General features: G+C 41.3%; 1 protein-coding gene across 1 annotated transcript; it reads right to left on the bottom strand.

The window, feature by feature from the left end:
• Nucleotides 1–124928: 124928 nt before the first annotated feature.
• On the bottom strand, nucleotides 124929–247868 carry LOC124613580 (facilitated trehalose transporter Tret1-like). Its single transcript, XM_047142295.1, has 5 exons — nucleotides 247821–247868; nucleotides 204325–204641; nucleotides 141640–142041; nucleotides 135613–135939; nucleotides 124929–125807 (listed from the first exon to the last, which is right to left on the bottom strand). Exons 1-5 carry the CDS (start codon nucleotides 247864–247866, stop codon nucleotides 125478–125480), a joined length of 1422 nt encoding a protein of 473 aa, XP_046998251.1. The 5' UTR covers nucleotides 247867–247868; the 3' UTR covers nucleotides 124929–125477.
• Between the last annotated feature and the right edge of the window lie 40490 nt (nucleotides 247869–288358).

Genomic DNA, 288358 nt, shown 5'->3' with positions numbered 1-288358 from the left:
ATCTCCCGCCAAGTATGTGTATCTGGTGAGGGATTTTGTCTGAAGCTGTGCAGCCCACATAATATAGATGTCATGCCTTTATTTCCTCAAAACAATTCTCAGCTGCATTCTACAGTGGCAATGAAGATACTCATGGAAAGTGTTTGATCACCCACAATGCAGCCCTTAATTGGCTCCCTCGGTTGTTCATTTCTGCTCACACCGCTGGCAACGCAGACAACATTTTGGCACAAACAACGAAAGGCAGACCAGCGTAGAGAATTGGTGGAAAACACAGGCGGCTGGCCTCTGTGACGAGGGCACTGGAGAGTTTGTACAACGCTACGATTTATGTCTAAGTGAGCGGCGACTATTTAGAGAGGTAGCCGGCATGTGTGGCTAACTGTTGTGAATAAAAAATAATTTTATTTTCGCTGTGGTTTTCATTTGATAGCACGTTATTTTTGGAACACCCTTTGTATTAGAGCCATCGCGGTGAGTGACAGGGACTTTTTCCGTGCCGCAAAAGCAGCCTGTCAACCTGAAGCGGGTCTACAACCCTGACATAAAACACATATGATTCAGAATCGAAGTAAAGCGGGACAACCCGTTCCGGAGTGATCTCGATCGTATCTGCAAGACACTCATGAATTTCTGACGAGCTTGGTTGCACGTGCCTTGTCGAGTTGTCAAAACTAAAACTGCCGGTACCTCTGCGTAGAATGACCCTGAGAGCCATGGACGACGTCATGACGCAAGACTGAGCCCGCCCGGTTGGCCGTGCGGTCTAACGTACTGCTTTGTGGACGGGAAGGCGTGCCGGTCCCCGGCAAGAATCCGCATGGAGCAAACGTCTAGTAAACATGCGGGCTGGTTCCCCTTATTCCGCCTCACAAGGGAACCTCCCCATCGCACCCCCCTCAGATTTAGTTATAAGTTGGCACAGTGGAAAGGCCTTGAAAACCTGAACACAGACCAATCGAGAAAACAGGAAGAAGTTGTGTGAAACCGTGAAAAAAATAAGCAAAATATACAAACTGAGTAGTCCATGCGCAACCTAAGCAACAACAAGAATAAAGTAGGCTCACGAGTGCCGTGGTCCTGTGGTTAGCGTGAGCAGCTGCGGAATGAGAGGTCAGTGGTTCAAGACTTCCCTCGAGCGAAAAGTTTAATTTTTTTATTTTCAGACAATTATTATCTGTCTGTTATCACTTTTTTGGGAGTGATTATCACATCCACAATAAAACCTAAATCGGGTAAGGTAGAAGAATCTTTTTACCCATTCGCCAAGCGTACAAGTTAGATGACGCACATGCCGTCACCAGTGTCGTATAGAATACATCAGACGTGTTTTCCTGTGGAGGAATCGGTTGACCTATGACCTTGCTATCAAATGTTTTCGGTTCCCATTGGAGAGGCACGTCCTTTCGTCTACTAATCGCACGGTTTTGCGGTGCGGTCGTAAAACACAGACACTAAACTTATTACAGTGAACAGAGACGTCAATGAACGAACGGACAGATCATAACTTTGCGAAAATAAAGAAAGTAAACTTTTCACTCGAGGGAAGACTTGAACCAAGGACATCTCGTTCCGCAGCTGCTCACGCTGACCACGGAACCACGGCGCTCATGAGCCTACTCTATTCTTGATGTTGCTTAGGTTGCGCATGGACTACTCAGTTTGTATAGTTTGCTTATTTTTTTCATTGTTCCACACAAATTCTTCCTGTTTTCTCGATTGATCTGTGTTCAGTTTTTCGAGGTCTATCCACTGTGCCAACTTATAACTAAATCTGAGGGGGTGCGATGGGAAGGTTCCCTTGTCAGTTACACTATGTCGGCGATTGCTGCGCAAACACTTTCTCCATGTACGCTTATACCGAAATTACTCTGCCACGCAAACATTGGGGTTACACTCGTCTGGTGTGCGACGTTCCCGAAGGGAGGTCCAATGGGGATCGAACCGCACAATAACACTGGGTTCGGTGTGGAGCGGCTGTGGGGTGAATGGGGATAGCTGTGGCCTGTTGTGGGGTTGTGTACCACTGCGTTCTGCGGCGGGAACGAAGCCTCTCTGTCGTTTTTAGGTCCTTAGTTCCACACAATACAATACGCCGCGTGAGAACTGAAGACACGAGATACCGAGACAGCGATGTGACGCACACGACGACACTGAGGACAAACAATGAATCTCTCACTCCGCTACGATGAAGGCGAGAACAGGCAGAACTTATGGCCTGCGAAGGGGGAATGCGCCACCCGGACACAACAATTATCGTAACTCCACGCACTATCTCAGCAGCCTCGTGGCCGACTCCCACCGAACGCCACCTGTCCGCAGTCCTGTCCATGTTCCCCATACTCGCCCCTCTCAGATTCCTTCAGGACACATCGGACGTGCTTGTACATCCGCACTGAAGAGGGTGGAGCCATTACCCATGTGGGAGAATCAGTTATATGAATGTCTGGAAGAATAATAATTGATTCGCCTAGATGTGCAATGGATCCACGTTCTTCAGTGCGGATGCAGAAGTACGTCTGACCTCCTGCGGGAATCTCAGAGTATCGAGCGTGGGGGACATGGACTGAGACCGTGTATAGCTACGCTCGGTGGGTTGGCCCTGAGGCGAGCCGAGAAGGTCCCCGCAGTTGCGACAACCACTGTGTCCGGGTGGTGCAGTGGTTAACACTACTCCCTCGTAAGCAGGCGAGCCCGAGTTTGAATCCCCGTCTGTCACAAATTTTCACTCATCACCGCTGATGCCGCACAAAATCCGATGCAGATAATATCAATAATCCCTTCTCTTTGCGTTCCTTTCTCCCCCTCCTCCTTCAGTTTAAATCATATGTTTCAAGGTTGCAAATTTCGTGTGGTGTCTGTTCGTTCGGACCTTTCCGAACACCACGCGTTCATATAAATGTTAATTTACTTATTTTGATAATTCTACTATTTTTGTATTATGGCGCAGGCGTACTCCCAAAACGGTTTTAATGAAATTGACACCGATGTCGGTGTCGCACGTGGTCGTAAGAAGTGCTCGTTTAAAGGCTATAAATTCACCGTCCAACAAGTACAAAGGAAACGTTCTTGCTATTGTTTAGTAAATAGCGAAGTCAGGCGAGTAATTTCTAAAGGTTAGCTACCAAAGAAATTCGTGTAGACATGATCAGTTCATACGCTACATACACATTCGTATTTTACAAATAACTAAAATGTGTGTGGCAGAGCATAATGTCACGGTGTATTCTCCATTACATGAAAACGGGGAGAATAATTGATGACATGCCTCTGAATTGTATTTTAATATGATAATTTTTTATTCTATGAAGGCTTCTGCAGAACTGTTTCTATTTAACTCGACGATATTCGTAAATTCTGTCCTGGGTATCTATTACTCGAATTTTCCACGTAGATTTTCAGGAAACAGGTTTCTTTCTTAGAATTTTTGTCATTTCTCATATTAAGCATACCGATTAAACTCCACCGTGAAGCAAAGAAACCGGCCGTGGTGGCCGAGCGGTTCTAAGCGCTACAGTCTGAAACCGCGCGGCCGTTACGGTCACAGGTTTGAATCCTGCCTCGCGCATGGATGTGTGTGATGTCCTTAGATTAGTTAGGTTTAAGTAGTTCTAAATTCTAGGGGACTGATGACCTCAGAAATTAAGTCCCATAGTGCTCAGCGCCATTTTTTGAAGCAGACAAGTCGTTAACTTTTGGCCTGCTAAGCTTCGTAGCCTGTATCTCTGAGTAATCTAGAGTGATAATGGTCCCACATTCTCGAACAGGATATCCCGCAAAATTCTTTTGAAAGCAAACTCGTTGATATACCAATTTCTCTACCAATAAAGCGATGCGTTCCATTTGGTTATCGTGCAGTGTGATGATTCTGCTAAAGAATCCAGCGCATTATTATTGCCAGATAACTGTAAGGCATTGCTAACTCCAGTTCTGACTCAATAATCATATTCTCAAATGTTACGATGTCCTTAGGTTTCGTGTCACGAACAACTTAAAAACCATCCTTCTCACTAAGACGATCATTTGATGAAATCTGACAGGTATTGGTCCATTATGCGTCTCAGAATGACAAGATAACAAGATATGCCACGAAAACATTTCCCGAAACAGAACGTTCTTACCTCCGCCCTACATTCTTCCGACGATTGTTGCGGGGTGTTTACTTTCTGTCTGTTGGAGAATGAAACGTGGTTCATCTGAAAAGGCCACCTATAGCCCATTAGTGCACGTCCAGTCGCTGGCGTGCAAGTTTCAGTTTCCGTCGCCGACCAACAGCAGTCAGCATGGGCGCACGAACCGGGCGCCAGCTGTGGAGGACTTCAAATGGCTCTGAGCACTATGGGACTTAACTTCAGAGGTCATCAGTGCCCTAGAACTTAGAACTACTTAAACCTAACTAACCTAAAGACATCACACACATCCATGTGCGAGGCAGGATTCGAACCTGCGACCGTGGCGTTCGCACGGTTCCAGACCGAAGCGCCTAGAACCGCTCGGCTACAGCGGCCAGCGTCCGCGGAGGACTATACGCAAGAAAGGTTCGCTGCACGGTCCTTGAAGAGACATTGTTGGTAGCCCCTTTGTTCATCTGGGCGGCCAGTTGCTCAGTAGCTGCACCTCTATTCTCCCGCATACGTTTCCACAGCCGTCGTTCACCTCTGTCATCTATCGCCTGTGGTGCACCACTATTTTGGATAACGCCTTTGTGCCATGCACTGTGCACTTTCACCAATGCAACAAGCAAACAGTTTACAAGCTTAGCCGCTTCGAAAATGCTTTCATCGTCGGCCTGAGAGTCAATGATAGTGCCCTTTCGGAAGTCAGATAAATCGCTCCATTTCCGCAATACAACGACTACATTGTTTTCCGAATTTCCTTGACACCTTTTTACACCCTCCACTGCTAGTGCTGCCATCTGCCGTGTGTGAGTGGTTGCTGCACACACATGACGAACATGACGGTGGTCACATAAATGTGACTGGACCATGAGATAAAACTTCCTCGTTGTAGAAACAAATCATCTGCTATGTGTCTGACAGCACACAAAATACTTTTCGCTAGGTCACTAACTTGTATCATGAACAGTAGTGGGTCTACCATAGTTCTCTGGGCCACCCTTAATCTTCTTTACTGTGAATCTTCCTTCAGCCATAAAAACGTTCCGTGTTTTGTCTGTTATGGCGTCCTCAATCCAGCAGCACGGAATGCTGCATTATCTCCTCCTGTTTTTACCTTGGCGAGCAAATTCACTACGTCGTACAGCTGCAGACAGACTGAAACTTACTGCGGCGCAGCAGGTGACACATCTCTCGCTGGACGGGTGGTAATACGTTACCAGGCGCCCGCTGCGCTGCTTTGTGGGTTGCTTCCGACCTGCAAACTAACTGCACCGTTGCATGCAACGCCCCCTGTCCGAGATCTCCACGCGTAATCTCACTCCGACCTCACGGTCCACTGTATTGCCGTTCTGCCTTTCGAGTAAGACAATACCTTTATTGCTGCAAGAGTCTTTGGGACTTCTATCCTAGCACTGATATCGATATTTTGCCAGAATTCGTTTCACATTAAATACGAAATGCAGTTTAATGACAAATGCCCACGTCAGAAACGTTCGTCTTTCCTAAACTTCGCGGAAACTTGATGCCAATCACTTTATTGTTGCATCCATGAATATCAATAGCCAACCTACCCTCCTTCCACATTTTGTACAAAGGAAAGATAACCTGCTCCCTCTCCCTGACCACAAAATCCGACCAGAGATCTACTCATCCTTCCAGTTTTAACTGAGTACTTGTTTTCCTTTCCATATCAGAGCTCTCCTTCCTCCAACTTTTCACCCTCCGCGTTACAGAGTGCTTGGCAACGCTCTTCCCCATCGTTTCCATCCAATCTCGATTTAGAAACGTGGTCTATCACTAAAAATCCCCACAGGCTACTGGTCTACTCTTAAAACTTAGTGCTTCGAAGTTAACTGTTTCGTTTCTTATAAATATTATAATCAATTTTTGTATTTTAAAAGACGATAATCTTTATTTCACACCTGTACTGTACAACCATCCTTTTTAAATATTTAGAAAAGTGATGTCAACTGATTCTTTTGTCGGATCTTTATAGAACAACAATATAATAAATGAAAAGCAGTGTAGGACTTATGTTCTGCAGAATTAATTTATTGAGTTTAGCCGTTATCGGCTCAAAAGACCACCATCCGACTTTAACTGACTATTGTCACCAAAGAAACAACATTGGTAAAGGCGTTTAACATCTACATTGAGGCACAGACACATAGTAAACGATGTCTTTCATGGTGAGGTTGTAAGATAATTTGAAAGGTAAGAAGTTGAATAATAGATAAATATAAAAGGAGCAAACAGGAATGATATCAATATTATCCTCGAAAACAATGCCTATATAAAAGCTTACATTAAGTAAACAAACCAAGTATTTGGTACAATGTCAAAGATGCCATTTACTGTGTGTTTGTGCCTCAATCTAGATGTGTAGCATCTTTTCCAACGTTACTTACAAATATTGTAACTGTTTTGGCGACAATAGTCAGTAAATTGAAATCTTATGATGACCATTTATGCCGAAAACTGATTAACGCAAAAAATTAATCCTGTCGGACATAAGCAATATAGTGCTTCTCATTTACTTAGCATTTTTTTTTAATGGCGCTTGTAGTTTTTAAACACTATTTGGTCTAAAGAGCAGATGTGTGCCAGCTCACTCTCGTCCAAAAAGTTTGAAAGACCAATGAATACAGTGATAAATTAATAATTAAAAGGCCTGCCGACAGTCCATAACAAATATTATGTCCTGGGGTCTTTTTATTCACGACACTATTTTTTATCTCGCCCGAATTTTGCGACAGCCAAATAAATGTCTGTGAAATGCTTGACAAAAAACGAGATTCCGGAGTTAATGCGATTAGTCACTGTCTTCCGTCACACTCCAAGCGTGTGTATTCGCAGTCTGACAACGTAATATGTTGTTATTTTAACACTATGTTTTTAGTGCAACGTCGGTGCAGGCGTATGTGAATCAGATATCGAAATACACTGGTCTGCCGGAACGTTATGATCATACACCTGCTATCGATATAAACCCGTCCAGGCGGTAGCAGCGTCATCTGATGACAAATGGCTGGTAGTCAGACATGCGCAGTATGTGTAGAATGGGGATGGCCCGGAGGCTCGACACGAGCTTTTCGGAAACTGCACGACTCGCCGGGTGTTCAAGGTATGTGGTGGTGTCTTCAACAAGTGGCGAAACCTAGGTGAAGCCACGTCCAGACCTCTTGAGGTTGGGCCGCTACCCCTCATTATAGATGTCGGACATTATAGGCTGGGCACACTGGTAAAACGGGACAGGCGGTGAACTGTGGTGGAACTGACGTCAGACTTCAATTATGGGCAGAGAACAAGTGCGTCTGAACACACAGTGCACCGAACACTCCTAACGATGGGCCTCCACAGCCGACGACCCATGCATGTGCCAATGTTAACACCACGACATTAGCAACTGCGACAGAAATGGGAACATGACGATGGGCACTGGACGTTGGTGCAGTGACAGAGCGTACCATGTCTCGATGCATCCCGATACCGTCTTCAGCACGCCGGTGGTCAGGCGTGAATCTATCACCTTCCAGGAGAACAGCCCCATGACATCTATAATGTGGGACGGAGACAAGCTGGTGGCGGCTCCTTTATGCTCTGAGGAACATTCACGTGGGCATCCATGGGTCCAGTGGAGCTCGTGAAGGGCACCATGATTGCCAACAAGTATCGTAAACTGGTTGTAGACCACCTACAGCCCTTCACGACGATCATGTTTATCAACGGCAGTGACATTCTTAAGCCTTTTCATAAGGCCAGGATTTTGATAAAGGAACACAGTAGCGAGTTCCAATTGATGTGCTAGCCCACCGATTCGCTAGATCTGTACCCATATCTGGGATGTGACTGAACTTGGCGAATTAGCTCATCGCTCCCCCCCCCCCCCCCCCCCAAATATACGTGAATTAGGTGACTTGTGTGTGCATATGTAGTGCCAACTCCCTCCAACGATCAATCGAGGTCTCATTTCTTCCATGCCACGACGTGTCGCCACTGTTATCCGTGCCAAAGGTGGACATACCGACTGTTAGGTGGATGGTCATAATATTCTGACTGATCAGTGTAAGTACCAAAACTTTAGGTGCCAAAAATACTCTCAGAAAATAAGCAAATTGTTTTTAAAAATCAAGTATCAGAATTAAATTAGGGTCAGTTTAGTCTTAGGCTTCATTAAGTACCGTAAAAAAATCCTTCCCAAAATAAAACAGAACTACCAAAAAAAGGAGAGAACGTGTATCACCCCGATTTTCAGAATACACATATGTAGATAATGAGACAGCCAAGGCGGTCCTCTCCAAATATTTTCAGAATCTGTAAATATATAACTTTACGCTTTTCGTTAAGTCATAACAGACAGTGCTGTGAACTTTTGGACGTGTGCATGTAATTTTTAACTTTTATGGCCGCCTAATTATGACACCGACTGTTTTTCTTAATTGGACTTTATATATACTTTTTTGTGGGACTGGAAAAAGCCTTTTAAGATGGCTTGTGCGTCATAATATGTGTAGAACTTAATCAAATAGTATCAAGATAACAGCGTCACAAACCGCTGTCCCACTATCAGGACAACAGGCCAGAAGAAATGCTAGCCCAACTGTTTCTCCTGTATCTCCTTGGTACGACAAGTGGAACAAATTTTATAATCACTGAAAGAGGGACTTTTTTTCTTTTTCTGGCACCACCTACAAACTATAGTATTACAAGCAGTATAATCAAATAAACAGCAGATTCCCAGCTATCAGCGAAATCAAGAGAAACAACCCGTTCCCCTTTTAGTAAATATGTAAAGTTAAATGCAAGTGTTTTACGCATCCTAAATAGCCACTCAAATGTTCAAATGTGTGTGAAATCTTATGGGACTTAACTGCTAAGGTCATCAGTCCCCAAGCTTACACACTACTCAACCTAAATTATTCTAAGGACAAACACGCACACCCACGCCCGAGGGAGGACTCCAACCTCAGCCGGGACCAGCGGCGCAGTTCATGACTGCAGCGCCTCAGACCGCTCGGCTAACCCCGATCGGCGAATAGCCACTCATCAAGCTAAATTATTCGTGCACGATCAAAGCAACTTCAATCAAGTCTTCTTACATTTTTGTATACCAAGAAATTTTAAAACACAGTTTTGCACTGAAATTGCATTTTGTTTATCTAACGCCCTTACCGGTTTCGAACACTTTCTGTCACTCGTCTAGTGGCCGAGTGGATCTAGGCGCTTCAGTCTGGAACCGCGCTCCCGCTACGGTCGCAGGTTCGAATCCTGCATCGTGCATGGATGTGTGTAATGTCCTTAGGTTAGTTAGGTTTAAGTTCAAAAATGGTTCAAATGGCTTTGAGCACTATGGGACTTAACTTCTGAGGTCATCAGTCCCCTAGAACTAAGAACTACTTAAACCTAACTAACCTAAGGACATCACACACATCCATGCCCGAGGCAGGATTCGAACCTGCGACCGTAGTGGTCGCGCGGTTTCAGACTGAAGCGCCTAGAACCGCTCGCCCACACCGGCCGGCTTAGGTTTAAGTAGTTCTAAGTTCTAGGGGCCTAATGACCTCTGATGTTAAGTCCTATAGTGCTCAGAGCCATTTGAACCATTTGTTACTCGCCTAGTAGTTTACATTAGAAGTGGGTGTCCCATACAGAAAGTCGACATTTTGGTTGAAGAACGCCACAAATAGTTGAAGTCCTTACTCCTCGTTGCGGTTTAATCCAACAGTACATTTCATTTACGACTCTAGTATAAATTCCACCGTAGGAAGTACTGCGACCAGCCACATGTTTTTCAGAAATTATTTTGTTGTACCGTTACTAGTTTCGCCCCTGAGCCCATCCTCAGGCGGTAGTGTTGATTTTTTGGCAAGCTTTACGTTTGTGTCTTCATCAATAGCTTTCCTTTAAACATGATAAGAAAGTATAACATGCAAAGGAGAACTTCTAAGAAGACACAAACGTAAAATTTGCGAAGAATTCAACGCTACCGTCTGACGATTGGCTCAAGCACAAAAGCAGTAACGGTACAACAAGATCATTTCTAAAAGACTTGTGGCTGGTTGCGGTGCTTTTCTACAGTGTAATTTAAGAAAGCAGCTCAGCAAGCCCAAAAGCAGTAACGGTACAACAAGATCATTTCTAAAAGACTTGTTGCTGGTTGCGGTGCTTTTTCTACAGTGTAATTTAAGAAAGCCGCTCAGATTTTTCAAACCGAAATTGATAAAATAATCTGTTATACATGCCTGAAAATGTTCGCCTTTTTCTATAAAATTTGATCCAGGAATGAACAACAAAGAGATCTGACTACTATTCATGAAATATGAATAAGTAAACGAGTTTTCATAACGCAGCGGAATATATAAGTGGGGCTGTAACTTGAGTTTATCATAGAGGGGCATGAACAATAATTTACATATTTCAAATCTGATCTACTTGCAATACTTTTAGTTTTATTATTGTGATACGCTTTCTACAGTTGGTTTGCAAAAATTTAGCTTATTAACAACAAAATATTTGTGTTAAATGTGATCACCGCAGCTAACCAACACTCCATTACATTATAGAAGTTCGATAGTTGGTAGTTGAGCTTTGGTGTAACTTTCTTTTAATTTTCCTGGTATCTCTTGAAACAGTTCTTTCCTGCTCTTAGGCAAAAGGAACTTTGCACACTGAACACATCCACGCAGCTCAGATTATGGTTTTTTTTAACTGCAAAAAGCTCATCTGCTAGATGATGAGTGAATAGGTTGACGTTTACTGCTTTCGTGGGGAGTACTTTTGTCTACGTATGGCTTGTATACCAAGGTCTGAGATGTTCAATTACTTGTGTGTATAGGGGATGATGCAGTAACCACTGAAGCTATTTTAGGAGCCGAAAGGCTCTTTTACACGTCTCGATGGAAGTGTACGTCCGGACATTGTCATCACTTTCAACACTGTGAACACTGTTGTCACTATAATGAATTTCATCAAATAATACTCGGTAAAATTCTTCCTCTGTCACTCCACTTTGGCAAGACATACTAAATGGGGAAGAAGGACGGTGAGCTGCGCTGTTAGACACACAGAAATCCGTTTGTGAAGCATAGAAAATTCTATTCGAATAAAAAGCAATATTAGATGTAGATTTAGGAAAGGTCGACACATAAATGTAAACAATTACTACAAAAATAGCCGTATGAAGAAGAGCTCCACAGATTAATGCACGATGCTTCCGTGAACAATAACAACAATGCAGCTCGTAACGCAAACACACGGCAACAGGACTGCACTGGGATTCTCGTGCCATCTAGAGAAACTTTAGTCAACAGCTCGTGACGTAAACACACGGCAACGGGACTGCACTGGGATTCTAGTGCCATCTAGAGAAACTTTAGTCAACAATTAGTTGGTTAGTTCAGAGAACTACCACCCCTGAGCAGTAAACTGAGAAACATATGTGGGTAGCCACAGTGACTACCGTCCTTATAAAGAGTCTACGTATGTGGTAAGCTACAATGATTGCCGCACTTCAAAGAGTTAAGTAAGACGAAACTTATTCTTCGACGTTCTGAACACAACTTATAAATGTAACTGCATCTCTTGTTGTAAAAAAGACGCGTTCAATGCAAATCTTACTGCCGTTTGTAGGCATAATCAACAAGTAGCATACATTACTAAAATACAAAGTCTCGATGTATTCATTAGCTGCAAGTCGCGATCTACCTTAACTGGGCTGAAAATTCTCCAGAAAACAAGCAAGTATTTCATCTGATGAAGTCAGTTAATAGTAGCAATAATTCTGTGTAAGGCAGATTATCTGTAGTTAGTTGTGGTAGCATCTGCTGCTACCGACAACAAAGACTAAATGAGCACATGCGCCGTTCACCATAAGAGCTGGTACAATTAAAAAGCAATATCAAGAGCGAAGTAATTTGTGGGAGATATTAATTTAACTTCAATTATTATTCAAAGTAAACGCAATATTTCAGGAATAGTAGATACGAAAGTCTTCCTCCTTACCACGGGGATATGCAATACCACATGTTCACAAATCCCCGTAATACTGTTTAATGAGTGGAACTGTAATGTGAAAGTCGATCTGTGTCCATCGATGACTTAATGAAAGGCCGGTATTGATCCTTTACACTCAAAGCCACTATCGGAACAAAGCGACCTGATCTTGCCCACAGGGATACACAGCTACACCTGCAAATCATGTAAAAAGTAATTTAATGCAGTCCAAGTGAACAACGTTCTGACCAAAGCTCTTTGAAGCTGCAATGTAGAAATGCCTATCCAAAATTATTCACAACGAAAATAATCTGAACTAAGTTGTCAGCATACAGCACTTTGTCAGCTCTGAGATAAGGAAGGTAGTGTGTTTCGTCCGGGTACATTAGAGCCAACAGGACTCGATATCGGCGCCTAGCGACGTGGTTGGTAGGCAAGGCTCTGCATTTAAAATACTGCTCGCAGATACGCGGCATAACAGAAGGTAAGACTGCGCTGGCAGATAAAAGCATCGACTATGAAGACTTTGTGTCAAGTGATTAGCGATTAGGGTATTGATAGATATTGATAGATGATGCGAAAGACGTTCCTGACATAAGGCTTTTAGTGGCTTGAAAGACGTGGCTTTTGATGCAGCTGGAGCATTTCAAATGAGCGACATTCCGTTGCACCAGTCATTAGTAAATATTGTGTGCCCTACATCTTACTCTTAACAATTTGGTGGAGCATATACTGCAACCTAAGTTGTACCATCGACGTGAAACACACAGCACTAGGAAATCACTAAAAATGAACTGGAAACATTTGGACCAGCCAGCATATATGATGGCAATGTCTTCGGTTTACTGTAGAATACCCTGTCAGTCCCCGCCAGCATCAATATACGAGAGGTCTTCGTTAAGTCCTGCAACACATTTCTTCTGAAAATAGATTGGTTTTATTCAGGACTCCAATACAATTTATTATTCCCCTCTCTTTTGTCTAAAAAATCATATATTTCAATACAATCTCTCTTCATTCTCTTACGCCACCTTCCTAGAAGCGCCTGTATGTCCACATGGACTCTACTTGTCAGCGCACAAGTGAGAAGGTGCGAGATCCGGGCTGTTGAGTGGATGAGGAAGAAGCGTCGAATGAAGTTTTGTGAGCTACCCTCGGCTGGTAGACTTGTGTGCGGCCTTGCGTTGTCGTGGAGAAGGAGAGGTTCGTTTACATTTTGAGAGTGTCTGCACGTTCCAACATTGCTGCAGTTACAGCTGTGTGCGGCTGGCCGGCAAGCGGAAGACCGGACAGAATTGCACGACCTTGTTGCGATGATGACAGACACCTCGCCCAACGGCTCACCGTGCTTTTGTTCACTACCAGGTCTCCGTAGACATTTTGCAATCCCCGATGGATATCTGCAATGCTCTGGATTTCCGCCGAAAGAAACTCATGGTCAGCTCACAGCTTGGAACGCACCTCTATCACAGATTCATGTTAAAGACTGCCACCTATCGGAAGTTCATGAAACTATAGGAGCTGAAGCGGGAACAATACACGATGTCCAACGACAAATTCCGCATTTTTAAACCGAAATTGGCAAAGAAGAAAATGTGTTGCATTAATTATTAAAGCTTCTCGCATTTCATTTCATTTCAACAAACACAAGACAATACGGTTTAACAAAAACCTACTCTGGTAAGGAAAACAAATGCTAAGGTGGTAGAGCGTAAGGTAGGTAGAAAGTTCACCAAAGGGAAATTAGTAAAGCTTGCATATGTCTCACGTAATATTTTTACCTTAAATTTTAGCATGGCTCCTGAAGTTAAACACAGAGCATCTAGTCCCGTCTTGCATGTTACACATTGCATTACTTGCAAATTCCTGTTGGAGGTGGGTCAGCAGCATTAGACGTGTTGTGTACTACGTACCAGCCAGGTCATTAGGTAAAAATCTCAAGAATACTAGGGTATTTTGGTGGTATTTTTGTATTGTTATGGATGACTGAGGAAATAAATGGTGAACGTTGAGGCTAGTGGCGAAGAGTAAATAATTTGTTTCGGATATCTACTCGGGAATCACAAAGTGGGCTGATTTCCGCACACGGTCGCTCCATAACACCTGCTTAGAGTATTAAAAACCACCCTGCGGATCTGGCGTTTATCGTGCTAATTGTGAGCTCTGACTGTCCACAATTCTGCTCTTGCTTCAACATCACATTATTAATATTTACTCCATCTGCTCTCAACGCTGCCTTGTGCGCGTTTGTTTTAACACGACTCAACTACCTTTGCTACAAAAGCGGGCGTGACGATCGTAAAACAGCGGCAGTTCCACTGCTGACCACGGTTAGGCATTTTGTCCTCGTACTGGCAGCCTGGAGCTCTGCAATACACAGACAGCTACACAACGGCAGATCGGTCGTCGATAACCCGCACTACAGCCAGTTATTACGGCTATTAACCGTGATATTAAAAACTCCGTTGTTTCAATTACATTTTTCAATTTCCGGGTGCACGGCAGCGTGACAGTACACACGTACCGACGCCAATATTGCCTAGTTATTTAGATTAGCGTTCACTGTACGCTGCCAATTGGGCTCGTTTAATTAACTCTGCTACGTGCATCACAGACGACTGTAATTTGTGTGTCGCTGCAGCTTTTAATCCCATCCTTCAATTATTCACATGCTAGTTTTTTGGTTTCTTGGCGGAAATTTAGTATTAAAACTTGAAGCCCACAACCCCAGCTGTTGTTAAATTACGTAGACGTCTCATTACGAAACAGATGAAAATTATCTGGACGCCATATTCCCGTAAGAGTTTGGAATAGAGTTTATTTGTGCTTTCTTGCATCCATACTCCTACTCTATTTTAGAAATGACTTTTCCTCTGCAATATTATTAGATGTATTTATTAAGAATCACGATTTCGGCTATTGAGCCCTTATCAAGCGACAGCATAAACTGCTTAATGACCGTTTCAATGTTTAAAAAAATGGTTCAAATGGCTCTGAGCACTATGGGACTTAGCTTCTGAGGTCATCAAACCCCTAGAACTTAGAACTACTTAAGCCTAACTAACCTAAGGACATCACACACATCCATGCCCGAGGCAGGATTTGAAACTGCGACCGTAGCGCTCGGGCGGTTCCAGACTATAGCGCCTAGAACCGCTCGGCCACCCCGTCCGGCGTTTCAATCTTAGAGATACATTATATCGAAACTTCCTGGCAGATTAAAACTGTGTGCCGGACCGAGACTCGGTCTGGCACACAATTTTAATCTTCCAGGAAGTTTCATATCAGCGCACACTCCGCTGCAGAGTGAAAATCTCATTCTGGATACATTATATTCACAACAATTTTTAAGAACAAAATTATTTTTAAATTTTACCTCACTATGAAGTCCTTCAATGCATACTCGTTCCTCTTCTGTCCACAAATAAGCACAGATTTAGAGGGCATCGTCAACTTGCCCTTCTCTCACATGAAATCCTGCGAACTATGGATGAAGTGAAACAGGCGGATTCCACATTCCTGGAATTTCAGAAGATAGCTGAGATAGCTTCAGAAGAAAGCTTAGATAGTGCCCAATTTTTCGTATCTAGCCGGGTAAGTGACCAGTGATAGCGCAGCATGATCCCGTGTTTGTTTTCCCGATTTCTGGACACATTTTCTAAGCGTCTTGACGCCCTAGTATGTGAAATAATGCCAAGTGGCTGCAGCAGGCCGCTTTCCCAGCACAACGGAACGGAAACGGCTATATATAATTAACGTAATTAACTCAAAATTTTCACAAAGTGAAAGGATGGCGGATGGTTACTTTGTATATAAAAAGGTGTAGAAGTCAGTTTTATCTCTTGTATTATGCGTGCTTTTTGGAAGTGATTGTTATTGGGGTGTAGGCCAAAAGACGTTGTTCAAACACAGATATTATAAAAAATTATTAATCTCCATTCTAGTGAGGTAACAAGAATAAAGTAAATGACTTATGTTAAATCAGATGACTCAAAAACAAAACCGTTTTTGCTAATAAATAACGGAGCAAACTTCTCCTATCAGTCTGACAACAATGTTGTTGTGGTGTTCATTCCTGAGACTGGTTTGATGCAGCTCTCCATGCTACTGTATCCTGTGAAAGCTTCTTCATTTCCCAGTACTTACTGCAACCTACATTCTTCCGAATCTGGTTAGTACATTCATCCTGACAACATTGCAGATGGATTTAAGAACTCGTTTAACCAATTCTCGTCACGCAGCAGCGCTGTTCAGGGCATAATATATACAATGGCCACTTTTCCCGTTCTGACCAGTTTACCACTCCTTCGTGTAGCGATCTTACTATTAATACGTAACCTACATGAATTAGCCCCCCCCCCCCCCCCCCCATGAACCATGGAACTTGCCGTTGGTGGGGAGGCTTGCGTGCCTCAGCGATACAGACAGCCGTACCGTAGGTGCAACCACAACGGAGGGGTATCTGTTGAGAGGCCAGACAAACGTGTGGTTCCTGAAGAGGGGCGGCAGCCTTTTCAGTAGTTGCAAGGGCAACAGTCTGGATGATTGACTGATCTGGCCTTGTAACAATAACCAAAACGGCCTTGCTGTGCTGGTACTGCGAACGGCTGAAAGCAAGGGGAAACTACAGCCGTAATTTTTTCCGAGGGCATGCAGCTTTACTGTATGATTAAATGATGATGGCGTCCTCTTGGGTAAAATATTCCGGAGGTAAAATAGTCCCCCATTCGGATCTCCTGGCGGGGACTACTCAAGAGGATGTCGTTATCAGGAGAAAGAAAACTGGCGTTCTACGGATCGGAGCGTGGAATGTCAGATCCCTTAATCGGGCAGGTAGGTTAGAAAATTTAAAAAGGGAAATGGATAGGTTGAAGTTAGATATAGTGGGAATTAGTGAAGTTCGGTGGCAGGAGGAACAAGACTTCTGGTCAGGTGACTACAGGGTTATAAACACAAAATCAAATAGGGGTAATGCAGCAGTAGGTTTAATAATGAATAGGAAAATAGGAATACGGGTAAGCTACTACAAACAGCATAGTGAACGCATTATTGTGGCCAAGATAGATACGAAGCCCACACCTACCACACTAGTAGAAGGTTATATGCCAACTAGCTCTGCAGATGACGAAGAAATTGAAGAAATGTATGATGAAATAAAAGAAATTATTCAGATTGTCAAGGGAGACGAAAATTTAATAGTCATGGGTGACTGGAATTCGAGTGTAGGAAAAGGGAGAGAAGGAAACATAATAGGTGAATATGGATTGGGGCTAAGAAATGAAACAGGAAGCCGCCTGGTAGAATTTTGCACAGAGCACAACATAATCATAGCTAACACTTGGTTTAAGAATCATGAAAGAAGGTTGTATACATGGAAGAACCCTGGAGATACTAAAAGCTATCAGATAGATTATATAATGGTAAGACAGAGATTTAGGAACCAGGTTTTAAATTGTAAGACATGTCCAGGGGCAGATGTGGACTCTGACCACAATCTATTGGTTATGACCTGTAAATTAAAACTGAAGAAACTGCAAAAAGGTGGGAATTTAAGGAGATGGGACCTGGATAAACTGACTAAACCAGAGGTTGTACAGAGTTTCAGGGAGAGCATAAGGGAACAATTGACAGGAATGGGGGAAAGAAATACAGTAGAAAAAGAATGGGTAGCTTACAGGAAAATTAAAGAGACCTTTGGAGATAAAAGAACGACTTGTACGAATATCAAGAGCTCAGATGGAAACCCAGTTCTAAGCAAAGAAGGGAAAGCAGAAAGGTGGAAGGAGTATATAGAGGGTCTATACAAAGGCGATGTACTTGAGGACAATATTATGGAAATGGAAGAGGATGTAGATGAAGATGAAATGGGAGATATGATAGTGCGTGAAGAGTTTGACAGAGCACTGAAAGACCTGAGTCGAAACAAGGCCCCCAGAGTAGACAACATTCCATTGGAACTAATGACGGCCTTGGGAGAGCCAGTCCTGACAAAACTCTACCATCTGGTGGGCAAGATGTATGAAACAGGCTAAATACCCTCAGACTTCAAGAAGAATATAATAATTCCAATACCAAAGAAAGCAGGTGCTGACAGATGTGAAAATTACGGAACTATCAGTTTAATAAGTCACAGTTGCAAAATACTAACACGAATTCTTTACAGACGAATGGAAAAACTGGTAGAAGCCAACCTCGGGGAAGATCAGTTTGGATTCCGTAGAAACACTGGAACACGTGAGGCAATACTGACCTTACGTCTTATCTTAGAAGAAAGATTAAGGAAAGGCAAACCTACGTTTCTAGTATTTGTAGACTTAGAGAAAGCTTTTGACAATGTTGACTGGAATACTCTCTTTCAAATTATGAAGGTGGCAGGGGTAAAATACAGGGATCGAAAGGCTATTTACAATTTATACAGAAACCAGATGGCAGTTATAAGAGTCGAGGGACATGAAAGGGAAGCAGTGGTTGGGAAGGGAGTAAGACAGGGTTGTAGCCTCTCCCCGATGCTGTTCAATCTGTATATTGAGCAAGCAGTAAAGGAAACAAAAGAAAAATTCGGAGTAGGTATTAAAATTCATGGAGAAGAAATAAAAACTTTGAGGTTCGCCGATGACATTGTGATTCTGTCACAGACAGCAAAGGACTTGGAAGAGCAGTTGAATGGAGTGGACAGTGTCTTGAAAGGAGGATGTAAGACGAACATCAACAAAAGCAAAACAAGGATAATGGAATGTAGTCTAATTAAGTCGGGTGATGCTGAGGGAATTAGATTAGGAAGCGATTACAGATTTAAGTGTCAGGAAGTCATTTCTGAAAGTATTTGTATTGAGTGTAGCCATATATGGAAGTGAAACATGGACGATAAATAGTTTGGACAGGAAGAGAATAGAAGCTTTCGAAATGTGGTGCTCCAGAAGAATGCTGAAGATTAGATGGGTAGAACACATAACTAATGAGGAAGTGTTGAATAGGGTTGGGGAGAAGAGAAGTTTGTGGCACAACTTGACCAGCAGAAGGGATTGGTCGGTAGGACATGTTCTGAGGCATCAAGGGATCACCAATTTAGTATTGGATACAGCGTGGAGGGTAAAAATCGTAGAGGGAGACCAAGAGATGAATACAATAAGCAGATTCAGAAGGATGTAGGTTGCAGTAGGTACTGGGAGATGAAAAAGCTTGCACAGGATAGAGTAGCATGGAGAGCTGCATCAAACCAGTCTCAGGACTGAAGACCACAACAACAACAACAACATCATGAATTAGCATGTTACATTCATTAATAACAGTATTTCAATATGAGGCACGATGACAAACGCTTACTGAATATTTTGAATGTCATCTTTCTTTTACTCACTCCACTGTGTTATAAGAGTATGTAACCACCAGCCTACAGGTAAGGACACAGTGTGACCATCAAAAGTAAACTTTCTGATCATCTCTTGCGCAACAGCCCTAATTTCATTTCATTGCAGTTGGTTCGAACATGCACTACGTTTGAAGATGACAGCCTCTATAACGAGCCTTCACTAATCGTGTTACTTCCGTTTGACGTTTATATCACGGCAGCTGATCAGTACTAGTTGCGCTAGATCGTGAGTTGTCAGCATTCGAAGACAAACAATAAAATATTCCATCCCTCACTTCTATCAACCATGCAGTGTTCACGATACATACCACTCTGCCGCTGATGTAGCAGCAAATTTAACTTGCTGCCGAATTCACCGACGTATGTTAAAATTAAGCACATCATAAAATGTTACTGTCTCTGTACGTATTTTCTTTGTCACTGAGCAAGAAAAATGTACTTTTAACAAGCTCTTAACATTAGTTGGCATTTTAGAATTTTGATATTAATTGCTAGAAGCATATTATAGAATATAGCTTAGAATCGCGGGCCCCATAAACACGTGATTCGAGCCGGCCGCAGTTTGACGACTGCTACTGTAGACGTTATACAATAAGTGCCAAGCCATTATGTTACCTCCCCATCTGAGGGAAGCCATGGCAGTGATGAAGCTTGTAGTCAGTTGTACAGAGTGAATCTATCGTATTCTGGCGTCCCCGTGACTAAACCTAGTATAAATTTGCATGATTTGTCGGTGTATGAACGCGTTCTCCCTAGCGCTATCGTGTCTGAAAGAAATGGTGTACCACTCACACGAAGTTAGAACAGAGGCCGTAAAAGATCCTAACCGACAGGGATCAGAGACGAGTGTCATGCCTTGTCAATGAAAAACGGTATTAACGCTATCTCTGAATGAAGGTCCATCTCAGCGTGTGAAAATTGCGAAGGAAGAGAATGCACAGGACATTTAGAGTCCATGTGGATGGATGGAGAGGGTTGTATGGGCGCACGATGGCAAGGTCTTCAGCGCCCGCTCAGTGACAGATTGAGACTGGTGTCAAAAAAAGACTCAGAACAGTAAGATAAAAGAGAACGTAAAAAACAGGTAACAATCTTGGAAAAATATGTGCCTCGCAGAAAGCATGTGCTCAAAACAGCACATAAACCTGTACGTCTTAATTGGACCAAACAACACAAAAATCGAATAGCAGGTGACAGGACCCTTGTGGTGTCGTCCTTCGAGTCACGCTTTTGCTTCTTTTCAAATATTGCTAGGCGTCGAGTTCCTGGCAAAGGGTTCATCGAACCATCTTCACAATAATTCTCTTTGATTCCAATCTCGTACAGCGCTCAGAAAAAGCGAAGAAGCTCTGATTTCAATATGCTAAATTATGATGATCGATTCTCCCCCCTTGCCCGCATCTCGTGGTCGTGCGGTAGCGTTCTCGCTTCCCACGCCCGGGTTCCCGGGTTCGATTCCCGGCGGGGTCAGGGATTTTCTCTGCCTCGTGATGGCTGAGTGTTGTGTGCTGTCCTTAGGTTAGTTAGGTTTAAGTAGTTCTAAGTTCTAGGGGACTGATGACCATAGATGTTAAGTCCCATAGTGCTCAGAGCCATTTGAGCCATTTTTGATTCTCCCTATGTAGCTCGGCGTCAACAAAATGTTTTCGCATTCGGAGGAGAATTTTGGTGATTTCATGAGAAGATTCCGCAGCAACTTAGAACATCTTTGTATTACTTAAGTCCACCCCACATCCTATACCATGTCAGTTACAATCTCTCCCCTGTTTCGCGGTAATACAAAATACGCTGTTCTTCTTCGAACTTTTTCGATGTACTTCGTTAATCCTACCTGGCAAGGATCCCAAACCGCGCAAGAGTACTCCAAAAGAGGAAAGACAGTGTTGGTGTAGGCAGTCTCTTTAGTAGATCTGTTACATTTTCTAATTCATAGTACTTCCACTGCTATAGCTCAGAGAAGGCATTGATTGTGATTGCCGCTGGCATACTTTACATACGACCAGTATCTCTTTGGATTTCCTTCCAGGTTTCGAGACAAAGTTTCGTCGTGGAAACTATTATGAGCATCTCGCATCGAAGTCCGTGCTAAATTTCGAACTTCTGCAATCCTTTAAATTTGGCATGCTTTTTTCATTGTTTCTGTAACAGTGTTCTGACCCGTTTTGTGTACCAAGGAGGATCAGTTCCGTCGTTTGTTAATTTATTTAGTGTAAATCTCAATTTCTTTGAATTCAAGCCACATCTGGTCTACACTTACATCGTTAATTTGGAAGGAGAGGAAATTGTCTCTCAGGCAGGGGCAAGGAATTTTTATCTGCTTTTCTTGAATGGGTATATTTTTTGTTTATTTTTGGATGATTGGGGGTTTGCAATAATCCATCTCGCTGCGGCCACCCAGTGTTCACTAATCCTTGTATCCGTTTTGATGCTCGTTATTAACTCACGATTATTTGTTGCTAAGAGGTCAAGTGTGTTTTCACAACCGTTTACTATACGCGTGGGCTCGTGAAATAACTGCTCAAAAAAATTTTTAGGGAATGCGTTTAGCACAATTTCGAATAATGTTTATGCGCACCTGCGGATTTAAACATGTATTCTCGCCAGTATATCGAGGGTGAATTAAAGTCGTCACCAGCAATAATTCTACGAGTCGGGTACGTGTTTGAAAGTTTCCTTGCACCAATCAGCAATTGTGTCATCTGAGTTGGGAGGTCGGTAAAGGGATCCTATTATCACCTTATTCAGGTAGCTGAGAATAACCTCTACCCATGCTAATTCAGAGGAACTATCTACTTAAATTTCGTGACAAGATAAACTAATCGTAACAGCAACAAACACGCAATCGCCAACTGTGTTTAAACTATCCTATCTCAGCACCGTCAGGTCCTACGCAAAAATTTCGGCTCAGCTTATCTCTGGCTTTAGCCAGCTATCAGTGCCTATAACGATTCGAGCATCATTGCTTTATTAGCGCTTGTAGCTCTGGTACTTTCCAGCACAACTTTGAGCTTACTGTGAATTTCAGGCCATGTGAGCATTCCGACCATGGTGTTCAGACCCTTTTCGAGGTTCCAGAGGTACCCTGTGATTTCTGACAAAGCAGTTTTGCACCGTAGATTTGAAATGGTTCCGATATATACATACCCCTTTCAAAATTTTGTTTTACAATGACTTAGTACTGTTTTATTCAGTGTTTATGTCAGGTACATTTCTGTTTTTCATATGCCATGCTTGGGGGAGTATTTTCTGCTGGACGTTTCAGTTTATTTTATTTTCCACTTAGTTATTGGGATCGGAAACCTCGTTCCTTTCCATATGCCAAATCCGAGTGTAGTCATGCGGGTCGTGACAATCATTCTCTGAACCTTTTATAAAACATATATTCCAATTTTGATATGTGTTATTAATGTCAGGCACTCTTAGTGCACTCTCAGTAAGTCCGGCTTGAAAATGAACCAGCTGGTTCGAAACTAGTCACGTAACATAAGTACTGCAACTGTTGACAGATTCGTTAATAAACGCTTCAAGCGATATTAAAATAGTTGCTGGTTCCCTGTCTACCTGAAAAAAGAGAATGATTCACTTTACTTGTTTTTGCTTTTGCATGCGAAGTTAAATCACATCATCTGTTGCACCAGTTCTCCCTCTGTTATCCTCAGATGCAACTAGATGACCGAAGTGTTAATTCCGTTTTTTGTAAATTCAGGGTTGAGCGAATCTTATGACTTTTCTTACCATGATGTAGGACGCCATGTGGTCAATGATCATTCCAAATTTCACTGTATCCCTCTCAGCTGGAGATAAATCAGGCATGCGAGGCTATCAAACACCAATAGTCATTGTATCGAGCGAATAAGCTACGGCTCCCTAGAATTATTAGTAGTTCGAGATGACGATTCTTCCCCTCTTGCTACTTTATGTCTCTCTCAATTCCTCATGAGAGTGCATCTCTGTAGATCCGTTCGAAAGTAGATCGTCATCCCAAACGTACGAAGAGCATTTTCGCTCTGAATTTCAATGCTAAATTAACGGAATTCTTCACCCTTGCTTTGTTTGTACATAATGGATCAATGTTTTGAATATGTCCAATCTAATATCAAGCTTTGTAATAAAACCAGATTTCTGAATGCAGGTTAACTGTCATTTAAGACCAATCTACCCCCGTTTTTCTTAAGGAAGTAGTGGTATGATATCAGAAATACATCAAAGAAAATACATGCAGAATGAAGGTGACTAGCTTTGTCACTGTATGATCGTGACGGCTGTTAGAGTGTTCGTCTCGGGGAACTTTTTTTTATTAGTCCCTTTTTATTGTCAGTTAAAAAGTGTAGGGTTTTGATGTCTTATTTACGATCCCATATGATTCTTGCACCTGCAGTGGACGATTTATCTGCCAACGTGGCAGGATACGGCAAACGAAACTTTGCCCTGTGTGATCAACTAAAATAGATTTATGTCTGTTACCATGAACACAACGCTCGCAGTTGACCAATTAATCACATTACATGGCATAAATAGGCTCACTTTATTGTCTGTGGTAAGTCAGGACAAAATTAAGACGTTCTAAGGTTCGCAAAGCGAGTTGCTTGGGCATCTAGCAGGAAATACGAAACTATACCGAAAGTCAGATTAGGGCAACCCACCCCCCCGTCCCCTCTTTCAGATTTTACCAACATTCTCCCCCACTGTTGATTTACTCCAGTCGTTCACCAAGAGGGGGTGTGTTGTCACCGTAGGTCAGGTAGTGCCTTTGTTTCCGTATAGTTTCGTAGGCCTAAGTAATGTAAATAGTTACAACAACGAATGGCAACACGTGTCTTTTCCATGATGGTTCCTCGCTACCGCTTGTACAGAAAATATGATGAGCAGACGAACTGATTATGCATAAATTCCGTACGCAGTACATGCTGAGGATGTTTAAAAACTACAAATAGCTGAATCATTGCTGAACAACAACTTTCTGATACTTCCTGGCAAATTAAAACTGTGTGCCGGACCGAGACTCGAACTCGTGACCTTTGCCTTTCACTCGAATTTCAAGAGGTACTGGCAGAAGCTGTGAGGGCTGGGCGTGAGTCGTGCTTGGGTAGCTCAGATGGTAGAGCAATTGCCCGCAAAAGGCAAAGGTCCCGAGTTCGAGTCTCGGTCCGGCACGCAGTTTTAATCTGCCAGGAAGTTTCATATCAGCGCACACTCCGATGTAGAGTGAAAATCTCATCCTGGGAACAACTTCCTGGCCCATGTGACGAAGCAGATGTGCAAATTAAGAAACTAATATATATCTGCAGGAAAAGTGGCCCCGTAGAACAGATAGTGCCTGTTTTGCAAACTTTTAAACAGGTGTTTCAAGATTTGAAAGATAAAAGATTTAGATATCGTCGTAAATCTTTCGAATGATGAGAACTCCACGATTTTATTGTATAAAACATGAAAGGAATGTATTGCAACAATACAGAACTCTGGCACTAATTCAGAAATTAACATGAGAGGAGATATTTTGATATGAGCTGAAAGTAGAAGAATTTTTGTAAACTGATGTAGGTGTGTTGCTGACAAATGAATGCTATGCGGGTTGACGTAGGGAGCAAGGGAGAAGAAAGAAAGGTTTCTCCTGTTTTGTTTGCTTTGCTCAAAAGTCTAAACGGAAAAATAAGACGCCTCCGTGGTGCCGAAATCTTCAGTGCTGGTCATTGTATTGGCTATAATTAAAGCTATGAAAACAATATTCCCGAATCATCCCTTTTTGGTTGTAATTTTCACTTCAGCCAATATCTATGGAAGGATATGCAGTAACTGGGATTAACTGACGAATACAGTGATGGAGAAGATGTCTGTTTTGTCAAGTATTTGCTGTAATGGCACATCTACCAATTAGTGATGCCCTAGCGTGAATGGTAATTGTTGTGACCAGGCGAAACTACTTTCGTGCAGCCACAACTGTGAGTTTTTTTGACTGCTCAGTGAGGTACCAATTAAACTAGAACACATTAAATATTATATCAGTTTATTACATAGGCGAATAAAATGTTTACCGAACATTGACACGCTTCTTCGCCACAGGGGTATTGGATAATTTACAACTGTCATGGACTAGCAATACATCACTTGATGCAGTAGTTAACACACTGTTCTCCTGCGGTACTAAATGATCTCTTTGGGTAAGTAGATTTTATCAGAAACTGTCACTGCCGCTGTCGTACATAATGATGCTGACTGCTGTAGATGACGGTTCGGACTGGGTAGAGCTGTTACTAGCTCGACACTACATTGATCTCAGCCTGAGCGCGCTGCTATGCTGAGAGGGGATACGTAATCTTCTGGAGCACCACCCAAATGTCGTTGTGGATTGCAGAGAGTGCTCATTAATGTTTGTGGCATCGATTCGCGTTTCCAACTTTGGTATCGCAACGTGATCTCTGTACGATACCACACTGGTAATGGAGGAAATGTCCAGTGAATTAAATATCATGGGATTCACTCAGTGTATGAAACATTCTAGTACACCAGCTGAAACGTGGGATGCCTTTAACCAGTGTCATAAGGCCACGAATACTGTCGAAGGTAGGCGGAGGAAACTAAACTCCTCAATAAATCATAGACATCTGACTGTATACTTTCCGAAAATAAGCTGAATGATGGCACAGTAAATGCCGTATTTGGGATCAACAAATATTTATTGGCCTCTTCAGAAAAGAAGAAAGAGAAACATGAATTTGACAAAAGGTTAAAGGACTTTCTGTGAATATATAAAGGCTTGAAGGATTTATGAAGTTCAAAATCTTACAAAAAAATTGAGTGAGAAGTTAAAGTTCATAAAATAAGGCTAGAAATTCAGTCATTTTCTTTGGTAGAAAGAAAAAGGGTAAAAAAATAAAAAAAGGTAAAAATTAAAAAAAAATAAAAATAAAAGTTGCCTACAAACTATGTGAATAGCCAGACCTAAGCCTGGATAAAATGTGAAGGGATATTCTTATTACAGAATGGTCTACAGAGCCGGTCCGCTGTTGCTGCTTCATTTGAAAGTCGGAAAACCCACGGTTAAAGTATTTGTGGTAGGAAACATCACAGTCGGAAAGCCTGCAACAGTGAATTTTCAGCGAAGGCACTTGTTCACAGTTGTCCCATTGTCACTTCAGCGGCGAGCGCCCACTACAGCTAGAAGCAGCTTTGCGTGGTTTCCATGCAGGAAGGGCTTAGGAAAAGTTCCCTGCACTGAGTTGGCGCAGAGAGGATTAGCGGCGGAAGCATGCTGGCGCAGCTTCGAATGTCCACCTACCTCGGGCGATACCAACGCGTACAGGAAAGCCCATACAGGCACATATTAGAGACTTACAAATACACCTAAACTTAGTGTTCCAGATCACCAGAAGCGAGAAGGAACTTCCTCTCAGATATACAGGATATCATAGAAAATCACACTGCGATGTGCAAAATTACCATTATTGCACGTGAAAGTAAGACCTGCGCAGAATTATTCCGTTAACGCCTAGCTATATTTCCGAGATAAAGAAGTGGTACAGATGAACTAAATCATCAGAGGTGACATACACTGCACTTTAGTAAAAAGACGTATCCAAAATTTCTTGTAATTTAATTTACTATTTGCGAAAATGCACGCTTAGTAATCCAGTAATTGTGTAGTATACCACATTAGTTATCATACATTTTAGCGCGCTTCATGTAAGATGTCATTATATAAGTCGGTCAATAGGGTCGAAAGATATGGTCGTGGCTACAAGGGATAAAATAAAAGCGACAGCCACTGACTGGAGAGATAGCTGTCCTCCATGTGCTAGAATAAGGTGCTGCAATTTCGATATAGATACAGTTCCGATCAACGTAAGATTTCTCGCCATTTTTCAGTTTCGTAGTGTTGTTAGCACTTGCCTTTGTGCGGCTTTGCACTGCGCAAGGTTTCTGCAGCTCCTCCTGTCTTTTCCTGGAATATACCAGTTTGTGGTACAGAGATATAAATTTTTTCTTGTTGAGAGGTAGGTGAAGTTACTTATTTTTATGCGCTCTTATAAACTGACTAGTTTCCATGTGTTTGTAAACTGTATATTAGTGACGTTAGAGACTTTTTTTCCGTTCTCGCGTGTTCTGGAGCATCTACAGAAAAAGTCTGTGTGACATTTTATGCTACCTCTTGGCACAGTTCAATACTATTTACTCGTGATTTAACTCTCTCCAATGGTACATTTTCTATCAGAAAAAAGCTACAATTTCGATAACCAAGTACAATTTCGATCAATGCAGAATCTTTAGTTTACTCCTCATGACTGGTTATTACAGACATGTTACACAAAATTATAACAAACAAGTTCTTTACATTTAAACAAATTTCCTCTCGCGAGTTTTTAAAGCAACTGCTTATTTTTTTCTAGTTGATGCCCCTAAAACGACTAGCAAAGAAAAGTCTGTAGTAAATGGACTCCAACTTCATTACACGAGGCAATAAAGTGTGTAACGGATGGACATTTGAGCCTTCAAGCTGCATCAGAATTATATGACATTCTTTTCAGCACTCTGCATGGTTAAGTTACCTCCTGGTTCCACTACGGATATGAGTGTCTCTGGGTACATTAATGAACAACTGTTCATGATCTGGCTTCGACACTTCAAGAAATACAAAACAGTGAGTAGTTACAGTTCTCCTTATTGACAGCCATGCAGCCTGTGATGTTACAAAATAAAAGTGATGTTGCTATTCAATGGAAAGTTGGAAATTGAGATTTAACTAACTGTTTTATCAATCACAATTGGCGTAAGAATCATGGATTGACCATTGTCATAAAATATTGCATTATGAGATGTGAATAGTTTTTACTTGCGGTTTCGCGTGGCTTGAGGCAGTCTCAACTAGCGTGCTATTGATTAAGAAATTGCGTTATCGTCTTTCTAATTACTTCATGATCGTAGATACGATCATACCCGGTTGTGAAGTTATTGTTATGACAAAAAAATTTCCTAAGGGACCAGAAAGTTCTTAAGGGCGCAAAAACAACTGCAACATCACACAAAAGGAAATTCAATATTAAAGCTGATGCAAGAAGACGATAAAACAGTTTTCTTTTTATCAATGTAACACGCACATTTGACTGCTGATCTTGGCGTCTGTAATATTAGCAAAATGCATAATTAAAATGAAAATAATACTGAGGAGATAATAGGAATGAGCACTGCTAAATGATTCAGTATTCCCAGAACAAATATTTATTATAACTAAAACATATATCGTACCTTAAGCTTAATACAACAATGACGGTAGATTTTTATGTCCGTATCATGTCCATTTAGCGCTCTTTTATATAGCCATTGTCTTCTTTGAGTCGCTCGTGCGTCGTCACGGTAAGTTATAACAGTTCTTTACACTTCACTCAACTCAGACATACACGTTTTTATACATTTAGTAAAAATTAGATCAGACTGCCACAAATCTGCGTCCGTCTTACTTCAGAAAAACAGTACAAGTCTTCTTAGCGCTCCAGGCTTCATTTGTTCTCCCGCGAACAAAATAGTGAAGGATCGTATATCTATCCGTATTTTTCTGTTTTTATTGCCGCCCAAAGACGACAAATTACATCACAAGAAAATTCCACCGTCGCTATGCGACGCCTCATTATACATTAATCATTATTTACAAACAAGTATTTGCCTTCTGGCTGAAAGTATTAACTACTCGTATTTGCTGTTTTAATGAAGTCAAAAATAGCGAATATCTCAAGCCGTACCATCTTGGATGTTGTAGAATACTGTCGAGAAAATGGGATTGCCTCCACACACGACACATGTAGTATAGCCATTAGGCAGAACTTTCTGCAAGTCTCTAAAGGCTCAATATCACAAAAATGAAACTGAGTGGATAAATGGTAACCTCAATGAAAGCATTAGAAAGCAGGGATCCCGTATTACTTTCTGTGATGCCTGGAGAAAAACAATATCTATTGGGTGGGCAATCAAAGGATTTTAGTGCACAAGAATAATGCTCTTCTTCAAAAACTTTGTTCCCGAGGAGAAATTTGCATCTTCAGTGCCATTCGAGGCTCCTGCTTCTTCAGCCCCCACCAACCAAGCTACTACCAGCATTCTGGGCGAAGAGCTTATATCTTTAAAAGATGTAACGGAAAAGCGCAGAAAATCAGTAACAGTAGTATCCAATACCATTTCTCAGCACGATGCTGTCAAGACATTTTGCCCACTCCATAGAAAATAGTGTCTTCTCGGAAAAAGGAAAACACGGACATCAGTTCGACTCACTTCAGATGAAAAGTTGGAAAACATACAAGAAAGAAAAATCGTCAACGGGGAACAAAGACAGAAACAAACAAACGCAACAAGTACAATAAACAGAACCGTAGGTCTATGAGTAGTGATGAAGACGTATTAAAAGCTTCAAATTGCCAGCAAACAACGAGAATAATTGTGGATTTTGTTTCTTGAATTATTATAGTGCGGAATCATTGGCAAATGGTGGCTGGATTCGCTGCTAAAGATATAATGTTTCATACCACGAACTTGGCTTCGGTGCCTGAGGAGAAAAGTGCTATTTTATTTAGAAGGTGTCAATGATCAGAACTGTACCAAGAAGTGAGAATGGTTCAAATGGCTCTGAGCACTATGGGACTTAACTTCTGAGGTCATCAGTCCCCTAGAACTTAGAACTAATTAAACCTAACTAACCTAAGGACATCACACACATCCATGCCCGAGGCAGGATTCGAGCCCGCATCTCGTGGTCGTGCGGTAGCGTTCTCGCTTCCCACGCCCGGGTTCCCGGGTTCGATTCCCGGCGGGGTCAGGGATTTTCTCTGCCTCGTGATGGCTGGGTGTTGTGTGCTGTCCTTAGGTTAGTTAGGTTTAAGTAGTTCTAAGTTCTAGGGGACTTATGACCACAGCAGTTGAGTCCCATAGTGCTCAGAGCCATTTTTGAGCAGGATTCGAACCTGCGACCGTAGCGATCGCGCGGTTCCAGACTGTAGCGCCTAGTACCGCTCGGCCACTCCGGCCGGCAAGAAGTGAGCATAATTGTACCTAGTGTAATATATTTTCGGACAATTTTACTCAATTCCGTAAACTTTTCTTGTGTTTAAACCAACGCTTGTAATGGTGTAATATTTGTGTCACGTATTCGTTAAACGTCAAAAAAGAAGTGCCATAAAGCCGTGAATCTTTGTTTTGCAGTAAAGACATAGATATAACTTCACAAATTCTCCAACTTCATGTACTAAGATATTGGTTTGGAGATTCGACACTGCACACAGTCAGTTCCACAAGAAAATATGAGCCATAATTTTAAATGTAACGTCCGCGGCAACATCTCTTGCAGTGGTCTCGAATCTGCACTCAATGCACTTTTGCACAGTGTATGGATAAACAGTGTGAGAGTTGAATGTTTTGTTTTATTGGTTGCAGTTTTAGTATTTGCACATATTTACAGCCAATTTAAACGCTGGAAAAATGTGCAGTGTTTATCAAAAATGCCTACTGAGGTCCGTTAAGAAGCTATTTGGTTCGAACGAGGCCAACTGGGAGCTTCGCGAGGATAATGGTCCAAAAAAACGCCACCGTCTCTGTACTGTGTAGAAACAAGGCAATGGGGTTTCCTCGATGGATTGTCTGCAGTGTCTCCGGATGCAAATCCGAACGTATAATTGTTTGGTCGTATATTAAGATGAAGCTTAAACGAAAGCCAATATATAGTTTAAAGCAGCCGACATATAAAACCAGGACGATATGGAAATCGTTACCGACAGAGTATGCAGAAAATTTAGTGAAAAGCATGCCGAAAAGGTGCCGAGCTATAATCGATAATTCTGACGATCGGATTAACTATTACGTGGTTCTGTAATTAGTAATAACATATATTTTCATGTAAACATATATTTACACAGTTGTCTTTTATTTCATGTAGATAACAGAGTACACATACTATATGACGCTTACCGATGTTGCACTGAACATACAAGGTGTAATGGTTGTAAGTGCAGGTATTTTTATATGTAAAATCTTAATACGTAACCACTTGTGTGTGTTAATTGTTTTTTATGTGAGACTAATAGTCTCCCTACAGATATATCACATAATCTACTACCTAACATTTTTTATGGTTCCACCACCTTGAGACTGGAGTTCCTAGGTGTAAATGGTGAAGGGGTAATTTTCTCTTTATTTCCGAGTGGGGCACTAGGTCTTTTCACTCTCCTAAGACGTTGGTTACTTTATTATATTTTCCTTTAATATTACACGCTGTTCCAATGGACTTCACAACGTTACATTATTTTTTCTCCTACATAACATTATCTACACGGATGTTACTGCACAACTAAATGGATTACAGCTGTCAGTATAGACGAACTGTTTTACATCCAAACATCCACATTTCGATACCTGTGGCTCAGGGGAAAATAAACATTAATGGCTTGCTCCTGCCGTGTGTAATTGGAGGTACTAACATACTACTTTTCATATCTCTAATTATTAGGCTGCAAATGACGTAATTGCTGATTTAATGTTTCTCAGCGCACCTCCTTTTTTTCCTTTATTGTTCTTTTATCCTTCTCCCTGCCCCCCTCTCGCCGTCAGTGGCGCAAGCAACCCGTTCTTCAGCCACTTGACAAGAAAAATCTAAATGAGATGAAAGAATAATAAACAGAAATCTGAGATATTTCAATGAATTAAATTTTTTTTAAGGACGAAAGTAAAATAGAAGTTTTTATATATGAGACATGATTTCCTTCGCTTTTAGTTAAATACAGTTGTAATGAAACGCAAAAATCAGAAGCACGATCAGATTACACTTAAAAACATTTAACACCATTTTAAAAGACACTGATGCAGAACACTGAGGTTAAAAAGAAGCTTTCACTGGCACTAAATCTAGAAAGACCTGCTCTGAGATAGATAGTCTGTTGTTGACGACGAAAGATTGGTCGTCGAGGACAGTAGAATGGAGGTTGTATATGGATGAAGACTAGTGCAGATGTATCGACGAGGTAGGAGTGCCTGTTGGGATACAAATGGGGTTGGAGTAGAGGAGCAATTAGAGAGGCTGAAATCTGATGAGAAAAATGGGATAGTGAAAGAAAGGTGGAAGGGAAAAAAAGGGGGTAGGGAAAATATGGGTACGGGAGAGAACATAAACCCTGACGAGATGAAACGGGAGGTGTGCGTTTAAGGGTGGTGTAAGGGATATATGTTGTGATGGAGTTCATGAGCAAGGAGAGGGGGGGGGCGGGTTGAAGTTCCTTCATGAGAGTGGGTGGAGGGTGTGTAGGTGTAGAGTTGGTAAGATGTGTTGGCAGTGGAGTGGCAGAGTTCGAGGGGAAACCTTTAGATTATGGAGTCGAGTTTGTGGATGGTGTAGGTTGTTCCGAGGTGTTCAGGGTTAGAGAGGAGAGGTGGGAATTTCATGAGTTGATAAAGGAACCATATAGTGGAAGGCGGGCAGATGTGGAGGGCGTGCGAATTGAATGGTGTTCAAGGACCCGTAAGAACTTCAGAAACTTAGAGGGGGCGAGGGGTACAGAGTCCTCTTGTCACCTATAGCAATAACTGGACTTGTAGCCACTACCCCCTTGTATGGTGTAGATGTTTACGTTCTGTACACGAAATACGCTTTGTCAACTGTATCAAAAGTTTCTGTGCCAGTGCTTACATGCGAGACCGACTTGTATATAAGTATTCATGCCTCCCACATAACTACAGGGCTATTACAAATGATTGAAGCGATTTCATAAATTCACTGTAGCTCCATTCATTGACATATGGTCACGACACACTACAGGTACGTAGAAAAACTCATAAAGTTTTGTTCGGCTGAAGCCGCACTTCAGGTTTCTGCCGCCAGAGCGCTCGAGAGAGCAGTGAGACAAAATGGCGACAGGAGCCGAGAAAGCGTATGTCGTGCTTGAAATGCACTCACATCAGTCAGTCATTACAGCGCAACGGCACTTCAGGACGAAGTTCAACAAAGATCCACCAACTGCTAACTGCATTCGGCGATGGTATGCGCAGTTTAAAGCTTCTGGATGCCTCTGTAAGGGGAAATCAACCGGTCGGCCTGCAGTGAGCGAAGAAACGGTTGAACGCATGCGGGCAAGTTTCACGCGTAGCCGCGGAAGTAGACGAATAAAGCAAGCAGGGAGCTAAACGTACCACAGGCCGACGGTTTGGAAAATCTTACGGAAAAGGCTAAAGCAGAAGCATTTCTTAAACAGGAGATTGGAAAACCGATGGATCGGTCGTGGTGGAGATCATGATCAACAATTCATGTCATGGCCTCCACGCTCTCCCGACTTAACCCCACGCGATTTCTTTCTGTGGGGTTATGTGAAAGATTCAGTGTTTAAACCTCCTCTACCAAGAAACGTGCCAGAACTGCGAGCTCACATCAACGATGCTTTCGAACTCATTGATGGGGACATGCTGCGCCGAGTGTGGGAGGAACTTGATTATCGGCTTGATGTCTGCCGAATCACTAAAGGGGCCCATATCAAACATTTGTGAATGCCTAAACAAACTTTTTGAGTTTTTGTATATGTGTGTGCAAAGCATTGTGAAAATATCTCAAATAATAAAGTTATTGTAGAGCTGTGAAATCGCTTCAATCATTTGTAATAACCCTGTATTGATATAAGACAAAGATATACTCTAAAATCGTAGCGATAATACAATAAGACATTTGTATTTCTATTCTCTGATTTCGTTATAATTTTCCCATGCAGTCATGCTTACGTGACAATTACGTGTATATAATGTGGTTTATAGTAAACATTATAAGATTTGTTCCTTGGAATTTCTAGCCAGATTTTAATAGAGTGGTAATGTTATCTTCTCTAAAGCACATTCATGTCACACACCTTATATTTCAGAAGATGACCGGTGACAACCGCTCTGTGTACAAATGTACGCAGCATGCCACATCTGCTATTATAGGTGATTACTATGTTTGTTTAACGCTACATACAATACAGTTATACAAGTTTCATATTTCTGCTCTCTTCTTTTACTATAGTGTGTTTTTTAGATGCACATGAGAATGAATAGTGTCCTAATCTGTAGTGCAAATAAAATATTTTTAAACACGGCCCGGTGGAATAATGACCTTTTTCAAATTTAGTGAGGCTGCGGGAACCACAAAAATGAAGAAATATAGCTACGTTAGCTGGGGAAGACACAGGATGGAAAGTAGGAGTAGAGCTATTGTGTGGCGGTGGAAAAGATCACTTATCTCTGAGAGAGATTAGACTACACATTCCGGGCTTACAGGTGGTAGACTAACGGCTTCTTGAAAGAACAGTACAGGAAGGTTGTTCTACTTAGTTTCTGGGCGGTATACAGCCACGTAGTTATATAAAATGTTCAAATGTGTGTGAAATCTTATGGGACTTAACTGCTAAGGTCATCAGTCCCCTAAGCTTACACACTACTTAACGTAAATTATCCTAAGGACAAACACACACACCCATGCCGGAGGGAGGACTCGAACCTCCACCGGGACCAGCCGCACAGTCCATGACTGCAGCGCTTTAGACCGCTTTTTTTTTTCTTCTTTGTTCGTGGCGGACGTCACCTGACGCCCGTTGAAGTTCGTTATTGATCTATCCCACAGCCACGTAGTCAAAGAATTTTGCGAGAGGAATCGGTGTAAGACTTAGATGTTTTATTACAGGTGTTGTGATAAAAGAAGTGATAGGTGCAGAAATGAACTTTGTTTTCGTTTAGTGCGGCATTAGTGAAACACTGTATGTATTTGCTGACAGATTGTTTTGCCACATCAACAATTATTAGTCGAAAAAAGGACTTATGTTTCACAATGAACAGTTTGATTTGAACTACAAACAACAATGTCTTCTAGTTTAATCAATCATATTGACTCTATCTATTAAAATTTAGCTTGCGCTGCAGTTAACAAGCTCTGCAAATAAATCTTATAAACATTAATATGAAGAAGAAACTGTTTTTCACCGTCTACGATCATTCCCTAAGCAGATATTTCCGAACCAAAGACTTTGCTTCGAAACCGATCCTAAACCAAAGTTCCACACCCAGAGCGTCAGGTCAGGAAAAATGTATAATTTATTTGCTCAACAGCAACTGCGGAGGACTGCGGATCCGCATTTCCGATCGAGAAGTCTCTTCACCCTCAGCGGGTGAATGAGTGTTGTACAATGTCCAGTCACAGAATTATCTGTGAGATATTCTTGACGGCACAGTGATTATCGAATGGTTTGTGAAGGTTCGGGAAGATGATTTCATCCCCATTATCCAAAGTAACCCTGATTTCAACAAGACGGAGCTCGACCTCATCGAAGCAGAAGAGCTTTTGAGTCTTGGAGGAGCACTTTGGGGACCGCATTCTGGCTCTGGGGTATACAGAGGCCACAGGCAAGGGCTTCGATTGACCGCCATATTCTCCGGATCTGAACACATGCGACTCGTTTTGTGACTTTATATTAAAGACAAGGTGTATAGCAATAACCACAAAACCATTGTTGAGCTGGAAACAGCCATTCAGGAGGACATCGAAAGCATCGACATTCTGATACTTCAGAGCGTCATGCAGAAGTTCACTATTCCTCTGGTTCAAATGGCTCAAATGGCTCTAAGCACTATGGGACTTAACGTCTGAGGTATCAGTCCCCTAGGCATAGAACTAAGTAAACCTAACTAACCTTGGACAACATACACATCTATGCCCGAGGCAGGATGCGAACCTGCGACTGTAGCAGCCGCGTGGTTCCAAACTGAAGCGCCTAGAGCCGCTCTGCCACCGCGGCCGGCGCTATTCGTCTGCGCCACATCATATTGAATGATGTCACCCGTATCAGACGTGTCATAAGCTAAATCCGTATATCTGTAGTGAGGTTTACATGTTGAATAATGTGTGAGCACGCCGTAGCTTGTAAATAAATTATCTTTTTTTCATACAGTTCAATAACTGTCACCCTGTATTTACAGCCCTATGCCGCTAGAGCGCTGTGAATTGTAACGTGTAAACGTGACAGGCTGTAATGTAACTATGTCGGTGCGTAAAGGACAGAGCGCTGTAGTCGAGTTTCGAATTCAAAGAGTAAGTCTACACATGGAGCACCCTCTCCTTTAGCATGACAGTGCCTGAGCACATACGAGCAGTGCGTCGTCTCCAACAATCCGACGCCTTGGGTTCACTCTCATCGATCATCCTCCACATAGTCCGCCGCGCGGGGAAGCCGCGCGGTCTCAGGCGTCTTGTCACGGTTTGCACGGCTCCCCCCACCCAACCCCACCCATCCCCCCGCCCCGTCGGAGGTTCGAGCCCTCCCTCGGGCGTGTGTGTGTGTGTTGTCATTAGCGTAAGTTAGTTTAAGTTAGATTAAGCAGTGTATAGGCATAGGGACCGATGACCACAGCAGTTTGGACCCGTAGTCCTTACCACAAATTTTCCTCATAGTCCTGACTTGGCCCCGCTCGATTTTCACGTTTAGAGAACTTAAAAAACACAATTGAGGACTTCGCTTTGACAGTGACGAAGCGGTGCAAGCAGAGATGAGATTTTGGCTCCCTCAGTAAAGTCAAACATACTGCAATGACGGTATTAACAGACTGGTCGCTCGTTGGGGAAATGTGTTCCTCGCCAGGGTGTCTCTGTTGAGAAATTTGTAGAAATATGTAGACATAGAAAACAAAGGTGTAGATGCTAATATAGTTAGTTTTATTTAACAATCTTTAAGAGTTTTCACATTAGAAATTCGGAAGTACTACGTTTCAGTACGCACTCGAAGAAAGTCGGAACTGGCTACGGCATACCTGAAAAAATGGTTCAAATGGCTCTGAGCACTATGCGACTAAACTTCTGAGGTCATCAGTCGCCTAGAACTTAGAACTAATTAAACCTAACTAACCTAAGGACATCACACACATACATGCCCGAGGCAGGATTCGAACCTGCGACCGTAGCGGTCGCTCGGTTCCAGACTGTAGCGCCTAGATGATACTGGTGCTGAATCTGTCACCCCAGATTATACGTTGGTTGGAACTTAAATAGTGGCAACACAGCTGTGGGGACACTATGCAATGGAATCTACTATTGTCGCTGATAGCACATGTTGTTGACATACCTAGCTTACCTCCCAGAAAATGGACTCGCTAGTCCCACGTCATCGGCGTGCTCACAATCGAGGGAAACACAGTCACTTGTGAGCGAGCGCTCTAGTGTAACGGTGTCACTCTGTTTTCGAAATAGGAACAACGCAGTTGGATCAAGATTGAATGTGCCAAAGGTCGTACAGCACGACAGTGTCATCAAGGTCTTAAAGAGCGTGCAGAAAATCGGCATTGCCGTGCAGAACAGTGGCTCGTTGGGTAAAAGCCTTCAACGAAGGTCGGCAAACTGTGGCAGACATGCATCGGGCAGGTCGTCCTAGCGTCTCTGAAGAAGTGCATGCTGTTGCTGCGTTAGTGGACAGTGATCGACGCCATACGGTTCGTGAGCTCGTCCACGAAAGCGGATTAACGGATACGATTGTGCTTCGCAGCATGAAGGAATGAGTATGCGAAAAAATGCATCACGATGGGTTCCGCATGACTTGACAGATATGTAGAAATGGATGCTTTACGACGCTGCTCAGACGTACTTGGAGCGCTACGAGCGCGAAGGAGAGGCTTTCTGACGCCGTACCGTAACACTGGATGAGACATGGGCCACATCGTACCAGCCTAAACTGAAACTCCAATCCGACTAATGGCGTCGATATGGGTCGCCGGGAAAGTCGAAAGTGCGTCAGAGCCCCAGTATGGTGAAAGTTATGGTGATTCTCGTGTAAGACTGTGATGATGTTCCCCGAACACATTACGTTCCTGCACGGCAGACCGTCAGTGCACAGTATTACTGTTCGTTTTTGGAGTATCATCTGCGACCAGCTTTGCGAAAGAAGCGGCGACACTTTCTGCGCAACCCACCTATCATTTTGCACTACAATGCGCGGGCGCATACAGCGCAAGTTGTGTCTGCTCTGTTCGGTCGATAGGACTGGGAAGTACTGTACCATCCACCATACTCCTCGGACTTAAGCCGTTGTGACTTTGATTTGATTCCAAAGATGAAGGAAGCACTTCGTGGCATTCGCTTCAGAACTGTTCCAGAGATTCGACAGGCAGTAGACCGCTCCATTCGCACCATCAACAGAAGAGGCCTCACCAGGTGCTTCCTCTAGAGCACTTGAGCGTTTCAATTGATCAGTTTGCTTTAAGGATGACTAATGAGAGAGTTTCATCTGGTAAAGTAATGATTATTCAAAAAGTGAGTAAAACACGTACGAGCGCAGAGTCCAGTGTAGCCTCACAAAGTAGAAATTCGAATCCCTATACTCATATGGATCCGAAGAGGACTCAGAATGCCTCTTTCTGTTTCTGATAGCCTTCCTTCACACCTCGGGAAGGCCAATCCCAGAAAAGGAGCAAATGCTCCTCCAATCAGGAAATCGGAAGTCTGTTCGCAGCTCCCGCCATAAAGTTAAAAAATTATCCGATAATGAGATATGTGTGTTAAGGAAATATGAAATGAGCGACGCCACGCTCCGACGTATTGACTTTTTCATCGGAAATTCTGGAAACTTTGTTGGACTTCACACAGCGTTCTCAAGGGAAGTTCGAAGTTTGGAAATTAGTAGGCGAAGGAGTGGCAATTGTTTCACATGAAGAAACATGTCTGGAGATCACACACAGCAGGATTACGGAAAGTGGGGAGCTGAGGACTCCACTCAAAGGCTACTGACAAGCAGAGTTCTCACCCTTTCCACCAGTGGCTTCCTGTTCTTTCATTCGCCGCTCACCGTCTGCTGAGGCTGAGCCAGGAGGTTAAGCCCTGAAAGGCTCGCCTGTCACTCCATGCAGTCTACTAGCGTAGGAGCTGCCTTCTGAGAGACCGGCAGCTCTTCCAAAGCGTGTGAAATCCTCTCCTGTTTTCAGCCGAATGAAAAGGTCAAGACGAGAGGCATTTGATGGGAAAAAAATTACTACAAGAATGAAACGTTAGGTTAGGTACAGAGAAGTGGGTAACCTACTTTACTACAAGCTATAATATTATCTTAGAATTCTTCCATTTGGACCACGTTTGGCGTAGAAAAACAGTAATATCAGAAATTGAGTCCACCTTGATGTAAAACACCTTGTTATTCGTTTATTTCTTTATTATCCCAAACTAGTTTCGGCGACAAATATCACCATCGATAGTGGGTTTTTTTAATCTAATGCATGCAGAAAATGGCATGGTTGTACAATCATAGTAAAACATTATTACATTTTTACAGTTCGTCTTTTGAAATATAGTTTTCTATTGATACTTTCGTACTACCTTATTTATTGTATGTTATAGCATGTTTTAAGCAATTACTGGCGCTGTTTGCGACATATTTTCTGTGCTTTTTTCTGTTTCCGTCTTTTTACTTAGTGAACATCATGTTATCTGCAACCATATGAGCAGCTGTTAGTAAACAAATACTAAAAGGTGAACTTCGTATGTCAGCAGTATATACTTGGGGTTGTGGTAGTGTTGTGGAAACCAGTTATTTGGTGTGTAAAGAGCTGCTGCTTAGCTATTCGTGTACTCACGTTCGTTGGATGGTATGTGGCTGCTTTTATGTGGATGTCTCTGTCTTGTAGATGAAACACATAACAGGGTAGAAGAGCTACACAGTAACATCAACACAGTACACCCACAAATCCACTTCACAATGGAAATAAAAAACAATAAGAAACTAAATTTCTTGAATCTTACAATTACAAGAAACAACCACCAATATGAATTCTCCATCTACAGAAAACCCACATCCACAAGCACTGTTATTCACAGCTCATCCAACCACCCGACAGTGCATAAATATGCCAGTTTCACACACATGCTCCACAGGATAAACAGAACACCTCTTAAACCAGAAAACTACACACAGGATCTAAATACGATCAAACAAATTGCTGTTGAAAACGACTACAAAACAGACATCATAAACAAACTCAACAACAAAGTAAAACTGAAACATGCAGCACAACACAGCAGACCACACCACTTCAGAAAAATGAGAGAGATCGTACACACTAACATACAATAACAAAACACCACATAGAATAGGAAACATCTTGAAAAAACAAGGGATCCCAATAACATTCAAAACAAACAATACAGCTCCGAAAAAACTAAGAGCAGTCAGAAAAACCTCAGACAAATTCAGCAAAGCTGGAATATATCAGCTCACTCGCATCTCCTGTCAGACCCACTACATAGGACAAACAAGCAGAAATTTCCGAACGAGGTACACAGAGCACGTGAGAACTCTAAGAAGTGACAGCACACATTCAACTTTTGCAGAACATTTAATGAACAAAAACTATAACCGCACTAATATCGAAAACGATCTACGCATTCTGAGCAACAGCAACAATCTATACCGACAACTAATAACAGAAGAAAATTACTACATACAAAAGGCTATAGTCTAAGGGTAAAATGTAATAAATGAAAACACAACACTCTGCAACAACACACTCTTTACCGCTCTGAGAGTACTGACCAAGGACACAGAACAGAAAGCACACACACGCAAAACAACCACTTCCCCATCACACTCAGAGACATAAATAATGAACAGAAGTCGTCGTAATTCGCGCTACAATTTTTCATAGCCTTTCTCGCCACATGCGATGCGCCTCTCGCGACACACGCGAACAGCAAGATGGCGTAATATTCTGGATCAGAAACAAAGTGCAAAGGTTTTGTTTTTCTGTGTATAAAAGCAGCTACATAGCATCCAACAAACGTGAGTACACGGATAGCTAAGTAACAGCTCAGTACACACCAACTAACTGGTTTCCACAACACTATCACAACCCCAAGTATATACTGCTGACATACGAAGTTCACCTTTTAGTATTTGTTTACTAACAGCCGCTCACATGGTTGCAGATGACATGATGTTCGCTAAGTAAAAAGACTGCAACAGGAAAAATGCACAGAAAATATGTCGCAAACAGCGCCGGTAATTGATTAAAACGTGATGTAACATACAATAAATAAGGTAGTATGAAAATATCAATAGAAAACTATATTTCAAAAGACGAATTGTAAAAATGTAATAATGTTTTACTATGATTGTACAACCATGCCATTTTCTGCATGCTTTAGATTAAAAAAAAAATCACTGACGATGGTGGTATTTGTCGCCGAAACTAGTTTGGGATGATAAAGAAAATAAACGAATAACAAGGTGTTTTGCATCAAGGCGGACTCAATTTCTGATATTACTGTTTTACTACAAGCTACCCCTAACCACTCATATAATCAGCGCACAATAGCAATGAAACGTTGACAACTAAAAACTGAATCGGAAGGTAAATGAAGCCAAACGAGCTCTATGCTAATTCAGTACTAAAATAGGATAAAATGTGAGGAGAAAGTCCTTAAACAGGCCAATGTCTCACACTTTAAAAAAGGTAATTCTCTATAGTAATTTTTAACTCATTAGTATTGTCATTTTTATTTTAGCAAAATAAAAAGGCATTCATTGTCTCTGTATCTACATCCATAATCCACCAACTGCTGTACGCTTTATGGCAGAGGCAAGGCTTTGTATGATAATCCTTTAACGGAACCGGGGATTGTAGCAATTTAAAATATTTCTGAAAGAAACATGTCAAAGAAATAAAAATTACGTGATTTGTGTGTGTGTCTGTGTGTGCGTGTGTGTGTGTGTGTTTGTGTGTGTGTGTGTGTGTTTGGCGTGTAGTGAGCGAGAGAGAGACTGAGAGAGATGTGTTTCCTGCGTTTTAATCTCATCCATTTTCATCAATTTCCAACAGAATTTTCGTTTGCTTTCGGGAGTTTTAGTTTTGCGATCCTTGTTGGCAGTCGCTATTGACCTTGTTGTCCGAATGATGTCGAACCTGGTGACTGGACAAATAACGAACGTATATAATTTTCAGTTAATTTCAGAAGTATTAAACGAGCTCTCCCAAATTGAAGTTTATTTTAGCTCACAAAGGCTTCTCGCGATCTACTTCTTTTAGGTCTTATCTCATAAACTATGCACAGATTTCAAACGTTTTTGTAGATTCAGGATCTTGTTTTTACTTCTGCATACATGCGACAAAAAGTCTCACGAATTCGTTCTTAATTTTAGTGTCCTAAGCTAATTTGAATTCCAAGAAGAATCTAAACTCGCTGTTTTATCGCAGTCGATGAGCGTAAACGTAAAACTGCCGTTAAACTGATTTATTGGAAGCGCTGTGAAGCCAGTCAAAAAGAAAACCAGAACTAAGAGAATTCCATTAGTGTATACTATCGACGTAAAGCAATTTCGATGCGATAAAGACGGCTATTACTTGGCATTATCCACTTCACGTGGCTCAGAAGAGTGCCGTTAAAAGTCAAAGCATTTGATATTGTAATTCTAACAATAAGGACACTACGCCGCAATAAATCAGATCCGAGAAAGTAAATAAAAGGAACGAAACAACGCCAATGTTTTCTTTCCCATTTGCACAATCGCACATTCCACTTCTCAAGGAAAGGCAATTAAAAAAAGCTGCCAGTTTCCTGTTTTTATCTGCGAAACCAGAGAAATATAATGAACCAATTACGAAGAAGTGGTTTACGATATTGCGTCTCAACGTACCTGCTACACAAAAGTTGATCGCTTCTTTTATTTCTGCGTAATTTTTAGACGGAAATTGGCTTTAGGTTTATTATCTCATAATGCAAAGAATCTCCAAATCCAGCTTTTCTGGAACCCGTAAATGGAGCAGTGTAAGGGAACGCCGTGATTAAAATACGCTTTTCCCTTCTATCCGTAGATGGAAAGTATCACCGAGCGTGAGAATGAGAAATTCAATCCATAGGAAAATCCATTAGTACGAAACAAGAAATAAATACACTGAAGCAATGAAAACAAATTGATTAGGTTATGTTCGGAAATTAAATGGACTGTACACGATCAGTGATTACAGTAAGAGTATTGTGTGTCTGCGAACGTATTCTCTTCGAAAAATTCTTTAAGGATCTTATTGTTCTTTCGAACACGAATCCTAATTTTTGTTTGGTACAGTTCTGGGAGTGCTGCCACTCTTCATGCCAGCAGAACTGGTGAGTCATTCATCGCCAGCGAACTGACTGACTTCAGTAAGTGTACAGCTATGACGGTAAAGGGCAATTCACGACTTCAAAAGAGAAATGAATCGTAGATTGAGAACACTTAGGTATTGCTACAGGAAAATAAGAGAGCATACTATATAGATTAATCTCAAAGAACGAAGAAAATAAGGACGAGTATGTAAAATGTAGATCATAGATGAAGAAGGCTGTCAGGAATGCAAAGAGTGAGGTGAGGATTATTAGATGTAGACACATTGATCAGTATATTGGATGTGGAGGAAGCAGTGAAGCATGGCGCACTCTGAAATCTCTGCAAAGTGTAGGAGAACGGAAAGAATTAGAATTAGCTTCATTCCGTTCGAAGAATAATAAAGTATTATGGGAATCTATTCACCAAAAACCTTGCAGAATTTTTTGTAAAAAACGACGATGAGTTGTCTCGGATGCATCTTACGAAAAGGACAAAATAATTATAGCTGTAGAAGTCAAAAAGTGCTTATGACTATGAAGAACAAGCTTCGGGTCCAAATGGATTTCTCATCGAATTGTTCAAAAGTGGACCGAATAAACTTCTAAGGGTCGAATCAATTATCAGAGGAATGGGCAACATCACACATAAGCAACATGCATACAAAAGACGACAGGAGAAAATCCTCAAACTATAGTGAATAACAAATTCAGTCCCTAGATTATGTGGGAATGATATAAATGTGAGAACCGAATCACATATTGTGTTCGAAGAAGGAAAGAATGGCTTCCGTGCTGGAAAATCATGCATAGACTATATTTTGCCTAAAACAGTTTGTAGAAAAAACACTAGTCAGGAATTTAGAGACCATTATTGCTTTCATTGATATTCAGAAAACCCAAGTAAATTCCGAAATGCGATGTTACTAAATGGAGGGAGTCGTTTATATGTTTAAGATTTTAGAGATTGATTTAGTGGCACTACTCGTAAAATAAAAGTAGTTGCAAAAATATATGGAAAAGATTCCAGTGACGTAACGGTAACGAGAATGTTGAGCTATAACATCTACGTTACTTAAAATATCCTTGATTTCTGCTTTAAGGTTATGGAAACGTCCCTGTCGTCTATGGCTGTGTCTATAAATGATGACAAGCTGTTCACTTTACATTTGGTTGACAACCGAACACAGATGGACGCAGTAAAAGCGAAATCACACTGTGGTAACAAAAGCCGTGGGATACCTCCTACCTCCTAATACTGTATCGAACCTCATTTTACCCGGTGTAATGCAGCAGCTCGACCTGACATGGACTCAACAAGTCGTTGGAAATCTCCTGCAGAAATACTGAGCCGTGATGCCTGTATAGCCGTCCATAACTGCCAAAGTGCGGTCGGTGCAATATTTGGTGCACGAATTCATCTCTAGATTATGTCCAATAAATGTCCGATGGGAGTCCTCCCAGGCGATTAGGGTGGCAAAATCATTCGCTAGAACTGTCCAGAATGTTCTTCAAACCATTCGCGAACAATTTTGGCCCGGTGAAATGGCGCATTGTCATCCATAGAAGTTCCATCGTTGGTTGGGAACAAGTTGCCGAACATAACCATTTTCAGTCAATGTAGGGTTCAGTTGGACTAGAGGCCCCAGTCCATTCCATCTAAACACAACCAACACCATTACGGAGCCACAGTAAGCCATGTAGATAACTTGGGTCGATGGTTTCGTAGGGTCTGCACCACACTCGGACCCCATCATCAGCTGTTACCAACTGAAATCGGAACTCATGTGAGCAGTCATTTAGCGTCCAACTAATATGCTCATGAGCTCAGGGGAGGCACCCTAGGCGATGTCGTGCTGTTAGCAAAGACCCTCGCTTCGGTCGTCTGCTGCCATAGCCCATTAACGGCAAATTTCGCTGCCCTCTCCAATGGATACATTCGTCATTGGCCACATCCTGATTTCTGTGGCTATTTCAGGCAGTGCTGCTTGTCTGTTACCAGTGACCACTGTATGCAAACCCGCTGCCCTCGGTAGTTAAGTGAAGGCCGTCGACCACTGTGTTGTTCGTGATGAGAGGTAGTGCCTGGAATTTGGTATTCTCGGCACACACTTGAGACCGTGAATCTCGAGTATTGAATTCCCTAACGATTTCCGAAATGGAATGTCCTATGCTTCCTCCTATTACCATTTCGCCTTCAAAATTCGTTCTATCGCGCGGCTATAATCACGTCGGAAACCTTTTTAAGTGAATTACTTGAGTGCAAATGACAACCCCCTCAATGCATTGCTCTTTTATACCTTTTTACGCGAAACTACTGCCATCTGTGTATGTGTATATCACTACTCCATGATTTTTGTAACCCCAATTTAAGAACCGCATTGGCCAAGCAACGTGGCAATTAAATGGAGTTTTAAGAAGGACACGTATTACATCAGAAACGAAAATTAGGATATTAAAACTATTGTATAAGGTATAGCAAGAATGTAGCAGAATTTGAAGAAAGGTATATACTACCGCAAAAAATTAAAAATGATGACATGCATAAGAGACTGAACATGGGCACTACTGTAATGGATACAGTCGAAGCAAAATGACTGAGATTGTAAGAGGCGTATATGCCGTTTACGTGAGGAGAGATGACCTTATTAGATGATGGAATGGTTTCCAGCTAATAGAAGAAGAAGATGAAGAGCACGCCCGAGGACAATATGTGATGAGAGAGTCAGGATAGGTATGCCAGAGAGGACTTCCGAGGCCGAAATAGGACAATTTCGGGGTTAGGATTCGAGAAAGAACTGTAACGTTGTATTAAATTCCATTCCTGCGATTCTTTGTTTTCATCATAACTCCGACTATAATTTTCTGTACTGGCTTGTGTCGTAATACCGAGCCTGGTATAAAAATGAAACACTCAGGAGACATGGTCGGATGTTACTGCAAATAATGTGAATTCCCTGTAGAGAAAACAATACTCCTCCTGCAAGGTGCTACTGCGCAGATTTACAGAAACAGCATTTGAGGCTGACTGCGGAACGATTCAACTGCTGCCTAGTTCATTTCACGTAGAGACCGTGAAGATAAGACACGAGAAATTAGTGCTCGTACGGAAGCTTTTAGACGTCGTTTTCCCTCGCTCCATTTGAGAGTGGAACGGGATAGGATGTGATTAGTAATGGTACAAGGTATCCTCTACAATACAATGTGGTTTGTGGAATAAGTATGCAGATTTAGATGTAGATGTACTAACTACCGGCGGTTATGTAAATGATAAGTTACAATTCTCCATGAGAGATAGAATGACCACCAGAGTGCGTTAGTGTTATAGTTGTTTAGTGTTATTACCACGCCTTGCAGCGTGTTTGAACAGCGTCAGACGTTGCGTGATCACTTTTGAGGACACAGACACTCCTCGTACTCACGCAAAGCAGCGTTATCAGCAACTAACAGATTTTGAAAAGGAGCAAATCGTGGTTGTCCATTTGACTGGCTGGTCGAACCGTACAATATTCAGGTTTGTGGAGCATTCGCATGCGACAGTGGTACGACGCTGGATTCCATGGGAACGTGAGGGAAAGGATACTCGCTATCAAGGTAGAGGTCAAGCACGTCTGACCACCAAGAGTGGGGAACGGCGTATTGTATTCCATGCACATAGCAACGTCTTCACGTCAGCGTCTGCAATTGGGGAACAAATAACGGACATTCTCGTTTCGCCCATTGGTCGGACCAGGGAATTACCGTCCCATGTGTAAGCTCCCGTTAACACCATAAAACAAATGGTTGCGTTTGGAGTGATACCGTGACCAGAAGCATGGATTGCTAATGAATGAGGTAGCATTGCGTTCAGTGATGAACCGTGGTTCTGCACTTTTTCAGATGACCTTCGTCGGCGAGTATGGCGACGATCAAAGAAGAGATCCTTGGCTTCCAAATTTTTGGAGAGGTGCTGCACTGTTACTCGTGGCGTCATTGTTTGGGGGGCCATCGGGTGTGATTTGAGGTCATGGCCGGTAATGATTGAGCAAACTCTGATTGCACAGCTATATGTTGCAGACACCCTGTAGCGTCATGTGTTATCTCTCATTCGACAGAAATGTGGTGCCATTTTTCAACAGTACAATGTACGTTCACACGTGAGATGGTCTCTATGAACTGTCTACGTCATACGAAGTGCAACAGTGGCCAGAAAGGGTCTCAGATCTGACCCTGATAGAACATATACCGAACCTGTTTGGTCATCAGTCCTGCCCCAGTGCTGGTATCCAGTGTAATGACGACGAGTTACAACAATTATAGGCCGGTCTGCATCAAGAAAGAATACTGAAGCATGATGACAGTTTTTCCAAACTAATCAGGGCATGGATCTAGGCCAGAAGGTTGTAACGACATATTTATATGTGAGCTCATACTGACAAGTTATTTGTACGCGATTATACTGCCATCTGTGTAGGTGTATATCACTATTCCATCATTTGTGTGGCCCCACTTTAAGAACCGCAGTGGCCAAGGTAGACGAGTAAAGTGGCAATTAAATGGAGATTTAAGAAGCACACGTATTACATCAGAAACGAAAATTAGGATATTAAAATTATTGCAGAAAGTATAGCAAGCATTTAGCAGAAACTGAAGAAAGGTAGATATTACTGCAAAAAATTAAAAAATAGCGTAATTATGGCCGCATGACGGGAATTAACGGATTTTGAACGCGGAATGGTAGGAGGACCTAGACGTATCACTGAAATAACATCTCATACCCTCTGCACCCAAGAAGTTTCATTTTGTTTCCTCCTCCCATTTTAGGTGCTTTAGAAAGTGTATTTAGAATGTGTAAATACTGAGAATTGTACGGGTATAGAATTTTGAAATACAAGTGGCTTACAGTAAGTAATACAACTTTTTATTCTGAAAGAAGGTTGGTTTTATTCAGGATTCCAATACACCATATTCGTCCCCACTACTTAGGATACAAATCCCTGTTTCTCAACACAAGCTCTGTTCAATACAACGGCCTTACTCCACCTTAATGGGAGTGCCTGTATGCACAAATGGTACCATTTCATTGGGCGACGTCGGAGCATCAATAACCTGCCCCTCATCAACGTACTGCTTCATGCAGAGTGCATTTGTCACTGAGCGAAACAGAAGGAAGTCGAAAGATGCGAGATCCTGGCTACTGGATGGATGCTTAAGAATACTCCAGTGAAGTTTTCTTAAGTTCTTCTCGGGTGCGCAGACTTGTGTGAGGCCTTTCGTTGTCATGGAGAAGTTCGTTTCTGCTTGTACACGACAAATTGTCATCCCTAGTAATTCTGCGCCCCTTTCGCGTGTGTGTTGTGGTTTTTTTTTCCATTTCCTTTTTCGCACTTTCAAGCCCTCTATCCCCAGCCTCTCACTTATGTGGTATGGTCATCTGACAGACTGGCTCTCGGCAGTTCGGACACGTGGCGCTGCCAGTCTTACCAGTCAACCCGTGGCCGCCGTCCCGTCTGCTCAGTCACAGCCGTTAGTCATCCTGGCTGTCTTCACCACAAGAAGGAGAACCCGCCTGCCGTATGACGCCTTGAGCGTCACATGCCATGCGGCCAGAGGGTGGCGGTCGCTGCCCGTGGATTTCATCCTGGGCAACAATATCTCGCCCTCATTGGTGGGGAGGGGGACGGGGAGGATGATGCCACCGCGACCTAGACCTCAGGTACCAACGATGCTACGCACAACTTATTCGTCATGCAGGCTACAGTGAGCTCAGCTCCTTTAGTTCAGATGACAAGGACCTTCGCAATCCCGGAACTCCGCAGCTAGACCAATAGAGGGCGTCAACAGCACTGAGACCACGCCACCAGATAGTGTACATGGCGATGGTAGAGGCCATTAATAAACTGCCCCTCTTCATCTATACGCCCCCTCATCTGCCGTAAATACGTCCGAAAGTATCCATCAATAAGGTGGCTATTTAGGCCGGTGCAGGAAGCTTCATACTTTTTAGGACTTTAAAACAGCTCATTAAAGAGTGTCTCGGTGCAGAATCTAAACTCGCTGTTTTTAAAGTAAACCACGTATAGTCTTAACAATGTGTTCACTGAAGTGTGTGTAACTCTTTCAAGTGTCATGGGACATATTATTTACTTTTTAATTCTGGAAGTATAAGTGGCTCTATTTTGCTATAGTTAGTAAAGGAGCAGCACCCATTTTCTTTCACTTATTGAAGAATCAATCTTTATTTTGCGTCGTTGCGGAGAATATTTTTGTGATGGCGTTCAACAAAGTTTTCTTTGATCCCTATAGCTGGGCTATTTATTGGCGACCGCCAGCAGCAGACACATCAGTTGGTAATAGTTGATGAGTGGTATGAAGTCGGTTTGCTGGTTTTGCATACAGTCGTTGGTGAACAAAAAAGTAACTGATGGGAATAACTTGCTTTGGGAACTGAGTAAGGAAGACAAATATACACAATGTAATCAAAAGTATCCGGACACCACCAAAAACATACGTTTTTCATATTAGATGCATTGCGCTGCCACCTACTGCCAGGTACTCCATATCAGCGACGTCAGTAGTCATTACACATCGTGAGGGAGCAGAATGGGGCGCTCCGCGGAAGTCAAGGACTTTGAACGTGGTGAGGTGATTGGGTGTCACCTGTGTCATACGTCTGGACGCGATATTTCCACACTTCTGAACATCCCTAGGGCCACTGTTTCCGATGTGATAGTGAAGTGGACGTGAAGGGACACGTACAGCACAAAAGCGTACAGGCCAACTGACAGAGACCGCCTACAGTTGAAGAGGATCGTAATGTGTAATTGGCACACATCTATCAAGACCACCACACAGGAGTTCCAAACGGTTTCAGGATCCATTGTAAGAACTATGACAGTTAGGCGGGAGGTGAGAAAACTTGGATTTCATGGTCGAGCGGCTCATCATAAGCCACACATCACGCCCGTAAGTGCAAAACGACGCCTCTCTTGGTGTAAGGAGCGTAAAAATTTGACGATTGAACCGTGGAAAAACGTTGTGCGGAGTGACGAATCACGGCACACAATGTAGCGACCCGATGACAGGGTGTGGGTATGGCGAATGCCCGGTGAACGTCATCTGCCAGCATGTGCAGTGCCAACAGTAAAATTCGCAGACGGTTGTGTCATGATGTGATCGTGTTTTTCATGGGGGGAGCTTGCACCCCGTGTTTTCCGTGGTACTATCACAGCACAGGTCTACATTGAAGGGCAAAATAACGGAACCGTAGACCAGTACCCTTAATATCGGTTTGCTGCAGAATTCTACTACATATTCTGAGTTGTAATATAATAAATTTCCAATAAACTGAAAAGCTTATGTCCACAAATCAGCAAGGCTTTAGAAAGAATCGCTCGTGTGAAACTCAGCGTCCTCTTCCCTCACATGCCATGTGCAAACTACGGATGATGGACAACAGGCAGGCCCCATAATACTAAAGTTCAGAAAATCTTTTCACACAACACCCCACTGTAGACCGTTAACGTAGGTAAGAGTGCACTGAATAGGCTCCCAAATATGTGAGTGACTCGAAGACTGCTTAAGCAATGGGAACCCAATATGTTGCCCTCAATGGCAAGTGTTCATCAGAGATTAGGTATCGTCAGGTGTGCCCGAGGGAACTGTGATAGAACCGCTATTATTTACTAGGTACATAAATGATCTAGCGAACATGGTGGTCATCTATCTTGGTTGTGTGCTGATTATGCTGTGGTGTAACGGAAGATGACTGTATAACAATACAAGAAGATTAGACAAGATTTCTGCATGGCGTGAAGAATGGAAGGTGGTTCTAAATGTAGATAAATGTAAGTTAATGTGATGAGCAGGAAAAAGAAACCCATAATGTTCGGAAACGGCATTACAGGTTTCTACTTGACACAATCACGTCGTTTCAGTCTCTGAGCTTAACGTATCAAAGCGATATGAAATGGAACAAGAATGTGAAGATTAAGGGAGGCCTGGACAGTGCGGCTGGTCCTGGCGGAGGTTCAAGTCTCCCTCGGGCATGGGTGTGTGGATTTGTCCTTAGGATAATGTAGGTTAAGTAGTGTGTAAGCTTAGGAACTGATGTCCTTAGCGGTGAAATCCCATAAGATTTCACACACATTTGAAATTTTTTTTTAAATTGAGGTAGGGAAAGCGAATGGTCGACTTCTGTTTATGGGAAGAATTTTAGGAAAGTGTGGTTCATTTGCAAAGGAGATCACGTATAGTACTGCTCGAATGTTTGGAATCCTCACCAGGTCGGGTTAAAGCAAGACATCGAAGCAGTTCCGAGGTGGACTGCTATATCTGTTACCAATAGGTTGAAAAACACGCTAGTGCTACGGTGATGCTTCGGGAATTCAAACTGGAGTCCCTTGATGGATGGCGACGTTCTTCTCGAGCAACACTGTTGAGAAAATTTAGAGAACAGGCATTTGAAGCTGATTGCAGAACGATACTGCCGCCGACATATGTTTCGCGTAATTATCAGGAGAAATTAGGGCTCATACGGAGGCATACAATCAGTCGGTTTTCCCTCGCTCTATCTGGAAGTGGAACAGCAAATTACATGATTAGTAGCGCTACACAGGACATTCCACAACGCACCGCAAGGTGTCTTGCGCAGTATGTTTGTACGTGTAGACGTAAACATATTTAACCAATCATATGAGTTTTTAGTGTTGGAATTCAGAAAGAAGCAGCTCCTGGCTCCCACTATCTGTCCCATTTTGTGGTTTTGACAAGCAGGTGTTGTGGCTGTACTAACAAACAACAAAGTAATTAACTTGGCGCTAGCCTGATGGCTGCGAGTCACGCGTTCTTAGACACAAAAGCGCCGGGTGGCCTACCAGCCCACTCCACTTCAGAGATTCCTATGTTTGTATTCCTTCGGGTCTAGGTTTCCAGCATGCTGACTTCCTGCTGATGATCGGGTGCCACAAAACTGCAGTCTCTCATTGTCTCATGTGAGTCCCTCCGGCATTAGCAGACTGCTCATGTTAAAAACACGACACAATGGCCTCCCGTCGTTTAGGATTCAACGTAGTAGATGTGTCTTCAGCAGAGTGTGGCACGCATGCAGTATACTGTTCCCACTCTCTACCTGTACTTTTCATCGCCCTAACTGGGTCTGACCTTTGAAAACACCTGCAGCCCATCTAATAGCCGGCCCCTGGTTATTTTCCCCAGTTTTGTGGCCTCTGACTAACATGTGGTTAATAAGACTCCCAGATAACATTTAATCAGACTTCCAGAAGAAGAATTTAATACTGAAGTATAGTAATTGGATGTGTCATTCCCTGAAATTAACTTTAATCATAGTACGTTGTACTCTCGGTTTCAGCTTGAAGTTAATTCACATTGGTTGGTCGTATTAATTCATTGGAATTTGATTATGGTACGGGTCAGTTTTGCTAAAAACGGTTGTGTAACACGTGAATTCGTGTGTAAGAGCCAACTAACATTTCGAAGCTACCACAAAATTATGACTCATATGATACTTTTTTTATTTGAGAAGTTAAAAATATAAGACCTGGATTTCAAGACGATACCTTTTGTTCTTTCCGCAAGATTCTAAACTGCTCAGGATCTCAACAAAAGCCGCGTGTCTAGGGATTCTAATCTTGGTCTGACAAATAAAAAAAAAAAAATCTCGTTATTCCACAACAACATGCGCATAGCAAAGCGCAAGTGAAAAATAATTTTAATTTTAACGTCTCTTTGTAGGTCGCCAACAATAACGACACGTGTCGGCTTCGTTTTCTGTTCAGACACAGAACTTTTCATCACATCATTTCAGGTTCTGTGATGCCATTCCTAGATACAGGTGATGAAGAATTTGGTAGTTAACTTTTCTTCCTGTGTAGCTAGCAACAACGATATGTGTAGTGTTCAATTACCACTCGGTGCAGAACTTTTCGTCACATTGGGTCTAGTTCACATATGCGCACATGTCGCTAGTGGTGAAATAAATCGATATTTAACGTTTATTCTCGGATGCTAGGTTCGGATCTCGGTAAGGAAAACCTTTTTGTAGTCATTTCAGTTTAATGCACCTAGCTGTTGGTGGAAAAAATTAGATATCTAAAATATGTAACATTTTATAAAGCTTAGTTACCTCTTCAGTTCTAATCGTCGTCCATTACAAAAATTTAATTCACATTATTTCAAGTTTAAACATGGACATACTTTATTATTTTTAATAAAATCGCTTTTGAAAAAATGGCTCTGAGCACTATGGGACTTAACTTCTGAGGTCATCAGTCCCCTATAACTTAGAACTACTTAAACCTAACTATCCTAAGGACATCACACACACCCATGCCCGAGGCAGGATTCGAATCTGCGACCGTAGCGGCCGCGCGATTCCAGACTGCAGCGCCTAGAATCGCTGGCCATCCCAGCCGGCCGCTTTTAAAATTTTTGGCATTTAATTAACAGGGACAATTACCACTTGACAGGTGTTCGAGGTCCTACTCTAGTGCAAATTACTTCACCATGAACTTTCTGTTTTAAAGTGACTTTTTGAAAAGCAGTGATTATAATAAATTTGAGTTTACAAGCATTAAAGGCTCTCTCATCTTTAAGAACGTATTTCCTGATATTTGCATTATAATGGGATTAATTTGCATCTGTACTGATTCCCATACGCAGCAGTGCCATCTAGCGATCTTTTGTCGAACTACACAGAACTGCCAGACGACGTACCAAAAAGAGTTTAGAGGATCTACAGGAAAGGTACATTATGTGGGGTGCATACAGATCAAATTGGACATTTTTAAGCATGATAGCATAGATATTATTTCAGTTTAGGCTCTGTTTCTGAGGCGACTATCTTATTTTCGGGCTTCCGATCATACGATCATTGTGATTAAATCGACTGGGGTGCGAGGAAGTCACAGATGTGAAGATGAATACTCGAACTGAAAAGACAAAGCCCCACCAAAGAAAAAAAAAGTGCTGGTGAACTCTCACACGTTAATGACAATGTGCAATACTTTCATTACCTCGACAGCCACCTATCGACATGTGAAATCATTGATGGTGAAATTCAACATCACCTCTACTGTGCTAGTATCTTTAAAAATTCGGTAGTAGCGTAGATAAAATACAGGGAGTGGAAGGTTAACGCGTGTGAGACTGGGCTTTAGCCTATCGCTGAAGTTATTCTATCTCTGAATTAAGAAATCTGTGTAGTAAAACAAGGAGAAATTTGAAAATGGTATTAATGTTTAGGGCCAACGGCCTTGCCGCAGTGTTAACACCAAATCCCTTCAGATCACCGAAGTTAAGCGCTGTCGGGCTGGGCCAGCATTTCGAAGGGTGATCATCCTATCTGCCAAGCGCTGTTGGCAAGCAGGATAGGCTCAGCCCTTGTGAGGAAAACGGAGGAGCTATTTGAGTGTGAAGTAGTGGCTTCGGTCTCGTAAACTGACATACGGCCAGGAGAGCGGTGTGCTGACCAAATTCCCCTCCATATGCGCGTCCAGTGACGCCTGTGGGATAAAGATGATACAGCGACCGGTCTGTACCGTTGGGCCTTTATGGCTTGTTCGGGCGGAGTTTAGTTTTTTATTAATGTTTAGGGAGAAAAAACTTATTGCTATGTTGATGCCATTTTAATTGTGTTAGAAACAGCAAGGGACCTGGCTAGTATCTTGAAAAGTTTTTAAAAAGTTAACATTATCAAAAGCAAAACAAGGATAACAGAATGTGGCCAAATTATATCATTCGAAGCTAAGAAAATTGAATTAGGAAATGAGTATTGCTATTTGGACAGTCAAATAAATGACGAAGGTCGAGGAAGGTAGGGTACAAAAAGCAGACAGGCAAATCAAGGAAAACCTTCCTGAAAAAGAGTCGTTTGTGATTATTGAACATGTCTTCTCTGAAGGTATTTGTCTGGAGAGTAGCCCTGTATGGATGTGGAACGTCAGCCATAAATGGTTCAGACATGAATAGAAGCTTAGTATTGGAAAGGCATCGATATCATATGAGATACTCTACAGAGGTTATGATGCAGAACTTGCCCCCTAATATCATCATTTAATGGTAGGTCACTGCAGTAACGAATGATGCCTACCAACTGGAAGAAACAGGAAGTCATCCCTGTTTCCAAGAATGGTTCAAATGGCTCTGAGCACTATGGGACTCAACTTCTGAGGTCATTAGTCTCCAAGAATGGTCAAAGGCTTATATCGCACTCAGGCTTATTTCGCTGACATCAAATACTGAGCTGTTATTGTGAAAATTAAATATGTTTCTTGGGTTACGACCTCTCTACCTGGGCTGCTTCCAAAAACGTGAATAGATGAAGGAGTTAAGAAATGAAATTGGGTAGTAAAATAGTGAGCCGTTATTTTGGGGAGCTAATTGTGTGTGTTCGTTTAGATGCTCTCTCATCGGACCATTTCCAAGAAAGGGGCGTTGTGTTGGAGGGGAAGGGGAGAAAAGGGAAGGGAGATCGCTTAATAATGAGGGAGAGGGGAGGTGTGAGTAGGGTAGGGAAAGGGAGGGGGCCATGGAGGGGATGGGGAGCAGGAGGGAGTCAGATGACTTAGAAATGAAGGAGAGGAGAGGTGTGGGTAGATGCGAGTAGGGGAGGGGTTGGGAACTTGGAGGGGGAGGGAAGCAGATGGAATGGAGATGGCTTAGAAATGAGAAGGGGGTGAGGGGTGTGTAGTGTAGGGAAGGGGAGGTTAGTATGGAGGAGTGAGGAGGGGACAGGGAAGGGGTACAGGATGGGGAGTGAGTCGAAGGAGGAGAGACTTCGTCTTATTTTATCCTAAGAGTACTTTGTTCTCCTGGTATTGTTGCTAAAATTGCAGTTGGCACGATATCCTCGAAAATGGACTGTGATCAACTGAAACGTTTTACCTGGTCGTATAAATCACATTCCTGGTTACACCAAGACAATGATAGTGTTTGGGTACACTGTTATCCAAGCGAACGGGCGATCGAAACGTGCACTCTACCATGCAAGCAGGCAGGTACGGTCAGATTATGCTTTGGAAGACAGTCATGTGGGCTCTCAAGGGATCTGTGGTAGTAATGAAAACATTCTGACAGTTGATGACTCTGTGTAAATTAAATCAGGCCACTTGTCTCCCGTCATGCTTGATGTTTTCCCTGGTTCGATGGCAACTTCTAGCAGGATAGCTCTCTTTGTCACAAGTCCAGAAACGTTCTTCAGTAGCGTCGTCTTTATGAGACACGAAAATTTATTCCCAGCACACAGAACCAGTTGAAAGTATATTATGTCGTACAAGTGCAGTTTTCTTTATTTGGTGAAATAATGCAGAATAGTGAACTCGCGTTGATGTCTTGGCCATCATAATTCGCCTAATCGGAATCTGATGCAACGTATCTGGGACGTTATGAGCATCAGCACCGCTCGCACAAACCTCAAACGCGTGACTTACGGGAATTTCGTAACCTGTGGACTAACATCTGGTGTCACATATTCCCACAAACCTACCCCGGACCTTTCGACTCCATGCTATGCAGAGTGGTTGTAGTAATGCGTTCCAAAAGGGTGACGGGTATGCTGTTAAGCAGGCCGTAATGTCTCGTCTCATCAGTGCACATGCGTTGTGATATCTCGAACTTACTACAGTTGTACAGCTTACATGGTCCTGGTCATACCCATTTCATAAGACTTTGTTTGGATGTTCCAATTGGATGAAAATCAGTGTGGGTTTAGGCCTCTTAGAGGTTGTCAGGACCAGATCTTTAGCTTATGGCAAATAATGGAGAAGTGTTACGAGTGGAACAGGGAGTTGTATCTATGCTTTATAGATCTAGAAAAGGCATATGACTGGCTTCCTGGGAGGAAGTTATTGTCTTTTTTACGAGATTATGGAATAGGAGGCAAACTTTTGCAAGCAATTAAAGGTCTTTACATAGATAGTCAGGCAGCAGTTAGAGTTGACGGTAAATTGAGTTCATGGTTCAGAGTAGTTTCAGGGGTAAGACAAGGCTGCAAGCTATCCCCACTGTTGTTCATATTATTTACGGATCATATGTTGAAACCAATAGACTGGCTGGGTGAGATTAAGATACGTGAACACAAAATAAGCAGTCTCGCATGTGCGGATGACTTAGTTGTGATGGGAGATTCGATTGAAAGTTTGCAAAGTAGTACTTCAGAGCTAGATCAGAAATGTAAGGTCTATTGTATGAAGATTAGCATTTCCAAAACGATAGTAATGTCAATGGGAAAGAGATATAAACGGATTGAGTGCCAAATAGGAGGGACAAAGTTAGAACAGGTGGACGGTTTCAAGGACTTAGGATGCATATTCTCACAGGATGGCAACATAGTGAAAGAACTGGAAGCGAGGTGTAACAAAGCTAATGCAGTGAGCGCTCAGCTACGATCTACTCTCTTCTGCAAGAAGGAAGTCAGTACCAAGACTAAGTTATCTGTGCACCGTTCAATCTTTGTTGTATGGGAGCGAAAGCTGGGTGGATTCAGGTTACCTTTTCAACAAGGTTGAGGTTACGGATATGAAAGTAGCTAGGATGATTGCAGGTACTAGTAGATGGGAACAATGGCAGAAGGGTGTCCACAATGAGGAAATCAAAGAAAAACTGGGAAAGAACTCTATAGATGTAGCAGTCAGGGCGATCAGGATTAGATGGTGGGGTCATGTTACACGCAGGGGAGAAGCAAGGTTACCCAAGAGACTCATGGGTTCAGCAGTAGAGGGTAGGAGGAGTCGGGGCAGACCAAGGAGAAGGTACCTGGATTCGGTTAAGAATGATTTTGATGTAATAGGCTTAACATCAGAAGAGGCACCAATGTTAGCACTGAATAGGGGATCACGGAGGAATTTTATAAGAGGGGCTATGCTCCAGACTGAACGCTGAAAGGCATAATCAGTCTTAAATGATGATGATGATCATGATGATGATGTACCGTTCTGCATTCTGTTAAAGGAGTCCCAGATATCCTCATTTTCGTGATGGCCAGGTGCTAGCTCTTCCAATGGCGGCACTTAACGAGATTTAGATTTAGGTCTTGGTTGGCTATTCGCAATTCTCGGTCTCTCTAATAAACTTAGTTCTTGAATCATAACCAGTAGAATGCATTATAGTCACTATTGTTGGGAGGTGGAGGACTTCATTGACTTCGATTCCGTCGGTATGATGATCCACAACACAGAACGTTCGTTGTACGATATTGGCCAAGGTTCCAAACAAATCATAGACCGTCCGCCAGGTCCTAAATCAAATTCCAGACAACGAGGAAGACGAATAGAATAAAGAAGCCGGAATTACTTCTTTATAAGACATGAAAATTTATTTCCAACACCAGAAACCGTTTGAAAATGTATTATGCCACACTGGTACGCTGACAAATAGTAAGTGTAGTTTTCTTGCGTTGGTGAAAAAATCTTATAGTCAACCGAATAAATTACAGTATATTGGTTCCTGCAGTTGCAAGGAGCCAAAATTATTCGTGCAATGACATATCCTAAATTGAATACAGGTTTTTGTGTGATGGGGTTTCTTATACGATCTAGTTATAATTAATCAAATCTTCTACGATGTACAGCAAAACGTGTAGCCAATGTTAACAGCATGTTATAAAATGTGAGAAACAACTCAAGGCATTGGGCGTATCTGAAACAGTAGGCAACTTTGCTTTAGTGCCTACAACATAGCTGTATTATCTTTTCTGTTTCTTTTTTTTTTCAATTTTTATTCGATTGCGGCGGCCGAGTTGACAGTAAATGTTACACTGCTTGTGTGTTCCCATCAGTGTGTGCTGACCGCAACAAGGGACACGGAGCAACCGCTACCCGGACTTCACGCAGCGATAACATTACAGGAGGCGTTACGCGGTTATCTACAGTGGCGAGCGTTTACACAGCACACAGCAGACGCGCAGCCGATAGCCCGCCTGTTTGGACAGCACTCGCTGGCTGCCGTGTTTAGTGGGGTCGTTGAGAGGCGTTTGCCACTAGCCGTCCAAATCCAGCTCTTATTGTACTTATCAGATAGGGCAGTCTGGCTGAAAATAAAAAGGAAGTGTCATGGGGAATTACGAAACACGTTCCACTGGTTCAGTAGGGTCTGGAGTGATAATATCGTCCCACGCCCGGGTTCCCGGGTTCGATTCCCGGCGGGGTTAGGGATTTTCTCTGCCTCGTGATGACTGGGTGTTGTGTGTTGTCCTTAGGTTAGTTAGGTCTAAGTAGTTCTAGGGGACTGATGACCATAGATGTTAAGTCCCATAGTGCTCAGAGCCATTTGATAGTATCGCATCAACAAAATTACAGTGGCTCTGGATCTACTATAATACTGTCGCCCACGTACGTCTCTCGCAATTTCGAAAGTCCGATAGGTATACTGTGGTGTTAAGGGGTTTATGAGAAGTTCGCGGTCGCAGGTTCGAATCCTGCCTCGGGCATGGATGTGTGTGATGTCCATAGGTTAGTTAGGTTTAAGTAGTTCTTAGTTCTAGGGGACTGATGACCACAGATGTTAAGTCCCATAGTGCTCAGAGCCATTTGAGAAGTTCACCTAAAGCGCTGAAACGTCTCTCACTGCCAATACAGCTACCATCCTCTATTTATTACTGAGAAGAATTATTTTTTCATTGTATTCTATCAGTACTACGGCTTAAAGAACGTTGCTCTGGCAACGCTATAATGCACGCAGCACAGCCAGGAACAGGTAGCGTGAAACCTGCACCGTCGCATTAGCTCAGTGAGGCGAGGCGACGTGGTGAGGAACAGATACGCGGCTTTACGTTCGCGCCAAACACTTCATTTTCTCAGTTAAAGCATAGAATGGTATCCAATTTACAGCTTCAACGTTGGGTATCTTATGAATTTCTTTTTCTCACGTTTGCCTTTATTTCAGTACTAAGGCATAACATGTACAATTTAGGACGTAAATGTTCATTTTATTTCGTCCAAGACACAAATAAAGACGCTAGAAAGTAATAGTGGATACAGTAACATCGTCTGTATTCAATGACGCACAGAACACACAATAGGTAGGCTACACTAGATTGCACATTATGCTACGCACAATTATTCTATTCTGTACGTTTGACTTTCAGGCTTATCTTCACAGAGCTGGTATATACAGGTACTCACTTTTGAGCAAGCTATCTTCGAGTTTTCCTGGATTTATCTATGTTTTGAGGACACTGAGCCTCCACACTATAGATAACGTTTACTAGAATTAGTTTCTCATTAATTGCAGGTATATTAAAATCCCCCAACTATGGCTATATTGAAAGCTTAATTAGGCAGAATTCACATGTTGGAGCGCAGTGTGCAGATAACTGCACTGGAGGTAGCAGGAAGAGTAGGAGGAGGAGGAGGAGGAGATTAGTGTGTGACGTCCCGTCGACAACAAGATCATTAGAGACTGAGTGGAAGCTCGTATTAGGGAAGGATGCAGAACGATATCGGTCGTGCCCTTTTGCAAAGGAACCATCCTTCATTTACCTTGAGAAATTTTTGGAAATCACGGAAAACCTGAATCAGTATTGGCGATCGCATGTTTGAATCCTCGTTCTGCCGAATTCGAAACTAGTGTTGCACTGAAGTAAGGTCAGGTGAGTTTGATAGATCAAGGAAGTGTGGCTGGCCTTAAAGGACACAGTAATGGCACAAAGGTCAACATCAATACCGGGGCACGCAAGCTGCACATAATGGCTGCTTACTATAACAGTCTGTAGCTTGTCAGTTAGGTTTCGACGCTCTGAAGTCTCTCAGAGCCGACCAACGTAAAATTTGTAATGGAACACGATTGCTAAATTCAGTTTAAGAATTAATCTGACCATGGGAAGATATTCGAAATCTTTCAAGCTGAACTACTTTCAATATTTTTAAAATCTCGGATACAGCTGCAGTTCAAGACTTAACATTATCCATGAACATATAAAATAATTCCCAGGAACTTAAATTATTTCCTAAGAAGGAGGCTCTTTGAAACGACTCACTGGCATATTCAACGAAAGATTCTTATAAAGCATCAGAATGATTTATATAACCCTCTTTGCTAGAAGGTATCCTCATGAATCAACATTCCACGAAGTTGGTGTGCTACATTTATTCACCCTCTCCATTTCTCCGTCTGTAATAGCGACAGACTTCTGCCTTTTTCATCAAATCGTTTGCATGCACCTATACACACCTCTTGCACACTGTATATTTTTCTATATTTTGCAGATCTGCGGCCCTTACAATCGCAGTACGACCTTGTTTTCACTGCATTGAAAGTGTTCTCATTTGTCTGCCCTAGCAGCGTCGTTTCTGAGAAGCATTTTTCATTTTTAATATCCTGCATAGCAGTGCCGTTACGGTCGCAATGAAAAGACCCTAGACCAAGGGCCATTCCTCTGCAGGCCCTTTATTATTCACTCTCGCGTTTGTGACTCTGGCAGAATTGTTAAGCTACGAGCGTTGGAAAAGTTCGGACTCTTTGGATAGCGGACGGCCAGTGAACATATCCCCTTCTGTAGACCATTTAGATCAGTATGATTAGCAGGTCACAAGGAGGGAAAATCGAAATTATGCTTATTTTATTTATTGCCACTCAGTTATTGAGAATGTAACACAGTACCGGGCTAGACAAATACATAACCGAAAAGGAGACATTTAGTTTAGTTACGCCCAAGTGAGTTGATAAGGAGAAAATTCTTCGGATCGACAGAGAGAGGCCCAGTATTCATTTATTTTTCGACATCGACTCCTTTTATGTCGCTTTGCTAAACTCCATTCAATTAAGATATTGCGTTTATTGAGTGCAGTTCTGGAGGATTTGCTAAACATCCACCTACAGTTGCCATAACACATTCATTCGACTCCAAACAGCTTTGGATCAGTCTTATCTCCTATGTGGGAATACGTGGACGTCTTATTGTGAAACATTTGCTGAATAAGCAGATCGTTCAAACAATATGCACTTCAAATCACCACTAGCGTAGCACCTTCCGGGGCAGGCGCATTGTCTTCGAGGAAGACGATTTTACTTTTATTTGGGAATTCAAGAATCAATCATGTATTTTTCAGCCATTTGTTCATAACTGACTGCGAAGTTTATTTATTGATTTACGGTTTTCAAGGTAACATGTGAGTACAATCAAATTAACACAAGACAAAATTTCGCTAATTAAACTTGAGTGTAAACACATACCCGGCTTTTGAAGATAATATTTCTACCATTCCTGAAAAGCTAGCAGATGTGTTGACGCAAATTAATATTATGGCGTAAGTAGACAACAAGACAAGTTTTATATATAAAACATTCTTGGACTTCTTGCCTTGTCAGATCACGGTAAAACCTTTTCTACGATATCCACCATTGTCTTCGTCAGGAGCAACCAACCGTCAAAATTGTTGCTGTGGTGGCGAAAGACACGGTTCTCAAGACAAGTGTGAATCTCTGTGCGAAGAGAAACTTCAGATAACTGTAAGAAATAATTCACGAAAAAGCAGTTCAAAAGTTTACTATTAAGGAGAGTGTATGTGGGGTGAAAACTGCTTACAATATGACGAGGAATGTTCACACTACAGTATTTTATATAACAGTCTTAAAATGAAGCTCTGGAGTTGAATGTGTACAGTGAATAAATGCTTAGCTAATAACCTGAAAATGAAGCACTGAAACGCAGAGCTGAAACCAAAGTGCCTGTGTGTAAGCGATGAGTGGCACTAATTTTTAAATATATTATAAAACACATTAAAAAAGACAATAGATTAAATGGGTTTTCTAAAGATAACAGACGCCTGTAAAAAGAGATATTACCATCAAAACGTGGGGAAAACAAAAAAAAAGGTAAGAAACAGGATTCTGTCGTTAATTTATCATTTGAATGGAATACAGAGCGATAGAGCAAACAGTCATCAAAAAGCTTTGGAAAAAGAAGTCAGCAACAAGATTGATCAAAGGGCTGTGAAATGCTTACAGAGATACAGTAGATGGGAAGAAAATAAGAAGAAGAAACAAGAGGAAGGAAAAGTTTTATATTATGAACATGAAAGATTGTAAGATTTCGAAGCAGAAAAGTTGACTTCTTAGTGGACTGCAACCACGTGAAAAGAACACTGTGTAATTATGGCAGCAAACTGCCGAAAAGGTAGAGAAAGATACGGAGTGCGTGCTGAGTTGTTAGTGGCAAGTGGTCTTCAAAAGTCCACGGTGAGAGGAAAGGTTACAGACTACGCTATTTGGAATCCAAAGAGTTCTATACCTTCTCCAAACTAAATCAGAATTTAGAATACAATTTTCAGTTCTTCGTATAACTGGTTCCGCTACTGAAGAGCTAGTCTGTTAAACACAGTCCGATAAAATTAGTATTCCTGAAAGGACAATATGCACTACTAGCACATATTCTGAGAGAATGCTATGTGTTCGGCTAAGACGGAAGAATTTCAGCAAAATTATGTTAGAATTTCGAAGTTCATGCTACAGATATGGCAGACGGCATATTATTTAACAATCCTCAGAAGAAAATACATTTATAGCAACAACCTGTTATGGATCGGCCGTAAGAAATCATACGTACTTTTTGAGTGCTCCTGAATGAGGACAACTCTTTTGCTGGAAGTTACTACAGAGCGACACAAGCACTGTTGCTTTACGACGCTAAGAATTTTCATTAATTTCACTTACCAAAAATAAAATTTACCTTAGATACTGTCGCCAATATTTGTAGCTCAGTATTTAATACTGAAACGTATTAAACATTTTCACATCAAGTATTTAGTTCAGTATGAAATCGGATCTTTAATTGTAAAACTTCGTCAATTTTCACTTTATTGTGAACGATTAGACTTCCAATGCCTTTCAATTCCGGAAAGAAAATCTACGCGACACGTTTCGTTATGCAGCAGACATTAGTCATCACTTCATTAAACAATCAGTTCATAAAACTCGAGCAGTGAGTCGAGAGTTACTCTTGGAAGTCACATCGAAAAATCCATTCCCGGAAGCAGGGCATGGTCGCAACAAGTGGCATCACTAAATGCGTGGTCTCTCGCGAGCGGAGGCTACTACAGCATTTCAGGTAGCTAATAAAGAGAAGCCGCTAGAAAACAGAATAGAATAATATAAATCTCCGAACCACATCAAAACTGAGCATCACGACAATTTAATTTGAAACGAGTTTATTTCCCGTCCGCAATTAATTCCAAAGCGGAAACTATGTTTACCATTCGGTAATTTATCCTTCATTACGGTCGAGAACTATCAACAACCGCGAAATATTTTCGAGCGCCAATGTACCATGTTTAATTAATCTGTTCAGAACAGTATGGAATGGAATAATTGGTCACTCAGAGTCAGCCAAGTGCTCGTTCTTTCGATCCAGAACAATCCTGTGCTTTTTATTCACGCTTTAGTTCCGACATAATAGTACTTACTTACCTTTTCGTGTCCGGAAACTAAATCATATTCTTTCAGCCCAAATTATGTCACGTCCAGAGCTTCATTCTTGTTCAGTCACCTCTGCAGGGACAGTTGCCTCTGTAGGGACAGTTTGGAGAAGCTAAGAGTGTTTCATGTCTTGCACACCACCACAACTGCACTTGTCATCATCTACGTTACCATGACCCCACCTGATCATGTTTTCTTTCACCAGGACCACCCCTCCTCTTCTGCAGTTCGTTGTCCTCCAAGTTTTCTAGTTTGTTGTGGAGCCGCCCGGCACAACGTGTTCTATTGGATAGCCAGGTGGTGGTTCTTCAGTCTGCGACCGAACCGCCGAATCCTTCCATCAGTAAATGGGGTATGTTCTCAACTGACTCGGTTGTTTTAACCCCCTCCACTGACGGAATGACCCGCTTCCTAATTCCGTATGTATAAAGCCAATACGGACTTGTAGCTTACTGCTACGTATTTTAACCGTAAATAGCTCAGTCCTAATGGTAAGAGGTAGTAGTGAATTCACGTTGTTAATCTTTGAATACAGCACAGCTGCCACAAGCTCAGCTCACCTTTACTCCACTCCTACCCTCGCCATTGCACCACATTAACTAGGTGCTACATGGACCTTGCTAAATTCACTTGCGTATACATTTTTGACCGTTACTCGCCAGTATTTACCTATTGGATTAGTACACTCCTAACCGGACTATTTCCCAAAGAGCTGTGATGATTGAACGGGTTCGATCCACGGCCTACAGTGCCCTACAGTTCACACGGTAACACTGCCTACCTGACCCACTTAACTTGGTAGTGAGCTTATGTATCCAATCACCACTGCTAGCAGCAGTGGATAATCCTATCAGCACGACGAGAGCAGCAGACTTACCGTCGAATCCTCCTGAAAATACTTATAACTACCGTCGCCAGCTCTGAAGGAGCAAAAGAATAAATCAATTTTTTGGCTCGTTTCAAAGTGAAACGGCTTGAGTTGAATTTTAAACTTAATTCTGAATATTACTATTTCTGATCATTCTAGGTGATTCTACAAAGCAAATACTCTCTCAATTTCTGTGAGTTGGCTTGGTAATTACCACCAAGACAATTTATGCAACTTAGGTTAACAAAATTCTATCATTCAACTTATTTAATGATTTTGGATATTACTCTTTGGACAATTGCTATAGAATTAGTTAAGTGACTTTACTTGAAAGGTTACTCAGAAAAATTTAAGTAACTATAAATAGGCGACTCATTCTGGTGTGACCATTGCTCTTTTCAACATTCTTATACGCTAAAGTATTCTACAACCAAAAGAATTGTAAATGAAAGAGGCGATGGTGGCCTCAGTCTGATTTCACTACACTATGTTTCAGGTTACTACACTTTACAATGAACAACATGCGTCGTAATTTTACTCATTACTATATTCTGTCCTCTGCACTTGCACAAAAGAAAACTGGCATTCTCCTTTTACATGTATACAAAGTTCGACTTAACAATTGCAAGCAGTCTTGCCTTGGGTAGACGTGTCGGTGCTGGTGGTGAGATGCTTGTGGCTAACGCAGCTCTTCACGCCTCATGCCCTCAATGGCGGCTGGAAGTACGAGCTGTAGCACTCGTATAAGCTACTGCACGTCCGCCATAAAATCTGGGCGCAGGAACTCTTACAATCAGCCCCAGTGGCATAGAGACGGCTCCGACAACCATTCGTCGCGTTCTACTCCACAAACGGCGACGATATTCTCCTCTTCGCTGTTGCACAATCACTTTTGCGTGAGCACAGTTATGCACGTCCGATCACGTCAACACTCCCCAGGCCACTCCATTGTTCAGTCCCTGTGTCTCCAGCTACCTCTAGCTACGCTCGTATCACCAAGAGTGGGGGCGTTCCCCTACCACCTTCTCACCGAAATCATTTAGTATTTAAGAATATTTATATTTATTACCCTGGAGTTCATACCAGTCATAATAATTTACTACTAGCGCTTTATAACATTAAATCATACAGTAATAACTTATAATTACCAAGAAAAAGAATACATTTGACTCCGAGAGCTTAGTGCATTGTCTGACAGGCAGCGCTAATTCCCAGTTTCACCAATAGATGGCATCAGGGTGCACTCCCTGGCAGTCTCACACCAGCGCGCCCGTTTCTGACGCGCGGGCTCCAAATTACTGTCAGCCCACCATCATTTCAGTTCCGTTACAAGTCGCTCTGCTTAAGAATCTTTTATGAGATATCAGTCGTCCAGCTCACACTCAGTGTCAATGAGAGGGTGTCGATCGTTCATGGTTTGTCTGAGTCTCTCTGTGAATTTGTGAGGTGTTCTTCAGGAGCTGGGACTTACAAAGCTAGTAGCTCTTTAGAGCTCTGGTAGGAGTGTGCATTGTTGATCTAGCCCATACCGAGCAGGCATATTTAGTCATGGACGAGCATAGTGCTTGTCTGATGGTTTCAGGATAGAATGGTTTGCCCCCTATGTGCTGTTCACGAGTTTTCGCAGAATATTGGTTCTGGAGGCCATCTTCTGACGGATCTTTTCGCATTGATGTCTCTATGTCAGAGATCCATCCAACATCACAGCCAGATGAGTTTGCATATCTGTGTGTTCCAATGTGGTGTTATTACAGGAAACATTGGCCTTACACTTTGCTTGCTGAAATCGAAAGATTCAGTTTAATGGAGTTATTTTGATAATATTCTCTGAGTTCTGTCTTACCCTGCTGCTATACGTCCTTGGAAGTCTTCCCTTGAGGTGTGATAGAAAGTCATCTACATGTAGGAAAAGCTTAGTATGATTAGGTGTTGGCTGGCCGTTAGTATCTAGGTTGAAAATGGAAGAGACCAGAACGCTTAGCTGGGCCAATACATTTTTCGGTTTATCCATCGGCTCTTTCTTTCATTGAGAACGACGTACAATTGTCTATTTTGAAAGAGGGTCTCAAAGATCTTGACATAATGGTAATATCGGAGTTCGTCAGGAAGTTTGATGAAAGAGCAACCTACGATTTATTGTATCGTATGCAGAGCTGATGTCACCAATGCTCGCCATTCAATCCTTTTACTACCGGAGCCTTTTTTCTACATGTTCTATCAGGTACAGAATTTGGCTGGTGTATGATTTGCCAAGTCTAAAATCAGCTTGTTGAGGGATACGTTTCAGGTGTGTAGAGTCTCCCATGCGCATTAACATGAATTCCTCATACAAATTGTACAGATGACAAAGAAGAGATAGAGCTCAGTAGCTCTTTCGCAGGTCTAGTTTCTTCCCAAGCATCAGCTGCGCTTCTTTACTTGCCTTTCTCGAAATTTTGACGGTCTTTTGCGACAATGGTTAAAGAGTCGAACACCATATTTTGCCACCCAGGTGAACATTTTTGATGTGCTCCCCAAATACATATCATTCATCCCAGCCGCTTTAGCGTCTTTCATTGTACCGAGGCCATAGCTGAGTTCTTTCAATGTGAAAGGCGGTGAGAGCGTATGGGTTTCCGATTGTAGGACCCTGTAGATTTTTACTTTTTGGTTTTTTGTGTTGGTCTTCCCGTTCAAGAGGAATTAATAGGCCACTTGGTTCGCTATTACCTCAGCAGGCTCTCTGGAGCCTATTGGGTCACCGTTGAGCTTTTGGATAAGGTTACAGGCTATTTTGCAGCTGCATGTCATGTCCATCCTCTGTGAGGTCTGACTCCATCTACTGTGCCTCGCTTCACTTAGAACTGCTATTAGTGCCGCACCGCTGGTTATAGATTCTTTAAATTGGTCTTTCTGATATAGTTTCTCAGATGTAGCAAGGAGCTTCTTAGATTTATATGAGGGATCTGGGGTGAAGTGGTTTCTACAGGCCCATGGGGTATGTGTTGTCCCGAAATCCTTCGTAATATTTTTGCAAATACCGGGTATTTTTCAGATGTAGGGATCAGGTCCACAACGGTTTGTCAATTTCTATAAAGATATCCATTCGGCCTCCCTTCTGCGCAACGGCACCGTAGTGGCCTTAACTGGGGCATGCAATTGATTCCAGGTGATTTATAGCATAGGCTGATATACCATTTTCATACACCAGTCTTATATTCTAGAGGTAGTGATACAGTTATCAGGGTTCTAGACCCATTTCCATATTTTACTCGTGTAAGAGCAGTAAAGTTTTGGTTCATGAAGGCTAGAGAGATGACTTGTGTCTGCCCACTCCTCCAACAGGTGTCCGTTTTCATTTGCCTTGTTGTAGATCGAGTTGATTTTAGGGAAACTGAAATCTCCTACTAAGAATTTGGTATTTAGATTGCAAAATTCTTTTTGGCGTCGAGAAAGCTAATTTTTATGCTGAAGGTTTTTACACGTATCTGATTATGAATTTTCCACTTCAGGCTGTTAGTATTTGTGGTTTTGTCGAGAGAGGTGACGATATTGTCTTGTCTAGTGAATGTGTATCTGGCGTGTTTGGGTTCTGGTGCTCCCACAGCTAGTCGAATTCCTTGAATGACGATTGTTTTCCCCTCCCCGGCTCTTTGAGTTTCTTGAATACATAGTATGTCCCACTTATGAGTGAGTCTAGCAGAATGTCGATAAGATCTATTGCTTGCTCCTTGCAGCTCCCTCGATGTTTAGTCTTACAGTCGTCAGTTTAATGGTGACGAAATGGTCTATTTCTTTGAATATACAGAGTCAGATAAGACACTGCTGGCCGTGAAAGCTGCAACACCAAGAAAGGTAGAAAGTAACGAAATTTCACTTATCGCGTTTGTAGACTACAGCCAGACGAATACGTGATTAAATTTATAGGGGATGTGGGGGTATACAGGGCGTGAAATGTAGTCGACAGAGCTGGCATCTCTGGCAGCAGCAGTGCCTCCAATCCGCATGGGTATTGAGCTGATAAGAACTCGGATTCCAGATACCGGTACGAACACCACACTGCCTCCTCTCTAGGCTAGAATACATCAGTGCAATGTGACTGGCAACACAAGAACAGGTATTTTCAGTGAGAGAGACATCTGGAGAACGTGCTGACCAAGACACCAGTCGAACACCCCTACGTGAGAGAAGAGCACCTGGAAGATACGGCCTTGCATTACCTTGTTGAAAAATAATGTCAGATATAACTCTAATGTACAGCACAGTCACTTTCCTTTACATGCTGTCCAGCTTACAGGCAATGCGAACCAGATGTGATCATAGTATATATACACAGTTAAACACTGTATCATCGCACCGTGTTCGGGGTCCATATGTCTACGTCAAATCCAATGTGGCAACTTTGGTTCTCTTTGGAGCTTCCACAGACGAAAACGACGACTGTTATGCTGTCCAGAGAAACAAGGTTCGTCTGAACAGACGACATGTTGCAGCTCCCGTGTCCGGCGTCGTCGCTAGGCTCACCACTATCGTCGAGCAGCCCTCTGCTGCAGCTTTATGGGAAACAGCCACAATGTTGTGACAGTCGTTGATGCTCCGTTCGTCGTCGCACTAACTGTGTTTACATATGACCTGCTGCAAACAAGCCTGTTTCCAGGCTGAAGGAAGTGATGTGGATGTACGGTACTGCCTGGCCAACCAAACAGTATGTCTTTCCTCTTGGGCGCTCGTCACGTGGCGATGTCGCGATCCCGCCTATCTGTCAGGCTTTCCAGTACTAATCGATTCCATATTATCATGACAGACGTGGAATACCGACGAACGTTAGCAGCAATATGACAGAGCTATAAATAGCAGCAACAGAGTGCCACGAACCTGCTGCTGTCGGCTTTTGGCACGAGCTCGTAGACGTTTCCGCATGTTACACGAAACACAACATGATCTTCTCGCTTTTAAGCAGCAATCATTTCTGAACAAAAAACCAAATTACGTAACATTTCCTTATATACGGCATTACAGCTCCATGCATCAACATATTTACTACACAGTTACATCAAAGTATTTGATCACTACCTAAGAGGAACTTCTACGTTACCATCTACTGGAAAAAGTCGAAGACCGAGCAGGTGCAACAAGGAGTTCCACAAGGCTCCGTCGTTTCGCCACTCCTCATCAGCACATGTTAACGACCTACTTGTTCTCCAGCATACACTTATGGCTCAGATCGCAGGTGATGCTGTTTTTTTGAAATCTTCCTGAAGACTAGATACTGCAATTAGAAGCTTATAGAGCCCACTAGACATCACGGAAAAGTGCCTAGCCCACAACAAAGTAAAAGTAAATGCTCACAAAAGAAAAACAATGCTCTTCATAAGACATAGGCCTAACGTGAAAGAGAGACTGACACTGCTCAGTACAGAAATAAACTGTGTGTATTAGATAAGAAAGTTCTCTATAAAGTACAAATCACGCAGAAGAAAATTTAAATGATAAAAAACATCCTGCATCCATTATTTAAAACCAAAGATCCCAGCATTAGAAAAAGCTGTGATTGAACCTTGGCATTCTACAGCCAGTGATGAGACATGGGAGCTCAACATGGAGTGGGGGAAGGGGGTCGGTGAGACCATTAGTGAGTCATGTGCTAAACCGACTTCAAACCACGATGCTTCCTATAAGTTCTCAACACTCCACGATGGCTGAGTACACAACAGCTCCGTGCAGAGGTCAACGTTTGAGGAACAAAGTACAGAACAAACGAGAAAATTATTCGACAAAGTAAATACTCTGAGACCAACTTCTTGGCATGTAGAAAATGTAAAAATTCGCTAGGAGAGTGGCATGGAATTAGGGTCCCTCTATCTATCGTTATAAACTGGAGTTGTGAAGGTCCGAAGCGCCAAATAGAGCCCAAAGCCCTCCAAAAGACACATTAAATAAAAGAACAATCGCTTTACCGCAAATCCTTGAAGGTCCAGCCCCAGAGGGGTAGCGCTTTGATTCCAACTTCACACACACACGCACACACACACACACACACACACACACACACACACACACAAACAAATACTCTGACTACTACCTGTTTTGTACAACTGTGCTGAAACGCTAATCATTTGATTATCATTGCGATTCATGCGAATTTATCCGTTGTTGAATACCACATCTATGATACTACCACCTCAATGGCCAGCAATGTATGGTTACTGCTATGTCTCCCACGGAGAGATACTTGATGATAAATAAAAAGACACAAGTAAACAAGAACAAGGGTTTATTAAAATCACAGATTTAATAACCAAGGAAAACTCTTCTCTGTAAGAAATTGTACAACTGCTCAGACACTAACAGGCATACACCCGGAACACACAGTGAATAAACTTTGTAGGACTTGAACTATGCCACTGATAATCGTGAACGGCGGAGGTTGAACGTTCGGCGTTGTTGGACGCCAGGTACGTCGCGGGATATCACTGGCAAGCCGTAGGTTCCGCAGTGTTGGCTTCCGACTGGGTTCTGACTGATGGCCCGGGTTGGCTTGCGTCACCCTATGTAGCCGAACAAGTTCCGCATATGTGATACGGCGACGGAAATAGGTCCATGGCACGGAGGACCTCTTGTGGGGCTTGTCCTGCCGTTGCCCTTGTTGTAATGGACGCAGTCATTGTTTCAGATTTACTTTCAGGTGTTTGGAGGCTCGTTTTTTTATTTTAAGTTTATGTGAGTATTTTTTATACGTCAAAAGGTGTAAATTCCATAGCTTCGAAAAGAATTGTCATCCAGGTACTTTACATCTGATTTGAAATGGATTAGAATAAAAGCAATAATTGGGTATATTTACACAAATCATGTACCGACATAACCTTCTGATGTATCTTCTGATGTGCATAAACTTAGGTCATAGATTGTATTTACATACCAATAAAACTCCTTGGGATACATTCTTTGTACACGTGTGTCCTTGGTTTCAGAAGAATGGTGGTGTAGGCGTGCATGTACCGGAGTGTGAGAGGGGAACTGTGTTAATATTCTTGTAACTCAGACTTGGCTGATTATCAGCTGTGGTCAGTTGCTGGCTATTTGAATTATATAGAAGAAAGTTTGATTTCGTTCTTATTATGAAGAAAACAGAATGTATCGTTTATGTCAAAAGTCCAGGAACAATTTTTCACTGTACTGAATAAAAAGCCAAAAGGAGAGCTTGCTTCTTATTCAAGCACCTGATAAAATCTATACTATTACGAACAACAAGTTAACAGCAGAAATCATCCTCGAGACAACGCTGCCGAAGATATGCATTTGAAACCATTACGTGAATGTACTCCTCTCCAAGTTACGTCGAAGCACAAAACACAATATAACTGCTCCAAAATTCCGTCATTGAAAACTGTGATGTGATTGTGAGAGCTGGATGCATTTCAACTTCCTATCGAAGTTTTAAATGCTATCACACTCCTCAAAGGAAGCCCCTGGAATCAGTACGAAACTGTCGTTAATTGTCAGTCATTTTACAATTTATTTTACTGAAAACGATCTGCAATCTAAGAATCCCTGAAAGAGAAATTGTGGAAATGTTTGAAACGAAAGTACAAACATTTTAAATACATACTCTCAATAAAGCTGTTATATCTACATTATCCTTCTTAACAAAACTGTAATAACACAATTGAACAATAGGTCAAATTAATGTAGATGGGAAAGAAATAAAAAGTATACTTTAAGATAATGAACACATAATTCAAAATCAGTAACAGTTTTGTAACTGAACTATGTATAAAAATACCCAGGTTGCTGATATTAAAATCACATACACAGAGCTTCGAAAGTCATATGAGAATGGAATAAGCAATGTAGAAAAATCTGTGTGATGAATATTATTCCTGGGAAGCACAGCTGTTAGTAACAGAAGCAATACCGATGTACATGGAATATGCGCTGACCGTAATGAAAAGATCTGTACCCAGAAGAACACGTGAGTCCACTAAAAATTGGTTGGTTTTGCTGCACACCATTAGCTATTCCAGCGATTAACTTAGCATAGTCGGCCGCACACATGGGGAGCGTTGGTGGCTCCGTGACGCCGTTCCCATCGGTTGATATAAGAGGGCCCTAAACAGCCGTGCCGGTCAGTACGACAGCTGATAGCGTCAGTAGAGCATTATCTGAACGTGCACTATGCCCAGGCGAGACGCCCGACAGTACGTTGCCCAGCTACACGAGTTCAAGAGGGCCTGCATAGGGCGGCTGCAGAAGGATGAGTGGTCCTATTGTCGGACTACAGGCCTTAACAGTCCTATGGACACAACCACTCAGGTACAGGAAGGCACGCACTCATTACATATAAGATCTGGACGTCCGACATGTATCACAAGGAGGCAGGACCGATACCTTGTGTACCACACGCGATCAGATCCAATGGTAATGATGGTAATTATAGGGGCCATTCTGCGGGCTGCCCTGTCTTCTACGTTACATCCCGGAATTCTAGTACCATTAGCACGCTGTTGCATGACGTGGGGCTCGACGCACACCGATTTTTGTGAAGCCTGCCACACGCGGATCCGAACCCCCCCCCCCCCCTCCTCCCCACTGTGTCGCGCCCAATTTACCTCGTGTGGAGCATGACAGACACGGGCCTTGCAGACGAATCGGTTCCTACCATGTAAGCGACGACCACTAGGTTTGTCTCTGATGGAAGTACAATGAAGAGCGCCACGAAGTGCGGTTTGATGTCTCCCACCACACGTCCTGCCAGCCAGGCGTGATGGTATGGGGAACGATATCCCATGCTCTCCGTTCATCATTAGTGCGTAATGGGACCAGTGACAGCCGCAAGAGTCGTTAGTGAGCGCCCACGACGATACCCAATTTCAACAGGACAAAGCTCGTCCTTGAACCGCTGCCCTCTCCCGAGCGTGCACTGCAGCTGTTGATACTCTACCAAGGCCAGCCGCATCGCCCGGTCTGTCGTCCCCGATCGAGAATGTGTGGTCCCCAAAGATGACGTATCCTCAGGAGTCCACCTGCACCCACAGGTCTCGAGGACTGCCTCTGAGATATAAGCAGCAGTATTTGGAATGTCACAGGACTATATTCGAGATATGTACAACTCCATGCTGCGACACTTGTATTTGCAGCCACAGGGAGCCGATGCCATTGTAATAAGAACGCTCTGTTGGTGTGTAGCACAAGGAATGTCGGGCATTCAAAGTAGAAAGTGTAATTATTTCGCATGTGTACTACAGTCCACCTGCCTGACAACAATGATCGAAATCTTTCTGGCTGCGTCTATTTTTATCACGATCAGTGTAATAACCAACGCTTTCAGCCACAGATATAAAGTGATAAAACACGGATATTTCCAGTTGAAGGCATTGGTTATTATACTCCTTGCATTATTCCAGAAAAGTGGGGAATGGGGAGAGACTTGACTCGCATTCAGCAGATCGGCAATTCAATTCCCTGCCTGGCTGCAAGATTTAAGTTTCACGTGAATTCCCTAAATCGCTGTTTTCATGGCTCTTGTAATAGCGTGTCAGATAATCAGTGCAAACAATAATCCATCTATTGCTACTAGCAGACGTTGTAAATCGTCCGAGGAGGTCAATCCCAACACGCTGGAAAGGTGTTTAGGCTGGTGGAATTGGTATGAGTCGGCCAGGTGCTTTCTGAGGAACTACCTTTCTGCTCTGGCACTCTCGACAGTGCGACACATAGTGACGGATACTCCTAAATTAACCTGGCCAGAAAAATCTCTTGCGGATTCTGTCGTATATCTTAATAAATCCTGAATATCCGGCCTCAGGTGTGTCATGGCATTTCTTTAAAACATCTAAGTGCATGTGTTTAGCAATCGCTGGTAGCCACCTCTTTCCAAACAGATCAAAGTTTTTCTTGCAAAGTAATCCATTAACTACCTTAATCTGTCCTTTCACATCCTCTGACCGATTTAAGGCAAGCATAATTTGAGATATCTTGGTGTCCTTCTTCTGTTCAGCAGAGACATCCTGGAGTGCAGTGACACAGTCACTATCTTCATCAGGGTCTTGATGGTCTTGCACAGGGTTTCTTGAGAGACAGTCGGTATCTTGGTGATTTTTTGGTTCCTTAAGACCTGACAACCAACAGTGTCCATGATGGTCTGTAACAACTGCGAATGGCTTTCCATAGAGATACTGTCGAAATATGCACATGGCCCGGATCACAGCAAGACATTCTCTTTCTGTAGTAGAGTAGTTTCTCTCGGATTTCGTAAGTGTCCTAGAAGCTTAGGCTATAACCTTCTCTTTTCCATCCGAAATTTGCAGCAGAACAGCACCGATCCCATACCTGCTGGCATCTGTGTGTAGTTCTGTTGGTGCTCCTTCATCATACAGACCAAGTACAGGGTCAGTCGCCAAAGCTTTTCGCAGCACATCGAAAGAATCTTGTTGAGCACCATCCCAGATAAATTAAGCATCAGCTTTTAACAACTCTTGGAGTGGCCTGGCTTTGATAACAAAAGTCTTTGATAAAACGACGGTAATATGAACACAATCCGAGGAAGCTTCTCACATCTCTAATACTTTGAGGAATAGGAAATTCCGTTATTGGTCTCACCTTTCCTGGGTCTGGCAGCACACCCTCGTTAGACACAAGGTGTCCAAGTATTTTGATTTCTTTTGCTCTGAAGAGACACTTTCTGGAGTAAGGGGAGTCGTACCGCCCTATCTCGCCAATGTTAGATTGGCTATATAAATGCCACGTTTTCTCAGGAACTGTAGAGTATATAACTGTGGTGCTTTTATCACATGTTATCCCATGTTTTGTGACTGTATTTCTCTACAGTCACTTTAAAATACCAACTGGAAAAAAGTTATAATTTTTTTCCTAAACTTATATCTTTTGGTGTAAATTTTCAGAATTTTAATTTCTTGAATTTTAACTATTACAGTAAATACTACTAAAGTAGAGCTACAACATCATTTTACTATATATGTTATGTGGTAAATAATTCACTGATGTAGATTCAGAAGGTTCTGAGAAAAAATGTCATGTTGAGAAAATTGCGTTTATAGAGAAAAATTTAATATACAGCCAACCGATACACACAAAACATGTTAGAACGCTCCTGGATGGTAGTCCTCATCTACTCCTTCATCTTCCTCACCCAGTGCTGCCCTCCTTCTCTTGGATCTGGCTTCTTTTAACATATTGTTTGTTGCAATCTCTGCCATCATGATTCGCAGTTGGTCCAAGTCCATCACACTTTTAGTGGTGTTGTAACCTTTATGAATGCCAAGATATTCCAAAACCTGTAGTCTTCCAGCATAGGCATCATTAAAAGTAAGGAAAGTATCCAAAACACCAAGTTCAAAGACAGACCTCCCAACAAACACATTTATTGGTATCCTTGACCGTGCAACATTGTTAAACGATTCATTCGCATTTTGTGTTTTGCCCTAAAGACACATCTTCAACAGCTCTGGTTGGCCACGATCCTGAAAAACAGGTCTCATGGCAAGCATAACAGCATTTGGTATAGTAATTTTGTGCAAGAAAGTCTCTACTTTACCCTCCTCTTTTGCCTTCAAGTATATACACCATTCAGTGGAACACAGGTTGTGTATTGGTTCAGCATCTGTAGACTGCTTGTGAAAATAAATTGCCCAAACAGCTCTCTTCATACCATCTAAATTATCTCTGTTACTTCTAATAGCCATACCATAATATTGTGTAATCTGATCAATTTTTTTATCAGTCAGTCGACGTCTTAGGCCATCAGATAACTTGGTACTTCCCAACTGCTGTTTGAGTCTACGTAGTCTCGTGCCCATCCTCTTTTGCACATGATTAATACACTGTAGTTTTGTAATTGACAAATCACCATAGGGTTTACTCTCCACCATTGCCTTATACTATCGTGAGTCTCCACCCCCAAGAAAAATCCATGTAGCGAACAGCACTGTCATGCTGGGAACGTTGGAACATTTTCACTGCGGAAGCAACCTCCATCCCCCCACTAGTTCCTTCATAGTTTCTCTGACAATTCATTTCATGCTTAGTTTGCTTTTCAATACTCTTTCCTTCTTGCCTACAACCCTGACAGTACATGGTCAAAACATCAACATCCAACACTTTCCCATTGTCGATGCTGATTATAGATGCACATGAATTCTTTGACTGGAAACCTCTTTTTTGCCAGCATCCGTCGAACGATATTGCTGTGTCAAAACTACCATTATCTGCAACAGCCTTCTTTGCTGCTGTAGTCATTGACTCCATATCACACGCATTGACACTATTTCTTACTATGGAGTTGTACTTGATAGATTTTGTAGGGGCACTAGGGAGGTTCAGCAAGCCACAAGCGTAATGTCCTTTTCCTATGCGGCTAAGTCCATAGAAGTATCTTAGATTAGTGTCAAAAAGTCCATTCTTTACACTTTCTTGTGAAGTCTTGAAAGTCTTCTCGGTTTTACAGTTCAAACACATTATTTGTAAAGTGAACTCCAGACCATTGCGTTGAGATAGCTTTTCAGAAATTTCAATTTCCCCTCCACGTATACGACAACACACTGTTTCACACAAAGCTGAAATAAGTACATGGAGATTAATAATGATATTGCAGTTTGTTTCACTGTCTGAAGCTGCGTTGTATTTTACATCATTACCCAGCAGTTTTTTCTTGGAAGCACTCGCAGGAGTAGGACTGTCACTATTTACAACCAAATTATCACGCCCTTCGGCGCTAACCATTCTTTTTACTGCTGCTATATTTGTTCTGTAGCATCTGTTTCTTTTGTTTCGTACTTTTTTAAACACTCCTTTTGGTTTAGTCATAACGAAAACTGTCCCGGGAAACACAGAAACTAAAACGTGGCTAGTGAATAACTGTTGTTGTCAAACACAAACAAATGTACAGTTCAAAGAGTTTACTGCGAAGTACAGCCAGTGTAGGCAACTTATGAAACGGATAACTCTCTACAAAGCAAAAGAAACCACAGCCTTCTAGACTATATAGTTCCAGAGAAAAATGCCAATATGTGAAATGACGGAAAACAAAATTCTCGGAAATTTCAGTGCATGATTATTTTCAAATATTTATTTAAAATAGTAAATAATCGAATATTTCAATAAAACCAACACCAAATTAAGCATAAACATCCATATTTTCATAATTTTCATAAAAGTAAAAATGTCAAATTTTGTCATTTTGGACGGTACGACTCCCCTTAAGTTTCAGTCCGCCTTGCTGAAGACACTTAAGAACGGTCCTCAGTATTTTTATATGTTCATCAAATGTCTCTGAGAACACTATAATTTCATCTAAGTAATAAAGACACATCGTCCACTTTAGGTGCCTTAGAAGATTATCCATCATACGTTCAAAAGGTGTTGGTGCATTACACAAACCAAACGGCATTACCTTAAACTCATACAGGCCCTCAGGGGTGATGAATGCAGTTTTCTCACGATCTGCCTCATCTACTTCGATTTGTCAGTATCCTGAGCACCTGCCCATGGTTCCATGGTTAAGAAAAACTTAGCCCCCTTCAGACAATCTAGTGTATCATCAGTTCGTTGAAGAGGGTAAACGTCCTTTTTAGTTATCTTATTAAGCTTCCTGTAATCAACAAAAAGCGCCAACTGCCATCCTTCTTCCTGGCGAGGACCACTGGTGACGACCATGGGCTCCACGAAGGCTGAATGATGTCATTCTTCATCATTTCCTCTACCTCTGGCTTATTGGGTGATGGTCTCCAGTGCTAATCAGGTGCTTCTCCGTCGATTTGTCTAATTTGCTCTTCACCTGTAGATTGAAGCATTCAGAGAACTCTTGAAGAATGGCAAGTAGCTTCTTCTGTTGTTCCTTAGAGAGATCTGGTGATTTCGCCCACAGACTCGGCATTGGAGGTTTCTAAGACGCTCAGCTGTTCTTCAGTTAACGGCTCAGCGTTTGGTACGCGCATGCGTCTTGGAAGGATCTGTGGTTCCCAGCGACAGTTAACTATCCACAATTCACCGAATCTGTTCTTAAATGAAACGACAGAGGCTGGAATGACAAAGGTATTCTTCAGTGGAATGCTTCTCTTACATTCCACTACAAGATCCATGGGTTGATGCATGGCATGACATGTGACAGTTACCTTTCTAGCTCTTACTGCAGGAATGATTACTTCATCCAGCACACTTAGCCTCCACATACTCGGACGCGCATCTTCCTGCCCACAGTATCTCATCTCGTCTAGCATAATATTTGAGCGACCACAACCTATAATTGCCTGAGAAGCTTTCAAAAAGTCCCATCCGAGAATGACGTCATGACTACTCTCTTGTAAGACGAATTTTAAGGGCTGCGTATGGCCACTTCTACCCACAATAATGGCACATCTTCCTGTTGGTTTTACATATTTCCGATTAGTCACCTTCAGCAGAGATGTCTTGTTGTCGACGAATACGGTATCTGCAACTTGCGACGGTACTACTCCGAAATGACTGAATAGGATGCTCCAGGGTCCACAAGAGCTAGGGCTGGTCGGCCATCCATGAGGATATCGACGTAGTTTTATATCATTTTTGTAGTGATCGACGGCGGAGGATTTTTCTCTTCGGCGGCCTCACCTCCAGGGAAGGGCGCAACCTTTAGTTTTCCAGGTTGCGGTGGCTAGGTGATCGACTGGAACTTCGAAACGGCGATGGAGACCTTGATCGATGTGTTGGGGAGCGTCCTCTCTAGCGGCTAGCTTGCGGCGATGGTGAGCTCTGTCGTCCTGCACCCACATCTTCTTGTTCATCTTCGTCGTCTCGGAGTTGGCGTCGGCTAAGATCGATCTGCTGTCTTCTGGAGCGGGCGTCATCAAATATTCGCCGCCTCTCGCGACAATAGCGCACCACATGTCCCGGTCGTCCGCAGTGGAAACGTACTGGTTGGTTATCCTGGGTGCTCCAGACGTCAGTCTTCCTTGATGCCCAAACAGGTTCGTCATGTGACACTGTAGGAACATAACTCCGCCTGGGTCTCGACCTTTCCATCGTTTTAAAGGGAAATGAAGGACGAGAGATTGGGTTCAATGTCGGTGCCACTTCCTCCCTTACGACTTCTTGAAGCGTCTCGGTTTCTTGCACGGCGTGTAATGCAAGTGTCTTCTGAACTTCCTCTTTCACTATCTGGAGAAGAACACTTGTGAAATCAGTTGCTTCCTCCATCACGGACATCGATACGACGTCTGGAAGCCGTTCAAACTTCTTGCGTGTAATTCTTTTTTGATGCATTGTCTCCATATACTGGCACCATTTTATGAAGTCGTCTACTGTCGAAATCTCCTTCAGGAGTAGGACTTGATATGTGTCCTCAGCAACATCCTTCATGAGATGTGCAACCTTATCTTCCTCCATCATTCTAGGATCCACTATTTTACACAGCTCCAATACGTCTTGAATGAAGGATGCTGTAATTTCTCCAGGACACTGTGCTCTGAAGTTTAATTTATTTTCAGCCGTACACTTCTGTCGTTGTGTGTCGCTGAAATACTTGCGCAGTTCCGCCTGGAACACTTCCCAGATTGTGAATTCCTTTCGTTGTTCCCATACCAATGGTTGGCAGTGCCCTCCAAGTAGAAAAATACGTTAGCTAAACACACGGTCTCATCCCATTTGTTAAATTTGGCTACACGCTCATATACCTTCTGCCACTTGTTTGGATCCTGGCCGTCGTCACCAGAGAATCCGGAATGATGTCTCATGTGGTGGCATACAGTTGCTGTCATCGTAATATCCTCTTCTTCTTCTGTCTCCGATAGACTGTAATATGTTGAAAACGGCTCGATCTCGAGTTTCTCGCCATGTAAACGGCAGCTCTGTCGTGGCCTGATGGGAGCCACTGTGTGTCGATAATGAGCGCTATCACAAGCTCCAATACCCAGCGCCTCCACCAGAATGGTTCTGAGCACTATGGGACTTATCATCTGAGGTCGTCAGTCCCCTAGACTTAGCGCTACTTAAACCTAACTAATCTAAGGGCATTACACACTTCGAAACTGCGACCGTAGCAGCAGCGCGGTTCTGGACTGACGTGCCTACAACCGCTCGGTCACAACGGCCGGCCCAGAATAATGTCACGTAGGAGAAGGTGTAATGTGATGAATGACGAACAATAACTGTACTTAACGAAGGTTTATTCAGCATTTGCACATACAAGAGCGCGGAGCGAACTGCCTCCGGCCAGAACACATACAGTATATATAGGGCTACAGAACATTCCAGTACAATGATTCTTGACATTTGTGGATACTTCTAGAATATACTCGAACCGAATATAGAAATTAAAATTGTACAGTCCAAGTGAGTTATTAAATCACGACTCTCCATGCAACCGTTTAGTATTATAACCACTACACCACGATGCTACTCAGCTTCTTCTGCGGCAGTATGAAGACAGTGGACGGACAATTCAGAACGTAAAGGGAGATGAAAATCTATTAGTCATGAGGGATTTGAATGCGGTTGTAGCGGAGGGAGTAGAAGGAAGGGTTACGGGAGAATATGGGCTTGGCAGTAGAAGCGAGAGAGCAGAATGACTTATTGAGTTTTGCAACAAGTATCAGTTAATAATAGCGAATACTTTGTTCAAGAGTCACAAGAAAAGGAGATATATTTGGGTAAGGCGTGAAGATATGGGAAGATTTCAGTTAGATGACATCACGGTCAGGCAGAGATTCCGAAATCAGATATTGGATTGTAATGCGTACGCAGGAGCAGATATAGACGCAAATCGTAGCTTAGTAATCATGAAGAGTAGGCTGACGTTTAAGAGACAAGTCAGGAAGTCAGTGCGCAAAGAAGTAAGATACGGAACTGCTACGGAATGAAGAGATAAGAGGGGACTGATCACCTCAGATGTTAAGTTCCACAGTGCTTAGAGCCATTTGAACCATTTCAAGAGATACGCTTGTATTTCTCTGAATCTAAAGACATTGTGATAGTGAGTAGCTTAGTGGGCAGTACAATTGAAGAGGAATGGGCATCTTTAAAGAGGGCAACCAGAGAAGTTGCAAAGAAAACACTAGGTACGTAGAAGACAATTGCTAAGAAACCGTGGATAACAGATAAAATACTTCAACTGGTCGACGAAAGAAGGAAGTACAAAAAAGTTCATGGAAATTCAGGAACACAAAAACACAAGTCAATTAGGAATGAAATAAATAGCAAGTGTAGGGAAGTTAAGGCAAAATGGCTGCATGAAAAATGTGAAGAAATCGACAAAGAAATGATTGTCGAAAGGAGCGATGCAGCATGTAGTAAAGCCAAAACAGCCTTCCGTGAAATTAAGAGCAAGAACGGTAACATTAATTCAATGGTCACTCCACTGTTAAATGCAGTGGAGAGAGCGAATAGGCGGAAAAAGTACATTGAAGGCCCTTACGCGGGGAGGGGAAAGACTTGTCTTATGACGTGACAGAAGAGGAAACGGGTGTAGACAGGGAAGAGATAAGGGATCCAATATTAGAATCAAAACTTAAAAGAGCTTTCGAAGACTTGAGATCAAATGAGACAGAAGTGATACATAACATTTTATCGGAATTGCTAAAACCATTGAGGGAAATGATAAAAAAACGACTATTCACATTCGTGTGTAGAATGTATGAGACTTTCTGAAAAACATCATCTACTCAATTTTGAAGATAACAAGAGCCGAAAAGTGCGAGAATTATGGCACAATCAGTTCAACAACTCATGAATCCAAGTTGATGATAAGAATAATGTACAGGAGAATGGAAAAGAAAATTGCGGATCTCTTAGATGACGATCCATTTTGGCTTTAGGAAAGGTAGTTCTGACATTGCGGTTGATAATGGAAGCAATAGTGAAAAAAAATCGAGACATGTTCATAGGATGTGTCGACCTGGAGAAAGCTTTCGACAATGTAAACTGGTGCAAGATGTTCGAAATTCTGAGAGAAATAGGAGTAAGCTATAGGGAAAGGCAGCTAATATACAATATGTACAAAAATCAAGAGGGGATAGTAAGAGTGGAATACCAAGATCGAAGTACTCGTACTAAAAAGAGTGTAGTATACGGATGTAGTCTTTTGCCCCTCCAGTTGAATCTATACATCGAAAAGCAATTAGAGATATAAAAGAATGGGATTAAAATTCATGGTGAAAGGATATCAGTGATAAGATTCCCTGATGACATTGCTATCCTCAGTGAAAGTGAAGAAGAACTGCGAGAAGCGCTGAATAAAGTCAACAGTCTAATAAATTCAGAATATGGATTGTCCGCCCCCGGTAGCTGAGTTGGTCAGCGCGACAGAATGCCAATCCTATGGGCCCGAGTTAGATTCCAAGCTGAGTCGGAGATTTTCTCCGCTCAGGAACTGGTTCTTGTGTTGTCCTAATCATCATGATTTCATCCTCATCGATGCGCAAGATGCCGAAGTGGCGTCAAATGGATCAAATGGCTCTGAGAACTATGGGACTTAACATCTGTGGTCATCAGTCCCCTAGAACAGAACTACTTAAACCTAACCAACCTAAGGACATCACACACACCCATGCCCGAGGCAGGATTCGAACCTGCGACCGTAGCGGTCGCGCGGTTCCAGACTGAAGCGCCTAGAAGCGCTCGGCGATCCCGCCCGGCGAAGTGGCGTCAAATCAAAAACTTGCACCCGACAAACGGCCTACCCGACGGGAGGCCCTAGTCACACGACTTTTAGAATATGGATTGAGAGCAAATCGAAGAAAGACCAAAGTCATGAGAAGTGTCAGAAATGAGGAAACCGAGGAACTTAACAATAATGTTGGTGATTACGAAGTAGGTGAATTTAAGGAATTCTGCTACCTAGGCAGCATAATAACGTGTAGCAGAAGGAGCAAGGAGGACATAAAAAGCTGACTAGCGCTGGCGAAAAAGGCATTCCTGGCCATGAGTAGTCTGCTACAATCAAACATAGGTCGTAACTTAAGAAATAAATATCTTAAAATGTATGTTTGGAGCGCAGCATTATGTAGTACTGAGACATGGACTGTGGTGAAACCAGAATAGAAGAGAATCGAAGCCCATGAGATGTGGTGCTACGGAAGAAATTAGATGGACGGATAAGGTAACGAGTGACAACGTTCTCCGAAGAATCGGCGGGAAAAGGGACATATGGAAAATAGCGATAGTAAGAAGGGACAGAATAATAGCATATATGTTAAGGCATCAGGGGATAACTTCCATGGTACTAGAGGGTGGTGTTGAGGGTAAGAACTGTAGAGGAAGACAGAGATTTGAATGCATCCAGCAAATAATTAAGAACGTAGGGTGCAATTGCTACTCTGATATGAAAAGATTAACGCAGGAAAAGAATTCGTGGCGACCCGCATCACACCAGTCAAAAGACCTGATGATTAAAAGGGGATAAACGTACTGAATACTATCACGCTCCCAAATACTAACTGAGCCGGTCCGTTATCAGTATTCAAGGATACCGGGGCCATGTCTCTTGGTATCATCTACAACAAAATCCCGCTAGGAGGCGGCGAGGTCCTGTGACGAGTCTTCAAAGCGCTGTACGCTCATCGTGCATAGTCTTGTCACCTCCAGAAAATTCAAGAGCGAGTGAGCCGTGTGGGACAGCGGGGGAGCTGCGCGCATGTGGGTTTCGTGCCACGGGATTTGCACAGTGTTTCCTAAGGCGGACGTTTGGCGGCGGCCTTTACAGTTCATGTGCACAGTGTCATCTGCATTTAAATTGGCGTTCGAGTTATGCTTGGAGTTTAAACTGAGCAGTAAGAGGAATGTGTTACGATAGCCGGCCCTGCAAATTCCCCGTCGACATTACAAGTGTGCGAGCGGTTGAATGGGCTGCTGTTTTAGTTCAAGACTAACAAGGTCAACCATTACGGTTCGTATCATCTGGTAATTTGGCCGAATAGAGTTGATGGAAGACATAGAGAAGATCCAACGGAGAGAAGCGCGCTTCGTTACAGGATCATTTAGTAATCACGAAAACGTTACGGAGATGATAGATAAACTCCAGTGGAAGACTCTGCAAGAGAGACGCTCAGTTGCTCGGTGTTTCGAGAACATAACTTCACCAAGGAGTCAAGCAGTATATTGCTCCCTCCCACGTATATCTCGCGAAGACACCATGAGGATAAAATCAGAGAGATTAGAGCCCACACAGAGGCATACCAACAATCTTTCTTTCCACGAACAATACGAGACTGGGATAGAAGGGATAACCGATAGAAGAACTCACGGTACCCTCCGCCACACACCGTCAGGTGGCTTGGCTTGCGGAGTATGGATGTAGATGTAGATGTTTTTCCTCTGGATGTTCATCGTAGCAAGGGAACAATAACGCAAACGAGTAAACAATGTACTTTACATTTTCTTACGCAAATTTTCGTCAGCTTTGGTATTGATGTACGCCCACAATTAAACTTGTTTAAGAGTCTCACGAAGTTTACGAGCATTCTGTTCATGTCTATACTTTGAGTGGTACACTTCATACCCAGAAGGTTCCCAGATTTTTGCGTTTTGGTTCCGCCTTGCCGTTAGGAAGAGAGATTTTGGCTAACAGTGCTTCCAATCAAGCGAGGTGCTTTGAACTCTTATTGTGGCAAAGTTATATTAATCTTTTAATGCCAGAGATTAATCTGAAGCTGTTAGGAGCACTTGGATTCCACAAATGAATTGTTCCTAATTTAATGTTCACATTCTATATGTTTTAAAGGAAATTAACTGTTGGCCTTGGTTGTCTTTATTGTATTGTTGTTTTACGTTATCTCTCTCTCTCTCTCTCTCTCTATTCGTTTAGTCGGCTCCGACTCTTTCTGACCCCATCAAACACATCACGCCACCTTTTCCTGTCTTGCACTTTCTCCCGTAGACCTTCCAGGTTGGAACACATTGCTTCTGTGATGCCATCGATCCCTCTCATCCTCTGATGTCCTCTTCTTCTAGTTCCTTCAATCTTCCCCAGCATTAATGTTTTCTCCAGCGAGGCATGCCTTCGCATTGTTTGTCCAAAGTAGGTCAGCTTTTGTTTTAACATTAGACTTTCCAGGGAGAAATCTGGTTTTATTTGCTCCAATATTGATCTGTTGGTTCTCTCTGCAGTCCATGGAACTCTAAGACGTTTCCTCCAACACCACAATTCGATGGAGTCAATTCTTCGCCGTCCAGCCTTTCTAATGGTCCAGGTCTCACATCCATACATCACAACTGGAAACACCATAGCCCTCACAATTGGTTGTCTTTATTGTTGTTTTACGTTATAATTAGAGTTATTTGAGAAAATAAAATATTTTGTAAAAGTTTGTGCATGTTTACTTTTCGGTGTGTGCATGTGGTTTTCTCCACTACCTAATTTCATATTCTGTCTTGTGATAATTTTGAGATAGCTCACAAACCACAGATAAAATTAGTTAGTCCAAACGTACTAGGGTTTGTGCCTCGCAAGGGAATAGCTCTGTAACATGTACCGGCAGTGGTAAAAAAACGTTATGGAGCAGAGGAGACATCAAGTAAAAAAAAATTATTTTTAAACTTATGATGAAATCGTTCGTGTTTCAGCGAAAATGTCATGCGTAGCCTCGAATAATGGCCAGCATTTGTATGCAGCTGCATTACATGGATTGAGTGATATTTTTGATGAACAGTGCTCACAGGGTTTTTACATAAGAAGAGCAATCTGCAAAGCTGTCTCAAACAGGAGCACTAGCTGCTGATGTGCGAGGTTTATTCGGAAAGTAAGGAACGATCGGTCGCGAAGTGGAAACCACAGTGAAAATCCGATAAAGTTTTCCACAGGTGTGTTGGGTAATGTCTCTAGTATGACCGTCGATTGCGTTACGTCGTTCTTTCTAGTTCTGAGCACACAGGGAGCACTTAAAGACACCTAGAACAATAGTGTCTCCCGCCAAGTACGAGGGCCGGGTGAGAAATTTCGCCTGAAGCTATGCAGCCAACATTACATAACTGTTGTGCGTTTTCTTCTTCAAGACAATTCTCAGCAGCATTCTGCAGGGGCAATGAAGGTGCTCCTGCATAGTTTTCAGTTGGAAATGTTTCACTACCCACAATACAGCCCGTAATTGTCTCCCTCTGAGTTTCAACTCTGTTCACTTGACCAGCTGGCTATGAAGACAACATTTTGGCACAGACAGCGAGCTGTAGGTCAGCGTAGAGAAGCTGCGGAAAGCACTGGCGGCGGCCTTCTGTAACGAGGGTATTGGAAAGTTGGCACAACGCTGCGACAACCATCTAAGTCGGATCGGTGGCTATGGAGATAAGTAGCTGAAAGTTATAGCTAACTGTTGCAAATAAAGCAGTTTTGATGTTCACTGTGGTTTCCATTTCGCGACCTATCGTTCCTTACTTTCCGAATATCCCTCGTAGCAGCGGTACGTCATCAAAATAAATGCCAAATATATTTAAAAACGATAGTAAATTTTACATTATATTCAGTGTCACATTATAAATTACATAGAAGTAACATACAACATTTACAAATTACTAATTACTATTGTGCAGAGAAGAATACAGTTTACATTAGTCTAAGAGAAGTACAGCAATGAAAGACCATTTACAAGAAAACGGATTTAAACTATGATGCTTGGAACGCTGAACAATAGAAAAAGAGCTGGAAGAGGGAGAGGAAGAGCTAGGTAATCAAACGCAATTAATGCACATAGAGAAAACGAAAGTGGTGTGACTCACTGAGTAATATAAAGAGGAAGAATCTTATTGGGATAAGATGGGCCTATTCCCTCTACTGCGTGAGAGAGGGGAAACCGGGCCATGTGCATCAGTTTTGGAGGCTAACACACCTTTTCCTCAATAGAAAAAGGGGCACTAAATTTTGCGCAGAGCGCAGGGTAGATTGTTCCAAAGGCGTAATGCAGCAACAGAGAGGGAATTCGTGAATATTTTTGTTTTGTATATGTGTACATTTCAAATATTAGAGAAGTGATATCTTGCGTTTCGGCGAGGTGGTAGATATTTAACCTTTGATCTTAGTATGCATACACACTGAGGAGCCGATGAAGTAGATTCAGTGTATGATAGTCTGGCTGCAGCCAATCTAACTGGTCGTATGAAGCACTAAAATGGTCAAGTAGAAGGACATTGCAGATGTAACGCACACAGTCGTTCGTGGTTAGTTCTTACCGTCTAGTGATCTCGCTACAGGGGAGTTCGATTACATCGCCGTTGTGGAGGTTCGGTAGAACGAGCGACTGCATTATTTACATTTCAGATTCCCTATAAATACGTTCCGAAACTTTTTGAAGTTTTAGAGGCAAGATAACGTCTTCATGCATGTAGCGACAGTAAGTACCTGCCCACGTGAGATACTCATCCAACGTTACACCCACGTTCCTCGTTGTTTTCTGATATAGTTTTGGCATACCGTCGAGACGATTAGGAGACTTGTTCGTAGAATATAGAACCTACTGATTTCTGATGTGATGCTAAAAGTACTTCAGACTTTTCCGCATTTAGTTTGTCCCAGCTCATCCTTCATCGTAACCATAGCACTGAAGAAAGCTGCAGGTCTGAGGCATAGAAATGATACTCATATGAGGACAGCACCAACGACGTTTCATTGACAAAGAGAACAATATTGGGTCCAGGTTCCGTCCTTCGGCGCTCCACGGAGAACATGCCTGTTGGACGACTTTTCACGCCTGCAAACAACACGTTGCAGTCTGTTTTTCAAACAACTTCCAAACCACTTCAGAGCACAATCTAAAATTTATACATGTCACATTTTTTTAGCTGTATATCAGAGTTCACGTATCAATTTTTTTTCTGAAGTCTAATAATGTGAATGCTGTGGCATCACATTCCTCTATGACATATTGTGTGTCATTAGCCACCTTACTTAATGCTAGCGGATGAAGTTTTCTTAACTTATAAGGAAGAACTAAGAGAATTAGTGTGGTAGTTAACAAATGCGTACTCTGTGTTGATAATAAGGAGAGTTGTGTCTATTATTAATTTATTAGAGAAAAATAAGTACTTTTAAAAATTCCAAAGCTTTTCTCCTCACACTACCCGGCTGCAGTTCCTTACTGATTCTTCAAAAAAAGGTTTTGTGTGAATATAGACAACACTATTACCTATCTACAATTCCAAAAGTTAAGACTTCCAGAATATACATATTAGTGTTAATCATAATTTACATATCGGCATCTAAATAGTGTGATAAATTATAGGATAGGGGTATTATGATATTCGGCCTCTAGTCTGGGGGCAACCTGTTGAAGATCTTTACAACAGAATGTAAAACTCCCTTATGTACTATAAGAAACGGCACATACTCCTGCACGAAAGTACTTTTACTTCTATTGTCGTTGTGAACTTGATACTTCATTCTAAAAGCGTTGTTATTATTTCGCAAAACACTGAAAAGTAAACATACTGTCACTTGAATGTAAGAATTTCAATGTCCCTCCAGAGGTTTATGCAATAGCTTCCCTTAGCATCTTTACATAAAATTACTACTAAACATCTGCGTAAAACAAATATTTTTTTGTCTTCAGTCGCATTACACTTGAGTAAAATAAATATTTTTTGTCTTCAGTCGCATTCCCATGAAGCAAAATATTGGATCAAAATACTCAAAAGGAATTCTAAGCGCAAAGCATGCAAAATGACGTTTTCGCTAGTTTTTGCACCGCTGGTGTCACGTCAGATTGCCATCAATTTGGTTGTCCAGCAATGTCTCACACAGAGTTCAATCAAGTGTGCACTTCTCTCCTCTGGCTAAGATGATGGTTAGACTGTATGTTACACTATTTGTGCAACTGAATATTTTATTGCAGTTCTAAAACTGAAAAAGTGGAGTATCTCAAGCCATTTATTAGCTTATTCGCAGTACTAATAAAAGCAGGTTCAGTGGCTCCAGTTTCGGCAAAGAATATTGTTTTCTATATCTCAGGGAAAAATAATGAGAAAACAATAACTTGAGAAAACAAAGAAACTGACTTGAAAGTTAAGTATGACGACACATTTAGAGCTGAAACTAAAAAATAAAAGAGCGTCAATCAAATTTGTTTGGTTTCACTTCTCAAGACTATTAATAAAAGTCGAATCAGTGGCTTCAGTTTCAACTGAAGTATTTTGTTTCCGATATCTAAGAGGAAAACAATGGAAAAACGATCACTTGCAAAAAATCAGTTAACACGAAAGTTGACTATATTTAAAGAACAGTAGCAGTGAATACGCACAAATTTGTTGCTTGTATTAAATGTATGTAATAAACGACAGTGAATATAAGATTTAATATGAGTTCACGTTGCCTTGTCCCTGGAATGCGGTACAGTTGACTAGATGCTTGGTATCCTCTGACATGTCGTTTGTAGATACTATTTTTAAGGGCATCAGATATCGAATTATGTGGGGTATTATTTCTTATGATAGCCGTATTATGTCGAAAGTTTAACTGCAGCTAACTGGCACATTCACACGTTGCTTTTTTTGTAATTCTAATGTAGACGATTAACTGTTTGCCTAGAAATGAGTACTTTTAATTTTATTGTGGTGGTTTGTTAAGCACTTTGATAAATATCATTATGTTCAAGTCACAACATTTTGTTTTCACGCTGTTTTTATAGTGTTAATTAATCTTGATTTAAGAGTAATTTTATCTTTTCATACATTTCGGAGAAGAGGAAATACTGCCAGAAACGTACCATTGTTTGCCATAGACATTGGTAGCTGATCTTAAGCGATAAAGACTGGAGCGCTTAGTACATTAAAACACACGGCAGTGATTTCCCATTTGAGAAGAGAAGTTTCTAAAACATGGCTCTGAGCGCTATGCGACTTAACTTCTGAGGTCATCAGTCGCCTAGGGTTCAGAACTAATTAAACCTAACTAACCTAAGGACAACACACATATCCATGCCCGAGGCAGGATTCGAATCTGCGACCGTAGCGGTCGCTGGGCTCCAGACTGTAGCGCCTAGAACCGCACGGCCACTCCGGCCGGCGAGAATTTTCTGCAGAAACGGAAATAGAGGCAACAGTTGTTAGCTACAGCCTAATGAACAATTTTGCATCGCAGAAATTTTGTCGCCGATGAATTTTTAATAGAATAGCTGAAGTGCCACCATAGCAAAGAAGGATAAAGCTATAGAAGAGCATGGTCAGAGAAATGGGATCAGGTACATCGTGAGGGACATGTTCTGTTCACTGAAATTTTATGCGACCTGAATTCCGGTCTCCCACCGGTTTACGATCTCGTGATATACGAGTCGGAGCGAAGTTCACACCTCAAAACGCTGTACTGGGCCATCATATTAGCTGCTGGTACGTTGTAGAAAGCCACATATCCAGCCTCAGTGCTAATGGTGTGGTGGAGGCAGGGGAAGGGTGAGAGGCACCACTGGCCGTGTGACACCGGCTCCCCACGGCGCGAAACGTTTACACGCCCCGCGCACAGCAGGAGTCGTTTGCTTTTACGACTATTGCTCGGGCTTGCATGCAGCGCATGTGTAACAACCACCCACGAGCTAGGCGGCCATTTGGCGTCCGAGCGGCATCTGATGTATCTGAGAACTGTAGACGTGAATACTCGACTAGAAACTGGAGCAAAACTTCGTCTCGACAACTGATAAGGTCCAACGCGTTTATAGATGTGCTAGACGGCAGGACATCTTCCAGTCCTAGCCAGTTTTAAAGTCAAATGTCACATTTTAAGAACGGGTCGTCAAATTTACATTGTGTACAGTGATTCAACCTAGTTACGGGCCACGTTTGGATACTCCTTCTTTTTTCCGATTGTAGCCTCTGTATTCGTATCCACAGTAATTACATAATTTACGATTCTCAAACTTTTGCACCGTGAGGATAGGTGGACGGACGAGAATAGGCAAGATGCATATTTTATACATCTGTTCCGTTTCCGTAAGTGTAGCGTAATGGTTGAGAGGCGGTAACTCAGTGGGAACTGTAATGGTGACAGTTATGCATCAGGAGCAGCCTCGAAGAGGAAATGCACTATCCGTTAAGATAAAAATACCACCATTTTGAGCCTCTGTACTGGTTTGCATGAATTACACTACTGGCCATTAAAATTGCTACACCATGAAGATAACGTGGCTACAGACGCGAAATTTAACTGACAGGAAGAAGATGCTGTGATATGCAAATGATTAGCATTTCAGAGCACTCACACAAGGTTGCCGCCGGTGACAACACCTACAACGTGCTGACATGAGGAAAGTTTCCAACCGATTTCGCATACACAAACAGCAGTTGACCGGCGTGGCCTGGTGAAACGTTGTTCTGATGCCTCGTGTAAGGCCGAGAAATGCGTACCATCACGTTTCCGACTTTGATAAAGGTCGGATTGTAGCTTATCGCGATTGCGGTTTGTCGTATCGCGACATTACTGCTCGCTTTGGTCGAGATCCAATGACTGTTAGCAGAATATGGAATCGGTGGATTCAGGAGGGCAATACGGAACGCCGTGCTGGATCCCAACGGCCTCGTATCACTGGGATTCGAGATGACAGGCGTCTTATCCGCATGGCTGTAACGGATCGTGCAGCCACGTCTCGATCCCTCAGTCAACAGATGGGGGCATTTGCAAGACAACAACCATCTGCACGAACAGTTCGACGACGTTTGCAGCAGCATGGACTATCACCTCGGAGACCACGGCTGCGGTAACCCTTGACGCTGCATCGCAGACAGGAGCGCCTGCGATGGTGTACTCAACGACGAACCTGGGTGCACGAATTGCAAAACGTCATTTTTTCGGATGAATCCAGGTTCTGTTTACAGCATCATGATGGTCGGATCCGTGTCTGGTGACATCGCGGTGAACGCACATTGGGAGCGTGTATTCGTCATCGTCATACTGGCGTTTCACCCGGCGGATGGTATGGGGTGCCAAATTGCGTGAAAATGTAATCACATGTCAGTTCTAGTATAATATATTTGTCCAATGAATACCCGTTTATCATCTGCATTTCTTCTTGGCGTAGCAATTTTAATGGCCAGTAGTGTACTTTACTAGTCAGTGTGCACCGAAGAATACAGTGTTAGAGATGTACAGTCATCTCTACACAATATTATGAGAGAACTAATTTTCTTAGTTGATAAGAGGGCAGCCCGTAGTTTCGTTGCAGTCTGTTGCTCTATGTTGGGAGAATGACACTAAGGGTCTTAAATTTGTTCGAATTCTCAGTTGTATCACATCGACATTGTTGCCAACTAATTTATATTCGTTTTGAGCAGGTTAATTTGAACGACTCTAGCAACAAACCAAAACGATCCTCTGCCTGCCTCCATTTGCTGCAACTTCCACTTTCCTGGGGCTTATCTGTACGTGAGATGGTATAGCAACGCAATTCTTCTACTTAACGTGCTACCTTTAACACTGTGCAAATGACCGCCACCGGAAATGATGATGTCATGGAAAATCATCCACTTGGATCATTCTCTGCCCACCAATGTCTATGACCATTATATTGGAATCTCAGTTTCCTAGAAATGTTAGGCAAGCATAAAAATAAAGAAGACAGTAAGAGGTGTGAGTGGAAGTAAGAAAGGTGCCACACCTCGTCGTAGTTTACTCGACGTAACTTACAGGTAGATATCAAGAAGCATCACAACTGGGCAACTGTTCTCCACCGATCTCGGTGTTTCTGTGTTTCCACTACCTCTGACCGATTAAATTAACAATATTTCTCTCTCTACATAGGTGGCACGTATACCGAACTCGCTGTATTTGCACATCACAGCTGCCTCTCATTCACCGATTCTCCTCGCATCCGCCTTCGCCCAATATTTGCTTTGGACTGACTACGACATTGTGTGTCCCTTGTCTTTCCCCAGACCTACGGCTGTCAGTACGTTGTGGCAGAGAAAATTATCTAGCATTAGCTAGATAATTTTCTCTGCCACAACGTACTGACAGTCTTCGCGCGATCTTGTAAAATGTTATACGCCCACTATCTGCTTAAGATGAAGTGAGGTTCTTCCTGATAGCAAGTGGAAGAATCCGATAGTCAGCGTTATAGGAGCCTGTGACATGTGATAGGCTCCAGGCTTGTGAAATTACCATGACTCAGTGCAGAACCGTCACAAAATAGTTTCCATATCGAAGTTCGACAAACATTTCCTTCTCTTTTTAAAGTCTAATTATTTCAAAAATGGCTCTGAGCACTATGGGACTCAACTGCTGTGGTCATAAGTCCCCTAGAACTTAGAACTACTTAAACCTAACTAACCTATGGATATCACACACATCCATGCCCGAGGCAGGATTCGAACCCGCGACCGTAGCGGTCGTACGGTTCCAGACTGTAGCGCCTTTAACCGCTCGGCCACTCCGGCCGGCAAAGTCTAATTATTGCAGTCGATTTCGTTGGTTTATATTAACAATTAAGTTTTTGATCTTGATATTTGTGCATACTTTCTAATAACGAAGCTTCTGAATACGAGGGTAAGTCAAAAAGTATCTGCACGTTTCGTTGTTTTATTAGAACAACAGAACAATGTTTACTAGGACACCATTTTTGAAGATAACCATCCTGTTTTTCAATACTCATGATCCATCGCTGCACAATTTTTCCAGTGCTCTCAGAAGAAAAGTTTTTCGGTAAAGCACCTAGCCATGTATGCTCCGCTTCATTTACGACGCCTTCCTCAGCAGGCTGTAGTGGACTGGAGAAAATGGAAACACATTGAGGTTGGGTCAACAGGATGCACCAGTACCTCTCAACATATATTGTGAAGAGTTTGAAATTTTGGGTTCTGTTATATAGACGTGCACTGATAAGCCAAAACATTATGACCATCTGCTTATTAGATTCATTGTCCGTCTTTGGGACGAAACACATAATTGATTCTGCACATCAGTGATCCGACAGTTTCTTGGTATGTTTGTGGATATATGAGGTATTAGATGCGAGTCGTAGTAAAAATTGCTGTTTTGAAAAGCGCACCGAAGCGCGTAGTATAAAGCAGTCGTTCTCCGTTGCTGGCAGTGGCGTCGCTGTGGCAATCGCAGCTTTGGTGTCTCCCTCTGGTGTGAAAAGGCAAAGGTAGCCTGTTCACGTGCATTCAAGGGGCGCTATGACGTCGGCAGTCGATCAGTCTGTCAGTTTCGGCGAGTCTGGTCAGTCGGAGTGAGGCTATGTCAGTCTCGCGTCACCAGTTGCTGGTCTGTCTCTCGTTTTCATTTGTGCTACAGTTAGTGTCTGTTTGTCGGCGGAGTGCTAGTATGTCTGTCCTTTGGATCAACTTTAAAGCCAGAAAATGAGAGTCTTGCCACTCCACCAGTAACAGAACTCAGCTAGTGGTCGCGCGATCGGGGCTGTGTTCCTGCATCTGAGTCTGCGCGTTAGGCCGCCAGTCTGCTCCAGTTGCTCGGGCAACGGTCATTGGTGGTTGGATCGGTCGGTTGGTCGGTCGCGCACTGAGACACGAGATGACGCGTCCACCTTGAGCGTCGGCGCAGGTGAGGTCCACGCGTGAGTCCAGTGGGCAGCGCCGTATAGAAAGGGGTAGTGACTTCGCGATTCACTCGAGAGCAACAGGGGCGAAACCACGACATCGAGCTGGCCGGGGCGAGCTGCGACGCTGTGAGACGGGAGTTCGGCGCGCCTTCCTGCGTCCGTTGAAGCGGCTGATAGTGGACGGTTGGGGAGAGCGTTGGGGATGCTGCGCCAGGTCGTCCCCAGAGATCGCAGTTTATTAGAAGTTAAGTGGTTGGAGATATGTTGTTCCATTTATTTGTTAAATTCTATATGGTTCAAATGGCTCTGAGCACTATGGGACTTAACCTCTGAGGTCATCAGTCCCCTAGAACTTAGAACTACTTAAATCTAAGTAACCTAAGGACATCACACATATCCATGCCCGAGGCAGGATTCGAACCTTCGACCGTAGCGGTCGCGCGGTTTCAGACTGAAGCGCCTAGAACCGCTCGGCCACCAACGGTACTGATTCGGTATTTAACACTGCACGTATCGTTGATGCTAGTTACAAAGAAACAAAAATTAACTACCGTTTGCCCACCCGCGGGAAGGTGGTTATTTCTGAATTGGGCGGTCTGTTTTTCCCTTGTGGAATTGGGGAGGTTTAGAGGAATCTGCGGTTCGGGTTGTTTAGTACCCCCCTCCCCGGTCAATCTGCCCTGCGTTAATAGCTGCCTCTGTCATGTTTGTCGGATTCCGTGTTAACGAATTTATAGAATTAAGGTCGAATTCCTGAAATATTTTTTTATCTGCCTATCATCTTGCGAGGCGGTTTATGTGTAATGTAGAGCATGTTGTACACTTTATTTAAGTCTGAGTTTCATGGGTTTTATTTAAATAGTCATTTTTATATAGTTGCCACCCTTGCACCGTAAGAGCCCTTTTAAAAACAAATTGCATTTTTGGTGGCGAATAATATCTTAGTGTGAGTGTTTGTAACATTTCCATCCCTCTTACGGGGTGCATAGTTAATGTGTTTGTGTGAGCTGTTAAAATTTTTAGTTTAATCTGGTGTGTTGCAGATTTGCACCAGTGTAGTTTCCCAGAGGTCGTTGTGAGCGGTCGTGACTACGGCCATGTTGAAAGGGGGCGGAAGCTTCTCAGCCCAAAGGCTCCTACTGTAAAAAAAAAAAATGTTCTGCCTCTGAATAATTGTAACTTGATATTTAGAGGGTGCTTCCTGATTATAGCTTTAAATCTGTTTTTGAAAAGCCTTTAGGAATAAAATTCACGTTTGTTAAAGGTAATTTATTTTCTATCAGTTACTTCCTGGCAACTACTTACACACTCACCTAGTGTGATTAAATGTGTTAATGTTCTTGGTGCATCGCTAGTAAAAAAAGTAAATTCTTTAAGAAAAGATTTTGAAAGTAAATTTACGGTTCAAGATGTCTACGCACAGGTCATGTAATTTGCGTAAATAACGGCCCGCTGATTTGCGTACACGATGATGACGCCCGATAGCGACCCAGATGGCTTCCATGGGATTTACATCAGACGAATTTGGTCGGCGGCAATCAACGTGATTTTGCTAAAAGATGAAGTCGCCGTCGGGAAGACGTCATGCATGAAGGGATGTAGGTGGTTTGCAGCTGTAAGGATATCTTCGATTACCACCATAGGTTCCATTCAAGAGCAAGATAATGTCTCGCATAGCATAATACTGCTTCCACCTGCGTGCGTTCGTGGCGCGTTGCACGTTCAAGCTGCCATTCACCTCAATGACGGCGTTTCTGAAGACGATCAGCGACCTAGTGTAGCAAATATGTGATACACCCGAAGAGCCGACACGTTTCCATTGATCGATGGTCGAATCCCACTGAAACCGTAACTCATGATGTTGTTGGGTCAACATGTGAAAACGTAGGGTTGGTCTGCTGCGGAGCGCAGGCCTAGTGGCCGAGCGGTTCTAGGCGCTACAGTCTGGAACCGCGCGACCGCTACGGTCGCATGTTCGAATCCTGCCTCGGGCATGGATGTGTGTGATGTCCTTACGTTAGTTAGGTTTAAGTAGTTCTAAGTTCTAGGGGACTGATGACCTCAGAAGTTAAGTCCCATAGTGCTCTGAGCCATTTTGCTGCGGAGCCGCATGTTGAACAATTTGCAATGAACGGTGTGCTCCGAAATACTTTTACGTGCACCAACATTGTGCTCCTTCGGCAAAGATGCCACAAACACAATCTATCCTACTTTAGAGAACAGACAAACATCCGAACCACATGCTTTATGAAGAGTGGTGGGCGTCCAACCAATTAACCCCTAGTGATAGTTTTACTCTCCTTCCCCCCTTTCCGTAGATGCTCACGACAGTAGCACATGAACATTGGATCAGCTTCGCCGTTTACGAGATACTCGTTCACAGACTGCGTTGTAATAATCTGTTCTTTGTCAGAGTCGTTTATCTCAATAGATTTCCCCGCTCGCAGCACGTATTTCGCTTGTGTTATCCCCCGTCCGTGTTTGCTCCGCTTACATACTTTGTTACCGCGGCACGTGCGAACAGAGCCAATAAGCCGCATCCACTGCCACGGTGGAAAGTGGTCGTAAAGTTTTGGCTTATCAGTGTCATGTTTCGGTCCAAACAACGAAAGACCTTGACATACGTTTCGAGTTACAGGCTTGAACTTTTTGCACACCATATCACTCCAACGTTTTCTAGGCGGTGTTCCAGAACTAATCCTTGTGCGTCTCAAAAAAACTGTGACCTTACCTTTTTTTGCAAAGGGTTCACTCTTCAAAATTTTTGGCTGTATATCCAAGGTAATTCAAAAACTGGCTCTGAGCACTATGGGACTTAACATCTATGGTCATCAGTCCCCTAGAAGTTAGAACTACTTAAACCTAACTAACCTAAGGACATCACACAACACCCAGCCATTACGAGGCAGAGAATATCCCTGACCCCGCCGGGAATCGAACCCGGGCGTGGGAAGCGAGAACGCTACCGCACGACCACGAGATGTGGGCAAGGTAATTCCATTCTACGCTTTGACACTTGTTCTCTGATTCAAAGTGATTGTGATATTGTTGTCACTTACTGCTTTGAATATTGTTTTATTCACTGCCACTATTTCATGGTTGTTGTTTTGAGTTTGCTGGACATCGGCTCTTAGGAGAAATGCTTTACGTTTTTTGCCCTTGGATGGTCAAATACCGGAGTTACCTCATTAGCTTTCGTGCAGGTGCTATTGTGGACATAGCTGGCACCATGGCTAGCTGTTAGCAGGGAGCATCATGCAGCAAGAGTGGCCCCTAGGCAATAACTGAATTTTACGTTTTTGCCATATCTGGTTGGTGATAAAACACCGAGACGCCGCAGTTGTCGAATCAAATTGAGGCGCCCCGTCAACAAAACGCTTGGCGTGAAAGGATACATATGCCCCCCCCCCCCCCCCATGTGTATCCTCTGCTGGTACCAGCCTGGAGGAGGTTTCCTCAATTCGTCGGGCCTTTCACGCCAAGCGTTTTGTTGACGGGGCGCCTCAATTTGATTCGACAACTGCGGCATCTCGGTGTTTTATGACCAATCAGATATGGCAAAAACGTAAAATTCAGTTACTGCGATATGAAATAAGCGATATTCTCTTCTCGCACATTGACAACAGCATTGAGTCGTTCCCTCCATGTAGAGATTTTTAAAAGTAGGGAGCAGAGAGCTGTTAACTAAGATTTTCGACATTCATCTCCCCAGAGTTGTTGAGAGTGAGTCGACTCTGTCGTCCACCTGGTGCTGAGTGGCCCGAGCTAGATGATTTGGAGAAATTTATGTGTCGTATATTGCAGTAGCTCCATCTAAATTCTCAGCAGTCTCTTACTTGCTTACTGTGTCACGTAGCTTGTGTTGCGTGATTTGTTTATAACTTGTATAATCTCGTTCTATAATCAAATTTGATTTCATGAGTCGTCCAGGTCAGCAGATCTTGTGCTTTCTCCATACAGTCTTCCACACTTTCTGGTAGCTTCGCACAGCAATTTCGTAATGTGATTTGAGGTTTTATAGAACTTTGGTCTCTGTTGATATCATTGAGATTTATTTCAAGTATTAGAGAAAATAAGTAACTACAATCTCGATCTAGACTTAGATTTCAAGAGTTTTCCACCATTAGGCAACCCACAAGCAATATATTTAGTCAGTTGTGCACCCACTTCGTTGGTATCACTGTGGCCGTGTTTTCATTAGGTGCAGTGGACAACTTAAACAATCAGTTACATCAATAATTCTGAGAAAAAATTGAGCATTGTACTTACTCATCTTGTAGGATCAATAAATTGTTTTGTAATGAAGATTGCACTAGCGCCCCTCGAAGCAGATTTGCGACACACCTGTCGCATCTTTCACCTCGACCCTTACCCCAGATCATACCTCTGGCTTTTTATATATATATATATATATATATATATATATATATATATATATATATATATATATATATATATATATCATACTGTTAGGATAGCACAGTGAGACGCAACTTGCGAGTTATTTTACTTTTTAGGTGCGACGTAGAAGGATTATAACTATTGTCTAACAGTTATACCCTCATAACACTTCAGGTTAGGCCGCTAAAAAAAAAATTTTTAATGGTGTTCAGCAATTCAGATTTATTCAAAAAAATGGTTCAAATGGCTCTGAGCACTATGGGACTTAACTCCTAAGGTCATCAGTCCCCTAGAACTTAGACCTACTTAAACCTAACTAACCTAAAGATATCACACACATCCATGCCCGAGGCAGGATTTGAACCTGCGACTGTAGCGGTCGCGCGGTTCCAGACTGTAGCGCCTAGAACCGCTCGGCCACCCCGGCCGCTCAAGATTTATTCACATGTATCCAAATTAACTCAACATCAGGATATCTTTCAAAAGGTTAAAAGAGCCATAAGCAACAGAGCAATTAAGATTTTCAGAATCTTAGCAATTTAAAAAAAATAGGTAGGAAAAAACATAATGGGCAAACCTAAGAAAGTACATAACAACATAAGTGGAATTCTTCATATACTTGCGGTACCATGTCTGAGCCAAATGCTCCAGAGAAAAACTGAGCGTCAAGTTAGCAGTTAGGAAGTTAACAGTAATGACCTCTAGATGGCGTGTGTGGCTGAGTGAAATGGCAATACGAGTAAGTAATGGAGATACGGCGAAACAAATGAGCTAAAAATAAATAATAATAAAGTGTGAAGTAACAAATGCTTGATGAACTAAAAAATGTAACAATGCACAAAATAATATTAAAAATGTCATATGTATGCACAAAACCCGTCTTTGAAAGTCATAAAAGGCAAACTGAAGGTCGTAAGTAGCGCTAAAAACAAAATACTGTATAAATGAAAAATGGTAAAATTGCACATATATTACCGCTAAAATAAATGGACATCATACGGAAATATGGCGAACAAAGAAGCTGTAAGGGGGACAACGGGACAAAAGCAAGAATACCACATTTAGTGATTATACAAAACTACAAGCAATGTGAACCAAAACAATGTTCGACAGATTAAAAAACAATGTGAAACATATGACCTTTGAGCAGTATACCAAAAATCGCTATTTTATGTTTCAAAATTAATTTTGTTGCAATAAATCAAAGAGCAGGGAAGAAAGATGAAATAAAGATTCAAATGATAAGTACTGATGACATGTGCCATATATAAGGATATCGCCATGTGCGAAATGAAGGGACAAACGAGAGCGTAAAAACATGTTCAGGTATATAAATGAAACGAATAACAGAAATGTGTATGTGGATATATCACATAATTCTGCATAAACGAAGGCTATTCCATCAACAAATAATCGAAAATCCTAGAAAACCTTTGGTGAGCGGATCCTGTCTGTTCATTAACCGCTATAGAAGGTATTAGTGCAGTCTCTGTAATTGACAGTGCCTGTACAGTTCGATGCAAGCTTGTCTGAAGGAACATCGCATCAAACTTTACAGACACTTTAAGATCCAAACACTGCACTAATGTATTTCTTACAAAAGCCTAGCCAATGTGGCGAGAAAACTAAATAAGTCTGTGCTGTACGGGACTCACATAGTTGTGCGAGCACTGTGGACAGCTGTGGAAGTTCGTGTCTGACCGCAAAGAATGTTCAGGTAGCCGAGTGGCCAGCGCTGTAGCTCAGCGTCTTTGGTCAGAGGGCTGGCTGCCCTCTGTAATAAAAAAACCAGCTGAAGTATTCAACGATCAACTTCAACAGGTGTTGTGAGGTTGGTCCAGACTAAATGCCGAGAACAATAACAATCAAAAAGAAAGGAAAAACATGATTAAGATGACGACACGTGTAAAGCGTCACATCTTGGTTCAGGACAAATTTTCATTTATTTCCAGTAAAATGTATAGCCGTGGTGGTAAGGTATACCCAGTTTGCAAATACATTTCATGACAGTATAGGAAGATCATTGGCACAGTGAATATATATTTCCAGCTCCCATCCCTTAGGCATTTCCATTAACTCTTTTATAGGTAGAGATGGGGGATCCGCTCCTGAGCTAATTCATAGAGTTGAATCTTTCAAAGGAGTGAACAATCAGTGATTCAGAAAAAAGAACGGTAGCTCCAAACGTTTCCCACAGCAGAGAGAGAGAGAGAGAGAGAGAGAGAGAGAGAGAGAGTCGGAGCACACTGCACGCCACACAACACAGCCAGCGCCGGCCTCTACCTTGCTTCTGCCCTGGCTGCCTGCATTGTACAGTGCCCCATTGGATTTTGTGTTTCACATATGCTGTGCCCTCTCTGTGCTTCCTCTGCCGTGTGCAGTGTCTGGCGCACCTTAACTTAGCATAGCACTCCGTCGGCGATCGTTTCAGTCGCACGTCCTGCCCTCTGGGCAGTTGATGCGAGCAACAGGACAGAGAGCCTCGTAGCAGAGAACATAAGAACTACTTGCAACAACCTGCTCACAAGAGAACGGACGATTTGTCTCCGAGCGGGTGAGTGATGGCAATTCACCGCTCCCCCACCCTCGGAACTCGCCCGCACAACGCTCACCCCACCGTTCTCGACTCTAGCCAGAGCGTTGAGCAAAGCAACTCAGGTGTCACTCTGATCTCTGCAGTCTTAGCTCACGCAGTAATACAGCTCGCGGCTCGACCTGCTTGACTCAGCGCCTCTGCATCGGAGTTCGTCTCTACTGGATATTGTTCTTCGTAGTAATACCGTTGTGTATATTACATAATTATGTTATGTATACATCATTTGTTTTTATTTTATTTTTGTTTGTTTAAACTGATCAGATCAGGTTCCTGACGGCTCCTCTCACTATAGGATTTTTTATTATGGTCACTCGAATTTACACTTTAATTACGAGCAAACCGATAAACGTATAGCAAAAGTGATACACCAATATTTTCCTTGTTTTATTCTGCGGAAGGCTATATGCAGCACTTTGGTCTTACAGTCAAATTTATATATTTTTTTCTTATTTTAGTACCGATTTTGCGATTTTAGGCGTCTTCGGAAGGAAATGTTCACTTTAAAAATATATGGCTTGTGATGTATTTGTATGAGGTTAATGAAATTTTGATACATTATAGCCAAATATATTGTTAATGTAAATCTCAAGTTACAACATTTTCCGATCACCCAAAAAACCTCGATAGTGCAAAATAAATCAATAGTCAAAAACTTTGTCATATCGTGGAAATTTCAATAAACAATACAAAATTCTTACTCATTATCTGTGTTACTTCAAAATAGGATCAAATAAGATCAAAATACAGGTATAGTACTGGAATAAACCAAGTTTAAAGGGCAATGTGCCTTCCATTTATTTTCTGTTGTGAATGAGTGGTGAGTCATGAAAAAGAGCTAGTTCATTTGAGGGAGTGAACAGTTCTGATCCAATCTCTGAAAAGAACAGTTTTGCCCATCTCTATTTATAGGAGGCAAATCGTGGCCTCATTTTGTTCATGACAGCCAAGATCACCAATGTATCTCTAATTATGTTCCCTGCACCTAGCCTATTGTTCGTTCCCATTTGCCCTTTGGAGACAACACTGCGTGAGCTACAACAAACTTAATATACTCCTGGTTCTTTAAATATATCTGGCTTGAAATCGAGACAATGACGCAAAAGCAAATCAAGTTTCTTACGTTTACGAAAAATTATTTTTACACTGGCTTCCTTAAACGCATAACCTATTTTAACACAATAGGCACCACAATAAGATAACAAAGCGTATTCAGTTCTTTCACCAATAGGTAGGGCTTGATGCCACTGCATGTTCAAATTTTTTCTACCCATTGCATGGATGAAGTTCTCAGTGTTACCTATAGCTAGTAGAGCCTGAACTCTAATGGCTATCTCTTTGTTGCTAGCGTCTTCGCTAAGCTGCTGTTTAACTGATCTACTGAACAAAATATGCTCGCTTATGAACGAAGGAGTGACACGATTCCATATCGATAACATTATGAGTGGTAGTTTGCTTATGATAAACGTCAGTAGTCAAACTTGAGCCTTCCCTCATTATCTACAAATTCAAAAAATTTTTGACGTTCTTGCTCCTCCGTTTCCACGGTAAACTGGTTTTTATCGTGCATATGATTGAGAGCTAACCTAAAATTCACAATATCATCACCATTACCCCGATAAAGCACTAAAATGGCGTGTACCTATCTGCGATAGAATATAAGGTTGTCTCTCATATCATTATGAGAATTGAAAAAATTATTCTTGAGCTTATTAATAAAAATTTTCACAAGAAAACCCGAAAAGCTGCTACACATGGCCCAACCATGTTTTTAAGAGTATATCCTACCATTAACAGTGAAATAGGTAAAACATAGGGAGCGGGGTGTTAACTCAAGTAAATCATAATCCTTAAATGTGATAAGTTTTCTATACTGCAAGACGTCCGTACGTATAATCTCAAGCCTTTGATCAATCGTAACGTTGGTGTAAACATTTGCGATATTAAAGGATGCAAGGAGTTCACCTACAGGAACTGCAGTTTCTCTAATAACCATTGACATTTCATAGCTATGTAGTTTTATGAAACAGAAAAATTTTCTTAAGCTTGTTATTGCAAAAACCGTTATCTCTTAATTAGGACGTTGACGGCAACTGACAATGGGTGCAACTGGAAAATTTAGTCTTAAGTAGTTTAAACTGAGAACGAAGTTTTGACGTCTGTGGATTCGCAACCAAAAGTCTTTCTTTTTTTTATTAAATTCAGACTCAAGTCAAACGTTAGATGTATCTATACATTTCTTAAGGTCCAAAATAAAATATGTTTGTTTCTCTTGGGGAAAAATCAGGAGCAGATTATGTGTAGAGCGTTGGGGCTAGACGTGCCTCGCAAATCTTATTTTTCTTGTCAAACGTGAGCATCTGTGTGTCAGTGAGCCCTGTTGCATGAGCATGAGCATGATGAATGTTTTGCAGTAGTTTTAGATAATGAAGTGCAGCTGCGTTCAGTGAGAATCGTCGCCAGATACTGGCCATAAAAATATTTTTTCTGTATCGGAAGCATCGGGGTGTAAGATAAAATGTGATTTATCGTTCCTCTAAAATTCCAATTATTTTAACAGTGCTTTACCTTATTTCCTTTTGACTTTCTGACCATGTTGTGTGTAATAGGTTTCGTTTTATTGTGATGCGAGAGAAGAATTTTTTTGTTATGGCATGAGGAAGATTAGAATTTTGTGTTTACATGGTCAGTGGACGCACTGCAGACGTTATTATGTAATTTGTTTTGCCCGCCGTGAGCTGCAAATTGCTACCTGGAGCACTGCTGAGTTGTTATAAGGGTTTGTCAGACGCCAGCTTTTTCTGATAGAACTCACCTGTGTGCGTGTTAGAATCGATTCCTGCCGATTATGATACTACTCTGCTCGAGGTTTCCAACTGGTCGATGTCTGGCGAGAGGCCACGGAGTCGCTCACCGAGCTCACTTGACGATATGCGCACTCCTTCCCGGTCTCGGTGTTTTCTAGCACCCTGTTTGGTGACTGTGGATCTTCACTGAGGATGGAGATCCCATTTGTCTCATTATCTTTGGGTGTGGAAACGATGTGCGTACGACAGTTGAATAATTATTGTTTCCCTCGGCTTATACTGCTTGTGCCTTCAGCGATGACAAGTTTCTCATTTTTGCTGTTTTGGCTGAGGATGTCATGGTGCCAGTATCTACTTGTAGCCAAAGATAGGCGTACTAAGGCAATGTTGTGCATACGACAGTTGAAGAATCATTCCCTCCATCTGACTTCGTCGTTGTGGATCAGCGTCTTCGGAGTCGGCACATTTCATATTCCTGGTGTCTTGATTGTGGATGCAGTGCTGTCAGTATTTCATGATTAACTTACAGCCAAACACATGCGTACAAAGAAAACGACGTGGATATCTGTTACTTGTAGCTAAAGGTATTAACGGTCTCTTGGCGTTTGCGATATCCCATGTCAACTGACCAAAATTCAGTTCGGGCTCTCACATATAATACCACTTAACTTTCTACTGTGATAGTTATTTTTATCTCAGATTTTTATGTAGATCAGTATCCCATGTTCATAGTTGAAGCCGCGTTATTTTCAATATGAATGGCAAACAGAATTTTATATTTCAATGTTGATTGTTTCGTGAAGGTTCCATTTCTGCATTCATGCATTTACAAGACGGTAATTTTTTGAATCAAGCGCTTTCGTTTAAGGGCCCAAGTGTTGAAATCTCCAATTGTTTTGCATTATTTGTTTTCCTTTAAATTGGCTCAGAAATTTCTTTAGTTCAAGATTACTGTGGAGAAGTGTGCACACTTAAATTGTTTAGGTGAAATTTTAAGGGTGTCTTAACTTGTTCTGGTGAACTATTTGTGATTAACTGATTTCAATTTTTGTATGTGCCTCTTCTAGATTTGAAGGGACCCAACGATGATTGAGCTAGCTCATCTTGTAGCCCTATGTTAACGCATCATTTGTTTCCAGATGTTTTGTGAGTTAATATTTGGAAACCTATGAGTTTGTCAACATTGATTTTAAGTTATCTGAAAGTCATGTGTACTAACTGTAGAGATTTAGGTAAATGACAAACTGCCTGTTGGCTTCTGTCTGGGGTTCTTCGGCCAACATTCGTCTGATGAATTTTCTGACGTTTCTCCAGCACGACTGTCTCGCATTGTCGAAGTTTCACCCTCCATTGCTAGTGGTGAACTGGAGCCGACCTCGCGGCCGCAGACTATATGTACCTGGCGCGCCAACTTCTAAGGGCTTCTCTGCGGTCATTTCCGGTGCGGATCTCCTCTTACTACCCGAAACGGTCGTTCGCTGCAGCGCGGGAAGCCAGGATCCGTTTACCTTGAAGTTTTCTTCTTTCTTCTTGAAACTATTCTCATGTTTGTGTATTTCTTCTTAGAACAAGCGGGTGTGATAGTTCTTCTCTACAGCCAGAGTTTCCGTGTCGGTGAATTTTTCTACGCGTCGGTCTCACGCAGCCCGTGCTTTGTCACGGCCGATTTCTCCACCTGCCCCAGCGTGAAATAGCGTTCTTGTTCTGTGATCCTGGTGTTGATCGATCGTCCAGTAATTCCAACATAAACTTTTCCTCATGTCCAAGGTATGCGGTATATTCTCGACATTGCAAGTGGGTCCCTTTTCGCCTATGCTGATCAGAGACACTCTTTGATCTTCTTTATCGGTTTGTAAACAGTTTTTACACGGTATTTGCGCAGTGTGCGGCCGAATCTGTCCGTCTCTCTGGGAATGTATGGCAGAAAAGCCGCATCCGATATTTCTTTTTCTGCTGTCTCACTTCGCCGCTTGTTTGACTCTTTTATACTTCTAATATACCTTATGGAGTACCCACTGCTCCTCAAAACACTTTCCACATGTTGCATTTCGCGTCTGAGGTGCTGCGGCTCACATATTCGTCTTTCTCACGCTACGATCGTATTAGTCGTGCCTCTTTTCTGAGCCGGCCGCGGTGGTCTTGCGGTTCTAGGCGCTGCAGTCCGGAACCGCGGGACTGCTACGGTCGCAGGTTCGAATCCTGCCTCGGGCATGGATGTGTGTGATGTCCTTAGGTTGGTTAGGTTTAAGTAGTTCTAAGTTCTAGGGGACTTATGACCTAAGATTTTAAGTCCCATAGTGCTCAGAGCCATTTGAACCATTTGAACCTCTTTCCTGCCTCCAGTGGTGATTTGATAGTTTGTGCAGGTATCGTCCGTGTGTGTCAGTTTTCGATACACGCTGTGCCCCAGGTTTTCACTATCCCTTGAGACCAGCACATCTAGGAAGGGTAGTTTGTTGTCCTGGCTCATTGATGTATAAACTGGCAAAATACTTGGCCTCTCTGCTCCAGCCGCACTCGGTGAAGACACACATTCCTAAAGGAATCAGGACATTTCATTGAGAAGCTGAAGAATCTAAAACTTCCACCAAATGACATCCTGGTGAGTTTTGATGCTGTTTCTTTGTCTACTAAAGTGACACTCAGTGTCTCGCTGAAGCACATTGGTTCCATTTTCCCTCAAGACATCTCAAAGCTCTTTCGTGCATGTTCCACCGCCACCTGTTTCACGGGGCGTGCCAACTTCTACAAACAGCTGGAAAGTTCTGCCATGAGTAGTCCTCTTAGTCCAGTCGTGACCAACTTCTTAATGGAACGAGAATGAAATTTTCACTCTGCAGCGGAGTGGTGCTGATATGAAACTTCCTGGAAGAATCATTCTGAAAACATCCCCCAGGAAGTTTCATATCAGCGCACACTCCGCTGCAGAGTGAAAATCTCATTCTGTAAACATCCCCCAGGTTGTGGCTAAGCCATGTCTCCGCAATATCCTTTCTTCCAGGAGTGCTAGTTCTGCAGCATCTCAGGAGAGCTTCTGTGAGGTTTAGAAGGTACGAGACGAGGTACTGGCGGAAGTAAAGCTGTGAGGACAGGGCCTGAATCGTGCTTGGGTAGCTCAGATGTTACAACATTTGCCCGCGAAAGCCAAAGGTCCCGAGTTCGAGTCTAGGGACGGCACACAATTTTAATATGTCAGGAAGTTTCTTCATGGAACATTTAGAAGTACAGGCTCTGGACTTGGCACCTTACAAACCTGTTGTGTGGTACAGACACGCCGATGATACCTTCGTTGTGTGGACCCATGATGACGAACACTTCGGTGACTTCCTGAGACACTTGAACAGCCTCCATTCCAATATAAATTTTACTGTGGAAATATCCTCAGGGGATGGTGAAAACCTGGGACACATCGTGTACCGAAAACCGACACACACGGACCGATACCTGCACAAACTATCAAATCACCGAAGCTGAAATCGTTATAGATACAGAAAGCTGGCTGAAGCCAGAGACAAATTCTGCCGAAATTCTTACAAAGGCACAGCCGGTGTTTAGAAAGGATAGATTGCATGCAACCGGTGGTGGCGTGTTTGTCGCTGTTAGTAGTAGTTTATCCTGTAGTGAAGTATAAGTGGATAGTTCCTGTGAATTATTATGGGTGGAGGTTACACTCAACAACCGAGCTAGGATAATAGTTGGCTCCTTTTACCGAACTCCCAACTCAGCAGCAATAGTGGCAGAACAACTGAGAGAAAATTTGGAAGACATTTCACATAAATTTTCTCAGCATCTTATAGTCTTAGGTGGAGATTTCAATTTACCAGCTATAGACTGGGACACTCAGATGTTTAGGACGGGTGGTAGGGACAGAGCATCGAGTGACATTATACTGAGTGCACTATCCGAAAATTACCTCAAGCAATTAAACAGAGAACCGACTCGTGGAGATAACATCTTGGACCTACTGATAACAAACAGACCCGAACATTTCGACTCTGTAAGTGTAGATCAGGGAATCAGTGATCATAGGGCCGTTGCAGCATCCCTGAATATGGAAGTTAATAGGAATATAAAAAAAGGGAGGAAGGTTTATCCGTTTAGCAAGAGTAATAGAAGGCAGATTTCAGACTACCTACCAGATCAAAACGAAAATTTCTGTTCCGAACTGACAATGTTGAGTGTTTATGGAAAAAGTTCAAGGCAATCGTAAAATGCGTTTTAGACAGGTACGTGCCGAATAAAACTGTGAGGGACGGGAAAAACCCACCGTGGTTCAACAACAAAGTTAGGAAACTACTGCGAAAGCAAAGAGAGCTTCACTCCAAGTGTAAACGCAGCCAAAACCTGTCAGACAAACAGAAGCTAAACGATGTCAAAGTTAGCGTAAGGAGGGCTATGCGTGAAGCGTTCAGTGAATTCGAAAGTCAAATTCTATGTACCGACTTGATAGAAAATCCTAGGAAGTTCTGGCCTTACGTTAAATCAGCAAGTGGCTCGAAACAGCATATCCAGACACTCCGGGATGATGATGGCACTGAAAAAGAGGATGACACGCGTAAAGCTGAAATACTAAACACCTTTTTCCAAAGCTGTTTCACAGAGGAAGACCGCAATGCAGTTCCTTCTATAAATCCTCGCACAAACGAAAAAATGGCTGACATCGAAATAAGTGTCCAAGGAGTAGAAAAGCAACTGGAATCACTCAACAGAGGAAATCCCACTGGACCTGACGGGATACCAATTCTATTCTACACAGAGTACCCGAAAGAGCTTGCCCCCCTTCTAACAGCCGTGTACCGCAAGTCTCTAGAGGGACGGAAGGTTCCAAATGATTGGAAAAGAGCACAGGTAGTCCCAGTCTTCAAGAAGGGTCGTCGAGCAGATGCGCAAAACTATAGACCTATATCTCTGACGTCGATCTGTTGTAGAATTTTAGAACATGTTCTTTGCTCACGTATCATGTCGTTTTTGGAAACCCAGAATCTACTCTGTAGGAATCAACATGGATTCCGAAAACAGCGATCGTGTGAGACCCAACTCGCTTTATTTGTTCATGAGACCCAGAAAATGTTAGGCACAGGCTCCCAGGTAGTTGCTATTTTCCTTGACTTCCGGAAGGCGTTCGATACAGTTCCGCACCGTCGCCTGATAATCGAAGTAAGACCCTACGGAATATCAGACCAGCTGCGTGGCTGGATTGAAGAGTCTTTAGCAAACAGAACACAGCATGTTGTTCTCAATGGAGAGACGTCTACAGACGTTAAAGTAACCTCTGGAGTGCCACAGGGGAGTGTTATGGGACCATTGCTTTTCACAATATATATGAATGACCTAGTAGATAGTGTCGGAAGTTCCATGCGGCTTTTCGCGGATGATGCTGTAGTATACAGAGAAGTTGCAGCATTAGAAAATTGTAGGGAAATGCAGGAAGATCTGCAGCGGATAGGCACTTGGTGCAGGGAGTGGCAACTGACCCTTAACATAGACAAATGTAATGTATTGCGAATATATAGAAAGAAGGACCTTTTATTGTATGATTATATGATAGCGGAACAAACACTAGTAGCAGTTACTTCTGTAAAATATTTGGGTGTATGCGTGCGGAACGATTTGAAGTGGAATGATCATATAAAATTAATTGTTGGTAAGACGAGTACCAGGTTGAGATTCATTGGGAGAGTCCTTAGAAAATGTAGTCCATCAACAAAGGAGGTGGCTTACAAAACACTCGTTCGACCTATACTTAAGTAATGCTCATCAGTGTGGGATCCGTACCAGATCGGGTTGACGGAGGAGACAGAGAAGATCCAAAGAAGAGCGGCGCGTTTCGTCACAGGGTTATTTGGTAACCGCGACAGCGTTACGGAGATGTTTAGCAAACTCAAGTGGCATACCCTACAAGAGAGGCGCTCTGCATCGCGGTGTAGCTTGCTCCTCAGGTTTCGAGAGGGTGCGTTTCTGGATGAGGTATCGAATATATTTCTTCCCCCTACTTATACCTCCCGAGGAGATCACGAATGTAAAATGAGAGAGATTCGAGCACGCACGGAGGCTTTCAGGCAGTCGTTCTTCCCGCGAACCATACGCAACTGGAACAGAAAAGGGAGGTAATGACAGTGGCACGTAAAGTGCCCTCCGCCACACACCGTTGGGTGGTTTGCGGAGTATAAATGTAGATGTAGATGTAGATCACCACTCGAAGCAGAAAAGAGGCATGACTAATACAATCGTAACGTGAAAAAGACGAATATGTGAACCGCAGCACCTCACACGCGAAATGCAATATGTGGAAAGTGTTCTGAGGAGCAATGGGTACCCAACAAGTTATATTAGAAGTATAACAGAGTCAGACACTGGGCGAAGTGACACAGCAGAAAACGAAATGTCGGGTACGGCCTTTCTGCGATACATAACCAGGGTGATGGACTGAATAGGCAATATATTACTTAAACACGGGGTAAAGACTGTTTACAAACCGACAAAGAAGATGAAAGAGTGTCTGAGATCGGCGTAAGAGGAAAGTGATCCACTTGCATTGTCGAAAGAATATACCACATAATATGCACATGCCGAAAAGTTTATGGTAGAATGACTGGACGATCGATTAACACCAGGATCACAGATCACGAGCGATAATATAGTTTGGGGCAGGTGGAGAAATCGGCTGTGGCAGCGTACCCGCTATGTGAGACCTACCACATAGTAAAATTCACCGCCACTGATGTTCTGGCTGTAGAAAAGAACTATCACTCCGGCTTGTTCAGAAATACACAAACAAGAGAACAGTTTCATACGAAAAAAGAAAGCCTCAAGGTAAACGGATCCTGGCTTCCCGTGATGCAGCGAACGACCGTTGCAGGTACCAATAGGTGAACCGCACCGCAAATGACCGCGGAGAAGCCCTTGGTCGTTGGCGCGCCAGGTACATGTAGTCTCCGGCCGCGAGCTCGGCTCCAGTCCACCACCAGCAATGGAGGGTGAAACTTCAACAATACGAGACACTCATGCTGACCAAACGTCAGAAAAATCATCAAAAGAACGTCGGCCGAAGAACCCGACATGGAAACCAACAAGCAGTTTGTCAACAAGTGGCGACGAAAACCTTCTGTTGTAGTGTTGTCTTCATTCCAGAGACTGGTTTAGTGCAGCTCCCCTTGCTACTCTATCCTGTGCAAACTCTTTCACCTCCAAGTAACTGCTGCAGCCTATCTCCTTCTGAATCTTCTTAGTGCATTGATCTCTTGGTCTCCCTCTACGATTTTTACCCTCCACGCTGCCCTCCAATAGATTGGTGATCCCTTGGTGCCTCAGAACATGTCCTACCAACCGATCTCTTCTTCTAGACAAGTTGTGCACAAATTTCTCTTCTCCCTAATTCTATTCAGTACCTCCTCATTAGTTACGTGATCTACCCATCTAATCTTCAGTATTCGTCTGTAGCACCACATTTCGAACATGTGTGAACTATTTATCGTCAATGTTTCACATCCATACATCGCTACACCCCATACAAATACTTTTAGAAAAGACTTCCTGATTTTATATCCTCTTTTCTTTGACCTTCATCAGTTATTTTGCTCCCCAAATAGGAAAAATCATCTACTACTTTAAATGTCCCATTGTTGTTGTTGTCTTCAGTTCTGACACTGGTTTGATGCAGCTCTCCATGCTACTCTATCCTGTGCAAGCTTCTTCATCCCCCAGTAACTACTGCAACCTACATCGTTCTGAATCTGTTTAGCTTATTCATCTCTTGGTCTCCCTCTACGATTTTTACCCTCCAAGCTGCCCTCCATTGCTAAATTTGTGATCCCTTGATGTCTCAGAACATGTCCTACAAACCGGTCCCTTCTTCTAGTCAAGTTGTGCCACAAACTCCTCTTCTCCCCAATTCTATTCAATACCTCCTCATTAGTTACGTGATCTACCCATCTAACCTTCAGCATTCTTCTGTTGCACCACATTTCGAACGCTTCTATTCTCCTCTTGTCCAAAGTATTTATCGTCCACCTTTCACTTCCATACATGGCTACACTCCATACAAATACTTTCAGAAACGAATTAGTGATGATTAAATCTATACTCGATGTTAACAAATTTCTCTTCTTCCGAAACGCTTTCCTTGCCATTGCCAGTCTACATTTTATATCTTCTCTACTTCGACCATCATCAGATATTTTGCTCCCCAAATAGCAAAACTCCTTTACTATTTTAAGTGTCTCATTTCCTAATCTAATTCCCTCAGCATCACCCGACTTAATTCGACTACATTCCATTATCCTCGTTATGCTTTTGTTGATGTTATCTTATATACTCCTTTCAAGACACTGCCCATTCCCTTGAACTGCTCTTCCAAGTCCTTTGCTGTCTCTGACAGAATTACAATGTCATCGGCGAACCTCAACGTTTTTATTTCTTCTCCACGAACTTTAATACCTACTCCGAATTTTTCTTTCGCTTCCTTTACTGCTTGCTCAATATACAATTTTAATAACATCTGGGACAGGCTACAACCCTGTCTCACTCCCTTCCCAACCGCTGCTTCCCTTTCATACCACTCAACTCTTATAACTGCCATCTGGTTTCTGCACAAATTGTAAATAGCCTTTCGCTCCCTGTATTTTACCCATGCCACCTTTAGAATTTGAAAGACAGTATGACAGTCAACATTGACAAAAGCTTTCTCTAAGTCTACAAATGCTAGAAATTATTAATCTGATAGTTCGGTAATTTTCACATATGTCAACACCAGCTTTCTTCGGGATTGGAATTATTATATTCTTCTTGAAGTCTGAGGGGATTTCGCCTGTCTCATACATCTTGCTCACCAGATGGTAGAGTTTTGTCAGGACTGGCTCTCCCAAGGCCGTCAGTAGTTCCAATGGAATGTTGTCTGCTCCCGGGGCCTTGTTTCGACTCATGTCTTTCAGTGCTCTGTCAAACTCTTCACGAAATATCGTATCTCCCATTTCATCTTCATCTACATCCTCTTCCATTTCCATAATATTGTCCTCAAGTACATCGCCCTCGTATAGACCCTCTATATACTCCTTCCACCTTTCTGCTTTCCCTTCTTTGCTTAGATCTAGGTTTCCACCTCAGGTCTTGATATTCATACGAGTGGCTCTCTTTTCTCCAAAGGTCTCTTTAATTTTCCTGTAGGCAGTATCTATCTTACAACTAGTGATATAAGCCTTTACATCCTTACATTTGTCCTCTAGCCATCCCTGCCTAGCCATTTTGCACTTCCTGTAGATCTCATTTTTGAGACGTTTGTATTCCCTTTTGCCTGCTTCATTTACTGCGTTTTTATATTTTCTCCTTTCATCAATTAAATTCAATATTTCTTCTGTTACCCAAGGATTTCTACTAGCCCTCGTCTTTTTACCTACTTGACCCTCTGCTGCCTTCACTACTTCATCCCTCAGAGCTACCCATTCTTCTTCTACTGTATTTCTTTCCCCCATTCCTGTCAATTGTTCCCTTATGCTCTCCCTGAAACAATGTACAACCTCTGGTTTAGTCAGTTTATACAGGTCCCATCTCCTTAAATTCCCACCTTTTTGCAGTTTCTTCAGTTTTAATCTACACTTCATAAGCAATAGATTGTGGTCAGAGTCCACATCTGCCCGAGGAAATGTCTTACAATTTAATACCTGGTTCCTAAATCTCTGTCTTACCATTATATAATCTACCTGATACCTTCTGCTATCTCCAGGATTCTTCCATGTATACAACCTTCTTTTATGATTCTTGAACCAAGTGTTACCTATGATTAAGTTATGCTCTGTGCAAAATTCTACAAGGCGGCTACCTCTTTCATTTCTTCCCCCCAATCCACATTCACACACTATATTTCCTTCTCTCCCTTTTCCTACTCACGAATTCCAGTCACCCATGACTATTAAATTTTCGTCTCCCTTCACTATCTGAATAATTTCTTTTATTTCATCACACATTTCTTCAATTTCTTCATCATCTGCAGATCTAGTTGGCACATAAACTTGTACTACTGTAGTAGGCGTGGGCTTCGTGTCTATCTTGGCCACAATAATGTGTTCACTATGCTGTTGGTAGTAGCTTACCCGCACTCCTATATTTTTATTCATAATAAAATCTACTCCTGCATTACCCCTATTTGATTTTGTATTTATAACCCTGTATTCATCTGACCAGAAGTCTTGTTCCTCCTGCCAACGAACTTTACTAATTCCCACTATATCTAACTTTAACCTCTCCATTTCCCTTTTTAAATTTTCTAACCTACCTGCCCAATTAAGGGATCTGATATTCCACGCTCCGATCGGTAGAGTGCCAGTTTTCTTTATCTTGATAACGACGTCCTCTTGAGTAGTCCCTGCCCGGAGATCCGAATGGGGGACTATTTTACCTCTGGAATATTTTACCCAAGAGGACGCCATCATCATTTAACCATACAGTAAAGCTGCATGCCCTCGGGAAAATTACGGCTGTAGTTTCCCCATGCTTTCAGCCGTTCGCAGTACCAGCACAGCAAGGCAGTTTTGGTTAGTGTTGCAAGGCCAGATCAGTCAATCATCCAGACTGTTGCCCCTGCAACTACTGAAAAGGCTGCTGCCCCTCTTCAGGAACCACACGTTTGTCTGGCCTCTCAACAGATACCCCTCCGTTGTGGTTGCACCTACGGTACGGCCATCTGTATCGCTGAGGCACGCAAGCCACCCCACCAACGGTAAGGTCCATGGTTCATGGGGGTAAGTCTCATTACCTAATCTAATTCCATCAGCATCACCTGAATTAATTAGACTACATTCCATTATCCGCGTTTTGGTTTTGTTGATGTTCATCACGTATCCTCCTTTCAAGACACTGTCCATTCCATTCAACTGCTCTTCCAGTTCCTTTGCTGTCTCTGACAGAATTACAATGTCATCAACAAACCTAAAATTATTATTTCTTCTCCATGGATTTTAGTTCCCACTCTTAATTTTTCTTTTGTTTCCTTTACTGCTTGCTCAGTATACAGATTGAATAACATTAAGGATAGGCTACAATCTTGTCTCCCTCCCTCCCCAACCACTGCTTCTCTTTCATGTCCCTCGACTCTTATAACTGCTATCTGGTTTCTGTACAAATTGTAAATAGCCTTTCGCTCCCTCTGTTTGACCCTTGCCACCTTCAGAATTTGAAAGAGAGTATTCCAGTCAACACTGTCAAAAGCTTTCTCTAAGTCTACAAATGCTAGAAACATAGGTTTTCCATTCCCTAATCTAAGATAAGTCATAGGGTCAGTATTGCCTAACGTGTTCCAACATTTCTATGGAATCCGAACTGATCTTCCCCAAGGTCGGCTTCTATCAGACTTTCCATTCATCTGTAAAAAATTCGTATCAGTATTTTGCAGCTGTGACTTATTAAGTCCTAACAACGAAAGTCTTAACAACTTTATATTTACATAAATGGTGTCATTTTCACTGTCGTAATTTTTAATTACATTATAGTGCCTGAACACCGATTATGGCTTGTTTTTTTTCTCTATCTTAAAAAGTTCCTAGGCAAATTTATTTCCAAGCTTCCTAACATTTCAAGAATGCTGAGTGATCCTGACCACACTTATACTATGAGTTGTGTCTTCCTCTTCAAGTTCACCAGCCTGAATAGCTGGAACCGTTTATAATTTTGATCATATTGGTCCCTCTTAAATTACTATGGATAGCGCACATCTCACTTAGTCCCTCACATGGACAGACCTAAGGTAGTGAGCTAGTAACTTATTAAATTCAAACTTTTAGGAGTAACGAGACTTGAGTAACATAATGAGTAACGAGTTTCTCAATATTTGCACTTAACGTCTGCTGTAGAAAGTATATTTTGATTTGCTTTGATTTGTGAGTGAATAAATCAAGGCAATGTACTTTATGTTAAGTTTTCCTCGGCTGCACAGTCACATTCATTCTGACGTTCAATAGTTGCAAAACGTCAGGACAAGTTGTCATGTGCTGGGGTAATGTTCTTCACAGGAGAAAAACATGCTCATTGAGCTATGCGACTGTTTCAGGGGCAAACATGTTGCGGGAAGATGCGACGAGTGGCTGGCCCGTGCAGCAAGTGTAGCAGAGGACTCCCCTCCTCCCTGTGGGGACTGCAGCGTCCACAGCGTGTCAGCTATCGCATTACACGTGTCAACAGACACGAAGATCTGGCAGACTTTTAGCCTCAGAAGAAGCTATCCACTGAAAAAAAAACATCATCTGTATGCAACAATATTATAAAGCAGAACTGCATATCAGATAAAATGAGGTTTCGCTGTTCATAGATTTTTTTGTGAGAGACAGTTCAAGCGTACGGACAGTGCAAGTAATATAATAAATTTTCCTCACATGTTTACTTTGCTTTGTGCACACGTGACAGACAATATCTTTTGGCAATGCAACACTTTTTTTTCACTAGATTTCATTTTAAAAATATTTCATTTATTTTCTGCCATTTTACATTCAGATCACTACTTTACTTCACTTGTAAATAGTAAACTCTAGTAAACACATTTTCTCTTCTGTCTGGAACACTGGTTGTTACATTAGTTAATGTTAACTGTTGCACTCTCATGAGCCATCATGTTCACTACATGTCCTTCTGACAAAACATTTAGTAGTCGCCAGTCTTCCCTGTATCAATTTTATGAAAACAAACTGTTTTATTACTTTTCAGTAATAAAAACAAGCTAGGTTGCAAATCACGGCAGAAATTTTATTAACGGATCTCATCTTTTTGAGGCATCATCAGGATTTGTTTCCAGACAACTCTGAAGATGCCTCAAAAAGGCGAAACTGTAAATAAGGCAACTGCTGTTATTTGCAGACTGAACTGTTTTGAAAATATATCACCAAGGTTACCGTACCATAGCCACGGAGATGATGGATTTAGATTTTTTATTACTGTATTTTGATATCCTGACATGGGACAACATTATTGTGTGACATCTGAACATCGTTTTGCAGTGGTAATTATGTATCATAAGTTTGAAATTGGTGGACACTTGTTCACAGAGTATACAAATTACACAGATCTTAGGTTATGTAACACAGAATTTTTTGATTAGTTTAATCAGATAAGATTATACTACGAGTATCAACCCTGCACACTGAACCTAGGCTAAAACACAAATTTAAGAGTAATTTTATGTGGAGAACAGATTCTTAGTACAAGACTTTTGGTCAGGTGAATACAGGGTCATAAATACAAAATCAAATAGGGGTAATGCAGGAGTAGGTTTAATAATGAATAAAAAATAGGAGTGCGGGTAAGCTACTACAAGCAGCATAGTGAACGTATTATTGTGGCCAAGATAGACACGAAGCCCACGCCTACTACAGTAGTACAAGTTTATATGCCAGCTAGCTCTGCAGATGACGAAGAAATTCATGACTTGTATGATGAGAGAAAAGAAATTATACAGGTAGTGAAAGGAGACGAAAATTTAATAGTCATGGGTGACTGGAATTCGAGAGTAGGAAAAGGGAGAGAAGGAAACATAGTACGTGACTATGGATTGGGGGTAAGAAATGAAAGAGGAAGCCGCCTGGTAGAGTCTTGCACAGAGCATAACTTAATCATAGGTAACACTTGGTTCAAGAATCATAAAAGAAGGTTGTATACATGGAAGAATCCTGGAGATAGTAGAAGGTATCAGATAGATTATATAATGGTAAGACAGAGATTTAGGAACCAGGTATTAAATTGTAAGACATTTCCTCGGGCAGATGTGGACTCTGACCACAATCTATTGCTTATGAAGTGTAGATTAAAACTGAAGAAACTGCAAAAAGGTGGGAATTTAAGGAGATGGGACCTGTAGAAACTGACTAAACAAGAGGTTTTACAGAGTTTCAGGGAGAGCATAAGGGAACAATTGACAGGAATGGGGAAAAGAAGTACAGTAGAAGAAGAATGGGTAGCTCTGAGGGATGAAGTAGTGAAGGCAGCAGAGGGTCAAGTAGGTAAAAAGACGAGGGCTAGTAGAAATCCTTGGGTAACAGAACAAATATTGAATTTAATTGAAGAAAGGAGAAAATATAAAAATGCAGTAAATGAAGCAGGCAAAAAGGAATACAAACGTCTCAAAAATGAGATCTACAGGAAGTGCAAAATGGCTAAGCAGGGATGGCTAGAGGACAAATGTAAGGATGTAAAGGCTTATATCACTAGTTGTAAGATAGATACTGCCTACAGGAAAATTAAAGAGACCTTTGGAGAAAAGAGAGCCACTTGTATGAATATCAAGACCTTAGGTGGAAACCTAGATCTAAGCAAAGAAGGGAAAGCAGAAAGGTGGAAGGAGTATATAGAGGGTCTATACAAGGGCGATGGACTTGAGGACAATATTATGGAAATGGAAGAGGATGTAGATGAAGATGAAATGGGAGATACGATATTTCGTGAAGAGTTTGACAGAGCACTGAAAGACCTGAGTCGAAACAAGGCCTCGGGAGTAGACAACATTCCATTGGAACTACTGACGGCCTTGGGAGAGCCAGTCCTGACAAAACTCTACCATCTGGTGATCAAGATGTATGAGACAGGCGAAATCCCCTCAGACTTCAAGAGGAATATAATAATTCCAATCCCGAAGAAAGCTGGTGTTGACATATGTGAAAATTACCGAACTATCAGATTAATAAGTCACAGTTGCAAAATACTAACGCGAATTCTTTACAGACGAATGGAAAAACTGGTAGAAGCCGACCGTCGGGGAAAATCAGTTTGGATTCCGTAGAAATACTGGAACACGTGAGACAAAACTGACCTTACGACTTATCTTAGAAAATAGATTAAGGGGAGGCAAACCTACGTTTCTAGCATTTGTAGACTTAGAGAAAGCTTTTGACAATGTTGACTGGAATACTGTCTTTCAAATTCTAAAGGCGGCAGGGGTAAAATACAGGGAGCGAAAGGCTATTTACAATTTGTACAGAAACCAGATGGCAGTTATAAGAGTCGAGGGGCATGAAAGGGAAGCAGCGGTTGGGAAGGGAGTGAGACATGGTTTTAGCCTCTCTCCGATGTTATTCAATCTGTATATTGAGCAAGCAGTAAAGGAAACAAAAGAAAAATTCGGAGTAGGTATTAAAGTTCGTGGAGAAGAAATAAAAACGTTGAGGTTCACCGATGACATTGTAATTCTATCAGAGACAGCAAAAGACTTGGAAGAGTAGTTGAACGGAATGGACAGTGTCTTGAAAGGATATAAGATGAACATCAACAAAAGCATAACGAGGATAATGGAATGTAGTCGAATTAAGTCGGGTGATGCTGAGGGAATTAGATTAGGAAATGAGACACTTAAAGTAGTAAAGGAGTTTTGCTATTTGGGGAGCAAAATAACTGATGATGGTCGAAGTAGAGAAGATATAAAATGTAGACTGGCAATGGCAAGGAAAGCGTTTCTGAAGAAGAGAAATTTGTTAACATCGAGTATAGATTTAAGTGTCAGGAAGTCATCTCTGAAAGTCATGGAGTGTAGCCATGTATGGAAGTGAAAGGTGGACGATAAATAGTTTGGACAAAAAGAGAATAGAAGCTTTCGAAATGTGGTGCTACAGAAGAATGCTGAAGATTAGATGGGTAGATCACATAACTAATGATGAAGTATTTAACAGAATTGGGGAGAAGAGGGGTTTGTGGCACAACTTGACAAAAAGAAGGGAGCGGTTAGTAGGACATGTTCTGAGGCATCAAGAGCTGACAAATTTAGCATTGGAGGGCAGCTTGGAGGGTAAAAATCGTAGAGGGAGACGAATAGATGAATACACTGAGCAGATTCAGAAGGATGTAGGTTGCAGTAAGTACTGGGAGATGAAGAAGCTTGCACAGGATAGGGTAGCATGGAGAGCTGCATCAAACCAGTCTCAGGACTGAAGACCACAACAATGATATTATAGTATTGTATTATGATTCCACTAACACATTTTATGTATGCACGCGTTTGAAGTACCATATTTTCTTTACATGACAATGTTTAAGTTATCAAATCGTTCGCATGAGGCCTTGTCATATTCTATATCCTGATGGAAGATCATTAGGAGCTGTTTTCTAATTCCATAGAGTCTTTGTATTAACTAATTTCTGAGATGCCTAAACAGCTGATGAGCGAGAATTGCAGTCTGAAAGGTTTTTTGTTCTCTTTGAAAGAGGGATGAAGGGATAATGTGACAGTCCTTTCAAATACCGCTATGTGATATTGTCTCGCTCTCTACCAGTATTTTATGGTTATTATTGTGGGAGTACTGGACCAGTGTGCTTGTGAGAAAAGCTGATCATTTATGACTCTTGGACTGTGCACTATTACTGTGGTCCCACGGTCATGTTGTCAGCAGAACTAAATCAGTGAATCTCATTAGCAGAGGAACACCTCACCAGGGGGATGAGCAGTTTCCATTGAAGTGAAGCTGCTGCCTGCTCCACGTTATTGTGGACAGAGCTATTGTCCTGGCCTAGCTGTGCCCAGGGGGCACCGTGCCGCCTCGTCCCTCCCTAAAGAATAAATGAGTTTGACATTTTTACCTTTTCCGCATTGACATCAATAGCCAAGACGCTGCGGCACGCACTGCCAGTGTAAGAATGACGGTTGCTATTAAACCACGTTTTGATTATCCAATTATTTTGAGTCGCCCTACCATCAAGCTTGGCACAACATCTACATCTGTTTGGCTACTCTGAAAATCACACTGAAGTGCGTGGCAGAGAGTTCATCTAACCACATTCACAAAAATTCTCTATTGTTCCACTCTCGAGCAACACACGGAAAACATGAACACCTATACCTTTCCGTTCGAGCTTTGATTTGCATTATTTTATAATGATGGTCGTTTCGTCTATGTAGGTCGCCATCAACAAAATATTTTAGCATTCGGAGAAGAAAGTTAATTACTGAAATTTCTTAAGAAGATGCCGCCGCAGCGACAGACGCCTTTGTTTCAATGATGTCCACCCCAAGACCTGTATCCTGTCCGTGATACTCTCTCCTCTATATCTCAATCATACAAAATGTGAAGCCCTTCTTTGAACTTTTTCGATGTTCTCCGTTAATTTTGTTTGGTAATGATCCCATACCATGCAGCAATACTCCTCAAGAGGACGGACAAGCGTAGTTTAGGCAGTGTTTTTAGCAGATCCGTTGTATCTTCTAAGTATTCTACAATAAAACGTAGACATTGGTTCGCCTCCCCTAAAACATTTTACGTATGTTCTTTCCTATTTGAATTGTTCGTAATTGTAATTCGTAAGTATTTTGTTGAATTTACGGCGTTTAGATTTGATTAATTTATTGCGTAACTGATGTTGAACGGATTTCTTTAAGCATCCATGTCGGTGTCATCACACTTTTCATTATTTCGGGGCAGTTTGCCAGTTTTCGCACTATACAGATATCTATTCTAAATCATTTTGCTATTGGTTTTGATCATCTGATGAGTTTACTAGACGATAAACGATAGCATCATCAGCAAACAATCTAAGAAGGCTGCACATATTGTCTCCTAAATCGTTTATATAGATAAGAAACAACAGAGGGACTTTAACACTACCTTGGGGAACACCATAAATCACCTCCGTTTTGATCTAAGACTTTCCGTCGATTTCAGTACTACGGACCGTGACCTCTCCGACAGGAAATCACGAATGTAGTCGTATAACAGTGACCGTATTCTATAAGCACGCAATTTAACTACAAACCGCTTGTGAAGCTTCTGGAAATATAGAAATATGGAAACAAATTTGAAATTGTTTGTCGATAGCACTCAGTACTTCGTGTGAGTAAAGAAAAAAGAACGAACGTTGTACTTGTTCGTCTTGCATGACCAAAGATTTGTTTTACAGCGCGAGCTACACTTCTGCTCCTTGAGTTGGATGTGGGACTTTGCAGATGCAACTTTCGAGGTGGATTCTTGTATGCCAGTGATGATTCCTTTAAAAATATATCACCTCTGTAAGACTTCGATCCTACAGCTACTTAGCGATTCTCATCCAACTGCACTTATGTCCTACATTGAATTGGTTTGGGAACCATCTTGCTGAAAATTTCCGGATGATGAGTCTCTTTTGGACAATGTCACACGAAGAACCGTGACTTACGTGCATTGAGATTACCACTTCGTCAGCAACTCATGCTACTGAGCGAGGTGGCGCAGTGATTACCACACTGGACTCGCATTCTGGAGGAGGACGGTACAAACCCGCGTCCAGCCACCCTAATTTAGGTTTTCCGTGATTTCCCTAAAACGCTTCAGGAAAATTCCGGGATGGTTCCTTTCAAAGGGCTTGGCCGACTTCCTTCCCCATCCTCACCATATCCGATGGGATCGATGACCTCGCTGTTTGGTCCCTTCCTCCAGATCAATCAATCAACCCCTAGTCGATTATTCAGAATCAGATCATGAGACTTGCTCAACGTTGTCATCAGTGGGGGATGTCATTGGATGTCATTCTCTTCCTGCGCCAGTCACTGTTATTCTATCGCTTTTGAGTAGTTCAAACTGGTGGTAAACACTTTGTCCTTACATTGCGCTTAAAGTATTCTATGAATTTCAGCTCCTTGTATAACTTCTCCCAAAGACAATAATGCCATTTAGCGACTGGCAAGCTCTGTAGGTTACTAGAATGGAAGCGCGTACCGTAATTGACTTACCGTGTATCTCTTAGCCTAAGTTGTGGAAGAGTTACTATCATGTATCTCAACTTCAATTTATAACTTTAAAAAAGTTGGGACAGATGATTCGTCCAATTACCTGCCTGGCAATCTGTTCATTTAAAATGGTATTGATTTGTAACTAAGATTGAAATTCAGAAATAATAAAAATTTATTACAATAGAAATACACAATGTCTTTCAGGTACAAAAACACATGTAATAAACACAAAACTACTCGTTAAATGACTTGGCCATTTTGAATGTGCCTGTCGTGTGGAATGAACCTAAAAGAGATATTGAGTATCTTGGTAATCTGCTTGGTTACTTATAAATCACGCTTTCCACTCTTTCAGCTCAGCTCATTGTTCTTCTACAGTAATGGTTAAGCTTTTTTCCTTTTTCTTTTATCGTTAATTAGCATTAAGCTGATACTAGTACAGTGTTCACCAGATCACAGTTCATGTTCGACTACAGACGGTGTACAGTTACATTGTTCACTACGTGTAATCGCGCTTTAAAGAGCAGCAAATACTGCGAATCCATCGTAAAACAGAAGTATGATTTTGAAAGGTCACTGAGGGTCTGATACAGAACACAAAAGAAAGTACGCTCAGCAAAGGATGGAAACTGTTTATTATATTCGATAGCTTCGGCATCTTTCATTGCAGCAACCCTTGACGCTCACTGGGCGCATCCAGTTGCTGGTGCAGCGATTCCGGGGGAAAGCCGCGCGGCTCTCCTACGATCTGTCTTTGGCGTCGTGTCTGGCACGGTCCGCAGCGGCCTGGGCCCTCATCTCGATGTTGAGTTCCTCCAGCGATCGGCCCTTCGTCTCCGGGATGAAGAAGACCGTGAAGAGGAGCGCCGTGGCGGCGCACGCCGCGAAGAACCAGAAACAGACGTAGGTGCCCAGCGCGGAGCTCACCACCTGGAAGAGCTTGATGGTCGCCGAGGTGAGCACCGCGTTCCACACGGCGATGAACGAGATGGTCAGGCTGCGCACCCCGTCCGGCACCAGCTCATTGGCCACCACCCATATTAGCGCGTTGGCGCCGATGTTAAACAGCAGCTAGGAAAGATGAAAAGCGCTGTCAGGCTGCTGCACCAAAAGAGGCAGCTCGAGCGTCAGACGTAGAAATGGCGACGAAGGACTTAAGACTTCTGCACAAACAGAACTTTTCGTCAAATCGCGTGTTAAGGACTTCTAGCGCAAAGTATCAAACAAGCTATAATGGAATCCACAATTTTAATCTTACTTGAATGTTAATTTTGGCAAGGATTTCAGCACGTATCTCCGTTGTGGAGAAAACCAGACACTATAGCTAACCCATTTTCTGAACTCTTTTCTTGATGTCATATTCTAAAAAGGATAGGAATTTCCACGCAAATAGGACTCATTTTTAATGGAGATACAGGATAGCAGTTATTGAAGTACACTACTGGCCATTAAAATTGCTACAGCACAAAGATGACGGGCTACAGACACGGAATTTAACCGACAGGAAGAAGATGCTGTGATATGCAAATGATTAGCTTCTCAGAGCATTCACACAAGGTTGGCGCCGGTGGCGACACCTACAACGTGCTGACATGAGGAAAGTTTCCAACCGATTTCTCATACACAAACAGCAGTTGACCGACGTTGCCTGGTGAAACGTTGTTGTGATGCCTCGTGTAAGGAGGAGAAATACATACCATCACGTTTCCGACTTTCATAAAGGTCGGATTGTAGCCTATCGCGATTGCGGTTTATCGTATCGCGACATTGCTGCTCGCATTGGTCGAGATCCAATGATAATTAGCAGAATATGGAATCGGTGGGTTCAGGAAGGTAATACGGAACACCGTGCTGGATCCCAACGGCCTCGTATCACTAGCAGTCGAGATGACAGGCATCTTATCCACATGGCTGTAACGGATGGTGCAGTCACGTCTCGATCCCTGAGTCAAAAGATGGGGACGTTTGCAACATATCATCTGCACGAACAGTTCGAAGACGTTTGCAGCAGCATGGACTATCAGCTTGGACACCATGGCTGCGGTTACCCTTGACGCTGCATCAGTGATAGGAGCGCCTGCGATGGTGTACTCAACGACAAACCTGGGTGCACGAATGGCAAAACGTCATTTTTTCGGATTAATCCAGGTTCTGTTTACAGCATCATGATGGTCGCATCCGTGTTTGGCGACATCGCGGTGAATGCACATTGGAAGGGTGTATTCGTCATCGCCATACTGGCGTATCACCCGGCGTGATGGTATGGGGTGCCATTGGTTACACGTCTCGGTCACCTCTTGTTCGTACCGTCGGCACTTTGAACAGTGGACGGTACATTTCAGACGTGTTACGCCCGTGGCACTACCCTTCATTCGATCCCTGCGAAACCCTACATTTCAGCAGGATAACGCACCACCGCATGTTGCAGGTTCTATACATGCCTTTCTGGATACAGAAAATGTTCGACTGCTGCCCTGGCCAGCACATTCTCCAGATCTCTCACCAATTGAAAACCTCTGGTCAATGGGGGACGAGCAACTGGCTCGTCACAATACGCCAGTCACTACTTTTGATGAACTGTGGTATCGTGTTGACGCTGCATAGGCACCTGTACATGTAAACGTCATCCAAGCTCTGTTTGACTCAATGCCCAGGCGTATGAAGGCCGTTATTACGGCCAGTGGTGGTGGTTCTGGGTACTACTTTCTCACGATCTATGCACCCAAATTGCGTGAAAATCTAATCACATGTCAGTTCTAGTATAATATATTTGTCCAATGAATACCCGTTTACCATCTGCATTTCTTCTTGGTGTAGCAATTTTAATGGACAGTAGTGTATATGAAATGAAATCGTCATAACTTCTGAACGGTTTGCGTTACGAAGTTCAAACTGGACGGTAGGCCGCGCGGCATGGTTGGAATTAGGATGCGCATGCATGCATGGTTTAGCGACGAAGCCCACTTTCATTTGGATGGCTTCGTAATAAGTAAAACTGGTACATTTCGGCCGCTGAGACACCGTATTTCGCGATCGAGAAGTCTCTTCACCCTCAACAGGTGAGTGTGTGGTGTGCAATTTCCGATCACGGAATAAACGCGGCGATATTCCTTGATGGCACAGTGACTATCGAATGGTACTTGAAGGTTTGGGAAGGTGATTTCATCCCCATTACCCAAAGTGACCTGATTTCCACAATAGAAGACGGATCTCGACACCATCGAAGCAGGAGAGTGTGTGATGTCCTGCAGGAGCACCCCGCGGAGCGCATTCTTGCTCTGTGGTATCCAGAGGCCACTGGCGTGGGCCTCTGGGGCACCCAGAGGCTACTGGGATGGGACTCGACTGGCCGCCATATTCTTCTGATCTGAACACATGGGATGCCTTTTTGCGGGGCTATATTTAAAGATAAGGGGTACAGCAATAAACCCAAAACCACTGCTGAACTGAAAACGGCCATTCAGGAGCTCATCGACAGCATGGGTGTTCCGAAACTACAGCGGGTCATGCAGAATTTCACTATTCGTCTGGGCCACATAGTCGCCAATGAAGGTACGCATACCGAACCTGTCATAACCTAAATCCGAATATCTGTAGTGACATGTTGAATAAAGTGTGCGAAAGCCGTAGTCTGTAACTAATTTACATTTTTTCTCGTATAGTTCAATAATCCTGTACCTAGTATTAAAAGAAAGCACTGTCTTTGTGTATCTTGTGGAAGTGTGACAGGACTGGTACCATTCACGATATGCGTAGTGAGTTAGTAACAAAGGGCGGAAATGGCAGAAGACAGTGGCTCAAAAAGAACGCAGTTGTAATGAGTGTAATGTATAGGACCCAGGTTTTGCTCCTTTTACTGACAGGGACTAATACATGGTAGAAGGACTGCAACTAGAAGACAGTTGCATGATGCTTATTGAGGAGCTACTTGAGGAAAAACTAGCGTCTCCAATATCTGGGAAGCTGACTACCTGGAGATGGGTGTGCTGAGCACATTTCCTTCCGCATCTTACAGTAGGTTATTGGCAGATGCTGGCAGAGAGGTACATCGCCCCTGAATAGCTCATGGGGTACAGAAAGTGGAAATGTATGCCCTCTACGTGTCCTCATGGGCAGAAGGAAAAGGCGTGTCGTGTAACTGGAAAATTCCATCCAGCCATTGACTGATATACGTTGTCTAGCCGCCTCTTCCCTCTAATGCGAGATGTGGCTGGAACAGTGATCATCTTCCATTCATATGATCCTTGGTACCGACATGACGTACTTTATTGCCGAAACGTTAGCATAGGAGAGAAATTCGTCGCGGTCCGCGTCAGTCAGAAGACTGATGACTCAAAAACCCAATCTCCCCACTGAGAGCGAAAGACCAGATGGCGAATATACTTCAGCGGACAGTGAGTCTCCACCATGAGCAACGTCGAAGAAGACTGTACAGCTATTTCAGGATGGGCAGCAGATTTCTGACGTGACTGTACGCTCGCTAGTGGGTGAAACTTCACATAAATAAATAAACAAATGCAATATGGGTGTGCAGGTAATAACGTTTCTAACCATGTTCACACAAAATCAAGTGGTTGAAATGGCTCTGACCACTATGTGACATAACTTCTGAGTTCATCAGCTCCCTAGAACTTAGAACTACTTACACCTAACTAACCTAAGGACATCACACACATCCATGCCCGAGGCAGGATTCGAACCTGCGACCGTAGTGGTCGCTCTGTTCCAAACTCTAACGCCTAGAACTGCTCGGCCACTCCGGCCGGCTTCACACAAAAGCACTGGAAATTAACAGTTGTAGAAAGATCGTTTTTCCAAACATATACAACCTTCAACGACTGTACATGTGTACGAAAAACATAACCACAATGAAATATGTAAAGAAGCTACTAACAAATAAGCCTCATATTAAATTATATTGAGTGATTGGAACATACAGGCCAAAACAAGACAAAAGTGAGTACCAGTACAGACAACTACGTTATGCGAAGAAAATAGCTAGTGAATGCGATGAAAAAGCAGCGGTTAGGGGGAGGGAGGAGAGTTGCAGATTCTGTTCAACTCCAAATACCAGTGTAATTTGTATGATTTCCTCCAATTTGTTTGACAAATTATACGTAGCTCAATCATGAAGGACTGCAGCTAACAGGCTTACTGAACGTACAAGTCTGCTCACCATGATCGGAATGAATGTCATTCTAATGATATCAAATATGCTTCTCTCCACAGAGAAGGAAAAAAAACTAACATTACTTGAAATTCTGGCTATCATTAAACACCAATCACATAATCCTGACTTAATCCTTAACTATCATATACAGTTCCCTTATTCACACTTGCTGAACTAGCAATGGTCAGTTTATATTTGCTCATTATGAGGTAATATGCTTGTTGTAAACGCTATAACTGTTGCCCATCCATATTACATTAACTCCCTCCTCCCCTCTGTCATCCCCCTTCCCCCCCCCCCCAATTTCTTGCCTGTTCATGATATTCTGCAGTTGCTTTGGCCATATAACATTATAGTCTGTAACAGTACACATTTGTGTCCTGTTTTGGCCGGTATATTATACTTTTATTTACTAAATATAATGTACTGTAAGGTTTTGTTCACAGCTTCTTTGTACACTACCATAAAAAATTAGTACACCCTTTTAGAGGTTTAAAATTCATTGAAGCTTTATCGTTGCACCACTGCATTTGGACTACAGGAAATGATTAAATTTTCAGATCGATAGCACGAGTTACCAGGCATCGACTAATGCAGAAAACACCAATATTAGTATGTGGTGTAGCCTTCACAGGCGGCAATGAGGCGCTTACTCTAGCATTCTTTCGATCGCACGCATGGCGAATATTGTCCTAGGATACGTTATGCTACACCTGCTCGACCTGTACGCAAAGTTCTGTAAGAGTTGTTGGTTGAAGAGTCGCAAGAGTCTTCTCATCCCATCACATCCCACTTGTGCTCGACTGGAAACAAGTTCTAGAAATCGTGCTGGCCAGGGAAGCGGCTGCACGTCTTGCAGAGCACGTTGAGTTTCACAGGCAGTGTTTGGGCGAGCATTACCCTGTTGGAAGATTACACCACCTTCCTGTCGCAAGAACGGCAAAAGAACAGGTCTAACAACATTCTGCACGTACCGAGCACTAGTCAGCATCCCCTCCAGAAACACCAAATGTGAACGACGTTGTAGCCTGGGGTGGGGCCAGTATGCCTCGGATAAATGCATTCTACGAGACAGCACTCGACAGGTCAACATCGTACGAGCAAACGGCCGTCACTTGCGTGCGGGCAGAATACGTTTTCATCGCTGAAGACCACCGCGTGCCATTCCATCTTCCGAGTTGTCCTCTGACGGCACCTGTCGAGCCAGTCGAGCCTTGCACGTCGATGCTGCGGCATGAGTGGAACACTGGCTAGAGGCATAAGCGCCCGCAGTCCCACTGCTGATAACCAGTTCACAACAGCTCATGTTGACACGTCTGGGCTCACAAGCCCTCATATCTGTGCTGTGGTAGTTGTGGGACATGTCACTGCTGCCCTTACGACTATCCTGCGTGGGCATCGGGAACCTCGTCTACACGTGTGAGACTGTTCATGTCACCGCTCATACCTACAAAACTGCACAGTTGACGCAGGACGTCAAACTTGTGTGCAATTGTGTCATTTCTCTGAAAGGACCATCCTGCCCTTCGGACGGCCGTTGGTTGTGGGAAGCGTGACTGCGTCTGTTCCGACACTGACAATGTTGAGTGTTTATGGAAAAAGTTCAAGGCAATCGTAAAATGCGTTTTAGACAGGTACGTGCCGAGTAAAACTGTGAGGGACGGGAAAAACCCACCGTGGTACAACAACAAAGTTAGGAAACTACTGCGAAAGCAAAGAGAGCTCCACTCCAAGTTTAAACGCAGCCAAAACCTCTCAGACAAACAGAAGCTAAACGATGTCAAAGTTAGCGTAAGGAGGGCTATGCGTGAAGCGTTCATTGAATTCGAAAGTAAAATTCTATGTACCGACTTGACAGAAAATCCTAGGAAGTTCTGGTCTTACGTTAAATCAGTAAGTGGCTCGAAACAGCATATCCAGACACTACGGGATTATGATGGCATTGAAACAGAGGATGACACGCGTAAAGCTGAAATACTAAACACCTTTTTCCAAAGCTGTTTCACAGAGGAAGACCGCACTGCAGTTCCTTCTCTAAATCCTCGCACAAACGAAAAAATGGCTGACATCGAAATAAGTGTCCAAGGAATAGAAAAGCAACTGGAATCACTCAATAGAGGAAAGTCCACTGGACCTGACGGGATACCAATTCGATTCTACACAGAGTACGCGAAAGAACTTGCCCCCCTTCTAACAGTCGTGTACCGCAAGTCTCTAGAGGAACGGAGGGTTCCAAATGATTGGAAAAGAGCACAGATAGTCCCAGTCTTCAAGAAGGGTCGTCGAGCAGATGCTCAAAACTATAGACCTATATCTCTGACGTCGATCTCTTGTAGAATTTTAGAACATGTTTTTGCTCGCATATCATGTCATTTCTGGAAACCCAGAATCTACTATGTAGGAATCAACATGGATTCCGGAAACAGCGATCGTGTGAGACCCAACTCGCTTTATTTGTTCATGAGACCCAGAAAATATTAGATACAGGCTCCCAGGTAGATGCTATTTTTCTTGACTTCCGGAAGGCGTTCGATACAGTTCCGCACTGTCGCCTGATAAACAAAGTAAGAGCCTACGGAACATCAGACCAGCTGTGTGGCTGGATTGAAGAGTTTTTAGCAAACAGAACACAGCATGTTGTTATCTAGGGAGAGACGTCTACAGACGTTAAAGTAACCTCTGGCGTGCCACAGGGGAGTGTTATGGGATTATTGCTTTTCACAATATATATAAATGACCTAGTAGATAGTGTCGGAAGTTCCATGCGGCTTTTCGCGGATGATGCTGTAGTATACAGAGAAGTTGCAGCATTAGAAAATTGTAGGGAAATGCAGGAAGATCTGCAGCGGATAGGCACTTGGTGCAGGGAGTGGCAACTGACCCTTAACATAGACAAATGTAATGTATTGCGAATACATAGAAAGAAGGATCCTTTATTGTATGATTATATGATAGCGGAACAAACACTGGTAGCAGTTATTTCTGTAAAATATCTGGGAGTATGCATGCGGAACGATTTGAAGTGGAATGATCATATAAAATTAATTGTTGGTAAGGCGGGTACCAGGTTGAGATTCATTGGGAGAGTGCTTAGAAAATGTAGTCCATGAACAAAGGAGGTGGCTTACAAAACACTCGTTCGACCTATACTTGAGTATTGCTCATCAGTGTGGGATCCGTACCAGATCGGTCTGACGGAGGAGATAGAGAAGATTCAAAGAAGAGCGGCGCGTTTCGTCACAGGGTTATTTGGTAACCGTGATAGCGTTACGGAGATGTTTAATAAACTCAAGTGGCAGACTCTGCAAGAGAGGCGCTCTGCATCGCGGTGTAGCTTGCTCGCCAGGTTTCGAGAGGGTGCGTTTCTGGATGAGGTATCGAATATATTGCTTCCCCCTACTTATACCTCCCGAGGAGATCACGAATGTAAAATTAGAGAGATTAGAGCGCGCACGGAGGCTTTCAGACAGTCGTTCTTCCCGCGAACCATACGCGACTGGAACAGGAAAGGGAGGTAATGACAGTGGCACGTAAAGTGCCCTCCGCCACACACCGTTCTGCGGCTTAAGGAGTATCAATGTAGATGTAGATGTAGATGTAGCATGCTTGCTTCACACGTTTGCACACACTGAGCCTTCTGGCTGTGAACATTCCCTATTAAAGGGTAGACGTAAGGCGCTCTGGTAGCTATGCAACTACGCTGTTGGCGGATGACGTCGAAGCTATTACCAATATGTCTTCTATCCCCCAGGTGGCATATGCCGTCATCGGATCATAATCGACATCCTCTTTCAAGGTGTACTAATTTTTGGGTATATGTCTTTGGAAAAACTGATGTTGTGTGGACTATCTACGGAGTTGTAACTTGTCTGAGGAGGTCCTACAAAGCTGAAATTTGATTTACATCTAACTATAAAATAAATAATACTGTAGAACGTCTTTTGTGTATACTCCAGTTTATAATTAGTGTGTCGTAGTACTTAGGTAGTGTCTCTCCAGACCGATGCAAGTCGGAAGTATATTATGCTTACTGCAGCAGGAACGAGTATACAACCGTAGCAATGTTAATTGTGTCATTAGAAGGAATTGCACTTCCCAGGAGTGGGGAAACGTACGAAAATTGTATTGAAAAGTATGGGTTTCCAACACAAAGCGCAATACGGACGTCAGGTGCTGTTAGAGAAGCCGCATATTGTTACGCTTCGAAGCATATTCTGACACAACATTGTGGGAATAGACATTCATTCGATAATACGGATAGGCGAAACGTGGGTTAACGCTGGGGAAGTGCTGGATGGATGACACTCCAACCAACAGCGGTCATCACCTAACTTGATGACAAGCTAGATTAAGTGTGGTCCTTGCAGTCTCTTCCAGTGGTTTTGTTCATGACGTACTTTTAATTTTTTGGTCCAAAAAGGCAGGTGAAAACCATGTAGACATGTACCTCGCACGTTTTATTGAATGGTTCAGGAACATATCAAAATAGTTCTCTGCACCTACAGCAACTGTAATAGACAATGCTCCATTTTATTTAGTGATTCTGAACAGAGCCCCATCCAGAAGTGATTGCAAAGACGTTGGGGTGGAGTGGTTACTGGTGAAAAATGTTATTACTGATATCAATATGACGTAGTTTCTGTTAATTTAGCTTGTTAAAAAAGAAGCCTACAATGCCAGTTATGTAGTAGACGAATTCGCCGTGGAGCAGCGTCAGACTGCATAAGGTTGCCACCATATCACTGCCATTCCAACTCCACTGTGTTAGTATGGAGTGAGGAAGAAAAACAGTCCTTTACAATAACAGAGGTGGAATGGCTGTTGCTTGGAGCTCTTGCAACAGTGGAGGAAAAAGGTCGATCACGTCGAAAAACGTAATCCTCCAGAAATAATAGACATTTAAGGTATCGTTAGTGACCGTGAACAGCTAACAATTTGTCGTATTAATGACGATGAAGACGGTTTTGACGTTTCCGACAACAGCGACGATGGGGAGCTGGACAGAATTGCGCCATTGTCACCGTAAATTGGTGAGTCAAAAAGTACGAATATCGGTTATTCATTGCATCATTATCATTATAAGACGCTGAGCAAGAAGTTAAATCTCGGTTACTACGTGATTTGTAAACTATGTACCGTATTTTTTCAAGATATCGATCATCATCAAATGCGTATTTTCGGTACATCTTTCTTCCAAGATCGATATCAATTTCTTCGTTATGCTTGTATTTACGTTATTACGCTGTTGTTTATTAGCTGTCATTGTTGTATCAACTAAAGTAACGAAGTCTTACATCACTGATTTTGTTCAATAGCTTACATTTATGAGATGTAACAGAAAACCGTATTGAATTTTGAAATTATAATGAAATCAGGCCTTTAGCTGCTTACAGGCGTTGATAGATACCAACGGGGGCAGTTGAAAAATGTGTGCCCCGACTGGACCTCGAACCCGGGACCTCCTTTGATATTTATCAACGCCTGTAAGCAGCTAAAGGTCCGATTTTACTGTAATTTCTGTCTTAGAGAGCTGCAACATCGCCAATCGTATCTGTACAGATACCAGTTTCATATAGAAAACCGTATTATCAGCTATATGTACAGAGGCTGCTGTTGCAACAACACTGTTGTAGTACAGCCTACTTAACATGACGTAATGCGAACTTCGCTGACGAAGATATAGTGTATTAGACTGGGGACACTTACGTGGAATGAAATTAGAGCTGTGAGAGGCAACCAGTAGAGGCTCTCCACGAGTTCATGGCTGCCATACTCCTTGAGGTAGAAGTAGATGCCCTCAGCAATCATAAAAATCGAGCTGCCCGTGTAGGACAACATCAGCAGCGGTCGCCGACCGGTGCGGTCCACCAGCAGCGACGAACCTAGGGAGGAGATCGTCTGGATCGAGTTCACCACGATGGTCGACACGTCGGAGTCCAGCGAGCTGCCGCTCCACAGGAAGATCTGCGTCGCGTACGCGCCTATGGCGGGGCTGCCGCAGAAGATGTTCAGCGTGGTGAGCGTGGCGACCACCTGCGGCAGTGGGAGAGGTCCTTGCCATTACCTCAGGAAACTTGCCAAAGCAACAGCGATTCTGATAGATAACATGTTACGAGGATCTGTGCTAAGTCTCTGGATTGATAAATGTTGAGTGCTTCATCTCTAATCAATTGCTTGCGGCGCCGTCACGTTTTTCAAAATTGACGTCCAGTGACTAAACTGATGTAAGAGGGTTCGAGGATTAGCATCCCATAGATTTCTAGGGCGTTATTTTTCAAGGCAGCCCTTATGACTTGGCACAATATGGACGCCATGCCTCGTGAATGAGACTCTAACATCTTTATGAGCCAGTTACATCACTCTGTCTCAGTCAGTATACCTGCCTCTAAGGTCACATACATACAGGGTGTTACAAAGAGGTACGGCCAAACTTTCAGGAAACATTACTCACACACAAAGAAAGAAAATATGTTATGTGGACATGTGTCCGGAAACGCTTACTTTCCATGTTAGAGCTCATTTTATTACTTATCTTCAAATCACATTAATCATGGAATGGAAACACACAGCAACAGAACGTACCAACGTGACTTCAAACACTTTGTTACAGGAAATGTTCAAAATGTCCTCCGTTAGCGAGGATACATTGCATCCACCCTCCGTCGCATGGAATCCCTGATGCGCTCATGCAGCCCTGGAGTATGGCGTATTGTATCATAGCCGTCCACAATACGAGCACGAAGAGTCTCTACATTTGGTACCGGGGTTGCGTAGACAAGAGCTTTCAAATGCCCCCATAAATGAAAGTCAAGAGGGTTGAGGTCAGGAGAGTGTGGAGGCCATGGAATTGGTCCGCATCTACCATCCATCGGTCACCGAATCTGTTGTTTAGAAGCGTACTAACACTTCGACTGAAATGTGCAGGAGCTCCATCGTGCATGAACCACATGTTGTGTCGTACTTGTAAAGGCACATGTTCTAGCAGCACAGGTAGAGTATCCCGTATGAAATCATGATAATGTGCTCCATTGAGCGTAGGTGGAAGAACATGGGGCCCATTCAAGACATCACCAACAATGCCTGCCCAAACGTTCACAGAAAATCTGTGTCGATGACGTGATTGCACAATTGCGTGCGGATTCTCGTCAGCCCACACATGTTGATCGTGAAAATTTACAATTTGATCACGTTGGAATGAAGCCTCATCCGTAAAGCGACCATTTGCACTGGAATGAGGATTGACACATTGTTGGATGTCGCAGAAGTGTACCCGTGGAGGCCAATCAGCTACTGATAGTGCCTGCACACGCTGTACATGGTACGGAAACAACTGGTTCTCCCGTAGCACTCTCCATACAGTTACGTGGTCAACGTTACCTTGTACAGCAGCAACTTCTCTGACGCTGACATTAGGGTTATCGTCAACTGCACGATGAATTGCCTCGTCCATTGCAGGTGTCCTCGTCGTTCTAGGTCTTCCCCAGTCGCGAGTCAAGCTGGAATGTTCCGTGCTCCCTAAGACGCCGATCAATTGCTTCGAACGTCTTCCTGTCGGGACACCTTCGTTCTGGAAATCTGTCTCGATACAAACGTACCGCGCCACGGATATTGCCCCGTGCTAATCCATACATCAAATGGGCATCTGCCAACTCCGCATTTGTAAACATTGCACTGACTGCAAAACCACGTTCGTGATGAACACTAACCTGTTGATGCTACGTACTGACGTGCTTGATGCTAGTACTGTAGGGCAATGAGTCGCATGTCGACACAAGCACCGAAGTTAACATTACCTTCCTTCAATTGGGCCAACTCGCGGCGAATCGAGGAAGTACAGTACATACTGACGAAACTAAAATGAGCTCTAACATGGAAATTAAGCGTTTCCAGACACATGTCCACATGACATCTTTTCTTTATTTGTCTGTGAGGAATGTTTCCTGGAAGTTTGGCCGTACCTTTTTGTAACACCCTGTACACATCCATACTCTGCTAATGAGGCACACCATTATGATCAGCTACCATACAGCAACCATTCTGAATGGAATGGATTTGACAAGTCTTTGGTAGGTTTATAGAACTACGTAGGACGTGATGTCTATGTAGAGATCACGGCATGGAGTTGGCCCCCTATAGAGTTCCAGATGTGTGCTATAAGATTCAAAGTAGCCGAATTTGGTGACCAAGCCATCAACGTGAGTTTACTATAGTGCTTCTTAAACCACTGTAGCATGGTTCTGGCCCCGTGACAAGGACAGTTATCCTGATAGAAGATGACATCACAGTCAAGAAAGACATGCGGCATGAAGGGATTCAGGTGGTCCCTAACACTGTCGAAGTACGCCACAACCTATGGTGCTTTAGTCAGAGGACAAGTCTCCGACCACGTTACGTGATGAGGTGTGGACCTCCAATATCCTGTCGTTTAAATATGGTTTCAATGTCGTTGTACAACTTTCCATAGATGCCGATGAGAGTGAGACGAGAACAGTCATCCAGCTTCGTATTTTGCCAGATAATGCTTCCTAGGTGCCAAATCATAACAATCTGGCAACTGCCCAAGTCGCTTGTGTCAGTAGATTTCCCCATTTGCGATCCGTACAGACGCCAGAATGATTCCCCTTTCGTCTACGCTCCATTTATATACTTTTCTTAGGGTATCATGTGCCCAGAACGCCATCGCGATGTATTAATTCTCACGATTAGCAATGGTTATACTGTTTTGGCTTTTCAGTATAGTGAAATTCTTCTTGTGGACTCTACGAATGGAGCACGAAAGTGACTACTTACATTCCTCTGTGCCCACTGTAATTAATATAATTTTCTCTGTGCGGTTCCTGCTGAAGTGATACATAGACTGCTGAGGTACAGTCCCAGATCGCTCTCTTAATACTGACTCTTGGAAATTTCTAATCTAGCTATTACGTAGGACTTCACGTCCGTTTTCAAGCGTGCACCAATACAGAGTTTTTGAAATTTCTGTGACGCTCTCCGTTGGGTCAAACTAAGCTGAGAACATTCGTGCCCCTTCTCTTGGTGTACTTTCAGTGTTACCTCGGGTATTTGTTTTGGATTTCATGTAATTGAGTAATTATCTAGGATGTCCAGCAAAATTGTGGCACAGAGTGGTTGCCTCAGTATATATGTTTCACCCGAGGACGTCCTTGTACGATTAGTACGGTACTTCAAGCCATTCAAGTCTTCATAAGACCCCTTTGGGTAAGCACGGAAACACTAGTGCGTTTGAGCTCAAAGCAGAAAGTGATGTACAAAGAAATGTTGCAGACGACAAGGTCAGTCTTTTGCGAGAGTTCCTATCGATCGTTCGTGAACATGAATGGTATGAGGACCACACACTTTAGACTTTGCGTATTTTTTTGTATGATGCTGGACCCAAGAGTTTTCGCGTACAGTTCGGACCCTGATATATTTGGGTACAATCTGGTTTCATTTAATTTCGTGGACATCATTGTACTCTGTTTAGTTTTTGCACAGTCGGGAAACTGGATCTGTTCACTGGCATCAACATAGCATGTAAACATAGATGAAATCAGAAACAGTTGTTTTAATCAATAGAAGAATGAATATTTGACATTTTTGTTTGTCCAGTTAACTTTCCACATTCTTGAGAAATGTCAGCTAATCATGATCACTTCCAACAAAACAGAGGATCTAGCCAGAAAGTTGATGTTCACAGGAGGGACTCTTCTGGTGTGTAACAGGGTAACATTTATAACCTGCAGATAGACGCTTTACTTACTTGGAGCAGGAAGATTAAAGATGACCATAATTGAAATTCCTGTAAATTGTTTCAACTACATCTTGTCCGATAGGAGAATACGATCACTTAAGGAAAAGTATTAAAATGGAATATGGTGTTCGTCTCGATATTGCTATACCCAGTGAAATCTAAAACATTGGTGAACTCACATAAATTTAATTGTGCGCAGCAAGACGTTCAGATCACAACGGGTATTCCTTGGTTTACGTCAAATTACACGATTAGACAACATTTAGGATTATCCTAGATCGGCACTCTTTGAAACCAGTGTAACGTTATTCTCAGTCAATATGGAAACTTCCCCCTGCGACCTATACAATATCTTTAACTCATGAAGCCTATAAGACAATTTACAGACATGCTAAACAAATCACTGTGCACCAATTTAAAATATAAATTAAGTCAGTGAACATATTCATACACAAAGAGCGATGCAGATCCTAAGGTAATACTCTAAAATGCGCTCAAATGGCTCTGAGCACTATGGGACTCAACTGCTGAGGTCATTAGTCCCCTAGAACTTAGAACTAGTTAAACCTAACTAACCTAAGGACATCACAAACATCCATGCCCGAGGCAGGATTCGAACCTGCGACCGTAGCGGTCTTGCGGTTCCAGACTGCAGCGCCTTTAACCGCACGGCCACTTCGGCCGGCTAAAATGCGCTCACTGACAAGAAATATAAGAAGGAAAATTCCATCGGAACTTAGCATGTAAAGTGGCCTATGAACTCATAATTGCACATTCAGTACACTGTAATGTTTCCACATGGTCTGTTTCGGGAGCAGACAGTGAACTCAGCAACGTTCTGGCTTGAAGCACTTGATAAGAGCAATTAGTGCATTTATCGGAACCACTACCTTACTAGGCCACTGGTTCCCAACCTTTCTTAGACCTTTACCCCTGAGTGCAATCAGACATAAGATTGTATTCCCGCCCTTCCCTCCCCCCCCCCCCCCCCTAAATTTGTTATTCCGTCCTCCCCCACGTTATCACCTACTTCAGCAATTAAATAAACTGTACAATGAAAGACTTCTCTTGGAACACTTATATTTAGAATGATGAAGGATGAAATATATTTAGTTTGTGCGCGCGCGCGCGCGTGTTTGTGTGTGTGTGTGTGTGTGTGTGTGTGTGTGTGTTAGAATGAATGGCGAAGGGGTTCGTGGTGCATCGCAAGTGCTACCACAACTCCTTCTCAGAAAAAAGAGCTAGCTGTTCACAGTGTGGGTACACACTTGTTACAAAACATTCTTCCCCTCCAACACTCCTCTTCGTTGCAACACTTGCTTGACCTGCACACTGCAACACCATTTAAAATCAAACAAGTTGAGGTGTATGCACCATACTTATCACTTCATTGCTGCACTCCTTATTTCTGAACTGGCAGAAATCGGATGACTTCAGGCTGTTAATGCTTTGTGTCTAACCAATCAAATAGAAATAATAATAATAATGAAATTGTGCCCACCACTATAGTAGCCCTTACGCAGTTACTGCTATGTCGTGCTGTCAATTAATTATTTTTTCGTCTTCGAAGCGAGTAATGAAGCAATTTCTGGACTACTACAGGTACTATCTACAAGTTGGGGAAGACATTTTCTTGAGATAGTTAGAATTTGTTACGTATCTCTCTCACTTTTATCACCAACGACGTGCGGAAGAAAGTACAACATATATGTGTAGTGGTTCGATTATGTGAGGAACCTTTAACCTCCAACGCGTTAATGCTACTAATTCAGAAAAAATCATTATTGATAACTTACATAATCAGTACCAGAGTCTTACAAAATTGTGATAATAGTAATGATCTTTTGAAAACAATTTAGTTTCGTGTCTGAAACAGAATCGAATCGTTTGGTTTTTACCCCTCAGAAAATTTCATTTTACCCCTTACAGGGTAATGACCCCCATGTTGGGAACCACAGTACTACTCACTTTGTATTACTCACCGCAAAAGCTTTGCGAGCAACAGCGCTTCTTCTGAGTTCCCGCAGGCCGTCGGCGGCGCTTCTGCGGTCCTTCGACGCCTCCTGGATCACCTTCTGGATGGACTCCACCTCGGCCCTCACGTCCTTCTCCGAGTCCTTGCCCCTCAGCCTCATCAACGCTCTCTCAGCCTCCTGAGTGCGCCCTTTGGCTACCAAGAAGTACGGACTCTCGGGCATCCACCAGAAGGCGGCTACGAAGACGACTGGGAAGATCATCAGGACCTCGCACAGGGTGAAGAACGACACGTAGGGAGCGACAGCGTTGGTCAGGAGACTGCCGACGCTGCTCATCAGAGAGCCCATGGTGACCAGCAGGCCGCGCATCCTGTCCTCCGCGATGTCGGCCAGGTACACGGGGGACACCTGTTGGGATGATACAATGTCAGTCGAGCGTATGCTTAGTTCACGCTGTTTCACAAATCATTAAGACTAAACGAAATGCGCAGACAGGTCAATCAAATACCGTACATGTCAAGTCCGCATGTGGGTTCATGCACTAGACAGATGTCCTCCAAATTTCCTGGTGTGAAAGTTACCATTCCCCTCTCCCCTTGCTGTCTGACAGCTTAGCCCATCACATATTTAATTGAGTTTAACTTACACTGATGAGAAAGAAATCGCAACACCAAAGAATTATTGCTGTAGAGCAATGACATGTTGGTCATACATTTGTCTAGGTAACATACTTAAGTGATTAACTTTGCAAGATCAAGGGTAATGTACGCGCCAGATAACTCATTGAAAATTTGAAATGTTAGTAGATTAATAATCGGTGTAACTGCCAGAACTACGAACACAAGCACGTAAACGGTCAATGCTGTTTGAGAATGACATTGGAGTAGTCGTCCAATGGTGTCCTACATGTGTTCCACCGGAGAGGGATCTGATCGAGCTGGCCAAGGCAACTTGTCGACTGTCTGTAAAGCACGTTGGGTTACAGCAGCGGTATAAGAGTGAGCGTTATCCTGTTGGAAAACACCCCTGCAATGCTGTTCAAGAATGGTAGCGCAACATGTCGAGTCCCAAAGTTACATACAGATTCTGAGTGAATGTGCCTGTGATTACCACGTTAGTGCTCCTGCTGACAAACGAAGTTGCTCCCCAGACCATACTCCATGTGTAGGTCCATTGTGTCGCAGGCCCTCAACTGGCCTCCTTCTAACCAACAAACGGCCATCACTGGCACTGAGGTAGAAACTGCTTTCATCAGAAAACCCAACAGACCTCCACCCTGCCCTTGAACGAGCTCTAGCTTGATACCACTGATGTCGCAAATGGAGGTAGTTTGGGGTCAGTAGATTGCAGGCTACAGGTTGTCTGACTCGAAGCTGTGCGTCATGTTCGTTGTGTCTTGTGCTGCCAACTGCTGCTCAAGTTGTTACTGCAGATGCTGTACGATACGCCATGGCCATACGCCCAACAACGGCAGTATCGCAGAAAGAACATCAAGGTTGTGATAGCCCTATCACACGACCTGGTTCAAATTCAGTGAGGTGTTGGTAATGGCGTCTTTGTGGCCTTAAAGGCATTCGTGACTGACATTAACTCGCCATGTCCAAACTCAAAGGTAACTAACGCTCATGACTGTTACAGCGTGTATTTAAAGCAAACCTATTCTGCATGCTAGTAGTGGCGCTACTAGCGCAACTTTTTTGCGACTCGCGCGAAATTAGGATAGACATCAACTTTCAGACGTAGAAGCACGCCTACTGACTTTCGTTTATCTGTATATTTTGAAGCAAAAGAGGGGAAGAAGCATAAACATAGGGTGGTTCTCGTTACACAGATATCAACAAAATAAATATATAGGACTACTGAAATTGCAATTGTAAAACTCAATCAATACAGGAAAGTATGTTGGTGTACTAAATCATGAGATATTCCCGTTACGTTTTATTTTCCTTCTTTCGGTATCAGACAGTCACTGAATAACATTGAACGATAGTATAGTTCCTAAATATTACACTGGAAAGATTCCAGTTCAAGATAAATCGTATTACAAGTCCAGTAAATTTTTGAATCGAAAGATACAGAATTCCAAAGTAAAAGGTACAGGAAAATTCTACCACAACAACAAAAGTGTTTATTGGAATTGTGGCCACTCCTATCTGCCGCACAAACTTTCCTGTGAAAAATTTCTTTGTGGAGATTAATATGGCCCCAAGTCTTTACAACCGTTGTTTAACATTTGCTGTTGTTTATGCTACAAATTCCTTTCAAAACACTATACGTTCTGTTCAGCTACTCTTCAAGATCCTTTGACGTGTCCGACAGAATTAAAATGTAGTCGGAAAACCTCAAAGTCTTTACGTCTTCTTCGTGAACACAAATCCTCTTTCCAAATTTCTGTTTCATTTCCCTTACTGCTAGCTCGACATACGTATTTAATAACAGTGGGAATAGGCTACAAGTTTAGTTCACTTCCCTCTCAGCTAATGCCTCCCTTTCGAGTTTTTCGGCTATTATAACTGCAGTCTGATTTTGTACAAATAATTCGTGTTCGTATGTCGCTACCAACACCATTAAACTGTTGGTTCGTTAATAATCACACAAGTCAGCCATCGCCTTCTTTGGAATTAGAGCTATTTCTTCAGACTCATAAATCTTACACAGCAGATGAAATAATTTTGTCACGGCCGGTTCCTGCAAGAATTTTAATAATCCTGAGGGAATGTGATCTGCACTAAGAGCCTTTTTGACTAACGTCTTTCAGCGCTTTGTCTAAGTTTTCTCACAATGTTATATTTTCTGTCTCATCTTCATCTACTTTCTCATCTTTTTATAACATCTACTTCAAGTTCATTTCCCTTGTATAACCCACCTATGTATTCCTTCTACCTTCCAGCTTTCCCTTCTTTGCCTAGTACGAGTCCTCCATCCGAGATTTTGATATTCATGCAGCTGCTTACCTTTTCTCCAAAATTCTAATTTTCCTATAGTCGATATCTATCTTTCCCTCTGTCATACATATCTCTATAGACTTAAATTTGTCCTCTAGCTACTTCTGTTTAGCCGTTTTTCAGTCCCAGTTAATCTCTTTTTTTTTTATCGTTTGATTTCACTTTCATGGGAACACTGTAATTAGCATAGCAGAGTTGCATTCTGGAGACGACTCCTCGTTCGGTCATCCTGATTCAAGTTTTCCGTGATTTGCCTAAATTGTTTAAGGCAAACGTCGAGATGGTTCCTTTGCAAGGGCATGGCTGATTTCCTTCCCCATCCTTTCTTGATCCGATATTATTTTTCGTACCAGTGGCTTATATGTCGACGGGACCTTAAACACTAACCTTCCATCTTCATTCCTTCTACCTTTCAGTTTTCACGTCTTTGCTTAGTACTGGTCTACCACCTGAGCTCTTGATTCATTAAGCTGCTTCTCTCTTCTCCAAGGGACTCCTTAATTTTCGTATAGGTGGCATTTTTCTTCCCCATGACAATGCACGCTTTCATAGTCTTTCATTTATTTTCTAATTTCTACCGTATAAGAGAGATTTATTTTGTATATTTTGAACTGTATGTCAATCTGATTTTCCTTTACTAAATTTTTATATTTTCTCCATTCCTCGTTTAAATGGAAATCCGAAGATTTGTCTGGACTCGTCTTTTAGCCTACTTGATTCTCTGCTACCTCTCTATTTCATCTCTCAAAGCTATGTATTCGTCTATTGTTATACTCCTCCCCACTCTTCCAGTCAATCGCTGCTTAACACTACTTAAGAAATTCTCAAGAACATCTGGTTATTCCAATACATCCATGTCTCATCTCCGTAATTTAGTACCTTTCTACAGTTTCTTCAGTTTTAATCTACAGTTAAAGATCAAAACGTTGACTTCAGTGTATATCTGCCGCTGGAAACGGTTTGTAGTTTAAAATCTGACTTTGAATTATGTACCTTACCTTTACGTAATATATCTGTTACTTCCAGTGTCCCTAAGTGTTTTCCATCACTACAGATTTCCTCAATGACTCTTAAACTGTTAGCGATGATTAAATTGTGCACTCTGCAACGCTCTACGAGACTACTTCCCATTTCATTTCTTTCCCAGAATCTCACACTCTTTGTTCTCCTTTTCCTTTTTCTTCTATCGACTTTAAGTCTGAATAAATTCTCTTTTCTCATCATACATCCTTTCAATTTCTTTATCATCTGCCTAGTTAGTTTACATATAGATTTGTACTGCTGAAGTAGATGTTGCCTTCGTATTGTCTTGGCTACTATAATACATTCTCTATTACATTCATTGTAACTTAAGCGCGTTCCTATTTTCTTATTCACTATTAAATCTACTCTGCAATAATGCCATTTTGACTTTGTAATTATGGCTCTGTACTAACCTGACCGAAGCCCCTGTTCTACCGATAACGCACTTCACTGATGTCTGGTATATGCCATCATCATTTAGGTATATAGTAGAGATGCAGGCCATCAACAAGCGTAACGGCTGTATATTCCCCTTTTCTTCAGCTCCTTACAGTACCAGCACAGCAAGTGTATGTTGGTTAATGTTTGAAAGCCCTGTCAGTCAATCATCCACCCTGTTGCCCCTGCAACTACTGGAAAGGCTGCTGCCGCTCTTGAGGAAGCACAGGTTACTCTGGCTTCTGCACAGATACCCTCCCTTTGTGGTTGCGCCTGCTGTATGGCTGGGTACATTGTTCATGGCAGGGATGAATTCAACTGTGTCTGTGTTTATACTTTGTTTTATATTTGCTCCATCCTCGCTGAAAAAAGTCATAAGCTTTATACGTAGGTAAGCATTATACCTTCTTAATAGTTATTAGTGTTGGCCAATGGAAAGGAACATATCAGGTACAAAAGTTGGGTCTTAATGACTGCTTTTAGTATGCAAACAGAATATGATACAAAATCCTATGGTCTGCAGGATTTACTTCTGGCCAATGTGGTGTCACGTAACATTACACAATAAAGGAAACACAAGCACATTTCTTGCAAACAGTATAAAAAGTGGGCAGCTTCAGTAAAAGCAGAAGTACAGATGTCTACTTACAAATTCTTTCTCATTTGAGAACGAAACGTCTTCTGTAATGTTTTTAAGAGCTGGTGGAAACTAAAAAGTTCAATTAAGATCGAAATAAAAGTAATTAGTAGCGAAGAAGAAGTTAATACAAAAGATATATGGAAAACAAAAATAACTGTAACGACTGATTAAAAATGCATATTAAATGCAAGTGCCTTAAAAATGTGAAATTGCTTAATTAAGCTTTGAGTTGCATTTACATATTAATAATCGAATGTATCTTTCGTATTTTATATAATTGCATATTTATATTTTCTGTATTTAGACTTAGTATTAAATTATTCATTAAAGCGAATGTTGCAAAATAACAAAGGGCCGAAATAGCATGATTATACTGCACTCTCAAAGCCTAATTACGGAATAAATTAGTCAGAGAAAAGCTCGTTAATACCAGAGATTGTATTTAATACAAACCGTTGCTCTGACACTGTAGAAGTCGTCCTGCCGCGACTAGTGACAACCGTCTTAAAATAACGGAGGGAAAGGCGGAGATTATACTTGGGCACCCCGTTGACGACTTTCTCATTACAAAGGTTTATACGAGTCAGGACTGGACAAAGGTTGAGATGAGAAACGGCCGTGATCTTTTGAATGGAAAGACAGCGAAAATTAAGATAAGAGATTTAGTATGAAAACGGAAAACTTCAGTCCGGACGACCAGACAAAAATTTGAGCACTGCCCCTTCCGAATGCAGGTCCTGTAACTTAACGACAGTTTCAAACCGTTTACTAGCTATCTTAAAATAAACGATCAATCACAGTTACTTCAGTAACTAATTCCGGACGTCTTTTTCACATTTTCGCGGTTTACGCAGCATGAATATCAATATGATACATCCGGACGATTCTTGCAGAACAGCCATAAAGATGGATCATGTTATACCCTCACTTAGCACATAATAAAATTTTTAAATGGTAAAATATCACCAGCTCGGATTTTCTGTGAGTTATCAGAGGAATTTCATTGCATCACTCATAATATTCTATTATAAATGTTACATTTTTGTGCGAGACATGTTTCAGTACCTGCTTGCTTTGGTTCCTGTTTAAGAATCAGGATATAATCAGGAATTAGAAAGGACATCGTGGGCCACCTATCCCACTGCACGTGCACGTGATCGCAGTGCCACTGCAGTGTTTGCTCTGGTGTACAGGGTGTGACCAGTGGGGACCATTCAAAACCATTCGACGAAATTTGCACACGGTCCGAAGCAGCAAAGGGAGCTCGTTCTTTTTCACATTCTTGACACATGAATGAATAAAACAGCAAAGGATCCATCAAAGGCCCCCAGTTCGGTAATACTCTTCGATGAGCACTTTAAAAAGGTATATCTACAGAGGCAAACTGTGACCAGAGATCTAGGTGCCTGCAGGCTGGAAACCCCTTGACTGCGCTCCGTTTCCACATTCACACTACCAGGTGCAAGAGCAGCCTGGCCGCTTGTGTTGTCTTAAGCGTTTCGAATGCATTCTTAAGATCCATCCTTTTGTTATTTCAATGGGAACTAATAGAAGTGCAATGATTTGTAACCTCTTAAGAGGGCTATAATAACAGTACTTACCCATATATACAGAATTTGTAACACCAACGTGTAGGCTGTTTGCTCGGTCATTTCGTATTGCAGAAAGCTAAAATCGACAGTGAGACAGGACAGGAAGAAATATGATCGACAGTGCCTCATGTCAATAGTTGACCGAAAACTGTATGGCTTGCCTACTTGACTTCCTTCTGTTCAGTTTCTCAGTTTTGATAGCAGCTTGAGACACTGTTTTGCGGCGATACTTTTAAAGTATCGAAAGCTGTATGTTTTTAAATTTTTTTGTAGGCTTGAACTTCTACGCGACTGCAGTTATTGTAAATGTTACGGATATTTAACTTTTTGCTGAACTTTGATAACTGTGTGAAAGAGAAAAACTTAGATGCATAACCTTTCGTTCAAGTCCACTTTTTCTTGGGCGAGTTGGTTATAATTTCTTGAAGTGCTAGTGTTCGTCTGAATCTGAACTTGGGCATTTCAGCGCACTAAAGCAGAACGGTAACTGTTACCTGCACTGTATCTGGGTATGAAGATTTACGATAAACGTTCAACACAAGCGGATGGACGTGATAAACTTTTGGAGAACTGGATTCCATATACTGAGTGAACTGAACAATAATAAAAAAAATGAAATGAGCGTATGGCATCGATGGCCAGGAGGCCCCATTCGGGTAAGTTCGGCCGCCAAGTGCAAGTCTTATTTCATTCGACGCCATATTGGGCGACTTGTGGGCCAGTGAGGAAGATGAAATGATGATGAGAACAACACAACACCCAGTCCACGGGCGGAGAAAATCTCCAACCCGGTCGGGAATCAAACCCGGGCCCACTTGCATGGCAGGCGAGCACGTTACCACCAAGCTAAGCAGGCGGACAACAATAATCAGAAATTCAGTTTTTCACAATCGAAGTTTGTTGTCCGTTACAGACACTATTTATTTGCATTCTTGTTCATTTACTTTAGTATATAAATACAAATAAATTCATGTCATTTATTTCGCATGTGTTGCTTTACTCGTAAATGGGCATCACTTGAAGGGAGCAGTCGTAGAGGTGTGCGACCCACAATGAAAAGTGAAAAATAAGCCAAATTTATTGTGAGATCGTATATTTACTCCGACCGTAAATGATTACCATCGAGTATTCTAGACGGCAGTAACTTATAACTGGCGCACTTTTCGGGAGGGGTGTCTCCGTCTTTATAAGATTCGCTATGCTTCGAAAAAAACTGCAGCATAATAGAAATGGTTTGTAACGCCTTCTTTTTGCTCCTAAAATTTGCAGAATGGATATTCATTGACATACATTCGGCGTAAGAGGAATGGATGGATCCGAGGTTGGTGCGTATTCTTACCTGCTCACCTGAAACCAGGAACAGTTTCTGATTGGAGGTTGAATTGCAGGGTAATATTGACTTTTATCCATTTTTAGAGAGCCAGTTTTCTGTAATCATGCCCTGAAAGCAGACAGCGGTAGAATGATGTTCATTATTATGCCAGACACACTGCCACCCTTCGACAACTGGACCACTGTGTCATTGTAAACCTGGAATACATAAGCTGGTATCCAATAGTAAGAAATTTCCATACCTCTTCTTTTCCTCGGTAGTCATGCTCATGTAACTATCAGAAGCTGGAAGTTTATTTCATTTTAAATGTTGGATTTTCGATAGACCGTAACAAGCCTGAACCCGATACCTATCATGACTGGGTCCTGGAGCGCTCTCTGGCGATCAAATATGAAAGCCTCTCGTATGAAGTATCATTATCGCTTTCGCTGTCAATATGGAGCAGTGTGAGGGGAATCTACAATGTAAACAATTTTTCTGTCTTGGAGCGAAGAATGTACGCCCTGACGCTGAAGTGTTTTGACACAGTGAGCCACGAGTAAACACTTGAATAAAGTGTGGCCAGTCAAGATTAATTTTAGCGCTGAAGCTTTAATGCATTATATCGAAATCATTACCTTCAGAGGTTTAATAGTGAACTTTGAGGTTTTCCAACTGGTCTCTGAAGTGGGACTACGTAGCTATCCGACTGAACCATAATGACGTTACTGGAGCAAAAAAGTCTCTCTCAAAGGATCACCACTCATTAAATACTGGTTTGCTTACTTTATTCATACACGATATCTTGCAGAGAGCGGTTGCAGGTGAACAGGTACAGTCCGTCCATCTGGCATCCGATACTTTAGCAAAAGGTCTTCTACACCTTACAATATCGAGAAAAAAAATACAACATTATCGGATAAGTTCAGTGGTGAATATCTACCACGTAAGAACTCAGCAAGAATACTAAAAAGATTTGGTAAATATCACTGTCACTCCGTGTAAGTATCATGGAAAGTGAAAGCTTACGTTTGTTGGAAGGGATCTAAGAAAGTGCACTGCGCCTGGCAAAGATACTGTTTGTGCGAAGAATGTTTAATCATTGTGGCAGCGTTTTAATCCTTTTCAAGTAGGCATTACAACAGATACATAACGAACTCAGATATGCGTTCCAAGGATATTAACGGGTTGTCGTAGTCCATATGAAATTGTAGTAGTAGCAGAGGGGCTAAGGGGAAATTAAGTGAGAACTCAAGGAATAAACGGGACGTTCGTTTCACGAAAGAATGCTGGGTAATCTAAGAAAAACTGTATACTAGGAAGACAGTGGACCATTATGTTGTCACAATAGAATGTCTCACGTAGGGATAGTGAGAATTAGAAAGATTGTAGTGCGTACAGAGGCATACAAGCAGTCAGTTTTCCTTCGCTCAATTCGCCAATGGAACAGTACATAAAATTTCTAATTTTTTTACAATGTACATTAGCCTGTGGAGTATTTATGTCGACGTAGACATAGATTTTGACTATGAATAGTACATAGCCCAAAATTTTGAGAAAGAGAGAGGAATGGATGAATGCTTGTAAGTAAAATTATGTACACACATCAGATCGCAATAACCAGCATAAGAAGAAATAATCAAGAATTCCGTTCCATAGAAAAGAAGGAATTGTAGAATTTTACTGCTACGTAATTAGTTTGGTTCCCCGTATTTTCTGAGGTAGACCGAGCACTTCCAATGCTTGTGTAACCTTACGATTTGCGGATTATTATTATAGCACAAATGAATTGCAAATTAAGAGCTGCTAACCTTACCGTAAAAATCTTTACTGCTCTGTATAACTACCCGACCTACATTCAGTTGAACCCACTTATTATACGAGGGTAATTCCAAAAGTAACATGGGCATACAAAAACTGCCACAGCTTCTACAAAAATGCATCGACAGAAATGGTGATTATATCAAAAAATAGCTTAATGTTCAAGCTGTAAACTGATGTAAACCATTGTAGAAATAAACAGGTCTGTCTACTTATAAAAAAATAGGAGACCTTACTTTTGGGATTACCCTCGTATTTAAGCCTTGGTTTCCGTCAACAATTTTTACCTCCCATACCTAATATTAACAAATGAAATATTCTTTGAGGCCTCAGTATGAATCCTGTTAACCTGTTCCCTCCCTTAGTCCCTCCCTTAGCTGCAATTCTTTTTTGTCTGTATTGTTAACTGTCCATGTCTCACGTCTATAGAGCGCTATAATCTAGACAAATACTTTCAAGTAGATACTTCTTGACAAATTTATATTCCATGTTAACATATCATTCTTCTGAAGAAACGCTTTTCTTACTGTTGTTGGCGTATATCTCTTATTGCCCTTACTTCTGTTGTTGTCTTTCATTTTGCAGCCCAAATAGCAAAACTCGTCGGCTAGTTTCTGGGTCTGATCTCTTATTGATTCTTAATAGGAGATCACAGCAGTCTTGAAAAGTTCTTTGAAACAAAAATGCCATGCACTGTTATGCTTGGCATTGTTGTGAATGAACACTGCCTCGAAGTACGTAGTAACTAATTACACACACACGCACACACAAAATCGTTCAAATGGCTCTAAGCACTATGGGACTTAACATCTGAGGTCATCAGTCCCCTAAACTTAGGACATCACACACATCCATGTCCGAGGCAGGATTCGAACCTGCGACCGTAGCAGCAGTGTGGTTCCGGACTGAAGCGCCTAGAATCGTTCGGCCACACACACACATATATATATATATATATATGTAATTTTGCAATTCTAGGAGACCAATTAACAGTAATAATACGAAAGTTACAAAAGTAAGTTACAAAAGTAGCCATTTAAACTAAATCTTGACAACAGGGCAGTCTACTGTAATATTGCATCTAGTTAAAATATGCAACTGGAATGACAGCTCTTTTCCATTGAACACACTATACGAACTAGGTCGGGTGAACTAATACTGCAGTGGGGAGTTGCAGCGAAGAACGAAACTTACAGCTCTTCCTACTCAGTCTCTACAGCAAACAGTTAGTCGCCACTTGGAGGTCGGTATTTGTTCGGCAGCTTTCGGCAGCCTAGCTAAGCGCCAAAACAAACAAATATTCGGTTTTAACCAGTAAAGGAGATGAAATAATGTACGAATGTATTAGAACGGTTTAATTAAATTTATAGGTCACCATATTTTGTGTATGTGCCGGTGGAAAGTTCGAACAGTAGCCGCAACCTTCTGCACATAAAAATATAGCGTTGCTAAACACTGTAAAGTTCTACGAGTTTACATACTTAGGGTTGCTGGTTATATTATAGGTTAATATCACACGAAGCGTCATCCGAAGCGAACGTCTGAGGAAAGCTAAGTCTAAAAAACGACTGAAGCTTGTGATTTCCAAAGTCTGAATGTCTGTACAATTTCGTTTCGCAGAACAGACTTAAAGGTTTTTATTTGTGTTATTGTTATGCTCTTAGATTTGAAGACTGGTTCTGTGCTGCTCTCCACGCTAGTCTATTCTGCTCAAGCTTTTTCATTTCTGCATAATTACTGTAACTTAACATCCATTCTAACGTGTTTACCGTTGTCACGCCATGGTCTCCCTCTACATTCTAATGAACTTCACATTTCCTTCCATTGATGAATTAACAGCACTTTGATGGCTCAGGATGTAACCTGTTAATCACTCTCATGTATCTGTCAAGCTGTGGCATAGATTTCTTTTCTTTCCAACTAAGTCTACCCGTTTAATCTTCATCATCCTTCCGTAGCATCACACATGAAACGTTTGTTTTCTTGTGTGAACTATCAGTTGTCCACAATTCCCTTTCGTTGAGTGCTACTCTCCACCTTCCAAAATGACTTTCTAACTCTTAACTGGACATTCCTTGTTAACAAATAATTCTTTTCCAGAAACGTTTGTCTTGCTGTTGTCATTTCGCATTATATATCCTCTCTACTAATATGTGGTTACTGAATGGATTCAGCAGCCTCTTCAGCAGATCCAGGGAATGATTGATAGTTGTGACCTGTATTATTAGCCACCAAGGCCTTGTTGTGTTGGTACTGTGAATGATCAAAAGCAACGAAAACTATACTTGTTGTATTTCTGGAAGACGCGCAGCTCAACTCTGTAGGTTAATCGCGATGGCATACGCTTGGATATAGCACTCCTGTGGTAAAACAGTCCTCTATTCCGATTTCCCAGCTGTGACGACTCGGGAGGTTGTTGTCAGTCGCAGGAACGGAATATTAGTTACTTGGTTCAAATGGCTCTGAGCACTATGGGACTTAACATCTGTGGTCATCAGTCCCCTAGAACTTAGAACTACTTACACCTAAGTAACCTAAGGACATCACGCACATCCATGACCGAGGCAGGATTCGAACCTGCGTCCGTAGCTGTCACGCGGTTCCAGACTGAAGCGCATAGAACCGCACGGCCACACCAGCCGGCTAATATTAGTTACTGCAGTGGAACTTCATTTATCCGGACTAAATGGTACCATAGGTCATCTGGAAAAACAGGAAATGCGGAAAAAGATATATTAACGTGGGCTAAATGGCGTAAACACACGCTTTATATTTATTTTGACATAAAGACACAAGCTACACATCAATTTCATATAAATGTTGACCAAATATTTAAGAAAATAGTGAGTTTTGTGTACTAATGTAATCAGCAACTTGTTTTGTGACCAGATTCGTGTGTCGCTGATGTACAGCAGGATTACGTAAGCTTTTCTTCAGCAATAGTTCGACCGAAGTTGCTTCTGCTCGGCGTTCCCAATAAACCATTACCTTGCCTAGCTGCGTTGTTACCGCTAAGTGGCATCCTACCTGCACTTCTAGCGCCAATTTGGTCGTCTGAGCCATCGTCACTGTTTACTCCAGGCGAACAAATGGAAATAATTTCGCCTTCAGAAATGACTTGCATTTGCCACCCAGTTATTTACACGTACAACCTGAAATCTTTGCAGATTCTTGAACATCTAATTCAGTAGCAACATATTTCAACAGTTCTGCTGTATCCATCAAATCCAGTCCATGGACATGATCATCTTCTGTCCGTTTCACGTCAATTTATAGTCGCCACAAACAGAAGCAGTACGCACTATACTCACTCTGGTAAGTGACAGCTTTCAAGGTGATTCTCATCGTAGACAGCTGAGGCTATAACATATGGAGTAATCAAAACTGTACAGTAGTTTTACTAAAACACAATCCAGTTGAACCGGAGATCCGGATCAATGAAGGTCGCATAAGCGACGTGTCTGTGTGGTGCAATAATAATGTGTGCTTATTTAACTGTCATTTAGTTGGTAATCTGAGTCTGAGATGTTTATGTTTAATGTTGTAGTTCTTAGTTAGTAACTATTGGTTAACTACTAGTGATTTGGCGACGACGTAGATAATCTATCGCCCTTAGTAACAGCAGTAGTCAGCTATCTTCTTCATAATTAAGGAAACATCTCACTCCACAGCCAGCTTAGAACCAAGCACATGCAACTGGACAGGGTCATAAGCGCCTCTATCATGCGGGAACCAATAAGGTGACGACTCTAAAGCACTTCCTTGCTCACGTTCTTAAATAAGAATTGACACATTGTTCTGAAGGCGCATTACCACAAGCTGTGTTACAATGATGAAAAAGTTAAGCAGCAAAGAGATCCGAGCTCTGTGGTGGAAATATCACACTACTCTAGAGCTGAAAACAAAATTTTGTCAAGTAATCTCACCAAAAATCCAGTGGATTTTGCACTTTAGTATGTGAAACTAAGTCTGCTTGCCGCTTAGTGACTATACCAGCACCGAAGCGGAAAATGAGAGAGAGGAGGCCTAGAAACTGAATTCGGAATTTCAAAATTGTTTCATTCGTGAAGATCGTAAGACGGTTCCTCTCTTCAGTCATCGCACCAACACTGAAATGACATATACTCAGGTAAGTGTTCACTGAATATAAAGTCGGTTAAAATCACACATGATCACCCATCTACATCTGATGACATACCTGTGAGATTCTACAGAGATTATAAAGGTGAATTTACTCTCTTTCCAGCATCAGTTTTTCATTCGTCACTGTAGCGACGAAGGGTACCAACCATTCTTGTTTTCACGATGTGCAGTCGGACAGATGCTTATACAGAGTGTCTCAGAAATGTTGTGACGAACTTCGAGGGATGCAAAGTGTGTCTTGAGGAATAAATCGAGCATAGGCACACGCGTCCGGCAGCGTCATCCAATGACGCTACAGAGCGTCGAAGCCGTAGGCGCCGGCACCTGCCTCTAGGCCATTCCTTCGGCAAGAAACATAATTTGGTACGCTGGTGGATCGTAGGTGGAACGTCTCGCAATGTTGTTTGTTATTCAGTGATCGCCACTGATTGCCACAATTACCAGTGGAGAGGAACGAAGCTAGCTGCTGTGTAGAAAGTCCTTGTCACCTATGAATGCGATGTTCCGTTGCCTTCGTGGCTAACGGTTTCGGACACGAGTTTCCACCAGCCGTTTATTTTTCTCTTCTTTACCCAAAAAACATTGGATGTTTTAGGGGGTTCCAAGAGAAAAATGAGCTGTGGATGGAAACCCGTGTCCAAACCCGTCATCGACCGAGGCAACAGAGCATCGCATTCGTAGGGGACAAGAACTTTCTCTGCAGCAGCTGTCTGCATCTTCTCCACTGGCGATTGTGTCAGTCAGTCGCAATCATTGAATAACAAACAACATCGCGAGACGGTCCGCCTATGGTCCGTCAGCTTACAAAGTCACGTTTACAGTCATAGGGCTAGCCTTTCTACAGGCGTCGGCACATATAATTTCGACACTCTGTAAAGTCGTTGGAAGACATTTCTGGACTAGGGGCCATGTCATCGAGCTGTCCCTTAAGACACCCTCTACATCCCCTTGAAGTCGGCTGTGGCACTCTGTGTATCTGACATCAGTCTCTTGTAGAGTTATTGAACGTTTTAAACTGATACGTTTACATAATTGGAAAGCAATAATCCCCTATATTAAAATCAGTAATGGTTCCTCAAACAGACTGGGTAAGCCGAGAGTAGTGACCAAGGAGGTAAAGAAGCCATTTCCTTTTATTCTCTTGGAGATTGTTTCTACGTAAAGGAGAACTTTAATATTATTCAAAGAGACTTACTCGATTTTGTCGGCGAGTTTTCGTGTCGATAGCTGCACGCGCTTCTCTGCAATGAAATATTTTGAGTTTTCTCTGCGTCGGATGTAAGGCACGTCACAGATTCATTTGCATGTATTAGAAAAATATATATGGTGGCAGACGTATTTACGAACTGTCTAGGTTATGTAATTCTGTATTCAGACAACGTTTAGAGGAATGGAGTCCAGTTGGGTATAGCGAATTAACAACTTGATGAAAAGCTGTGCTCCCTTATTACAGGTGTACGTTAAGATGCCATGCAATTATTTAAGAAAATCACTACAAAAACCGTGGAATTCCGAGACTATGCAACAGGCATTGGACTTCGTAAGAAAAGAAGACGCAATGAACATATTGTGGCATTTCGTAACTGTTTTACTCCATTTGCCATTTCAGCTTGCTGAGCAGAATAATGTACCACGCCTATTCAAAAAAGAGAAAGAGATGTTGTTCTCTACAGGAAGGTTACGAAGCCAAAACACTGCTCTTAAATGCACGAATACCTGCAGAGTATCGACAGCTGGAGCAGGGACTGTCAATGACAACGAACGTAAGTAAACGTAATGTATGGCTTGTAGCTGAGCGAAGAGAGCCATTACTGTTCGAGCACGCTACTGGCCACATGACACTGGTAACACTAATACCCGTAAAACAACTTGGAGTTATCTTCGGAGCGATCTAAAGTGGAATGATGACATAAAATTAATTGTACGAGAAGCGGATGTCAGGCTGAAATTCACTGGAAGTATATGAAAGAAAATGTAATTCATACATAAAATAGATGGCCTGAAAACATTTGTTTGACCGATTCCTGGATATCTTTCACTGGCGTATCTGGTTGCATCGCGACAATTATGCAAACTACAGAAAAGCATGACAAAATATTTTAAAGAGCGCGATGAGCTGAACATTTGGAAACAAAAATGTGTCAGTAATGTGTAAATTTACTGAGTTTGATTATGGTGAAGAATGTGTTAACGTACAAATCTTTGAAGAAGGTATTTAATTAGAGTTGGTAAAGGAATTATTAAGATATCAGTTTAAAGATCTTGGCGAGACTTTTGGTAACACCATCACATTGCGCCGACATAATGCATTTATTTAATTTTGATCAAAAGTCTATTAAATTAATCAAAGACTATAGCTATGCCTGATGGTTTATCATAAACATCCCACCGTATGTAGAACATATGTTTCACATAGTTTATCACTTTATTTTCAGTCAGTTACTCTTTTAGTAATCGCCGTTAATTCAAATTCCTTTAAAATTTAGAACAAAGCTGAAAATACCCTCAGAAAGGAGAGCTAAATTGCCACAAGAATTCCGTGTCACTGGGTACGCCAGTAATAGATTTTAGACATTCTTTGTAAGAGAGAGATTGTTTTTTCAAGGTCCGATGGGTCGCGAAATTAAACGCGCAATAAAAATCCAATGAGGCTTTGCACAAATGTGTTGCACAGTGTCTCTTGTATACCCATCGATAATGTCACATCCCACTTTACAGTTCTCACCGCACAGTAAGCACGTTAACTTGCCTAGAACCATATAATCTCCCTCCAAGTGTGAAAATCATGCTGAGTAGTTCTGCCTGGTATCACGCAGTCAACGTAATGTAACTGTCATGAGTGACAGAACAGTGAGGCAAAGATGCGGTTACTTTGAAACAAGATGGACTGAGGCTCATGACGCAAGTGGTCAAGGAAGGAAAAGTGACTCAATCGATGACCTTGTTCAGCCAGTGGATCAGGTGATTCGTGAAAATCGTCTACGAAGTACAGTTCAGAACAAGCGAAGAGGAATGTTGTCATCAGCTATTGCCCTTCTGCGAACTGCAGCTGCAACGAAGACAACCTGCAGTATTTTTTATGGTAAGTGTTTAATCATCCACGATAGGTCTACTGCCTGGACTTCTCGTACTGTGATTTTCATCTCTTCTCTCACATGAACCCCTGTTTATGAGGATAGTATTTTGGCACAGACAACTAGCTGCAGACCAGGGAAGAATAAGTGGCTGCCCTCTGTGACGAGGGCATCCGAATACTGGTACCATGCTACGAAAAATTTATAAGTTGGAGCGGTGATGATGTAGATAAGTAGCTGTAAGGTGCAGCTAAATAAGTTTTTACCTTCGCTGTGGTTTTCATTTCGTGGCCCGATTGGACCTTCTCAAAAAAAAAAAAAAAAAAAAAAAAAAAAAAAAAAAAAAAAAAAAAAAAAATTACTCAAATTCTGAAATTCTGCTGTCATGTTAATCTTCTACAATCTTGAATTAATCAGGACCAAAATTTCCATCATCTTTTGTAACTACCATTAAGTATACAGAAATCGTAATTTTGTACTGAGGCAATTTCTGGGCTCGGCCTGACGCTGGAGGAAGAACTGATCTTTCATCCACACCAGCACCACCACCTGCCCTACCCCGTGCGGCGATCGTTTGCACTTTCGATTTCGGACTTACTGCCGTGTGTGTCCAGGGAATTTCAAAAAATTTCGCAGTAGAATCGCAATTTGGATTTCAACCATACGTGACGGTTCACTTTACTGATTACTTGAATGCATTTTTATAACTTGAAATATCTATATTTGTGGATACCAGTCGAGTATCAAGGTCGCTATCAAAGACGTCAGAGCTTACACAGAGGTTTACCAACAGTCACTTTCTTGAGCTCTGCAAGCGTATATGGAAGTGGGTAAAAGATAACGGTACCTGAAGTACCATCCACCGCACACTTAAAGTGGATTACGGAGAATAGACGTAGGATGTGTTGTAGATGTAGGTGTATCTGCACAGTTTATTGAGGGCAAAAGATCTTAAAGATAATGACAGAATATCAGGGCAAACACTCGTTTTCCACCAACGACCTCAGCCTTGACGCTTATCTCGAAATCGAACACGAAATCTTTCGAAGCTGTAAGATGAGCACGTCCTCGAGATAATGGGATTACAGCTGAGATTAATAGCTCATAGTCACGGCCAAAGAGCATTAACACGCAATTTTAGTATGGAGAATGAACCGCAATGAATAAATGGGTTTTGTAGTGTTTCAGTTCCAACGAATCTGTATCGACCTTCGAGAAACAAATACAGTGACAGCAGTTTTAAGCTAAGAAGTAGAAATAGGAATGGGTGTGATTCATTCCCAAATACAGTGACGTTCAGAAAAAACAGAACACCTTGAACGACTGTAGATAGTACGTTCATATTCACAGAACATGAACATGAGTATGTTGTTCTCCCCCATGAACCATGGACCTTGCCGTTGGTGGGGAGGCTCGCGTGCCTCAGCGATACAGATAGCCGTATCGTAGATGCAACCACAACGGAGGAGTATCTGCTGAGAGGCCAGACAAACGTGTGGTTCCTGAAGAGGGGCAGCAGCCTTTTCAGTAGTTGCAGGGGCAACAGTCTGGATGATTGATTGATCTAGCCTTGTAACACTAACCAAAACGGCCTTGCTGTGCTGGAACTGCGAACGGCTGAAAGCAAGGGGAAAACTACAGCCGTAATTTTTCCTGAGGGCATGCAGCTTTACTGTATGGTTTAATGATGATGACGTCCTCTTGGGTAAAATATTCCGGAGGTAAAACAGTCCCCCTTCCGGATCTCCAGGCGGGGACTGCTCAGGAGGACGTTGTTATCAGGAGAAATAAAACTGGCGTTCTACGGATCGGAGGGTGGAATGTCAGATCTCTTATTAGGGCAGGTAGGTTAGAAAATTTAGAAATGGAAATGGATAGATTAAAGTTGGATATAGTTCGGTGGCAGGAGGAACAAAACTTCTGGTCAGGTGAATACAGGGTTATAAATACAAAATCAAATAGGGGTAATGCAGGAGTAGGTTTAATAATGAATAGGAAAATAGGAATGCGGGTAAGCTACTACAAACAGCATAGCGAACGCATTATTGTGACCAAGATAGATACGAGGCCCACGTTTCCCATAGTAGTACAAGTTAATATCCCAACTAGCTCCGCTAATGACGAAGAGATTGATGAAATGTATGATGAGATAAGAGAAATTATTCAGATAGTGAAGGGAGACGAAAATTTGGTAGTCATGGGTGACTGGAACTCGATAGTGGGAAAAGGAAGAGATGGAAACGTAGTAGATGAATATGGAATTGGGTTAAGGAATGAAAGAGGAACCGGCCTGGTAGAATTTTGCTCAGAGCATAACTTAATCATAGGTTCAAGAATCATAAATGAGGTTGTATACACGGAAGAAGCCTGGAGATACTGGAAGGTCTCAGATAGATTATATAATGGTAAGACAGAGATTCAGGAACGAGGTTTTAAATTGTAAGAAATTTCCAGGGCAGATGTGGACTCTGACCACAATCTATTGGCTATGAACTGTAGATCAAAACTGAAGAAACTGCAAAAAGGGAGGAATTTGAGGAGATGGGACCTGGATAAACTGAAAAAAACAGCTTCAGGGAGAGCATTAGGAACGACTGACAAGAATGGGGGAAAGATATACAGTAGAAGAAGAATGGGTAGCTTTGAGAAATGAAATAGTGAAGGTAGAAAAGGATCAAGTAGGTAAAAATAAGAGGGCTAGTAGAAATACTTGTGTAACAGAGGAGATATTGAATTTAATTGATGAAAGGGGAAAACATAAAAATCCCTTAAATAAAGCAGGCAAAACGGAATACAAACGTCTCAAAAATGATATCGACAGGAAGTGCAAAATGGCTAAGCAGGAATGGCTAGAGGACAAATGTAAGGATGTAGAGGCGCATATCACTAAGGGTGACATAGATACTGCCTACAGGAAAATTAAAAAGACCTTTGGAGAAAAGAGAACCACTTGCATGAACATCAAGAGCTCAGATGGAAACCCAGTTCTAAGCAAAAAAGGGAAAGCAGAAATGTGGAAGGAGTATATGGAGGGTCTATACAAGGGCGAAGTTCTGGTGGACAATATTATAGAAATGGAAGAGAATGTAGATGAAGATGAAATAGTCGATATGATACTGCGTGAAGAGTTTGACAGAGCATTGAGAGACCTAAGTGGAAACAAGGTCCCGGGAGTAGACAACATTCCATTAGAACGACTGACAGCCTTGGGAGAGCCAGCACTGACAAAACTCCACTATCTAGTGAGCAAGATGTACCAGACAGACGAAATATCGTCAGACTTCAAGAAGAATATAATAATTCCAATCACAAAGAAAGCAGGTGTTGACAGATGTGAAAATTACCGAAATATCAGTTTAATAAGCCACTGCTGCAAAATGCTAACGCGAATTCTTTACAGACGAATGGAAAAACTGGTAGAAGCCGACCTCAGGGAAGATCAGTTTGGATTCCGTAGAAATGTTAGAACACGTGAGGAAATACTGACCCTACGATTTGTCTTAGAAAATAGATTAAGGAAAGGCTAACCTACATTTCTAGCATTTGTAGACTTAGAGAAAGCTTCTGACAATGTTGACTGGAATACTCTCTTTCAAACTCTGAAGGTGTCAGGGGTAAAATACAGGGAGTGAAAGGTTATTTGCAATTTGTACAGAAACCAGATGGCAGTTATAAGACTCGAGGGGCATGACAGGGGAGCAGTGGTTGTGAAGGGAATGAGACAGGGTTGTAGCTTATCCCCGGTGTTATTCAATCGGTATATTGAGCAAGCAGTAATGGAAACTGTTGTGTCTAGACAAGACAGCCTAGACACAATGAGAGGAAGCCGAAAGGCACGCGCTTAAACTCACGCAGGCTGGCGTGAGGTCTGAAACAGGATACGTAATGAATGCTATAAAGAAAAGTACGTAGCTTCTGGAATACTTAACTTTAATCCACATTAGTAGAACATCGCTCTTGATGATACATTAATAGAATCTCAATATCAATTGAATTCGGCGCCTTGCTAGGTCGTAGCAAATGTAGCTGAAGGCTATGCTAACTATCGTCTCGGCAAATGAGAGCGTATTTGTCAGTGAACCATTCCTTGCAAAGTCGGCTGTACAACTGGGGCGAGTGCTAGTACGTCTCTCTAGACCTGCCATGTGGTGGCGCTCGGTCTGCAATTACTGACAGTGGCGACACGCGGGTCCGGCGTATACTAATGGACCGCGGCCGATTTAAAGGCTACCACCTAGCAAGTGTGGTGTCTGGCGGTGACACCACAGAAACAAACAAAAATTCGGAGTAGTAATTAAAATCCATGGAGAAGAAATAAAAACTTTTAGGTGCGCCGATGACATTGTAATTCTGTCAGAGACAGCAAAGGACCTGGAAGAGCAGCTGAACGAAATGGACAGCGTCTTGAAGGGAAGATATAACATGAACATCAACAAAAGCAAAACGAGGATAATGGAATGTAGTCGAATTAAGTCGGGTGATGCTGCGGGAATTAGATTAGGAAATGAGACGCTTGAAGTAGCAAATGAGTTTTGCTATTTGGGGAGCAAAATAACTGATGATGGTCGAAGCAGAGAGGATATAAAATATAGACTAACAATGACAAGGAAAGCGTTTCTGAAGAAGAGATATTTGTTAACACCGAGTATAGATTTAAGTGTCAGGAAGTCGTTTCTGAAAGTATTTGTGTGGAGCGTAGCCATGTATGGAAGTGAAACGTGGACGATATATGGTTTACGCAAGAACAGAATAGAAGCTTTCGAAATGTGGTGCTACAGAAGAATACTGAAGATTAGATGGGTAGATCACATAACTAATGAGGAGGTATTGAATAGAATTGGAGAGAAGAGAAATTTGTGGCACAACTTGACTAGAAGAAGCGATCAGTGGGTAGGGCATATTCTGAGGCATCCAGGGATCACCAATTTAGTATTTGAGGGCAGCGTGGAGGGTAAAACTCGTAGAGGGGGACCAAGAGATGAATACACTAAGTAGATTCAGAAAAATGTAGGTTGCAGTAGGCACTGGGAGATGAAGCTTGCACAGGATAGAGTAGCATGGAGAACTGCATCAAACCAGTCTCTGGACTGAAGACCACACACACACACACACACACACACACACACACACACACACACACACACACACATGTTCTGCAGAAATGATCAGCATTTCAGCCATCTCGGTTCAGAATATGTAATGTTGCCTAGTAGGCACAGGGTCTTCCATGGGCCCTGATAAGCTATTCCATGAGTGATGGCATCGACGGGAATATGGCGCAAATGGCGTCCTCTGGTGTAGCCAACCATGTTCCAAAGTGTATCTGCGATGGTTGACATTGGGTCACTGCGCTGCTCCCGTCGTTTCATCGTATTCCACACATTTTCGATTTGCGACAAGCCTGATGATCTAGCGGGTCATTGTGTGTTGCTGCATGAAAACGTACCTTCTTGATGTGACAGGATGTCAGATCCTGTAACACCAAGAAGGTAAGCGTTCGAGCAGCAACATGTGGTCGTGCGTCCTTGCTGCAAAATGGCGTCTGGGACGTTGTGCAGAAAGTGTATGGCTACGGGACGCAGGATTTTATTCACATAGGTCAGGCAAGTTACAGTGACCTGGACATACACAAACCGTGATTTGTGGTTGTGCCCAATAGCATCCCACACCATAAGGTCCTGAGTTGGCACTGTATGTCTTGTCCGAATGAAGTCGTTGTGATACCACTCCCCCTGTCTATGGCGAACCAAAATGCGACCATAATTTTCAAACAAACGGAACCTGGATTCGTCCCAAAATACTATCTGATGCCTTTTCTGTCCCCAATGGCGTCGTTCCGTACATCATTGTCGTCTAGCATGTTCCTTCACATTCGTCAAAGGTTGGCGGAGAAGTGGAAGACGCGCAAGTAGCCCACGCCGTAATAAACGGCGATTGACTCTCACTCTTAATGGCCACGAAGTGTTCCATGTTCCACTGTTGCGCCAGTGCAGGGTAGGAGGCAGATCTGTCCTACAATGCCATTCGTATGAGATGTCTATCTTCTGGCGGAATGGTCTGAGTGGTGCGACCTGGCCCCACTCGTCGTGCTCTACGGCCTTCCACGAACCATTCTGCACACACCCGTTGTACAGCTGAGAGACGTCGTCCCACACGAGCAGCCATTTCCCGGATGCAAGCATCACATTCTCTCATGGCAATAATGCGCCCTCTTTCAGACTCCACTGATCTGACGATACAGTTCGCGCATATGTCTGTGAGGCCACTTCTGTTCAAGTCACACTGATCCATTACCCTCGGTTTATAGCGAGGAGAGTTGGAGGCACATGTTATCGGTAGGTGGTGTTGTGACGCGATATCGATGTTGTCCTTCAACCCGCGGTCGACATGGTTCAAATGTTAATCATTTCTTCATAACAAGCTAATGTGCACGCCCTGTGAATATGAATGACCTGCCTCTAGTCATTCAAGGTGTTCTGAACATGAGTGTAGGTACCCAGATTTAAGTTTGTTTCTGTAAATGCAGAGACGCTTCTTGAAGACGGCGGTAGCAGATTTCTTGTCTCATCAACAAGCGGGACAGTACTTTCTCCAAATAGATGAAACTTTAAACTCCAATTTATCTTTATTTTTGGCGGAACGTGCTGCACAAACCTGTATCCCAAATGGAACTCTCACAATTTATTCTATCAACCAGAAAAAATGTTAACTCTGAATAAAAAGTTGATCAAGTTCATAGTAGTATGCTATGGTGAACCGTAAAACCATTTGCCCCTGTTTTCAGAAGTAATGATTTTAATGTCACGTATGCATGGAGTGTAAACCTCTTGAGCGTAAACTGAATGATGACATGAGATGGAATCTGCAATGAGGTTATTATTTGAACTCAAAAATTGTTCCGTGTTTGACTGTTTCTTCTATTTTTACTGTGTTCGTTTGATTTCAGAACATTTTTACGTGCTCTCGAAGGCCTAGCTATCAAACCAACATCGTCTACCGGCTATGAGTTCTGCTTCAGAGTTACCAACTTAAAGCGATGCGCATTGGAACCACAGCCACACTTAATTCCCGCATCCCTTACAGCTTTAAAAGTGCCACTGACACAGTCAATCGACTTGCAACCCTTTTACACTCTCGCTTACACTAGAAAGGTAGGTGCCTTAAAAATATAAACGTATGAAACTGCAAGTTATAACTAATATTTCTCGACAATGTCAGTAGCAACAATACTTCGTCAGCTATAAACATTTTTAAAATGCGTCGTTTATCAAAAAATAACTGTGGGATTCATATCTCATGAGAAATTACTTCATAGTATTTTATCTAAAAGTATTAAAAATTAATTATGGGGTCAAAGTATATGTAAAAGTATGTACCTGTACTCTTTTTAAATCATTGGAGAAAAGATAAAAATAATGATAAATGAACAGTTACAAATTCCAGTATACACATAAGAAAGAAATAACTCAGTCTCCTTATTTGTTTTGATTTGTGTTAATGCCTGTCAATATACAGAGCTATTTGTTTTTCTCGTTGAAATTTTAACGATTTGTGGAATTGAAGGTGATGTTTTAAAAAAAATATGAGTAAAAGTGTGTGGTATATTTGCGGGATGCCAAATCTCAGTTTCACACACTGTTACCTTGGGAGCCTGTTATCTCGACTGCTTTGTTACAGTCCAGTAGCGCGCTGATAACTTAGCCATTTAGCGCCCATAAAGCAAAGTCCTCTTCAGGAGCCCACAGATAGAGTTCCTTATCTGTGTCGTTTGATTGGAATTAAGATATTAACACAATATTAATGTAATTATATTTATAATTCTATTGAAAGCATCTGCGTATGAATTGTTACCATTTCGTTCAGAAACCGGAATATGGCCTCTATAGCATTCATGTTACAGGAAACATTTCAGGACAAAATTAAATTACTGATTTTGCAAAAAATTATTCAGTACATATAATCCGCTTAAATTTCCTTGTTTTCTCATGAGCGAAAGAATATATATATATATATATATATATATATATATATATATATATATATATATATATATATATATATGGCTGCGCTCAAAGAGCATGCCATCGGCAGAAAAACTAACAGACCCATTTTTTATTTGCAGACGTAGTTGGCGCAATATATACAGACCTAATAAATAATAATAAGATGCAGAAATGTAGCTGAAAATCCAGAAAATGAGGAGGGATACCACGAAATGACAGAGCACCAATACGATAACAATGATAACTCACGAAGGATTCTGCACGTTTAAATACGGTAACAGATTAACAACAGTTCGGATGTTGTGTAAAGATAGTATACGACAAGTAAATTGAACATCGTAAGTTAGAAGGATTGATTTCCTAAACATTTTTCATAGTTAACAGGAATCTGTTCAGTCATACTAGAAATGTTGAGAAAAAAAGTGTTTCTCAGATCTGAAATTCCAGGCGCACTTCAAGAAAGTAACTTATGTCACAATCCTATGTGTTGTAAATTGTTGAAGACCCTTGAGAAGATAAATTTATGTACCATCACATAGAGGAAGCAGTGTAACGAGTGTAATCGGAAGTAGCGTAGTTGAGTTGTGAGAATCAATAAAACTCTATACCCCTTCGGACAGCCGAGCGTGTTAACGCGCCGCTTTCGCAACACGGGGAGGTGAGCCTGATCCAGATAATCTGCCGAGTATAAGACTGGAACGACTATGGATTCATTGCAGGTGGTACAGACGGCCTTGTGAGGTACTTTTGAACACGTTTTACATAAGTTCCTTGAACAACTTGATCGATAGTACATAAGCAATGGAGATATTTTAGACCTTTTAGCTACAAACAGGCCTAACCTTATAGACAGTATCAGTATAGAGACATGGATTAGTGATCACGAGGTCATCATAGCGACGACGATCACTTAAGTTAATAAATTCATTAAGAAGGATAAGATAGTATTTATGCTAGAAAAAGCAGATAAGCCGTTGTTAGCATCCTGCTTAGGCATTGGACATCAGTTAGTTCCAGTACGATGGGCATAGAGGAATTAATGACAAAGTTTAAGCCGATCGTAAATCGTGCTCTGGAAACACCTGATCCAAGTATATAGATTAATGATGGAACAGAACCTTGATGGTTTAATAATCAAAGGCAACGGGCAGTTTCCATATTGTTAGATTTCCGGAAAACGTTCGACATGGTGCTGCAGTGCAGACTGTTGACTAAGGTCCGAGCACACGGATTAGCTTCCCCCGATATGTGAGTGGCTCATAGACTTTTTAAGTGATAGAACCCAGTACGTTGTCCTCGACAGTGAACATTGTTCAGAGACAAGGGTCTCGTCAGGGTGCCCCGGGGAAGTGTGATAGGACCACTGCTATTCTCTATATAGATAACTGATCTGGTGGACGAGGTAGACAGCAATTTCGGGCTGTTTGCAGATGACGATGTGATGTAATGGCAGGTGTCGTCGTTGAATGACTATGGGAGGATACAAAATGACTTTGACAGACTTTCTAGTTCGTGTTATGAATGGCAGCAAGCTCTAAATGTATAAAAATGTAAGTTAATACGGATGAGGAGCCTAAACAATCCTGTAACGTTCGAATACAGCATTAGTAGGGTGCAGCTTGACACAGTCATGTCGATTAAATATCTAGGCGTAACGTTACAAACCGATATGGAATGGAATGAGAACATTAGATTTGTATTGGCGAAAGCGAATGCTAGACATTTATTGAAAGAATTTTTGGAAAGAAATCTATTAAAGAGACGGCGTATAGAACGCTAGAGTGGTCCATTCTTGAGTACTGCTTGAGTGTTTGGGATCCTCACCAGGCCGGACTAAAGAAAGACATCGTAGCGATTCAAAAGCCTGCTGTTAGATTTGTTATCTGTAGGTTCGACCACCACTCAAGTATTACAAGGCGGTTGGTTAGTGAACTCAAAGGAATCCGCTGGAAGGAAGAGTTACGGTTTTTGGCGAGACACTATGGTGGTTATATAAGGAACCGGCATTTGAAGCCGACTGCAAGGTATTGTACCGCCCTCAACTACATTTCGCGTGAGGACCACGAAGATAAGATGAAGGAAATTAGAGTTCGTACGGAGGCTTGTAGACAGTCCTTTCTCTCTCAATCTGTTTTCGAGTGGAACAGGAAAGGAAATGACCAGTGCTGGTACGGTGTGCTCTTCGCTACGCACCATACGGTGGCTGGAGAAGTCTGTGTGTAGGTGTAAATGTAGATGAATCCAAATGTTCAAATGTGTGTAAATTCCTAAGGGACCAAACTGTTGAGGTCATTGGTCCCTAAACTTACACACTACTTAAACTAACTTATGCTACGAACAACACACACACCCATGCCGGATGGAGGACTCGAATCTCCAGCGGGAGGGGACGCGCAGTCTGTGACATGGCGACTCAAACCGCTCGGCCACTCCGCGCTGCATTAGATGAATCCGCCTCGCAGATTAACGACGAGGCCCGATCACACGGTCAGCCTGCGTGTGATTTTTAGGCGGTTTCCCACGTCCAACTAGGTTAGTGGTTTTCAAAATTTCTGGGTCTACGGTTCCCTTGTCCTAAACAGAAGCACCCGCAGATCCTTTCACACACGACGGCTGACTCTAATTGTGGGCTATATAAAATTACGTTTCGAAAAATGTAGTAGAATATTTCTTTATTAACTCTTGACACAACACGTTTTAATCAGCTTACAATGTTGTTACATCTCATTTCTGAGAAGAAATCAATAGGTATGATGAGCTTGCTTCTTCATCAGTTCTTCAAATGATACAAGATTAGAAACAGACACCCGCTTTTTCTCGACATTCAGTGGTGATGATTGACAACACTGAAAAGCCTATCTCACATCAATAGCATGGTGCAAAAGTAGTGCCTCATAGGGAGTTGTTACCACTTGGGGATACTCCAGCTTCATCAAGCTGCAATATCTGGTTGTCATCAGGCAACGAACTTCGATTTAAATATGGAGTCTGAAGATATACTAACCAACTGATCTTGTTCTTCAGTGGTAAGTGTTGGTAGAAGTCCTGTACTGAAAGGATCTTTGATCCAGTTGTGCTTTTCAACATCTTCTGGAAACTGCTTCGGTGAATAATCATTGAATTTAGTTAAATGATCGACAAATACAGACTTTGATTCTCCAATCACCTGAAAGTCAACAGGGAAAACGTAATTTATATCTGTATCATCTAACCTTTTCTTCGACAATAATAGTTTCTTTCTGAAGGCTAAAATTTTGCTCGGCAGAATGTCTGTCTCGTTACGTTGAAGGGATACATTCAATGATTTGAATATTTCAAAGATGTCACAAATATGCACCAGATCCAAAAATGCCACTGTCTACGAAATTCTCGGAACTTAAATGTTGCTCTTAAACTAGGTAAGAGTTAAGTTCATTACTGCGATCGTACACCTTTTTGAATAGCTTCTCATGTGAAAGCCAGCGAAAATTCCGGAACAAATCAGGGGTATGAACTAAGACCCCATATCAACGCATATTTGTCGATAAGATCTCAAGTGCCCGGCTGTAATCCACTTCGATCACTGATTGCAGAATCTCAAAAAGGACAGCGCTCGTACTTCTTGATAATAGTACCTCTCGGTGGATAAAACTGGGTACCGATAATATGAACATCCACTTTACGGACCAGAGCGTCCAGTCTATCATGATAGTAATACTCCGACGTCCAAATGTAGACACGTCTTTCCCAGTTGATGTTTTCTTCCATAAAAGAATGTAGTGTTTCAGAGATACCTTCTGCTTTTGTTCCAAGAGTTATTTTCCTGCAGGAAAGAAATCTTCATGAAGTTTGTTGCCACGTGTATACAGCACGTAATGTGTATACAGCACGTAACAAATCAGATGCGCTTCTCTGTGGTTGTCTGTGTCTTCAACCAACTGAACAGCGAAATCACTACCCAACTAATCATTGATGTCGTCAGCCATACCGCGTATGACAAAGGTATAAGCGGCATGCGTGGCAGTTGACTCACCATCTCCAGGGCAGCTGGTAAAATAACGGCTTCCGCTATGGTATGAGGTTTGTTGCTCTTTCCCCAAAGGTAGGCAATTTCTGCTTTTACATTCAAAGAAGAGGCTTTATAGAAAACGTGTTTGTTTAGTGATTTTTTTTTTTTTTTTTTTTTGCTCTGTTAACTCGTGGTAAAGTTATTCTCGCCGTTTGCTTACCAATCTACCGTGGTTTAACTTCAAATGTCTTTTCATTTTATTAAGATTCGCGCTTTCAGTAATTAGAACTCTCTGGTCATGTTTCATTTCTAACAGCAGTACACGTGCAATCTACTACGCTTCGATAGTAACACCACTTATTTGCAGAGTATTTATATATCATTACAGCGCACACGTCGTTCCGTGAAGGGCGCATCGTCCCTGAGAGCCACGACGCACAGTTTGAAAACCCTGACAGTAGGTGGAATGCCGGCCTGGTTTTCACGTCCTTCCACAGATACACGCTAAGCATACGTTTAAAAAATTTCTAAAACTTGCATGTAGGATTAAATTAGCTGCCGCGGCATCGTCATCAGTAAAACTGAATCCGTGGTCTCAACAGTGTGTTTGCTTGGGCTGTGTTTAGCGCCGTAGACAGTGGTGGTCCGTTGGCAGAGTCGCTGGCGAGCTCCGTAGTACGTGTGTGTGTGTGTGTGTGTGTGTGTGTGTGTGTGTGTGTTTACGTGTCGGTCGCGAGACTTAACGAGCATATAAGACCACAGTCTAACCAAAACTCTACAGGGCAAGAAAATGCAACCTTTTAACAGTCACTACGATGCCATCGCTCCAAACAGGTGGCATCTAGTAAAAGAAGAATGGCATGATATCAACTGAAAAATTGTATATTCAGTGCTGTTACTTCCATATTTACCACTCACTAAAGCAGATGGTGATTTTTCCAATACGAATAGGAAAATGTAACGAAACTAATATCTCACCACGTGCTAATGTTAACATTTTATTGCAAAATCTGAGTGCAATGTAAGATACATTACACTCAGATTGAATATTGAATAGGATTGGGGAGAAGAGAAGTTTGTGGCACAACTTGACCAGATGAAGGGATCGGTTGGTAGGACATGTTCTGAGGCGTCAAGGGATCACCAATTTAGTTAGTATTGGAGGGCAGCGTGGAGGGTAAAAATCGTAGAGGGAGACCAAGAGATGAATACACTAAGCAGATTCAGAAGGATGTAGGTTGCAGTACTGGGAGATGAAGAGGCTTGTACAGGATAGAGTAGCATGGAGAGCTGCATCAAACCAGTCTCAGGACTGAAGACCACAACAACAACAATGTAAGATACAGGGGGAGGGGGGGGGGGGTAGTGGGGGGGGGGGCAGAAGGTACTACCCATTGTAACCCATTGAAAACACTAAGGTAATCTTGTTTGTATGTGATAATTGTTGATATAAACACAACAGTGCACTGTAGCATTCTTTTTTATATGTATTATTATTCATACAAACACCAGGATGCACTGCTGTTAACTCAAATATCTGTAGCGTTGTTCACTGTTCATTCCAATACGCTGTGAAGATGATTTCTAATGAATGAACAGTTTTTCCTTTAAAAATATGGTACAAAGCTGCAAGGAGGGCTGTCTGCAATTTACAGAAACGTTTTCAGAAAAGTGAATCTGCAGCTGATTGTCACAGGTCAGATAGGTTATCAATAAGTGATGAAATTAAGCTTAAAGTTTTACAAGCCGTTACTCAGAACTCTAAAACGTCTACTTCTAGCCTTTTTCTCGGACATTTCTAGCACTTCGGTGAGGAGAATTTTACATAAGGCCAAACTGAAACATTACATACATCCCCTCAATCATCGGCTGTTGGAAGACGATAGTGATCGTAGGCTTCATTTTTACAAGACAATGTTAAGCGAATTAAAAGAAGTTGGTAATAAGCTGTTTTCTAAGATAATTTGGAGTGACTAGACTAGTTTCAAGAAACAACTGTAGGTACTGATACACAGAGAGCCATAGAATTGTTTTTGAGTGGCAGTTAAATCAACCTGCGTTTGCAGTGGTTTCTCATGTCATGGAGTAATTGTGCCTTGGTCGTTTGATGGAACAGCAAGTGAACTACCTCGAGATATCGACAACCTACACCATTCCTGGACTACCAATTATTTACGACGGCTTCAACTCACTTCACTTTCACTATTAACGATAGTTAGTTTCATCACCATAGTTTATCCACAATGGAATGAGAAAGGGAATAGTAGAGTCTCCCATGTCGAGAGCAGTAATGTTGAATATTGGGTTCAATATTAAAATTGCCTTTAATACACCTCAATATGAGCAAATAAAATACTAATACTAAACACCGTGACATGCACATCACGTGGGGACGCTAAACTTGCACTTCTTTGGCGAAGTAAGCTGTATGCCGGGATAATATATTACGTTTCATTGTCCTTTCACAGCCATTCATTAAAATAAATAAATAAACAAACAAAATAAAACAGTACAGCACCTGACAGTGTACCTATTGGTTAACGCACAAAGTTACCCATCACGACAGAGAAAATGTTGCGAAGCTGACGAGTGCATAGAAGCAACAAACACAGCTTAACTGATATACACTGTTCAGCCTCATTAATGTGGCCACCTGCGTTAACTACCTTTTGCAGTGCGGATCCCTACGAGACGAGAGTGACATGTTCTGGAAGGTACCGACAGGGATGTGAAGACATGCAGACTCCAGTGCCGTGGGCAGCTGCACTAGATTTTTTGGCTGAGAATCCATACCGTATACAGACCGATGGTGATGGTCGCACAGGTTCTCGACTGGGTTTAAATTCGGAGAGTTTTGTGGCCAGGAGAGTACGGTAAACTCACCTTGGTGCTCTTTCAACCATGCACGTACTCTGCGAGCTGTGTGACACTTTGCGTTGTCTTGTTGGTAGGTGTCATCATACCGAGAAAAACCAAAATTCGTGTAGCGATGGACTTGGCCTCAAGGATAGATGGGCACTTTTGTTGATCCATTGTGCCTTCCAGAATGACAGGATCACTCAGAGAATGCTGTCGGTCTGGACGCTTGAAACGATTCTTGGTTCAAATGGTTCAAATGGCTCTGAGCACTATGGGACTTAACTTCTGAGGTCATCAGTCCCCTAGAACTTAGAACTACTTAAACCTAACTAACCTAAAGACATCACACACATCCATGCCTGAGACACGATTCGAACCTGCGACCGTAGCGGTCTCGCGGTTCCAGACTGTAGCGCCTAGAACCGCTCGGCCACTCTGGCCGGCGAAACGATTCTTGCACACTATTTCCTTGAAACGTTTGACGCCTCATGCGCCAATGGCCATCAGTCCGCAGAAACATAAAAAGTGATTCGTCTGAAAAGGCCCTTTGTCGCCACTCAGTGGGCGTCTAGTTGTGGTATTGGCGTGCATATCCAGCCATACTCATCTTTGAACAGCAGTCTGCATGGGTGCATGAACAAGGCGCCTGCTACAGAGGCCCATATGCAGGAAAGTTCGCTGAGAGGCAGTTAGGAGGGCGTTGATTCATCTGAGCTGTCCGTTGCTCAACATTTGCACGTCTATTAGCACGTACTCATCCTTGTCCTCGTCATGGAGCCAGTGCTTCACTGTGTGAATCACCTCCTCATCGCCTTCAAAATGTTTCCCACGAATAGGATCTTTTAATGGCCATAAATAAGTAGAAGACTGAGGGGGATAGGACAGGTGTGACATGTGTGACAGCCGTGGATGGTCTCCCCGACCGCTGCGAATCGTGGAGCTCCGCCGAAAGCCTTTCGATGACCTCACTCTCCGTGCCTGGCGACAAACTGTACTTCTGTATACAGAAGTTGCTACATAGATTTTGCACAAGTGTTTCCGAACATTCCCCACAGTTTCTCTCTCTTCAGTGAGAAATTCAATGACGGCACGTTGCTTGTAACGTGCATCATGTACAGACGCCATTCTGAAACTGTCCTGCAGCTACGATATCTGTCGGAAGTGATGGAAACTTGACGCGCTCACTCACGAGACTTCAAATAATACATACGTAATGTTTCGGATTCGTAGCATTGTTTTCGGCTGAGAAAAAATTCTGTGCCTTTCTTTCTCGGCAACCATCGTACAAAGGTTATATGGTCATAGTGCATTGGTGGCTTTTTATCTTATGATTTATTTGATATCTTCATGTTACGGAACTGACATGAACAGTAACATTACTTAATGTTCAAAGACACATACGATCATGTGAATTATAAACAGCTGCTGTGTTGAAGATAGGGCACTCATCATGCAGTTAACACAGGAATATGTCGGTATGTCGCTAGATGGGATACTGTGAGACCTCATAATGTTTGTTGGCGTGACGTCGAAAGCGAGATGGACAAGACTGAAGAGGTCCAGAACGAGGGCACTGGGCACATGGGACAAGCAGTCTCAAAACACAAAGATCTCTCTATGGTCCACTGTGTCATGGGTGATCGTCAGTGTCTTGAAAGGGGGGCGGAGGAGGGTTACAACTCGCTCAAATTGATGTGGCTCTTGGACAGAAACGCATGCTCTTGCTGAGCACTTGGGACGTCTGTCACATTGTTCCGAAGGGACGGCCACTTCAGCTGACGCTCGCCAGCCGACATGCGCACCTCAAGAGTGTTTTCGTTGTTATCTCTTTAATACAATACATAGCACGACGCCACAATCTTTGAGCACCACAGGTGCAGGAAAAGGTATTCTTGATTACCCACCCGTAAGTATATGCAATGACAATAAGTTTTTGTAGGAAGAACAAAACAAGGAAGCAGAAATATCATTAAAAACGGTAGTTTCGAATGTTTGCTTAAACACCTGTTATTCCATCACACACTATAGAGAATACAGAAAAAGAGGAAAGCTTACTTTCAAGCGCATTCCTATGCCTCACCAGTTCGAAAAGTCATGAAACAAGGGGAAGAAAATTTCTTTTTTCAACAATGGTTCAAATGACTCTGAGCACTATGGGACTTAACATCTGTGGTCATCAGTCCCCAAGAACGTAGAACTACTTAAACCCAACTAACCTAAGTACATCACACACATCCATGACCGAGGCAGCATTCGAACCTGCGACCGTAGCGGTCGCATGGTTCCACACTGTAGCGCCTAGAATCGCTCGTCCACTCCAGCCGGCCTGCTAGGATCAGTTTAAATTATTACGTTCCAGTATTGTAGAAAAATATTGCAAGCAAGCAATTGTTTTGACATTCACATATCAACTAGACACCTAACTGTAAAGAACGCCATGGCACGTGTGTCGGAAATGATTTCCTAGGGTAGCTCTACGTAATACACATCGTAGAAGCATAGCCATATTTCATCTGATTATTAAAAGTGATACAAAACTCTGCACGCAAATACATTTAACTAGAAGGTTACCACCTCTTTAAACAGTCAATGATGATTATGTAAGCTCTGCTTTCTGATGGTACAATAGTTGTGAGGATAGTTTGAAACTGCGATTTCAGCATGTACTTGCACGCACAGCCTTGCTGATAGCTATACCACTTAGACGAAAATAATATGTAATTCAGCTCCCATCCTAATAATTAAAGACGCGAAAGAGCTGTGGATTCTCTGATTTCTATGCTACGGAGGAGAATGAGGACCTAGTCTTGGGGGAAGCTTGTCCTTAAGTTAGACACTCCTACCTAGCTGGCGAATCAGTGAATAAGCAGAGGCAGCCGTTACAAGAGAGCAGCGCAAAGTCCAAAGTGTACACACGCTTATTTTCAGCACTTAAATTATACCAAAGCTATCTCAGAGCCTTAATTTCTTGAATAATTTGCAGTTCATATCAACGTCTAAACCATTGGATTTATATCTGTTAAACAAGAGACTAGCAGAAGAAAGAAAATCAAGGCATTGTATGATGTTACATTACTGACGATTTCCACCAATCGGGACTTTGATTTGTTGGCATGAAATATTTTATAACAATTCGTGTAGCATAGTTCCTATGGATATTTTTCAATAACGTATATTTTGCTAATAGCGAAACAGTTCATTTATTCCGTGTCGTCGTCACAAAAACAATGACGAAAACAAACATTTCCCGAAGAAGAGGCACGTCTGATGAAAGAAACAGTAATACGTTCGGGCGCTTCTCGGTAATTACTAATTTTATTTAGTCTGGAATGGAGTAAGAAATAGTTGCGGCCGTTGTTCTGCATTCGTAAAATGTGGTGATGCATGCTGACAACGCAGAAATGACTGAGGTATAATAGTAATAGAACTGTTCCACTGATAAACCTGAAATGGCAAAGAGCAGCCGGAAATTATATTGTCTGATAATTTTATAAAAATCCATTTTCTCAATGCAGTTTTTTTTTTTTGTTACATCGAGAGGCGGAGTCACACTGTTAGTTCATGCTGTAAACCGAATTATATTAAATGTGTTCGACGCCCTGCAAAAGACAGAGGTGTTCTGTCCGGGCCAAGAGTCCAACAAAACCAGTGAACTAATTTCTGAAAATAATAAGAAGACGTTTCAAAAGAAACACTGAAAATTATTCTCTTCCATTTCTCTAAGTATTGCTATGTCGAGTACTAGATTCGTTCAAGTAAACAGGCCATTTTTCTTTCAAGTAAACAGTCAATTTTTTTTTAAATATTTGATCCTAATTTGCCTTGGTGTGCCTGAAGACAGACATAAAACCGCGGAAACATTAATCGACTAATAACTTATCATTGGTATAGTGATAAACGAATGTTTCACAGCGTTCATCAACTGCACAAGAGACCCTTGTCTTTTTTTCTCTCGAAATTATAGTATTGTGTGCACGAAACTTGACTGATTGGCTTTCTACGCAGTTTTTAGGGGCTAACAAGAAGCTTTGTCTTCACGTCAGCTAAGAATTTCACTATAGTATTACCTACTAATGACATCTCCTCTGCACGTTAATTTGAGATGAACTACGAAATATTTCGATTTCCTTTTCCATATTGTTTCCAGAATCTTTTTAACCAGTTCGGAGAAGCCTGGAAATCAGAAATGTTTATCTCATTTATAGTTCAGAGCACCCAACTTTGTAGATCTCCCTCGATAATGGTGCACTGACCCTCATGAGCAGTTGTAAATCTTTCGAATAGTTTTTCTTTCACACTTTTGCAAGTTTCTATTTGGCGCTCATTGCATATTTCGTTTATATGTACTTTCCTTCCATTTATACAATTCATGTTCAGATATTTGGAAACGAAACCGGCTTTGCAGACTGAATAATTTTAAGCGTTTTCTCCCTCCTTTGTTTAACGAAAAAATTCGTAGCCTCTCGTTTCTCACTGAAAGCTATTATTACACATGTATTTTTTAGGTCTGGAAGGTTGTCTGTTTCTTTCTGGACTTTAGTTAGCATAACAATCATTGCTCGATCCACAATTCGCGGAATCGTCTGCCGAGCTATTTCCTACTTCTTCTAAAAATTTCCGGCCGGGGAGGCCGAGAGGTTCTAGGCGCTACAGTCTGGAACCGCGTGACCACTACGGTCGCAGGTTCCCTGCCTCTGGCATGGATGTGTATGATGTCCTTAGGTTAGTTAGGTTTAAGTTGTTCTAAGTCTAGCGGAAGGATGACCTCAGATGTTAAGTCCAACAGTGCTTAGAGCCATTTTGCATACCACAATCTTCATATTTCATCTTTGCAGAGTTGAAGACATAAAATTGGTTCTTCATTACGGTGAAACCCTGGAAGCTGCACGAAAGCAGAGATTATTATCCAGCATCTACGAGGAAATCTCAGATAAAATCAATTCAGTTTTATCCCCACTGTCATCACTCAGCGATAATGCAAAAGCAACTGCTAGTTATTATAGATATTAAATGAGTTGCAAATTCGAGTGGATAGCAACTGTGAACAATTCTGTCAGAGAAACTATCAACAGAAACCGAAATTTCGGTTTACAAATTATAATCGCTGTGCCGTTTTATCTGTTTACCGATGCGCCATTAACCAAGGACATGTGCCCGCCGTGTTGCACGTGCACTGTCTGCTACAGGTACAGCAGGGGTGCACATTTCTCTAGATGCCTGGTGAGCTACGAATTTGGCAAATTTCAACGTTTTCATACTTATTTGCATTGTGTCTTAGTAGCTTTGTGTTTCTTTCAGTGTGTTCTTCCTGTATAAAAAAAAAAATTTAAGCCAGTTTCCGACATGTCGGTCTAGACAGTTTCCTTGTTACAGCCAGGCAAACAGCAAATATTATGGCTATCTTCGAGAGTAACTTAATGGTCAGTGGTAGACCAGGTAACTTTCCTAACGACATAACAATATTTGGGCCAAAATACAATTGTACTGTCAGCGATTTGTCAGGTGTGTATTTTTTTCAGTGCAGCTCATCAATACCAATAACTCTGTGATACCTAAGTAAATATTTTTCAAGATGCACAACAAAACTGAAATTAGGAACACACACACAATATATATATATATATATATATATATATATATATATATATATATATATATATATATATATATATATATAGGGTGTTAAAAAAAGGTACGGCCAAACTTTCAGGAAACATTCCTCACACACAAAGGAAGAAATATGTTACGTGGACATGTGTCCGGAAACGCTTACTTTCCATGTTAGAGCTCATTTTATTACTTATCTTCAAATCACATTGATCATGGAATGGAAACACACAGCAACAGAACGTACCATCGTGACTTCAAACACTTTGTTACAGGAAATGTTCAAAATGTCCTCCGTTTGCGAGGATAAATGTATCCAACCTCCGTCGCATGGAATCCCTGATGCGCTGATACAGCCCTGGAGAATCGCGTATTGTATCACAGCCGTCCACAATACGAGCACGAAGAGTCTCTACATTTGGTACCGGGGTTGCGTAGACAAGAGCTTTCAAATGCACCCATAAATGAAAGTCAAAAGGGATGAGGTCAGGAGAGTGTGGAGGCCATGGGCTTGGTCCGCCTCTACCAATCCATCGGTCACCGAATCTGTTGTTGAGAAGCGTACGAACACTTCGACTGAAATGTGCAGGAGCTCCATCGTGCATGAACCACATGTTGTGTCGTACTTGTAAAGCCACATGTTCTAGCAGAGCAGGTAGACTATCCCGTATGAAATCATGATAACGTGCTCCATTGAGCGTAGGTGGAAGAACATGGGGCCCAATCAAGACATCACCAACAATGCCTCCCCAAACGTTCACAGAAAATCTGTGTTGATGACGTGATTGCACAATTGCGTGCGGATTCTCGTCAGCCCACACATGTTGATCGTGAAAATTTACAATTTGATCACGTTGGAATGAAGCCTCATCCATAAAGAGAACATTTGCACTGAAATGAGGATTGACACATTGTCGGATGAACCATTCGCAGAAGTGTACCCGTGGAGGCCAATCAGCTGCTGATAGTGCCTGCACACGCGGTACATGATACGGAAACAACTGGTTCTCCCGTAGCACTCTCCATACAGTGACGTGGTCAACGTTACCTTGTACAGCAGCAATTTCTCTGACGCTGACATTAGGGTTATCGTCAACTGCTCGAAGAATTGCCTCGTCCATTGCAGGTGTCCTCGTCGTTCTAGGTCTTCCCCAGTCGCGAGTCATAGGCTGGAATGTTCCGTGCTCCCTAAGATGCCATCAATTGCTTCGAACGTCTTCCTGTCGGGACACCTTCGTTCCGGAAATCTGTCTCGATACAAACGTACCGCGCCACGGCTATTGCCCCGTGCTAATCCATACATCAAATGGGCATCTGCCAACTCCACATTTGTAAACATTGCACTGACTGCAAGACTTCGTTCGTGATGAACACTAACCTGTTGATGCTAAGTACTTATGTGCTTGATGCTAGTACTGTAGAGCAATGAGTCGCATGTGAACACAAGCACCGAAGTCAACATTACCTTCCTTCAATTGGGCCAACTGGCGGTGAATCGAGGAAGTACAGTACATACTGACGAAACTAAAATGAGCTCTAACATGGAAATTAAGCGTTTCCGGACTCATGTCCACATAACATCTTTTCATTATTTGTGTGTGAGGAATGTTTCCTGAAAGTTTGGCCGTACCTTTTTGTAACACCCTATATATATATATATATATATGTGTGTGTGTGTGTGCGTGTGTGTGTGTGTGTCTGTGTGTCTGTGTGTGTACTACGATATTAATAGTGACTGATGTACATTTACGTTTCCTGTTTGTGCTCAGCAATACCTCCAACATAGCTAAGGTCATCACTGGAGCACTTGCCAGGTAGTTATAGTTGCTGTAGTTAGGTGTAGTTACATGATGTTCACAACAAATGTTGTGATGTGGAACGTATCAACAGGAAAAACTTGTATATAATCTTAAAAATAATTGAATAATTATATGGCAGCATACTAGCCATTTACAGGTTCTTTTCTTTAAAGAAGACTAATTCTCTCAACCAAGAAATTGTGTATGCTATAGAAGAAGTTGTTGAGAAGTAAAGTCTTTAAACTATATTTGTAAACATAGAAATAATATTTCCATGACAGACTGTCAAAGAGCTTTATGCCTGCATATTTCTGTGCCAAAGTTAACTCCATTAAAGTGTAATGCCCATCACTCTTCCTTCTAGTGTTGTGAATAGCTGATACTCTCAAAACTTACGTAGGGTGTTGATAACACATTTCATATGTGAATAAATATATTGTGAGGCAGTTGTTTAAAGAGAGTCTGGCATCACGTACTTGTATGAATGGTTCCCATACACTGAGGTGACAAGTCATGGGATCCCTCCTAAAATCGCATCGCACCTGCTTCTGCGCTGCGTAGTGCAGCAACTTGACGTGGTATGGACTCAACAAGTCGTTGGAAATCCCGTACGGAGATTTTGAGCCATGCTGACTCTATAGCCGTCCATAACAGTAGAAGTGTTGCCGGTGCAGGATTTTATGCACGAATCGGTCTCTCGATTATGTCTCATAAATGGTCTATGGGAGTCATGTTGGGCGATCTGGGTGGCCAAATCATTCGCTCAAATTGTGCAGAATGTTCTTCAAACCAATCGCGAACAATATTGCAACCCAGTGACAAGGCGCATTATCGTGCACATAAATTTCAGCGTTGTTTGCGAACGTGAAGTCCATGAATGGCTGTAGATGGGCTCCAAGCAATCGAACGTAACCATTTAGAGACAATGATAGATTCAGTTGGATCACACGACCCAGTCTATCCCATGTAAGCACAGCCTACACCATTGTGGTCCAGCCATCATCTTACACAGTCACTTGTTGACTACATCGGTCCATGGATTTGTGGGATCTGCGCCATACTCGAACACTAGCAACAGCTCTTACCAAATGAAATAGGGACTCATCTGACCAGGTCACGGTTTTCCAGTAATCTAGAGTCTAAACGATATGGTTACGAGCCTAGGATATGCGCTACAGGCGAAAATGTGTTGTTAGCAAAGGCACTCGCGTCGGTCGTCTGCTGCCGTACCCCATTAACGCCAAATTTCGCCGCAGTGTCCTAACGGAGACGTTCGACTAACGTCTCACATTGATTTCTGCCATTACTTCACGCAGTGTTGCTCTTCTGTTAGCACTGACAACTCTACGTGAACGCCACTGCTCTCGGTCGTTAAGTGAAGGCCGTCGACACCGCGTTGTCGTGAGAGGCAGTGCCTGAAATTTGGTATTCTCGGCACACACTTGACGCTGTGAATCTCGGAATATTGAATTCCTTGACGATTTCCGAATTGGAATGTCCTATGCGTCTAGATCCAATCACCATTTCATATTCGAAGTCCGTTAATTCGGGTCGTGTTGCCGCAATCACGGATGAAACATTCTCTCATGAATCACCTGTGTATGCACTGTTCTTTTGTATCTCGTGCATGCGATGCTACCGCTATCTGTCTATGTGTATATCATAATACCATGACTTTGTCACCTCATTTTCATTCTAATAACTTTCTTTTGTCCAATGAATACTTCTTGACTAAGCGAGGAGTCACCGCAGAATATTAACGCAAAAGACATCAGCGTTTGTAAATATGAAAGGTACGATAACTTAGTGACTTCTATACCCCCTACGTTGAAAGTCATTCTTATGGCAAAAGTAGCTGATCAACGTTTTAACAGGTCCACCATATGGGTTTTCCATTCAGTTTTCGCCAATATGTACACCTAAGAATTTCCAGTTTTTTACTCCGTTTAATATGTACACTTAAAAATTTGCAATTTTCTACTCCTTTTATTCTTGCTCACAATTTAGGTCAGTAGGAGGTGGGATACGTTTGAACGTAAAAACTGAACGAACTGCGTATTTTAAATTTTAAAACTAGCCCATTTGTGCAAAGCCATTTAGTTGTTGTTGTTGTTGTTGTTGTTGTGGTCTTCAGTCCTGAGACTGGTCTGATGCAGCTCTCCATGCTCTTCTATCCTGTGCAAGCTTTTTCATCTCCCAGTACTTACTGCAACCTACATCCTTCTGAATCTGTTTAGTGTATTCATCTCTTGGTCGCCCTCTACGATTTTTACCCACCACGCTGCCCTCCAATGCTAAATTTGTGATCCCTTGATGCCTCAGAACATGTTCTACCAACCGGTCCCTTCTTCTTGTCAAGTTGTGCCACAAACTCCTCTTCTCCCCTATCCTGTTCGATACCTCCTCATTACTTATGTGATCTACCCATCTAATCTTCAGCATTCTCCTGTAGCACCACATTTCAAAAGCTTCTATTCTCCTCTTGTCCAAACTATTTATCGTCCATGTTTCACGTCCATACATGGCTACACTCCATACAAATACTTTCAGAAACGACTTCCTGACCCTTAAATCTATCCTCAATGTTAACAAATTTCTCTGCTTCCGAAACGCTTTCCTTACCATTGCTAGTCTACATTTAATATCCTCTCTACTTCGACCATCATCAGTTATTTTGCTCCCCAAATAGCAAATCTCCTTTACTACTTTAAATGTCTCATTTCCTAATCTAATTCCCTCAGCATAACCCGACTTAATTTGACCACATTCCATTATCCTCGTTTTGTTTTTGTTGATGTTCATCTTATATCCTCCTTTCAAGACACTTTCCATTCCGTTCAACTGCTCTTCCAAGTCCTTTGCTGTCTCTGACAGAATTACAATGTCATCGGTGAACCTCAAAGTTTTTATTTCTTCTCCATGGATTTTAATACCTACTCCGAATTTTTCTTTTGTTTCCTTTACTGCTTGCTCAATATACAGATTGAATAAGATCGGGGACAGGCTACAACCCTGTCTCACTCCCTTCCCAACTGCTGCTTCCCTTTCATGCCCCTCGACTCTTATAACTGCCATCTGGTTTCTGTACAAATTGTAAAGAGCCTTTCGCTCCCTGTATTTTACCCCTGCCACCTTCAGAATTTGAAAGAGAGTATTCCAGTCAACATTGTCAAAAGCTTTCTCTTAGTCTACAAATGCTAGAAACGTAGGTTTACCTTTCCTTAATCTATTTTCTAAGATAAGTCGTAGGGTCAGTATTGCCTCACGTGTTCCAACATTTCTACGGAATCCAAACTGATCTTCCCCAAGGTCGGCTTCTACCAGTTTTTCCATTCGTCTGTAAAGAATTCGCGTTAGTATTTTGCAGCTGTGACTCATTAAACGGATAGTTCGGTAATTTTCACATCTGTCAGCACCTGCTTTCTTTGGGATTTGAATTAATATATTCTTCTTGAAGTCTGAGGGTATTTCATTTGTCTCATACATCTTGCTCACCAGATGATAGAGTTTTGTCAGGACTCAGGACTGGCTCTCCCAAGGCCGTCAGTAGTTCCAATGGAATATTGTCTACTCCTGGGGCCTTGTTTCGACTCAGGTCTTTCAGTGCTCTGTCAAACTCTTCACGCAATATCGTATCTCCCATTTCATCTTCATCTACATCCTCTTCCATTTCCATGTTATTGTCCTCAAGTACATCGCCCTTGTATAGACCCTCTACATACTCCTTCCACCTATCTGCTTTCCCTTCTGTGCTAAGAACTGGGTTTCCATCTGAGCTCTTGATATTTATACAAGTGGCTCTCTTTTCTCCAAAGGTCTCTTTAATTTTCCTGTAGGCAGTATCTATCTTGCCCATAATGAGATAAGCCTCTACATCCTTACATTTGTTCTCTAGCCATCCCTGCTTAGCCATTTTGCACTTCCTGTCGATCTCATTTTTGAGACTTAGTAACTTTTACAAAAACATTTACTATTTTTTCTGTTGATGTTATTTCCTCAGCATCAGAACAATGCTTAAAACATCTGCAAACAAGATTTCTACTTGAGTTAAATAAAATGGTAGATTACTGACATTATCGCTTTGCAGACACTGCAAAATTGAAGTGTTGGTGTAAGAAAATTTGAGTATATATCGAAAGGATATGCAAATGAGAAATGAAGATTGTGCACTTAACATAGTAGACAGAAACTCAGTTCCACCAACATACAAAACTGAAGCTGCATGTGAGACTGTTCGGGCAAGACAGTATGAGGGGTGGGCGTAAAATGATGATTCTTCTATCGCCTACCAAAGTCATCTCCTGATGTAAACGAAACTTTAGAGAAAACCTCAGTTCACATGTACGTAAGTTTCCCAGTCATATTGTTATCGTCAGTGGAGATTTTAAGCATCCAACAATTAATTGGGAAAGTTACAGTTTCTTTAGTGATGGGCGCGATAAGACAGCCTGTGAATCATTAATAAATGCCTTCTCTGAAAACTATATCCGATAGTGTAAGTAGGCTGTTTAGGTTTTTATGTTGGTAACACCACGTAGCGCTCTGTATAAAAATCACTGACTGTGCTGTGTGCGGTCTGTGGCTGGTTGGCATTGTTGGAATATTCGCTATTGTAGTATTGGGCATTTGGATGGGAACAGCGCGTAGCGTTGCTCAGCTTGAGGTGAGCCGCCAGCAGTGGTGGATGTGGAGAGAGACATGCCAGAGTTTTGAGAGGTTGCTATAAGCGGACGGCCTGGACGTGTGTCCGCCAGAAAAAGGAAATTTGTAAAGATGGAGGTCATTTGTAAAGATGGAGGATATATATATATAATGACTTTTGAACATTATTAAGGTAAATACATTGGTTGTTCTTTATCAAAATCTTTCATTTCCTAACTATCCCTATCAGTAGTTAGAATCTTTTATTTAGCTGGCAGTATTGGCGCTCACTGTAATGCAGCAGTTCGAGTAATTTTTGTGAGGTAAGTGATTCATGAAAGGTATAGGCTATTGTTAGTCAGGGCCATTCTTTTGTGGGGATTATTAAAAGTCAGATTGCGTTGCACTAAAAATATTGTGTGTCAGTTTAGTGTTGATCAGAATAAGTAAAGAGAGAAATATCTGAGTACGTTCAGTTTTGCTCAGCTGTTTGAAAATCAAATAACGTAGAAGTTTACCAGCACATTTATAATTTTTCTAAGGGGACGTTACTAATGTCGACCCTTAGCAAGGATGCCTCACTGTAACTTCTGACTTTTTCTTGTAGTTTCAGTTATTAGTGTAGTTATTGTTTATTGCTAGCGCGTAATTGTAGAAATAATTTCCTATGTAATTGTGGTTTTTCACTGTTGTACTGTAAAACAGTTCTGACATGCATGTAGATTTGCACCAAGTATTTCGCAGCCGTGCTTGCAATTAATTAGATATTATTTTCAGTGCTATGTTAATGTGTTTTCTTATTTTTGCTCTTCAAATTGTGATTTTTTTGTTATCGTGGGAAATATGTCATAATTATGGCGTGTGAAAAACGTAACACTAGGCTTAAAAATAAATTGAGAAATGATAGTGACGACGAGCGTAGCTTATCAGCACCATCGTGTAATGAATTAACAGACATTCAAAGTAGTAATTTGTGCCTAGGTAAGTCGACCAGACGGCAAATAATGGTGTAGACAGTGAAACAATTAGTGAACAGGGTAGTATTGTAGATCGATCGGTCGGCAACAGCTCGCCTCAGGAAGTCGAAAAGATAGGACACCATCTTGCAAATACCGTAGATTCTGGTTTTGCGTCGTCGCCTTTTTCTCAATTAAGTCAAGACACATTTTTTGCTTTTTAAAATGCGAATGTTGCCTGTGCAAATGCACTACCGAAAAGCGTAGAGGAACAGATTCCGGACACTAATACATTATTGTTGCAATTAGTGCAACAAACGAAACAAAATCAGAGACAAACACAGCAACAGCTTCAAAAGTTAGACTCAACGTAACAAACGCTTGAACAAACGCGTGAAGATTTAACTGCGGAGTTACTTAAAATTGAATCGAAATGTCAGAAAGTCTGTAAATACGTAATAACACAAATTTGTGAGCATTTTCAAACTATCTTTTCGCGCCATAAAAATGTATTACAGAATCACGAAGCTGCTATAAAAGAACTGCAATCTATTGTTCATGAAAATCACGACACCTTTCAAGCTAAAATTGACTCAGTTGCATCTACAGATTCGGTTACGCAATTTACAAAAGCTCAGAAAAACTTAAAGGACACAGTAGATGCTCTTAAACCTGGTTCAGAAAACACACGGAGGAAATCAGTTCTTTATTGGAGATAGTAGCCGAACTTTCGGATCAGTTCACTAACTTATCTTCAAAGGTAGATGATGATCTGAATAACAAAAGACTGGTAGCCTTCACAGACACAGAAGAGGATGATCAAATTAAGAATTTTAAACAAAATCAGAATCAGATCAATAGACAGTACAAAACAGAAATCCGGGAAGTACGTGATCGATTCACACAGGTAATACAAGAATTACATATTTCAGAGGAGACTCGCTCTCCAACACGGGAAGAGGGACTTAAAAATACGGAAAAGCCACAAAATAATAACACAAGGCATTTCGGAAACTATGAAAGAAATAGGCATTATGCACCGAATATTGAGGTGGAACCGCCGACACGGCGTAACAATGATCGATATGCGACTCGCCGACAGGATGACTTTGACTTTAAGCTGTTCATTACTACACACACCTAAATTCAAAACATTTAAGAATTCCGGCAACGACATTCATCCACAAGCATGGCTTCATCAGTTCTCTCATTGTTTTCCTCCCAACTCGTCATCAGAGCACAGACTGGAATTTATGTGTGGCCGCTTACATAATGTACCAGCTGTAAGAATGCGATCGGCCATTCGCGATTGTCACAGGGAAGGGGAATTTTATCATGCCTTCCTCTCAGCATATTGGTCTCAAGCTACTCAAGACCGAGTAAAACATAGCATCATAATGATGAAACGCTTTGAACAATCTGAATTCTCCAGTCCTGTCAAATATTTTGAAGACATGTTGCACAAGAATCAGTACCTGTCAAACCCATACAGCCTCTCAGAACTCAAATTACCTGAACATCTACAATATATTATTTTGGCAGGACGTTACAAAGACGACAGTGAAGCTTTTCAGTGACAATTACAAGAATGGGAAATTGACACGGACAATCGCGGAGCGCGAAACCAGGAGAACAACAATTACAGGTCACATCCATCACAATTCCGTGATGACAGGAATAATAACTGAACATGACAAGGCTATTCTTGCAATGCAAAAAGTGACCAAAACAGACACCACCCGTATGACAACCGTGTGCAGAGTAATAATAAGTACAGGGGAAGATCTCCTCTCCGCAGTAATGACTATGACAGATACAATCAGAGAAACATACAATATGGGAGCCGAAATCATTATTATCAAGGGAGACAGAACAACTTCAGACGCAACGGTCCACCACTAAGTTACGACTTATGGAGGAATTCTCCACCACGTGACCGACAAGAAAGAAATTACAGAAACTACCGACATGACGACAGGCGATATAATCTTAACAATAGACCAGAATTTAATCAGAACTGGCGGGATTGAAACAGGACAGGGCCCTCTCGGCAAGCTGAAATTGTAGAGGTTAGATCTCCAAATCCCAATAACGACCCGCAACAACAAATAGACAGTAGGCAATGACACACACCGCTGGCAGCCACAAAACGTACTTATGAAGCTGACGACGCAGCTGACATGGCTATTAATTACGTAAAATTGGAAGACGTTAGGGACATCTTACTCCAGAAACCTGACGTCAAACACAACAATATTGCATACCCTGTAATTCATATTATAGTAAATGATGTAAAATTTATGGCAGTACTTGACTCTGGCAGTCCCGTTTCAGTAATTAGTGAAACAGCTTTTAGCAAATGCACAAATCGAACGATTGTCCCACACTTACTTTACGTAAGATTAAATTACAAGGTGCAAGGTGCAAATTCAGAACAAAATTCAAACAATTGAGAATTGTAATGACACTGATAGGCAGGACCTTTTTGAAATTTTACAATCACATTCCACAGTTTTTACTCACAAAACAGCAACAATCAAGGAATTTCAATGCCAATTTCGTGTTCGTGAGCATACTAAATTTTGTGTTAGACCATACGTAACTCCGGCACATTATAGGGACCGTGTTAGAACAGAAATACAATATGCTTGACGGGGGGGGTGGGGGGGGGGGGGCATTACTGAGCATGCTGTAAGCTCATACAACAATCCATTACATGCTGTTGAGAAGAAAAATGGATCGATCAGGCTTGCCTTAGATTCGAGACAAATCAATACTATCGTCAGCCCTGAAACAGACAGGCCGCAAACATTGGAAGAACTTCTTCAAAATTTTAATGGTGTAAGCTTCATCCACAATGTAGAAAATATACAGCTTTTCTTTGCTTCGGCGTTTGTTATCAATTTGGGAAACTTCCTTTTGGTTTGAATGTTTCTTCGGCAGCATTCATTCGTGGGCTAAATTCCATATTACCTGAATACTTAAAACGTCACATCACCTTATATGTGGACGATATTCTAATAGCAGAAGCCTCATGGGAACAACATAATCGCATCCTCAACAGTACGTTATGTAATTTTGCAGAACCTGGAATTACAGTTAAATTGGAAAAGTGTGAATTCGATATGTCAAAGGTGAAGTTTTGGGACCCATTATTTTTTCTGAAGGCATTCAGCCGGATCCTGAAAAGTTAGAAGCAATCAGAGCCATTCCAATTCCATCCACAAAAAAATAAGTGCGCAGTTTTCTGAATATGCAAATTCTAGTTACACCAAAACTGTGTTCTCTCACTGAAAAAATTCTATTTGGAACTGCGACGAACAGGCACATTTGGAATTCATTTCTTTGAAAGAAGCGCTACTTAACACACCAATACTAGCTCATCCAGATCTATCACAAGATTTCTGCCTTAGCACGGATTCTTCTAAAGTGGTGTCCATTTATTTCAAGAAGCCATAGAAAATGACACTACTGTACAGAAAATCACAGCTTTTGCTAGCCGTGTGCTAACAAAATCTGAAATAAATTATTCCGTTACTGAATTAAAAGCTTTAGCTATTTTTGGGGCGTTTAACAAATTCCGTTTCTTTCTTTCTGATAAACATGTAAAAGTATACAGTGATCATAGTACATTACAATTTATTAGGTCTTCAAAACTAAATCATGAGAGGTTTAAACGTTGGGCATTGTTTCTGCAAGAATTCCACTTCAGAATAGTCTACATTCCAGGCAAGGAGAACATTGTTGCGAACTCACTGTTACGTGCACTGGCTGGGCTTGAGAAAAGCAACGCAGAAGCTAGCCTCGAAAAAAATTTCATTATTCTTTACATTCAGAAAGTAGCCTTTGAAAACTTCATCACTACATCTTTAAAAAATATTCAAATGTGTGTGAAATCTTATGGGACTTAACTGCTAAGGTCATCAGTCCCTACGCTTACACACTACTTAACCTAAATTATTCTAAGGACACACACACCCATGCCCGAGGGAGGTCTCGAACCTCCATCGGGATCAGCCTCACAGTCCATGACTGCAGCGCCTGAGACCGCTCGGCTAATCCCGCGCGCCGCATCTTTAAAAGACATTGCTTATGAACATGATAAGGATCCGGTTTGGAAAGACATCAAAAGTAAATGGCATGAAAGGACAAACACACAGATTTGGCATTATTATCTGTTCGGAAACAACATACTCTTCAAATGCTGCACTGATGATGTCATGCTATGGGTTCTTTGCATTCCTGACAATTTTGTTAATAAACTCATTTGGTACATTCGTTTCAGCTACGCACATTTTGGTCCACGAAAATATTATCATATTCTATGGATGACTTGTTATTTTAACAATATGGAAAAGAGAATTCGAAGAGTCCTGTCTATTGCAAACTTTCTCAAAAGGCTAAACCATCTACTATCTCACATCGTGCTCTGTTGTTTTCTATCATTCCTTCTAAATTAAAAGAATTTTCTGCTGTTGATCTCTTGGGGCCCCTTGTCAGAACATCGAATGGATTTTCGTCTGTTTTAGTCGCTGTTGAACTTACTTCAAAATTTGTTACTTTTACACTGTTACGTAAAGCCACTGAATGGTCTGTATCCAACACCTTTGTTATAAATTTCTTACGTGAAGTTTGGCATGTTAATAAAGTCATTTCAGATAACGGACCGCAATTCAGATCTGCTGTTTGGTCACGCATGCTTCGGAATCGTAAAATCCAATCTGTTTTTATTTGATTGTACTCACCAAATTGTAACTCATCTGAACAGATTAGGAAAGAAACCAATAAGCTTTTCAGACTTTATTGTCACAGAAAGCATCAGTATTGGGACAGATATTTACACCTTTTTCAAACCGTGCTCAATGATATGCCTCATGACTCCACTGCCATGCCACCTATTCTTGTACTGAAGAATGAAAAACCACAAAACAGTATCAGAGAGCTTGTACCTTTTCCAAATATATGTAAACTTCGACTCAAAGACGTAACTGATTTGACTCTCAAAAATATAAATTCTGATGCAGACAAAAGGAGAAAACTACACAGTAACACAAATGCAAAGAAACTATATATTGGTCAGAAAGTTCTCATGAAAGCACATTCATTGTCACATAAGAAGAAACACTTGAGTCACAAATTCTTTCTGATTTACAATGGACCTTACAGAATCCTACATATACCACATGATAATTGCGCACTAGGAAGAGCAAAGGTTTTCACCACATTTCACATGTAAAACCGTTTACTGAAAGATAATCTGCTTTTTAACTTAGTCTTTGCGATAAAATTTTTCACTTCACGTTACTAGTATGCTTTGTCACACTTAGAAACTGTTAACATGCAACAATGTTTTGAAGCCAGCTATCCAGGCAAGAATCTAGGGAACTTATTTAGACAGTAAACAAATTCATTTTATAGTGAACAGATGACACAGTACTATTGTGTGTACATTCTTGCTTGTTAGTTGCATGATTACGTAACGACTTTACAGCATATATATTTGGAACATATACTGCTAATGAGATTTTAATGCAACATTTTGGTTTACTTCAAAATACATTCTGGATTTACAGTACTTTCAGTGAGATTATTTGATAGCTACACGATTATATCATTAAGCTACTAATGAGTGACACAATTTACATTGTTGCTTTTGGGCTGTATCTGTTTTATATTTGCACAGTTTTTCTGTATTATTCTGGAAAGTAAAACATGTTTTAGTAGTAACTTTTGTGGTATAGCTACAATGCGATAGGTATTTTTCGTTACATAACAACAAGTTACAGTACAGTACTTTCTTGGTCACGGTAATGTACGTAAGAACTACGATATCTATACGCAAAGCATTTCACTTTTGTTTATCGCGAGATAAGTACATTGACTTCTGCAGAACAATGCTTACAAAGTACGATAACTACGACATTTGGCACATTTTAACCGTCAAGTGATGACAGAAATTATCTTACAGCAAGACGCACAGTTTAGCGCTACAGGACATGCATTTGAGTGATTAATTTTTGTACTTAAACATTTATTTTTTTAAGATATTTGAATTACAAAGATAGATAGAAGGTTTTCAGTGATGCATTTCATTCCATTGCTGTAATCTGTAACATCTGAGGGTGTAATTACATTTATCATCAGTGGGTACACGCCTACTTCGTGTACTAAGCGTGTGGCAAGTGCTATGAGCCCTAGTTAATATGGTATTTGCTTATAGAACTTTACACATCGGTACCATATTTCTCTAAGACAGAATTACACAGCTATATGAGTGAGATAAACGTTTTTTTACTACATCAGTGACACGTATTTACGTAATTACATAGTTAAATTAATTAACACTTATGAAATTGTATTTTGTCTGTACTTTGTGAACTGTTCATATTTTTTTGGAACCATTGTGATACTATGAGAGCTTTGAATGATGTATTTGATATGGGATCATGATTTTTGAAGTACATTTGAGGTAGATGACAGTATTGAAATGAGCAGAGAATATTTTTTAGCTACGACGTTTTTGAGATTTAACTGAGGTGTTATGATGTTATTATTGCGACGACAATGTGTATTACGCTGTTGAGATAAGTTGATTATCAATAAGATGATGCTATATGAGGAATGTGATTATATGTTTGTATGTATATGAATAATGAGAAGAGGTTAGGGATACTGGTTTGTGAAAAAGAATGTTGAAAATCAAGAATTGTACTTTAAGAGTTACGAAATGTGTGTACATGCGTGAATGTATCACAAGACTGCTATTCATGAGATTTCGCTTCTCACATTTCTACTGTAATTTCTCGACCTGTCAAATATTATTTGTATCAAACTGTCACTGTAGCGGAAACTGATGAAAATATTTCGGTAAGGAAGGTAAGTCACCTCAACATAATTCGCTGTGGGCACCCAGCTGTGCGACAGTCGCCTGGAAAAATGCCATTAGTGTGGGCCTTTCAGGGGCACATGTAGAGGAAAAAAAGAGGCCCTTAACCTCGGTATTGACATTTCTTTGTAGAAATACGACACGCTCATACTTGAAGACAATAATTACTCTTTGGAGCTCATAATTGTAGAAATTTCCTGAAATGCCATACAGCTAGTGAATGACATTGAATGCCTTCCTTTATATATATATATATATATATATATATATATTTGCTCATTTTGTTTAATATCTAGATTGTAGCTGTGCTGCAGCATTGGTTAGATAAAATTTAGTAGGTGTACTAATAGTAATGTTTTCTTTCCGTGGATGCATTAAATAATAATTTTATGATCTACTTTCTTAAAAAAATGGAGCACAAATAGATGATATTTCCCTTCACAGGAATTGCATACTTAAATTTTTTCAACGACTTGGTAACTAGTTTGGCAGAGTAAGTTATTGTGATGCATTACTCTAGTGTTCAGATCCGACATAAGTATTAGATATTTCCTATCTTTACTGTAATGTTTTTTCTGCTTGAGCTTTATCATGTTTAGGTATGAGTTATTGCATTTGCCAGGCATAGTTCTACCGAATTTTACATTGCATTAAGCCAGCTTTACTACTGATTTATTTTTCTTGTTCCTGCACATTGGCTCATATTAGTGGTAATGTTGCATTTGCTTTGCTAATTTAGATATACTGCTACTTGCTTTGCCAATTTCCATTTTTTTGTCATTGCTGTTTGTGTTAATTGTTTTGTGCTGCTGCATTGCGCCGTTCACTAGTATATATATCTGAGCTCAATAGATTTAAGTTAGCTTAAGAGGGGATAGGCTATATAAGAGAATGAGTTGTGATGCATTGGAAGATACCCATTGACAAGGTATAAGAGAAAGGTTTGGCCGAAAAAGTAGTGTACAATGAAGCATAATTATTTTGAAAGAGGATATGAACAAAAAAGTCTGGTTTAGGGACAACAGGTTTAGGTGAAATTTTCTTGGAAACAAATGACGAGGTAAGATAATGGAAAGTAAATAAAGAAGTAAGAAATATGTGAACATATAAATGCAGAAAGCATGTGTGGATAGGATTTTTTTGTGGGAGCAAATGTTGAAATAAGAGGAAAGATGTATGGAATGAAGTTTTGGGTTGGACTGCAGTACCAAATATTACACTGAAAATAAACCCTGTCCTTTCCTTCTGTGTTATTTCGCTATGTGTTTGTGTACCCTTGTGTATTTGTGTTCTTCCTGTCTTTATGTGTTTACCTGATAAGAGTTATGTTGTAGAATTTTTCTAATACTAAGCTACATTCACTATGATGGGGAATAATGTTATCCTCAAATATAATTTGCATTAACAATATGTTATTTACTTTGTACTGATGTTTAGCACTATTTAATTTGTTCTGTTTCAATGCTCAAGTGTGAAGTTAATGTTCAGAAGCTCTTCTCATTTTTTAATTTATTTATGTCAGAATTTCTGTGACACTGATGTATATATTTATTGCTATTATTTTGTAAAGCCTGTATTACTGCAAACTTTATCTGTATTATTATGTTATTAATGACGTTTTCTGTACCTTTTCAATTGTATTCTCACGTTGTAAAATTGTAATTGACACCAGTTCATCAAATTAAGTAACTTTTAGGGATTCATTTCAGTGCACACATTTTGTTGGTCGTAGTATATGCACATTATACTGTTAGTGTTTGCACATGTGTTGATAATTCAGCAAGGGACTGGCTAACAGCACTGCTGGTTCTAAGGACATTCCAAAACGTTTTTGAGTGCACAAGTGGTGGTTTATTGACTTGCTATATTATCCGCAAACTCTTCAATTGTGATTGTGCACCCGCACAGTGGCAGCGAATGGCTACTAGCTATCTCTACAAGGACTAAAGGGTGTCTGCACCTTCGATGGCCTACTAATACCATTATCTCTACAAGGACTATATTGGGTCTGCACCTTTGGTGGCCTACCAATACCATAATCTCTGCTAGACCTACAGTGGGTCTGCTCTGTGATGACCTGCCGAACCATATTCTTCAAAACTTCGACTGACTCTGATGTGGGTTTGCTCTGTTGTAGCCCATTACCCGCCTGCATGTCAAGAGTCAGCACTGTCTTTCCATTGGAAGGAACCAATACTACTTCTTCAAGACTGCATGGAAATCCACTACTTCCTTGTGCATTTTCTTTTACTGCTCGGACTTAAAAAAAACTGTAATTACTACAGTGATGAATGATCAGGACTGTCTTTATGAGAACAATTTTTGCTTTTGACCAACAGCGTATCAATAAGTGTGTGCATTTGATATCTTTGTTATTGTAATTATGAAATTTTTTTTCAAATCAGTATTGGACACTGCCATAAACAATTTGTAAAGTTTTTTGTGGGGACCATGGTGGCTATGTGAGTAGGCTGTTGAAGTTTTTTGTTGGTAACGACACGTAGCGCTCTGTATGAAAATCACTGACTGTGCTGTGTGCAGTCTGTGGCTGGTTGGCATTTTTGGAATATTCACTATTGTAGTGTTGGGCAGTTGGATGGGAACAGCATGTAGCGTTGCTCAGTTGGAGCTGAACCGCCAGCACTGGTGGATGTGGAGAGAGAGATGACAGAGTTTTGAGAAGTTACTATAAGCGGACAACCTGGACATGTGTCCGCCAGAAAAAGGAAATTTGTAAAGGTGGAGATCAAGAATTCATATATATATATATATATATATATATATATATATATATATATATATATATATATATGATGACTTTTGACCATTATTAAGGTAAATACATTGTTTTTTCTCTGTCAAAATCATTCATTTGCTAACTATGCCTATCAGTAGTTAGTGCCTTCAGTAGTTAGAACCTTTTATTTAGCTGGCAGTATTGGCGCTCACTGTAATGCAGCAGTTCGAGTACCGAAGATTTTTGTCGGTAAGTGATTCATGAAAGGTATAGGTTATTCTTAGTCCAGGCCATTCTTTTGTGGGGATTATTAAAAGTCAGATTGCGTTGCGCTAAAAATATTGTGTGTCAGTTTAGTGATGATCAGAGTAAGTAAAGAGAGAAATGTCAGAGTACGTTCAGTTTTGCTCAGCTGTTTGAAAACCAAATAACGTAGAAGTTTACCAGCACAGTTATTTATAATTTTTCTAAGGGGACGTTGCAATAGTTAGGAATCCCACTCATGATGAAAATATATTGGATCTAATAGCAACAAATAGCCCTGACCTCACGGAGGATGTTCCCATCGAAACGGGTATCAGTGACCACGACGAGGTTGTGGCAACAACAATCACCAAAATACAAAGGACGACTAAAACAAGCATAAATATATATGTGTTCTGTAAACTACATAAAAAGTCAATAAGGAACATGAAACATTCAGTAGATGGCAGGAGCACATAGAAGAACTGTGGCTCAAGTTTAAAAGAATGGTTTAGCATTCCATGATGTGATATGTACCTAGTAGAACAGTTAGTAATGGGAGGTGCCCTCCATGGTGGACAATCAGTGTAAAGAAACTTCTAAAGACACAGAGATTACAGCGTAGTAGGCGTAAATCAAAGTATAGGGCTATAGACAGAGAGATGCTGAATGAAACACGTTTGGCAGTCAAAAGAGTAATGCGTGATGCCTTCAGTGACTACCGAAGCAGAATATTATCCAAAGATATTTTGCTAAATCTAAAAGAAAATCTGTTGCTATGTAAAGGCTGTTAGCGGCACTAAAGCTAGCGTCCAGTCCCTAGTGAATGAGATAGGAACTGAAATCGAGAGTAGCAAAGCAAAAGCTGAAATGCATAACTCTGTTTTCAAATGTTCCCTTACAAAGAAAAACCCGCGAGAGCTGCCGTAATTTAATTCTTTTACAGCTGAAAAGAAGAATCAAATAAATATTAGTGTCAGTGGTGTTAAGAACCAGCTGAGCTAGTTAAAACTAAACAAAGCTCCAGAGCCCAATGGAATCCCTATCATATTATATACCGAATTTGCGACTGTATTAGCCCCTCTTCTGACTATAATTTATCGTAGATTCTTCGAACAAAAAAAGCACAGGTCACTATAGTCTACAAGAATGCTGGCAGATCCTAATGTTAAGTTTCTCACTGTTCCTACTGCTGCTAGTTCTCCTTACTTTTCTCTTTCATCGATTTACTCTCAATCTATATTCTATACTAATTAGACTGTCATCACGATATTCTTCCTTACTTTCTCTCAGGATAGCAATGTCACGACCGAATCTCATCATTGGTATCCTTTCACCTTGAAAGTTAATGCCACTCCAGAACCTTTCTTTTATTTCCATCATTGTTTCTTCGATGTACAGATTGAACAGTAGGGTCTGTACTCCTGTCTTGCGCCCTTCTAAACCGAACACTTCGTTCTTGGTCTCCCTCTCTTATTATTCCCTCTTGGTTCTTGTACGTATTGTTTATTACTGCGTAAAGATTACCCTATTTTTCTCAGAACTTCGAACATCTTACACAATTTTAAATTGTCGAAAGCTTTTTCCAGGACGAAAAATCCTATGAACGTGTCTAAGTCTTGTTTCCATTATCAACCGGAACGTCAGAATTGCCTCTCTCGTGCCTTTACCTTTCCTAAAGCCAAACTGATCGTCATCTAACAGATCCTCACTTCTCCTTGCATTCTTCTGTATACAACTCTTGCAAGAAACTTGGATGCATGAGCTGTTAGGCTGATTGTGCGATAATTCTCGCACATGTCAGCTCTTGCTACCTTCGGAATTGCGTGCATGATATTTTACCGAAAGTCAGATGGTATGCCGCCAGAGTCATACATTCTGCATATCAACGCGAACAGGCATTTTGTTGCCACTTCAAAGACTGATATCTCTACTAAATCGACTCCGGTTTCTTCTTCTATCACATCAAACAAACCTTCCACCTGATAGAGGCATCCAATGTACTCTTTCCACCTATTCGCTCTCTTTTCTGCATTCAGAAATGGAATTTCCGTTGCACTCTTAATATTACCACACTTGCTTTTAATTTCAGCGAAGGTTGTTTTGACTTTTCTATATATTAAGTCAGTCCTTTCAACAATCATTTCTTCTTCGATTTCTTCACATTTTTCACGCAGCCCTTTCGTCTTAGCTTCCCTGTACTTCCCATTTATTTCATTCTTCAGAGGCTTGTATTTCTGTATTCCTGAATTTCTCTGAACATTTTTGTACTTCCGTCTTTCATCGCATCGACTGAAGTATTTCTTCTGTTACCCACGGTTTCTTCGCAGTTATCTTCTTTGTACCTATGTTTCTCTGTGCAACTTCTGTGATTGCTCTGTTTAGAGACGTCCATTTCTGTTTAACTGTATTGCTTACTGAGCTATTCCTTATTGCTGTATCTACAGCCGTAGAGAACTTCAAGCGTGTCTCGCCATTCCTTAGTACTTCCGTATCCCACTTCTTTGCTTATTGATTCTTACTCACTAATCTCTTAAACTTCAGTCTACTCTTCATCGTTACTAAATTGTGATCTGAGTCAATATGTGCTCCTGGATACGCCTTACAATCCAGTATCAGATTTCGGAATCTCTCCCTGACCATGATGTAATCTAACTGAAATCTTCCCGTATCACCCGGCCTTTTCCAAGTATACCTCCTCCTCTTGCTATTTTTGAACAGAGTATTCGCCATTACTAGCTGAAATTTACAACAGAACTCAGTAAGTCTTTCTCCTCTCTCGTTTCTAGTACCAAGCCCATATTCATCTGTGGCTTTTTCTTCTAGTCCTTCCCCTACAACTGTATTCCAGTCTCCCATGACTATTAGATTTTCATTTCCCTTTATGTATTGTATTAGCCTTTTAGTGTCTTCATATACTTTTTCTATCTTTTCATATTCAGCCTGCGACGTCGGCATGTATACCTGAACTATCACTTTCGGTGTTGGTTCACTTGCACTGAACTCTTCACAGTAACACAACTTCTGCCCTACCTTCCTATTCAGAACGAATCGTGCTCTCGTTATACCATTTTCTGCTGCTGTTGATATTACCCATATTCATCTAACCAAAAATAATTGCCTTCTTTCTAAATCACTTCACTGACCCCTACTACATACAGATTGAGCCTTTGCATTCTCCTTTTCAGAATTTCCAGCTTCCCTACTAAGTTCAAGTTTTTGACATTCCGTGTCTCGACTCGCAGAACGTTATCCTTTCGTTGGTCATTCAGTTTTTTTGTCATGGTCATCTCCCACTTGGCAGTCTCCTCCCGGAGATCCGAAGGGGGACTATTCTGGAATCTTTTGCCAATGGAGAGATCATGACACGCTCTCACATAGCGTTATGTGTATTTAATGCAGTGGTTTCCATCGCCTTCTGCATCCACATGCCGTTGACCATTTCTGATTCTTCTGCCTTTAGGAGCAGTTTCCCACCTCAAGGACGAGATATTGCCATCAACCCCTGTCCGCCTGTCCGCTTTCTTTGACAAGGCCGTTGATAGAGGGTGACTTCGTATGCCGAAATTCTGCGGCCACCAGTGCTGGTTAGTAATCAAAATTTAAGCGGTGACTGGTTTCTTACACAGAACCGCGGACTATGAAATTATCAAGTAGCTAAGAAATTTATTAAACAAAACTATAGTTATTTGGTTATTACAACTGTTATTAATTATTGTTAATTTGTTTATTGGTGTGAATCATGGTGTGAATGGAAAGTAAGATATTGTTATATCTGTTAGTGGAGTACATTCTAGCGTGGGAAGTGGGTACACAGAGGGAGAATCATACTCAGGGGTTATTGTAAATTGCAACTAGCCACTTTATTGGACTGGTGAAACAAGATACATTTTATAATAATTTTAGTATCTGAAACTATCTGGATATTTGTGAATTTTATAAACTTGTTCTTTTGATAAACTCTTCATAAAAGGTATTAAGTTATGATTGGTCAGATGTAAAAGAAGTGGTATTTCGCGGTTGGATAGTAATATTGGATCGGTTACGATGTATATAAGCCAAGCAGAGGATAGAACATGCGCGTGTGTTTTGTGCGCTAAGAGAATTGCTTTGTGAAGCCTAAGTGGAATTTGGATCTTAGCTGTGATCATGTTTGGACGTTGATATGAGAAGCCCTGAATAAATGTGAAAACTTTAATGGATAATGGTGAAAACTTGACAGCGACGTGTCGCAAAGTGGACGTAAACATGTCAAAAAACGAACACGTTAAATTCCGATTTTAATATGTAACCTGCGACTTTTGAATAACGAAAATCTACATGCCGTGTTATACGAAGCGCGATCGCAATCTGAACATTCGTGGTGGTCAAATTGAATAATAGCTGAGCGAGCATTCTATCACAGTCAGTTCGTTTGTTAATCCTTTTGGCAACGGGTTTGCTTAGTTACCGTGAACTTCCTACTGCAAATGAGTGTGACAGCGTGTGAATGAAAATGTAACTATGGTTAACATGGACTTGGCGTCGTTTTGTATCAAACAAGTGACAATACACCAACGTTTTCAGTCGCAAACTACCTTTCAATTAATCTCTCAATCAACCTAATACTGAAAAACATTTGTTGCACCAGTTGGATTCGTATAATGCTACTGGCTCTACTACAGCTTTTCCAGTAGGATAACATCGTTCGTTTTAACAGGGACGACGTGTGGACCGGACTGCTGAAGAAGAAATTCACTACCAGGTGAGTGAACACTTCCTGTAGGACGAAATCAAGTAACCGCGCCGTTGCAGTATCCAGTGAATTTTCTTTGTTTCCTTGATAGGGCTTCTCCTACATCTACATCCATACTCCGCAACCCACCTGACGGTGTGTGGCGGAGGGTACCCTGAGTACCTCTACCGGTTCTCCCTTCTATTCCAGTCTCGTTATTGTTCGTGGAAAGGAGGATTGTCGGTATGCTTCTGTGTGGGCTCTAATCTCTCTGATTTTATCCTCATGGTCTCTTCGCGAGATATACTTAGGAGGGAGCAATATACTGCTTGACTCTTCGGTGAATGTATGTTCTGGAAACTTTAACAAAAGCCCGTACCGAGCTACTGAGCGTCTCTCCTGCAGAGTCTTCCACTGGAGTTTATCTATCATCTCCGTAACGCTTTCACGATTACTAAATGATCCTTTAACGAAGCGCGCTGCTCTCCGTTGGATCTTCTCTATCTCTTCTATCAACCCTATCTGGTACGGATCCCACACTGCTGAGCAGTATTCAAACAGTGGGCGAACAAGCGTACTGTAACCTACTTCCTTTGTTTTCGGATCGCATTTCCTTAGGATTCTTCCAATTAATCTCAGTCTGGCATCTGCTTTACCGACGATCAACTTTATGTGATCATTCCACTTTAAATCACTCCTAATGCGTACTCCCAGATAATTTATGGAATTAACTGCTTCCAGTTGATGACCTGCTATTTTGTAGCTAAATGATAAGGGATCTATCTTTCTATGTATTCGCAGCACATTACGCTTGTCTACATTGAGATTCAATGCCATTCCCTGCACCATGCGTCAATTCGCTGCAGATCCTCCTGCATTTCAGTACAATCCTCCATCGCTACAACCCCTCGACACACCACAGCATCATCCGCAAAAAGCCTCAGTGAACTTCCGATGTCATCCACCAGGTCATTTATGTATATTGTGAATAGCAACGGTCCTATGACACTCCCCTGCTGCACACCTGAAATCACTCTTTCTTCGGAAGACTTCTCTCCATTGAGAATGACATGCTGCGTTCTGTTATCTAGGAACTCCTCAATCCAATCACACAATTGGTCTGATAGTCCATATGCTCTTACTTTGTTCATTAAACGACTGTGGGGAACTGTATCGAACGCTTTGCGGAAGTCAAGAAACACGGCATCTACCTGGGAACCCGTGTCTATGGCGCTCTGAGTCTCGTGGACGAATAGCGCGAGCTGGGTTTCACACGACCGTCTTTTTCGAAACCCATGCTGATTCCTACAGAGTAGATTTCTAGTCTCCAGAAAAGTCATTATACTCGAACATAATGCGTGTTCCAAAATTCTACAACTGATCGACGTTAGAGATATAGGTCTATAGTTCTGCACATCTGTTCGACGTCCCTTCTTGAAAACGGGGATAACCTGCGCCCTTTTCCAATCTTTTGGAACGCTACGCTCTTCTAGAGACCTACGGTACACCGCTGCAAGAAGGGGGGCAAGTTCCTTCGCGTACTCTGTATAAAATCGAACTGGTATCCCATCAGGTCCAGCGGCCTTTCCTCTTTTGAGGAATTTTAATTGTTTCTCTATCCCCCTGTCGTCCCCTTCGGTATCTACATTTTGTCATCTGTGCGACAATCTAGAGGAGGAACTACAGTGCAGTCTTCCTCTGTGAAACAGCTTTGGAAAAATACATTTAGTATTTCGGCCTTTAGTCTGTCATCCTCTGTTTCAGTACCATTTTGGTCACAGAGTGTCTGAACATTTTGTTTTGATCCACCTACCCCTTTGACATAAGACCAAAATTTCTTAGGATTTTCTGCCATGTCAGTACATAAAACTTTACTTTCGAATTCATTGAACGCCTCTCCGCATAGCCCTCCTCACACTACATTTCGCTTCGCGTAATTTTTGTTTGTCTGCAAGGCTTTGGCTATGTTTATGTTTGCTATGAAGTTCCCTTTGCTTCCGCAGTAGTTTTCTAACTCGGTTGTTGTACCACTGTGGCGCTTTTCCATCTCTTACGATCTTGCTTGGCACATACTCATCTAACGCATATTGTACGATGGTTTTGAACTTTGTCCACTGATCCTCAACACTATCTGTACGTGAGACAAAACTTTTGTGTTGAGCCGTGAGGTATTCTGTAATCTGCTTTTTGTCACTTTTGCTAAACAGAAAAATCTTCCTACCTTTTTTAATATTTCTATTTACGGCTGAAATCATCGATGCCGTAACCGCTTTGTAATCACTGATTCCCTGTTCTGCGTTAACTGTTTCAAATAGTTCGGGTCTGTTTGTCACCAGAAGGTCTAATATGTTATCGCCACTAGTCGGTTCTCTGATTAACTGCTCAAGGTAGTTTTCAGATAAAGCACTTAAAAGAATTTCACTGGATTCTTTGTCCCTGCCACCTGTTATGAACGTTTGAGTCTCCCAGTCTATATCAGGCAAATTAAAATCTCCTCCAAGAACTATAACATGGTGGGGAAATCTACTCGAAATATTTTCCAAATTATGTAGATGTAGATGTAGATAGATAGGACTTCTCCTGAGCAGTCCACATGTAGACTTCTTTGTTGATCCATTATGGACTGTGTGATAACGGCCGGTGTGTATTTCTTGATACAATAATTTACCAAGAGCCGTACGGATTGTATAAATGTATTTTATGAACTTCTTATATACTACCAGTTTCGGCGTTACATTGATGCCATCTTCAGACTCCACATGTCATACTCGTAAAAACGCTATACACTAAAGGAGCCATATAACTGGATCCGTGAATCAAATCGCTATGCATCAGGCCACGAAGAGTTGACGCATAGCGATTTGATTCACGGATCCAGTTATATGGCTCCTTCCGTGTGCAGCGAGTTTACGACTATGATGCGTGGGGCCTGAAGATGGCATCAATGTGACGCCGAAACTGGCAGTATATAAGAAGTTCATAAAATAAATTTCTACAATACATACGGCTGTTGGTAAATTATTGTATCAAGAAATACATGTATACTTCTTCAACTATGGTTTCTTCTTAATCATCCGCGATTGGGAAGAACGTGCAGCACTGTAAGATGAATGTGTAGAGACGGTCGAACATCATCAAGAAGTTTGATGGTCACAAGTTGATATTTTGCGAGGTGAATTAAAACTTTATGACTTTTTCTGGCAACAAGTTGGTGGCCCCATGATATACACACCAAACGGCAATAGAAGAACCTTTATGCAGGGCACTCACCGGTATGACGAGGCCTATGCCCAGACTGGCCACGACGACGGCGGTCATGAGCTCTCCGAAGGTGGTGGCGAAGCGCTCCCAGATGGCGGCGGCCAGGAAGGGCACGGCGGACGCGAGCAGCAGCCAGCGGCGGCCCACCGTGTTGACGAGCACCGCGGCCGCCACCACCGTCGGCACCAACGCCAGCGAGCCGACGGAGCCCAGCCACGACGCCTCGTCCTCCGTCAGCACGATATGCGACGAGTTCTGCTGCAGCCGCGGCAGCATCGGCGCGTTCCAGCCCATGAACAGCCCCGCCGACAGGTACGCCAGCGACGCTGCACGGGCACACCGCGTCACAGACTTCAAGTCATCTCTCTGAGTTTAATGCCAGTGTTGCAGTGTTGCGCGGCAGATAAATAATTGGGCACAGCTGAGTAAAATTTAAGACATGGGCCTCGGATAACGCAAGGAGCCACATAAACGTGTCAGAGGCGACCAAAAGTTATTGCATCGGTGTCTGTTGCTGCTATAACAAGAACTGTAGTATGACGCCAGGCAGTTACTACATTGCAGGTCACAGGAATTCGAACCATTGCAACGTCTGTCGCCTGGTTACTGCACATCTGAGTCAAAGACTTGTTGTGGCTTGAATGATAAAAACTGATGCTGTAGCGAAACAAGCACAGGACGGGACCATATAAATACTAGTCCTTTATAGTCAAAGGTATTGCATTCTGATGGACACCAAACCTAAGCAAAGACCTATGTCTGTCTACAAGTCCAGAAATCTACGAGTTCATGAGTCTACAACTCTAGGAGTCTACATGGCTGAACCAGTCACTCTCTATTGACTCTGCCTCTGCTGGCTGAAGCGCTGATGCTCATGCCAAGTCGGATACTGTCGACGTAGTACCCTTTACACAGTAGCCATTTGCGGGCCTACTTCAGTTACTGCCAACCTTCTACCCTGGAAATCTCTGGCGGTCAGCCACTCATCCGCCATTGTTTGGGCAGGAAAACTCTTGGCTGCCTCGCTTCTAGTAGACGTCACTGAGGTGTGCTGCTCCTTATACACTGGGTCCACATCATGATATCGCACTCCTCGTCCGAGGATACTTGGGCACCTCGAAGCAGTGCGGCTGCCGCAGTGGGATGACACCTGGTCTGAGCCTTACTGTTGGTGTCGTCTCTTCCATCCCAGAACGGCATCACCAAGTCACGTGATGACCTGCTCCGTCTCTGACAACTGTATACAGCTTACATCCCTCGGCCACTGGCTTCTTTGGACATCGGCACAACTATCCTGGTTCTGAATAATAAATGTGTGTTCATGAACGCTATGTCATTGATGATATATAGGACGTCTAACAGGCTTCCACTTACTGCCTCACTGCTATCTGGCCTAGGTCGTGGAGTATTGGCATCTCAGCCTCCAACTAGCCGTTCCACCACTGACCATAGTGGACCACCACCCAAGCAGATATAACTCTCAGAGAGTAACGGCACATATTCAGTGAGATGCAGTTCTCGAAGCCTCTGCATCTTAAGAAAGAATTTTTCACTCTGGAGCAAAGTGTGAGTGGATTTCAAACTTCCTAGCAGATCAAATCTGTGTGCTAACTCTGAACTCGAGACTAGGACTTTCACCTTTCATGGACAGTTCCTCTGCTGACTGAGATATTCAAGCTCGACTCTCACAATGCGATGAGATATTGGCGGGCGTAGAACTGTGAGGGCAGCTTGTGGACTGTGCTTCGATAGCTCAGTCCTTAGACCACATTTCCAAAGGCGCAAACATTGCAGGTACAAGTCTTGCTCAGGCACATATTTTGAATCTGCCAGGAAGCTTCTCTACATCACTTTCATCGACTTACAACTGTTTATACTACTCAAACATCAGCCTCCCTCTGTATCCCCATCCTCCCTCTGCCCCTCCCAGAAAACTTCCCTTCATTTCCACACAGATGATTCCATGCAATGTGTCCTCACAACCGTGTAGTGGGATTCCTTCTTAAACACGAGACATAAATTTGTTTAAATGTCTTTCAAAATTCGCCTCCAATACAGAGGGCAACTGTTCCAGCTAAGAATATGTTCGTTTTGCCATTTTGTTCCGGTGAAACAGCGCACTAAGGGGCGTAAAACGTAAAAATTGAGGAAAATTTAGGTCACCAATATAAAAATCGTAACTGCCGTCCTAGATTTTAGCATCTGACTCGAATAAAAAGTTCTGCTGATATCGGTGCCTCTCATAAATCTATTGAACACAAAATATACAAAAATTAAACGAGTTCCTAGCAGTGAACACGAAATAAAATTCTTCAAGAATTATATATTAAACCATTTTGATTCCGATTAGTCGCTCATCTCCCATCACTCAGCAGCATTTCGATATTCATTGTTTATCTTCATATTTCAAATCAATATTTTAGATGGAAGTAAAACAAATTATGTAATAGAATCCCTACAACCGATTCTCTCTTTTAGTCATGTTGTGTCACAGATTTCTTTCCTCCCCAATTCCGCTCACTATCTATTCGTTTGTTATCTGATCCACTCAACTAATATTCATTGTTTTTCTACAGTAACATATCTCTGTAACAATGCTACATTTCTGTGCTTGTGTGTCGTGAGACTAGCGGTCCTTACATGTGACATCTTTGAAGTGTATTTTTATCCTTATCGTCACCTGTATGTTCTATACTTTATCTGCGCTAACCGAATGCTATTGTATTTTTTTTATTTTTAAGAGTGAAAGTAAATTTTATACGCTCAAAGGCTACGTGCAATTGTTTGTTTGGATAAACCATGGAACCACACTTCCATCTCTCCTTGTCTATATTGTACTGATTTTCGTCGACTATTTACTTCCTTAGAGCGCCACACTTCAGACAAATACTTTCAGACAAGACTTCCCAACTCTTCAATATTCCTTCAATGTTAACATATTTATGAGACACTACCCTCACTGTTGCCAATCAGCATTATATAGTCTCTCTAATTCAGACTTCGTAGGTATTTTGCTGTGTAATATCACATTTCCTCTGAGTTTGAAAAACTGACATTCAACTCTCCTTATCTACTTACTTATGAAGTGTCAAACTATGGCCAAAGTCAATGATGATTCAATGTTAACCATATTAGGCGACCTGTATGCATTGTGTGTCTTACTAGGTTTTTTGATTTGCAGAGTCGAGATAAAGAAGTCCTTATTATCTTAATACTCTCGTTAACTTGCATTTGATCTTCTAGGATGTGGAAATGTGTGGAATAAAACGATGCCATTACACTGTTGTGAATATAACTGAATAATACGAAGAAAATAAATTCAAGGCTCACCTGGAAATTCAGGGTGAGGCTGGATCCAATACTTCTCAGTTCTCATTTCAACTAAACCTACAGCAGTTTCATGAATTCACAGGAAGGAACAGAAAGAAGACTGAGACGATTTGGACGAGACTCACAAGGTCGGAAACACTATTTCATCTATTGCAACAAATCACTGTCTCAACATACCAGCATGCGTGCTAACGGCATAGGTGCTCCAACATATTCCAAATCTTTATTCTGTTTACCTTAATAAAATTAATATTACGTTCTTAAGACTGGTAAATCATATATAGAGTTTGCAAAGGACAACAGTTTTTGAATACAATAGATAAACTCAATAAACACTTAATTTCTGTTCGAAAGGGAAGGGCAGTATCAAATTGGCGACCATGGCAGGATGCCAATATGAAGTATTGTACTTTTATTGTAAGTTATGAATTTTAAAATATTGTTTGTAGTTTACTGCCGTATAATAGGAACTAACTCATGCAGACTTATTGTTTCATACACAGTAACTGATGGAGAACTTATTAAGTAACTGTGCTCTAATCCACAAGCAAATTGCAGTTGTTTCAAAGAAAATGCCTTTTGCATGCTGCACGTCGAAATTTTTCCTTTCATTTATGCACCCAGACGCGTTTCGCCTTTTTTACAAGGCACCTTCAGTGGGTGTCCTGAAATATTACATGATTTGTCCTTTTTACACATAGGTTATGATTTCACCTCTGGATTATAGCTTTAAAAACAGTTCCTTAACTTTTTTTTTTTTTTTTTTACGAAATGGAAAGGTACTTACAGGTAACTTCTAATTCACTGCATCTAAGCACACCGCTTTTTCTCATCTGGCAACCAGGTGGACATCTTACAGTCCACTTTCAGTTCACTGTTTTCGTTACACATCACTGTACCTGCCATCTTTTTAATATAGAGATTCATTTGTTTTTCTAAGTGTTACCAACTGTTTTGTGGATGTGTGTGGTGTGTGTGTGTATATGTGTGTGTGTGTGTGTGTGTGTGTGTGTGTGTGTGTGTGTGTGTGTGTGTGTGTATTAGAGAGGGAGAGAGATTTCTTCCTTTTTTCTTAAAAATAACAAATAACAATATTTGCCAATCCAATAACCTTGTACTTCACTACATCAATGTAAAGATTAAAAACAGTTCTTTTACTGGTAAAAAAGCGAAAGAAACAGCTCAGAAAGTTTGGCTAAAATACGAAATGAAAGCTCTACACTCGAAAAAAAAAACTTTATCTCGAAAACTATACAAAACCCATGTACAACTTGCAAATAACATTAACAAACCTGCTGTTTTTTCTGATATGGTCAAAAAAGTTGAAAGTTACACAGACACTGTCTTGAAAGAAATTGAGGAAAAACACAAGAAAAACATAACACAGCTCATGAGACAACAAACACAAAAAAGAAACATAAACAATAAACAACCAAAACACACACACCAATTTTATCCACAGTTGATAAACCTCATAGACACACAATTAAACAATGAAGAAAAAGAGATCTTAGAAAAAGGGCTGAAATGTAATGTGAATGCAAAAGTAGATGAAGAATACATAGAAAACCTCATAATACAATCAGAAGCCATTGTAAAGCGAAAGGAGAAAAGTGAAAACAGCAATATAAACAATGGACTAATAAGTTAATTTATATAAAAAAAGAAGTACATAAAATTATTACAGATACAAAAAGCAGACTGACAAAAACAGTAAAAACACAGAATCTGAAACACTCAGAAAACTCAGAAAGAAACTCCAAAATGAAAACATCATTATTACTAAAGCAAACAATGGAAATGCAGTAGTTCTTATGCCCAAACAGCAACCCATTGACAAAACACAGCAGTTCACTTCACAAAATAATATTAAAAAACTGAAATCAGACCCAACAAACAGATTTCAGATCAAGGTAAAGAATATGTTAAAAAATGTAGACTACACTCTGGATAACAGAGAAAAAGGTAAATTAATACAGAACAATCCTACAGCACCCACCCTCCGATACCAACAAAAGATCTATAAGCCAAATATCCCAGTAAGACCCATTGTAAACTTCAAACAAGCTCCCTCTTACAAACTTGCAGGACACATGTTGAAATTACTAACAGAAACTTATAAAATAGAAGATTACAGAACTATAAGGAACATGTCACAATTAATACAACTTTTAAAAGATGTAAAAATCCCAGAAACAGCTACTCTACTCTCTTTTGACATAGAAAACATGTACTTTAACATCCCAATAGCAGAAACAATAAATAACATAGAACAAAACCTGAAGGACAACAGCCAGCTACCAGATGAACACATCAAAGAAATACACAAGTTGCTGGAACTGATAACTGAACAGAATTACTTTCATTTCAATAATCAATACTATTTACAGGAAGATGGGTTACCAATGGGATCCTCAGTGTCAGGTTCCCTAGCAAACATTTTCATAAACCATGCAGAAAACTTAATTTTCAAAAATGTTATCAAAAGGAATTACAACATACTTTATTGGGTCAGATAAATGGATGACATCCTTTGTTTAATAGATGAACCAGTTGCATACAGATATAAACACAATACAGAGAAAGATAAGACTCACAATGGAAAAAGAACAGAACAATCAAATAAACTTTTTAGATATAACCATTAAAAAACAAAACAATCAGCATAGCTTTGTAATCTACCATAAACCTACAACTGACACAATCCTCCATCAGACTCCTAATCACCCACACTCATAGAAACAATCAGCACTCAATTACATGCTTCGTGGGCTCAACACAGTACCACTCAGCCCAGAAAATTACCAGAAAGAACTAGACATCATCACACAAATAGCAACAAACATTGGGTATAATAGGGAACTAGTCACCAAATTAAACAAAAAATTAAGAAAACAAACACAGTCAGTGAACACAGTACATAAACAACCACAAACAACAGTAGAACAAAACACTAGACAAACAGGCACAAACAGTGACAGAACCATAATCACACAAAGGATACGGAAAACGAGAAACAAGATTCAAGATGGTACACAATGATATACAAGCAGAAACTCGCACATAAAATAACAAACATTTTCAAAAGACAAGGGATAAGCATGGCATTCAAAACAGACAATTCAATCCAAAGGCACATTCCAAAAATAACAAAAAACATAGCTATCTACCAAAAAGAAGGAATATACCAACTACAGTGCAACACATGTGATGGAAGGTATATAGGACAAACCAGCAGAATATCTGACACCTCGTACAAAGAACATATCAGAGCATGGAAATATGGAACTAGCCACTCAACTTTTGCAAAACATTTGAGAGAAAATAAACGCAAACCTACTACAAGAGAACATGATATGAAAATAATTAGAATAAATAATGAAAGACATCTCCTAACATTACAGGAAAATTATGATATATACAAAGCAAAGGCTGAGAAGAAATAACTACTAAATGACCAAGTAAATATGACTAACAACGCACTGTTTACACTGACTGATCATATAATAGACAGAAATCCCAACAAATGATTACACATCTGATTCCTCTCATAAGTATATACAGGAAAATATAATAATAATAATAATAATCATTACTATTATTCTTAAGGGAAAAAGAACAAGAAATCCCCCTCCCTCTCTAATACAGACACACACACACACACACACACACACACACACACATCCGCAAAACAGTTGGTAACACTTAGAAAAACAAATGAATCTTCGTATTAAAAAGATGGCAGTTACAGTGATGTGTAATGAAAACAGTGAATGGAAAGTGAACTGTAAGATTTCCACCTGGTTGCCAGATGAGAAAAAGCAGTTTGTTTGGATGCAGTGAATTAGAAGTTACCTGTAAGTACCTTCCCATTTCGTAAAAAAACGTTAAGGAACTGTTTTTAAATCTATAACCTAGATGTGAAACCATAACCTATGTGTAAAAAGGACAAATCATGTAATATTTCAGGACACCCATTGAAGATGCCTTGTAAAAAAGACGAAACAAGTCTGGATGCATAAATAAAAGTAAAAATTTCGATGTGCAGCATACAAAATGCATTTTCTTTGAAACAACTGCAATTTATACACAGCTACAGCGAAAATGGCCACTACAACAAAACGTGTTACGCACAAGCAGTTTGTGCAAGTGACTGGGAGTGTTGTCAGCACAGTATCGAAGTTCTGTTTACTCATATTACAACACTACAACATGGTACCCTAAATTTTCACATTTTTTCGTTTTTTTGTTTTCGATAATAATTTCTGATCATTAATTCCTTTTTTGTTGTTTAATTGTTAATACTGATTATTTGGAGTATTGTAATGTAAATTTACTACAACTTGTTTAAAAAGAATGTTATACAGAACTGTAGTAGACATGGCAAAGTCAGGATTTTTTCTAGGTATAGCAAAAATTTCTAACCAAAGGAACGTAGCATGTCACTGATGTTGTTAGTGAGAGAGACTGGACGTTAGTAATGCTACAGTCACGTGCAAAGCTTCCAGAGGAATGGTTCAAAGGGAATTTCAGTTTCCATTGATAGTTTCACTGACACATCTTTCAGTTATTATTCACTTGAATTTAGAACTTATTTAATATCCATAATAATTATTAGTTTTCTTTGCAGGATCACTACTTGTTAACAATGGATATGAAACTGAATTAATTTTCATGATACTTCCTGCATATGTGCTTGCTAACAGCATGTCCCTTTGTGTAGTCTACAGAGTTACACAGTAATGTGGTATGCAATTAATGTTTTCAGCCTCAGATAAAAAGAAGTGGTATTTAGTCACCATTTATTAGTTAATTACTTAGATAGTCATTCGAATGATGTCAACATTTTGTTGGAAATTGTGGAAGCATTAGAAGAAACAGGAAGTAATTCTGACGATTCCATGAATTGTGGCTCGAACGATGATTGTTGTGCTAATTGAAGTCCAGTGCAGAAATACAGCTTGAAGAAACAGTGGAGAGTAATAGCTTTCAGTGACAAAGAAAGACAGAAAATTTTTTGGTTAAGCAAAGGAGGGAGAAAACTCTTAAAGTTGAGAAGCTGTCTGAAAATTTTGTTTTGTAAAAATGAACGGGTATTGTGTAAATGGAAGAAAGATTTACACGAAGTATTCGAAAGACTTAGAACTGCTTGTGAGAGTCAACGCACTGTTACCGAATGAAATCTAAAATTTTAGGCCACATGAACTGTAGGTGAAATGAATATTACTGATTTCCAGACTTCCTCAACATGGTTGGACTCAGAAAACTAGGAAAAGGAACTTACAAAATCATGAAGTTTACTTCAAGTAAACGTCGTATCTTCTTTCTGTCCTCTGAAATGCTGTGTATAAAGCCAGTAATTCATGTTTCATGCAAGAACTGTGTGCAAAACGCGCTTTATCATTTCGAGTGAAGAAAAGGCAGAGTGGCTTGTGTAGTCGATGAATGCTCTGACACATTCTTATACAACTACGCCAGTGATAAGTATCAGTGGTCTACAGTTTCCGCAGCTTTATGTCTGTCTTCAACAATCACAAAGCAAATTTAGCCAAATATTTAAAAAAGGACTCTTCAGTTACGAAAATTTTGTAATCGACGTAGAAAAGTTTGGAAAAATGGTGGAGCATACTTTTCAATACTACACCTAAAACGTCTTGTTACCAGTTGCATATAATAATTCATTGCTTTTGTTGGACTTTTGGTCTAAATATAACGACCCCTCTATTCTTAAGGGAGCCTCTTAATAAGGGAATTATTCGACAGTGTAAAACATTTTCCAGCAAACTGTCAGACAATATAATTTGGTATAGCTCTTTGTTATTTCTGGTTCATCAGTGTAACAAGACAATTAAGTCTTTTTTTTATTTCAGTCTTTGATCACAATATAAATTCCTTCTATGATGACCGGTTTTGGTCAGTAATGACAATCTTCAGATCTTCAGATCTACAGTATAAAAAATATACATCTAGTGGGCAGTCTATATCTCAAAACAATACAGTATTTCATATCACTATATACTCTCACGCAAACTGGCAAATGTACTGATGAAATAAGTTAGAGCGTACCTGTTCTAAACCATGCCCTTAAGTAATAAAGCCGTAATGGCATCGTAAAAACATAAATACATTCAACAAAGAATCGTCAAGTACAACTAAAATATGGTGTAAAATAGGCCACATCGTCCACGCAGTCATTTTGCAACTGGCGTTACGATACAAAACCTACTGATGTGCAGTAGCTACCAGAAATGTCTGCCTATATGCTTCAAAGATGTCGCTACTGTGGGCGTAGATGTATTCTTCATTTACATAAGAACCATAATCCGATAAAATCACACTAGGTAAAATACATGTAGCAGACTTTTTAATTTCGATAACTACTATAGAAACTAATTGTAATCAAACGAAAGACGCATACAGTTAACTATACAATATTATTAAAAGGAAAATATAAAGACAATAGGTCTGACACTTTTATGGTGAATTTACAGCCAAAAATAAAATATTCGTAATACACTGCCTGTAGCAACCTACAAATTATCTGTGAAAGATAAAATGTCTATACGAAAAAATAGCTGAAGAAAAGACAGATCAATGATCAGCGCCCTCTGTTGGCCAGGCCGCCAGGATGTTACGCACGCACCCAGCGATCAGAAGAATTTAACCACTAGAGGACTTTTCATACATCGTGATATGCAATCCACAGAAAAAATTTATACAACATACTACCACCCAATATAAACTTCTATAGTCTGGCCATACAATCCATGAATAGGTAGGATATAATCAGTTACAGCATTAGAGTGACCACTGTATGGAAGTAAGGCAAATGCATACTGTTCTCGAAATAAACCAGCGGAAAGGCTCGATATAAATAAGCGACTATGTCATTTGTGCAATACACGGATTCCCACACCTTTTCTCCCTCCACCGGTGTGCCCCAAGGCTCCGTCCTCTCTCCCCTTCTGTACCTTTTATATACGGCGGACATGCCGCCACCGTCACCCCCCGTCCACCTTCTCCAATTTGCCGATGACACCGCCTTCCTTGCGCTTGCCCCCACCCTGCAGCGCTCCTAACACCTTCTCCAATCCCATCTTGACCGGTTCACCGCTTGGTGCAACCAGTGGTTGCTCAAGGTCAATCCCTCCAAAACCCAGGCGATCATTGTAGGCAAAGCCACCCCTTCCTTCCGCCTCCTTGATTTCTATCTCACCATCTATGGCTGTCCTATCGCCCTCACCCCCACCCTTAAGTACCTTGGCGTCACCCTCGACCATCGACTCTCCTGGACCCCCCATCTCTGGACAATCCAAACGAAGGCACGCTCCCGACTCCATCTCCTCAAGCTCCTTTCCAGCTGTACGTGGGATCTGGACCCTTCCACCATACTCCACACCTTTAAATCCCTCATCCGCCCCATCCTTTGTTACGCCCATCCGACCTGCATCTCCGCCCCCCCTTCCTTTTATAAATCCCTTCAAATCCTTGAATGCCATACTCTCTGCCTCACCTATCACATCCGTCTCCCTCCCCCACGTGAATCCTATATGATCTCATTCCGTTCCCCCACCTCCTCCTCTTCCTTGAAAGGATACAGATCCTGAACACCTCCTGCAAACTCGATCCTCCTCACCCGCTTGTCTCGCCCATCCTCTCCCGCCCCCGACCGCTGCCGCGCCTGTATTCCCACATCCCACCCGGTCTCCATCTCTCCACCCTCCTTACCCTCTCCCAAGGTGGCTTCCGCCAGCTCCCCCTCCCTGATGATGTCCTCCTCCCCTCCATCTACCCTCCTATCAACTTTGATCCTCCCCACCCCCACTTCCTGTGTCCTTTGCTTTAGGCATTCTCCGTTTATATGTCCACCATATTTTTTTCTCTAATTGTCTCCATTTGTATCTTTTGTGTTTCTCTGCGGCCAAAGAGCGGCGTAATATGCTGCTGCAGGCCTGCCTGTAAACAGGTTTAAAAATAACAATAAAGAAAAAAAATTGTACAATATTAGGTCTCATCATCACCTACTACGAATTTGATCAAGTATGTCTGGTATGTAGCACAGTATGATGAACAACGGCCACGACCATTTTTTGGACTATTCAACTTCTGTCTAAATAAGAGCAGTAATTACCGTGAAATGCCTAAATGCATTAATTTTTCTTTTATCATGTGTGCATTTCCTATGGAAAACGTTTTCGTAATTCAGTACACGCTTCTTTTGTAACGTCTACAGGGAATAAACAAAGAAACTCTTTCATTGTTAATAAAATGTACATTATTCAAAACTTATCATAACTGAGTGAAAAGCTTCATGAGAAGTTCCTACATGTCGGACTGGATCAGTTCCCTGTTAGTGTGTGAACTTTGTGGCGATGAAATGTTGGCCAAGCATTGTGAAGGAAACGAGAAATAGTTTGGGCTGCAGTATCATAATTCTTTGGGAGGAGTTTCAAGATTAGAAATGAAATAAGAACACTTGTAACCAACTTTACTTAATTCTGCTGGTAAATGTAAGGAAGAGTCTGCTGCATAACTGTCGTCATAAAATCATCATACTGCTCCTATAGAAACTCCATATCAAAATATAGCAGTACCATTTCAGAAATTTCGAAACCTAAAGGAGCCGCCAAAGTGTGAAGATCAGCAACCCAACACTATAGTCCTTTTTTAACTTTAAATTTTGTCAGTATCAATAATTATCCTAGATATTCACTACCAATAGTAGAATGCTGTTCCCAACATTGAAGTAAAAGAGTGTCACTGAAATGAGAAGACTCGCTTTTCTAAATTTATGAAGCATCTAGGCAGCAAATTTTAAATTTTGTAAGTTCAGTGAAAAGTGAAACTTTACACTCAACTGGTAGTATTAGTATTTGCATATATAACTACATTCATTACTTTTTTTGAGAAAGAGACTTATTAATTGATTAAATAGATTTCTCTGTGAGAATAATAGTTCATAATTTATTTTAAGTGTTACATAATTTTATGTATTTATCTGTATATTGTGTGATTCTTAGCTCTTGTACTTGTGGAGCTGCTTCTTACCATTGCTGCTTATTGTGACTGAATTCAGTGTTCATTTATTGTGTTTCCGGTTATGAATTTAGTTCACTCAAAAGAAATGATCAGTATCACTTGCAAGCAATGAGAATTACAGTGTCACGTTACGTGTCACAAGTAGTAAACGATTTTTGATTTTACAAGATATGCTCAATAAGTATGCAACACTCTTCTTTCCAGAAAGTGGGTTCGTTTTATTCAATACGCCATATTATTCCCCACTCTTTTGGCTACAAAACGCTATTTTTCAACACAATCTCCGTTCAATGCCACGTCCTTACGCCACATTCCTGGAAGGGCGTGTATGCCCGCATGGACCACTCTACTCGTAGGGTCGACGTCGGAGCCACATCAAAAACCTGCAAACCATCAAAATAATGCTTCCCACGAATTGCATCCCTCATTAAGCCAAACAGATGAAAGTCTGGATTTGCAGGATCCGGACTATAACGTGGATGAGGCAGAAGAGTCCATTGAAGTTTTGAGATCTCCTCTCGGCTGCATAGACTTGTGTGACGCCTTGCGTTGTCATGGAGAAGGAGAGCAGAAGTTCGTTTGCATTTTTGTGCAAAGAACACACTAAAGTCGTTTCTTCAGTTTCCTGTTAGGCAGCGAGGAACCCAGCGGGTGCACACCTTTGAGTACCCCGAATGGTGGACTTGTGTGTTGGCACTCCCAACACAGACGGCCAGTTGTGCAGCTAGGGGTCACTTCGAATGAGAGTGTCCGCACGTTCCAACATTGTAGGAATCGCAGCTGCGTGCGGCCGGCCGGCACGTGGGAGATCGGACAGGTTTTCATGACCTTGTGATGACGACAGATGCCTCTTCCACGAATCACTGTGCTTTTGTTCACTGCCAGGATTCCGTAGACACTCTGCAAGCGCCTGTGAATACCTGCCATGCTCTTGTTTCCCGACAAAAGAAACTAAACGGCAGCTCTCTGCTTGGAACGCATTTCCATTACAAACACCATTCTGAAGGATGCGTACAGCGTTGACATCTATCGGAACTTTATGAAACTATAGTGGCTTAAGAGGGAGAATTCCACGTTGTCACACAACAAATTCTACTTTTATTTTTAAACTGAAACTGGCCGAGAAAATATGTTGCATTACTTATTTGAATGGCTCTCGTATATTATTGCAAGGACTTAAGTGTAATACAAATTAATTTTCAAGCATTTTCCAGCGTTTTTCATTTTCAACTGATCTCTCTCGTCTGCTTTGTTGTCACAGAGTACTTAAATTTCAGTAATTATTAGGCAAATTCACATTTTCACTTAAGATAAACAATTCTGTAACTTTTTCTCAAACACGAGCTGGTGACCGTATTATCTTATTAAACTACTTCAGTTTTGCTGGATTTCAATTCAGGGTTATTAACAATGTCGTTAACTACTTAAAATCAGTCAGCACAATTATGCTTTACTAATATCGATCGTTATTGTCGCTATGTATTTCGGTGGCATAACTTCCAGTTGTACACTCATTCTCATTCTGTCGGTACAGAACTCTCAGTAGTAGCCGCCTTTCCTGAAAACTGCAGGACATTAAGTCATTAAGTTACGCTTGTCAGTCAACTGCCGGATTAGGTAGATACGTTTCAATGTCATCACACAGATGAGAATGGGACTCTTAACTAAACAATGCAACAGTTACTCTGTGGACACGATACTGAATCTCCAAACAATATACAACTTCTACATGACAGACGTCGTTTGCGTGCACTGGTAGAAAGGCGCAGTACTCGTATTTACACTGACATCTGTGAAAATTACACTACCTGACAAAAAAGTGAAGTACATAGGAGGCCATGACTGGATGTGAATGTAACATCATTCTCGTGGACACCACCAGTGGGTAGATAAATCATAAGAGCTGCAATTCTCCAGGACAAGTAGAACAGACACCAGAGTAAATTGATGTTGTTCACGTTTAGTGTTGTAACCAGGCATGGTAGGCTACATGAACAGGGGTAGGTGTTCAGTGACCACTGTGAAGGAGACGAAGATGCTGCGTACTCATGTGCGACAACGTCATCGGCAGGTGACAGACTTTGAAAGTGCCCTCATTGTGCGTCTCCAGTTAGCAGGCTGGTCGAATCGGGCAGTATCCAGATATGGGGACATTCGTATGTAGCCCGATGCCAGACTGCATGGGAACGAGAGAACAGCCTCAAGGCTCCCGAACATCACGTCTGAGAACCACAAGGCAGGATCGCTGTATTGTGCACTAAGCCCATCGCAGCCTCTACACGTCTGCCCGTGTCTTCCGAGAACAAGTAATGGTCTTCCAGCAACATTCAGTATCATCCCTCCCCATTTGTCCGAGATTGACAGCAGTCTCACTGAGTAATTATCCTCCAATGTGTAGGTACCATTAACAGCACAACACAGACCGATGAGTTTGGAGTGGTGCCGTTACCAGAAAGTACATACTGCCGTGAATGGCGTCGCAATGTGTTCGCGATTAATCGCGTTTAGGCCCTATCGTGTATTACTATCAGAGGCTCACCGATGTTATTCCTGGCGTCAAGGTTTCCATACCTGTTGGTATGACTTCACGTCACGGATGGAAGTGACTGAGGGAACCCCGACTGCACAATAGTATGGCGCTGACATACTGCGTTGTCATGTGTTAAGTACCTCACATGCGACAGAATAGTGGTGCCTTTCGCCACAGGAAACTGCTTATCCACACACGGCACATGTTTCTATGAACTTACTGCATGATGTTGAGGCAAGATCCCCAGATCTCTTCCCGATAGAAAATATATCAGCTCACAAGTCAACTCCATCTCAGTACCAGTATCCATGACATCAAGGGTCAGTCACGACAGCTCTGCGCCACCTTGCCTCTGGAGAGGATACCGTAGCTTTATTATGCCCTTCCCAACCGAATCATTTCATACATCGAGACCACGTCGAGTGCAAAGTCATGCTGATAAGTGTCTCACACTGTTAAGTTATTTTTAAATTTGACTCGAATTTCTAATCACGGAAATAAAATCATATACCCTCTCAACCTTCTCATTTCGTTTCCTACTTCTCTACTAGATTCTTTAGTTTTTGTGTAACGTCTAGGATGTTTACGTTCTCCTTTTGTACAGAAAACAAGATATCATTTCCTCTTAGACAACTGAACTACAATTTGTGATTATGGTTGTACACAAGCATGACATAATCTTAAAGGTAAAGTATGTATGTTATCGCTCTTCACCCCTTGAAAATGGCACACAACCGAAATCGTGACTATGATGTAAATAAATCTAGTACAAGCCCAGACAGACACCTGTTGTCACCCTCGAACTCATATGTAAGATATCTATAAACTTTGCTCTTCCATTCCCATAATGACGACATTATTGGAACTGATCTGGGACCGTTCTGCTTTAGCATATGTCTTAACAGATAATTTGTTAACGCCCGTTAAGGGGGGACGTTAATGAAAAACACACACTATTTCAAAAATGCACACAATCCACAGTTTTGGAGATATGGAAATGAAATTTTGTGCCACGCTTTACATGAAAGTAACACATTTACATATAAAATCCTTTGATTATATATATTCAACTTTTTTAAATAAAATTTGAACTTTTATATTCAAAAAATAATGTATGTTCCTTTTTCTCAGAAAGTATTCAAGAGATTTCTACAAATATTTCTCTGTTTCATCTCTTTATATGTTGTTATCTTCTCTCATGAGGCTTTTGGAATAGGTCAAATAGGAGAATTTTCATAATTTTTAATTATAATTCCACAAGTACAATTTTAAATTCATGCAAAATTCCAACTACTTTGGCCCATATCTCAGCTTGCAATCAGAATTTCAAAATTTCATCTTGAGACAACGTTTATTAGATTTACAGAAATATGTGTACAAAATTTCATAATTCTAGCGTTCATAGAATCTGACGAAAAGGTATATAAACTTTAAAAAATAAACTTTTCACGAAACACAATTTAAAGTTCAACCTAAATTTTTTCCTTATGTCACTTCTTCAGAAGGCACGGCATTTGTACTCGGGGTCATCTTTCCCTTCAAGGCTTCTCTCTTGTTCTCTGTCTTCTTTCCTTTACAAGGTCTTCAACTTACTTTTCAAATCTATTTTTCTCAGGATGTCTTGAGTAAAATTTCCTATCTTGAAGCCCATTCTTTCTAATACGTTCATCCTCCCGATGTTCCCATCATTAATACAATAACTGCATCATAAATTGCAATTCTGACAACTGTAGCAGATGCAAATGTGTTTTTAGGGCATCGTTTCCATATGAGTGAATTTAGAGACTATTTTGGGTTTTGCCATGAACACACTTTTTGAGAAGTGCAGGATAGGCCAAAGATGATCTATAAAACCAAAGAGCATGTTTCACGGCCTTCTAAATGTATCCCGTTCACGTTTGGTTGAAAGTAACATGCAGAATAGTTGTTCACTGAGCTGGTATTGAAGTGCTGCTTCAAAACGTGGGCGTTGCAGGGAGGCCGCGTCACACTTTTAATTAATTTTCAGGCACATCGGATGCAATTCCTACATTGAAAGTTTGGGAATTTATTGTCCATGAGTTGTACTAACAAATAAAAAATAAATCAAAAGTTGACATTTTTGGTCAGTTTCATCAACGTCCCCCCTTAATGCAACATCAACGTAATATACGGTGTATGTTGTCCTGCTCACCAAACGTACAGTGACGTCTCGGCATACGACCAACGCTGCCGAGAAGTTTCTTGAAGAAACCGTTAAGAGAGTCGCGATACTTGCTAGTGCTTTGTGCGAACCACAGTATTGTGTTGCCGTATGTTTGAGACTTCACTGTATTCGGCATGTCGGTCACAGCTATAGCTATAAGACTCTCGTCCTCTGCGGAAACCTGAAAATTGTATCGCCCTGTGGCTATCATTGAATTGATGCCTTTTGTTTTGAATCCCCGATGTTATCACCTTTTCTTCGTCATTAAACCTTCCAATTATTTACTGGACATTGCGACGTACAGAAGCGAATAATATTTTATATTTCGTTTTGTTTCTGTCTTAATGTATGTCAGTAATTCGTTTTGCGCATGTTTGCTTATTGTAACATACTTGACTCGCTTCTGAGCAGCTATCTTTGCATAGTTCAAAATTTATAAATTTTTTAACATGTTTATGTCGTCGTTGAAATCTTCTCTCTTTAAGTTACCACAATAATTTTAATGAAAATAATTCTGAACAACTTTATTACTTCGCCAATTGTAGAGTAAATAGGGTACTGATCAACAGGTAAAGCCTACAAAATTAACTTCTGGATCAGAACACAGACGGGAAGTGTCGGGTGGCTACCTGCACATGTACGAAGTAGTTGCCTGTGATAATTACGTTCTGAAGCACAAATGTGTAACTATACGATTGCACATAAGTGGTTGGATTACCTAGTATCCTTCTGAACGTCAGTATAGTAATTGAGACAGTGATTAGACAAAGCCTTCTTATTTGATTATAATTTACTAGGATTTGCCTTAATTCCGGAATTAATTTGCTCAAAAGTTTTAGGATAAGGGTATTTATATTAAAAACTGCAAATAAAGGCAACCCTTTTAGTTGCAATTTGCAAATAGTAATAACTAACGTTGCTCAAAATATCAGCTACCACTGTGGACATACGCTACAGAAAAATGATTGGTTAGTGATTTATCCTACCCCCATGAACCATGGACCTTGCCGTTGGTGGGGAGGCTTCAGTGCCTCAGCAATACAGATGGCCGTACCGTAGGTGCAACAACAACGTAGGGGTATCTCTTGAGAGGCCAGACAAACGTGTGGTTCCTGAAGAGGGGCAGCAGCCTTTTCAGTAGTTGCAGGGGCAACAGTCTGGATGATTGACTGATCTGGCCTTGTAACACTAGCCAAAACGGCCTTGCTTTGCTGGTACTGCGAACGGCTGAAAGCAAGGGGAAACTACGGCCGTAATTTTCCCGAGGGCATGCAGCTTTACTGTATGGTTAAATGATGATGGCGTCCTCTTGGGTAAAATATTCCGGAGGTAAAATAGTCCCCCATTCGGATCTCCGGGCGGGGAGTACTCAAGAGGACGTCGTTATCAGGAGAAAGAAAACTGGCGTTCTACGGATCGGAGCGTGGAATGTCAGATCCCTTAATCGGGCAGGTAGGTTAGAAAATTTAAAAAGGGAAATGGATAGGTTGAAGTTTGATATAGTGGGAATTAGTGAAGTTCGGTGGCAGGAGGAACAAGACTTCTGGTCAGGTGAATACAGGGTCATAAATACAAAATCAAATAGGGGTAATGCAGGAGTAGGTTTAATAATGAATAAAAAAAAATAGGAGTGCAGGTAAGCTAATAACAGCATAGTGAACGCATTATTGTGGCCAAGATAGACACGAAGCCCACGCCTACTACAGTAATACAAGTTTATATGCCAACTAGCTCTGCAGATGATGAAGAAATTGATGAAATGTATGATGAGATAAAAGAAATTATTCAGGTAGTGAAGGGAGACGAAAATTTAATAGTCATAGGTGACTGGAATTCGAGAGTAGGAAAAGGGAGAGAAGGAAACATAGTGGGTGAATATGGATTGGGGTAGAGAAATGAAAGAGGAAGCCATCTGGTAGAATCTGACCACAATCTATTGGTTATGAACTGTAGATTAAAACTGAAGAAACTGCTAAAAGGTGGGAATTTAAGGAGATGGGACCTGGATAAACTGACTAAACCAGAGGTTGTACAGAGTTTCAGGGAGAGCATAAGGGAACAATTGACAGGAATGGGGGAAAGAAATACAGTAGAAGAAGAATGGGTAGATTTGAGGAATGAAATAGTGAAGGCAGCAGAGGATCAAGTAGGTAAAAAGACGAGGACTAGTAGAAATCCTTGGGTAACAGAAGAGATACTGAATTTAATTTATGAAAGGAGAAAATACAAAAACGCAGTAAGTCAAGGAGGCAAAAAGGAATACAAATGTCTCAAAAATGAGATCAAGAGGAAGTACAAAATGGCTAAGCAGGGATGGCTAGAGGACAAATGTAAGGATGTAGATGCTTGTCTCACGACGGGTAAGATAGATACTGCCTACAGGAAAATTAAAGAGACCTTTGGGGAAAAGGGAGCCACTTGTATGAATATCAAGAGCTCAGATGGAAACCCAGTTCTAAGCAAAGAAGGGAAAGCATATAGGTGGAGGGAGTATATAGACGGTCTATACAAAGGCGATGTACTTGAGTACAATATTATGGAAATGGAAGAGGATGTAGATGAAGATGAAATGGGAGATACGATACTGCGTGAAGAGTTTGACAGAGCCATGAAAGACCTGAGTCGAAACAAGGCACCGGGAGTAGACAACATTCCATTGGAACTACTGACGGCCTTGGGAGAGCCAGTCCTGACAAAACTCTACCATCTGGAGAGCAAGATGTATGAGACAGGCGAAATACCCTCAGACTTCAAGAAGCATATAATAATTCCAATCCCAAAGAAAGCAGGTGTTGACAGATGTGAAAATTACCGAACTATCCGTTTAATAAGTCACAGCTGCAAAATACTAACGCGAATTCTTTACAGATGAATGGAAAAACTCGCAGAAGCCGACCTCGGCGAAGATCAGTTTGGATTCCGCAGAAATGTTGGAACACGTGAGGCAATACTGACTCTACGACTTATCTTATAAAATAGATTAAGGAAAGGCAAACCTACATTTCTAGCATTTGTAGACTTAGAGAAAGCTTTCGACAATGTTGACTGGAGTACTCTCTTTCAAAATACAGGGAGCGAAAGACTATTTACAATTTGTACAGAAACCAGATGGCAGTTATAAGAGTCGAGGAGCATGAAAGGGAAGCAGCGGTTGGGAAGGGAGTGAGACAGGGTTGTAGCCTCTCCCCGATGTTATTCAATCTGTATATTGAGCAAGCAGTAAAGTCCATGGAGAAGAAATAAAAACTTTGAGGTTCGCCGATGACATTGTAATTCTGTCAGAGACAGCAAAGGACTTGGAAGAGCAGTTGAACGGAATAGACAGTGTCTTGAAAGGAGGATATAAGATGAACATCAACAAAAGCAAAACGAGGATAATGGAAGGTAGTCGAATTAAGTCTGGTGATGCTGAGGGAATTAGATTAGGAAATGAGACACTTAAAGTAGTAAAGGAGTTTTGTTATTTGGGGAGCAAAATAACTGACAATGGTCGAAGTAGAGAGGATATAAAACGTAGACTGGCAATGGCAAGGAGAGTGTTTCTGAAGAAGAGAAATTTGTTAACATCGAGTATAGATTTAAGTATCAGGAAGTCGTTTGTGAAAGTATTTGTATGGAGTGTAGCCATGTATGGAAGTGAAACATGGATGATAAATAGTTTGGACAAGATGAGAATAGAAGCTTTCGAAATGTGGTGCTACAGAAGAATGCTGAAGATTAGATGGGTAGATCACATAACTAATGAGGAGGTACTGAATAGAATTCGGGAGAAGAGGAGTTTGTGGCACAACTTGACAAGATGAAGGGACCGGTTGGTAGGACATGTTCTGAGGCATCAAGGGATCACAAATTTAGCATTGGAAGGCAGCGTGGAGAGTAAAAATCGTAGAGGGAGACCAAGAGATGAATCCACCAAGCAGATTCAGAAGGATGTAGGTTGCAGTAGGTACTGGGAGATGAAGAAGCTTGCACAGGATAGAGTAGCATGGAGAGCTGCATCAAACCAGTCTCAGGACTGAAGACAACAACAACAACAACAACAACATAGTGATTTATTAATGAAGAGACAATTAACAAGGGCAAATCTATAGTGGCCGTAAGCAAGTAAGTAATATAGCATCTCAGTAAGTATTGCTATAAATAGTGGATTACATAGATGTTTGAGAACAGCAGAATTCCATATGTAATGTCACTTGTGGTAATTTAAGTTGAACCTTAACTAAAAGAATTAGGCTATAATTTTCTGCAGGATTCAGTAGAAGTAGCACGTCGCAAATAGCCAAACAAAAATATTTTCAGGAGACTTGTTGATTTTGGGAGAAGAGAAAAATCGTGTGAATGGCAGTTTTGAACACAACTGCACAACCACCATTCGCACTTACTTTTGACTTCACTTGTAATTATATAATAACTTTTTTTATGGAGTGGCACTTCATCTAGTCTAATAACCAACTGCTTAAGCAAAATTAAGTATATTGCAGGAGAAGAGTTAGAAGAAAATAATTCATTTCACACGAAATTCAGCATCTACAGCTTAACGTCGGAAGTCCATTGTGAACGGCTGATGCAATCTAGTATTCTTTCAGGCCTCTCAGTTACTGTTCCATTAAAATATTCCATAAATCTCACTAGTTTTGAAAGTAACAGGTTTTCAAATACTTTAAATACAAGCACTAATTTGATGTGTTGTACAATTCTACATTTTTATTACGTAAAATGTTAAATCTAATTTACTGAGTTCGGCACCATTAATGGTATTCAGCTTGTAATTTATTCAGTTTGTAAAACGATCAACAGGGACGCCATATTCCTAACGTTTCAAGCCTTAATGTAAATGTGTCTGCAAGCAGATGATGTTCGTGTCATTCGAATTTCCTTCATATAGCGTGGCTCTAAGACTGCAGCGTAATACATCCACCCTAGTGACGATCTATCGTGACATGTAGGCGAGTTAGGCACAGGTATACTGCACACGTCACGCAAATGATCGACTTTTATCTGTATTCTCTCAAGGAAACACTCTTTAAGATATAGTCGTATTATTACGAATAGTCTGGAACATTTTATTGCAGAATTTAAATGAAATTACACCCTGTAATGTATTTTTACGTGTTTTTATGTTTATTTGGCATTGAGAGATATATGATTGTACTTTCGAATACTATTCAGAAGAATCCTTGAATGATGTAATACTCTCTGTATATCGACAGCGAGTGTGCAACGAATGTTCATTGACCATCAATCTAAATTTTCCATATAACCATAGGTTTGAAGTGAACTGTTGTGGAGTGCAGCCAACCAGCGATGAATGTGGAGAAGTGTGCACAGTAAGCGAACGAGTTTGGGTGTGTTTCGCAATGTCTTCCTAAGCTAGCCTACTGCACTTGTTAGAATAAACGTTCATTCATGCTGTCTGCACATTAGCTGAAGCTAAAACATGTGTCTTTCGTATTTCATTATTAGTAACATTGCACCTTACAGTTGCTACACTCCTGGGAATGGAAAAAAGAACACATTGACACCGGTGTGTCAGACCCACCATACTTGCTCCGGACACTGCGAGAGGGCTGTACAAGCAATGATCACACGCACGGCACAGCGGACACACCAGGAACCGCGGTGTTGGCCGTCGAATGGCGCTAGCTGCGCAGCATTTGTGCACCGCCGCCGTCAGTGTCAGCCAGTTTGCCGTGGCATACGGAGCTCCATCGCAGTCTTTAACACTGGTAGCATGCCGCGACAGCGTGGACGTGAACCGTATGTGCAGCTGACGGACTTTGAGCGAGGGCGTATAGTGGGCATGCGGGAGGCCGGGTGGACGTACCGCCGAATTGCTCAACACGTGGGGCGTGAGGTCTCCACAGTACATCGATGTTGTCGCCAGTGGTCGGTGGAAGGTGCACGTGCCCGTCGACCTGGGACCGGACCGCAGCGACGCACGGATGCACGCCAAGACCGTAGGATCCTACGCAGTGCCGTAGGGGACCGCACCGCCACTTCCCTGCAAATTAGGGACATTGTTGCTCCTGGGGTATCGGCGAGGACCATTCGCAACCGTCTCCATGAAGCTGGGCTACGGTCCCGCACACCGTTAGGCCGTCTTCCGCTCACGCCCCAACATCGTGCAGCCCGCCTCCAGTGGTGTCGCGACAGGCGTGAATGGAGGGACGAATGGAGACGTGTCGTCTTCAGCGATGAGAGTCGCTTCTGCCTTGGTGCCAATGATGGTCGTATGCGTGTTTGGCGCCGTGCAGGTGAGCGCCACAATCAGGACTGCATACGACCGAGGCACACAGGGCCAACACCCGGCATCATGGTGTGGGGAGCGATCTCCTACACTGGCCGTACACCACTGGTGATCGTCGAGGGGACACTGAATAGTGCACGGTACATCCAAACCGTCGTCGAACCCATCGTTCTACCATTCCTAGACCGGCAAGGGAACTTGCTGTTCCAACAGGACAATGCACGTTCGCATGTATCCCGTGCCACCCAACGTGCTCTAGAAGGTGTAAGTCAACTACCCTGGCCAGCAAGATCTCCGGATCTGTCCCGCATTGAGCATGTTTGGGACTGGATGAAGCGTCGTCTCACGCGGTCTGCACGTCCAGCACGAACGCTGGTCCAACTGAGGCGCCAGGTGGAAATGGCATGGCAAGCCGTTCCACAGGACTACATCCAGCATCTCTACGATCGTCTCCATGGGAGAATAGCAGCCTGCATTGCTGCGAAAGGTGGATATACACTGTACCAGTGCCGACATTGTGCATGCTCTGTTGCCTGTGTCTATGTGCCTGTGGTTCTGTCAGTGTGATCATGTGATGTATCTGACCCCAGGAATGTGTCAATAAAGTTTCCCCTTCCTGGGACAATGAATTCACGGTGTTCTTATTTCAATTTCCAGGAGTGTATGTCTTGACCACTATCAACGGTTCATAAAAGCTACTCCTATTAGAACTGTAGCTTTGCTTCCGCCGTTTTGCAGTAGATAGCAGTAGCGACAAGTGGTAATGCAGGTGGTAGGTTGTATGTGTTATGCAGCAAGCTTAGGCATTTATAAACATAACACCATCAAAATATTAGTCGTTTTGAGATAGCATCGTAAAATTATTTTCGACTGGAAATGTCACCTTACGAGCCCAGTTCTCGTCATTCATGGGAAGTTTGAATTTTCTGGTTTAATATGAAGAAAACTGCTGCTGAAGCTCATAAAATGCTGCGTGAGCCGTCTGATGAAGTACCTGTTAGTAAAAGAACGTGCAGAAAATGGTTTCAACTCTTCAAGAACTGTATTTTGACGTCGAAGACCGGCGGCATAGCGACGAAAGACAGAATCTCCTGAAACCGATGGAAACAATCACAGGAGGTCGTCATCCAAAGAAATTCGTGCGTTTGAGCCGGGCACTAAAAAAAAAGTCACAATGCAGGTGTAGAGATGGAAAGGTGATTTTGCAGCATGACAATACTTGAAATACAAGCACTAATTTGATGAGTTGTACAATTCTATATTTTTATTACGTAAAATGTTAAATCTAATTTACTGAGTTCGGCACCATTAATGGTACTCAGCGTAAAACCCGTCAACACCTACTTGGAAACGTTGAAGTGGGAAGTCCTTGCCCACTCGGCGTATTCTCCAGACATTTCTCCCTTCGACTACCGCCTTTTTCGATCAATGGCACACGGCCGGGCTGACGAGCGCTGCCGGTCATATGAGCAAGAGCAAAATTGGGTGGATTCGTGGATCTCATCAAAAGACGCCCAGTTCTTCCACCGCGGAATTAGTATGTTGCTCCTAAAAGTGGGAGAAAGTAGTAGCCAGCAATGGCCAGTACTGTGAATTGTAAATGTTTTGTACGTTTCCCATCACAAAGCACCGAACTTCGAGAAGAAACGGCGGAAACAAAGTTGTAGACCTAATATAATTTGTAATTTAATGTTGCCAAGTTACTGGACATGAACACTTAAAAATACATTCCGCTGAAGAGCGATATTTATGGCGGTGCAACATTGACACTGTTATGTTTCCAATAAAACGAATGCTTCTGGCACACTTGTTCATTTCGCAACCGCGTACGTATGGAATAGCGTGGGAAGCTGTGCCGTGTAAAAAATGTGTTGACTGCAATATATTCTCAAGGAAACAATATCTGCTGTATAACTGATACATAAACACGAAAACCTTGAAAACGACCGTTCGGTATGTCTCTAGCTGAAGTCGAGAATAAACGCAAAAATTACGAAGGGCGTTGCTGCGATAGAGTCAAAGGTCGACTAAGTTGAAGGAGACACGGAAATACCCAATGGCGATGATGGAGAAGGCAGGAAACGGTAAAGAGTCCTTACACAATACCACACGTTGACTGTTTTATTGCAGTGCTGTTTCTGTATTACATCTTATTAGCATAACAATGTAACAGTACTACAGTATTTTTATGGTAGCTGATTTATTAGTCAAGCCTTACACAGTAAACATTACAAAAATTCGCCTCTAACGTAACCGACCATGGACTAGAACTTAAAGTTTGTCTACCTTTGATTGTTCTGTTGGAATCGCTATCATCTGTTAATTTAATTAGTGACTGAGGTCTTTGGCGTGGTAGGTATCAGCTGGGGCTGGTTAGCGTATTGCACACATCGCCACGTGCTCTTCGCTGATTAATTTTCGTTTCATGGCTGCAGCTACACAACGCTGCATTTCTGACCTGCGCTTATTACGATCAGACGTACTCTACTGTGCTCTGATCCTACTATCCGGTTGTTCTTAATAGCTGTGTTTCTTCCCAGAAATTAATTGATATAGCTCAAATTCCTCTTCGATCACATTATCTGGAAGTTTCCGTTGCAGTATTGAGGGTGAGATACACAGCAACATGTCCAACGAGTTATCAACTTTACTGTTGTACACACAAACAGATACGCTTAGGCACATTCGGCTTTCATACTTTTATATGAGACATATTGTTCATGAAAGAAGTTAAAAATAGGTCCAAACTCCTGCTCTGACTAATGTTTCCGAGAGGTTAAGCAGATACTAGAACTGTAATTCATTTCCATTTCCGTAAGTTCTCAATTGCACCACAGCCAACATTTGAAGATGTAATGTAGCTCGTGATCGTTGTAAAAATAAGTGAAGTAATAAAAACCAATAAAGGACATTACAAATCTAATTCAGGATGCCCGGATAGCGTTTCTTTGAGGTCTCTTAGTCGCTACCCTGTTTTGTGGTATTATCTTTAACTATTTACTGTTAGGGCTATTTGGGTCATGAAGTGAAATGGTATTCATGTTTCTTGTACTAGGAGCGTTCAATAAGTGATGAAACTATTTTTTTATTGAAGCTATGTTTAGTTTTATTCAGGATTGCAGTAACGATAGTATTCCCCTCTCTTTTAGATACAAAACCCTATTTTTCAACATAATTTCCGTTCAATGAGACGGTTCCAATGGTTCAAATGGCTCTGAACACTATGGAACTTAACATCTGAAGTCACAGTCCCCTAGAACTTAGAACTACTTAAACCTAACTAACCTAAGGACATCACACACATCCATGCCCGAGGCAGGAATCGAACCTGTGACCGTAGCGGTCGCGCTGTTCCTGACTGAAGCGCCTAGAACCGCTCGGCCACAACGGCCAGCCAATGAGACGGCTTATGCCACATTATTGGAAGGAGTCGTAAGCATACGTGGTACCACTGCTCGACGCTGGAGCCAATGTCTTGATGCACCAATAAACTCCCCATTAGCCACTTAATGTTTCCCCGGAGTGCATAATTGGGCCAAACATATGGAAGTCGGAAGATGCGAGATCTGGGCTGTAGGGTGCATGAGGAAGAACAGTCCAATGAAGTTTTGAAATATTCTCTCGGCTGCACAGAATTGTGTGAGGCCTTGCGTTGCCATGGAGAAGGAGAGCAGAAGTTCTTTTGAATGTTTGTGCGAAGAAGACGCTGAAGTCGTTTCTTCAGTTTCCTGTCGAATGAGAGTGTGCGCACGTTCCAACACTGCAGGAGTGAGGCCGGCCCGCACGCGGGAGATCGGACAGGTTTGCCCGACCTTGTTACGAGGGTGACAGACGCCTCATCCAACGGCTCACCGTGCTTTTGTTCACACACGTCCATTACATAAGCCACTTTGAAGGCTTCGTATAGAGCCACAACCTATCTGAATTCCATGAAACTATAATGTCTGAAGCGGGAATATTCCATGATGTACCACAACCAATTTCACATTCTGAACCAAAACTGGCCGAGAAAAAAATTGAACGCACCTCGTAGTGCACTGTTGTTTACATGAATGCGTCTCCTACTTTACGGCTTTCTGTCGTATATTTCAGTTCAGACACATATCACGTGCAGCTGTTTTCATTTCATGCGACAGAAACACTTGAGATTTTTATCGTACTCGATAGAGTACGCCTGTGATAATACAGACTTCGATGCGATAATATTCTGTCACGTGCAAGATAACTTGAGTCTGAAGTGGCTGACATGGATGAGATAAACGCTAACAATGCCGAGGCAGCATGAGGAACTGCAAAAAAACCCAGACAAACAGTGCTTGCGTGTCAGAGGATTGCCAGTTCAAGGACATCAGTACGGGCTTGGCAGAGCTGCCAGACCCCTGTATGTTCCTTTCATTCACTACCGAAGCGGGCTGGGTGGGTAGTTTTCTAGTACTCTTCATTTTCTTAAGCTAAATCCCTGGAACAGGTGAAAGAGATTGGTAAATTTCCGGTTTTGTAAACCAGGGGACATGTTAAGCTCTTGATCAGAAAGAAGAGAATGAATCTGTCTCTCATTTGTTTCTGGGACAATGATGTTCCTGTCATACAACAAAAGCTGTGTGTAAGTTATGTGATGTGTGTATTTTGTGCGTGTGTGTACGCGCGCTCATGTGTAAGTTTGTTCGGAGATAGAGACAGACAGACAGAGACGGAGACACTTTGTTTCATCCGTTTTTCATGCTCTTTCCATCATATTACAAAGGTAATTTTTACGAGTGGGTCCGTACCTGAAACAGTACTGTACCTTGAAAAGAACTGTTCCGTATCTATACTGTGGAACTGTTATTTGTTGGGAAAAAAACTCGCGCTTCTCCTCAAGATATTACAGCCTGTCTGAAATCTATTCCATTGTAGACCATGGATTTTCAGCTAAATATTGATGAACAGCATGTTTATCATCTTATTTATTAAAAAATTTCGATTTTATTGTTATTAATACATTCACAATAGTTCCTCTCATAAATGTGAATATCAGTTTTATATTTCTAATTCGGTAGGTTTGAGACATCAGCGAAAAAGTGAGAAATGGTATTAACGTTTACTGACGGCCTTTGACACACGCAGTTTCAGAACTGGTTTTGTGTTTCGCTAGAATCTGTCACTTGTGGGTTTATACTTCTGAAATCTTTTGATATAAACGGCGCTAAGTTCAATTCACAACAGCTTTATAAAGTTTAAAATGAATACGGGAATCGTTTGTAAGCCTATTTACAGCTAGTCATCTTGTGTGAGATACGTGGATACAAATAGATTGTTGTGGATTCAGCACCTAGTTAGGGGTCTACTTCCCATTGTACTGATTATTTGCTGTGAAATTTATTTGTTTTTTATTTATTTATAACTTATTTAGCATGACACATTAGGGCCTTGAAGTCCTCTCTTACATGTGATCAGGAGCAACACATACCAAATATGCATTCAATAAACTGTGGATGAAGCCCGACCAACAGGCATTAGATGCTTTGATCATGAATGATAGTGCATTGAGAATGGCTAGTTTCTAGCTGAAATCTAGATGTGCCAATAAAATTTTAAAAGGACGGCTTATAGCTGAAATCTATTACTTACAAGTCAATATAACAGTCGCTGCGCGCAGCAGCCTTCTGAATGGAATGTTACCTGACATACCAAATATATTACGAAACCCTCTCAATAATAATAGCAATACTGATGATGACAGCGATCATAATAAATGGCACTAATAACGACAATAACAGTAGTAATAATAATGGGCATTTAGAATGTCATAGATGAGCTTAGCACATCTGTAGCCGTCCTTAGTATTACCAGAAATGGAATTATAAACTAAGAGACAATTGGGATGAAATGATGATGATTAGGACAACACAACACCCAGTCCTTGAGCGGAGAAAATCGCCGACCCAGCCGGGAATCGAACCTGGGCCCTTTCGATTGACATTTTGTCGCGCTCACCACTCAGCTACCGGGGTCGGACAGCTTGAAATGATAGTGACTGTTAGGAAAGCACAGGATGTCAATAGAGAACTCTGCCGACAACGGGTGGGGAAATGTTCTGTGGCAGGGGAACTGACGATAATGAGCTCCACAGAGTGTGGGAGAGATGCCTATTGTGACAGAAGGTGGACCATTAGGTGTCTTTTGAAGTCTGGAGGGTACACGTCTTCTAATGAAGAATAAACATGGCAGATGACATTGTTTCACAATTAGCTCGAAAATTTTAGCTCTCGAGATCATATAAATTATTTCCGCTGACAATGCACATGTAATATGATTACTGAAAATATACAACATGGTGAGAACAGTTTATGCAAATACTTGCAGTAATAGGCATATTATATACTTAGTATTGAGACGATTTTTTTATAGTTAGAGTGACCATATTGACATTCGTGAGTATTTCTTTTAAATCTATAAGAATGACTCCATGGAGATGGCATAGTACTATGGCAGATGAAGTTCGCGTAATAAACTGCTAGAAGAGGTTACAGACGAGCCGCAGGCAGAAGATGCAGAATTTGGAGGAGACTCTGATGCAGATGGCGTAGCTAGTATTTCTAAAGTTCAAAACAATACTTCAGTAACTGATGTAACTGACGATAGTCTGGGCAACAAAGTTCCAAGTGGATCAGTGAGTGAAACGTTAAAGTACAGATGCACCAGGTGCGGTAGGCTGTTTGCCTGTGCTTCAAGAATCATTCCATGAAAGTCGTGAAACTGACTCTGGTACCGAAGAGACTGGAAATTTTCATTTATATGCATGATCTAAATTTGGTTGTGAACCCTAGTTCTTTTGGGAAATTTTTTCTTCCTGGGGACATATAGAAGTTGACTCTGATGGTATCCTGCATATTTTTTAAACTTTTTCAGCAGAATTTTGTACTCGTGATTAACTCATACGAATATTTACCACCTCAAAACGCAGGTGGATCTAAAAGTATATACACTACTGGCCATTAAAATTGCTACACCAAGAAGAAATGCAAATGATAAACGGGTATTCATTGGACAAATATATTATACTTGAACTGACATGTGATTACATTTTCACGCAATTTGGGTGCATAGATCCTGAGAAATCAGTACCCAGAACAACCACCTCTGGCCGTAATAACGGCCTTGATATGCCTGGGAATTGAGTCAAACAGAGCTTGGATGGCGTGTACAGGTACAGCTGCCCATGTGGCTTCAACACGATACAACAGTTCATCAAGAGTAGTGACTGGCGTATTGTGACGAGCCAATTGCTCGGCCACCATTGACCAGACGTTTTCAGTTGGTGAGAAATCTGGAGAATGTGCTGGCCAGGGCAGCAGTCGAACATTTTCTGCATCCAGAAAGGCCCGAACAGGACCTGCAACAAGCGGTCGTGCATTATGCTGCTGAAATGTAGGGTTTCGCAGGGATCGAATGAAGGGTAGAGCCACGGGTCGTAACACATCTGAAATGTAACGTCCACTGTTCAAAGTGCCGTCAATGCGAACAAGAGGTGACCGACACGTGTAACCAGTGGCACCCCATACCATCACGCCGGGTGATACGCCAGTATGGCGATGCCGAATACACGCTTCCAATGTGCGTTCACCGCGATGTCGCCAAACACGGATGCGACCATCATGATGCTGTAAGCAGAATCTGGATTCATCCGAAAAAAATATGTTTTGCCATTCGTGCACCCAGGTTCGTCGTTGAGTACACCATCGCAGGCGCTCCTGTCTGTGATGCAGCGTCAAAGGTAACCGCAGCCATGGACTCCGAGCTGATAGTCCATGCTGTTGCAAACGTCGTCGAACTGTTCGTGCAGATGGTTGTTGTCTTGCAAACGTCCCCATCTGTTGACTCAGGGATCGAGACGTGGCTGCACGATCCGTTATAGCCATGCGGATAAGATGCCTGTCATTTCGACTGCTAGTGATACGAGGCCGCTGGGATCCAGCACGTCGTTCCGTATTACCCTCCTGAACCCACCGATTCCATATTCTGCTAACAGTCATTGGATCTTGACCAACGCGAGCAGCAATGTCGCAATACGATAAATCGTAATCGCGATAGGCTACAATCTGACCTTTATCAACGTCGGAAACGTGATGGTACGCATTTCTCCTCCTTACACGGGGCATCACAACAACGTTTCACCAGGCAACGCACGTCAACTGCTGTTTGTGTATGAGAAATCGGTTGGAAACTTTCCTCATGTCAGCACGTTGCAGGTGTCGCCACCGGCGCCAACCTTGTGCGAATGCTCTGAAAAGCTAATCATTTGCATATCACAGTATCTTCTTCCTGTCGGTTAAATTTCGCGTCTGTAGCACCTCCTCTTCGTGGTGTAGCAATTATAATGGCCAGTAGTGTAATTATTTGAGCAGTTTTATTCATTACTATCACCAAACAGTACACATTGGCATGTTGTTGTTGTCGTGGTCTTCAGTCCTGAGACTGGTTTGATGCAGCTCTCCATGCTACTCTATTCTGTGCAAGCTTCTTCATCTCCCATCTCCCATACATTGGCATTTATTTCAATATTATGCTGGATAAAACATTTTGTCTCTTCGGTTGTTAAAGAAAAATTTAACAATTGCAAAACTACGAACAGTATTCGAAGTTAAAATTAGAATAATTCACGTCTCGAATACGGGTTACTCAGTCCTGCATTTCGGATGCGCTCTTGCTCACTTATATCTCACCAGAAGGCTCAGGAATACGTATGGCTCAGTGTCTAACGCCGCTCCTGGGAACTGTCTCATAGTCACGAACTTCCAGCATGCCAATTTCTATTATGTTACGATGATTTGAAAATGGGTCCCGGCCAGTAACTAGTCATCGAGTAAATAAAAAAAGTGAAATTTGAACCCTGAACTGTTTTTTCGTTGTGCTGTCTCGTATTCGCCGAGCTGGTGCTATTGACAGATCTAAATACGGTAGTGTCTAATAGATTTATGTATGCAGTGGTATAAGTTTATAAAACGTCTTCATAAACTTCAAAGGAAAGGCTTGCTTTCCTCTAAATGCTATGGCCCTGACGATATTCCAGTCTCCTTCCTTCTATTTTTTCAGTACCCACCCTAGCAACTAATCTCAACACAATTGCAACCGTTACGCTCATACCCACAACTACACAGAATTCATAATGTCTTCCTCACTAAATATTTTCCCTGTGCAGATACTTCAGTTTTTAGTGGAGTGCTTTTATTAAGACAGTCACCTGTCTGCAGCGTCTTTAAAAGTTCTTTTATTATTTTTGTTTCGCCTTTTACTTTTTATTACAAACTAAGAAAATCAGTAGTTTAGTTTTATGTAACTGCCATACACGAAATTCGTCTTTTCTACAAATTTTACAAGGAGTGTAGTGTTTTTCCATCATGTTATCAGAAAATTATTTATTTAATTAATTATTTGTGTTGAGAAAAAGGGATATGTATAAACGGAGAATATGTATGATGTCCTAGCCTAAAGTATGATCTTTGTCCTTCGTATAAAGATAACAGAGATAGTATTCTCTCTCTCTTCCCTTATGACCGCCATTCGATAAACAGCTCCGTATTCAGGTCCGTTGTCAAGATATTAATATTTCATTCTGTCGATTTCAGAACATGTATTATTGGTGCTAAATGATAGTACATGATATCACTTGTAAGACTGGCGCTCCCTGTGTAAAATCCTTTAAGATTTCAACTTTTAGTGCTGCGGAGAGAAAAAACAATCTCGATGCGCCTCCGTGGCTAACAGCCGCAATAGGCGCATTTCAGTTTACAGATTTTCTTTCACAGCATCACGTTGCAGCGGAACGCCGCAGCCTTAAATTGTTTCATTTCATCTAGGATGCAGTCCTGGCAGAAAGCAGCGTATCTCAAGTAGGTGCATAACAGTAATTTAATCTTAGCTGGACTGACTACGCCATTTGCTTACGCAGCATGCAGATAATTTCAATTACAACCTTTCTTCAGGCGTGTTAAGAAAGTTTATTAATAATAATAACGCTTGTGTCTGAGTTTTCCAAGCCCTCGGACTTTATTGAAAGATCTAGGTGGATTATTTGTGGGGGAGTTTTAGAATACGATTAAATACGGAAGCTCAGATAACTGTAGTTTCTCTCATAAGGAATACCTCAGCTCGAGAGGTCCGAACTTACCTTCTACTAAATACGCCCAAACTAATTAACAATCAAAGCATTAATAACCAAATTTAAATAAATTAAAACCCCTTTGAAACATTATTTTTGTTTCACCTTTAGTTTTTTATTACAAATTATGAAAATCAATAGTTTATTTTTATGCAACTGCCATCCATGAAATTCATCTTTTCTACAAATTTTAAAATGTGACTTGTCTCAGTTATCCATCTTTTCGTTCTTAGGTGTATTTTAAGTACTAGCTTGTTGCATAAGTTAGTAACATATTTCCATAAATGCAATAACTACATCAGATACCCATAACAGAGACTTTAGTCGTCAATAATAAATGGATCTCCAGTATTTACAACAGTCTACCAACGCTGGGGTAACCTTTTTATTCCGTGACTGTAGAAATCACGCGGTTTCGAGGCAAAGAACTCTCGAGCCATGTTCGAACCCTATTTCCACCCGGAGAGGTTGTTCGACAGAAAGCGGAAAAGTTTAAAATCTGAGTGCGAAAAATCAGGTGAATGACATGAATGCAATGACTTCCCAACACAAATCCTGTAGTGCTTTTTATCAGTCTAGCAGAAAGGGGGCGGGCGTTTATCATGGATTAGCAGCACTTCACGCAGTTTTCCTGGTCGTTGTTCCTGGATTCCGTCTGCAAGACGTCTCAGTTGTTGATAATAAATATCAGTGGTGATAGTAACTACTCGAGTAAGCAATCCGTAGTACACCGCACCGCCTCATGCGTTTAGACGATATTCATCAAAACCCGAAGATCTTCCTGAACGAACGTGAAGAATCACTAATGTCAAAAAACCCTCGTTAAAACGAGAAATCCGTTTTCTTGCCGTGCTCTGTCCAATGGCATTATCACCATACACAGCACAAATGTTTCGAGCTGCCTCAGCTTCTGTCACCACTCTGTTGAACTCAAACTGAGTAATACGTCGGCACTCCATTTTCTGGCGTCCACAGCTCCACTCACTTCTCCAAATGACAAAGCACAATGTATGAACTCAAACAGCAACAATGAACTAAAAATGAAAAACGACAATCCGTAAATAAGCCCTTAGAAAACTAAATACAAAACAAGAACGCTACGAACTAATGCAACAACCTAATAGTTTGGCTGACGAGCTGGACATTTGTAGCGCTGACCCTCTGGGCGCATAATGGGCGACGGATAAAGCAACAATAAAGCAACAGATTCATAAAAGCTAAGTATAGGAAAATTTTGCATCCATCCACGTCTTTATAAGTCCTGCCGTCATATTCTATCTACAGTAGAGAGATAATGACGGTGTGTGCAGAGTATGAATCCGACTCGTTACGTGCAACTTCGTTTGGGATCGTATGCGCTGTTTCATTTGTCATGTGTGCATTTCAGATTACTTACTTCAGATAAAACTGAGCAAGTATATTATTTATTTTTTAAAAATCATAAGGTCTTATGTAAAGTATGAAATCAGTGATCGTTGTGTGAATAGTTACAATAAACTGCGGTAAAAGATGTCATTATTCAGAAACCGTGACTATTTTGCACTTGGAGTAAGACATCTACCTAGATTGCCTATTGTAACGAATCGCGGGTCGGCTGTCAGCCATGTGGAAGTTTTGAGTCACAGAATTTTAAGTATCGGTTAGGCTATGGGGGCCTGGACGATGGGTGATGGGCCTCGAGCATTGCCCGCGTGATTTGAGGCGCCATGTCACCGATTGCGCGGCCCCTCCTGCCGGAGGTTAGAGTCCTCCCTCGGGCATGGGTGTATGTATTCTTAGCATTAGTTAGTTTAAGTAGTATGTAAGTCTAGGGACCGATGACCTCAGCAGTTTGATCCCATACGAATTCGCACACTTTTGAACATTTGGGTGATGGCTGGGCGTCCACAATGAAGTACATGATCGTCGGCAGAAGTGGGCCCAGCTACAAGTTAGATTGGTCCATAAGTTTGTAGCGTTTCTATTTTCCATGTTGGTATCCCGCTTGCTATGGGTTTATTTATCTATTGTCATTTTTTTTACTTTTAGCTCACTGCTGCTATTTGAGTTTACACATTGCCATTTTGTCGTTTGGAGATAGTGACTGGAGCTGTGGACGTTAGAAAATGGAGTGCCAAGTGGAGAAATTGGAACATTTCCGACATATTCTTCTGTTTGAGTTCAGTAGAGGGGTTACGGCAGCGGAGGTAGCCATAAATATTTGCACCGTGTATGGAGATAGTGCCATTGCACAGAGGACAGCAAGAAAATCCTTTTCTTTTTAAGAAGGATCATTGTGACATTGACTCTCCACGATCAGAAAGATCTTAGATGTTTGATGAAGATCGTGTAAACCTATTAACCCACGTTTATCTGCTGCAGTGTACTCTAGCACTGGCAAATGTGATGAACTGCGATCATTCCACCATCGTGTGGCATTTGTTGCAATGAGGTATATTGAAAAATTGGGTGTACGATGTATCGCACGCTCTAAGCCAAAACCACAAAAAGCAGCTGCTGGCCATATTAGCAGCTCTGGTTGCTCGTCATCAATTGGCTCGTGTACAACACCGAAAATTTCTATCCTGAATCTTTACTCATGACAAGAAATTGTGTCTTCTTGCTAACATAAGTAAACGAAAAGAATGGTTGAGCCCAAACAAAGCAGCAACTCTCCGTACAAGAACCTAATGTTGTCAATCTGTTGAAACAGAGACGATGTGGTATACTACAATTTGATCACCCGAGGTGTAATCATCGCTGTCGACATTCGTTGTCAACAACTGAGATGTCTTGCAGACGCAGGCAAAGAACAGCTACCAGGTAGATTGCGTGAAGTGCCGTAACTCTACAATAATGCCCATCCGCTTTCTGCTAGACAGACAGAAAACAGTGTACAGGAGTTGAGTTGGGAAGTCATTCCACACCCACCTTATTCACCTGATCTTGGGCCCTTAGATTTTCACCTTTTCCGCTCTCTATCGAACAACCTTCAAGGTATTTCCAGCCGGCCGGAGTGGCCGAGCGGTTAAAGGCGCTACAGTCAGGAACCGCACGACCGCTACGGTCGCAGGTTCGAATCCTGCTTCGGGCATGGATGTGTGTGATGTCCTTAGGTTAGTTAGGTTTAAGTAGTTCTAAGTTCTAGGGGACTGATGACCACAGCAGTTGAGTCCCATAGTGCTCAGAGCCATTTGAACCACTTTTTGGTATTTCCTTTCCGCGTGGCCCGTCGTTTTCTTCGCCTGAGAATCACGTGATTCAATAGCTAGAAAAGTTATCCTAGCGTTGACAGGCTGTTGCAAGTAGTGAAGGAGAAACTCGTATACGGATTGATGACTAAAGCCTCTGCCATGTGTATCTCTAATGTTTATTAAACTTATGCATAAACGCTAAGAAATTAATGCACAAAGCCCGGTGGTTTTCGCCGGGCAGCAGGAGTTGGCGGAGGCGATTAGCCATCTGAAAGCGTGATCTCCGTGTGTACGTGGCTCCAAAGAAAGTAGCGTTTCGGATCATGACAGAATATGGCTACTCTGAAATATTTTTCTAAATTCGATAGTAAATCAGTTTCAGTGTAGCAAAAAAACAGTCACGTAAGCACATTGATAGCACAGATGCATATACTGAGACAAATTTATGAAAATCAGGAAAACTAGTGAAGTTCGGTAATCACAGCAATTGATTAATCTTACAAAAAGAATTAAAAATTAATAATTTTTAACGCTTCATGCAGTCTCGACAAATAAGTCAGCTGATGATATTTTACAGCACTAGCTAGATATTTGTATATACTGTTTTTTATTCTTTCAGTTATTACATTTCCTGTACCATTTTAGTAAAGTAAATGTTCAAATGATCGTATTTTGCACAGTTACATAGTAAATGAACGCAGAATGGCACTTCTTGTACCTATCCGTACTTCACTATGCAATATACGTATGTATATTATGACTTGATTTCTAGTTCACTGAATCACATGTTTGATTAGAGCTACACCAAAGAAATTCGTCAGTTGAAAGCGGCAACTCACATACACAATTTGTTAGCACTACAGAACAGAGCGTCAAAAGTCTCCAGTACTGCGCAGGCTAACTTTACTGTTTCACATATTTCAACAGATTTTTCTGTGTTATATGTCGTAAGTACACTTGGGAAAAATTTATCTTCCAATTGATTAACTAAAACTTTTATATACAGAATAATATGTATGGTCTGAAGGACAGCAGGAGGAAGGATCTTTAATTTAACATGTCTGCCGTACTTAGAATTTATATATATTTTGAATTGCGGTCCGTTTTCTATGCAAGCTTACAAGCACGAACGAGCAGTCACTTCGTGGGCCTTCTATATTTGTCCCTCGGCCTGTGCGTGTCAATATTGAGGTGAAGTTTGAGGAGCAGATAGTGCATTTTTAACCTTGTTAATGTGTTAGAATTTGGGCAGCAAGCGGCCGCACAAATACTTTAACATTCATTCATCCTTCGGAAATATCACAAGCCTCTCTAAGAGGGCCCCATCTTATTCTGTAACTCGCTCCTGTGAACGGGAACGCGTTATGCAGGTCTTGGTGTCACTCGTGACCATCTAGAAAAGTTTTTACTGAGTTTAACGAAGGCGATGTTGGCCTGATATATTCGACGGTGCCCTTTGGCTACACTGACTAGAGGATCCTTCTAAGAAATACAAAATTAAGATAACCTGAAGATGCCTAAATAAGGCGAAACCCGTAGTTGAAAAATAGAAAACTAAAATTGCAACCAAGACTGTTTTTAGCCAATACTGTTAAGCACTGGTTTGCTGTATGCCACATGTGGATTGGAAGAATCTGATATTTAGTTTTTCTGCCAGAAATAAAGAAATACGTGTTTCAGCGGTTTTGGAAATTAAACCTCTAAGGGAATGAAATTGGGGGTGAGATTTTTTACGAAGACATTTTATTACAGAAGAATTTTTAAAGCTAAATTTATGAAAATTTCTATCTGTCGTTAGAAATAAAACATAGACATATAATTATTTTTGAATATTCATCCCCTAAGAGGGTGGCTCACCATTGCCCAGCCAAACCGCTAAGGATAGAAACTTGAAGTTTACAGAGGGTGTGGATCTTATATTGTAGGCATCGTTCAAGAAGGAATTCTCAAATTCCGTTCCTAAGGGGATGAAATAGAGGAGGAAAGGCTTTTTTAAAAATATGTCGCTCTTAATGGAATTTTGAAGCTAGAAATACGAAAACTGGTATTTGGTTTCTTAGTCAGAAAATAAAACACCTGTTTCACCAGTTTTGAAAATTCAACTACCAAGGAGGTACAATAGTGGATGAAAGATTTTTTGAGAATAAATAATTGCTAAAGAACTATTCAAAAGTTTTTAAGGCTACATCTATGGCAACTGGTCTTTCACTTCTCACTTAGAAATTAAAAAAAAATACGTATTTCAGAGTTTCTGAAAATTAAACCATTAGGTTCTACAATAGGGGATAAAAATTTAAGATTATATTTCGTTACATTAAAAAATTTAAAGTTAAATTAATGAAAATTGGTATTTCCTTCTCGGTTCGATATAACTATTTGTTAGAGAATGAATGTTCCTATGGAAATATCTCCACAAGGACGACAACGGCATGATTAACAAAAACTTTGGACTCCATCTGAGGCGTAGCGCCTTATATCGTGGCTGTTGCGATCGGACTTAACAGCCGTGAACAGGCGTGCGCAGAGTATGTAGTTTCTATGCGATCTAGTAGAGGTCACTAGCTGACGGTGACAGTTTGAGCTGTAGTCAAAATACTGTCGTCTTTATTTGCAGTTCTTTTTGTTTACTTTTCTAATTGTTTATTCGTGACTAATTTTATTGTGCTTAGTTATCAGATTGAATAAAGAGGTGAACGTGAACTAATGTATTATGTAAAGTTTTTATATATACATTGAAGTAACTGGTCTAGTGAGGAATGCTCGAGAATGATGTGTCTGTTAGTCATTCTTATAGGGTAACTCGTTATAAACTATTTCATCAGTGTCTGGTACTGGGAAAATGAGATTATGATTAGTTCTGTTAAAAGCAAGTTAATTTTAAATTTGTGAGTTTTTTTAATTTATTTACGTTAATTTACTGCACTGATTCAGTGACAAATTTTGATTGGTTCTGTATACAAGTGCGGGACTGAGCGGGTTTGATGCTGCCGGCCGATTGGCTGTCACGTTTCTCTGCCACTCGATGCTAACATATTCGTGGATATTTTGGGAACTAGGAACTTCTTTTGCGTAGACAGATGAGAAGAGTTGGGGCTTGGATTTCATAGTGATCAGACCTATTGATAAATGCTCCGACGAAACTTTTTAATATTGTCATATTTCGGTACCAAAATGTTTGATTTAACGCACGCTGTAAAATTCAGAACTTTTTATGATACATTTTGAATAACAAAATTCCGCATGACATGTTGCTTACTCGCGAACGTGAACATTTTGTTACGTAAGAATGATTATAACAACGTCTGAGCGAGCTGTTCTAAAAGAAACAATCCGTTTGTAAACTTTCGATAAAGGATAATTATTAATTACCATAAACTGGCTACGTTTATGAATGATGTGTGCGTGTGGACTTTTCAGACTTTGTACAACTTAGAGTAAGGCTTCATAGTAACTGGTGCATGCAAGCTTACCGTAATAGAGTGTAAATTTACCCACAGAAATACTTATACTGTATTTATCTGTTCCTTGCACCGACAAAACAATTTTTAGTGCGACTTGTGGTTACGAGGTGTACAGCTGCTTTTTCTATAGTTTTTTTTCCATCTGAGAACTGCATTTGGGTAACTTCAAGGAGGTGTGCCTGTGAGAAGAGATTCACCACGAGGTGAGTGGAACCTTATACTAGTAGCAATGCACCGCGCCGCCACGCAGCTACCAAATCACTTTTTGCCACACAGTCTACGCGAGTTAGCAGCGGACACTAAGCTAGTTTATGTACATGGAGAACAAGGGCAGGCCTATCACAGTTCTCCGGGGCACTGCTGACTATACCTTTATCTCTGATGAACACTACCCGTCGTGGAGAACGTACTGGATTCTATTACTTGGAAAATCTTCGAGCCACTCACATATTTTGAAACCTATTCGGTATGCTCGGACCTTCGTTGACAGTTTGCAGTGGGTCACCGTGTCGAACGCTACCCGGAAATCTAGGAACGTAGAATCTTCCTGGCATCCTTCATACATGGTTCGCATGTTATCGTGTGAGAAAAGGGGAAGCTGAATTTCGCCTGCTGACCTGTGAAGAGAATCTTTTCTGTCTTAAGGAAATTTATTTCACTAGAACTTAAAATATGTTCAAGAATTCGGCTGCAAACGGACGTTAAGTATTTGGGTCTGCAATTTTGCGAAACTGTTATTTTACTCTTTTGATATAAAGGCGTCACCCGGTTTTTTTCCGTCAATTCGGACTTTGCACTAGGCATGGAGGGATTCTGGGTAAATGTAAGTTAATTAAGGGGTCAATGCCGTAGAGTACTCTCTGAAAAACCAAATCGGGTTTCCATCCGTACCTGGCGAGGTATATGTTTTCAATTATTTCAGTTGTTTCTCTGCACTGGTTTTCCTATTTCTAAGTCGTCCAAATTGGAGTTAACGCATAATCAAACGGTGGTATGCCTGTACGATACTGGTGCGTGATTGATTTTTTCAATGCGAAATTTGGAACTTATGTTTCCTCTTGCTGTCTTCTATTGTCACATCAGATTGATCGACGAATGACTGGATGGAAGCCTTAGGTCTGCTTGGTAATTTTACGTAGGACTAGAATTTTCTCGGGTTCTCAATAAGATCGCTCGCTAAAGGTATGGTGGTAGATGGTGTATGCGTCGCCCATCGATCTTTTTACAGACACAAAAATTACTAGTTACTGTTGTCTGTCGACATTTCCATGTTCTTTTTTGATCCGAGAGCACAATAATCTCTGTTTCCTCAGAATTTTCCGTCGTTCCGCTTATTCCGCTCAGTCTTCTCCAGAGCGTGATTTACAATCAATTTGAAGTTTTGCCCATAATTCCTCTACGTCCCTCATATTGGAGATGAATGATGTAATTCTTTCTAATTACGCTGCTAAAAACTGCTTATCTGCTCTTTACGGCATAAATACTATCTAGTTTTCTTGGCGGATGTATTAACTTTAGTAAGCATCGATGCTATGATGAATCTTCATCAGCTCTAAAAATAACAGTTTAACATGGGGCATGTGTCAGTCGTTCAGACCGAGCGAGGTGGCGCAGTGGTTAGCACACTGGACTCGCATTCGGGAGGACGACGGTTCAATCCCGTCTCCGGCCATCCCGATTTAGGTTTTCCGTGATTTCCCTAAATCGCTTCAGGCAAATGCCGGGATGGTTCCTTTGGAAGGGCACGGACGGTTTCCTTCCCCATCCTTCCCTCACCCGAGCTTGCGCTCCGTCTCTAATGACCTCGTTGTCGACGGGACGTTAAACACTAATCTCCTCCTCCTCCTCAGTCGTTCAGAGCGTGTCGAGCGTTCGAATTCGACTATCATGCAGTAGCATAGTACAGTCAAAAGAGTACTGAGAAAGAGACTTTCAATTTAATGAAAAAAGACCACTTTTTAAGTCTTAAGGATGATGGAAAGTGCTTCCTTCAGCATTTTATGTAGATGTAAATGATACGCATACACGTGAGTGAGAAACAGGTAGGGTATACATGAGTTCGCCTATTTAACCGGTCATGAATGAACTGGCGTAAACAGCACGCTGAATGAACAATGAGGATTTTTAAACACCAGAACTGAGTTCACACGATTCACGAACAGATGTGACTTAACTTACGTGAGTTTATGATGTAATTATTGTGTCACAGAGAAACAATTAACACTAATGGACAGATTTTGTTTGAGAAGGATGCATATGCAGTATTAACCCATTTCTTTAGAATCAGCACAGGCCTTCTCTAGCGGCCGAAGTACAAGTTGCAGAACACCCACTGACTCACTGTAATCAGTTTCTTAAGTTTTGGATGCTGAATCTGAGTAGGAAATACAGCAGCCGAAGAAGTTCATAGTACACTGCAATTGAAGCACCTTTCACCAAATGAAAGATTCAAGAAGAAATTCAAGACGCTGCACTTTAACAGAAAAAGTGACTACGTTTATATTGCATTCCACCTAACACCGAGCTACTATTTAAACCAGCGATTTGTTCAAGCGTTGTAGTCGTTTGCTGAGTCATCTGACATAGTGTGTCAGCAGCTGACAACATAACGAAAATGCACTTTTTTCACGTTTTGAAAAAAATGAATACATTTAAAATCTTTTTGCCTTTCATCGGGGACTTCTCTCATAGACAGACACAGGTTCTGATTAATAATAGGAGTTAAGACACTGGTAAATATAAAATAGATCTTTCGGATAGATTTTATCCAAACAAAAACCGTCATGTTGTAATGATCCAATTTAATCCTCAAGTTGTAAATATTAGTTTCTCATATACGCTACAGTAAGGCTCCTGATGTAACAATGCAACAAAGAAGAAGTGTGAAATATTTGTGGTTTTACATATAGGCTGTGACTATTAGTCACACGGTTGTGAAATCCTAATATCTTCATTATTATTATTCTTCTACATTTCTCATGATTCTTATCATATATTATGTGGAATACTACAGTGGTTGTGACTGTAAGTTAATGAACAAACAACAACTAGAGCAGAACATCAAAATAGACATTATTTTTTCTTTTCTATTTCTTATTTACAGCGCAGGTATTTCATTCAATGCAGCAAAGATTATTTGTGCTCAAGAAATCCTCCATATTGGTATATTCTCTCAAAAGAAACAGTGTATAACAAAGACATCTCGTAGTTCACCCGTGAACTACTTGAACAGTCTGTAACAAAGTTTCATGCCCAGTATCACAGAGACCGGGTAATTTCATGACACACTCTTCGTAAATCACTTCAGTAATAAAATTACATGGCCCGTGACGTGTCGAGGCATTTGTCACAAGTAATTTCTGCTCCCTGCCCACAACGATAGGAAGGAATGCCCCCTACCTGCGAAAGCAGCAGGCAGCTGCAGAGGAACGCGCCGTCCGAACATGACTGTCGTCTCTCGCAGCACTGCTGGTACCGGAGCTAAGTGCTCGAATATAACACAGCCTCATTAGCGATAACAGGCTGGCTAGATGCTTCCTCACCAATCAGATTCCTCGATAAACGTACACCTGCAGTGAATATCTGATATAAATTTTTAGATATGACGTTAGATATGGGGAGGAAACTAGGAGGGTTTTGTTTTATTTTATTTTATTTTATTTTTTAAGGTATGGTTGTTGCAGCTTTGCGGTCGCCGTACTGCACAAGCTTGCAAAGTACCTTCAACTGTTGGCTAATCACAAACGCTATAGTAGGAATATGTTCTTAATGTGTTAACAGGCTGGCTGGCTCACCTAGGTTTTTTGTAAGTGGTCAGCCAGTCTCATTATACTGGGCCTTTCTATTAGCTCCTCTGTCCTTTTACTTCCGTTTTAATCTCACTTATATTTCACCCTTTCTCCATTACCTTAAAGCTTGTGAGAGAGTGATTAGATGGGTCAACGCGAATGAAGTGGGAGCAAGTGAATGAGTGTCATTTTATAGGATTCCTCCTTACTGTATGACAACAATTTCAGCCATTTATATCCACTTTCGTTTCTTTCAATAACCGTAAGGATCCTAATAACATCGCCATGAGTACCCTTAAACAACAACTTCACACGCACGCACACACACACACACACACACACACACACACACACACACGCACACACACACACACACAAAGTCCATTACGACAGATTCCTCTGAAATGAACGTTTATTTATACGTTTTTGGAAGGGTACCGACGATTGTGGAAGTACGCGCGCTTTAACTCGTTTCTTAAATACAATAAACGTGAGAGCTACCGAACTTCATTATAAGATTAGCGAAGTGTATAGAAGAAGCACTATGGCGCTGCAATTGCTAGAAAATGCTGTGGAGCATTTAGAGATGGCGACACAAATTGTAATGTTGCTTGAAATCCGTCTTCATTGCAAATTTTTTTTATTCATATGACCGGTTTCGGTTCATTCAGAACCATCTTCAGATCTGATATTTCAGTTACAGCAGTAACCCGTGCTGGATTTGGACGGGTTACTCCTGTAACTGAAATATCAGATCTGAAGATGGTTCTGAATGAACCGAAACCGGTCATATGAATAAAAAAAAAATTACAGTCAAGACGGATTTCAAGTAACATTATAAAATCACTGATTGCTGTTATCCCATAAGACATTATGTCTGTTTTTGCAAAGACACAAATTGTACCAGGAGAAACGAAAAGAGCGGCCGTCCGTCATTGCTGATGTCCTGCTGCAGAAAGTCGATTAACAAATTCGAGAGGACGGACGCTAGACCATTTCATCATTATCTCATGCCTTTCCTCAATTATGAAGAAGTGTTCTCTGTCGTATTGTGAGACAACGCCTACAGTATTGAAACTTCGGCGCCTGCTAAATGACTTACGCAAAACAGTTGTTCGGCCAGTTCAATGACTTTCCTCGAAATATCCTGTGTCTACAGGATTTAGGGCAGAATGGAAACAACACCCCTTGGAATGAACGCATTCAACATCCCCAAGAGACCAAAGATCTAGCAAATGATTTCAGCTGATAAATCATGTGCAATGTGCGCACTGTGTGTGTAGCACAGCCAGTTCAGCCAGTCAATATTAGATCTTTTATTATCACTCCCTGCTACCCAGAGTTAACACCTTTCATTCGCTCATGTAGTTGTAAGACATCTCGCCGATCAGCATTTCGAACAATGTGACGATGTCAGAAAGTCAGTACAGGACTGGTTAAAAAGTCAGGTGGCAGATTGCCACAACAATTAATTTCATAAGCTGCTCATACGATATGGTAATTGTCTTGACGTAGGTGGGAATTAAATTGAAAATTAGCTTAATACTCAGGCTTTAATCAAAAAATGTGGTTGTTGTAATACTATTTTTGTCTTTTATTTTAATTTTATTTTAAAATGACATTTACTTTTAAAAAATAGCCTCGCAATAAAGTAATTCTGCAAAGGGATATCTAACATTAAACACCAAAAACAAAGTGGGCAACGTATAATTTTAAACCAAGGTATTAATTTTTCTTATGGGGTTACATAAAAGTACATTCCAGGACGTGAGTAAATGTCGTTTCGTTAAAGTTCTGACTTAAACACACTGCCGGAAAAAATTAGTTCACCTGGAAGGACGATGTCGATTATGATATGATGACGACATATGCCACCTAGGGGATAGTAGATGAAGTGATAATAGTTTCAACAACGTCCGCCAACGGAGAGCGTGGCGTAGTGACCCGTTAATAGTAAATGCTCACAGACAGATGGCACAATTTGGTGCAAACGTGTGAAGCAAGTAATCAACCATGTCACGGAGACCTTCTCCTGATTCCTGCAGCCAACTGGGCGAGTTTTAAAAGGGATCAAGCTGTGCCCTTCCGAGGGTGGCATGGTCCGTTCGGAGAACTGCTACACAAGATGGACGTGTTGCGTCAGCTGTACAACTATTGCGAACTGGTTATTAGCAGTGGGACAATGGGCATGCACACCTCTGGCCAGTCTCCACTAACGCCATAGTATCAATGCGCACAGCTCGACTGCTGACGTCAGAGAATCACTTGGAAGATGGAATAGCACGTCGAATCTTCGGTGATGAAAGCAGATTCAGCCTGCACGTTACTGATGGTCGTTTGCGTATACGACATAGGCCTGGTGAGCGCTGTCTCGTAAAGTGGGCGGCATGACCTCCAGATTTGTCTCCAGTCGAGCACGTGTGAGATATGATGGGACGAGAAGTGACTCGTGCGACCCGTCAGCCAACAACTCTTACAGAACTAAGTGAACATTATGAAGAGGCGTGGCCCTACGTATCTCAGGAAAGTATTTGCCACCTGTATGATCGACTGAATGCCAGAGTCAACTCCTACATTGCCGCCCATGGAGGCTACAACACGTTCTGATATGGGTGTTGCAGCATGTGTCGGTATCTGGTGCACCAGAATCACTTGTGCTGATGATCTCTAACTGTAATCATTTCATGCAGTAATTAATCTTAAGTGCACTGAAAACCTCTAAAAGGGTCAACTATTTCCTTTTCCCGTCGGTGTGTTTAGATTCATTCACGGTCAGAATACGACAGTTTAAATCTCTTCAGTGAAGTTGCGCTGTGAATTGGACAATGCTGTCTTATCGAAACCTTCCAGTCTTTTGTTCTGAGTCCGAAAATTATTGTTTGGCACATTTCGTTCTGATTTGTTTAGTTCGTTTTGAGGCTACCAAATGTTAATCAAAGAGGAATAGGATGTGCCGGCCGCTGTGGCCGAGCGGTTCTAGGAGCGTCAGTCTGGAACCGCGCTGCTGCTACGGTCATAGGTTCGAATCCTGCCTCGGGCATGAATGTGTGTGATGTCCTTAGGTTGGTTACGTTTCAGTAGTTCTATGTCTAGGGGACTGATGACCTCAGATGTTAAGTCCCATAGTGCTTAGAGCCATTTTGAATAGGATGTATTCATTTTCCAAACAAGGTGAAGCGGACAGGATGAAATAAATTGAATCTAATATGTTGTGGACAATATAGGAAGAGGGTTTATTATTAAATCAGGACCAGATATATGGAAACAGTGAAGGATGTAGCCACCTTTCAAACATGGGAAGCAAACAAGTTGCAGTAAATTGAATCGAATATACCAGGGAAAATATATAGAAAGGCCTTACTATTAAATCAGAACCAGATATAGAAAATCAATAAATGGGAAAAGTAAAGTAGAAAGTATGAACTTCTACTAAAGAAAATGGAGGAACGACAGAGAAAAACTATGCAAGCTTTAAAAGAATCGTTAATGAAACTGGAGAAATGACAAAAAATAAAAGCTTTCAGTGAATCTCAAAATCTCATGTTATGTGAAATAGGTGAAATAACCGAAAAATTAGTTAAAAATTGGAACGAAATGGAATTATGTTATACTAGAGGTATCTGCAAAACAAAGACGACGAAGTAAATATTCCTGAATTCTAATCAAGAACAACTGCCATGATGAAAAATATAGAAGTAAATATCCTCGGTGTAACGAAGCAGCTTAAATCACTTAATAAAGGCAAGGCCTCCGGTCCAGACTGTATACCAGTCAGGTTCCTCTCAGAGTATGCTGATAATATAACTCCATATTTAGCAATAATATACAATCACTTGCTCACAGAAAGATACGCACCTAAAAATTGGAAAATTGCTCAAGTCACACCAATACACAAAAAGGGAAGTAGGAGTAATCCGCCGAATTACAGGCCTATATCACTAACGTCGATTTGCAATAGGCTTGTAGAACATATACTGTACTCGAACATTATGAAGTACCTCGAAGAAAATGATTTATTGACACACAATCAGCACGGTTTCAGATAATATTGTTCTTGTGAAACACAAGTAGCTCTTTATACTCATGAAGTAATAAGTGCTATCGATAGGGGATGTCAGATTGATTTCACATTTTTATATTTCCAGAAGGCTTTCGACACCGTTCCTCACAAGCGTCTTCTTACTAAACTGCGTGCCTACGGAGTAACGCCTCAGTTGTGCGACTAGATTCGTGATTTCCTGTCAGAAAGATCACAGTTCGTAGTAACAGACGGAAAGTCACAGAGTAAAACAGAAGTAAAATCCGGCGTTCTCCAATGAAGTGTTATAGGCCCTCTGTTGTTCCTGATCTATATTAACGACATAGGAGACAATCTGAGTAGCCGTCTTAGATTGTTTGCAGATGATGCTGTCATTTACTGTCTTGTAAAGACATCAGATAATCAAAACGACTTGCAAAATGATTTAGATAAGATATCAGTATGGTATGATAAGTGGCAATTGAACCTGAATAACGAAAAGTGTGAAGTCATTCACATGAGCACTAAAAGAAATCAGTTAAATTTCGATTGCGAGATAAGTCACACAAATCTGAAGGCTGTAAATTCAACTAAATACTTAGGGATTACAATTACAAGTAACCTAAAATGGAACGATCATATAGATAATATTGTGGGTAGAGCAAACCAAAGACTGCAATTCATTGGCAGAACACATACAAGGTGCGACAGGTCTACTAAAGAGACTGCTTACACCACGCTTGTCCGCACTGTTCTGGAGTATTGCTGGGCGGTGTGGGATCCGCATCAGGTGGGACTGACGGATGACATCGAAAAAGCACAAAGAAGGGCAGCTCGTTTTGTATTATCGCGAAATAGGGGAGATAGTGTCACAGACATGATATGTGAATTGGAGTGACAATCATTAAAACAAAGGCTTTTTTCGTTGCTACGGGATTTTCTCATGAAATTTCAATCACCAGTTTTCTCCTTCGATTGCGAAAACATTCTGTTAGCACCCACCGACATAGGGAGAAATGATCATCACGATAAAATAAGAGAAATCAATGCTCGCACAGAAAAATTTAACTGCTCGTTTTTCCCGCGTGCCGTTCGAGAGTGGAACGATTGAGAGACAGCTTGAAGGTGGTGCATTGAACCCTCTGCCAGGCACTTGATTGTGAATACCAGAGGAATCACGTAGATGTAGATGAAGAAAGAAAATTTGGAAATATCTTAAATAATAAGGAAAGATACTAGGATAAAAATACTAATTCCTAAGTTGTTGAGTCTAAACAAGGCAAAGTTGAAACAAATAATTATTGTCGTCAGTTATTCCAGGAATGTAGTAGAAAAGATGAGACTGAAATGGAGGAAATTAGAGAAACCACCTCTGAAAGTGAGAATAAGGTATTAATTTAGAATAGACAGTTATAAGAAAAATTTTTGGGAGCACCTTTTGTCATCCGTGTTAGACATGACAGTAGCTTTAATAATATAGTTTTTGATCCTACTGAGGAAGTTCACCTTTTCTCTTTCATAAATAATTTGAGGAGTCAGTTTAAGGCAGAGTGAGCAGAGAAAGATAAACTAAGAAGGAGTAGTTCTTGCTTAAAAGGAGAAAGTTAAGATTTTTTGCAGATACTCCAGGTAGATAAGACACTTTGGGAAATTATCCATGGATTCTAGTATGAGTATTGCTTGAAGAAAAACAGAGTGAAGTAGTAGAAGCTATTAAAAGAGCCCATGGTGTGATAGAAGGACTGGGACAGTTAAGAATAATATTGTGAGGAAATAACTAGAAAACTGAAACATCTAGACAGCACCTGGGGTAAACCGAGATTGCTTTATAGCAAGAGATTTGGGTTGATAGGTTATAACCATTCCTTAGAAGACTTCTTCAACAGAGTGAGTGAAATTATTAAATTAAAGCTACTATCCGCGGAGAAAAATTCTAATAAATGCGTACATTATAGAACCCAGGAGGAGGATGGTATCGAACATATTTTAGAAATAATAACAGAGAAACGATCAACTGAGATACAAGAAACAAGGAAGTGACTACTCTTTTGTGAATACATACTTGGCAATTGTAAGTCCCCAGTTGCTGCAGTGCTGTTTCGTTATGTTTACATGCCCCACACCCAGGGCATCAGACTGAATTCTTTAGAGAGTGAATAATTTTCCAACAGAGGTTAAGTCATAACGTGAGCTCCTTCCATAGGTGCTCTCGAGAAGACCCATTCAACATTGAGCAATTATGCAGGAATTGTGTAGAGTATACTGACGTGTATGCATTAACCCAAACCTCTGCTCCCCAAAGTGCTTTGTTCGCACTCAATACATATAAAAATATTAAGACGTTACAGATTTCTGGTGTCTGAATTAACTGTATATGTTCGAAGGAGAAAAATTAGCCTACGAACTGGTGATGATATACTCTTCCGGCAAGAACCATACTGTAGAAATAATCGGCCAACATGTTTTCTTGCAGATGTGACCAAAATAACTAGCCATGATGAGGGACTGTCATTACAAGTAGGAAATTTACTGTGGCTAAGAGCGCACAGCTATGAGACAAGCATGTAGTTGGAGTAGAAGATCACACAGACCATGTGGGGTGTATTAAGCATATACATACGGAAACTGGACTTCACTGTCTTAGGTCTAGAGGATTAGTTGAGTACATTTGTGGGACAAACAGGTGTTGCCACTAATACTGATGTTACTTTACCAAACCGGATGACAGCCGCTAAGTTGGTAGCTAACAAGTGCTCCAGTACCTGACTTCTAGTCAACATAATACAATTGTCTTCGAAGAAGGAAGTTTAAACAATGGAGACAAGCAGACAAAAACATTATTGTCTTTGGTATCAGGAAGACAGATTGGGATGGCATAACTGCCTACATTGAAGCATATGCAGTGCAATCTCTTCCGGTCCACTAGACTGAGGTGTTCAGATACTAATTGCACTCTTGCAAAGACTATGGAGCCCATAATTTCCCACGTTGAGGTGAAGGTTCGATGAAGAAAAAAGGTTAATCTTCGCGCTTTAAGACAATCAGAGCTTACTGCGAGACTACAGATTATTCGAAGGTAATTGCAGATTTGACGCATGGGGAAGACCGTATAAGTTGCTGACTGAAAAGATTAAGAGACCTATGGTCATGTCCATAATTCGTAGAAAGAATGGCTCAATGACGGTTGGATAGAGGGAAACAGCTAAATATATGGTAACCACCGTATTTCCTGACAATAACATGAACACGGATTCTGGAATACATACACAGCTTCGAAGCGGATTAGATAACGAACACGGCAATCAGATGTTGGTGTCACATAATTGCTCTGGAAGAAGTCATTATCGCAATTTTTATGCTAAAAATTGCAGAGGTGCCGGGTCCAGATGGCGTCTAACCTGAGGTTGTGTGGATTATGGATTTACTGGGAAACAATTCGGGCATTAGAGTATAAAAAGAAAAAGGATAAAACCCAGCATCACCGGAAAGCTACTGACCCATTAAATACTTCCAGAATCGTTTATTTTGTGACCGTTTTCAGTCACACAAGGAGCTTTTGAGTCTGAGTTAATGTCAGCAGTGGTTCATGAAAGGGAAGTCAACAGATGACGTGGTTAACAGATTTCTTCAGTAATGTTACTTAAAATCCGTCTTGATTGCAAATTTTTTTATTATTCATATGACCGGTTTCGGTTCATTCAGAACTATCTTCAGATCTGTAAAAATAAATATACTAATTTACTATTTCACGAAAGCAAATCTTTTTCATCCTATCTAATCAACATCAAATGTACCAGAACGTACCTGATATTTCAGTTACAGGAGTAACCCGTCCAAATCCAGCAACTTTCACATGCTACGTCACATAAAATTGGTTGGCAGAGTGCACGTCATTTATATTAATTATAATACTATTACCGACAGGTGGCGTTTGTTACATTTGTTACATTGCATTTGCACATACTGTATTCAGTAGATCTTTTTTATATTAAAAACATTTAATTAAAATATGTAGATGTCAAAGCTAAAATCTGTTCTTGTCAGGATTAAAAAACAGTAAAATTATCATTTTTATACGATCTAAAAGGCATAGGGCGATTTATATATCTATGGTGCTGGTGTGAACTTGTTTTCTTCTACGGTCTGCTTCCGTGGTTCCCGCCACTTTGGTGTTGTGCCGCGGTCCGCTCAGTCGTCTGCTGTCCATCGCCGCGGGCAAGAGGGCCGCACAGGAGGGCCCCGTCAACGACGCCAGGCGTTGCACACGTCTTCCGGCTTCTCCACCGCGCACCATCTCTCATCCCTCAGCCTGGATCTCCATACGCAACAGTTGTCATCTTAGCAGGTCGTCATAAATGCTAAAATAGGCGTTATGATTGAATTCGCTTTGTTCGTTGAGGATTAAATCCGGATCTTTATTTTTGTGGGTGTATATTTCGATCTCTTCTAAAATGTTAAGAAACCGTCCCTTGTGAGCTCTATGCAGGATGTCTAAGTTGTTTTCAATATTCGTGACTGAGTGCTTTGTCGCAGCCATATGCGCCCCAAAAGTTGTTTTGTTTTGAGAGTAGGTGTGCTCCCTGAATCTGGTTTCAAAGTTCCTACCAGTCTGCCCTATATATTGTTTACAGCAGTCATTACATTTGATTTTATATACACCTGAATCCTGAAATTTATTCCTACTATTACATATTCTATGCCGGAGCTTCAATTTTAACGTGTTATTTGTTCGGAACCCTATTTTAACGTCGGATTTACGAAAGCATCTTTTAATTTTGTCTGCAATTCTTCCATTGTAAGTGAGAGCTACATATTTTTTCTTGTTGTTCCTCTTAACTGCTACTTGACTTCCTTCTGTTTGTTCCATTTGCCTCTTCTTTATCTTCCTATAAATATTCATCACCTGCTTACACGTATATCCGTTCGCTACGGCCACTTGTTTTAAAATACTTAACTCCTTTTCTACTTCGTGTTGGCTTAGTGGCAATCTTAGTAGCCTGTATACCATCGAAGTAAAATAAGCCCATTTGTATCGCGGTGGGTGACAAGAGCGCTCATTGATAACAAGATCTGTACACGTAGGTTTTCTGAATATGCTAAATTCATGCTTCCCATTTTTCTTTATTAGTGTTAAATCTAAGTAATCTATACGGTTGTTTTCTTCAAATTCCATGGTGAATCTAATTTTCGGGTGTTGAGAGCTCATTTTTTGTGCTAAGTTTTCGATATCATTTTTATCTCCTTTGTATAATAAAATGGAGTCGTCCACATATCTCCTGTAATATACAATTTTCTCAGCGATATTAGGATTTTCATCAAAGAATTTGTTTTCCAAGTGATTTACAAAAATGTCAGCCATCGTCCCAGCTAAACTGTTCCCCGTTGCCAGCCCGTCTTTCTGTTGATAAATTTTACCATTGAAAGTAAAGTAATTGAACGACAAGACTTGTTCCAACATTTCCACTAGTTCAATCACTTCCCCCAGTGCCAATTTACCATGAGTGAGGAGATTGTTCTTAATGATCTCAATCGTTTCTTTTACGGGAATGTTTGTGTACAGATTGGTGACATCCAATGAAGCTAGTGACGCATTCTGAGGTATAAGTACGTCTTTAATTTGCTCGGCAAATTCATAGCTGTTGCTAATGTTGAAAGTCCGACGATATGTATATGCCGCCTTCAATCTGTTATTTAGCTCTTTATTTAATTTATAACTTGGGCTGCTGGTGTTATTAACGATTGGGCGAATCGATTTTTCAACTTTATGGAGCTTTATTTGTGATCGTAATTCGCGGATTCATTACTTTCAGTTTAAACTTTTCCTGCTCTGTGAATAGAAACACACTGTTATCTATTTGTTTCCTTATTTCTGTTTGAAATTTCTTGGTTGGATCTTTCTTGACTTCTACTATTCCGTTTTCCATAAAGAACTTTTCAGTTTTCTCTATATAGTCTGTATCGTGTATTAAAACCATAGTGCCGCCCTTATCTGCCTTTGTGACGATAGCCTTACGTGATTCTAACTTCTTATTCAAGCCCATAAGAGTTAGTAGTTCGTTTCTGTTCTTGTGAGGAGAGTGCATTTCATCTATAATCGACTTCTTTACTTTAATTGCCGTGTTTGTCTGTTCGTATCTATTCATATTTGCGATATCACATGCAATTTTCACTTCTGCGACAGTCTTTTTTTATTGTATTTGAGTTAATTGCGGGATTTAGGTTATATTGCAGCCCTTTATTTAAAAGATTCTCCTCATCTTTTGTCAATTCTATCTCAGTTAAGTTCACGACCCTCTCACAAAAAGTATGCAACTTTTTATACGCCGTTTCGTTATCAGTATTAAAGTCTACACCTAGGTGTGGATTTTAATACTGATAACGAAACGGCGTATCTACACCTAGGTGTAGATTTTAATACTGATAACGATGGTGTAGATTTTAATACTGATAACGAAACGGCGTATCTACAAACATTCCCGTAAAAGAAACGATTGAGATCATTAAGAACAATCTCCTCACTCATGGTAAATTGGCACTGGGGGAAGTGATTGAACTAGTGGAAATGCTGGAACAAGTCTTGTCGTTCAATTACTTTACTTTCAATGGTAAAATTTATCAACAGAAAGACGGGCTGGCAACGGGGAACAGTTTAGCTGGGACGATGGCTGACATTTTTGTAAATCACTTGGAAGACAAATTCTTTGATGAAAATCCTAATATCGCTGAGAAAATTGTATATTACAGGAGATATGTGGACGACTCCATTTTATTATACAAAGGAGATAAAAATGATATCGAAAACTTAGCACAAAAAATGAGCTCTCAACACCCGAAAATTAGATTCACCATGGAATTTGAAGAAAACAACCGTATAGATTACTTAGATGTAACACTAATAAAGAAAAATGGGAAGCATGAATTTAGCATATTCAGAAAACCTACGTGTACAAATCTTGTTATCAATGAGCGCTCTTGTCACCCACCGCGATACAAATGGGCTTATTTTACTTCGATGGTATACAGGCTACTAAGATTGCCACTAAGCCAACACGAAGTAGAAAAGGAGTTAAGTATTTTAAAACAAGTGGCCGTAGCAAACGGATATACGTGTAAGCAGGTGATGATTATTTATAGGAAGATAAAGAAGAGGCAAATGGAACAAACAGAAGGAAGTCAAGTAGCAGTTAAGAGGAACAACAAGAAAAAATATGTAGCTCTCAGTTACAATGGAAGAATTGCAGACAAAACTGAAAGATGCATTCGTAAATCCGACGTTAAAATAGGGTTCCGAATAAATAACGCGTTAAAATTGAAGCTCCGGCATAGAATATGTAATAGTAGGAATAAATTTCAGGATTCAGGTGTACATAAAATCAAATGTAATGACTGCTGTAAACAATAATAGGGCAGACTGGTAGGAACTTTGTAACCAGATTCAGGGAGCACACCTACTCTCAAAACAAAACAGCTTTTGGGGCGCATATAGCTGCGACAAAGCACTCAGTCACGAATATTGAAAACAACTTAGACATCCTGCATAGAGCTCACAAGGGACGGTTTCTTAACATTTTAGAAGAGATCGAAATATACACCCACAAAAATAAAGATCCGGATTTAATCTTCAACGAACAAAGCGAATTCAATCGTAACGCCTATTTTAGCATTTATGACGACCTGCTAAGATGACAACTGTTGCGTATGGAGATCCAGGCCGAGGGATGAGAGATGGTGCGCGGTGGAGAAGCCGGAAGACGTGTGCAACGCCTGGCGTCGTTGACGGGGCCCTCCTGTGCGGCCCTCTTGCCCGCGGCGATGGACAGCAGACGACTGAGCGGACCGCGGCACAACACCAAAGTGGCGGGAACCACGGAAGCAGACCGTAGAAGAAAACAAGTTCACACCAGCACCATAGATATATAAATCGCCCTATGCCTTTTAGATCGTATAAAAATGATAATTTTACTGTTTTTTAATCCTGACAAGAACAGATTTTAGCTTTGACATCTACATATTTTAATTAAATGTTTTTAATATAAAAAAGATCTACTGAATACAGTATGTGCAAATGGAATGTAACAAATGTACCAGACGCCACCTGTCGGTAATAGTATTACAATTAATATAAATTACGTGCACTTTGCCAACCAATTTTATGTGACGTAGCATGTGAAAGTTGCTGGATTTGGACGGGTTACTCCTGTAACTGAAATATCAGGTACGTTCTGGTACATTTGATGTTGATTAGATAGGATGAAAAAGATTTGCTTTCGTGAAATAGTAAATTAGTATAATTATTTTTACAGATCTGAAGATGGTTCTGAATGAACCGAAACCGGTCATATGAATAATAAAAAAATTTGCAATCAAGACGGATTTTAAGTAACATTATAAAGTCACTGATTGCGGTTATCCCATAAGACATTGTGTCTGTTTTTGCAGAGTTCTTCAGACCGTAGAAAACACGAGTCCTAAATACACATAGCAGTCATGATTGACATCGCTGGCGTATTCGATAACCTATGGGTCACAAATATTTGTACACGAGACTTGTCGATCGTTGTAATGAAATTAGCATCCAGTTTCTTACGGGACACAGCAATTTAAAAAGACTGCAAAAGGCCGTCCCCAGATGTCCATAAATGGTCCACTATTCTTGGATCTTAATACTGAATCCATTCTACATTTGTTTGGCGAGGCAGATACTATCGATGGCCGTGTTACGCACGCGGATGATGTCCTTAATTTTGTCCTCGCAATCCAGGACGAAACGTGAGGGAAACATGAATATTCCACTTTGTAAGTAGCCAGTTTGTGTGTTGGCATTAATAACTCTGACAGCACTGTGTGCACTCTGTAAGAGACTCTGTGGCTGGTCGGACTGGCAGTTGGAGGTGAACAGCCAGCAGTGATGGAAGTTGGTAGTTAATAGTTACCATTGATGGATAGTTATAGGTCTAAAGTGTTAGAGCAAGCAGACGATCTGGACGTGTGTCCGTCATGGAAATGTAATAATGTAACGATTATATAACGGGCTTATGTCAATAGTGGTACAAGTCCATTTTTGTTCATTTTGTGATACAGAGTCCTAAAGTTAAATGAGCGCCGAGAAATCTGCAGTTGAGATACCAGAAATATTCAAGGATATGGCTTCTTGCTAGAGATGAACCTTCCTTTCTTTTTATTTGGCTCATTAATTTCAGAAGCATTATAGACAGAAACGTGGAGGTAACGGACTTGTACCACTATTGAAATAATCTCTTCATGTAACTTTTGGAACTGTATGTCATGGACGATTATACAGGGTGATTCAAAAAGAATACCACAACTTTAAAAATGTGTATTTAATAAAAGAAACATAATATAACCTTCTGTTATACATCATTACAAAGAGCATTTAAAAAGGTTTTTTCTTCACTCAAAAACAAGTTCAGAGATGTTCGATATGGCCCCCTCCAGACACACGAGCAATATCAACCCGATACTCCAACTCGTTCCACACTCTCTGTAGCATATCAGCCGTAACAGTTTGGATAGCTGCTGTTATTTCTCGTTTCAAATCATCAATGGTGGCTGGGAGAGGTGGCCGAAACACCATATCCTTAACATACCCCCATAAGAAAAAATCGCAGGGGGTAAGATCAGGGCTTCTTGGAGGCCAGTGATGAAGTGCTCTGTCACGGGCTGCCTGGCGGCCGATCCATCGCCTCGGGTAGTTGACGTTCAGGTAACCTTTTTCGTAGGACTCTCCATACAGTTGGTTGTGGAATTTGCAGCTCTCTGCTAGCTCTGCGAGTCAATTTTCCTGGTCTGCGAACAAATGCTTGCTGGATGCGTGCTACATTTTCATCACTCGTTCTCGGCCGTCCAGAACTTTTCCGTTTGCACAAACACCCATTCTCTGTAAACTGTTTATACCAACGTTTAATACACCACCTATCAGGAGGTTTAACACCATATTTCGTTCGAAATGCACGCTGAACAACTGTTGTCGATTCACTTCTGCCGTACTCAATAACACAAAAAGCTTTCTGTTGAGCGGTCGCCATCTTAGCATCAACTGACGCTGACGCCTAGCCAACAGCGCCTCAAGTGAACAAATGTACAACTAAATGAAACTTTATAGCTCCCTTAATTCGCCGACAGATAGTGCTTAGCTCTGCCTTTTGTCGTTGCAGAGTTTTAAATTCCTAAAGTTGTGGTATTCTTTTTGAATCACCCTGTATAATTTTTTGAACTGGATGTCACATTATTAAGGTAAAATTTGCTAAATACATTGTTTGCTTTGCAACAAAATCTTTCCCTTGCTAACCAAATGCCTGTTAGTAGTTAGAGAGTACAGTAGTTGGAAATTTTTATTAAGCTGGTTGTACTGGTGCTTGCTGTTTGGCTGTTTTCGTGTAATGAAGATCTTTTGTGAGGTAAGTATCTTATGAAATGTATGAGTTATTGTTAGTATTTCTTCTAATTCAGGGCCATTTTTTGTGTTAATTATTCGCAATCAGATTGTGTTGCGCTCTGATATTGTAGGACATTAACGAATGGAATAAGTTTGAGCTTTATTTGTCAGGAAAATTCTGTAGGTCAGATATGAAATGATCAATACAAGAAAAGTGCCAGTACATTCAGTTTCACTCTGCAGTTCAAGCAGGTTCATTTGCATTCAGTTTTAGATGGTTCAGTTGCATTAAGCAGTTTCACTCTGCAGTTTAAGCAAGTTCACTTGCATTAAGGAATTTAAGTAAATAACCTAGAAGTTTCACCGCCTCAGTTATTGCAATTTAAGAAAAAACTTAATAAAGAAGTTTCACGTGTCGACCCTTGGCTGAGGATATCTCACTGGAATCTTCTGACTTTTCTTGTAGTTTGAATAATTAGTGCACGATTAGGAATTAGTTATTACTATTGCTAGTGCATAATTGTATAGAGAATTTCCTTTTTAGTTGTGGTTCCTCATTGTTGTACAGTATTTTAATGAGCAAAGCATTGTGGCATGAATGTGGATTTGCAACAAGTATTTCGCAGTCGTGTTTGCAACTAATTAGATATTGGTTATTTGTAGTCCTATTGTAGTGTCTTCTTATTTTTACTTTTCAGATTGTGTTTTTCTGTGTTATCGTATGAAGCAGTGTGATAATCACGGCGCGTGACAAGCATAACACTAGGCTGCAAAGCAAATTGAGAAATGACAATGACGAGTGTAGCTTGTTAGCACCACCTTGTAATGAAGTGACAAATATTCAAAACAATAATTTGGTAACTGTGCATAGGTAAATGGACCAGGCATAAATAATGGTGTAGATAGAGAAACAATTAGTGGGCAGGGAAGTATCGTCGATCGATCGGTCGGTAACAGGTCGCCTCAGGAATGTGAAATAATGGAACCAAATCTTGCAAATACCGTAGATTCAGGTTTTGCATCATTACCCCTTTCTCAGTTTACTCGAGACACACTTTCTGTTTTTCCATACATAATTACTGACGGTGCGAATGCACTGCCGAAAAGCGCAATGGAACCTGTTTCAGACACTCATGCATTGTTATTGCTATTAATTCAAAAAGATAATCAAATAAACCAGAAGCTTCAAAAGACACAACGGAACAAAATCAGAAACAAATATTTCAATAACCTCAAAAGCTAGACATAATGAACAAAGGACCATTGTATACGAAAGTCATGACACCTTGAGGGCTAAAAGTGACTCTGTTGAACATACCGATACAGTCACGCAACTTGCAAAAAATCGAGGAAACTTAAAGGACACAGTAGATACGATTTCGACACAAGTGAACACTAAAATTTGGTTCAGAAAAACACACAGAGGAAATTAGCTCATTATAGGAAAAAGTAGCCGAACTTTCGCACCAGTTAACAAATTTATCTATGAAGGGAGATGATGATCTGAATGAGACAGGAATGGTAGCCTTTACTGACACAGAAGAGTACAAAGAAATTAGAAAATTCAAACAAGGTCAGAAACAAGTCAACACGCAACACAAATGCGGAAAGTGCAGAATCAGTTGGCATACGTAATACAAGAGCTACATATTTCAGAGTATACTCGCGCCCCGACATGGCAAGAGATACTTAGAAATACAGAAAAAGGTTACAAAGCGATAATACATGGTATTTCGGAGATCTTGAAAGTAGTCGGCAGGGTGCACCGAACCTTGAGATGGAACCGCAAACACGACGTAAGGATGACCGATTTGGGACTCAGCATTATGATGGCTTTCGCTATAAGTTCTTCGTCACTACGCGTAAATTTAAAAATTTCAAGAATTCTAGTAATACCAATTTCGTACTGTTTCCCTCCTAATTGGTCATCAAATATATTAACAAAAGATTATACCACTTTTCTCATGTAAAACCGTTTATTGAGAAATAATTTGCTTTCTGACTTAGTCTTTGCCACTACATTTTTCACGTCAAGGTACTATTGTAAGTAGGCTGTTTAGGTGTGAGTAGGCTGTTTAGGTTTTTATATTGGTTACGACACGTAGCGCTCTGTATGACAATCACTGGCTGTGCTGTGTGCAGTCTGTGGCTGGTTGGCATTGTTTTAGTATTCGCTATTGTAGTGTTGGGCAGTTGGATGTGAACAGCGCGTAGTGTTGCGCAGTTGGAGGTGAGTCGCCAGCAGTGGTGGATGTGGGGAGAGAGATGGCAGAGTTTTGAGAGCGTATGATCTGGACGTGTGTCCATCAGAGACAGTAAATTTGTAAGACTCGATGTCATGAACTGATACATACATATATATATATATGTATATATATATATATATATATATATATATATATATATATATATAATGACTTTTGAACACTGTTAAGGTAAATACATTGTTTGTTCTCTATCAAAATCTTTCATTTTCTAAGTATGCCTATCAGTAGTTAGTGACTTCAGTATTTAGAATCTTTTATTTAGCTGGCAATATTGGCGCTCGCTGTATTGCAGTAGTTCGAGTAACGAAGATTTTTGTGAGGTAAGTGATGATTGACAGTCAGATTGCGTTGCGCTAAAAATATTGTATGTCAGTTTATTGACGATCAGAAGAAGTAAAGAGAGAAATGTCTGAGCACGTTCAGTTTTGCTCAGTTGTTTGAATATCAAATAACGTAAGGGGTTTATCAGCACAATCATTCATAAATTTTTCCAAGGGGAGGTTTCATATGTCGACCTGTAGCCGAGGGTACCTCACTGGAATCTTCTGATTTTTTTTCTTGTAGTTTGTGTAATTAGGGTAGCTATTATTTATTGCTAGCGCGTCATTATAGAGAGAATCTTCTTTGTAGTTGTAGTTTTCCATTGTTGTACAGTAAAACAGATATGGCATGCATGTAGATTTGTTGTAAGGACTTCGCAGCTGCGCTTGCAATTAATTAGATATTATTTTCAGTGCTATTTTAATGTGATTTCTTACTTTAGTCTTCAAATTGTGCTTTCATGTGTTACCGTGTGAAATATTGTGACAATTAGGGCGTGTGAAAAACGTAATACGTGAAAAACGTAATACTAGGCTCCAGAGTAAACTGAGAAATGACAGTGCAGACGAGAGTAGTGTGTTAGCGCCACCGTGTAATGAATTAACTAATGTTCAACATTGTAATTTGGTAATTATGCATAGGGAAATGGAGCGGGCGGCAAATAATGCTGTAGACAGTGAAATAATTAGTGAACAGGGAAGCATTATCGATCGATCGGTCGGCAACAGCTCGCCACAGGGATCCAAAACGACAGGACACAATTTTGCAAATACCGTAGATTCAGGTTTTGCGTCATTATCCGATTCTCAGTCAAGGCAAGACACATTTTCAGGCTTTCACAGTTATGTAACTGTATTTTGTCTGTACTTTGTGAACTGTTCATATTGTTTTCGGAACGAATGTGATATTAAGAGAGCTTTGAATGATGTATTTGGTATGGGATCATGATTTTCAAAGTACGTTTGAGGTAGATGACACTATTGAAGTGAGCAGAGAATTTTTTTTTAGGTTTTGAAATTATTGCAGAAAGCTACGACGTTTTTGAGATTTGACTGAGGTGTTATGATGTTATTATTACGACAACGATGTGTATTATGCTGTTGAGGTATGTTTATGACCAATAAGCTGATGCTACATGAGGAATTTGATTATGCTAATTATTTATTATGATGAAATATTGAAGAAGTGTCAACGAATATGTATATGTGTTATGAAGTAAGGAATAATGAGTAGTGAATAGAGACTCTGAATTGTGAAAAAGGATGTTTGACACCAAGAATCGTAATTTAAGAGTTATGAAAAGTGCTTAAAAGTGTGAATGTATCACAATGCCGGCGAAAATTTTTTGGACACTGTTTTATTTATAGGATTTTGTTTCTACACATTTGTAACGCAAATTCTGGACCTGTGAAATTTCTAATATGAAACTGTCACTGTAGCACAAACTGCTGTCGTAAATATTTCGGTAAGGAAGCTAAGTGAGCTTGACGTAATGCGTTATGGGCGCCCAGCTGTACCAATCACCTGGAGAAAAAGCCATTGGAGAAAAAAAAGAGGCCATTAACCTTGCTATTGACATTTCTTTGTAGGAAGCATTTCAAATAAGACACGCTCATACTTGAAACATATGATTACAGTTTTGAGCTCATACTTCCCGATATTTACTAAAGTGCCTAATGAAATGATGAGAAATATTTTATGTCCATTCACCTGATTATGACTACTGTCTATCTAGTTGACAGAATTTTTTTTTTTTTTTTTACTACCTTATGAAATGCCAATGGACGATAAATAGCTTGGACAAGAAGAGAATAGAAGCTTTCGAAATGTGGTGCTACAGGAGAATGCTGAAGATTAGATGGATAGATTAGATAACTAATAAGGAGGTATTGAATAGAACTGGGGAGAAGAGGAGTTTGTGGCACAACTTGACTAGAAGAAGGGATCGGTTGGTAAGACATGTTCTGAGGCATCAAGGGATCACCAATTTCGTATTGGAGGGCAGAGTGGAGGGTAAAAATCGTAGAGGGAGACCAAGAGATGAATACACTAAGCAGATTCAGAAGGATGTAGGCTGCAGTACGTACTGGGAGATGAAGAACCTTGCACAGGATAGAGTAGCATGGAGAGCTGCATCAAATCAGTCTCAGGACTGAAGACCACATCAACAACAACATGAAATACCATATGGCTTGTGAATGATGTTTCGTGCTTTGGTTTGTATATATATTTGCCTATTTTGTTTAATATCTAGTTTCTAGCTGCACTGCAGTATTGGTTAAAATAAAATTTGATAGATGTACTAATGTAAATATTTTCTGTCTACAGATCCATTGAACAATAATTTTACGATCTACTTTCTTAAAAATAAGGGAACAGAAATAGACATTTCCCTTCACATGAATTTCATAAATAATTTTTTTACGATTTGGTAACTTGTCTGCTAGAGTAAGTTATCGTGATGCATCACTCTAGTGTTAAGATGTGAGATACGTATTAGACATGGCCATCTTTACTGCAATAATTTTTCTGCTTGAGCTTTGTCATGTTTGGGTATAAGTTACAGCATTTGCTGCTGCTGTTTGCCAGGCATAGTGCTACTAAATTTCACTTTGTATTACTCTGTTAAACCAGTTTTACTACTGATTTATTTTTCTTGTTACTGCACATTGGCTCATAGTAGTTGTAATGTTACATTTGCTTTGCTAATTTATATTTATTGCTACTAGCGTTGCCAATTTGCATTTTTTTGTCATTGCTGTTTGTGTTAATTGTTTTGTGCTGCTGCATTGCCTTGTCCCTTAGTTTATACATATGAGCTCAGTAGATTTAAGTTAGCTTAATAGGGGGTAGCCTATATATAGGAGAATGAGTTGCGATGAATTGGAAGAATTGCATTGAGAAGCTATACAAAAAAAGTTTTTTTTAAAAAAAAGGGTATTCCACAATGAAGAATAATTATTTTGGAAGAGGATATGAACAGACTACAGAAATCAGGTATAGATAGGACTTTTTGGGAATAATGATGAACGAAGGGAGATCTCCAAGAAGTAAAGAAAGTTTTGTTTGCAAAATACTGCAGTAAAATAAACCCTGTCCTTTCCTTTTGTGTTATCCCGCTATGTGTTTGTGTAGCCTTGTGTATTTGTGTTTTTCCTGTCTTTATCTGTTTAGCTAATAAGATTTATGTTGTAGAATTTTTTTAAGCTACATTCACTATGATGAGGAATACTGTTATCCTAAAATATAATTTGAATTAATAATATGTCATTTACTTTGTAAAGATGTTTAGACATTATTTTCCAAAGGTATTCTGATCTTTTATGTATTTACATATGTCATAATTCCTGTAACACTGATGTATGTGTTTATTTCTACACTTTTGTAAAGCCTGAATTACTACAAATGTTATCTGCATTATTATGTTTTAATGATGTTTTCTGTACCTTTGTAATTGTATTCTCATGTTATAAAATTGTAATTGACACCGGTTCATCAAATTACGTAACTTGTAAGCATACATTTCACTGCACACATTTCTGTTGGTCGTAGTATACGCACAATATGTGAGAAGTTGGGACTGTTAGTGTTTGCACGTGTGTTATTACTTCAGCAAGGGACTGGTTAACAGCATTTGTAGTTCTAAGGACAATTCCAAAAACTTTGTGAGTGCACAAGTGGTGGTTTATGGACTTCCTATATTGTACGCAAGACTCTTCGATGGTGATTGTGCACCTGCACAGTCGCAACAGGTGGCTGTTGGCCATCTTGACTATAGTGGTTCTGCATCTTTGATGGCCCACCAATACCATTATTTCTACAAGGACTGCAGTGTGTCTGTACCTTTGATGGCCCACCAATACCATAGTTTCTACCAGGACTACAGTGGGTCTGCTCTGTGATGACCTACCTACCAATATTCTTTGACTGACTCTTCTGTGGGTTTGCTCTGTTGTGACCCATTACCTGTCTGCATGTTAAGAGTCAGCATTGTCTTTCCGTCGGAAGGACAACACTACTTCTTCAAGACAGAATGGAAATCCACTACTTCCGTGTGCATTTTCTTTTGCTGCTCAGACTTTGAGAAAAAAAGAACTGTAATTTTATTGCTATAAATGATCGGGACTGTCTTTACGAGAACAATTTTTGCTTTTGACCAACAGTGTATAAATAAGTGTGTGCATTTGATGTCTTTGTTATTGTAATTATGAAAAATTTTATCAAATCATTATTGGCCACTACCCAAAACAATTTGTAAATTCTTTTGTAGGGAGCATGGGGGCTATGTAAGTAGGCTGTTTAGGTGTAAGTAGGCTGTTTAGGTTTTTATATTGGTAACGCCACGTAGCGGTCTGTATGAAAATCACTGGCTGTGTTGTGTGCAGTCTGTGGCTGGTTGGCATTGTTGTAATATTCGCTATTGTAGTGTTGGGCAGTTGGATGTGAACAGCGCATAGTGTTGCGCAGTTGGAGGTGAGCCGCCAGTAGTGGTGGATGTGGGGCGAGAGATGGCAGAGTTTTGAGAGCGGATGATCTGGACGTGTGCCCATCAGAGACAGTATATTTGTAAGACTGGATGTCATGAACTGATATATAAATTATGGCTTTTGAACACTATTAAGGTAAATACATTGTTTTTTCTCTATCAAAATCTTTCATTTTCTAAGTATACCTATCAGTAGTTAGTGACTTCAGTAGTTAGAATCTTTTATTTAGCTGGCAGTATTGGCGCTCGCTGTACTGCAGTAGTTCGAGTAACGAAGATTTTTGTGAGGTATGTGATTCATGAAAGGTATAGGTTACTGTTAGTCAGGGCCATTCTTTTGTAGGGATTATTGAAAGTCAGATTGCGTTCCGCTAAAAATATTGTGTGTCAGTTTATTGATGATCAGGCGAAGTAAAGAGAGAAATGTCTGAACACGTTCAGTTTTGGTCAGCTGTTTGAAAATCAAATAACGTAAGGGGCTTACCAGCACAGTAATTCATTAATTTTTCTAAGGGGACGTTTCACTATTACGTTATGTCACACTTAGAAACTGTTAACATGCAGTGATGTTTTGAAATTAACTAAGTAGTCAAGAACCTATAGAATTTTATTAGGAGAGTAATTTTACAAGTCCACTCTTAACATATTGTGTGGACGTTTTTGCTTATTAGTTGCATGATTACATCATGGCTATAAAGTCCACATTCTTGGAACATATACTGATAATGAAGTTTACTGCAACATTTTGGTTTACTTGATAAGACATTTTTATTTAAAGTCCTTTCTGAGAGGTCACAGATGAGATGGTGTTTGGTTTGTTTCACAGTTGAACGATTATAGTAGGACGCTAATTAGGAGTGACACAATCTTCATTATTGCTTTAGCGCTGTATCTGTTTTATGTCTGCACAGTTTTTCTTCGATTCTTCTGGAAAGTAAAACACGTTTTGGTAGCGACTTTTGTTGCATAGGTACAAAGAGACAGGTATTTTTCGTAAGACATCAATACGTTACAGTGTAGTACTTTCAAGGTCACGGCAATGAACGTAATAACTACGACATTTATACACATAGCACGTTGCTTTTGTATATGACAAGGTATGTACATTGATGTTTGGAGAACTCTGCTTATGAACGACGATAACTACGGCATTTGGCACATTTTTACTGATAAGCAATGACAGAAATTATCTTTTTCATTTGTATGAAACTGTCGTTGCTGTCGTAAATATCTTGGTAAAAAGTGTAACATAATGACTACGACATTTATACCCATAGATCTTTACTTTGGGATATGGTTTTCGGGAGAACTTTGTTTATGAACGACGATAACTACGACAGTTGGTACACTCTTTACTGTTAGCAAATTACAGAATATATCTTACAGCAAGAACTGTGGTTTAGCGCTACATGTCGCGCATTTGAGTGATTAGCTTTTGTACTTGGAACATTTTTAAGAAATATTTTTGAACTAATAAGATACAGAGAAGGTTTTCCCGTGATACTTTTCATTCTGTAGTTTTAATCTGTAACGTCTGAGGGTATAATTACATTATCCCTCATGGGGATGCACTTACTGTGTGTACCATGCGTGTGGCAAGTGCAAGGAGCCCTCGCTAATATGGTATTTACATATATGGTTTTACTCATTGATACCATATTTCTCTAACAGAATTACACTACTATCTGGTCATTTAGGAGAGAAAATGCATTTTTTTACTACGTCTCTGACACATGTGTAGTTAATTACACAGTTGGATTACTTCACACTTATTGAAATTGTACTTTGTCTGCGTGTTGGTAACTGTTCATTTATTTTATGAACCATTGTGATACTGTGAAAGCTTTGAGAGATGTATTTTGTATGGGAACATGATGTTTGAAGTACGTTTGAGGTAAATGACACTATTAAAACATGCAGAGAATTTTTTTTTAGATTTTGAGATTATTGGAGGAAGCTACAACGGTTTTGAGATTTGATTGGTCTGTTATGACGATGCTATTATGACGATGATGTATATAATGATGAGATATGTTCATGATCAATAAGATGATGCTGCATGAGGAATTTGATTATGCTATGTCTTCATATGTATATGAATAATGAATGGGGGTTAGGAACTCTGGTTTGTGAAAAAAATATTGGAAACCAAGTATCATATATTAAGAGTTATTAAAAGTAAGTATATATGTGAATGTGAGTACCACAATGATGACGAAAATTTTGGACACCGTTATTGATGAGATTTCGTTTCTAAACACTTTTGCTGTAAATTTTCAACCTGTGAAATTTCTTTTAGTGGTATGAAACTGTTCTTGTAGCTCGAACTGTTGTTGTAAATATTTTGTAAAGAGTATATGTGACCTTGATGTAACACTGTGCTGGGCTGCGCGCTAGCCCTCTTGAAATATACCTATTGTTGAATGGAGTTTCAACTTTAGTTTTGCTGCTTTAGTCACTTTGAAGCTCACCACACTCCCATAAGCACTCGCATAGCTACAGAAAAGAGAGGCCGTTGACCTCACTATTGTTATTTCTTTGAAGAACGCACCACAAACACAACACACTGTTACTTGGAAACATATGATGAGACTTTGGAGCTCATGCCTTGTGCTACTTACTGGAATGCTTATGAAGTGATGAGAAATATTCTTATGTCTACACCTGATGTTTCTATACTCTCCTTTGTACATATGTGCTAATTTATTGGCCTACGGATCCATTAAATAATAATGTTATAACCCACATTCCTAACAAATAACACTTGGAGAGGGAAGAATAAGTAGGAGAAGGGACTAGTAACAGGAACTGCATACATAATTTTCTTTTCAAGGACTTGGTAATTTTTTGGTAGAATAAGTTGTTGTTGTGCACTGCTCTAGTGTTAAGATCTGACATAGACATTAAGATGAGAATAGACATTTCCCTTACCTGCTTTTCTATCTTTACTGTAATATTTTTTCTGCTCGTGCTTTGTCATATTTAGGTATAAGTTATTGCATTTGCTGCTGCTGTTTGTCAGGCATTGTCTTACTAAGTTTTACTTTGTATTACTCTGATAAGCCAGTTTTACCACTGATTTATTTTTCTTCTTTGCTGCATATTGCCTTATATTACTTGTAATGTTGCATTTTCTTTGCTAATTTAAATATACTGCTGCTTGCTTTGCCAGTTTGCATTTTTTATCATTATTGTTTATGTTAATTGTTTTGTGCTGCTTCACTGCCTCGTTCTCTGTTTTATATATCTTTGCTCAGTAAATTTAAGTCAGTTTAAGAGGGGAATGCTATATAAGAAAACGAGTTGTGATGACTTGGGAAGAAACATATTGAGAAGCTATAAGTAAATGGTTTGGCCAAAGAGTATTGTATAATGAGGAACAATTATTTTGTTAGGTAGGATTTTCTTGGAAACAAATGATGAAGTAAGAAATATATGAAAGTGTAAATACAGGTAGACAGGACTTTTTTTGGGAACAATGTTGAATTAAGGGAGATCTTCGAGAAAAATTAATTTTTGGTTGGAAATTAAGTACCACGAGTACTGCAGTACCAAATGTTACACTGAAAACAGTCCTTGTCCTTTCCTCTTTGTGTTATTCCGCTGTGTTTATGTGTACGCTTATGTGTTTGTATTCTTCGTGTCTCTGTGTGTTACCTGACAAGACAAATTTGGTAGAATTTTTTTCCTTCTAATGCTAAGCTACATTCAGTATGATGAGGAATACTGTTATCCTCAAATCCAACATGTTTCTTGCTTTGAAAAGATGTTCATACATTATTTATTCTATTCTGTTTTCTTTCATTGCTCATGTGTCAAGTTAATGTTTCTTAGGATATTCTAATTTTTCATTTGTTTATTAACGTCATAATTCCTGTAATACTCATGTATATGTTCATTTCTATTCTTTTGTAAAGCCTGTATTACTACAAATGTTATCTGTATTATCATGTTCTTTGCTGTAATGGTCTTTTCTTTACATTTGCGATTCAGTTTGTATGATGTAGAATTGGAATTGTATAGACACCAGTTCTCCAGAAATAGTAGGGATTCATTTTACTGCATTTTGGCTTTTGGCCATAGTATATGTATAAAATCTCAGATATTATATCACTGTGTTAGTGCTTGCATGTGTGTTGATAATTCATCAAGAGGATGGTTAACAGAATTGCTGGTTCTAAGGATATTGCAAAAAGTTTGTGAGTGCACAAGTTTATGGACTTCCTATATTATCTGCAAGACACTTCAATTGTGACTGTGCACCCACACAGTCGCAAGAGATGGCTGCTGGCCATCTCTACAAGGATTGCAGTGGGTCTGCATCTTTTGTGGGCCCACTACTGCCATAATCTCTACAAGGACTACAGTGGGTTTGCACCTTTGGTGGCCCATTACTGCCATAATCTCTACAAGAAATACTGTGTCTCTGCTCTGTGGTGACCTACCAAATCTACCAATATTCTGCAAGATTTCTACTGACTCTGCTGTGAGTTTGCTCTGTTGTGACCCATTACCAATCTTCATATCAAAAGTCAGCACTGTATTTCCGATGGGAGGACAACACAACTTCTTCAAGACTGCATTGTGATCCACTACCTGTGTGAGCATTTTCTTTTATTGATCAGACTCTGTGCATAAAACTGTTGTAGACTACTCTTCTGATGAATGATTAGGACTGTCTTTAGGGACTGTGAGGACAGTCTTTGCTTGTGACCAACAGTATATTATTAATTGTGTGCATCTGATCTATTTGATATTATCAATATGAAAAAATTTTTAACTAATTTAACAAATTCAGGGCCATCCTTTTGTGTTAATTATTTGAACAGTCAGATTGCGTTCGAGTTGTAATTGTCAGGAATAATTCTGTAGATCAGTGCTGAAATGATAAAAATATTGCAGAGTGATTGTACGTTCAATTTCATTCAGCAGTTCCTGAATTAAATTTAGAAGTTTCATCTTCTCAGTTATTTGAGTCCCAGTAAGTAAAAATATATATTAAGAAGTTTTAACTTGTTCAAATTCATCGGTGGTGCTCCAATAACAAATTAGCTATGGGATCCATAAAACCTCCAACATACTTCTGAAGGGAAGACCTTCTCTCGACAGAAATCCACCCCTGAGGCTTGACGGAATCCATATAAACGCAGCACTCTTTACAGGTATCTAAGCACTTTTAAAGACGAGGAAAGGAACGTTGCAGAAGATGTAAAATCTGTTAGGAAGTGCCCAAAATTATGCACTATCTACTACAAGTTACTGCTGTATGTTTTGCGTTCATACTATGAAATTGTCTTCTACGCTATTGTGAACTTCGCTGCCAGCGCCTGGGCGCATCGCCTTCAACTGGAGAAATGTAGAACAATACTGTGACAAAAATAACAAAGCGTACTCTTGACGCTCACCTGTGCCTCCCGCCTGCACCTGCATTTACCGGTGATTCTCTGAATATTTCTGTTGGGCATCGTGGTACGCTACAGGGCAGCAGTAGTATTGGTTGGGGCGTTAATAGTATAATAGTATGTTCGAGATCACAGGAACTCATTACTAATAAGACACTTACGAGTCTGGACCTAATGAAATTTCATTGGGACACTAGAAGCACTGCTAGGGGGATATGCGGCACATTACCAACCATTAAGAACAGACTCAGTATGCTCGTCATTGCCCCAGTTGGAGATATGGTGCAGCTATTAACAGGCCGCGGTCCACATCTCAGACGTTTATCGAGTGGAATGTAAGAACGCAGCAATCTGTGAACGTGGTGATGAAAGTTTCACAGATCAGATCGTTTCGAGTTGTCCCCGTTTCCAGACAGTAAGAGAAGCAGACAACTAAATATGGCTACACTCCATACAAATACTTTCAGAAATGACTTCCTGACACTTAAATCTATACTCGATGTTAACAAATTTCTCTTCTTCAGAAACACTTTCCTTGCCATTGCCAGTCTACATTTTATATCCTCTCTACTTCGACCATCATCAGTTATTTTGCTCCCCAAATAGCAAAACTCCTTTACTACTTTAATTGTCTCATTTCCTCATCTAATACCCTCAGCATCTCCCGACTTAATTCAACTACATTCTATTATCCTCGTTATGCTTTTGTTGATGTTCATATTATATCCTCCTTTCAAGACGCTATCCATTCCGTTCAACTGCTCTTCCAAGTCCTTTGCTGTCTCTGACAGAATTACCATGTCATCGGCGAACCTCAAGGATTTTATTTCTTCTCCATGGATTTTAATACCTACTCCGCATTTTTCTTTTGTTTCCTTCACTGCTTGCTCAATATACAGATTGAATAACATCGGGGAGCGGCTACAAGCCTGTCTCACTCCCTTCCCAACCACTGCTTCCCTTTCGTGCCCCTCAACTCTTATAATTGCCATTTGGTTTCTGTACAAATTGTAAATAGCCTTTCGTTCCCTGTATTTTACCCCTGTCACCTTCAGAATCTGAAAGAGAGTATTCCAGTCAATATTGTCAAAAGCTTTCTCTAAGTCTACAAATGCTAGATACGTAGGTTTGCCTTTCCTTAATCTAGCTTCCAAGATAAGTCGTAGGGTCAGTATTGCCTTACGTGTTCCAATATTTCTACGGAATCCAAACTGATGTTTCCCGAGGTCGGCTTCTAGTAGTTTTTCCATTCGTCTGTAAAGAATTCGCGCCATTATTATTAAATTATTAGATTATAACAATAAAAATTAAGGAAATAGAAGTAAAAAAAATACTAGGGTCACCCAATGGTGCATGTGTAGACTGAAGGTTTGTTGAGGTACGCATATATCACAGGAGGCAATGCTTCGATAACCACCGATGTGATTAGGAATACCAATCAATCCATGATAAAATGACTGCAGCACTGCATTGATACCAATGGTCATCACTTCGAACACCTTCTGTTAATGGACGTTCGTGCCACCTTTGTGACCTCTGTTAACCTTCAAAGACCTTACTGTTACACATCATTGGATTCGTCCTGATAGACGCTATCAGAAAATAAGCACCAAACTATAGGATCCCATTAAAAAACGAATTTGTCTTTCATACCTCTGAAGCGACCCCACCTAGCAACAAAAAACCGACGTCATATTATGGTCCCCGTTGTCCAATGCAACGTTTGCCCCACAAACTTTTCAGCTCCTTGAGTTATTCTTGGTGGCAATAATTAGTGACTCACCCTGTACATCTATTATGGGCATCTGACTAAATCAAACCACGGTTCGACAGAATGGTGGAATCGGTAGAATATATAATGTTAGAGATGGTCTGTGAAGGCTCAATTGATAAACAACCTATGTGGCCTACCAACGGGCAGTTCCGTATCAGTAGGTATGAAATTTATAAATTAAATCACATATACAATGACTCGTACATCAACCGACAAAGCCACACCACCAGAAGAGTATACAGTAAGAACTGAGCAGGCGCAGCTTCGTCGTTCGGCAGTGTGCCGTACCTTATCTTCATAAAATGGGCCCTGACAGACGCTATACTGAGGCAGCAAAACATAGCAGTTCACACTAATATTAATTACAAAATATTTATTGTCATTTTATAAAAAACATGAAATGGGGGAATTACTCTGACCGAGGTAAAGAAATTGGAAAATTCAAATAAACATCTGGTTTATTAGAATAATTAGCAGAAAACAACCTCGCATAAATTAATACAACACATAGCATCTGCTACGCTTAATACAGTTACATGTGCATCGATTACTGAATCGACAATATTAAGAAACTTCCAAACATATTATAAATGAGAAAGTTTGTGTGTGAGTGTGTTTGTTATTCCGTCACGCTGAAACAGCTACATGGATTTGCAAGAAATGTGAAACTAATTCAATTTATGACCCGAATTTGCGCATAGACTACTTTTAAAAGTGTGTAGTGCAAAGATATTTAATCATTTGAAGGAGATAACGCGAAATGTGGAACAATTACTCTTAGAAAAAGCTGCTTATTCTTTGACTTTTGGACTGTATCGCATTTACGAAAATGTTTTTATTGATTAAAATGTCCTGTATAGATACGATTCAGCGTAATGAATACAATGTTGACACAATCGTCAAAATGTTTAATCCATACTTCCATACAAGCCCGTTGCATTTTAGCCGCTGAGTGTCAGGTATATCTCATAGTTTCTGAGACGCTTGAATACTCAGATAGACGGTGTCGTTTAAATACCGTTCGACTGAGAGATGTTGTTCCTTTACATGTAGAACAGGGTACGCTTTTAGTGAGGCTGGATTTGATTATGATATGTGAGCGTTTCCACTGGTAACAGGCACACACGTGAGGGCAGATCACGTTGTTGCTTACACGAATATTATAACATTTGTACTGCAGAGGACTAGAAATTGGTTATTTTCTATCTTCGTCGAGTTAGTATGTTGGTATGTTCACGCTGAAGCGGTTGGACAGATTTGGACGAACTATGGAAGAGAATTGGCCTGTATTCTGAATAAATATGTAGGCTACCATTTATTCGAAAAACATCACGCGTCCGTGGGATGGTCAATGTGACTACTGTTCCCGTGGGATGGGTAACGTGACTAAAAGGTCATCCATGAAAGTTAACTACCAAATGAATGCATTACGTTTAGCGTAGAGATTAGTTTTAAACTGCTTTGAAAAATGAAATAAATGCTCTCATAAATCTAGGACAGCATAAATGTTCTTGTGGGACAAACTTATCACTAAAATCTGTATCAGTGTAACACATGTACAAATATTACCAAGCACGTGGAATGTTTTGAAAGTGTGTTTGATTGTGGTATTATCGGAATCACTGAAAATAGGAATCAAGGCCAAGAGTTAAAGTGGCAGGTATTCTTCTGGGCAAACAATCTTTTTCGCACAGACAAATCTACGTTCAGTGGTCGCGTGTTTCGAGAGCCAGAAATCTCTACATACACACAAAGAACAAGATGTACAGGACATTGTTTACAGAGACGTATTACAGAAGATTACTGACTCTGGTACTGTCTTTTGCCTCCATCTTAGTTATACCTTGTGGCTTTCTTTTCTCGTAACAGTTCACAATTATTATTTGTGAAACGTACATAGAATATACTCAATGCGCGCCCATTATTTGAAAACGCTTTTAGGGATTAATACTTGCCTCTGACCCTCTGTGTCCCAGGAACCATTGTACCTCACATGTGTTTGTCAGTCCAGACTACTCGTGTTGGACAGGGCGTGATACTCCCCCGTTGGCACCCCGTAACACTTTCTTGGACATCTGTGCTTAGGTTAACCAGTTCTCTAAAACTATTAGAACTTTGCTGTTTGTAGGTGAACCTATTTCATTGGGTATGGGTATACAATAAAACACTGACACCGCACGTTCAAGATTGCTACCAGAAAACATACAGACACATGTAGTCTCGCTCCATCTGTCCTCTGTTTGACTGCCGATTTGTGGTAAAACTACGCTCGATTGCTCACAGTTGGTTCCGCTATATGCCACAGCTCAGTCGTAAAATCCTTCTGGTTTTTTTGTGTTTCCTCCTAGGAACTGCTCCAGCTGCAATATTGTAGCACTTGCAGTTTCATATATATGGCATGGACGACAGATTCGTGTAATTTCGCTGTTTTTAATCTTGCGTCATTGATACTGGCTGTCAAAATGCGTAACAGCTACAGCTATCTGTCCGTCTGTTGCAACCATTTGCTTCTGTTTCCTTCATAGATCATCATTAATAGTCCTGTTTGATGTTGTGTATGTTGCATCAATTCCGTTGTCAGTTCTCATACCAGTCGTTTTCGCTGAAGCCTACTGGTTGTTCAGTAGTTGAGTGGTATGGCAGTCTACCTTAACCTTCGAAGCGTCCGCTGCTGCTTGTATCAGGCCTAGCGTGCTGTTTAAGTTCTGACTTCTTCGTCATCTGCTGTCTCGAACACTGTCTTCAACATTTTTTCGCCTGTGTTTATTCAACCTCTATTTCTTCGACTCAGTGTTCTCGGCATCAAGTCGATCACTTATTTCAACTGTTACCTCAGTTTCTCGTAAGAGATTGGTAATCCGCGTTACTCCTCGAAGAATTCCTTCTATCTCTGGTGCCTTCTGCAAATACGAAGTAGTCTTCAAACCCGCACATCTCGTTTCTCACCTTCCACACATTCAAACTTAATGCCGGTGTCCACGGTTGACTTGTTAATAGAACATTGCTGCTGCAGAGGCTGCTTCCGTAATTGATCCCCTAATACCCACTGGACGAGGTGTAGGAACAGGAAGATTCTCATATTGTTCCTGGTTGCTCCTGCTTGCACGCCACCTGGGAGAAAGGAATTTTATCGTCGTTTCCCCTGCATCTTCCTAGAGCGCTGGTGCATAACAAAATACTACCAAATACCACAATAATTTAATCTCATTAACTCACCTATTACAAAAAAAACAAAGTCCCAAAGCAAATAATATCAGGCTCAACGATTCAAAAATACCAAGTCCAAATGTAGACAACAAACAAAAGGAAAGTAAACTCGAGGTCTTAAAGCATGTAAAATATCAAGTGATTCTTAAATATTTTTAACTACTGGCTTCTTTGCCATCTTAAAGATTTTATTACGTACCACCTTTGGTGTGGCAATCTGTGGCAAAGCACCTACCGCTCCGCTGAAGGGTTCGACTCGGTTCATATGAATAATCGATGTCTTGGTTGGAAGTTGCAGCTCCACGTTTACTGGCGATGTCATCTCTGTCACTTGATACGGACCCTGCTACCAAGTTAATAAATATTAGTTCTCCCTGTTGGTGTATACGGGTTTGTTACCAACCCCCTGACTGATTATATATTTCGACAATTTCCTTGTACGTTGCCTCGACTTTTCCTGATGGTCTAGTGCTTTTTTTCACTCGTTTGACCTTGTGCAAAACTTCTCTCAATCGCTTGGTAATTTTCTTTACTGACTACTCCTTAGCACCTAATTTATGTTTCAGAACCTTTAAAGGAGATGGCGTCTTTCTACCGTGTAACACCTGGTATGGTGAGAGACCACGGTGAAAGACCTGTACTAGGGTGTACGTTAAAATTATTCGCTGAGACGACGTACTGACGATACGAGTCCCAATCATCAAGCTGACTGTTCACATAATGACTTAACCTTTTACAAACTGTGGGATGAATGCTTTCGGTACGACCAATCGTTTGATAGGACTAGTGCGAAGTTTTCGGGTACGAAGTGGGAGACAAAACCGCTTCATGAGCTGTGACGTAAGATTTGTATCCTGATATGTATGTCAGTATCCAGTTATTAACCAACGTGTTAGCGACTGTGCTCGCTCGTTTGTCCGGAATCACTATCATTGCTGCAAACCGAGAAAAGTGATCTATTATAGTTAGAATAGACGTATTTTTTGCCCCTTTCCTATTAAACTGTCTAGTAATAACCAAACCAAGCAATCAAAAAGGGATTGTTGCTTCTGACAACCTTTCCAATGGTATACACCGGTCACTAATATCAGCTTTTTGCACACATGCCACTCAGACATTTAAGTGCCGTTCATCATCTTGCTTTCGGGTCTTCCACCAAAACTTTTCGGCTTCGCGTCTCTCTATCGTTCTACGCCCCCCATGGACCACCAACAGGTGATCACGAGCCTGGTGCAATACTTCGTTTCTGAACTGTGTGGGAACCACCACAGGTGGCCGCACTTCGTACTGCACAGCCGGCCGTCGAGTGTCACAAACTGTGGCTGGAAGCTATGAGTCCGACTGTTTGTCAGCTGCTTGTGCCTTTCCCCATTATGAGAAGCTACACTACGAGGCAGTAAGCTCCCTCTCTGCTTGTACTTCAGTTCTTCCGAGTATTAACATACGTGTTGTGTATCCGCGGACGTGTGCGACTTCGCATCTTGCCAGCTGGTTCGAAAACAGTTGTAGTCCTACACTTTATCACTATTTTGTAGTGGAACGACATTAAACAGAAATAATTGGTTCCCGCTATTAACTTACCGTAACATTGCACTGCGTATGTGAAAGAAACTAGTTACCATTCAATGATTTCTACACACGAGCATGGCAAATACCACGAGCATTAACAGGATACTGGGACACGGAACTTATAGAAAATGGGATATTCGTAGAGGTATTCAGTAAATCATTCGGAACCAACACTGCAATATAATTCTACGGCATTCAGTACTACGAAACAAAGACAGAGAAGCACTACCATGTCAACACGTGGAAAATTGCGAGTTCCCGAAACTTATGTCTCAGAAAACAACGAGTTTAAACGGCTCTTACTATTGCACCTAATTAATTAATAACCGCCAGAGGGGTTCTTAATTCATACTTAGTATTGTGCATGCTTGAGAGGGGAGTGGGCGTGGCTGAGGGACATTCACCAAGAAATCGACTAAAATTCCGATACCACCAGATGCACAATCGTTCATATTGTGCGCATAATTTAAATAACTGAAAGATTTTCTAATAAATTTATCCTCACTCAGTATACGCCAGACTGTGGCACAAGTTATCCACAGCTCGTACAAAGGCACGAGGATTCTGTGTTTCTACGTCTGCAGTTCCACATAAAGAAATGAACAAAAAAGGCTATGAATTACGAATTTGCCTGAATTGCCTTAGTTCGCGTTGATTATTCCTACAAAGTGAAAAATGGTTTTTTAGAGTAAGCTTCTCGTATATGTCCATTTCATTTGTAGAATCATTTTAAATGGCCCCAACAATACATTACACAAAGCAGCTGCGCAAATAAACTAAACGTTCTCCCAAAAGCCTCATTTGTACAGATCTGAACACTGGAACCTTAAATAATAACTCAACATTATCAAACAAACAAACAGCACACTAAAGTACGAATGCCGAATGAAGAGAGGAACGTATCCGTGACTGTCTTACCTAGTCCTGAACCGCAAGTGTTGCTTGAAAAGCGACTTCCGCTTCCTAGCCACTCACAGCTGTGGAGCGGGTTCAAGAGGTTCAAATGGCTCTGAGCACTATGGGACTTAACATCTGTGGTCATCAGTCCCCTAGAAATTAGTACTACTTAAACCTAACTAACCTAAGGACACCAGACACATCCATGCCCGAGGCAGGATTCGAACCTGCGACCGTAGCAGTCGCGCGGTTCCGGACTGAGCGCCTAGAACCGCTAGACCACCGCGGCCGGCCTGTGGAGCGGGAAAGGTGCGTCAAAGAACCTAATGCAGGTTTGCCAATCCTAGACATTAGTATGTGAACAGCGAGGTTATCTGTACAACTTGTTGGGGATGTAGACAGTGGGTGTTTTCGCAAACTTGCATTAGCAAGAACGTGTTGCCCTTCATTCAATGAACAGACTCAAACTCATTTTAAAATAAATTTATCTCGCATTCACACACAGGAGGTGGGAAGGAGGAATGAGGGTGCATCCATCGACTCTATCGTTCACTCATATTTACATGCACTACGTTATCAAAATTATCCGGACACCTGGCTGAAAATGACTTATAAGTTCGTGGCGCCCTCCGTCGGAAATTCTGGAATTCAATATGGTGTTGGCCCACCCTTAGCCTTGATGACAGCTTACACTCTTGCAGGCACACGTTCCATCAGGTGCTGGAAGGTTTCGTGAGCAACGGTAGCCCATTCGTCACGGAGTGCTGCACTGAGGATAGGTATCGATGTCTGTCGGTGAGGCCTGGCACGAAGTCGGTGTTCCAAAACATCCCAAAGGTGTTCTATACGATTCAGGTCAGGACTCTGTGCAGGCGAGTCCATTACAGGAATTATTGTCTTGTAACCACTCCGCCACAGGCCGTGCATTATGAACAGGTGCTCGATAGCGTTGAATGATGCAATCGCCATCCCCGGATGGCTCTTCAGCAGTGGGAAGCAAGAAGGTGCTTAAATCATCAATGTAGGCCTGTGCTGCGATAGTGTCACGGAAAACAACAACGAGTGCAAGCCCCCTGCATGAAGAAAACGATCACACCATAACACCACCGCCTCCAGATTTTACTGTTGGCACTACACACGCTGGCAGACGACGATCACCGGGCATTTGCCATATCCACACCCTGCCATCGGATCGTTAAATTGTGTACCGTGATTCGTCAAACCACACAACGTTTTTCCACTGTTCAGTCGTCCAATGTTTACGCTCCTTACACCAAACAAGGCGTCGTTTGGCATTTACCGGAGTGATGTGTGGCTTATAAGCAGCCGCTCGACGTTGAAGATCGTAGCAGTGATGACATTAGCCTTAACCGACAATACATACTGTTGTGCAAAATTTAAGGACGAAAGTAACTTTCGTATTATGTTCACTTCCAACAAACACAGCTCGATGAAACTTATTTATTTATTTATTTATTTATTTAACCTGGCAAGATTAGGGCCATCAGGCCCTCTCTTACATCTAACTAGGCATTCTACTTATTTTACATTCATATGTTTTAGTAGGCATGTTAAACTACATCTAGTACAAAAAGTGAAATAAACAATTTGAAAGGTACACCTGGAAAAATACATACATATAGAGTTTATATTCTTAGGTCACAAGTACTGTTATACTTTGTGAGGATGATTGTAGGAAATGCTTCAACTTCTTCTTAAAAGCAGCAGGAGATCGAATTTCGCGCAAGGTAAGGGGCAGTTTGTTCCAGAGGCGGACAGCGGCAACTGAGAAGGAGTTTGCAAAAGTTTTTGTTTTTGAATGGGCACAGTTAGAATACCAAATAAGAATGACCTCGTGTTTCGATTATGATGACATGACAGGTTTTTAATCTCTGAAGCAAGGTACTGGGGCGCTTGCGTGACGAGGAGTCGGTGGAGTAGACATAGAGTGTGGTAGTCACGCAATTTGTCCGGCCGCAGCCACCCTAGCTCGGAGTATGAAGCACTAACATGATCATATCGGCGAATGTTGCAGGTGTAACGCACACAGGCATTCATGGTTAGCTCTAGCCGTCTTTTGTTTTCACTACTCATGCCTTGTTGAATCACATCACAATAGTGGAGGTTCGGTAGAACGAGTGCTTGCACGAGCTGGCGTTTCAAGTCCTGTGGAAATATGTTCCGAAACTTTTTGAGAGCATAGAGACAAGCAGACGTCTTTCGGCACACTGCGACTGTATTCTCCGCCCAGTTGAGATGCTCATCCAAAGTTACACTCAAGTTCTTCACTGTTTTCTGATATGGTATTGGAGTACCGTCGAGCAGAATAGGAGGTAGCCGTTCGCGGAAATCTGGACTTATTAATTTCTGATGGGCTATTAAGATTACTTGCGTCTTTTTTGCATTTAGTTTAAGCCCCAGGTTTTTCGCCCATCTCACTACTGAAGACAGATCATCATTCATCTGAGCGATTATAGTGTTTACATCTTCAGGTCTGACGCTTAGGTAGAGCTGGAGGTCGTCGGCATAGAAATGATATTTACAGGAGGACAGAACCGACGAAATATCGTTGACATACAAAGAAAACAAAAGTGGTCCTAAGACTGATCCTTGTGGCACTCCCGAGGAAACATGTTTCCAGGAAGATTTTTCATTTATGCAGACAACACATTGCTGTCTGTCTTTTAAGTAGCTTTCAAACCATCTCATTGCACTATCAGAGAAATTAAGCTGTTGCATTTTTCTGAGCAATATGTCAAAGTTAACAGTGTCAAAAGCTTTGCTGAAGTCCAGTAGCGTCAATATTGTTGCCTTTCGATTGTCGATGGCGTATTTCAGGTCATAAGTTACTTTAATTAGAGCAGTGTTTGTGCTGTGATGTTTACGGAAACCGGATTGAAATTTGTCATATAGGCTGAATTCATGCAAGTGTTCAGTGATTTGGTCATGAACAATATATTCAAGTGCTTTGGAAACAGCAGGCAGTATGCTAATTGGTCGGTAATCACTAGGCAGTTGCGGGTTTTCGATCTTAGGGATGGGTCGAATTAGGCTTCTTTTCCATGCAGTGGGATATATTCCGTTCACGAGGGAAAAATTAAATATGTCAGTTAAGACAGGTACTAAGATATCGGCAACATTCTTAATCATCGTTATACCGATTCTGTCGTTGCCTATTGCATCAGAAGAGATTCTCATTATTGCTTTTCTTGCCGTATTTGTTGTTACATGTTTTAGATGGAAGGTATCGTTGTTAGTTATCCTGTTTGGGTATTCTTGTGGACGGTAATTATCAGCTGTGCTGGTATTCAGAGTTGCAGAGAAGAATTCATTTAATTCGTTAGCTTACACATGAAAAGTAGTTTCCGATTTTGCCTTTCCGACCCCCAAGCTACGGAGATTCTTCCATAGAGTCGTGGGCGTCAGATCGCTGCATACAAGGGAGCGAGCCTGCCTGATTTTAGCATTGCGAATGCATTGTTTCACTCTGTTCCGTAGCTTTCTATATTCTTCGAAACGCTCGGGTTTCGGATCTGCCTTGAAACGCCTGTGGGCAGCATCCCTATTAGTCATCATTTGACGTAATTCAGCTGTCAGCCATGGAGCAGGAGATTTTCTAACACGGATTGTGCGCACAGGTGCATGTTTGTCATAGAGGGCAGTGAGTTTATCACCAAGTTCATTAATTTTGCAGTCGATTGTGGGTTTTCTGATTATTTGATGCCATGAGATTTCTGAGCAATCGGCTGTTAGAGCGTCAAGGTCAATACGTTTCATGTTCCTACAAGTTATGTAACGCGATTTGATCCTTGGGGGCTGCACAGAGTAGGCCAGGAATATTACATCATGTGCTGAGAGGCCAGGGGCCGATGTTTGACCAACATCTCTTACTTTGTCAGTCTGTTTCGTTGCGATTACGTCTATAAGAGTATGACTGTGCGCCGTATGGTGTGTAGGTTGTAATGGAAGAATGTTCATGCTATTGCAACTAAACAGTCTTCTTAGGTTTATTGCGGAGGGAACTCCGCAGCAACGCTATGCCCTCCCATACCATAATACCTGAATAACGGAAACTATCATGTTCAACAATGCTGGACGTGATGTTCAACAATGCTGGACGTACCGTCATAGGGTGAGAGGCAAGAAGACATCATCCGTCCAGGAACATAGTCGAACATGATCGTTTCGGTCGTCTGGGTGTTATTGTCTAGGGGGGCATGACGTTTTACGACCAATACCTCCGAATCTTTGAACAAGATACACTCCTCAGTCAACATTACTAACACTATACTCCTTCCGCACGTCCGTCTTTTCAGATGTACATTCAGCCATCACTTCATTTTTATGGATTACAATGTGCGACCGCACCGAACAGCGCAGGTGGAAGAACTCTTGGTACGAGAGGAAATTCGGCGCATGAACTGGCCCGCCCAGGCCTCCGACTTAAATCCTGTCGAGCAGGTGTGGGATGTGTTGATGATACGTATTGCAGCAAGTCCACAAGTACCAGTGACAGTCCAGCAGTTGTCAACAGCGCTGGTGGAGGGATGAATGGAACGTCCTACCTCAAGAATTCCTTACTAAAGTTGTGGCCAGCATAGGAGCACGCTGCAGAGCTTGCATTGCCGTGCGTGGTGATCACACACGCTACTGAGTGCCATGTACCACCTTTTGTAATGATATGGGGACCATCATAAAACACGGTGTCTTCAATGTAATTATTGTCTTTGAATAAAAGTGCCCTCTCTCTTCGACTGATTACGTATTTCTTACAGTTACCTTCCGTACCATAGCGTAGCGGGTCTTTCTGTTTACAGCCCGCCTTTCCTCAAGCTATGTTGCTTGGCAGTGACTCTACCAGAAAGCTACGTTCCTCCTTAAGTTCGCACTCTAGTGTATAATGTGTCTGTATACTGTACAAGGCTATTGCTTTCAGTCTGATGTTGACTAAATTAAATACAGCATTTTTAGGTTCATCTGATACTGTTCCTGCTTTAATTCTAAAACGTACATCTTGTCATATATATCGGCTAACTTTACAAGTAAGACTTTGGCAAAGATAATATTTGTTCATTGTAGTATACTTTGAACAGTATATATGTACTAAAGCTCCTTTAAACTTGGTAGTAACAATCCGCCAATTCACTGCAATAATTCTTAGTAGCCTAACATTAAAAGTAACTCCTAGCGATATGTTTTGCATCTGAGACTTTGCCCATGTTATGTCCGTTCCTTTCAGTCCACTAAGATTCATGACGATCCTTTAGTTTCAATTATATTTATCCCTGCATAAAGTTTATTTCATTTCAGTTTCTAAAAGCTTCATATCCCCTTATCCCGTTCACTTCTTACTATAATCCATACGTCCTATGCGTACACCATGGTCACCGTTTCGTTTCTTCGTAATTCTACCCCAGGCAATTTTGCACTCACTCGTCTTAGAAAAGGTTCCACAAAAATTATAAATAGTATCATCGACAACGAGTTTTCTTGTGTAATTCTTTCATAATCTTTCCATTTATGACGATCTTAGATGCTACTCCTTCAACTCGTCGTTAGTGAGTAACGACACTATCAAGCTTCATGAATTGCAAACGTTTTAGTTGGCTGTCTTTTCACTGTCACACCAATGGCCAGACTACAGTGATCAGAGAATTGCGTCGAAATGACGTCTGTCTTCATTCATTTGTCCTTTTTCTTCTGAAAAGCAAGCCTTGTCGAGGTATACGAACTGCGTGTGACGTGTCAAAGAGTGTGAAAAGTATCTCCGGTTCGTCTTTAAGTATTGTTGTAATTTCAGATCTCACAATTC

This window comes from Schistocerca americana, chromosome 4 (assembly GCF_021461395.2).
Source record: "Schistocerca americana isolate TAMUIC-IGC-003095 chromosome 4, iqSchAmer2.1, whole genome shotgun sequence".
NCBI lineage: Eukaryota > Metazoa > Arthropoda > Insecta > Orthoptera > Acrididae > Schistocerca > Schistocerca americana.
The sequence above is the reverse complement of the archived record's forward strand: the minus strand, read 5'-3'. Positions and strand labels throughout refer to the sequence as shown.

Excerpts from the sequence above, each read along its gene's own strand:
- LOC124613580 (XM_047142295.1), bottom strand. The coding sequence starts at position 247,866 with ATGTTCGGACGGCGCGTTCCTCTGCAGCTGCCTGCTGCTTTCGCAG. Across the intron at positions 204,642-247,820 it reads GCTGCCTGCTGCTTTCGCAG|CGTCGCTGGCGTACCTGTCG; the intron begins GTAGGGGGCATT and ends GTGCCCGTGCAG. Across the intron at positions 125,808-135,612 it reads CAGCTCTAATTTCATTCCAC|CTGCTGTTTAACATCGGCGC; the intron begins GTAAGTGTCCCC and ends CATCTTTCCTAG.